The 269,125-nt window shown below is 52.1% G+C and overlaps 6 protein-coding genes and 1 long non-coding RNA gene across 9 annotated transcripts; 5 read left to right on the plus strand and 2 right to left on the minus strand.

The window, feature by feature from the left end:
• The first annotated feature begins 1,304 nt into the window (after positions 1–1,304).
• HOXB2 (homeobox B2) lies at positions 1,305–3,621 on the plus strand. The gene is made up of 2 exons (XM_086478050.1): positions 1,305–1,689; positions 2,978–3,621. The coding sequence occupies exons 1-2, from the start codon at positions 1,305–1,307 to the stop codon at positions 3,619–3,621; spliced, it is 1,029 nt and encodes a 342-aa protein (XP_086334176.1).
• A 9,483-nt stretch (positions 3,622–13,104) lies between these two features.
• On the plus strand, positions 13,105–14,830 carry HOXB1 (homeobox B1). Its single transcript, XM_009947073.2, has 2 exons — positions 13,105–13,717; positions 14,505–14,830. The coding sequence occupies exons 1-2, from the start codon at positions 13,105–13,107 to the stop codon at positions 14,828–14,830; spliced, it is 939 nt and encodes a 312-aa protein (XP_009945375.2).
• A 53,703-nt stretch (positions 14,831–68,533) lies between these two features.
• SKAP1 (src kinase associated phosphoprotein 1) lies at positions 68,534–224,190 on the plus strand. The gene is made up of 12 exons (XM_086478049.1): positions 68,534–68,567; positions 74,753–74,858; positions 85,693–85,718; positions 100,023–100,136; positions 195,362–195,442; positions 196,360–196,443; positions 197,902–198,026; positions 198,760–198,823; positions 199,597–199,764; positions 205,221–205,283; positions 211,054–211,166; positions 224,089–224,190. Exons 1-12 carry the CDS (start codon positions 68,534–68,536, stop codon positions 224,188–224,190), a joined length of 1,080 nt encoding a protein of 359 aa, XP_086334175.1.
• A 3,916-nt stretch (positions 224,191–228,106) lies between these two features.
• On the minus strand, positions 228,107–232,030 carry SNX11 (sorting nexin 11). Of its 3 annotated transcripts, none has more exons than XM_086477906.1 (6): positions 231,986–232,030; positions 231,578–231,664; positions 231,145–231,245; positions 230,773–230,871; positions 230,350–230,562; positions 228,107–228,903 (listed from the first exon to the last, which is right to left on the minus strand). In XM_086477906.1, the coding sequence occupies exons 1-6, from the start codon at positions 232,004–232,006 to the stop codon at positions 228,759–228,761; spliced, it is 666 nt and encodes a 221-aa protein (XP_086334032.1). In that variant the 5' UTR covers positions 232,007–232,030; the 3' UTR covers positions 228,107–228,758. The 3 variants fall into 3 exon arrangements, with proteins under 3 accessions (XP_086334032.1, XP_086334031.1, XP_086334033.1); XM_086477905.1 differs by having other exon boundaries at positions 231,145–231,319; positions 231,574–231,664; XM_086477907.1 differs by lacking the exon at positions 228,107–228,903 and adding an exon at positions 229,215–229,305.
• Positions 232,031–244,670: 12,640 nt separating this feature from the next.
• Positions 244,671–247,385, plus strand: CBX1 (chromobox 1). Its single transcript, XM_009961863.2, has 4 exons — positions 244,671–244,835; positions 245,350–245,527; positions 246,212–246,306; positions 247,039–247,385. Exons 1-4 carry the CDS (start codon positions 244,696–244,698, stop codon positions 247,181–247,183), a joined length of 558 nt encoding a protein of 185 aa, XP_009960165.1. The 5' UTR covers positions 244,671–244,695; the 3' UTR covers positions 247,184–247,385.
• An 89-nt stretch (positions 247,386–247,474) lies between these two features.
• On the plus strand, positions 247,475–249,302 carry LOC147413690 (uncharacterized). Its single transcript, XR_015184029.1, has 3 exons — positions 247,475–247,661; positions 248,544–248,620; positions 248,816–249,302. It is a non-coding gene; the product is annotated as an uncharacterized LOC147413690 (long non-coding RNA).
• Positions 249,303–254,216: 4,914 nt separating this feature from the next.
• NFE2L1 (NFE2 like bZIP transcription factor 1) lies at positions 254,217–263,313 on the minus strand. Its single transcript, XM_086477944.1, has 6 exons — positions 263,004–263,313; positions 262,084–262,595; positions 257,640–257,855; positions 256,941–257,030; positions 256,363–256,524; positions 254,217–256,023 (listed from the first exon to the last, which is right to left on the minus strand). The coding sequence occupies exons 2-6, from the start codon at positions 262,591–262,593 to the stop codon at positions 254,698–254,700; spliced, it is 2,304 nt and encodes a 767-aa protein (XP_086334070.1). The 5' UTR covers positions 262,594–262,595; positions 263,004–263,313; the 3' UTR covers positions 254,217–254,697.
• Positions 263,314–269,125: the final 5,812 nt, after the last annotated feature.

The raw sequence follows: 269,125 nt of genomic DNA on the forward strand, positions 1-269,125 counted from the left end.
CCGTGACCTTAAAACATGTTTGGCCTTTAAGGAAAGTGCGAAGGGTCCATTAAGTCTGGCTTTAGAAACAGACGGATTACGCTGTTGCTTTAAAAGTCATTTAACCAGGAAAATCAGGCCGGTCTAGCTACACTTGACTTGAAAGCTCACTTCATTTCCTAAGTGCTCAGATCCAGACTCAGACACAAACCCCCGGCCCAAACCCTCCCGCTGGCTGGAACTTCTCAAGTTCTGCCGCGCACAGATGATCCGCGAACACCCCCAGGCAGCTGCCGCCCCCCAGCCCGCAGCTCCCCGGCGGTTCGGGCTCCATTTCCCCGCCTGGGGGGGGGGTGTGGTGTGTGGGGAGCCCCTTTTCCCACGCCAGAGCCTTCCTAGGGGGTAAAAACTCTTCGGGGCTCAGCGACGGCGTCTGGAGCCGCCTGGCACAGGCAGGGCAGGCAGGGCAGGCAGCGCAGGCAGCCCAGGCAGGGCAGGCAGCCCAGGCAGGGCAGGCAGCACAGGCAGGGCAGGCAGCACAGGCAGGGCAGGCAGCACAGGCAGCACAGGCAGGGCAGCCAGCGCAGGCAGCGCAGGCAGGGCAGGCAGCACAGGCAGCACAGGTAGCACAGGCAGGGCAGGCAGGGCAGGCAGCCCAGGCAGGGCAGGCAGCACAGGCAGCCCAGGTAGCACAGGCAGGGCAGGCAGCACAGGCAGCACAGGCAGGGCAGGCAGCACAGGCAGGGCAGGCAGGTCAGGCAGCACAGGCAGGGCAGGCAGCCCAGGCAGGGCAGGCAGCACAGGCAGCCCAGGTAGCACAGGCAGGGCAGCCAGCGCAGGCAGGGCAGGCAGGGCAGGCAGCACAGGCAGCACAGGCAGGGCAGCCAGCACAGGCAGCACAGGCAGCAGCTCCCTCACCCGCAGCCCCCCAGCCCCGGCAGCTCCTGGCCGGCCAAGGAGGGATGGTGGCCGGGGTGGAGGGTGGGTGAGGTTTTTTCTGGGGATCTTCTCTCGTCTTTTTTTTTTTTTTTTTTTTTTTTAATCAATTAAAGAAAATAATGCTTTCTGTTTGCCACCAGGCCCCGCCTGCTATTGGCCAGGGCTGGCCACGTGACCAGGAATTGGCTGCAATTTCGCCCCAGTCTCGAGTTTAATAGAGCAAGGTCCCCATACGCCTGTATTATCAGCAATATAACAATTATAAAAAGCCCGAGAACCATCATCATCACTGCCATAAAAACTGAGGCCCTCAGATTTCTTCCCCTCTCCCCCTCCTCCTCCCTCTCCCCCCTCCCGCTTTTTAAACCCTGGGCCCTGGAAAAGCCATGAATTTTGAATTTGAGAGGGAGATCGGGTTTATAAATAGCCAGCCTTCGCTCGCAGAGTGCCTGACGTCTCTTCCCGCTGTCCTGGAGACATTTCAAACTTCATCAATCAAGGACTCGACATTAATTCCTCCTCCTTTTGAGCAAACCGTCCTCAGCCTGAATCCTTGTTCCAGCAATCAGGCAAGACCGAGGAGCCAAAAAAGAGCATCTCATGGCCTGCTCCAGCTCCAGCCTCAGCCTCCGGCACAGCCCGGCCCCTTGGCAGCGGAATTCCCCTGGATGAAGGAGAAGAAATCGTCCAAGAAAGCTACCCAGGCTCCATCCTCTTCTTCCCCCCCATCATCTTCCTCGGTGCCGGTCCCTGCCGCAGGATCTCCTGCAGGTTCGTATAATGAGGGGGTGAGGGGGTCTTTGCTGAAATCGGAGAGGCTCCGAATAATAAACAACCAACACCCCCCCCCCCGCCCCAGAGCATCCCTACCCCAGCCCCCCCCCCCCCCAGACTTTGCCCCGCACCTCCCCCGAAACTGTGTCATGCAATAAAATACACCGCAGAGGGGGGGGGGGGGGGGATTTCTTCTGCCTCCTCCCCCCACAAATAAAAGAGCAAATTGCTGTAACTTCTGTGAAAGCGAGGAGGGAGAGGGGGCCGGGGGAGCCGTGCTCTTTATTAGCTCCAGTGGGGGACCTGGCAGCTGAACCACAGCTCCATTTGCTTGTCTTTTCCTCCCAGTCCTGAATTTTTTACAACCTACGGAGAGAAAAAAAAAAAGAAAAAAGAGAAAAAAAAAAGAAAAAAGAGAAAAAAAAAGGGAAAAAAAAAAGGGAAAAAAAAATCAAAACCCTAAAGAAGAGCGGAAGGGGGAAAGAAAGACGGGTGGGGAACGCGGGGGCTGCTACCAGCAGGATGGGGAGGCGGGAAGAGGGAGAGCTGAACTCAGCGAGCAGCTCGGTGGGAAGAGCCAGCTCCCCATTGCTAAATAAAATAAATACACCCCCAAATCCTCTCTCAGCCCCTCCAAGAAAGCAATACCCTCTCTCCGAGGCGCCACTTGGCCGGGATGCTCAGCAGCCCTCGCCAGGGACCCTCGATCCCCCGGGATAAAATGTTTAAGACACAATTCACTGTTTCGGTATTTTAATGGCACCGTTCAGGTAAATGCTCGGGCAGGAGAAGGGCGGACACCGGAGCTCATTGGCCAGATAATACGGGAATAATGAAATCAAAGCCCCGCAGCGTTCGTCCCCAAACTACTGGCAAAAGGAGAAGGGAAAAAAATATTAAAAAAAAAAAAAAAAAAAAGAAAGAAAGGAATGGGTCGAAATTCCCCCTGTCCGCGAAGGTGGCAGAGAAGGAAGGTCCCTAACAGGAGAGGCCAGGGAACAAAACCCTTTCTCCTCCTTGGGGCAAGGGTATCGGAGCGTGATTTCCAACCCTCTCCCACAGTGGGAAGAGTTTAATTAAACATTTATTTTCTCCCGTAGCGGCTCCACCACACACACACCCTCCTGCTCGTTAGTGCGGGGCACGTCTCATGCCCTGCCCGCAACAGGGAGGGGACGGATCCAGCCCCTCCGCTTGCCCCCGCGCTCCCCTTTTTTTTTTTTTTTTTTTTTTTTTTTTTTTTTTTTTTTTTTTTTTGCAACGTGCCGTTTTCTGTGTGTTTAAGACATCCAGGGGCTGGCGGACACCAGCGGCTCCAGGAGGCTCCGGACCGCGTACACCAACACGCAGCTGCTGGAGCTGGAGAAGGAATTTCACTTCAACAAATACCTCTGCAGGCCCCGGCGAGTGGAGATCGCGGCTCTGCTCGACCTCACCGAGCGGCAAGTCAAGGTCTGGTTCCAGAACCGCCGGATGAAGCACAAGCGGCAAACCCAGTACAAAGAACCCCCCGACGGGGAGCTCGCTTATCCCAACCTGGACGAGGGCAGCGACCCCGCGGAGGAGCCTGAGGAGAGCCCCGCTTTCGGGCCGGCTCCGCAGCCCGGCGGGCCCTACCGAAGCGAAAAGCCGGGGAACGAGGAGCCCGGGAGCCCGCGGTTCGCGGCGGCCGGGGCGGAGCGGGGGGCCGCGGGGGAGCCCGGCGCCACCGCCGGCCCCTCGGAGCGTGGCTACCCCGAGAGCCGGGACTCGCCTTTGTTGCCAGAGCTGAGCATCTTCTCGGCAGAGTCCTGCCTGCAGCTCTCGGAGGGGCTTTCCCCCGGGCTCCAGGGCTCCCTGGAGAGCCCCGTCCACTTCTCCGAGGAAGACCTGGACTTTTTTACGAGCGCACTTTGTACTATAGATCTGCAACATTTAAATTTCCAATAGCGACCCCCCCTGCTCCTCGTCCGCCTCGCCCCTTCCAGCCGCACCAGCCCCGGCCCGAACCGCCGCCAGCTCCCTCCAGCCTCCTGTAAGAGGGAGTGGGGCACTCAAAAAAATAAACCAAATCCATCGCTCATTTAATCATCCCTTCCCGCCCCCCAAACACTTTCTTTTAAAGTTCCTCACACTGGGGGACCCGAACCCAATATTTATTCTAGAAGGCTCACATGAAAGAACAGCCCGAGTTTTACTAAAAGCAGGTATTTAATTATAGTTTTATTTTTTCCTTATTTATTTTAAAGAAAGCACCCGGTCGTTCTCACGCACATGATGTCAGCCCCCAAGAGAAAACATTTGTAAATCCTTCAAGCGACTTTCTCAGGAATCAGAACGAGACTTTTAGATTTCTTAATAAAATTAAATTAAAAAAAAAAAAAAAAGCCAGAGGAATTTTCTTTCCTCTTTTTACGTTTTAGACGTAGACTATTTATTCAAATCCTTTAATAGTAAATGGCAAATTATTTATTGTACATTATTTTCATAGAGTAAATAAATGTCTTTATAAAACCAAGAAACGTGTGTTGCTACCTATTTCATTCGAAGAAGTTATATTTTTCCCCTAACATTCCCCTTTCCTGCTTTCCAGTGATGATGTCCTAATAAACCCCTCGTGTGCAGCGAGAGAGGAGACAAAAGGGATTCCTCCCAACTAACATTTCAAGAGGCTTCGGGAGTCAGAAATATTTGCTGTATTCAGTTCTGTTTGCATTTTCCTTGAGCTTGGCTTTTATTGATTCTATTTTATTTTTTTCCCCTAAATCAAAGCAGGGCATTTGTTTCCAATTTTAACATTTGCGGTTCTATTTTTGTAACTGAAAGCCCCTCCTGTAAGGCAACCGCCGGATAAAGGGGTGGAAAGCAACACAAAGGCAGCGCTCGGAGAGGCGCTGGGGCCGCGCCGGGGGCCGCGCCCGCTCCGCGGAGCCCCCGCACATTCCGCGGCCGGTGCTGGGGGCGGAGGGGCCGCGCAGTTCCCCGCGGCGATGCACACCCCCCCCCCCCCCCCGCGCTTCTCCCCCAGCCCGGCCTGCCAAGGGCTCGCCTCCAGCCCGCTCCTCCCGCTCTCCGCAGAAAGCCCAGACGCGCCGCAGTTCCTGGCGCTCGGAACATCCCGGACTATAATTTAAAAAAAAATAAAAAAAATAAAAAAAAGCAGAAAAAAAAAAAAAAAAAGCGGAAAGGGAGAATTTTGAGTAGGTGCAAACAATCCACCCTGGGAGCGTGGTGCGGGCCGGCATTTTAGTCAACAAATAAATGTTGTGGAAGAAAGAGGGGTGAGAGATGAGCCTGCAAGAGGCCTTTCTTGCCCCCTCTGCTCTGTTTTAGCAGCACAAACCAGAACCCCCTCGGCCTTGCGGATCTGTGATCTCCTTCCCCGGCAATTTGTGCTGCTCTGTCCCGGCTGGCGGATCCCTTTCCGAAAGCTTTCTCGGAACGTGTAATTTTAAATACAAAACTCATATATCAGGGAGGGTGAGGCGGGGGGGTGGGGGGGTGGGGTGGGGGGTGGGGGGGAGGCTTATGAATGAAAAGGGGTCAGCGCAGGAATCAATCGCGGTGACATCCAAAATAAATCATATTACGTCTTTGCTAAGTCACTGGTGTTTCCTCAGACACGGCAGAAATTTGGGAGGCGTTCAAGCGGGGTTTGTGCGAAAGTAACGCGGAAAGGAGAGCCCGGGGGGGGGGGGGGGGGGGCATGGGGGCGGGGTACGGCTTGGGGCAGCGGGCGAGCGGCCCCTGGGGGGTGTGGGGGGACACACCCGCGGAGGCGGCCTTAAAATGGCACAGGGAGCCGCGGAGAGGAGCGGAGCAGCCATGACAAGCGGCGTTGCCCCCAGCCCCTTTTTTTAGGGTTAAGGCAGGGGAAGGCGCAACCCAGGCCTCCTGCCCTGCTCCTCCAGCCCGGGGGCTGCCGTGTGCCCGGCGGGGACCCCGGTTTGGGGGATCTCTCCCCGAGGGCTGCCGTGTGCCCCTGCGGATAGAGCTGGGCCGTTGTCTGGTTTGCTCGGTGCCCGGAGTTTGCCTGGGTGGTGTCATCCTCCCCCCGGGGAAAGCGTGGAGTCCAGGACACTTCTGCGTGGTCGCCCGGAATTTTATTTCGGATTAAGAGCATCAGAGCCGGGCTTGCTTTCTACTTCGGGCTGTAAAAGGAAATAAAATGAAATAAAGCAAACCCTAGACAGATGTTTTCGAAATTGCTGTTCGCAGATCTGGATTATGTCTTCCCGCTGTAACAAAGGGGGGGTTGGTTTTACCTTTTTATTCTTAATAATATCGCCAGCCTCTTTCCCTACCAAACGAGCACACGTTTCAAACCTGCTAGCATCTCACTCCGGGAAGGAGGAGGTATATATTGAAAATCGAAGTAGATTGCAATTAAAATAAGCAAGTGAACATTACTTAACACCTTCCCATAAATAAAAGGAAGCGTCTAGCGCGTAGTTTGCGTTGCCTGCAGACGAGTTGCCTTCGCATCGTACCCTGGGAGTCATCCACCCCCCCCACCCCCCCCACCCCCCATCGCGCTGCCTCTCTCCCCGGTTCCTCTCCGCTCTGAAAGTCCCAGAGCCGGGGGGGGGGGGGGGAAGAAAGCGCAGGCACAGCCCAAGTCCCACAGAAGGCTATTCATTATCTTTAAGTTTATTTAATATCTCCAGCTTCTGGAACATACTCAGCGGCAGCGTTGGCACTGCCAGACGTTGTCTATCAAAGCGCCATTTGTTCCAGTGCTTTACATATTTTCCCTCTCGCCTCCTCCCCCCTCGCAATCCTGAATACGGGCTTGTTGGGGGACGGCGGGAGCAGGGAATCAGATGGTCGGGGCTGGCCCACTCCAAGAGCCCCGGGCCGGGGGCTCGCAGCGGAGGGGGCCGCTCCGCACCGTTCTAGTTCGGCTCTTGGAGCTGCACTTCCCCTCTCCGGAGAAAGGAGCTTCTTCGTCAACTTAAAAATACGTGCGGAGAGATGTATCTCTCCGCAAATCGAGCTTGCAGCGGATTTCCACAAGCACACACGCCCTTTCCGTGGGGAAGGGAGGAGGGGAAGGGAGAGGCGGAGGGGAGGGGACAAGAGGGGACACCGTCCTCTGCAGGGTCGCTCTTTGCACGGGGCTACGAGCGGGCGGCCTCCCCCCCCCCCCCGCCCCACGGAGGAGGCAGCGCCGGGGTGGGACGGGGGCGGGGAGGGGGGTTCCACGACCCCTCCCCCCCCCCCAACGTAAACCCTGACACCTTATCAATACAAACGTCTAACAAGGGTCCTTCTGCAGATCATAATGACTTCCCAAAGTTGCTGCAGGTCTAGAAAGCATGCCAGTCACAGCCACAGATCAATTCTACACCCACGGAAAGTGACTTAATAAATGGAACCTCGCCAGTTATTATCCTTGCTAACAGCAGGCCCCTTCTTATTTGTCCTAATTAGCAAGACTGAAATGTCGGAGGAAAGAAGGGGAATATTCAATAAAATCTAAATTATTGAATGACTGTAAGATTTCGCCATTAGTTCAGCCATTCTTTACCTTCTTCAAAATGTCAAACAAATGGGGAATGCATATTTGCAACCCTGCCCTTCTGTTCCGTGCAACTGGAGGGCATATATTAAGCATATTAAGCATATTCAGCTCTTGATCGTTGTCAAAACACTGCAATTGTCTCACGATTATTAACCTAGAAAGATGCAAATGAGATACGCTCGCACGTGTTGTAGGGATGCTAAAGTAATATTTGTCTTGTGCTGATCTAGTCTGGGGATGTGTTTGCTAAAGAGCTACTCGAAGCCCTGAAGATGTTGAACCAACCCCTTAGAGCCATGGGAAGGCTCCAGGCGGAAAAACTTCTGTGAGGAAAACGCGGGCGAGACAGCGAGGCAGGAGCGGAGCCTTTGAGGTGTGAGGTGGGAAGAGTTAACTTCTGGGGAATCACCACCACCTTCCTCCTGAACTGCCCGTGCCAGACTCGGACTTTCCGGGAATGTCCCTCCAGTGACCGTTTTCTCAGCTGAGCTGTAGCATCCTTTTCCAGCGCTTAACCGCATCCCAGTTCCCTGTGGCCGGAGCTTGAGGAATGCTACTAATGCTCCACCACCATCAAAGGAAGGAGATGGCAGAGGGCACCTTCTTCTGCTGGCTATCCTGGCACTTATCCCAGCTTTGCCCGTTATTTTTTTCCATTTTACGTGTACCTCGAAGTGGAAAATACAGAGTGCCGGGTCTGCAGAAACGAACTTAAGAATCGCTGCGGTTGGGCCAGGTGGATCTAGTTCTCAGCCCTAGCGGGACGCTGCTTAACCTAACATTGGTTGATATTAATAACTCTGAGCTACTAATATTAGCAACATTGATGAAACTGTTAATTAATTCATGCACTTACTAAAGGGCGGGTTCAGGAGGAGCTAGCCCGCTCCGGGCCTGCCAAGTGCCGGATCTGAATGAAACGCGGAGGGTTTGGGACCCCCTCCGGGTTCAGTCGCGGTCCTGCACCCCCCTGGAGCTGCTCGAGGGCGGCCCCGAGCCCAGACCCAAGCGGGGCTCGGGCAAGGGTCCCTCGGGGTCGCCGAGCTGTCCTGGGGGAAGGCGAGGAGCGCCTGGAGCGGGGCTCGGCCGGGGTGAGGAGCCCGTAGGGTCTGCCCGCTATGCGAAAGAGCATCGCTGTACACCGGAGCAGCAGATACAGACCTCTCCACTCTCACCGAGTAGGAAGGCTTAAATGAACCTCATTAGCGAGACGATCCGGCTTACGGACACACCTCTGCCCTGGGGATCACATAGAAACAGCCGACGCCATTCGCAAGGGAACGGGACAGGTTCCCCAGAGCCATCAGAGGAGGAATTTGATCCTTTGGCGCAGGAGGAGGAGGGATTTGAGGGGTTTGTGCCACCCTGAAAAGGAAAAAGTATCTAAAGAGGCATTTCTCACGCAAATCTTCCCATTCAAAGGGCTGGTCAGGAGACCGAGAACACAAAACATGTCCCTCTCCCTGGCTAAGGCGGCTCCCATCCCCTCTGGGCGATGCTGACCACCCGTGGGCCGGCCTCGTCCAACAAGCCTCACCACATCGCGCTGGAGCCGGTGCCGGTGCCGGTGCCGGTCCCTACCCCGACCCGACACCGCGGGGAGGCCACTGACGAGCCGGTCCCCGCCACTGCTCCCGAGAGCGGCAGAGAACAACTATTATATCTTATCTTAATTGCCTCGTACTTATTCTGCAGCTCGGAGATAGCCCCGTGCTTGTGACTCGTTAAGAGGATTCCTTCTGTATTTCTTTGGACTCCCAAACTGAAGCATTTTTCCATATACTTCTTCTCCCTCTTCAGTGTTTCGCCCCAAATATAGCTTAGCAAGCTATGACCTAACCATGGCACGTGCCGGGGCCATACATTTCTCTGACAGTTTCCAGGGATAAAGTCCTTTTTGGTGGTAACGAAGTCCGCAGCCGAACTACGCACCCCCAGCGTCAGCGCTGCCGCTTATAAATCACCCCGCCAGGAGCCAGAAGTGACATTTCTTACGCACGACACAAACTTTCTCCGCGGAGAGTTATATTTAACTCCAAAACGAAGTGTCTGAAGACTCCGAGCACTCTGGAGCCTTTGGAAGTGCTTCATTCCTTCTGTGTCGCCTGCACAGAAAACTCCTAGGGTACGGATTTCTTACAAGAAACTTTTTTTCCCCACAAACCGCCTTCAGAAGGGCCCGATTCTCCACATCAGGATAGTTGCTTCAAAGCCAACAAACCACCTCTTAGGGAGATGAGCTGCCCCGGGTTTTGTCACACCGCGTTCCTCTGCCTCGGGGATGGGTGGAGGGGCCAAGGGCACGGGATGTCTTTGGGGGGCATGAGAGCTCCCCCGCCACCAAGAGCTCCGCGGAAAAAAACCCGATGTCATCCTGCTGCTGAGCTCCTCATTTCTTGTGGGCTCATCGAATAAAGCCGGGGGGAGCTCCCAAAGCGCTTCAGGCCCGCTCGGGGAGTGGGAAAGCAGCTCTGCGCGGAGTGCTGTGCGCCCAGCGCCCTGCAAGAAATGCGGACCCGCAGGCAAGGAGGGGGTGTCCCCTGCCTCTCGTGGACCAGCCAGGCCCGCTCCTGGACAGCACGGTTTCTTTCCCTTTATTTTTTATTTTTTTTATTTTTTTAAATTTTTTTCCCCCAGGAATCAAAGAGATAAAACTTTCTTGCTCAGCCTCTATCCTCATCCATCTCCAGATATTTTATTTTAATTCTGTGGAGTGAAAGACAGGCATCCCCAAACCAGTGCCGTCTGTGGTTTTGGGGGCAGGAATAATTACTGTCTCCCCCAATACATTAGTGAAAATCAAGTAATAAATATAATGGAAGGCTAAGTAACTACTGCGGGGTGTAGGACAGAGCTTGATAATTTGAGAATCTCCACTTACACCTTTTCTTTGGCCGCCTTCCCTCCCTCAACTCCCCGTAAAGGAGGCTTTAAAGAAATAAATGGCTCACCCGGCGACTGGTTGTTAACAGTAATCTGGTATTTTTTTCTCCTGCAAGTTATGAGGGTCTGTACCGAAACCAGGTCTCGCACCTTCTCCACAGGGGGGATTAAAACCAATAATAATAACAGCAGCAGTGATTTGACCTCGGATCCAGGGCAAGGGGCTAAGCAGGAAATTCGGGAAAGCGATTCCTAAGCGAGTCCCGGTGTGCCTGCGTGCGCGTTGACACTGACACTTCCGAAAATACCGCGCAGTGGCCACAAGCCCTGCATTTTGGGGAAGACCATGCCACTTTGGGGAAGTCAGGCGGAGGGCAGCGTGGGCTGAAGCGCAGCTACCCCGTTTGCCCTGCCCGGGGCCGTCAGCCCGGCGGCTCGGGGAAGGAAAGCCCAGGGGAGCCCCGGGGGTGCCGGCTCCGAGCAGGGGGTGGGAACCCAGCACCTTCCGTACCTCCACACGCCGAAATCTGCCCGGTGTTTCGCCGCCCGGGCTCCCAGAGCAGGTAAAAAGTGAGGAGCCTGAGCAGGCTGCGGAGGGGAGCAGATGGCGAGCGGCCCCGCAGTGCCCGGGGGCAGGGAGGAGCGGGAGGGCAGCGGCCCCTTCCCGGGAGGACACCGGCTCCAGCACCCCATCCTTCGCTATCTGACAGTTACCTCCACAGAGGGACCAAAAAAGGCTTTGCCAAAGTGACTTCAGCTCCGCACATCCCCTCCTCGGCTCTATCTTTGCTTTCCCCCACCCGTCTCACCAGTATCTTCACTTTCCCCCAAAAGCCGGGCTTGGAGGGGTTCCCAGGAGCCCGAGGACCGCATTTCATCCCCTGCTCGGGTCGGGATGTTTGCTGCATTTCATGGCTAAAATTTTGATCCCGTCCTGTCCGATTTGTCCATCTACCAAAGAAACTCTGTGCTTCTACCCCAGAGCTGCCTCCGGTCTGAAGTTTGGTTCAGTTCTTCGCTGAGAGGACGTGTACAGCAGAACTTTTCCCTTCATAACTCCGTAGCAGTGAGCTCTCTCGGAGCTAACCCTGGAACTCCAGAAGACAGCTGTATTTTAATGACATAAAACATCTCCTTAATGTACCAGTGGAGTGAGATCACAGTGGAAAATTATCAGACAATACAAAACAATTGATTCAAGGATGAAATAAACATCTATCCTTTTCTTTTTTCATTTTACACCCATAAATCATCTATTGTAAGCATCGTTTAAATATAATACACTCAATTTAAATGCGAGCGCAACATAATATGAAAAGCACTCCTGGAATCAAATTAGAAACCGATTTCTCTTGCAAGAGGAATGACATGAGAGTTGCTCTGAATCTTTATAATCACTTTCAGTTGTTTTATGCAAAAAAAAAAGAGGAGGTAGTGAGTTTCAGAGAACATTTGTAACCTAAAAGATTTTCTTCTTGAATATCTCAGCATCAGCAAAGTCACCAGAATAAATGAATAAATAGGCATGCAGCTCTGGAAATAGTTTCCTCCTTATTCTTTTTATTGAAGGACGGGAGGTGTGACTGGCTAAAACTCATGTTTTCTCTCTCGGGGTGATTTAAAGGAGGGAGGAATGTTGATGCCACGGCTGCGTGTGTTGCGGTTTCTTAACAAATGTTACCCTAACGTGTTGCATCAGCCAAACCTACCAACCAAAGGACGTGTTTATGCCTTTCAAAGTGAACTTTTGGCCCGGGGAAAAAAAAAAAAAAAAAAAAAGAGCTCTCCTGGTTCTTCTTGGAGGCTGAATAACCAGTAAATATCCTGACAAGTAACAAATGACTGTGGGCGTCATATTGTTGGGTGCTCTTGTCTCCCCTCTGCTAACAAGTAAATAAATGCTGCCTACCTATGTTTCCATTCTCTGAGCAGTGGAGTGGCCGGTCTGAAGTCAGTGTCTTTCCACCTACTCATCAGCTGGACTCTGCTAGGGGAAAGCTCCAGTCTGACAAGAGATTCGGGGAAAGATCAAACCACCTTTGCCATGGAAAAGCAGAGATTAATGTTCCCGAGTTGGTTAAAGCCCTTAAACAGTTTCCTGTTTTCAGTAGTAAATGTGTAGGTGCATGGGTGAAGGGATGGATAGGTGGGTAGACACATGATCATTTTTAGTTCCATTCCTCTAATTGCTAAACTGGACATGGTATTTCTCCAACAAAAGACATTCTGTCTTCCTAACTTTATTTCATTGCCTCATTAGAATATTGATTTGATTACATTGCTTTTACCCACACTGGCCCTAGACACAAAGCCGGCGTGGCAAAATTAAAACACATGGAGCGTTATTTTTCTTAGGAGCTTTTATTAGACTCCTCAGCCCAGAAAACACCAAACACTTTCAAGCCACTTTCTAGGGAAAAGTTTTGAAACGAAGAGAACAGCATCCTTTTGTGCTTGGGGGACAGAGTAGCCGGCCCTCCCTACCTCTTTTCCTTCTGTCTTTCTTTTTCTCATATGCAGCTAGAGCAGGGAAAAACCTTCTTTTTAAGTTGGTGCAAGGGGAAGTTCTGCTGAAATTGGCTAATCGCATAACTTGGGGGCCCTTTTAGCACTTAAAACAGTCGCAGATAATTCTAATTCTTCCCCCAGCCCCTCTTCCCCTCCACCTCCCCGCACCCCACCTCCCTCCTCTCTTTTAAAGTCTTTGAGGAAAGATTTTGACGTATTCGTGTTGTTATCAGATTGATGGGCAGGGTTTGATTGAAACCCCTTTGTCATGCAAATGTCAGGGCCTTGATGGATGAGCTCAGAGATGTGACAAACTTCGGGAGCCCCTCGCTCATTGGGCTGGGGGCTGACCACGTGGCCGCCTCCCCCTGCCCCCACCCCAGCCCCGCCGAGGGCTGCGGGGTTCGAGGGCCAGCGATGCATGGAAGGAAGTTTTACAGCTTTGACATACTATCTAAAGGTTGTAGGGCAGGCGGGATCCCCCCCAAAACAGGCTGACCCTCCTCCATCAGTGGCAGATGGACAATACTAGGATGAACTCCTTCTTAGAGTATGCAATTTGTAACCGTGGGACGGGCGCCTACCACCCTTTAGAGCAAAGCTCCCCTTCCTTCCCCTCCTGCTCAGGTAGCCCCGCCAGTGACACTGGGAACGGAGACGGCCGCTTTGGCGTGGGAGGGAGCGCGGTGGCGGCCGCCCATCACCCCCAGCAGAGCCCCGGCTACCACTCGCCCTCCTCCGGCCGCCCCAGCCCCTTCTCGGGCGCTGCCCCGGCCGCCGGGTACCCAGCCCAAACCTGCGCCCCCAGCTACGGGCACCACCAGCTCTACCTCGGCCAGCAGGACGCGGATGGGGTGTACTTCCAAGCGGCCGGGTACTCCCCCAACGCGGGATCCAACCTCGGCTCCTTGGCAGAGAGCTACTGCGGGGCGGTGGCGGCCGCCGGGCAGTACCAGCCCCACCACCTTTACGGGCAGGAGCAGCCCAGCTACTTGCCCGGCGTTTACAGCAACCTTTCGCCTTCTTTAAACGAGGACAAAGACCCTGCGTGCCCCGTCGAGCCGTGCCCCAACGCCGGCACCACGCAGACCTTCGACTGGATGAAAGTGAAGAGGAACCCGCCCAAGACAGGTGAGTTTGGGGAGCGCAGAGCTGGGCGAGGATGGGCCCCAGCCGGGGCGGAGGAGGGAGGTGGGAGGCAGCTCCCCAGCCCTGCAAGGAAGGATGACCTTCCCCGGGGTTTGTACCCGGGGTAACTGGGCTCATCTTCCAGGGGAACAGGGATTTGTTTTGCCTTGAGGTTTTTCTTTTGTGATTTTTTTTTTTTTTTTTTTTTTTAAAACAAAACAAAACAAAACCAAAACCACCAGCTCAGCGCTGAAGGAAAAGCCAGCTAGAGTTTTTTCCAGACACATCTGATGGAGGGTCCTTGAGCTCAGTTTCCCACAGGCCCATTACGATTTAAGCCCAGCTCGGAATAGGAAGCGCTCCGGGCTTCCTGCTTCTTCCACAGTCGTGGCTTCCATCTCCCCTATTGTTCAACTTCCTTCTCCACAATCTTCCTTAAACCACAATCTTCCCTCCTCCTCCCCCCCTCATCACCTTCGCCCTCCCCTTCCACTCCTTCCCACGCACGTTCAAGTCTCATGGCAGTTTGCAGGGAACTGGGGGGAATGGGTGCAAGGGAAAGGGGGCAGCTTTGCAGAGCCCGGGGGGATCTGTCCCTCCAGGTTGTGTCCCTGGGCTGGGAAGCCAGGGGTAGCTGAGGATCCGGGAGGGAGCACGAAGCTCCGGGCGGTGGAGGGACCAAATGCTCAGGAGAGGACGGGGGCGGGGAGGGGGAACCCCCGCTTCTCCCCGTCCCAGCGAGGGAATTGCTCTGGCTGCTCCTGCCCTGCTGGTGTTTGCTCGTTTACAGCTAAAGTGTCGGAGTACGGACTGCTGGGCCAGCCCAACACCATCCGCACCAACTTCACCACCAAGCAGCTGACGGAGCTGGAGAAAGAGTTTCACTTTAACAAGTACCTCACCAGGGCCCGGAGAGTGGAAATCGCTGCTACCCTGGAGCTCAACGAAACCCAGGTCAAGATCTGGTTCCAAAATAGGCGGATGAAGCAGAAGAAGAGGGAAAAGGAAGGTCTCGCCCCGGCTGCTGCCTCCAGGGCTGCGAAGGAAGCGAATGAAGCCTCGGATCAGTCCAACTGCACCTCACCTGAGGCCTCTCCCAGCTCGGTGTCTTCCTGAAACGTGTCCCCGCAGGGGCACGGGGATCAGCCCGGGGCTGCCTTCGAGGGGCGGCTGCACCCTGCAGACCCCAACAGACACCCAAGCACGGACACGCACCTCCCACGCACAGCCCCGTCCGCACACACGCGTGGAAGCAAGGCCACGCTTCTCTCCGAGCAGCCCCTTGGGCTCCGGCTGCCTCCACACGTGTGACATCAGTTCTCCCGCTTGCATTTCTTTCTCTTAATTTATAGACCCTCTGTAAACCGCTGGACTCCTAAGGAGCAGCCGTGTCCTCGCATATCCTTAGCAATAGGCGTTTGTCTCAGGGACGTTTCTCCCTTTCCCTCCTCCCTCCCCTATAGGAACTGCACTTTCAACGACAGAAACTTTAAAACGAATTTAGTTTTCTCCCCTTTTAAAAATGTGCACAACGACTTTTGCCTGCAAGAATCCTACGTTTGATGTATTTTTCCTCCCCGCGAGAATGTAAAAAAGTTTGGGGTATTTTTTTATTTCCCTTTTATTTACTGTGTGTATATCTTGGAGTGAGATCTGAGGTGCTCAAGATGCTGGACGCCTCTGCAGAGACCCAAACACCGAGCAAAAAAATGCAACTCCTCTGCTACCATTTTGCACTATTACTGCTTTACAGGGTTTTCTACACGCTCTGCGACTGTGACTGTTAACTGGTCCTGGGGGACGGGGGGCGGGGGGGGGGGGGGGGGGGCTGTGCTATCAGAGAAAACGAGATGAGGCGAAGGCTGACCTCGGGGTACTTTGGGCAACGGTCACTGTCGCAGGAGGTGTGAAGGTGGACGGGAACAAGGCTGGGGGGGGGGCCGCGGGGCTTGGCTCCCCCTGGCACAGATGCACTGGCTGCTATTTATTGTACGTCGCGATAGCCTGAAGTCTTGAAGCGAAGTAGCACGGCTCCTTGTAACCCCACCCTCTTAGGCTTATCGGAGTCCGATAAAAACATTATTTAACCATGGCTAAAGTGTTTCCCTTCCCCAAGAGAAACTTTAGGGTAGGACGAACTGAAAACCACAGCAACTTTTGTTCAAGATTGTTTTAAAGGGAAAAACGTCATCGAGAAAAACTAGCGGTTTCTTAATCGGAATCTCCCATTTCCTCTCCACTCCCTTCCCCGTGCTCTGTATCTCGAAATTAAACTACCTCAGTCTAATAAAGTTTACTTTTTCCACATGCAAGTCCTCTCGACTTTAAGGGGAATGGAAATTTCTCCCGTCCGGGGAAATGCGCGACAAGGGGCGGGGGGAGCCCGGGCTCGGAGGGAGGAGGAGGAGGAGGAGGAAGGAAAAGGTCTCCGTCTGCAGCCAAAGCTCCCCAACAAAACGCCCAATTCTGCTTCCTGCGGGTACCCCCCGACACCCCGTCTGGCATCGGCAGGAGCGAGCCCGGCGCTCGCCTCCGCTTCGGGGCCGTTCAGAGCAAGTCGCCCGGCCGGGACCGGAGAGAAACGCGGCGCTCCCCATGTGGAATTATTTCAAAGCGCGACGAGGCCTGATGAGAACAGAAAATCATTATCATCCTCCTCAGGGTCAGCATCCCGGCACGGAAGCAGATCCGCACTACTGAAGCAGCAGCATTAACGGGAACGGACTCGGGGTCCGGGGCGGGGGCAAAGCGAGTTTCTCATTTATACGGAACAGTTCTGTGAGGCTGATCCAACTCAAAACGAAGCGTCAGTTTGGTTTCCTCCCTTCAGCTTCCCAAAGGCGACCCCTGAAAGTGTGTTTTCCACAGTATAAGGGAGTTTTCCACATATGAGACCGGTTCTTGGAGGGATGGAGCCCGCAGCCCGGCGGCGGGGGCAGAGCCGTCCTGGGGCCGGGCGGGAAGGGAGGAGGCAGCGAGCCCGGGTATAGCTCTGACCTTTTTACCTCGAAACGCCTCTGGGATTTCTAAACAAGTAAACAGAGGGGCTGCCAGGAGAAACTATTGTTCTGGCTTCGTCAAACTTGCAAACCTTTTCGGTGGGGGCGTGAGTGGGGCGAGGAATGAGCAAAGTACCTGCAGCAACCGCAGTCGAGCCCGGGCACCCTGCCCCGCAGCGCCGCTCGGCCCCGGCCCTGCTCATCCGGAGGTCCCTGGGTGACAGAGCATCGCTCTTCCCCGGCGATACAATCTTCCCTCATCTAATACACCTCTCTTGCTCGAAAGAAAAGATTTTTGAGTGTCCAATTAGCTCAGAGATAAGGGGGAGGGGAAAAAAAAAAGGGGGGGGGGAGGGTGAAAAGAGGATTTTGTTCCACTAGGAGTTCGTAAAACATCAGGAAAGAAAAGGAAAAAAAAAAAAAAAAAAAAAAAAAAAAAAAAAAGCACAGGCAGCCGGATTGACTTTATAACCTGTTGGGTGTGAGTCAGCTTGGTTTAACCCGTTCGGTGAACCAATGCGGTTGAGGGTTTTGCTGAACCTGTGAGATTTAAGCTGTCTCCTCGAAACAGGGCGTTGTGCTTCAGAAAGCTCGTGGGTCTCCACCGAGATGGTTTTCGTCCCCGCTTCTGTCCCCGGGCCCTGCTCGGCTCCTGCGCCGCCTGGGAAGGGGCCGGAGCCCCGCTCGCTCCCAGGTGAGGCGGGCAGCGCCGGGCCGGCCCCGTAGGGAGAGCGGAAAGGCCGGGACAAAAAGCAGGGTACTGCTGTGTCAGTGGGTCGGGCACAACAAAGGCTCCCGGCTCCCATTTGAAACTCAAAAGGAGTCTCCGGAAGAGTCCGCAGAGACGGTGCCGATGCGCCCTTACATCTGGGACCCCCTCCGGGCTCCCCCCTCGCCGCCAAGCCGTGTTTCTCTAACAACGACCGCCGCACGCAGCTAATCTTTTCTCCCCCCGCCCCGCTCTCCCTTCAAGTTTCTCACGCTCCCTTTTGTCTCAAGAGCCCGAAACCCACCGCTGTGAAGCAGGAGCCGGCTGGAAAGGCCACGCCGGGACACCCGCGGCTGGGGGTCCCTCGGCCGGTACCAGATGCTCCTGCGAGGCGGAGAGGGACACCCGTGTCCACCCCACACCCACAGAAGCAAACCAAGGGCGGGCACCGGTGCTTCAGCACCCGCACAGGTACCTGTGTGTCCACGGGGGACAGGAACGCGTGCTCCTTCCCACGGTACATCGGCACAGACTGCACGGCAAGAGGCAGACCCGGGTCTCTGCAGACCTGCATGCCCCTGTCAAGACTTAGCCCTATCACCACGGTTGGGTTTTATGGCAAATATGAGGTCTACACCCCCGCCCCGTGCTTTATATAAATGGTACACAAGGACGCGGCTATTTGTAATCCAGTATATTCACGTGTCTCCACGTGTGTCTGTCCGTGGGTCCCTGGTATTGCATTTTTCATGAGCAGGAAAATTAGCCAGGTCTCCCTGTACACTCTTACACAAAGCCACGTCTTAATGGAGATTTATTCTTTTAATATCCCAAAGGAAGGGGAAATTCCCAGTTAAAGAAACGTAACCATGTAAATTATTAATGGCAGTCGCGGTGCTGGAGCTGTTGTCCCTCTGCGGGAGGAGGGGACGGGGAAGGGATGCCCAGAGTCCCTCTCCTCTGGCTCTGCTCCCAGAGCAGAGACCGGAGGAGCTACTCCAGGGCCATCTGTTCCTTACCCCTTGGTGTGAAATGTTTCTCCTCTTCCTAAAGCATTTGTTCTCACAATGTGAGGTCCTTTTGATCTCGGAAGAGGACATTATATTAAAAAATAATAATAATAATACCCTGAAGACTTCCTTACTTTCAACTCCACTTTGCTGGCTACTATTAACTCTGCTTTTGGAGCCCCTTTGCACTGAAGGTGTGAAGCATTCCTGGGGGTCTCTGTCTGGGTACAAAACCTCCCCCCCCGTGACCGTACTGTGGTCGGGTTGGACTACTGTCAGCCCCTAAAAGCCTTTGATGCCTTGAAGTGTAGGAGAAGCCTTCTGGGTTTCTCCAAACTTGTTTCACACGGAAAAATTTGTCAGGGGCCACCCCTTCCCCAGCTCTTGGCAAAACCAGAGCAGGATGAGGGCGAGACACTTTCATCACACAGTGAGAGAGTCAGAATTGAAACAAGAGTTTGATCCATCTTCTGCGAGTGGCCTCGAGGCAACAAGGTGCCCAGGCACCTGCTTGGGGGCTAACAGTGCCCAGGGAGTTGATCCACCCTAAATCAGGTAAACCAGGAGGGATTTTCATGCCTGCTAAGTTTTCTCAACTTTTTGACATGAACACATTTTTAGGTGTCACTAAAATCCCTGGAGAACTGGGCAAAAGACCTGCACCTATGGGAAGCACTGGGTGAGTCCATCTGGCCTCAGATGCCCGCTGAGCAGGAGAACTTGCACACCCACAGGCTCTTCGCCATCCCTGGGGACTTACCTTGCCCCACAGCCCCGGCAGCATGGTCAGGCTAGGTTCTGGGGGCTGGGCATATATGGGTTTGTTTGGATTATATATATTTATAGACAACGCGTCTCACTTGTGTTTGTATCTAATATAGAGTATATTTCTTTTTCAGGATTGATGCTGTGTCGGTCACCTGGATTTAAGCCAGGGATCTCCGATCTGCTGTCTCGTGTCTGACCCCAGCTGTAACGCTGCCGCCCCACGGTGCCGTCCCGTTGCTCACCCCTCTGCCTCTCAGCCATTCGCTTCCACCCACACAGATATTTCAACGCCGATCGGCTTCAGGGCTGCTTTGGCCTCTCAGGCAGGTGAAATGAGGTCCAGGGCAAAGGGCTCGGGTAGAAGGAACAATTGCAGAAGTGAGTGTACAAAATATTTCCTTGCTCTTCAGAGGCCTCACCTATCCTTTCAGTTTACACTGGTCTGACAGCTCCATTTCAACCCCAGCCTTCACGTGGACTTGTTCAATATTTACTCAGGCTGATGGGTTTGCTCAGAACTTGCCTCCATCAGCCTTGCTCTGTCGGGTTCCCTTCCCCTCAGGCCCAGGTTCACACAAAGTTCAGCCTGAAATGAATTCACCCAAAGATGGGCCCAGCTTGGCCTGAGGACCAGAGATGGGGTCAAACCTGGGTCTCTGCATCCCAGCCAGCCCTCACGAAGGCCAGCACTCAGCACTCCCGGCCAGGAGGCTGCTTTGAAAAATTATTTGGGGTTAAAAAAGAAAAAGCAGTGGGCCAGGGAGGACACACCAAGAAAGACAGGAGCTGCTTTTCAGTGCAGAGAGCACAGGTCAGCCCTTCCGGGAGGGTGGATAGTTCATGGACGTTTACTCTGCCCGGGAGGCCTGTGTGACAAGGTACAATCTTGCAAACCCAGTACAACCACAGAAACTGCAGCAGGAGGGGAAAAGGGGTATATAGACATATACATATATATGAAATGTACTTATATAAAGCATAAAATACACATATATGTATTACTTATGATATATTACAGAAATCTATTTTTTTAATGTAAAAATATATCTGACAGGAAAGGATTAAAACTTAGAACGAGCGAAATTAAGGCTGATTTGTTTCTGCCTCAAGCCATGACGGAGGAGATGGCTTTAGGTAACAGCAAGCTGAAATCTACGACAGCAACAATAACAAAAGACTTTTCTGAAAGCCTTTCATGAGAAGAGCAAATCAAAATTTGATGCAAAAGAGAAATACTGCAAAGGGGCTGATTACAAACCCCACATGTGCTCCTATTAAAACGAAAGAAGACAGAACCACAAGGCAAATCCAAAACGGTTCCAGAGGAAATAACAACTGGGTCCATACCTAGGGCAGCTCTGTGGCCCACCCTGTGAGGTGATTGAGGGAAGAGTCGGCTGCGGATGGTTCCAGAGACCTGAGATGTCTCAGCGGTACAGTGGAGCCGAATTGCCCCTGTCCGGGGCGCTGGGTCTCTGGTAAAGGCAGGGGAGACTTTTCTTTTCGGCACCTGCTGTCTGTCTGCAGGCTTGGCAAAAAGCCTGTGTGAGTTTCCAGAGGGTTTGGGGTCAGACCGTGGGGTAGGCGCTCCTACCTGAGAGCTGGAGGGTCCCAGGGAGGGCAGGGTTTGTCCCCAGAGCCCCCAGCAAAGCTTGAGGATCTACAGCCTTGAGGAATATTTGCACCCTTGTGGTACCTTGGCAGAGCATCTCTGAGAGTAAGGGGAATGTGCGGTCTGTATTGTGAGCCTACAGCTCACACGGGATCGCCAAACAACCGTGCGTGAGGTAGCTCTTCAAACCAAACACGAGGAAGGCGAGCTCCCTTTTAGTGGCCATAAAGATAATCCGATGAGATTTAACGGATTTGTTAATGGTTAAAAAATTCTGGAGATTATCACAGTCTCTGTTGATTAAACAACCTGGTGAGGTGGCAAAGCACAAGCAGTTTGGTTGCAGGGGAGAAAAAAAAAAGGTGTGTAGGTGTGTCTCCTGGTCTTTCCCCGGGGAGTTATTTCAGTGAAAATATTACCTCGTGGAAATCTTACCTCTATCTGTCTTTAATTTGTTCCTTCATTCATCAGCTCTGCTCGAATCATTTTCTTTGCATTTCCCTCTCCCAGCTCAGCAGTGGGTGCTTGGAGTCCCTCGTGGTTTTTGCCCATGACTTCACAATCTTTTCGCTCCAGACAGCAAGGCACAGAGCTACAAATGGGAAGACAGCAAGAAAACAGCGTTACCAGAAAGAAAACAACATGCCGCCTATTTCAAATAGAGAAGCTGGCACTGAAAAAGATGGTAGAACAGTTTCTCGTCTAAAAAATAAAGTCTCCAACTTTTGCAAAGAGTTCAGAGAGTCCCTTGTTCTTGCCAAGCTAAAAGATCAAAACCACCAACAAAAAGCCTTTGCCAAAGAATTTCCATAATTTAGGTGAGAACATTTTCTCTCAAACAAAAAAAAAGGCTTTTAACCTCAGTTACATTATTCTTATACCTCGGAGAAAGGAAGGATTTTTTAAAATATATTTTTAGCTACTACTACAAAATATTTCTATGTGTGAGTTGGTCTGAACGTGACACACCTGAAAATACTGGCATTGCTGGCATGAAAAGGAGCAGTACCCGATTTGAATCCCTTTTGCTCCAAAAAGTGTGTCAAGTGGCCACGGATTTACCGTGTGTTTCAGCACACCACACAGCGCGGAGACACCGAGCCTAACTCGTTTATTACAGAAAAGGATAGGAGAAAAATGCTTTCTTAATGACACTTAAATTGTGTTTCCTAAGGAAGGATTCGAGATAGTTCACATTCAAATGCCGATTGACAGAGTGAAGAAAACACAGCTCTTTCGGACAGCCGGAGATTTGTTAAGGCTCTCCTATCTCAAGGCAATGCCGAGTGTCCTTGATAAAACACTCCAGCGCCTACAAACAAAATGTTTTCTGGAGCAATGCTTCTAAACACAGAGCTCACCCCAAGGACAGGTTAGAGCTACCGGCAGCTTTGCTGCGGTTTGCAGGAGACCCAGTAGAGAAGCCCGGGGAAGCCGGGCTTTCCCCCGGAGCTGGGATAACCTCGCTCCGGCGGGCCCGGGGCTCTCCAGCCCCGCAGGACCCCCCCTCTCCTCCCCGCCGGACCCCTCTCTCCTCCCCGCAGGACCTCCGGCTGCTCCTCACAGGACCCCGCTCCTGCCCCGACCGACCCCCTCTCCTCCCCGCCGGACCCCCGGCTCCTGCCCCTCCGGACCCCCAGCTCCTGCCCCTCGGGACCCCCAGCTCCTGCCCCTCCGGACCCCCAGCTCCTGCCCCTCGGGACCCCCCTCTCCTCCCCGCCGGACCCCCGCCTCCTCCCGGCCCGCCCCGCCGCCGCGCAGGGACCGGGCGCTTCCCCGCTCAGCCGCAAGTACCTCCTGCGGCTCAACAGAAACGATGAGGAAAGTGGGGAAAAAGTGGAAGCCCTTTCCTTCGCATCACCGATATCTATCTCTTTAGCAGTTCCCAAAAGATAAATCATTTCCTCACTAAACTTCCCGCAGGGAAACGGCTGGGTTTACTGCCTTCCAAAATTTTGTTTTTCCAGCCGCTCTCCCCTTTAATGTATTATCCTCTCAGAGCTGAATGCAAAAAATTATGTTATTTTCGTGCATTAAAAATGGTCCTAAACTATTTTTCAACAAAAGATCAAAAGTCGTGGCAGCATTTGTCTCCCATAATTGTTTTTGGAGGGGATCTTGTAAAGAAAAATAAGTTCATGGGAATCATTCTCCTTTTGTCCGTTTGCTCTGTGACGGCTCGCTTCTCTTTATTATTAATGGATTTGGCGAAGCTTTTCCTGCAGTTTGGAGGAACATGCTAGCAAATGAAAGCATCTCATTGATGGATGAGGAGCTGGGCTTTAAATCAGTCCCTACTGATACAAATTATTTTAATATGCCCCTTTTATGATTTATTTCAAATTTATGAAGTAGCAAGCTATGTTGTAAGACTTGATTATGGAGGCTGGTTGCCTACAAAGTTATAAAGTCTTGTAGGGGAGCTTTTTTTGAATGGCTTATTACAAATTCAGTACATTCACAACGGTGTTGCCAAGGTTGTGCGTATCAAGGAAAAGTAAATCTTTTCTCCCTTGACCCATACCCTGCCTCTCCTCCGTGCTGGAGAGGAAATTGATAGTGCCATGAAAATCAGCCGGCATTCTTTGTGCATTTAATATTGTTTCTGCAAAAAGCTGACAAATAATACTATCCAAGCACAAAATCTTTGTTTTCTCTCAAGATAATAAGGGGAAGAAGGCAGAGAAAGGTGGAGATAAGGTTTTGTACTGTGTGCTCTATTCCCCAGGAAGGTGAGGCTCTCATCTGCTGGGTGCTGTGAACGGGAGACGCTTTCTGCTCCGTGCACCTTACAGTCAAAGACAGCAGAAGTAACAGGGCTGGCTGGGCTGCCTCCAGTGGCTTCTGCCCTTTGCTGTAACTCCCGGAGCTGGGAGGGAAGTGACATTCCTCAGGTATGTTGGATTAAGCCCTTTGAACTGTTCCTGAGGACACGACAGTCAAGCTGTCGGATTCCCAGCTGCCTGTGAGCAGGCCGGCGCTGGAAGTGAGCATGCAGCAAGGTTTGCTGGCAGGAAGGGTGGTCTGAGCGCTGCCCGAGGCCAGTTTGGGCCAAGTCCATCTGAGCAGCTGACCAAGGTGGGCCGAGGTCAGCTGGCTGATGCTGAGCAGCGGGGGCTGAGCCCAAGGGTGGGAATTTGCAGCTTGTGGGCAGCGCCAGGCTTGTGAGGGTGATACCCTCTGTAGCCTTCCAGTGAGGTGTAGAAGAGGGTATTTATTAAGGACCTGAATTTTTGCAATGCCTTTGACCTGCTGTGTTGAGCTTTGCCCAGTCATACATGAAATACGCCAAGAGCCCTGCTTTAACTAGCCTGCACTTTTCTGTCATCATCAGCACTGGACATAAATCAATTGCACAGTCTTGGCTATGAGAGGTATGACTGGAACCTCATCTGGCTTGCTTAACTGTCTCTGTGCCAAGGCCTCCGTACCCTGCTGTGCTGGACTGTATTCCAGATGAAGCACAATGTATTAAGTGTCTCTGGTGGTCATCATCTCTCAGTGAGGAGAAACATTCATGGAAGCGCAAGAGGAGGATACATGTCACTAACCGAACGCATTTGATGCGTGCGAGGTATCTGCTCAGCATCTGAGCGCCTTTTGGGTTCCGTCTCTGCGAGATCAGAGTAGTTCACGTCAGTATCAGCGTTTCCTGATTTCGACAGCATAACAGTTAAATTTTGTTCCTTCTGAAGACCTTTGTACAAGTTTCAAACTCAATTCATAAAACTGGGCTTGTACCAGCTACTCGAACACAAAAACTTAACACAGTGATCGGCGTCAACAGCACCAAGCCAAAGGGGCTGGTGTTTCTGCCAGTAAATCCAGGGCTGCGTATCCCCCTGTCGTTCCCTTGCTCTTGTTCACTAAATGGAGAGCTTGTGAAAGGTGCCAGTGAGAGAGTCCGGGAGAAGGAGCCCTTGAGTTTACTCATAATGTGGGGAATGACAGGGGAAGTTTCACCCTGCCAAGGTTCCTTCCCTTCCTGGTCTTGAGGAATTTGACGGGAATCCTGTCAGTAATTCACTGGATCTCCAGTCTGTGCTAGACAGTATCACTTGCAATGGGTTTTCCTTATCTGTTTGTTTAATTTTTTTTTACAGCAAACCTGCACTTTTTCTTGGCCTTAGATGTGCTGAACTCGTTTTATATAACATCAGAGAAAGTTTATTCTCAATATCTACCAGCTCAGTGAAAGTCAAGCAGTAGCATGAGTTGCCCCTGCTTTCCTGCTCTTAGATACGTCTAAATTTCTACTTCTTGACTAAATCTTCTCTGGTGTGGCCACATTACTGCATAAAAGGGGGGAAGCATTCCAAGGACATTTACTCACTAGCTTATTTAAAACATCAAAAACATGGAGGGTTTTTTGTCTGTTCAGTTCCTACAAGACAAAACAGACAGAGATGGTTGCAAAACTTCTCCTGATATTACTGCAAAAGGATTTTAATAAAAAATAACAGCACACACGCAAAGGCTCCCAGTGAGATAAAAATTCTCCTTGATCTGCTGATAGGAAGGAATCTACGAGAGTGGCAGATCAAAGGGAGAACAAAGGCCAAACCTTTGAATAACAAAAGCAGTTATGTCTCCTCTTCTCCATCAGTCCTCAAACTTACATCTCCTTCCTATGTTCTTTGGGGCAAAAGATTTCCTACGATAAACAATTTCCAGAAATTCAGTGTTTCAAGTAGCACAATAACCCAAGGAACTTGCGGAAAATGAGGAGGATTGTTTTTCATAACGTTTCTTGGAGCCTCCACATCTTTCAATTTCTTATCAGTTTTGAAATACAAGGCACGAAGTCTCTAGCACCATTGGGACCAAAAGGTTATCAGCATGTAAATACCTGAGCTGGAAAGACATGTTTGAGAAAGAACAGATAACATTTTAAACATACTTATAGCCCGCATCCTTTCCAGCTTTTATCCCAATTTCACCTGAACTTTCACAAGTAAAGGTGTGCTTCTAATAACCCAGCAGATAAAAAAGGGTTTATCTCGGATCAAGAGCAATAGAACCAGCACCACGACCACCTCTGTTATTTACTTTTTGTTAGAAAGCGACAGACAGATTTTTTTTTTTAATAAAGAGTTTTTAAACACGAATCTGAGAATGTGAAACTACTGGCCCAGTGGCAACAGGGCAACCTGCGTACCCGGGGTTTTACTCCATCTCTGGCAAACAAGGCAATTGAGGCAAAAGACGTGAACGTGGCTTTCTCTTTCCTGCACGGGGGCAGAATCAGAAAGAAAACCCAGGATTTCTGGTTCTCAGAAGTAACGACTAGGCAACGTCAATTCTTAGAAGACCATAGTTCTTTCTGTCTGGAAAGGAAACACATGAGCCCAGAGGCCAAGACTTCCTGTCAGAAGAGGTAAATGACAGCTGAAAAGGCCAAAGGATATTTTCAAATGAGGGAGAGAAATGAGATATTTTCAAATGAGAGAGCTCACACAGTGTTTTCTCCTTAGGTGTGATAAATGCCTTGATATTAAAAACTGGAGGAGAGGGGTTTGGTTTGCGAAGGAACACCAAAGAGAAAGCTGTACTTCTCATTTAAATGCTGGTAGGCCTTGCAGGATTTTGGAGTACTTTAGGAGACCAGAGGTCTTGCTGCTCAAACTGGTTTTAGAGCTGTCAGGGTGAAAGAGCCTCCAGGAACTGGTCCATAAGGGCCTCTTGAATGAAGAGCTAATCGACTTACAAACCCAGTGGCAAACCTGCCCTCTGCACTGTTGGCTTTGGCAGCCTCAGACAGCAAGGGCAGGACTCACTTTAGTAAATGTGGGTGTTGTAACATCACCTCTGTCTGGGCTGGCTTCCCTTCCTAATCACTGGAGCTGTAGTGGGCAGGGAGAGCAGAGCCCAGGGCACCATCCATCTCTTTCTAGAGAAGGTCACGTCTGGTCAGGTGAATCACCCTCTAGATTTCACCGGCTGTATTGACTAGATCTCTGCTGGCTGTAAAGAGTTTCTGGGCAACCAGCTTAGGCAAAGATGGCTACAATCTAGGCAGGGGTTCCCTCTTGGAAACTGGGGTGCCCTGATTCTCGGTGTAAGTTGGCGTCACCCGACCAACTACGAACTCACCCAAGGAGAGTGCAAAGTCTTCAGTGGATGACCCAAAACCCCATCACTGTATCGCAACTGTTTTAATGTACAGCGGAGTGGTGAGAGGGTATAGAGCTATTTCAGATACAGGGAAACGAGACTGACTTAAATTCACCTTTTTGCCCACCCCTTCTGTCCATGCAGAAGTGGAGAAACTGATACCCAGACGAGGCCAATCAAAATCCTGGTACTAAACCATGAGTCAACTGTGTGTGTCATGACTTGCACAAGTTTCTTACAAAGGGAAGATCTGGGAGATCACATGCTGCTGATGGCACTTAGACCAACGCAGAACTGGTCCCTATGGTAAATTCCCTACTTTTTTTTTGCCCAGTCAGCTTCATCGTGTGTCTCATAAATCTCTGTTTAAAAAAGATCACACGTTAGTGTTTTATCTCTGGTATGTGCTACCCCATGTTTTTCCCACTCACAGCATATTAGCCTCACACAGGTGGGAAGAAAGCAAAATAAACATTATCAAACAAGGGCATCAAATATTTAGTGTAGAGGTTTCTGAGTGCTTCAGGATGAGTGGGACTGTTTAGATATCAGATGTTCTCCTGCCAGGTCAAATGAACCACTGCTGAGTAATGGCTAAGTTCCCCCAACCACCTTTGGCCATCAGTGCATTATCACCCCTGCCCTTTAACTTTCTGTCCAGGGCAAGAATCACTTTCCTAATCCGGCATCTCAGCCTAAAGCTGTTTCAGCTGAGACAGGGGATTGTTTACAGAAGGTGCTGGCTCCCTCCCCTCCACCTGGTTTCTGTCTGGGCCACGCTGTTAGGGATGAGGGCAATACATCATTTATCTCGGCCTCATTTCACAGGCAGGTCCTGCTGTCATTGTGCTGTTGGTGTCTGGAGGTGCAGCATCCTGATAAGCACACTCTGCTCTCGGGTGGGTGAGTAGCCGCCCAGCAGTCAGCAGATGATCTGTGCTTTGCTTGATACCCCCTCGGTGTACGGAGTGCTGCAGGACACGGGATCCAGCTGGCAGGGGCTAACGGGAGTTTATGCAAAAGGGTCAAGTGGTTCTTGTGTTCAAGGGACCAATAGATACTAAATAGGGGGGATTTTTTTTTTTCTTTTTCTTTTCTTCCCACCCATCCTAGGAAAAAAGGCTAGGCAGAACGAGGGGAAATTGCTCATGTCTTGAGGCTGATTTAAACCCTGGCGTAACCCCAATGGAAGGTGTTTGTTGCCTTTTCAGGGCCTTAGGGTTTCAAAAGCAAATGGGCGAGCATATGGGTCAAGTTTTTAACACGGACATTTAAAGCGATTGCTGTTAGAAGAAGTCTGAGTAAAAAACACCATCCATATCTGATAATCCAGAAAAGGAGGGGGAGAGAAAGGAAATGTTCAGATGCAGAGTTTTGAGAAGTTTATAAACCTCCTCGCTGGAGGGTAATGCACTAGCCTTTAACTCATGGGTATCAGGGAGAAAGTTTCCTTGTGGGTAGGTGATTTGACAACTGCGTTTGCAGAGGTTTCTTGTACCTTCCAGTAGAGCAGCTGGTGCTGTGTCTCCTGGAGAGAGTCTCAAACCAGAAGAAACAGTGGTCCGATCCTAACACTGTAACTCCTGTACGTCACTTCAGACAAGATGTTTGCTCTTTTCTATGCTCTGTCGTAAGAAACCCAGTGAACGGATGGTGGTGGAAAAGCTCAATTTAAACTGGAGGTTTGTTCTGTGGGATACTGTCCAGGGTATTGCATGGATTTGCAGCCACACAGTAGGGTGCTGGCCTCAGATACATCTATTTTAAATTATTGGGAGTTCACTGTTTGTTGTGGGGCAGGGGCACTACGTATAAGGGACAATTATCCGAAGCCAGTACGTGGGTTGGAATGGGGTGGAGAGGGTGTGATATCTTTTTAGCAATAAAACCAATTCATATTCACCTTAGGACTCAGCCCTCTGCTGTCTTTTCCTCTCTGACAGTGTTTTTTTACTTGTGCAACCCTCATTCACCATTGTACAACGTAGAACATGCAGGTCACATAGAAAGGACAAGGCAACAGAGAACTGGGCTCAATGACTTAAAAAAGGTCTATTTTAAATCACACATGCCTGTTTCTCTCATCATATTGATTTCCCTTTTCTCAACAAGTGCTCTTGGCTGCTGAGAAGCTAGCTGAGGCTTTGAAATCTCCAAGTAACTAATATATTGTGTCAGTTTGTGGCATTTCATAGAGAGAAAAATGGCAAATCAGGAAAGCAAGCCCAGACTGCTTAAATTGAAAAAAAGAAGCTGTGTCAGTAGGATGACAAACACGGTCATCTTTCTGTCCCAAAAATGCAGGCTCATCTTGTTCATAAAGATGAATGTTATGGTTTCGACCAGCTGTTAGGACACTTCACAAAGCATTGAACGGTTGGGCACAGTCTATCGGGCTTCAGCTGTATGAAGGGCCAGAGCAGGATTGACCAGGGTTAAGGGAGCTGAAAAGAATAAGGCTGGGATCAGAGAACAGCTACGGGTGTGAGGAAGGACTGCTGATAGCTGTCAGACTTAGCTGCAGACACAGGTGGGGACAGCAGAGTTCTGCAGAAAAAGGTCATTGCCGTTGGCAGATCCAGGGTTTTGAGATGACTGGAGTGGCCGGGGTGGCTGCAGGTTCATCTGCAGCCGCCCTGGCAGCTGCAGAGAAAACCGGAGAGCCACCGGAGCAGCGGTCACAACTGAAGGGCTGCACGGTGTTCTTGCCTGGTTACAGGCAAAGGACAAAGCATTCTCACAGCTAAAGAGGTGGAGTTTTGTGGAGGTTAAATCTTCTCATTCCTATTTTTAGCTTGAGCCATTTCTCTGAGTCAAAAATATAATCTGAAAGATTAAAAAAGTCATTCAGCCATGGGGCTGTTTGGTCCACTTGCTATTCTGTCTTTAGTGCCTGCTTATTCCTTCCGAGGCATGCCTAAAGAGGGAAAAGCAACAGGGTGAGAGTGTATTGGTTTAGGATTTTAAATTGCTGCCTATCATAGTAATAGCTGAATGCCTTTTACATAAGAACGAGCAGCAATAGCAAATTGACCAGCAGATTTCACCACAGGGACTCATCTCTGCTAACTTTAGATACTTACAATGTGCATGTTTTCATCCAATTCAGCCATTCAGACTCCTTTTATAGCTGGTGGAGAGCAACTGGCATTTTGCCTGCACAGTTCAGCTGAACTCTGGCTCGGGAGGAGACGAGCCGCACCTTAAAAGTGCCCGTGTCCCTTGAGTTCTTGTAAAGAAAGCACAAACCACCAGCTGGGAGGCAGACATCCACCCCATCCATGATGACTCACCTGTAGTGGTATTCATATTGCTCCCTGTATGGAGGTACCAGTCTGCCTAAGGCAGTATCTTAAAAGTTACTACAGGGCTTTAAATATTGTCTGATTTTTCCTGAATGGAGTTTTGGGTGAAAAAAGAGATTTTCTTTTAGAGTTGTGATGGTTTCCTTTATACCACAAAAGCTTTTGTAACAGGAGCAGCATCTCCCAGAAATGGCCAGCTTCAGAGTTTGGGTGAGCGCCTCTCAGAATCTACCCCTTTCCTCAGTAACACTACAGCATGCTGACAACATCGAGAACTTGTTTTCTGAACCCCTGATCTTGCAGTCAAGATGCAGATAAACAGCAACAGCCCCTCTTAATGGACACAGCAGCATCTCCAGATAAACTGTCACCACTTATGTCATGCCCAGCTTCAGTATCACCAGAGGAGGAAACGCCTCAAACCTTATAAAAACACATTCCCCTTACCCTCCTCTTCCCAAAGTTAGACCTGACAGAAGTAATTTTCTATGATGTTTTTTGAACAAAGTGGAGATGAACTTGCTTCCACCTCATCTACCCATGTACGTTTAGGACGCGCAAGGTTCTAAATTATTCCAGTTTCTGGAAGTGTAGGTTGGTTCTAAGCTCAACCAAGAAGTTTCCAGTTTCTGGTTTACCACCCTGTGAGACTCTGGACATCAGCCCATGTATGTAAGGGTGTTAGGTTGGAAGTTTACTATCATAAGCATCTGCAAAGAGAACTGTTATGCCTCAGGTGAGTTAGACACAGAAGTCTGAGAGCAGTATATGTAAAAATGTGCTTGAATCACTGCCTCCACATCAGAAAAGACAAGATGGGGTTGAAAGTGCCTTGCATCCTACACCACCTCTTGCTTCATGAGTCTCGGAGCTTGAAGCTGCTACTGTCGCAGTTGCTGTTTCACCATAGATCAAAGGGGAAGAAGAAAATCCCAAACTTGGTCTTTGGGTGACAAGGTTGTACTGCCCTGCAAAACAGGAAATGTTCTGGACTAAACAGCATTTTGTTCTCCTGTGCTTGACTCAGGGAAAGAGCTTCTAGATGCGATCACAGCACACATTAACAATAAGGATAATCAGGAATCTGCAGACAGAGTCTGTGGTTGTCACAAGGGCTATTGGTGAAAGAATTTGACATTTATAACAGTCTTAAACAGATAAGTTAATGTCAGTGGCTTTGGACTACCATCAAGAAAGCTAAGCTAACTGTATTTATAATCCTCATCTGCCTGGGGAGACTGGCAGTCTGATTTTCATTCCTGCTAAGGTCCCTTCACATAAATTGCTTTCGCACACACTTTGGAGGCACTTTTTTCCAAGCCAGAGAATTGTAAAGGCAGTTTCATGTAAATGAGAATCAGGCCATCAGTATGAACATTATCCATGTCTGCAAATGTTTGCCAAGCTTCAGTCCCTCTATAACATCTGCTGAGGAGAAAAAATCCGTGAACCTCAGCAGTTAAGGGTTTGGGGTTTTTTAAAAGCCACATCAAGGTCCTGTTAAGCTTTGTGGTGACTTTAAGCTTATTGCCAATGAGTGTGTTTCTTTGGACAACATCACAAGGAAATGTGAAATGGAGCAGAGATTAAAGCACGGGTGGATTTTGAAAAATGTAGAGACTGGTTTAATGCAACCAGGTGGAGAGTGTCCAGTGCTTGGAGCTTTTCTAGGCCCCTTTGTTAAACATCTCCGTCTTCTCACTTCTCATTTGAAAAGAAACTTTTCCCCATTATTCTCTGTGGTTTACAAGAGGTCGGTGGAGCTGGGCCAATTTACACAAGCTCAGAATCCAGTTAATTTAAGTACAGTTTTGTCCGCAAATTTGTGACTCGCACCTGAGATTCATGCAGTTTTACAGCCTCTGAAGATCTGTCTAAAAGCCAGATGTACCTTGGTTAGTCCTTTGTCTCTTCTTTCCATGATTTCCTACTCATTCTGTTTCTTCCTTTTGTTTCTGCTGCATTTATGTTGGTCTGTAGCCAGAGCTCGTGGCTGCTCCATTCATGGCAAAGTTTAGATGCCCAGAAAAACACACTTGAAAGGGAAGGAACATGCCCCACAGCCATAGTAGGCTTACCACCCATCTAGAAAGAAATCTAGGCTCTATTTTAGCAGGATCTTTCACAGGAAGATTGCTCATTCCCTTTCCTTGCCTCCATCCAACTGCCCGTTGGACTAATCCAGGCCCCTCTCCACAGTCCTTCGACATTCTGCCCCAGTGAGTGTTGGGAGACCAGTGGGGCAGGATTATACCGGTAATGCCGCTGCCAACAGAGTGCCATTCCTTGATCGTGAAGCATATACCTGTGTATGCTCTCCCACCCAGACCACCCTGGAGACCCTGTTTTAACTGGACCGCTGGCAAGTCTTGACAGTTGCATCTTTTTTGGTATTTACTTCCGCCTGCCCATGTGCCATCACTGTGGGGAGCCGTGATGATCACGGGAAGGGACTCTTGGAAGGAGGTATCTAAGGCAGGGTTTCGTTCAGGCTGGGTTTTTGTGACTATTGTAGGCAAAATTGCCCCCTGCCCTGGTCCAGTATCTAGGGCCAGTGCCCTTCCTGTTGTGTCCCTCTGGTTGTCTGGGTGTCTGTACCACCCACTGGGCTAGAATCCATGTTTCAGTCGATTGTCCTCAGATGCCCATGTAAAGCAGGATTAGACTGACAATGTTGTGTTCCTCTGCTGTACGAACAGTGTTTAGTCAGTAACTCCGTTCCAAAATGAAAGAACAACTCTATTTCTTCAGCTTGCACAGACCCACAATCTGGGATCCTAAAATTCAACCACCACAGATTTTGTCAGTACTTTTCTGGGAACCCAAAGGCCTCAGTCACGTTTTGCACCATGCCCCACCCTCGTACACAGACAAAATGTGATTCCAGGCTGGGCAAGGCGTTGGAGAACAGTCCAGAGCCTTTCTAAGTGTGCATGGTGTTCGAGTTCAAACGCTGTTCACTTCTGCCCGCAGAGACTGCATGGCTGTCAACAACCTCTCGGCAGGAATCTTGCCTCACTCCGGAGAAAGGGGATGCCGGGTCCTTGGCACAAACAATCCCACGAGCTGTGCAGGAATCAAAGCAACTCAGCTAACGAAAAAGAACACCACTAAATCTCTGGATGTGTTGAGTGAGACAGCAAAAAGAGGCATTAAATGAAATCAGAAGTCTGTCATGGCAGCTGAGGATGTGTCAGTCAGTCTGCTGGGTGTCTCTGCCCTTTGCAGAGTCCCAGTGAAGATGCCTTCTAATTGCTTTAAATTCAAAAATTGCAATGAAGCAACGGGCTAGGATTTTGAACACCTCAAGTCTTTCAAGGATGAAGCAATCTCCCTTCCCCCCTCCCCAAACGCACATATTCCTCACCACAGTTATTTCTCTGGGAGATTTTTTCCTTCTGGATATACCATCTTTCCAAAGTAGGGAGGAAAAAAAAAAAGCAAAGAAAAAAAGCAGGAGACATTTCAGAGGTGAAACTGGCCAGCTGGCAGTTGATTTATGAAGTGCTGAAAAGCATCTTCGGAGCTGTCATTTATCTTAAAGCTCTCAGCCTAAATAAACAGAGCTCCCCCCTTTCTAATTATAGTTACAGTAGAAACAACCCCAAAGCCTAATAGTTGGCATCTGAAAACAGCACCCTTCAGACATCCAACCCACAGATGCTCCCTAGTGGATCAACGCTTCCAGCCCTTCCTGGATCCAGGTAACCTGGCCCTTCTCTCCCTCGCCTTCTGAAAGGGAAAGCAGATCGAAACCAAAAGGGAAACCAAATCAAAAGCAACAGAGCCATCTCAGTCCTGCGGAGGAATTGCAGATCCACAGTATGCTGGCAAAGAAAACTTGCCCAGTCACCAGCATTAGATCCTACCCAAAGAGCAAAAGTGCTTGCCATGACTTTGGTTTTAATGTTGACCTGCATTTTTCCTGGGTTTTGCTGCATTTACCAGCCTAAGGGATCTTATCCTCCTGTTTCGGCTAAGGAAGCTAGTAAGTCTGCTGTAATTGCTGGTTGTCCTACAGCGTTTGGGTTTTGTTTTAGTTTTCCATCCATCTGAAGTGGATGGAGTAAAAATCCACACTAGAAGGAGCTCTACCTACTGTCTAGGAATAAATAGGATATAGAAGCATCATGGCAGCTGATGACTCAGTGGCAGAAAATCTCCAGCTGGATGGGCCTCAGCATCAATCTAAGGAGACACGGAGAGCAGAAACCACTCTTTCAGAATTCCTTTTGGAACCTGATTTTCCTCTTGCTCTTGTTGAAGCCAGAGTTCACTGTAGGAACTGGACTCTCTTCTTGGCTATTGCAAATAATCGGAATTCCACTGAAGGAAAGAAAATTGCCCCAGCTGTACCAGCTGAGGATGTGCCAGGATAGAAATATGCCATTATAAAAATAGTGTGATAAAAAACCTCTATTGTGTCCACAGTCTTCATCCCTCTACCTTCTCCTCTGTCATTTCGTTTATATTCCCTGCCACACCGCTAGCGCTGGAAAGCCCTTTCTCACATGACACCGATCATAAATAATGTTTACTTAACTACCTTCATCAGCAAATATCACATTATACAAAGATAAAATGCGATCAGAAGATAAGCTAAAGAGCAGTCCTGGTTTTCTCTGGTGGATTTCAGAAATGGTATCAGCATTTTTATGATTTTATAATTGGGAGCGTAGGGCCAGGCAACGTGAATTGCTCATAAGTATCCAGCAAGCTGACCTGGGAACAAAATTCAGATCTGGTGAGTCCCAGCCCAGTGCTCCATCCACTAGGCAGCACTGTCAACACAGCTTGCTGCTAAAGCATTAATAGAGCAAATATTAAAACCAATTTAAAATATAAAATTAGATAATTTTGTAAGAAACCATCTCTCCCTGAATAGCTTGAGCAAATGCTTTCAGTTTGGACAGCTAAGCTGACAGAGAATTCAAACACCAGTTGAATGCAGCTGACTGCACTCAGAGGACGAAAGAAATGAGGCCAGACACTATGGGTGATGAGAAAAATCTTGTGTGATCAGAAAAATTTTGCATCATCAGAACAAGTGCCCAGAAGAGCAATAATGGAGAGGCATATGAAGCTGCTTATGAACTCTTCTCAAGAGCAGTCTAATTCAAATTAAAGCCAGGCTGGTTCTAATTCCTAACTGTCTGAATCACCTCTGTGCCAAGATCCCTAATCCTTCCCTGTCAGGAATGGTCCCCAAAGCACATTGGCCAAAGCCAGCACTGGAGATATTCACAGCAGAGAGGCCAAGAACAGAAGTGGTCATAGATATTTTCTTCCTGGATAAAAACAAACTGTTTCAGGAGCTGGACCACAACCACAAGGATGCTCAGAGAGAGGTCCAACTTGCAGGAGCAAGTGCTGGAAGAAAGGTTTCCTCTCGTCTCTTGTATTAGGGTCGCTGTCAAGCAGTAGTTCTTGTGGCACTTACCAGGAAGGAGTCTAGATGGTTAGACTGTCTTTCAAGGGAACTAAATGCACTATTAAATTAGATCTTTTTGAAGGCAGAAGGGTTTTTCTCACTGGTGGAGGGAACCAGCCACAGTGCCAATTTCATGGCATTGGGTGATGGATAAAAAAATCCAAAATCACTGGACTGTCATGGTTATAGTACCACTACTGCCTGTATAACACAAATAGATGAGGGATTCCCTCTGACACCCTGGATGACTAGAGTTACCTTCCGTCTTCCTGAAGGGCAGAAAACAATGCATTAGCAAACCTACATTCTGAGTAAAAATATTTGACAGCATCACTTTAACCTCTCAAAGCAGCTGCGTGTTTCTCTGTTCCTGCTCAGTTTGAGCACATTCTTATCCATGTCTCTCAGATCTGCTTTCAGTGAGAGCAAGAGCAGTCTTTTATCCCCCGTATCTTTTTCTACACCCAACATCCCACCCTGTAATCTCAGGTTTTCCAAACTGCATGAGATTAAACACTTTGGACTATCAGCATTGCTAAGACCCTCCATACCTTTGATCAATTTATAGCTCTTCTTTGTACCTTCTCCAGAATTTGTAAATCAGATAACTCCTTATATCTAACAGATAAGTGAGTGAGTCCAGATGCACCAGACTCACCAAGAAAGCATAGGAGATAAAGTTAGGGATTCCACATGCATGAGATCTGGATCCTTGTCTAGTGGAAGATACCAGTGTTTTGGGACTTGTTAATTGTTGTTTTTTAAACACAGCATCCTATATCAGATTATTTTTGACCAGAAGCCACAACTGCATATCTGATGGAAAAATAAAGGGAAAGGGAGAAGAGAGACAGACATGAGAATGAGGAATGGGAGGTATTTCATGGAGATAGGATAAATCGAAGTTGTCACTCTTTTGAGAGGGATTTATTGCATAACTTGCTTCAGAATACATGCAGCTCTGTAAGTGCTGAATTGCACCTGCTCATTGTGGGTGCAAAAATATGAGAGAGAGAGAAAGGAGAGAAAGCAAAAACGAGAGGAGAGGAGAGGAGAGGAGAGGAGAGGAGAGGAGAGGAGAGGAGAGGAGAGGAGAGGAGAGGAGAGGAGAGGAGAGGAGAGGAGAGGAGAGGAGAGGAGAGGAGAGGAGAGGAGAGGAGAGGAGAGGAGAGGAGAGGAGAGGAGAGGAGAGGGAAAAAGAAAGAAAAGACTAAAAGAAAGGCAAGAGTTACTCTATTCTGCAAAGTCACCCTGGACTTTTTTGATTGCTTCAGTCTGTTGCTGGTTTTGCACCAATTCAGCCTACCTACCTATTACTGCTTATAGGAAAAGAACGAACTGCATCTCTTCACCCAGAAGAAACAGAAGGAGGGAATTATCCTGGGCTCAATTGAAACTGCAGCCAGCAGAAATTTGTGTCTGTTTTTTCCTCCAGCTGCGAGCCATCTGTAGTTAGCCCTCTTTTTTTTTTTTTCTGTAATAAATTGATAGCTCCAAGGGGTGAGCACACTGCAAGGCAGAGAAACAGATTTCCAGGTTGCCATCAAGAAGTGGTTCAAATGGATCAAATGAGAAAGGAGGAAGCTGGCTACTCCTCACAGCCATCGTAACAAGTCATACGGCAATGAGGCAGTGACATGTCACCTCCTGGTAGCACTATGAGCTGTGGGGAGGGGGACAGGAAAACAGATACATTTGAAAGTAGTTTCTGCAAGTCTGGAGTACATGCAGGGTGTGAAGACGAGGGTGTAGGAGAAACAGCTGCCTACTGGAAGGTTTTGCACACTCATCTAGGCATCTACTTCTGGCTTCCGAAACAAATGGGATCGAATTCAGCCCAGCCACCTTGGTGTGCCAGTGTTCTCATGCGGCCCTGGTGCCTCTTTCTCGGCTGTTGATACTAACAAGCAGAGCCAGTGGAAACGAAGAATTTGCACCAGTGCGAACATAAGAATTAATAACAGAGCAATGGATTTGAAAGTAATTGAGTGAAATGATATCTCAGCATTTAGCTACAGAGTAGACTCTGTGTTCCACTGGGCCTGTTGTACTGCCAGTCCAGCACAGCTCTGGGCCCTTCCCAAGGCTGGCCGTGCCTGCTAGCTGGAATGTGAGTTCTCAGGGCCATGCCGGGAAGGTGCCTGAACCTGGGCTCTAAAGCTCTTGGGAAGGGGAGAGCCCCAACTAAGCATCATCCAGGTTCTCGTTCATGCAGCACAAAGGGATGGGATACATCAGGTGAAGCCAACTGTCCTGTAGCCTCATGCATCAGCAGATAGGCTAAGGTCAGCTCTTTCTAAATACACTGTGGATCTCTGAGCCTGAGTGAAAGCTGGCCTAACAGATGGCTGTGTGGACCGAAAGCATGCGAGTCACATCTGCTCTCAAGCCCATCCTTCATTTCCCAGAAGAGACGAAGCCACTTCTGCCTCACCTTATCACCAGATACCTTGTAAATTAAGAATGCTGAGGCTGCAAGTCCTCCTTAGCATTACACCTCACATTGCCCCAGCCTTTTGTGCAGCACACTGACCCAGCAGCATTTTACATCTGCATCTCGCAGGTGTAAACTGGACTACTAGAAATCAGTTCCTGCAGCTTTGCTTTGGTACCTGGAAGCAATGACACACAGATGAATGCAATGCTGCTCCAATGTACGGCCATCCTAAAAAATGAGCACTTTTTTCCAAGGGAATGTCAAGCATTTCTGAACCTGAAACCCCAGCAGCTTCCCTTTAGATCAAATGATTGCTGAGCATTTCCAGGAGGCTGACTCAGTAACTTTGTGAAATCACTAATGCCAAGCGCTCCTGTGTTGACAGGCAGAGGAATAGCAGTTTATGGTCTTCCTTGTTCACCAAAAGAAACCTTATCTCTGATCCTATAGTCACCCTGAACAAATGCAAGGCCTTTCTGGGGGAGATATGTGTGTTGTGTTAATTGCATATTTTACTGAGATGAAAGGTCTCAGCATCTCTCAGTAACTTCCTCTGCTTCCTTTTGTTCTCTAGAAGCCTCATTTTTTCCCTCCTAATATTTATTCATGAGGATTTTTGCTTTCAGAAGCTTTAGAGCAGCTGCTCCTGGTCTGATGGAATTCACTCAGCAGCAGAGATGTCTTTTCATCTGTTCAGCGCAGCCAGCTTCACCATCGACAAGCATCTGCTTCTCTGGACAGGACTCCAGCTTCAGCACCATTAATATGCATTTTATGGAGTGTAATGGAACACATGTGCAATCTGCAGGCTAAAGCGTCGGCATAGTTCTGCACATATGCACACCTGCATGCAAAGGGCATCTTGTCGAGCCAAGATCTTGGTCTTCACAAGATGGACGTGGATTCATGAACTGAAGTGACACACGAATAGATCCTTATATTTGGACTCTTGACTTTTTTGGTGTATGTTACAACCGGCCAAGTTCATCTTTGGGATAACTCCAAAGTTCAGATTTTTAAAGTTATTAGTCTGGTTGTGAGTTAAATTTTGAAGGCTCAGTCCCAGAAAGTAGAAACGAGGTTCAGTTTTCTCATGGTAAAGCAAAAAGTGTTTTACCTATAGTTTCCTGGCAGAAACTTTTTTTGCAAGAAGGGACAAACTAGACATTCTATTGTCACTGCAGTATTAGTAACACAACGATAGAAGGAGATTTCACCTTCTATACTGTTGTGCTAGTTTCAGCACACACCACTGAACTCATCTATACATTGTGGATGTGCAACTGATTTTGAACACACGAAACATCTGGTCTCACGGGCACATCTGGCAGCTGGAGAACCAACCACCTGCTGTGCAAAGTGGCAGCTGCATGTAGGGAATGGGGATGTACAACTCAAAGAAGAGTGAGTGCACATGTAAACCGGAGGATGGATTCAGGGTTGGTGTGTGCCATCTAATATCTTGCCATTTTCTGGAGATTTTAAGCACATCTCCTTCACTCAGGTGCACATCACTCTTGTAATTTCCCCACACACTCGACCTCCTAATTGTAAGCAGGCAGAGTTGGTAAATTCAGACTTAGCAAACAAAAACCTCTTCTGAATCCCCCCTACCCTCGGTTTGTTATCATTGCTCACACAGGGAAGGTAATAGTATTTCCTCTAGAAAAGTGAATTTTGCAGTTTCCAGGCACAAAAGAAGGTGGGGGATGAGGCTGGGGTTGCATTAGTACCAGTAGCCAAGAATGGTTGATCTGGCATAATATATGACCTATGTGAAACACTTCTTTCTTTTGGTATGTTTCCAAATGTCCTGAGACTTCTTTGACTTTATTTTAAGAATCTCAGCTCTTAAAATATAAAGAAGAAAAAGAAAAAGAAAAAGAAAAAAAAAGAAAAAGAAAAAGGGTAAGACTGAAACATATGGATCAAGTTCTGCTCTGGGGCAAAGTTAATCTCACAGAGATGAGTGAAGCTGGTGTAATTGCTTCATTCTCCTCCCACTTCCCCCATTAGCCTCAAGGGAGGAACCTCTAGGTAATAACTGGAGTGGGATGACTTTATCAGTTGCACCTTTCAGAAATGCAGCCCCCTAATGCCTCTGTGATTCACTTCCTCACTGGTACTAAAAGGAAGTAAAAGGTACTAAAAGGACGACTTGTGTGGTGTCCCCCCCACTCCCCCAAATTTTGGAGATATTCAGCTGAGTCACACTGTGGAACTCTGAATTTCTGCTATTTAATTACTTCATTAGAAAATTTCAGTGGAGTCCGGAGAACCAGGATGGGGGGGTCCCCAGATCCCTGCCAGCATGGAGGTGTCCCCTAGGGAATCTCGAGCTCTGCATCAACTACTTCCAGAAGGAAATCTGCGGAGCTGCAGGGCTTGCACTGGGGCAATGGCCAGAGCCTCTGCCTCGCCTGCCAGGCCTTCCATCTGGATGTGTCAGAGAGCACTGGGGAGCCACCGAGCCAGAGACAGATGCAGTGAAGAGGGAGCAATGTTTCACTAGTCTGTCAACATGTCATTAGGCTCTCATGAGGGAACGTAGAGCAGAGGGGTGTGGGGAGGAGGGGGGAGATGGTGAGCGGAGAGAGAAAGAAAGAGAAAGAGGGGCAGAGAAAATGACAGAGTATTGGAGAGATGGAGAGGTTGGTGCCAATGCCATGTAAATCACTGCCAAGGGGAGAGCTCCATCAAACACAAGGCCAGTACTATAAATCAGCCCATAATTAGGTGCAAAGAGAAAGCTTTAACATCCTCATCAAATTGATTAATACATCTCGTGGCTCAGGACAGATGTAGATGGTGTTTATGAACAACTGCAAAGCAGCCAAGGCTGTGTCTGGGGCAGGAGGAAAAGGGGCTGGAGGGAGGAGTGATAGATCTGAAAACAGAAGCTCCTCTTCTCTCCATCACCACACTCTCCTGGGCATGGGCTGAGGGTCTCCACTGCCTTTCAGCTCATCTGGCTGCAAGCTTTGTGGAAGCGAAGTAGTTAATGTTTGCACAGCATGAGGGCAATGGAAAGCCTTTATTTTAGGGGCTGATCCAAAACTATCAGTGCTAATGAGCCTCTTCCCATTGATTTTGGTGCAATTTCGTTTAGATCCTTAATAAGCACGATTACAGGTAGTCTTAGGTGAAGACAATAAAGAGCAAGCTGCTGGCTATGAGAAAGCAGAGAGATGAAGGAACAGAAGATGAGAGGTCTGAGCTCTGCTCGCATTCAACTCAGCAAATCTACCACCGATTTGAATGGGTCAAGGGTTCAGTCCAGATCGCATGTCCCAGAGGGGAGGTCAACCACAGCAAGCACAGAAAAGGATGGGAAGGGTGTTCCCAGCGCTGAGATCCTGCTGTCAGCAGTGGCTGTGAGGCAAAGCAAAGCTAGAAATGAAGACCTCCAAGCCACCCTTGTGGCTGCTTATCCAAGGCTTTCTATAAATCACCTGCAATTTTTCAGTTTCTAGGAGGAAGGACCCCCCCCCCCGAAGGAAGGCGGTTTTGGTACTTGCCATGTGGTCAGCTTGAAAGTATTCAGAAGTTTGGGGCGATGAATGTTATGTGAATTCTGTGCCATTATTCTCACTGTTGCTGTATTTCAAATCCCAGTTTGTGGATTGCTATGTGTTGCTAATGCTCGTATTCCCTCACAATTACAAACACAGACAGTCCCTACCCCAAAGTGCTTACAAAGGATAAGAAGGACGTGAGATGGATACAGATAGGTGGGAGAACCAAAGAAAACGATGAGACGCTGTTGGTCAGCAGGGTAAGGCCACAATGTCACACACTTGCTGCCCAGACGTTGTCAAAGGAGCGTGCGGAGTGTGCAGGTGAGGTGGTCAAAAGTGCGCGATGCAAGCGATTAATCACGCAGCGCTGCCACTTGGCTGCTCTTCGTCACGTCTAGGTGTGTGTGCAGCACACGTGCACGGCCAGGGCAAGCGAACACAACGCAGGAAGAGCAGCTCTGTGGAGGGGAAGTTGCAACAGAATCGCAAAACTGCAGCTTTTCTACCCATTTCGCTGCAGTAAATATCGCAATGCCCAGCTCTTACAGACTGGTTTTGGTCACTTTGGCCATAAAACTCTTCATGAAGGAGGTCAGCATCACTCCTACCTTTTTAACAAATGGAGAAGCTGAGGCATAGAGAAAGGAAGTGACTTACTTGCCCACTATCATCCAGCAGGTCAGGGACAGAAGCTGGAGTGGACCCCAACTCTTTGGACCCTCTGCCTAGTGCTCTCCCACTCCGCTTTCCCCCTAGACTACACTGCCTGGCATTCAGACACTATTCTGGGGTGCTGAGAGAGAGCCCTCAGCCTTCACGCTGGCTTGACAGCAGGGATCCCCTACTCCTGCTGGGGAAGGTTGGTAAAAAGTCTGGGATTTGCAAGTGAGGTGTCTATACTGGAGTGACAAGATACTTAACCCCTCAGCCCTTAGGAGTTACAGACGTGATGTGGTGTCCATGTGTCAGCAAATAATTCAGAGGTGAAGGGGTTACAAGAAACACAGCTCCTCCGGCTCTCTCCCTTTGAGAAGACACAGGTTGGCTTGATTCCTGTTCCAAAACACTGCTTGCCTTAAGCCCCACATCAAGCTGCAGTGACTTTCATAGATATATTAAAAAATGATAAAAAACCCCCATAAATCCTTCCATAGAAACAGCAACAGCCTTATTTAGTGGCAAGAAACACCCAAGAAAGGAACTCTTTATAGACAGGTTTTAAACACCACTGGTTCTGAGGACCTTTAACCTCTCTGTATTAATCCTGGCAGACAAAGACCTTGTCCATGTGTCATTATGGCAGAAGGATAAGACCCCGATAGACATGACTTACAGGCTCCGAAAGCCACTCCCTGTGCTCACCAACAGACCGCAGACTCCAGAGATCCCAGCAACAGCCTTCCAACTCCAAGGGGTGAGCCACCCAAGGGATTTTATCGTCCTCTGACTGCCTTGGAGAAGAGTTGGAAGGGAAACATGGTCTTCACAATTATTCCACCTCATATCACCATCCACGGGGATGGTGCTCCATTTGAAGCTTGCTTGCTTGTTTTCTGCTTTTCTGCTGGAATTATATAGTCTCAAAACAGAGGAAACACTAAAAAAGCAGAAAATCCTTTTCAGCTGCAAAATCTCTCCCATCCACTTAAGCTCCCTGCCCACACTGAAGGATAAACATCTAATCCTTAGCTAGAGCAGTCATCCTTGCTGCAGAAAATAAATGCTTCCAAGGAAAAATAAATCAATGGAAATTAGCAAAGCTCAGGATAAAAAAATCCATGCCCTGCCAGTGTGATATTTGAGACAACATTTTTTTGCATGATTTAATGTCATATAATTACAGATATCAGTTCTCATTTTTAACTGATTCTTTCCCTGCATTTATTAAAGTTTATTAAGGCTGAACCTGCTCGTTTTGCAGCCAGCGGCAAAAGGCTTTCAATTTAACAAGAACACAATCTGTCCATCCTGTAAACTCCATGGACAGAGATGGTTTTCCCTCCTGTATTTCCCAGTGCTCGTTGTAACAGAGACCACTTTCTAATGGGAGTTCTTAGGTACTACTGCGATACGTTCAAACGGCTATACTTCATCTTTCTTTTAACACGTACACATGCACTTAATGAAAAACAGCCTGTAAACATTATAGCCTGCTTTCTCTCTTGCTTGGGGAAATATTGAACAACTCTTCACAGTCTGTAGAATTGCATTAGTGAAATAAGAGAATCAAACCTTGGGGTGTCAGGTACACTGCTGGCTGACTGCAGGATCCGCTACTGATTGCCACGGGAGTTTTGCTCGGAATAAAGTCTGAATGTGAATTTTAGGATTTAACTCTATGTGCGTTCATACAGGACGACATAAAATTTACTTTTCAGGAATCAGACCTGGTTTTCTCACCTTTATCTTGATTTTACTCCACTTACTTTTGATTTGCAATTTTTGAATTTTATAAATATCTGGAATTTTGAAACACAACTGTTTCCTTGAAGCATAGCTTTGAAGTTGCTGCCGAATAAACTCTCCCACAGAGCACACACTGAAGCTTCCATTCTGTCCCAGTCATTGTATCGAATTGGACATTGAAGCTTATGATTCCACGGGTTAACTGACTTTTCCAACAGTTTTCAAACTTCGTAGTAAATAAAAAAATCATGTCTCTCTCCCAGCTCTTGACTCCACTACAGAGTTTTCGGTCAAACTACTCCTCATTTACACCACATGAAGTCAGGTAGGAGAAAAGAAGACTTGCTTAAATGAAGAAAGGGAGCGTTTGGATGTGAACTGCAGGAGGCAATTTGCCATCTCCTACCTACCCATCCTACAGAGCTCTGGATGGTGGTCAGGATCTCTGGTGGCCAGCTCTTCAGCTGGTGTAAATCAGCATTGCCTCACTGACTTAAACAGAGCTTCAGTCCATCATCTGAAGGCTGTACCTGCTCCATGTCCGTAGCATAACTGAGCCTGCCAATGCCCCAGTGTTCCAGTGGTGCAAATCATCCTAATAAAATCCAAAAGGTGACCAGCAACGTCCTGTTCCCCCACAACATAATCCATGAGAAATATAGGAGTTTAAACCTTCAAAAGGCGAGTGAAAAGATTTCTCTGGTGCTTTGGACAGCAAAGTCCAGTGAGCAAGTGCCCCGCTGTGGATTGTGCCCCAGCTGGAGTGACAGCATAACAGACAAGCCACTTTGTGTATCCTTCAGCGCTGTCAGGGACCAGTTATTGATGAGTAAGGGCCATTCTTAAGGTCTCTGCTCAAGCCCCTTCCTCTGGCTCAGGCCCCATTGTGGGTCCAGCCCAGGGAACAGTTCACGAACTCTGATAAGAGGGAAAAAAAAAAAAAAAAAGCCTGTTTGTAGTGCAGGGAGAAGCCATTCCCAGTGGCTCTATGGGAGGAAGGCAAATATACATCATGCACAACAAGCCAGAGACATAAACTCCAAGAGCAAAGTACATATTCAGCCACGCAACTGTTCTGGTGTCTGTAAATACTTATGCAATCAAAGCAGAAGGCTTGACCCTGCAAAGTGCTACTAGTCCTCAGTTTTCATCTGACCCCCTGCTCCTGAATTCAACGCTATTCAATATTTTTATTAATAACTCAGGCAATGGAACAGAGCATATGTGCAGATGATTTCAAGATGGGGAAGAGTTAGAATGCTGCAAGCCTTTCAGAGAGCAGGATTTGAATTCAGAAAGAGCAATAATCTGAAAGCAGTAAGATAATAAAAAGGAGTGCTAAATTCCAAACTTGTGAAGGAATAGTCAGCCACATAAATGTAGGCTGGGAAATAAGTGCCAAGAAATCAGTTTTGCAGGAAAAGATTTGGGACAATAATTGAGCCAAAGCTGAAGAGGCATGAACAGAATTGTACTGGCCTGCATAAAAGGGATGCCAGATTTAAGATACACAAAGAAACCTCCTCACTCTCCTCACCTCTAACAAGGGCCTCAGCTGGCTCAGTTTTGGACACCAGAAGAGAAGAGTCTAGAGGGAGAGTAACAAAATAATTTCAGATCTAGAAAACACGACCTACATGAAGAGACCAAAAGTAGTGGCTGAGTGTAGGGAGGAACTGAGGGGGGATTTGTCAGTCTTCAAGCATGTTAAAAGTTGCCACAAAAAAGAAGGTAATAAACCATGCTCCATGTTCACTGGGTATTTGACAAGGGGTAATGAGTTTAAACTGCACCAAGGGAGGTTTAGATTAGGCATTAGGGAAAGCTTTCTGACAGTAAGGATGGTGAAGCACCAGCACGTACTGCCTGAGGGGGCTGTGGGATCCCCATCACCGGACATTTTTAAATCTAAGAGAAGTTAAATGTCTGACTGAAGTAACTGTTCCCACTTTTGAAGGAGAGATTGCCTGATACAGGTCTATCTTCTGTGTTTCTACAACTGTGGCTTCCAAGTGCCCTTGAAATACATAGATGAAAATGCACAGAAGCACAAAGCAAACAACATAAACTCCAGCTGTTGTAAAAACAGACAATATCGAGGCACCGAATTTGCCAGTGAAACTTTAACAGTCATTTGCTTAATGTTGCTCTCACACTCAGGTAATAAAAGCAGAGTAATTCCTTCAGCAGCTCAGAACCAGGCACCCTCATCCATGTGTTGCTCTCTTCAGTTTTTTCCCTACTACCAAATCTAGTTGACTTAAACAATAATAAATCAAAGGGAACGGCTGCAGCTCATACAACACAGGCAAAAACACAAGCCTCTAACCTTCACCTTCAAGACTTCCCTACAAGGATTTCAACATCTGGAGCCCATTCAGCTTGAAGTGATGACAATTTCCAATAAGCGTTAATGGGGGATCCTGCCCAGTCTATACTCTACAACTATAATTCAGTCTGTCTGTCCATCTGTCAGGGTTTATGACAGCCAGAGCTCACACACACAGGAACAAACTACAGCTACAGATTTCTTAATGAGCTCATAATGAAGTCAACCTGCTCCATTTTTTTCAGCTCGGCTGATCTTTTCCACTGGGCAGACTTCTCTTTGCTCTACCAGCTCTCGGTGCCAGGAGCGTGTCAGGCTGCAGATGAGTTGATGGGGGCAAAAAGCCATAAACAGGAATCCTGGGGAAACAAGGCTCTCACATTTTTCCACAGCAGCTCCCAAGCCCTTATAAACCACCAGGATGACTTGTGCTGCTTTTGGACCAGCCCCATAAGAAGGAGAACCACAATGTGGCCACATGCGTTACCCTCTGGTGATGAAATACCCCAAAAAGTGCAGGTGGAGCTGGTGATAACACTTACCAAGCAGCGCTGCTCCCTGTTCCTGCATCTTGTGCTGCCTGAACTGCAAAGTCCCTCATCGCCTCCTCCATGTGTGCGCCCAGAGCAAAATCTCAGCACGGGAAGGTTCCCTGCGAGCTGACCGTGGCTCCTCTCCCCTCAGGTTGCGGTCATGTCGTCCCCGCACCACAGGGAACCTTGCAGGGCCTAAGAGGCCTGGCCAGGCCGGGTGCCACAAGATGGTGGCCTAGGCCTTGCTCTCCAGAGCCAGCATTGTCCTGCAGTCTGAGTCGCCTCACCGACTGAGGCAGCCGGAGTCACCTCACAGTCGGCATCACCACGCCACTGGCGTCACCTCGCTGCTGGTGTCGCCTCGGAGCCTTCGTCACCTCAGAGCCTGCATCACCTCAAAGCCCAAATCGCCTCAGAGCCCGTCACCTCACAGCCCGAATCGCCTCACAGCCCAAGTTTGCCTCAAAGTCTGCGTCGCCTCGCAGCCCTATCGCCTCACGGCCCGTGTCACCTCGCAGCCTCGTCACCTCAAAGCCCGTGTCACCTCCCTGGCAGCGCCTTCCAGCTTGCCCTCAGCCCCAGCCCTGCGGCTGTCCTCCCCGTGCTCCGTCTCCGACCGCAGAGCCAGGCACCACAGCCTTGGGGACAGGACAGCTTGCTTTCTGCCTGGCAGTGACACTCAGAAATAGACCCGCAGATCATTTTAATAAACCAGCTTCCCACGGGTGATGGTGTTTTCAGTCAGCTTGTAGGAATAACCTCGCTCAGTCCTCCAGCGGCCTCCATTTGGGGACCTGAGAGGCCTTACCATGGCCTTGCTGCTGTCCTGAGGCTCAGGAAAGCTTGGCAGCAGAGGGGAGAGTTTCCACCATGCTGGGAGCCTTCACGCTTCTACTTTTGGGAAGTTTTCACCCAGGTTTTGCTTGGAGTTTGAATTTGCTCCCATTCGTTCGACACATCACCTGCTCAGGCATCCTGATCTGTGCCTGAGCCAGTGGAAAAGTTCACTCTGGTCTTAGTGGTTTGAGGTTAAAATAGCGGGCACTAAATTTCTTCTGGTTGGGCTTAAAACTATTTAAAGTGCCTTGGCAGATTGAGAAGCTGTCAAATTACTTGCTTCAAGCAAAAAAAAAAAACCCTGCAACTTTATATTTCATTTTGGTACAGATAATTTTTACACTTTTATTAAGTAAAATGAAAAGAAATAACTCCCTCTGAATCGGAGTCCTGGGAAGCTGGGCTTCATCTTCTGCTGCTGCCCTGAAGGCTGGAGAGGTAAATGCTGCGGGCAGACCCAGTCTGCAATAGCTGCTTTCCCCCCTCTGCCCCCGGCAGCCGCAGCAGCAGAAGTGGTTCTAACCTGGTAGGCAACAACCTGAGAGATCCCCTATTCTTGCAGCGCAGGCAGACAGTACTTGTCTTCTCCATCGTAGGCAAAGCAGTCGGCAAGGGCGTGGGCACCCCTTACTGGGTCCGTTTTAGTGCTTTTCCAAGTACCCGCCTGTGCTGTGTGGGTCTTGCTGCCAGGCTTTGCTCCTACAACTTCTGACAGCAGCAAGAGGCAGAACAGGTATCTATCCAAGTCTGACTGTTCCTGTGCTCCACCAAAGTGCTGCTTTCCAATTTAGGGCCCTCTGCAGTGATGAAGACTTGAGGTGCCCATTTTAGGTATCTCTTGATGTCACATCTGTAGCACAGGCAGGGCTGAGATGCCAAGGTACCTTCAAACTAACCTAAGCTCACAAACTCACAGGGCACCTTGCTCTGCTCTTTGGTCCCACTGCTGTGTGCCTGGCTGCTGTAGATATTTGCAAATCCATTCTACAAAGGTCCAGATTTGGTTTGTTAAAGGGCTGTTTACAAAGACTAGTTCTACTGTGGGAAAGATGGAATCCCAATTCTACTCACGTAACGATGAACACTGACTGAAGATCTCCACTTACATGAATACTAAAGTAGCAAGATCTGAATTAGACCCTGTCTCCTTATGTTTTTCTCTGCCTCCCTTTGAAAACACCGTTTCTAAGTTGCCACTTGCTCTGGGATCTAAATGGATCTATATAAGCCTTCTCAGATTCCTGTTAAATAATCTCTTTTTATTCCAATTGCAGAGAGAAGAGGTCTAGAGCATCCTACTGGAATCCCTCTACCCACCTAAACAGGTATCAAAGGCTGTTTATCAGCCCTAAGCCTGTCTGGCAGATGTAACAGAGCAAAGCTTTCTGCTTCTGAATTTAACTTACAGCACCTGAGCTAAGGAGTTCAACGGGAGTTTCTTTCCTGCCCAGTTAAAATGACAAATTGGTACATGAGTGTTTAATGAAAGATGCTGGAAACGTCCGTGAAGATCAGAAAAATCACCTCTTGGAATTGACAGGCAGGCCATCTGCATTCCTGCGTTCCTATTAATTCCTTAACAATAAACGACAGGAGAGCCTAGAGGGTTAAAAGCTTAATTCAATCTCCTAGATTCCTTCCAGGGGTCTGTCTGCATATAGAATGAGAAAGGCATTTATAAAACTGTTATTTGCACACTAGATTTTTCATATGGCTCCATGCACCAAATATCAATCACGCCCCTCTCAGCCGTGGTGTCACCATGCATCACACAGCCCTGCAGAGACTAATGATGCGCCTGCCTGTGACATCTGCCACACAGATTGATGACATCACACCCACTGCACACCATGTGACTGCTGCCACAGCTTACACGGCTAAGTTTGACTTGACTCAAGGTTTAATAATATTCCTCTCAAACTCTGATACTGGGGCCATTTTATTCACTGAACTATAAACGAACTCACACTCACATTTTGGGGAAATTCAGAGCCAGGTTAGGATTTTATTTCACTACTATCTTCACACTGATCATTGTTTCAGGGTAATTTCCATCAGTAAAATGGCAGTCCTCTTGGTCACATGTTCTATAATCTCTGTATGGATCAGACCTTGATGGCAGCTTAATTAAAACAACAGTCAAATTCATTCTGTTACAGATTAAGCTTAGAGGAAGCCTCAGACACAGATTTTCTTCGTGCTTCAGTGAAGGAGGACACTCTCTCTGTTCTATTTGCTACATGTTTATTTGTTCTACTGAAATTGTAAATTCACAGGAAGCTGAAATGCCCCAAATGCCTTGTTTCACTCCCCGTTCAGCTCTCCCTTCCCTTGCTATGTTACACAGAGACACATGCACACATCCCTGCCTGTGGGAACACTCAGACCTGGTACTATTTACAGTCTAAAGTTCACCACAGGGATCGAGCTCTAATTTAAATACGAGAAATGACTTTTCTCTTTTCTTCTATCCTTGCTTATCAATTTTACTTTCCTACAGCTCGGACCAATGACCATTAAAGTCAGTGTCATCCTTCTGTAGACTCCTGTGGGCCCTAGAACACGGTTAGAAAATACCCATGAGCTTTTAAAGTTTAGGCAATTGTTCCCCTAATGACATGATGATCTTACAAAAGGAGCTTTTGTCTATATGTGAAACTTACTCTGCATTAAAGTCAGGTGCATATTTAAAGCAGAATGCCTTGCTGGGATAACTCATGTGTAGACAAGCCCTTGCACAGAGGCATTAATTTCTGTGAAGGAGTGTTACAAGCATTGATCCTGCAGGCTCTTCTTGGATAGAGGAGAGAAGATTCATATTAAAGCATCTTGCCTCCCAGGGCTGGCCTTTAAAAAAGCACTCTCTGGTAGCATTAGGGATAAATACTTAAACCGTGGAAAAACCTTTTATCCATGGCTGTATTAGTCAAACTGTCCCTCATGAGCAGGGAGCTTCAGCAGAAACCCGAGGACTTGGTTACTTGAGGAAAGATGGATGGAAAGAGTCTGCGTATTTTAAATATTCAGCCAGCTGCAACGTGGTAGAACTGCTGCTCAGGAGCTTGGTTTGTGCTCTGACTCAGTTTACTGACTGCAGTTTTAGTACTACTGCAACACAAAAACCAGGGGTGCGGCTATTCCTCTGAATGGAGGGTCCCCATGTGCTTCTGCCCTTCTGAAACTATCAATTGTATTTTGCTCTGTGTGTGTGTGCACGTGTGTGTGTGTGTATTCAGAGCGCTTTCACTGCAGGAATCAGAAAAAGTACCGAAAACCCGGAGGAGCAAGTCGTTATCTCTAACGAAGGTGGCATGAGGGCAAGGATGGCCAGTCTGCAGCTGTAAAGCTGCACACAGTCATTTGAATGTTGCTCCTAAGATGACTTGCAGTGTGACCCAGGAATTACTGGGCGACGTTCCCACAGTTCACAGGGAGCTGTTAAGGCTGACACTGCTGAGTTGCCTGGTTTCCTGTGAGCGCTGGAACATATTTTATACCAACCCTTCCACTTTAGCCCTATATAATGGACAGGTTTACATGTGTTGTCAGACCCTGCAACAAGGGAAAACCTTTTGCTGAAATCAGAGTGCTGTGTAATAGGTTTTTCCAAAGTCTCAGGTTCTGAGTATTGGTGGAAAGGTTCTCTCTCTGTGCTGGTATAAACAAATCTCTGACTCCTGTTGGAAGGAAGAATTTCTGACAGAATTTTTCCCTTTCTACTAACATGCGACTTGCATGACTAAATAGCACTGTCAGACGTTCACCATCATCAGTTCTCCCCAAGCCTACTCACACAGACTAAAGTGGACCAGCTTCTGCAGCCAACATTCCCCTGAAGAAGAAGCATCACGGCTACCTTCCTCATCAGCAAACTTCAGCTCCCCGGCCCAAATGACAGGCTACCCGCGCTGAGCTGCCATAGCTTTGTCTCCCGCAAAGCTCAGGCTCACCACAGCAAGTTTTCTCAGCTGCTCTCGTTGAGCCCCTGCAGCTCATTCACTGAAGGTTGAGGGAATAGTGTGCTGCTATTTCTCGAGCCAGTTGAGGTAACGCACAGCTGTGCCTTTTAAAGAAAGCCTGGGAGGTAGCCGTCAGCCTGAGGGCTGCGCCCCCCTCCCTCGATTCACAGTCCCTTTTCCTAAAGTGCAAACTCAGACAGTTTCTAAGCTGTGATTGGCATATGGGAATATAGAAATCAGCTTCATAAAGGCCCGTGCTAGCTAACACTTCCCACTGGTGAGGAAGATGGATGATATCCTGTAGTGTTAACATGTGGAAAATGCTAATATTTCATCTGATTGTTCAGTCTGTAGGAAGGTGAGACACAGGCCCAGAGCTTCCCACTCATGGACATCTTGAGTAAAGCTTTTCTTAAATTATTTCCATTGGAACTAATTCTCCTGCCCCTTTTGTCGGTGGCCCATCCATCTCTCCTTGCAGCTCTGCACACTTACCAAAACGTCTGGGACACAGAATACAAAGTATTCAGAGGAAATTAGTGAGTGATTCTAGGGCTGCAATCAGGCTGAGAATAACTTGGGAAGTCTCTGATGAAATGCTGTGTTAGAGTTGTTTGCGCAGGTAGGACCATGGCAGCGGATGATGCCTGACAAAACAGATTTTTCTCCAGACACCAATAGAATTACAGCAGATGTTAGTTTAATCAAAGTGTATTGTACCTGACCACCAGCTGGGTTACTTAGTGTTGAGTGATCCTGATTTACATGAGCAAAAGACCTACACTACCGAACGCTATGTGTATCCACCTTTCCTGAAAACACAAAGGAGGAGCGTAACTCTTGTCTTCCATAATCTTGCCATGAAAGGGCTGATTCCTCAGGGGTTCCTCCATCCTAAACCGTGTTTCAGCTGGTTAGTTAAATTGTTAGAACTATTATAGACCTCAGAACTTTGCCCCAAGTTAATATAAGACGTGAGAGAACTGGATGTCAGCAAAAATACATAGACACACAATTGATGAGGATCGAATTTGAGGAAACAGGAGAAACATACTTCAAGAGGGAGGCTGAAAGCGGAGGTAATATTGGCTCTGTAGGGCAAAAATTTTGGCTTGGAAGCAGATGCGTAATTACAGAGGGAGAAAGGAGAAAGATCTGACAGGAGAGAAGTGATATCAGAAAATAAGGATGATGTGAAAGCAAAGGAAGGGCAGGTTTATGTAAATTCTGAGTGAGAAGGAAGGCCAAGCAACTAAGACTGATGCTAGAGGGAATGAAGAGACAGAAAACACAACGCTGGGGACAGCTAACTGGTATCGACAGGACTGGAATGAACATCACTGGCTGGCAAAAGGCTGAGAGGCAAAAGGCTGGCAAACGGCTGAGAGTACCGTTTGGCTCGAACAGGTGGGACGCACCTTCCTCCACACAGCTCTGGGAAGGCAGTCGTGGCTCGCAGTGTCTTTGGCATTTTAGCACTGTTGGCCTCACGCAGCTCTGCGAGGGATCTGTTTCTGACCCTGAACATCCGCTGCCTTTCCGTTACCAGCCTTCTCCCACAGCCATTCCAATTCATCTCAATCCTGATTTCCAGCACAGCTGTCATGGCAGGACTTGGGTTCCTCGTGACTCTTCGGAGGCTGCCAAGCACACCGAGTTATGCTGAACTATGCAGCAAGTTCTGCTTTGTTTTTTACGATGTGGACAAATGTCTGCTAGAGATTGGCAACCGGAACAGCTGTCTTTTGGAGCCAGCACCGTTTAAGAACAGCACCTCTGTTAAACCTTCTCTAGGCTCCATGAATCTTATTTGATGCTTTGTGAGATTTATACACTGACCTTTCCAGGTATAAAACAAGGAAAGCGGCAGTAGGAGGGGAAGAAAAGTGGAAATCAGCTCTGAAGCGGTTAATTTTACTGGCTCCAAAATTGATAAGCAGTGGTACGTCAGCCTGAAATGAACTTGCCTTGTTCAGTGGGGTTCTAAGACAGCGGAACTCAATCAGCAACGGGCCACATGGTTCAAAGCCGCAATTCATCCCACCGCGCCTCTGAAAAATGGGAGGTGACAGTTCATTTTGCCAGTGACAGTCTGTCGGTCTCGCTCACTGCTTCTCCCGTCGATTGCACTGCTGAGGTGAAGTGTGAGCTCCGAGACACCCTTGCTTTGTATTCCACTCAGCCGAACAGGACAATCCGAGGATCAAAGGTGGAAAAAACCTCCCCTAGCCCAACCCTATCCACTTCTATTTCTTCCTCCCTACTTTCAAAAGGCTTTTGCAAGCCGGATACCAATAGCCCAGGAAATCCCTGTCCTTCCCGTCGGCTTCACCTAACTCTTTTGGGTTAACATTTGTCCGAAGCATGTGTGCCTCCTACAACCAACATCTCAGTGCACACGGAGCAATCCACATGACAGACTGGCAACTCAAGCCCGCTGCCCTGAAGTGCTAAATCTGCTGCACACAACTAGACAGGATAATATTTCAGGTGACAGGGTTCTCTGCGATGCACAGGATCCTGGCAGAGTTTCCATTCTCTGTCCATGCACAGTGTGGAGGCAGACGAAGCAAAAAAGATAATAGAGATGACAGGCAGAGAGATTTCTGCTCCTGAGCTTTGTCTTTAGCAATCGATTAGTTCCTCTCAAAGAGCACTTGCATGAATGTACTCAGCAAATTCCCTCCCGAGCACGGTGATGGCACTTTGAAAAGACTGGCCCGGCACGGTGTAGTGAGAATAAGGGACTGAAGAATTGGCTGGTACCTGCTGCCAGCGTAAGGGAAGCATGAACCTGTGGTTAGGACACTTGCTCATGTGCTGAAACTCTTGAATGCTTTCAAAGCATTCTCTCAGCCAAAGATTAAAACACATAGTTTCAAGGAATCTGTGCATGCTGCATTAGCTGCCCGGTCAAATACAGGTTGGACTACACGTGAAAGTTAATCTGAAACTAAAAGCTATAAAGCTTCAGCAGAACAGCAATTTTGGATGGACTCTGAATGAAGAAGTCCTTTAACTCTTCTTCTCCAGTATCTGTCAAACCTGCTACTGTTGTGCTGGTCTATGGGTCTGATAGCATTCGGGGCCTGACCCTGGATGCATGTGGCTCCTGCTAGAGAGAAGCTTTTAACTTCTCTTCATTGCAAATGCACAAATACACAGGAGAGAAAACAGTAATTGCTGTTTGACTTCCAAAGTCATCTGTGCAAACTGTTGACTCAGAAAATGGAGATCTCCAATACTATTACAGGCTGGGCTTAAAATATCCTTGGCTTAACTTAGTAAGAGAGGAGAAGCTAGTAATTAAAGCTTTTTAAGCACTGTGCATCATGAAAACAGTTTGGCACACGCAGCAGCTTTTGTCTTTGAAGATGGGAACTATCAAATTCTTGTGCATCTTAGAAGCAGACAAACTGAGGCTTGCAGTGCGAGACAGAGACATAGTCAGAAAAGGATAAGGAAAAGCGTAAAGCTGGGAACTGTTGGAAGTACTTGACATATGTCAGAGTCAGTAATATCCAGCTTCTGTATATGTCATAAACAGCCAGAAAGCCTGCGTCTCGTAGTGTATAACCTCAGCCCAGACCCTATAAACACTCAGCACATGCCCTTCTTGTAAATCTTCAGTACACTCAGTAAAAGCCCCTGGGTATGTTCCCACAAAGCTCCTCTGCAACTCGTTTCGTAAGATACACTCCTGCCCTACCGAAGAGTTGTCTGGCTCTCAGTCAGCATGCCGGTACACTGTTCTGCTGCATTGCACTTGGCGTGTAGGCACTGTGGAGACAGGCACATTACAATGCAGTACCTGTGTATCCAGACGGAGAAGGAATGAGAGACCTGATAGATGTGGAGTGGAGGGGACTAAGTTGTGCCTCCAACCTTCCACCTGCACAGGCAGCCAGTGTGGGATGAGGAGCAGGAGCAAGACAAAGTGGTGGGCAGCCGAAACGATATGAACAGGCTTTTGCAAAGCTCGGAGCAGGGAATGTTGGGCCTGATCCCAGGTGGGATTGTGCTGTCGGTGCTTAAAAATGAAGGTGAGATGGCAGGTGCGCGAGAGGACTGGCAATAGGCAGCGCCATCCTGAAGATAACAGGTTGTCTGTCAATGTGAGGAGCTTATGTACATGTTGGACCACAGAGCTCCCACTAACGGAGAAATTAAACCTGTCTCCACACACCAGTCCCAGTGCTCTGATTACATTTACAGAGGTTGTGACCTGCATCCTGTCGCCATGGAAACCTCTCCTGCTGCCGATGTACAGTCAGGTTGTTTCTGTGGGTGGCTGATATTTAAAGGTAGAGGCTATGGTGCTGTAATATTGAAAGCCAGGGCACCAAGTTTACGAGCAGCCGAGTGGCAAAATTCATTTCGCTCCCTTTGACACCTTGTAATGTTGACTGGCAATTCCAGGAGATACCGAGAAGGTGGTAGAGAAAGAATAGGAGGAAAGAAGAAGAGAAGAAGAAGACAAGGAGAGAAGAGAAAGGGGAGGAGGGGAAGAAAGAGAATTCACTCATTTTTATCAAGCAATTCTCCTGCATAGGGAAGGGAATTTGCGTGTTTGACTCGTTATGAAGCACAGAACTTTCATGGACTATTCAAAATATCCTTCCCCTTCCATTTTCCCCTTACAAAACAGGCTTTGCGTCCAGTCCAGGTCTCTCCCGTGCCAAAACTACTCTTGGTCCCAGTCTGCCCTGATGCAAAATGATCTTTTAATTTTCTTCTACGTCTCTTTCCTGGGGACTGAATGTACTCTTGGTCTAACTCTGTGACATTCCCTGAAATCAGGGACATTGCTCCTGAGATGGGTGGGGTCCTCAGTCCCTGACTAAGAAACCAGATCTCCTCTAGCACCAGACTCTGTATCTCAGCCGTTTCATGTTCTTGTTAGCTAACCTGCCGCGTGTGCAGCGCACACGGATGTAAGTGGAAACTGCAGCATGCTGCTGTACAAGGGGAGTCCCCAGTGGCACTGTTACAAATACCAGCATAGAGAAAGAGCACGAGCAGGAGGACTCGGGGGCCAGGACTGATGCTCAGCACGGAGATGGCTGACAGTGTAGCTGACTACGATGTCAGCTTCTCACGCAGGCGACAGACACTACCTGACAGGCAACTACTTAGCTTCCAATTTTCTCTGGTATAAAACTATTCTGTTAAGCAATGGAAGGGCGTGCAATGAAGGTAAATAAAACTGACACAGGACCCAGGCGCTGCTCTCTCTCTGCTCTTCTCACAGACGTGATTCTCTGATTGTTTGGTGGAAGACAGAGGAGAGCTGGGAGCTGGGGACTAGCTGGTGGAGGCAGGAGGAAAGGAGATAAACTGCAGGAGAAAGGCACTTGTGGTGATAAGGGAAGGTGGCTGGGAACCAGAGCAGTGCCCCACAGAATAGGAAGTTTGTAACTAAAGAATTTTTTGGGATCTGAGATGAGCTTGGTTCAGTTCCAGATTCTTCCATGATTCTCTAAGTGATCTCCAGTGGATCAGGTAAAGCAAGCTTCCTCTCCCTGAACATCAGTTTTTGCAAGTTCAGTTTGCAGGTAATTATCCAGGCTCCCTCCACAGAGAGCGGGGAGCGAGAACTGGATGAGGGTAGTGTCACGAATTTACCTAACCATCAGAGTGTGACAAAATGCGAGCTGTGGCAAGGAGGCTTGAAACAAGGGGGATGGACTCAAGAGTTAGAAGCAAGAAGCAGAGTGATACATAAAGGGTATTTTGTGGTGTGAGGAGTTAGGGATGCTTCCAGGGAGCTGGACAGGCTGGAAACCAGTGCACCTAGCTGAATTTTCCACTAGACTCTCATCCCTGCACCCCTTAAAGTCCTGCCTCTTTGTTTCCCTCTCTTGTCTCCTGCCTTATGCATCAACTGTAAGCCCTCTGGGGCATCTCTTAGCCTCGCTTGCCTATCCCAGCAGAAATCTGCACTATGAAAGGATTCAACAAAGCTATCATGGTACAAAGAATAAGAGTTTGCATACCAGCTCAGGAGCCCCTGGAGCCCAGCTCAGTGTAAGAGATCCATTGTTTAGGCACCACAAGAGTGATTACTGTGAGTGCTGTAGACAGAGGATGCAGAGCCATGACTAAGAGATCAGTTGGTTCAGGAGGAGGTGAGGAAGAAAAGGCATCAGCTGGAATCCCAGATCAGCTTGCTCTGGGTTGGATATCTGACCTTTGTAGTGCTTTGATTTGAAATTGTAAACCCTTGTAATCCTGGTGGATTACATCTCCATACCTTTAATATGTGCATCCCCCAAAGCCATGCAAATGCAGAGTGTGAGAGAATGGGGCAGCACAGCAGCCCCACAGACATCCCTACGGATGAAGGGTACTCCACTGCCCTCTCTTTCACCTTGAATAATCTCCATTTGCTCTGGGGTAGAAGTGGAGAAACAGAGAGTGGAGGTTAAAAGTAGGGGGTTGCAGAAGTTTAGAGAAGCGCAATACAAAGTGGCAGATAATTATATCAAAGAAGGTAAGAGAAAATTAGAGAAGGAAAAGAGGTTTTCAGACTTAGTGGGATAACCGAGGACTTAGCTGGCTAAAGATCTGTAGTGTGAAGAACTACTCCAGAAGGCACACACTGTTGTTTATACTAATCAATGACTCAAAAGAAAGGCCAAACTTTTCACACAAGTTACCACCATCCCTTTTCAAGCTGAAACAGAGGCAGTAGAGAGGCACTGTTACTGCCTGCCTGGATCTGCTTGGAAGTGATAAGGGGGTGAAAGAGAGGAAACCCTGCTGTAGGAGTGATGCATCGAAGCTGTATTTAGGAGACCCATCTTTGATTCCAAGTTCTTCTATGGACTTTGACCAAATCACTGGAGTAGGCTGGATTCAGACGATGAGTTGTAAAGTTTATCTAGGTTGTTCTGCTGCAGTAGAGGCCGATGCTTCTCTGGTCTCGTTGCTATACTCTGCCATGGGGAACTTGGTTGACTTTACTGAGATCTGCTGTACAATTTCCCCATGAGCGTTCCGCGGGAAGCAGGTCAGATCTGCAGGACTGCCAGGTGCTTCTTCTCGGCTGGAATTGTAGCTCTGCGTGGGTGTTTATCAAAGGAGGGAACGGTAAGAGCTGTGGGTAAGAAATGTGCTCCTTACCTAGCCACACAGGAGACCTTCCTGATGGCAGCAAGACCTGAGCACAGTTTGACGGTGATGCAGTTCTAGATCTGGGCCACTGTCTGAGAAGCCCAGTTCAACACTCACCGCCAGAGTGCTTGTGCTGTGTCTGCAGAGCATCCAGAGAGGCTGTGCGTGCTGCCTGCTATGCAGTCGAGCATGGACAGCCTCTACAGCCAGTGGGAGAACTGAGCAGCTCTGGAGGTCAGTTCAGATTAGGGGTGGAGCGAGGCTAGGGAAGTGCCACCCTCTGTTGCTCCATTGCCGATGGACAGAGCCTGGTGTGACAGGGCTCCTAGAGCGGATGCTTTCCTTGTCTGCCTTTTCCTGAGGTGGGAAGCGCTAATTAGGAAAAAAGTGGTATTTTCTTTTTAAAGTACCATTTCCGCAGTTTTCAATTAGACAATTCATAAGCTTGGAGTAAATCACATCCTTAAGTGCGTCCCTGGAAGAAGGCCAGAGTGCCCAGCACTTTGCTAAACTGCACCCTTGGAGGATACCTGTGGCAGCAGGAGTCGCTAGAAGAGGACTTTGGTTCTGAACTTTAAAATGAATCAAGCTAGTGGGGAGGGCACTGGGTGGAAACTCAGAGGACGTGGGCTCTGCTCCTCATTCTTTCACTGCCTCCAGGTGCTGTTTAGGCAAGACACTTCCTTTCCTTCAGCCTCAGTTTCCTCTTTCATGAAACGGCGACTGCATTTTTGCACTCGCAGTGCTCTGAAATCTGCACATGAAGAGAGTAAGAGCCAGGCACTAGTGCCGTTAGTTCAGGCGTGTCTCTAGGGTTTCACCTTGAGAGCAGCTCTGCGAGGTCTGAATTCGTCCCTTACATAAGAGTGTTTAAAGCATCTGGCAGAAGGGGGCAACATAATAACAGCTGCGCAAACATTTGGGGTATTTTTCAAGCCAAATTCTTTTGCATCTGCAAGTTTTATCCTTTAATTTCATAATGAATGAACTGTAGTAACACTTTGCGTTTATAAACTGTAGCATCATTCATTGGAAGATCTCAAAGCAGTTTACAAACATTCATTGATTTCTTGACAAGCATGAAACGGAAGGGTAACTGTTTTACAAAATGACAGGAATGAAACAATACGCTCCTGAATTCAGGGAATACTTCTGCCTTCCAGTTCTTCTAGCAGATAAGATCGCCAACTAACGGTAGTCATTTTGGTATTTAATTAATAATGTAATGCATCCAATATCCAAGCTCGCAGATAATGGGCTTGTAATACAGCCTAACATGCCTCCCATATCATTAAGTTTAACTGTCACACTAAATACCGGGTTGTCATGCAGCCTTGTCAGTTTTTCTTTCTTTCTTTCTTACGAGCATGGAACAAGAGCAGCTGTTGGGAAGGAGAAGCTGAAGAGCTGAGATGATGCAGTGTGGCAGTAAAGAACCCTTGAGGGACAAAAATCATGGTTTATTCACCATCACAGCTTTGAAGGAACAGTGAGGCAGCGAACACTCGCAGCCAGCCCCTGGTGTTGCGTCCATCACACTGCAGGGCTGCTTCCCAGACTGGCTGGATTTCTTTTTGCTATTTTCTAAATGCAAAAAAGAATGAGGGTTTATTTTTCTTTCAAGAAAAATGTTTGTTTTCTAAAGATTCTTCTCTTTCTTCTTCAACTGTGAAATACCCTCTATTACCTGGAATGGAACATACTTCAGCTTGCAAATATTACATCGGACATCACCCCAGCACTCCATGTAATCGTTTAGCTGGGCCCTGCACTCCCCTTTCCACCCCCTGGCTGTTTCTCCAGGATGTGCCGTGGCCCTGAGGACGTACCCTCTTTGCCAAGGCAGGTCGAGCAGCGCAGGGAAGGCAGCCTGACTAAGGATCCTGTTCACAGAGCCCAAACCACCCAAATTCCTACTTCCATGCAGCAGAACAACCATAGTCCCCAGGCAAAACACTTGAGATGAATATTTTGGTCTTAAGTCAAACTAGCTTGATTTTTAAATTTCTACCAAAATAATCAGTTTATTCAGGAAATGATTTTTGACCAATTCTATCGCCGTGCTGCTTGCAGTGCTGAGCTTCCATTCCCCAGGCCTCTGGCTCTCATTTTTCTTCATGAAGATTTATAGTAATTTCTCCCATATCACTGATTTCTTCATAAGAGAAAGGATCACTTCAGGGACCTACCTCTGTCTCCAGCTACCCTGTTTAACACCTCCAAATATTCCTATTTATGAACTAACATCTGGGTCAGTCTGCATAGCATAGTTTGAAAGCCATTAAGACAGATGCCTGCATTTCATTAAGCAAGATTTGATAAGGTGGGTAGGGTTACAGGGCAAGATTACTATGGGAATTCAGTGAGTTTAAACCTTCACTCCAGTTAATAAAATCAAACAATACATCATAAAAGTGTCTGGAAACTGGCTCAATAATTGAAATAGAACTGTGTGATGGATGGAGATTTATGGATGTTAATGCAGAAGCAGGGCTACAATAGAACATCATATCTGAGTCTCTTCTGAATCCAGACCCTCAAGTCCAAATCTGTCTTTTGTGCTGTTTTTAGGTAGAAGATTCTTTTCCAGACTGAAGAAAACCTCACAGAACGGCTGGTCCAGTTTTAACCTGACATGTCACTGGACCGTCCATGAAATCTCAGGACCATCAAGCGTAATGATGGGATTGGTGTTTACACAGATGTCTCTGAACTGGCTTTAAGCTGAGCTGTGGCAGCTGGGATCTCAGTGCAGGTGAGCCAGCTATGTAACGCCAGTTTGGCAGGCTGTAGCAAAGCCAGCACTGCGTGGCTGTCTGTATTCCTGCTCACGGGTGTCTGACACATGCTGCCGTCACCACCTTCCACAGCACTGTAGACATACTGTGTTGTTATTATTATACTGCCTAATAAAATCAAGGCTAAATTTAACCATTAGCCACCCAACCTTTTTTCATCTCTTGTCTTCATCCTAAACTGAAATATTCAAGGATCTCTTGTGTCATATCCTTTGTGTCCACCAAGACTCTTCTCCAGGACTGATCTCTCCTCCCTCGATCCACTGCTTCCCAGACCATGTGGACTTTTGTCCTAGAACTTTGTTCTCTCTCTCAGGAGCATACAGGGAGCTCTCCCTCCTCTAGAGAACTATGGATCCTCCCTCAGCTCCATCCTTCTCCCTCAGCCTTGATGGCAGCCCTTGGTCCTAGCTGTTTATAGGAAGTGTCCCCTCTGCAGCCTTAATGAAGTGTGTGGCAGTCCTCCTCATTAAGACTCAGTGTTGTCAATAAAAGAGTCATTAAAGTAGTTTGATGAGGATTGGGAGAAAGAGAAGAGGTGCTACAACACATCTACAGGGCAGAGGGCAGCTCCATCACACATTGTAACCAAACAGCGAGGGATCAATATCACCTTTGCATTAAACTGAAGCCCATCCGTCAGCCTGAGGAACAGCCGCCTCCACAGGAGCTCGGCTCACTGCTCCTTTCTGGCTTCCTATCTTTCTAATCCTTCCCTTTACGGAGTGTCCTTTCCTTCGTGATGCTGGTCAGCTTTTGCCAGAGGCTGTAGAAATGCTGTCTCAGAGCTGTATCCTGCTTAGGATTCCCGTGGTGTTATCCTTTCCCCACACCTAGCTCCAGGATCACAAGTGTTCTGAGAACATGCTGTTGGGAGATGCCTCCTCCGCGTTGTCACCTCACAGACCACCTCCACCCCACTGACCGCAGAGGCAGACCTCCTTGCCACATGCCACCTCCACACGGGAGGTGTAGGAGTGGCTGGACCAGTGGAGTCCATTCACCCCGAAGGTGAGAGGAGGTTTGTGCCGTACGAAAAAGAAACGTGCTCCCAGTCTTCACTGGCTCCTGTCCATCGGATCACAGCGAGGGGCCACGTGGTGAGCACAGATGAATCTGGACTCCGGGCTGAGGCCTGGACTTGAACTTGAGGTGGACGTACAGTCAAGTGCTGCACAGGAAGAACAAAGCAGGGGAGGAAACCTGGGCCTCTTCACCCCTGGGTGGAGAGCTTTGGTGGAAGCTCTGAGCTTCCTTCCTCCCTCTGAGCTCACAACCGCTCTGACTCTGCCGTTCCATTTGTGGGGTGCCGTGCCCAAAGTGCAGTGGCGGTGTGGACCTGGATAACCTGAACGCTAGCCCAGGCACCAACACTCCTGTTTATTTTCCCAGGGTCTTCTCTTGAGATATTGTGTTTCTCTTCTAGACTTCATCCTGTCCAGTCAGACTACAAACTCTTTCAAGGGTTTATGTGTGCTGGTGGAACATTTCAGTGGGGTCCTACTGTAACTAACATGTTGGTGTGATGAAAAACAGTGACTATACATTCACAGATCCTCTCATAAACACGTGTCAACACACCTGCTTGCTTCCGAGAAGCCTTTGCAGCAGAGAAAACGCAGCATGTCTGGAAGGTAAATGAATCCAGAGTCTGTCAGTCTAAGCCAGGAGCAAGGTCCAGTCATTTAGTTTTGCTTTGGGTCCAGCTCTGTTTACCATAACTCAGAGCTGCTGACATATTTTTGTTTCTCTTTGGCTTCAGAAACTGATGAACAGTAACCTGCAGGCCCTTGTGAAGCAGAGGTGCAGAACTGAGTTAAGAAGACAACCAAAGACCGCTTGGCTTTAAAAAATGAAAGGGGCTTTATGAGGATTGTAACCAACCTTTAACTGAATGACTTAGTCACACAAAAAGACACATGAGCTGTTGGACAACGAAAATGACATGAGCGTGTAAACTCTGGGATTACAGCAGCGCATTGGCATGGCATAGCTGATTAGTAAACCAGGAGACATTATTCAAGCAGTCAGGTGCATTACCAGATTGGAATGTTGCCTTTTTTCTGAGTTGTTGGTCACTGTGAGAGGCAGCAAATGACACCCAGTGGCCCAACAATTTGCCCTGGAATGGCAGGAGCTGTGATACAGAAATGGATGGACTAGCATCTGCTCTGAAAAAGCAAGAATTAGAGTCTGCTCTGAATTGGCAGGAGCTACAGTACCGGGAAGAGAGGACAAAAGGGCAAGTCAGTCCACTATCCAGGGATATTGAGCAAGATGAATAAAGCGGCTGGAAATGTACTTTCAGTGCTGCAGCACCAGACTAGGTGAACAAATAACCTGCTCCAGCTTAATGAAGCCTGTGATCCTCCACCTCCTTTGTGGAACGGGTGTCCCAGGGTCAGCGTGTGCCCGCACGAGCATGCACACGTCCTTATCTTATCTAATTACTAGAAGTTTCAGATTAATTTCAGTGCAGCTGCTTGAAAGGGCTGTTATCAGCCAGGGCTTTGTGGTTTAACCTTGTTACCCTTTTGTTGTTAACCTTTCCGAACGGCAGTGAGGGGAAGGCTGAGATCCTGATGTGCTGGAGGAGCAGGGAGGGGGCAGACGGGAACGGGCGAGTCTGCAGCCCCCTGGTTTTGTACACTCAGCTCCACTTCAGGCCTTGTGACAGGACGGCTGGCTGCTTGCCTCCCCTGACAGGCACTGGTACCCAGCCACACAGAACAGCCCCTAACAGGGACACGTCTCCTGCCAACCTCTCCAGATCCTTTGATATTTCCGACAGCGCAGTAAAGGGCTCTGACTCTCACATTTTACCTTGCATCGCTCAGCTCCTCTAAGGCTGCCCTGCTTTGTTTCCATAGCTACACCCAATCGCATCTGGCTTCCTGTGAAATTGGATTTCAAAGCAAGACAAGCCTTCAAAGGAATTTGTCCATTTAACAGAATATCATTAGGAGAGTGCCTGCCTGCTGAACTTGGGACCTAAAATGATTAAGGTGGGGCTTTTATCATGTAGGGAGGTGGCTTTACATCTAGAGCCCGTAAAGCTTGATGCTACATCACAATGATGCAGTAGAAGTTGCCAGTCACTGCCAGACTCCCCCGTCTCCTTCCCAGCTGACCACTAAACTACATTTGTAACCTATTCACACATTCAAAAATGAAAGAGGCAAGGAAAAAGGCAAGGGAAAAAGGGGCATTTGCCTGGGAATCAGTCTGCCTGGCTCTATCTGCAGCTGCATAAGGTTGAGTGGAAGGCTTGGCTTGGTGCTAAGGCTTCAGGTAATAGCACCTGTGTCTCCATGTCAGCTGAGGCTCGATGACTCAGTATTTCTCCAGAAAATGGATTTAATAGTAACAACAGCTACTGCACAATCAACCTGATCTTAACAAAATCCTCCTGTAGGGCCTCAGGGGAACAGTCTAGATGCTGGGTCCTGTCTCCGGCTGCCAGGACCACGGGATGGATGTGTGGTCCAAGAGCGGCCAGGGTGCTGGCCTCCACACGTGATGCTATTTTCAATGCTCTGTGATAACCTTAAGATCTGCAGCAGAAGACCAAAAATCACAACTGCAATGTATCTCAAAATTTGAGCAGGAAAGATCTACCAATGCTGTAAACACTGCTACAACAGGAAATTTGTTGGGTGAAATCCCCATATGCTCTTAAGCAGTCATCACACCCAAGGCAGAAAAGGCAGGTGAAACCACACAAAACAAGTCACTGCTGCTTTGACATAATGAAAAATCTCTTCCAGACCTTAAATATGATAAATTGGTTTAACTCTTGGGTAAGATCCACTGACCAGGTATCTTCCAGTTCACTTTTACAATACTGTGCTTTCAGATTATTATGTGAGCCACAGAAATGCAGAGAAAGTGTGAGATGACCCTTTTCTTTGCAGTTGCATGAACATTCCTTCCTCTGAGATTTGCATTGATCAGGTTGTATTGATCTTTCTGGCATATCTGAAGGCAGTTTCTTCCATTTAAGGGGCCTAGTTCATTCCTTTATAAACTCATTTTTAAAGTTAGTCAGTCTCAGCAAGCAGATGCTTTTTATTTGTAGTCTGTAATGAACTGACTAGGATTTCTACACAGATGCGTTTAAATATTTATCCCTAAACACCTCTAGGTGAGAAGACGTATGCAGATCCATCTACTGTACACATCCACCTACACACGCTACGATTTCTTGCATACAATCAGAACCACTCAAATGTGGCAGGAGCCTCAGGCAGCTGACAGAGATTCACATTTTGCTCCCACAGGAGACTCTCAGTTTTCTGAATCCTGACTCACGAAACCCTACCTGACTAGGAAATATAATGGGGAAGGCTTCTGCAACGTACGGGCTTTCTAGCACAGCAATCTGCCGCGTGAGGCCCTCTGAACTGCAGCGACGTTTCCTGTGCTCTAAGCCCTCTGCATCCGCTGAAGGGCACTTTCTTGTACACGTTGTCCTCAAATCAAGAGTATGCTGCAGCGGTGCTGTCAATGTGGGCGAGCTCACGCAGCAGAGCACAAGGTGAAAGGGGAAGGACAGAAACTCAGTGAACTTACTCAGAGTAGGAAACCTGTAAGATCTGGATTGGTAATGCCAGACGTGAAGTCTGTCTCCAGGTTGTTCTGAAGTCACACGTGTGTGCAGAGCACGGCCAAGTGACAAATCAGAAGCGGTGTGTTTCTTTTCCCAGATCTGGAGAGCAACTGAGACTGCCTCAGTAAGAGAGAAAAAACACAGCCTTCTCTTCTTTGTGACCAAACCCCAAATGCCGGCTGCCACTTCAGCATCACCACGCGGAGAGACTCTACAGGGAAAACAGTGCAACGTTACCTCTCTGGTAAATCACCTGCATACGCTAAACATGTTCATGGTCGCGGTGTCTTCGTGTCTCCTTTAAGGCCATCCCTTCTTGACAAGTGTTATTTATACCTGAGTTATTGAGGTGTTGTCCCCACGCATAAAAGTGCATATTTCAACCAAAAAGTCCCGAAAGAACTTTGCAACTGCTTTGGGGGAGTTTCCCCTTTCGCTCCATTATCTACAGTGAAGACAATGCCCTAGAATTGCAGGCACACACCCAAACCCAAAAACCACAAAGCACTGTGCTTCATCTTCTACCTGTTCCTGGCCTGATTTGTACCGATCAGCTAAAAGCCTTTTCCCTTGTTCCACCCACACGTCTCAAAAAGTGGGTCACGAAGCATGTTGGCGGCTGATAGCATGTGGAGGAGCATTTCTCTCATGTATTTCCATCTCTTCCGTGTCTGAGCCTTTGCCAGGACAGCTCTTACATCACATGTGTGAGATAAGCCTGAAACACACTGATTGCCTTGACTGAACGACACAAGAAGCTCAGGGAAATCTAGAACCTACTCCAGGTTTCCTGCATCCAACTAAACCATCCAGGTGATGCATCCAAAGAGCTCTAAGAATCTGATTCTGCAATTATTTGGAAATATGCTCAGCCTCACCACATGGCATTGTCCCACTGAAGCCAGTGGGACCGTAGTGAAGTGTTCGTGTACTTCGGCCTTTGCAGGCTGGGAACCCACTGCACACCTTTTCTTTTCCCTTCCCCTCCAGGTTTTGCTTTGCCAGCTTGTGATAATTACTGTGGCAGACTGGCTTGGCCAGAGCAAAGGGCAGCAAAGCAGCAAGAGAAGCAGTTTTGGGGGGCCTCCTTGGAGATTTCAGAGCGGCCCTGCCTCACCCCATTGGGATACACCTTAGTACACAACCCTGGCTCTCCACTTCGGGAGCCGTGTCCCAGCTGAAAGCAGCAAGCACTAACTCTCGTGAAGCCACGTGGTTTTGTATTTGTGGCCAAGGCAGCCAGATTGCATCTTTTTTTTGCCATCTCCAACGTTTGCTATGTTGGGAAAATGTAATTAAAGATCACATGCCAGGCATAAAATACTGGAAAAGTGAAAGCGTCAAGCATGTTCAGAATAACCTTTTCTATGTGCTATACTAATAAATATTTATTTTATACCGGGATATTGCAAAGTAAGGACTGGGTCCTGTACACTTAACCTATGGGAAATCTCAGACTGGTCTTTGGAATCATTGATGAGTTTCAGATAAAGAAGACTGTCTTTGGGTTTGTCAATATTGAGACTAAATTTTGGAATGCGAGAATGAAAAATAATAGTGGTATCCTCGTAGTCAGCTTGTGCTAATTCATTTATCTAGGAGAGGAGCAGATGCAGGGCTGTGGGTTAATCTAATGCAATGCCATTTTTGTTTTGTAGAGTGCAGTTTGCGTTTATTGCCTGTCATAAAGCAAGTTAAAGTGTGCAACCCTGTTATTTCTCTGGGCAAGACATAGAAATATGAATGGCCATTACAATCGAGCCCCTTCCTATGCAGGAAGAAGGGAAGTTTTATTGCAGAACAGCCAAGTACCATTCTCTTCCCCTGTGCATTAGAGGAGGGAGCCTGCCTTTGCCTGGAACAAATCCAATCCCCAACTCCTGTTGTGCGAGGAACAGGCACAGGAGGTGGGATCAAGGGCCTCGCAGAGCTCCTGGGTCTGCTCTGCCATCAGGTGCCCCGAGTTGTGTGATGATGAAGGAGATGCACGTCTAAGTGCCACCTGATGCTTATGAGGGAGCCCAGGTTCAGCTGGGCTGTTGCTGGGGTGGGGTCAGGCAGTTTTGCTGCTCGTTGGCTGGAGCTCCGACTCTCTGGAGTATGGAGCTTCTTGGCATCCAGGGGAGCAGGGCATCCTGGCTGCCTGCAAGGAGGTAGGTTGAGCTGGCCGGGGCTGTATGAGGAGGAGGAGGCATCTAAGTGGAGCCCAGCAGTTCCTCCTACCTTTTTTGGGGTGTCCCCGCCCTCCCTGCTTCCTTCCTCCCTGCCCCTGAGGGACAGGAGCAGTAGCAGCAGGTTTGACTCCTGTGGAAAGGAGATGGCAGGTATCATGATCCCAGAGGAGATTCAGAGGCTCCTGGAAGGTAACCCCAAATTCCTCTTTTGCTCCTCTTCTGCTTTTTGGGGGAAATCTGCTGTGGTTGCAGGGGATGAAACTGAAAAAATCTCTTTGTGCCTCACTGTGCTGAGCCAGGGCTGCGGGAGCTACTTCTACACAAAGGCTGATGGTTTTGGGGTCCTCAAGTTATGTGTACCTTTCCTGTTTCTAATCCCAATAAGAGTGTAGGGGATGTGGCTGCCTGTCCTGGTGTTTTGGGGGCTGTTCTCTTGTGGCTCAGGAGTTGGCAGGGGGGTCCGTGTCTGTGTTAAGGGTGATGAAGCTCTCTGGTGGTCCCAGAGTCTGTGTAAAGGGAAAAGAGCGTATGCAAGATTGAGGGGTGTCTTCTGGCACGGTCAAAAGATGTTTCCACTGAGTGCTTTCATGAAAGGTATTGAGGCTCCGCTGGTGAGCATTGCTAGGGTGAGACAAGGGAGTGGGTACAGAGGGTAAAAGAAGCCTGCTAGAGGGCTTACCGTAGCACACAAACTTCTGTTGTGACTGTGACCATGGTGCCTCCTGGCTTTAGATGTTGTGTAAGTGGTGTGTGTCGCACTGGGGATGCACTGAGCAAGCTTGCTTGGTTGGGGCTGCACCCTCAGGAAAGCTTCGACCCCATTGGAAGTAGGGGTACAGCTGAGAGAGCAGGGCTGGTGTCAAGCCCCACTTCTGTCTGATAAATTGAATGTGACCTCCTGAGGTCTCAGCTTCTGAATAAAGGAGCTGTGCTGAGAGCTGACAGCATTTACTTCTGTGTGTGTGCAAGATGGGCAGCTTCTGAATTGGATTTTTTCATGAATTTCTTCACAAACTTGAACTGTAACACCTCTATTCGTTGGAGTGGTGCACCAGGCAAGCAGAAACCTCTTCTATCAAAATATGCTTCGCCAACATAACCAAGTTCTGCACAGAGCTTCACAACTGTTGCTGGCCCCACGGTGTGACAAGCAAAGCCTTGCTGAAAGAAGCTCCGTGCGGAGGTGACCACCTTATAACCTTCTCATAAATAAAACCTCAGCAGCATTGCAGGCCGGAGCAGCGGCGCTGGCCCGTTGCTGAACAACACGTGCACGTGTTACCGACACATCCTGCTGCTGCAGATGTGGGTGGGTGGTGGGAAGGAGTCGTTAGCATCTTGCTGTCACCGCTCTGAGTGGTTGTGTTCGGGGCTGGCCCCGGCTGCTGCGAGGCTTTGGGACCTTTTGTTTCCTGTTGCAGTGCTCCTGACAGCACGGAGCACTTGTCCCTTCCCCTCCGAGTGGTGGGATAACTTCCAGTCCTGGGATCTGTCAGGCTGAGAGAACAAGCCTGCAGCCTCCAAGCCCATCAAAGCTCTCTTCCAAATGCTTTGTGTCTTCCCCCAGATGTAGGTGTAAATTTTCTCCTCTGTTTTTTAATCATGGGGGCTTCAGTGAAGTTCACCCTTTCACATTTTTGATGTGCAGCACTTTATTGTTCAGTGCTGACACTTTTGTAAACAACTCATTTCTGCACCTGCCACTTTCCTTTAACTTAGATTATTTTCTTGTTAGCTGACTGTTTTTAATTGAAGGCTTCAGATCTCCTTCTAAAGCACAGCCTTTATTTGCTGACAGGTATAGCAGGCTATGAATGGAGATTAATTGCATGTCACATACCTCTGTATCAAACTTGCTGTGTCTTAACAATCTGTACGGTCTTGAGACCTTCCAGTGGCTGAGGAGGTTTGTAGCTCTGCAGGCTGGAAATGAAGGAGCTTAAGCTACTACTGTGTTTGCAAACGGCATCATCGTAAGAATTCTTGTATTTAAAATAAAAGTTACAAATAGAGGGAACACGTACTGATGTACAGGCAACAGCATCTGCTGCCTTATATTGAAGTTTGATCTGTGTGCAGGACTGTTTACATGATGCACAAAAGCAGGTAGCAATGCCTTGCTGGTAACAGTTGTGTTATCACCCAAGACATCTCTGAGGTTGCCGTGGTTGGAAGCCATCGCAATACGGCCATTCTCTCTACGCTGCAATCCTGCAACCCTGATGAATGCTCGTTATTTTCTTTTTGTGAGTAGACGTGGTTGCAACAATTATATTACTTTAAGTTCCACCTTGCAAATAAGCGATCCAAGTTTCGTTAACATTCTGTTGTCGGAGTTTCACTTTTGGCTCAGTCAGGTCCCTTTTAAAACTACTTTTGCTTAAGTGTATCTCACGTTTGTTTAGCACAAATTTCTTCTGAAGGCTGAAACAGTGGTTCTAAAAAATGTGATACCTCTCTGACAAACCCAGGGCTTCTGTTTTGGTTTGTAGAAGAAAAGGCAGACTGGCAGTCTGATTATCTTCCCCTCGTCTGCCTTGCTTGTTCCTCCTCATTTCAGAGGGTAGGTCTGGAAGGCAGTTTTCTTGCTGGAGTTTGAGCCACAAGAAGGACCGAGCAGGTGCTGCGCTGGGAGGCTGTGACTGCACCTGCACAGCCTGGCAAAGCTGGTAGCTGCTAATTGCAAGGCAAGCAGCCTTGATGCTGTTTTAAAAATAAACAAGAAAATCTCTGTGTTGTGAGGGCTAATAAACCCCAGTCAACATTGTCGTAGCATCATGAGTAGCTTGGAATTTAAGTATCAGGGAATTCGGGGTTGAGACTTGGAAGGTGGAAATTTGGGAAGCCGCTCTCAGTTCCCTTGTTGTCCATTGTGCAGGGGAGAATGTCCCATTTGGTCCGTTGCAGGAGGTCTGATGGAGGTTGCTCCAGTTCTCGAGGTTTTCTCTGACTTGGCCCCCCAAAAGCAGGAAGGTTCATCTGAAAAATGTTGTTTCACCATTAAACTGTCCTTCCTTGAGCTTGCAGAAAAGTCGAGAAACGCTGTGATAGTTAATGGCTTTTGTTTTGACAAGTGGGACAGGGGGTGATATAACTAACCTTCCAAATCCCTGGCTGCCTTGGGACACATCCTGGAAGTATCCATGCAGTCTCAGGGAAGCTGAAGGTAGCTGCACTCTCTGTGTTGATAAGTGTCCTAACTGTTTTTTATACTAATTTTTCCCAGCCAGCTGGGGTGATAAACTGCAGGAGGAACTGTGTGAAGCATCAAATAAGTGTTGAAGCAGACTGGTTGGCTCAGCATTCCCTTACATAGCTAAAATGTTGTGATTCTGTGGGTCTAGTTCCTCTGCACATGGAGCGTGGGATTTCCGCTGGCAGCCTTCTGATGGTGGAGGAGCAGAAAAGAGTAAAAATAAAGTGAATGTGCGTGTGTGTGCATGGAGAGAATACACATGGCATCTTAATACCTTCCAGCTCTGCTCATTGAGTGCTGATTAACTCCTAGAATTTAGTGCTGCCATTAAAAGGTTATTTACTACCTGGACTTCAGTGGTTGTGACATAATTCTTATGATGCTGTGCATCTCCTGCAGGATTAAAGTGGATAACTGCAATTGCCTGTAGAAACTCCCCAGAAACACTTGATGAAATCTCAACTACTTTTTTTTCCCCTCTTACCTTTTTAGCTGCAGGAAATGAAAAGGAGAGTCCTGTAAACTTTCAGAGTGGATCACGGAGAGCAATCTATAAACATCAAGAATATAATGTTACCGACAAGCAGTAAAACTAACATTAGGGTGATTTACTCTAGAGCTGCTTACATATTGCTCTTCCTGATCCACTTTGAGAGTTTATGGTTAGGCTTTCTTTTTCATTTCCTGGTGCTATAAACATAGTGGCTGGCTCTGAAAGGTGCTCTGCCTGGCTTGCAGAAGTGACCCTAGTTCTACTATAACTTATCCAGCAGCTGATCTGTGCTGACATCTCACTAAGTAAATACTGTATTAGAGCTAATTGTGTACTCATGGAGCTAATCTGTGCTTAAAAGTGGCAGAGGGATGCAACTGATATTTGCACAAGTCCTGGAGGCGGTTTGTATTTCTTGTTCTTTCGCTGGGGATATGCAGCGGGTACGTAGTTTCTGTTGCTGTCCCATTTCTACAGTGCTGGTTTGTATATAATAAATTGTCCCCTTAGCCTCAGTGGTTCTTAAGCAGTAAGCTCCTTGGAGCAAGAGACATCCTTTGTGCTTAGATAATGTACTTGGGTCCTTTGTAATTTATAAGTGACATAAGGCTCAGCATCGTCAGGCCTGTCATAAGCTGGTGCTGTATCTTGGATGTACAGGTAAAACTGCATAGAGAGGGACTGAAAATGAAACTTAGCCTAAGGATTACAAGATTGGCCTGGGATTTAAAAAGCTTCACTCAGCTGCTCTGGCAAAGCCTTTGTGTTATCCCAGGCAGGCCACCCAGGGCCAAATTACCAGCGGTGAATTGATATTAATGGGCATTTTGGCCTTGCACCTCTGCGCTCCTGGAGCTCCCAGACCCGCTGCTGGATGCTGGTGTGGGTTTGAGCGCAATGACGTGAGTGAGCGTTACTGCCCGTCTGAGGAGATGTGGCAAGTGTCCGTCCCCACATCAGAGGGGTTGTGCTGGGTGCCTGGATGTCTCGGTGCTGCAGTCAGGATTTGAGCTCTGTGTCTCAGTGGCGAAGTGGTGGCTGCAGCTACGGGGCACAGCTGGCTCAGGCCTGGTTCCTGGTGGGTCAGGAGCCCTCCTGGTAGGGGGAAAGGCAGGGAGACAGAGGAAGGGAGCTAGTGAGGACCTGGAGGAGTCTGCATTTGGCTGAAATGTGCTTATTGGCCAGTGGTCCCAAGGAAACTGGTGCTTTCAGCTGAATAAATCCAGAAAGGAGAACTGGACCGTTATGAAGACAAGTGTTATGATCTGGATGGGTTCATTCCTCCTTCCCAGGCTGCTGTGAGGAGAGTTGAGTCTCCCTGGTCATGCCCATGTGTCACTCTGAAGAGGAGCTGGGAAGAGGGCCCTGTTCCTAGGGGATGGCCAAGCGTCAGCCTTGTCCTCTCCATGTCCTTCCTTATGCTCTTCACTTTAAAGAGCTCCTTTTTTTTTTTTTCTGCCCACCTGCCCCCTCCATGCTCTAAGACTTTCTTGAGCATGTTATGAGCAGACAACAAAAAGAAATGAGGGCTCATGATTTTAGCAGAAAAAAATGTATTAATTTCTCTTGTGGCGTTTTGATCTTGAGATGCGCTTGCAGGTGGAGGAGCTGTTTTTAAGCTGTGCAGATTCCTGGGGTGTGCTAAACAGTGCTGGCTGTTGTACTGGCAGCTGAAGCATAAGGAGCTGAAAGTCTTGCAAGCAGCATATTAAACCGACATTAGTGTCACAGTATGGGGCATGAGTTAAAGGTTGGAGAGGGCTGTGGATGTACAACACCACAGCTTTGAAGCCAATCTTTTCTCTGCTAGGGGAAAGTAGCAGTAATGCTGCTGAAGTACAAGGATGACATTCTTCTGTACAGAGCAGGTGTGACTGGAACTGCTTTGTTTCCTATGAGTTTTTTGGAGGTTTCTGTAAAGAACATAAATATTTATGCAAACAGATGACACTTAATCCTTTTGTCTTCCAGTTCAGGTTAAATTTCTGCACATAGAGGTGGCTTCCAGGTGAGAAAACAGCGTATTTACTTTTGTCTAGCTCGCTCTGTTGAGGAAGCACAAGGTGTACTATTTCAGTGATAACCTTGCAGGAGAAACCATGTTGTGCTACCAGTGCGTGTAGGCCAGTGCACAACCCACTTGTTTTTCAGTGCTTGTCCTTTATGAAGATCACCCTTGTGAAAACCACAGGTTAGGGTTTCCTTGAAGTGTCAGTGGGTATCTTGCATTGGCCTGTTAGAAATGCTTTGGATCCCCCCCCTGAATGGGATAACTGCTGCTTCTGTATCCTTGCTTAATGCCAAAAGCCTTTCACAGCAGCAGGTTTTTAGGGTTTGGGGCAGCAAAGAGGCAGGTGGAATTGCACTTGGTCCAATAGACCTGTCCAAGTGTCACTTAACCTTCCTCTTCCTTTCTTCTGCTTGGTGGTTTCTTTGCAGTTGCTTATTTGCCTTATACCATTGCAACTAGAGAGAAGCTCTGTAATCGCATGCAATATTTATATCCTCCTTTATCCGCAATCACTTCAATGTCTTAACTTCTCCAAATGAAGTCTTCAGACTGACTTGTCTCTAGATCAGACTTCCTGGTACGGTGCCTCAAGGGCTTCCCAGCCACAGCCAAGTCCAGGTTCCTTAGCCAAGAACACGTATCTGAGTTTTAACCTGTAATTCTGTCTTTCCCAGATGCTGAAGGCTACCTGGCAGATGGACTGCAGAATGAAAACTTGAGTGCGAAAGCAAGGGCGCAGAGGGATGTGATTCTCTTCAGCTTCCAGCAAGTCAAAGCCAGGTTTGTGTTCTCTCCGTTATTTTCTAATACTGAAAGTGCTTCAGAATAGTGGCACACTTTGGGGTACCACCTGCTGTGTTTAACTAGGTGGACAGGTGGCCCGTACTTTGTTAATGGACATTCAGGGCTTGGTATAATGTGAAAGTGCACTGGTTTGTCTCCTATTTAACCGGTTTTATAGCTGTCTGCAAAGTTATTGTTATTTGTGTTTAGAATTTTTGTGTTTCAAAGGAAAAAAAAAATAATTATGCCTTGCATTGTGTCTGTACAGCTCTTCACATATGGGTCTCTGATCCTGTCTTGTTCCTTCTCCCTTGTGCTAGAGAGCGTTTTGTGGGAAAAAAGAAAATCCATCACTTGATACTTAGGCTTGTGGGTAGATCAATACAGTGAGCAAGGATTCATGCTGCTGACTTGCTGCTGAAAGTATCTATTTCACAACTGGCTCCTGAACTCAAATACGTATTGCCTGGACTTTGATACAACAAAAAGGAATGAAGAGAACTTCTTGAATTAAAACTCAGGTCTGACCTAGGTTCCGAAATCTCACGTCCTCAGGATTGTTCAAGCCCTGTGTGAGAACATGAGCGGCATCATTTGGATTGAGTGAAGCAAACCAAGGTGGTTCTGTTGTGCTAGGGGAAAATCAAGGTACATAAACAGAAAATGGGTTGCTGGAGGCTTAAATAAAACTTTCAGCCTCAGCTGCATTATATTTTTGGTTAGAAATGTGATCCAGAGCTTGCTGTTAGTGCTCTAGTTATAAGATATGAGTTGTGTCACTTGATGTTAAGACCTGACAATAAAACTCGGGGTGGCTGACTGATGTAAGCATCCAGTTTAAATAAAACTGCTGTTGAGTCCCTGAGAAGTGGAGAATTTTATCCTTCAGAAGGGCACAGCCAGACTCTATTCCCTGCAGTCCCACTGAAGAACTTTGCAAGATGCCCTGCTGTATCTTAATCGATCTTTCCTGCTGGCTAATTAAGCATCAGTTTTACTCAGCAACTCGGGACTGTGTAATTATCAGCCTGGGTTGCCCTGAATAATTGAAACAAGCTGAATGCAGAAGATGGAAGCCTTTGGAAAATGGGGCAGTAGCATATCTAATGGAAGAATGATGTGTGCGTGTGCATGTACAGCGTCCTGTAACACTGCAGAAGAAAGGGTTTGACTGCACGTTTGTAACAGATTGGTGTGGTTTCTCTGGAAAAATCCTGCTCATTGGCAGGTATTGATCTTGGATGGAAAGAGTTAAGTAAGCAGAATTCTGAACCTGAAGTATTCAGACACGAAACAAAGATTTTTTTTTTTTTTCCAACTGTCCTGAGAGCATGCAACTTTAAAACTGACAACTCTATCCTCACATGCTGCAAGTCTAGGTCTGTTTTTAATGAATTAAAACGAAATAGCATGGAACTTGATAAATGTGTGAGGCAGCTGGCAGACTTGGAAATCCTGGATTGTTCTTGCTTCCCGAAGTAGGTGGTCTGTCTTCATGTGCCATTAGAGTTGTGAACGGTGCTTGAGCAGCGGGGAAAGCTGCTGCGATGGCCTTTGTCCCGTGGACCTCTGGCTTCCCAGAGATTGTGTGTGGTTCTGGTGACGTGCTCAAGAAGGAGCAGCCCTTAGGGTCCTGGGGTGAACACTGATGCTGTGATGCAGAACTCAACCTTGGCTCTTAGCTCTTTCTCAGCCTAAGAATACAATTTGGGATAAAGCTTTTAGAACAAAGTCATCTCAAAAAAGCAGGAGATTTGACGAAGCAGCCTTTGCGTCAGGAGGAGAGGTGATGCGCAAAATCCTCCTGGATGCTCAGGTTAAGATGTGGGCCTCAGTCCTATTGCTTATTGAAATAAATTGCAGACACTTCTGGAGGGGAAAGGGAGATCCTTGAACAAAGGCTACAGCGCGCTGCTGCTTTCCTCCTTGTGTTTTACTGTTCAGTGGTATTTGGAAAGGGTGAGAAGAACAGAGTATACGAATGTCCTTGTTCTGACCTGAGCCATTAATGCAGTGATTTGTGGTGGGAGATTACTGTAACGATGACTCTATCATTTTATTTGAAAGGATCTAAGCAGGTCTTGCTCTTGGGGATGAGGCGCGGGTTTGTCTCTTCGGGGAGCTTCCTGCGGCTTCTGCGGCGGGCGTTCAGGAAATCATCAGCCGTCGTCTTCAGGAAGCGCCTGCCTCCCCCCGAGCAGCCCTGCGCTCTGCGCCTCACCTCCCCGGGCTGAAACACAACACGGCGTGTAGGGTTTCATTATTTGGGTTCGTAATGGACATAAGTAAACTGCTCAACTACTGGGGAGAGACACACGCGTCTCTGAGAGGAAAGAGCTTCATCTAGCATGATTACCCCGAGCCAGTCTCAATAACTGTTCACGTAACTTGGCCGTCAAGTCTTTATATCGCTGCTCTCCCCGTGGCCTCATAACAGTCCCCCACCAGGAGGCTTGCTGATGACTATAATGTGAACAAGTGGTTGGGCTTTATGTCTCCACGTGCTACCTGTGAGGATATATTGTTCCCATCTTACCCCAAGAAGTGCGGTAGGTAGGGAGTGGATTGTGTTTGCAGGTTATATTTTTTTCTGAGGCAGCCTGGGGTATTTTTGCTCGAGGAGCCGTGTTGGAGGCGTTGCAGGCGGTGGCTGTGGGGAGGCTGTCACCATACGGCTGAGTTATGAGTCCCCGTACCGTTTTACTTTCAGAATTCATTTGGTTATTCAAAGTGCACTGTTGTGTTGAAACAGTTGTGTCTCTTATTTCGCTCTTGTTTCCTCCCTGCTAACTCAGATCCTAGTCCACTTTCTAATCTCTTATAATTAAATCCTGGCCTGGCAATTTTTTCCTAATCATCTCTGGTTTTGTTGATAATATCATTTTTTTAAAAAATTTTTTCCCTGGTTGCAAACAAGCCCCAGAACACAACTGGAGGCTTGGTCCCCAGGAATGACCTGTGTGAGGGATGAGGATCTCCCAGCGCGGGAGCACGTACAGTTACGTCTGTCCTGACCATAGGCTGAGGACTCTGCTCTAGTCCTGAACGGAGAAAAACAAAGTGTTTGTAATGGATAAAACTTGCTTATAAAGCAGCTTTGGTTTGGGGGAGGATGTGGTGCTGGGACGGAGTTCTGCTTGTCTCCCAGAAACCCCCAAAGTTGTCAGTTGCTTCTGTTTTGGGTCCCATTGGTGCCGAGGGTTTGTTTCAAGTTGTTCCCTGGGAGCATCGCTGCTGTTTCTTGTGTCCTAACAAAGCCGGCTGCAGAGCTCGCAGCAGATGTCCGACACCTGGGATGAATCGGATACATGACTCCACTCAGGAACACAAGCCCATTCTTGTCCTTTGGCAAGAGCAGTAACCAAAAAAAAAGAAGTCGTCTTGCTGTTAAATGACCTCACCTCAGCATTTCGACATTTCTAGAGCAGTTACAATGGCAGGGGGTGAGATGGGGAGAATGGGATTTATTTAAAAACATGGAGATAAATAGTTCCTCCATCTCCTTGGAGTCAGCTAGTCATTTAAACTCCCTGTTGGAAGGCAAGTTTGCATTGATGGAAACAAATTCTTGGTATTTTTTTGTTCCCCTGAGGTGAAATGTAATAGCGCTAAAAGGAGAGCGAGGCAGACCTGTTGTATATCAAAGCAGAAATGAAGAGAAAGGGCCTTAATTAAGGTTGAGTTTCTCGCATGTGCCCACTAGGAAACCCAAAATAAACACTCAAACTCTACCTTTAGTTTGCTCTGCTGTGACGAAAACAACGGCGTGAACCTGAGGCCCAATCCTGCTCCTCATAACTAATACACGGGACCATTTTCCGGCATTCCTACCAGCAGCAGGAGCTCTGGCATAGACCAGGCTCTTCACCTCTGGGTAACAAGCTCCAGACATCATTCTACTGCCTTGTTGTCTAACCCTCCTTAAAGTTCATGGCAATATTCCCCGTGCAAATACTGTGCTATCAAGGAGGAGAAGCCTGCAAGTGGTCTTTTAACTCTGCAGTGAAACTTCTCGTGTATCTGACATCTCCAGGTGACGTCCTGGCCTGCTAAGGAGAGCCTGCAGAAGCCAAGGTCTTTTCTGGACCTCCACAATTGCTGTAGTTTCACCCTGGTGTCTGTGCAGTGTCACAAATTCAAGTGTGCTGTGGCTGGCAGCGTGTTTGGATTCCCAGCTTGGACAGCAGACGTGTGCTCCTTGCCTGGTTGACTGATTTAGGTCTCTAATGTCAAAGTCTGGGGTGAGGTTTAAATGTCTAATCGTGCGGTGAACACCACGGCTGTCCTGGTCTTCAACCAGCGGTTGGGCTCTGCCGCAGAGAGCCTTGCTCCTATCACTGAGGTCCAGAAAAATAAATACAGTCTTTAAGCTTCAAAATTACTCACCCTTGGTGTGGAGATGCAGAATACAGGGTGGGGTGGGGTGTCCAGGGTGCTTCTAGGGCCTGGGTGTGTGTTGCTATACTCTGTTTCAACATGAGCTGCAGAAATACTTGGTTTTGGGGGGCAAAATTAAATAACACCGTCACCTCAGTTCCTGCTGAGTGCTTGGCTACCTCTGGCCCCAACGGTGTTACTGTCAATAAGCAATCCTGCACTTCAGCTGGAGCTGAAGTGGGACGGTTTGACCCCAAATGGAAGTGTAAGGGTGAAGACCACACAGCAACTGCCTCTGGTTTGGGCATCCTCAGGGTTGTGCTACAAATTTTGGCAAGCTATTGTAGCGTGTGGCTCATGCACACTGACACAAACTGATAAGCTACTGGTTTTATTGGTTTGCAGGGGTAGCGGAACTGTAGATACTTCAACACCAGGGGAACTTTGCATAATTATTGGGCTGAACGTGATCCTTTCTGTGGGAAGGTGTCACAGTAGGATTGCAAAAGATTTGCTAATGGGAATACATCCAAAAACACTGTCTAAAGCAGTGTGTTAGGCCTGTTTTAATAAACTTCTAACCATATTAACGACCCTTATTACTTGAATCTTCAACCTTATTTTAAAGTTTTAAGATTGAAATTAAAGAAAATGCAATTTCAGGGTAATTTTGCTTCATTAGCGTAAATGCACTGCCTGTAATTCCTACCAATATTAAACTCATTATGCTGAATAACGTGTGATACCAAGATAAAAAGGAATTTAAGAATGTGACCTGATGGGCAGATAATTGAGCTCAGCACATTAATGCCAGGGCCGGACTATAGCTACACCACATTGTCCTTAATTAGGCAAAGTGCTGTTCTCCTCCTTCACATTCTTCAGAGAGCTGAAATTTATTTGCTCAGCAAGGAAACGATCTTGCTGAGCAGAATTTCATTCACACTTTCTTCAGCCATTAAATACAGATTTGTTCTGAAAAAAGGAAAAAGTCCCTGTCACTTTGGAAATACTTAGCAGGTTTTGGATTTGCATTTTCTGTGTTAAAAATGAGCTCCTCAAGTTGGGTTGTGTTTTTTTTTTTTCCCTTCGTGCAGGGGAAACATGGTCCTGCTCAGGGTGGGGGGAGCACTGGCCTGGGGACACGTAAGTGTGCGCTGCACCAGCTGGTGTTAATGGAGATCTAAAGCCTCTCACCACCCTGCACCAGTACATCTGTGCCTGGGTGTGTGTGAGCACAGGCATTCCTGTTGTTCTCAACAGTCAAGTTTAATATTGACCGTGGTGATTATTTCTTTTTAAAGTCTGGTAAAGTTTCTGTTAGGATGGTCCCAATTTATTCTATAATCTCTGTAGGGGATTTTTTTTTTTTTCCCCCCACCTCCATTTGGGGAGTGCTGAGGAAGGAATTCTCCTGTGCTAATATATGCCATGGCAGGGGCACAAATTCAATTCAGCTGTTATCATATTCTACCTGCTTTTATACCTGGGGTGAATGTGGCCATTCACTCTGCCAGTAATGCAGTTTGGTGCCTTCTGGGTTAGACTCCTTTCAGTAATTTGCATCATTTTCCATCCCAGTTGATAAAATTACCCCTGTTTCCCCATCCATTTCCTTGTGAATGCATTGTTAATCTGAAACCTGAGGACTGCAAATGATTGAAATGGTGTAACCAGAGTCTTTGCATAGCTGCTGCTGCTGCTCCTGTAACATTTAACCGAGAAATGCATTTGAAGTGGTTTGTAACCGACTTTGCTAATGGTGAGCTCCCCAGCCCCATTTTCATCTTGTTTTTTTTCTGCTTGAAATCTTGTATAGCATTGATTTAAAAAAAAATTTTCTTTGCAGACATTAAAACCCAATGAATACTGTGCACCAAACAAATTAGACTGTCTTGAAACATCTAATTTAATAACATCTGTGGTGATATTAGTGTTCTTAATTGGACAGGAAAATACAGGAAATTTGATTGAAACCTGACTTTATTTTATGGTTCCTGCTGAAATTGAGTCTGAGAGGAAAGTGGGGTTTAGACTTTTATAGACTTTAGAGCTGCAAAGAGACCATTATAACCATCAAGTTTGACCCCCTGCCTAATACAGACCATAAGATTTCTGACAACAGTTTTTTGCTTCTAGCCCCAAATTGGAGCTGGTTTGACTCCTTCAGCTCTGGGATTTGCTGCAAACAGTGGATGTTGCTCAGCGAACTCAAGTTGAGGAGGGGAGGAGGGGGGGTGCAAGTCATGTGTTTTACTGGATTTCTGTGTGTTGATGGGATCTGTGAACCTTCCCCTGTGCAGCAGAGAACTAGAGGCCTGGGACAGATCTGCTGCTTGAGTTTTGTGTGAAGGTTGGAACTACAGGAACAAAACCAAATTATCCTGGTGCTCCAAGAAAACATGAGTCCTGCTCTCATACCAAAGGGCAAATCTAGACCTAGTGTGGCAGGAATAATACTGACCCGAGGGGAATTTAATCCTCACGTATCCCAAGCGCTTAATCTGCCCTTCCTTTTGGAACGAGAAGGGATATTTCTGGGTTTCCCTGGCTTAAGGTGCTAGGAGTGTTGAAGTAACTTCTTTGGTGGAAGTCCTGCTTGGTCAAATCTGGAAGCACCGCTGACATCAGGTGACCGCTTTTGAGTAAAAGCGCGATGAAAAGCAAACCCTACTCTTTTGAAGGAGAATCCATCATACAGTACAGCCAGGAAGGGTAGGATTTGGAGAACTTTATATTTCAAACCTCACAAGTGCCTAACTGATGCTCTTGGGGTCGCTTCCAATCTTGCTTCTGTTGTAAACCAGTGCAAGGATAAGATCTGTGGTCAAGATCCCGGTGCATCCTGGAAGCAGCTTTCACATCTGAAGACCAAGTCCAGGCTCTGTGGGAGGCAGCAGAAGGCTCTGGTCCTTACAGACCGTTAGTTCTGGCTCAGGGCTGTAAGGGCAGTGGGTTCCTGTTGGGAACAAGGCTTTCTGGCAAACCTGCCTGCTCTGTGACTCAATTTCCCTTTCCAACGTGACAACAGCATTTTCTTCTGCTCTTTCTCATGGTAATTCCCCCTTTGAGGTCTGCTTACACAGTTGAATTGCAGTTTTGATTGGGTCCGGCTGGACACAGTGCTACCAGGAGGCTGATGAATTAGAACACGGATCTGTAAGTTTTTCAGGAGCAAAGAACGTAAACATTTCCAGAAAAGCAAGCCCCTCTGATGTTTGCCTGTTGAGTGCGTAACCTCAAAGGCTGCACGATCATGAGAAACTGTGTTTTGAACAGAACAAATCTGTGGCTTCTTCCTGTCTGGCCCGAAGCATGCACGATGAGGTGACAGAGGTGGGTGGTTCGTTGCGAACCATGCAGGCGGAATGCTTATAGGATGTTTTTTGTTACAGTATTGGCAGCGCAACCCTCGTTCTTTGGCTTTGTCATGGAAATCAGATATTTTTGGGGGTTAGTTCCTCACTTTATATATTGCACCAAAAATCTCAAGAGGTTCCTTTGTGAGCTTGTTTTGCTGGAACTAGTTAATATTTGTCAAGAGCTTTCCCCTCTCCCTCCACTTTCCTAAGGTCTGATGTAAATTGGACCTTCCTATTTGGCTGAAAACTCTTTGCTGTGCTTTGCCTTAACTGGTTCTCTTCTTGGGGGGATTCCAGCAGCAGCTGGTGGATCGAAGCTTTTTTTTTTAACTCAAGTTCTTAAAAGGAACAGTTAAGACATGACCAAATATATCGCCTATTCCCAAACTTTTCTGCTTAAGAAAACGGATGAGAAGCTTTTACTTTTGGTGTTTGTGAGATCTAGAAATTGTTTAAAGATGAAAATGTCAAACGTGATCCCAAGGCAAATAACCTCCAAAATAAAGGTGCAGTTGAATAAGGATTAAGGCTTTGGTTTCTACCTTACACTGTCTGGCTCAAGGGGGGGATGTGTATGGAGGAATTAAATTTTTGTTTTTAAATTATTTGCCGTGACAAATTGTTGGACTATAACTTTGAGGGTAGACCTCCTGCAAAGCCAAAGAACAAAAAGTTGTTTAACTGCGTGTTACCCACAGACCAAGTGTGTCAAAGGCGTGACAGGCTTGTCGGTTAGTGCTGTCTTAATTGGGAACAAAAATCAGAATTGGCCTCAAGCTCTGCACTTTGGAGAACGGCCTGAGGTGACTAACCTCCTGCTGCTGGCTGGGTTCCTCCTCCTCTGCTGCACAGCATCAAGCTCTAGTCTGAATCTATAAGCACGTGACTGAGGGCTACAGCTATGTTCGAACTAGCCCTATTTGCTACCTAGGTGGTTGCAGGAAAAATGGGAATTTTTCCCAAATAATTACATTTCTTGGGTAGTGCAGGAACAAAAAAGAATATTCTGGACACCTGAAAGCCATGAAAATGTAGCTCTTTGGTTAACCAAGGCTGATGTTACCTGAGGGAAGGGGTGGGGGAAATGCGGGTGCTGAAAGTCATCCGTCCCCCCACCCTTTCTTAGACGTGTACAAAACATCAGGAGGAAAGAAAGAAATCCTATAAGTGACCGTACTGAAAATACTGTGGCATCGATGTGGGTGCCTTTTAAGCTCTCAAGATAAGTAATTTATTCAAGATTTTCATGCAGTCGGTGGCAGATGAAGGAATTGGATCATTGCTCTTTCATCTTCCATAAGAACAAGACCATCTTCCCCCCACTCCTGGTTAAATTTTAAACTAACTTCCATTCTCTGCTTAAGCCTTTCCAGAGTGAAAATGATCAAAGCACGAGATTAAAGACACATCATGGTCTGATGAGATTAGAATTTTTGACTGTTTCCTTATGCTAAAAAAAAAAAGAAAGGAAAAGCAAAGCATCTTTTTGCTATCCCCCCCCTTAAATTTGATCAGAGTGGAGGTAACATGGGCTTGCTGGTCCAGCAGGAAATGGAACTCAATTTTACATTTTTTTAAACCATTTTACTGTATTAAAAATGACAGAGGTTAGAAACAAAGCTCTTATACTTTTATTGAACTGGAATTAGAAGTGACAGAAAATCATTTTGGTCCTAGTGCAGTAAATGTTATCACTAAAACATGTTCAGGGGAGATTAGGACAGTCTCTCAAGCACAAGAGACAAAAGTTCACCAAACAAGAAGTGATTTTGCCGTCCTTGTCTCACAGTCATTGTCTGTTTGGGAGACAAAAGTATTTCAGTTCTCAGGGCTGCTGGACTCGGGGGGTTGGGGGAACATGGGTACCTCTTGCAGAGCAGAGGCTGAGCCCAGGGAGGAGAGGATTCTCAAACCAAACACTAAATAATGTTTGAATCCTCAAAGCAAATGTTGAGCAACAGTTAATGTTGATCGGAAACAAAAGGATGGAGCTGCCCTTGTGGTTCCCCTGACCTTGGGCAGGTGATGTCCCTTCTCTGGGCTTGAGAGGTAGGATGTAGCTGCCATAGGATGGATGGGAAAGAGGTGGTTGTAGAAATGGGGGGCCACTGCCAAGAGCATCCAAAGGCCCAGAGAAATTTGCCACCCTTTCTCGCTACGAAGCACAGTGGTGTGGCTCTTTCCAATATGATACAGCTGTTATTTATCATGGAGCTCATTCTCCCAGCAAAGTTTCTTCTGTCTGTACATATTTTCTTTTTGTCCAAAGCAAACAAGTCAAATAAATATTATGTCCTTAATCAGAATTCTGTTGTTGTTTTCTAATTAATCTGTGTCAGTAGCTTGAATGTTTGTGTTAAATCATTTTCTTCATGAAAGCTTTTAATGAGGAACCAAATTGATTGGATTTTTACATACTGGATTCTTGCCACTAATGCCTATAGACCGACCCTTTGTTACACATCTTGCCTCTGAATGGGTCACTTTGTGGTTTATCCCCAACCCTTGATCTGTTTCCAAAACTCGCCAGTGCTGTTCCCTTATTAAAATGACTGATGTCAACCCAAGATGCTCTCAAAGTGTGAGAGAAGAAGAAATTGTGGAGGATATTTTTGGCATGGGCAGGAGCGGGCAGCGTGGTTCTGCCCTTTGTGCTGCTGCTGCTGTAAGGCAAGGTGTGAGATCAGGTTAAGAAAAGAGTCATAGAATAGAATCACAGAGTAGTTTGGGTTGGAAGGGACCTTTAAAGGCCTTTAAGGCTGCGAAACGAAAAGTGATGTAACCCCCTGTGTGTGGTGAAAGGGTGACCTTCTAATGGAAGAAAGATGGGAGCCTTTGAAACTTTTCAAGAGGAGGAGATGTGAAGGAGGTTCCTTGGGTGGTGGAGGATGTCGCAGGGGCCGGCTGGCATCTGCAGGACTCGCAATGCCTCTTCAAGCTTCTTGCACAAAATTGACCATTCTCTGGGCTCCTGGCAGCACTTCTGGTATAATTCTCCCATCTGTCACTTATTCATCAGGCTGGAACAAATCATTAAGAAAATGATGTATGCTTATGTCTTTTTTTTTTTTTTTTCTTTTTTAATCTTTTAGGTACCACTTGGAATTTCTGCCCCGAGGTGAGTACAAGCCAAGGGAAGGAGGGGTGAGTGCTCATTGTTATGAGCTTGGGCAGTAGGGAAGGGCTGGATGTGTGTGGTGTTTTTTGTGCAAAGTCAACAAGTAGAAGAGCTTAAACTGAATATATAGCTGTTTGTGGCAGTTTTTAGGGGTGGAAAGGGGCAAAGCTGTGGTGAGGGCTATAGCAGGAGTTGGGGTTAGTATCCTTTCTGAGCAGAAGTCCATTTCTCCTTACCTTTGAAAGCAAATACTATGAAACCCTGTGGTGCTGACAGAAACGTATTGTCTTGGACAAGCCCAGGAAATTTTTCTGCAAAACTTCTGTCTCCAGAAAAGGCTTAAAGTTCAGCAAGGGCAGGGTATTCCCATGGGCCACTGATTTGGGAGCAAAGCCTGTTGGGTATAAATGTCAGTTAACCTCCAGCAGGCTTCCTCCAGTCTCATTGCTTCATGTTAACCCGAACTTGAAACTGAATCAACCTCCAGGTGTAGACAAATGGTCAGGCTGTAAATTTTTTCAGGACTGTGACCATCTCTTGTTATGTCTGTTAACAAGCTGGGAGATTCTGATTGTGTCTTTGATCTTCATTTCCGCAATAATGGGGGTGATGATTTAAACTTTCCAGGGTGCCTGAAGGTCACAAGCCATGTCAGTGGGTACTTCTGCATATTTGAGGCAAGTGATGGATATGTATTTGCTCAGAGCTGACCTGGAGCTCCTCTGACTCTGTATCGGATCGGTGGAGCTCAGCTCTGATTCCTGATTTGGAGCATGGGGGTACAGCCAGACTGCAGGCGAGGCACAAGCTTTGGTGGGTTCGTCCTTTTTCCTTAAACAATGGTTGTGATACGTGAGCGCAGACAGAAGGATCTGCCAGTGTTCAAACAAGATGGGAGCTGGGGCTGTAATAAAAATCCTTGCGAGTGTTCCAACTCAGCTAATCCTTCATTTACTCCAGGAATAAATTCCAGTATGTTACCTCCTCGATCAGGGCCCACTTCCAGCACATCCTGTCTGTCTGGCAGCACAGAAATGTCAGAAATGCAGCAGCGTTGCAATTCCCACTAGAACAGTGTTATCACATTTTAATATGAGCCTCGGTGCAGCCTCGGTGCTTCTAATTGCTTTCAAACCATTGTTTTCATGCGTTTGGTTGATGAACCCAGCATCTGGCATCATTTGAGAAAGTACAACAGACAGCTGTGTTCAAAATGAAAAAAAAAAAGTGAGAGAGGATTAGAACACATAAAAGGGCTCAAAATTAGATTTTTTTTTTTTTGATTTGAAAGTTCATACAATTTAAAGGGTGGAGGAGGGATGCTTTTGTTCCTTTGAAATATTCTTTATTCTCTATAAGAGTTGAAAGCCCAAGTAATATTAGGAAGACTGGTTTGTAGAACTGCGTGTAGATTTGTAAATAAAGCGCCCAGCTCGCTCAAATGCCTGCTAGGAATTACTGTACAAGTGTTCGGGTCTTCAGGTATGTAGATATCTCCAAATGTGTCCCTATGTCATCTTAAACTAAGACTATTCTGAAAAAAATGTACTAAGGAGACAGGATGGCTTGGGAGTCAAAACATGGGCTCAGACATCGCCTTGATAGCATGAATGCCAGTTTGTGACACCTTGCTGGGGGAAGGAGAGGTGGCGATGAGAGCTTGGGGCATGCTGAATGGAAAAGAGCCAGGGAACTACAATGTGGGGCTTGGTTTTAAAGAAAAAAAATAAATCCCATGTGCCTGGACATTCTTGGTAAGAGGACTGCAAAAACCAGGCATAAATTAGCTGCCTACCTACACCGCCAGCGCATTTAAACAACAGGCTGGTGTGGTGAAGGAAACGGCTTCTTCTAAGAATGTTTGGGATTTTTCTTTGTAATATCTAGTAAACAGCTTTCCTAAAGGGTATAAGCACAACTTGAGACCACAGCTGGTAAAGGCAGTTGAGCTCCTTGAGCTCAGAGCCGTGCTGAAATCCCTGTGAAGACCAAAACCTCAGTGATTCCGGTTATCCCAACATGTGGGTTTCCAGTATTGGCCGAAATTAATACAATCGGCCTCGATATCTCCCAGCAAGCAGAAATGTATATAAAACAGGAATGTAGGTCCTGAGGATGAGTTGGGTAGACCAGTGCAGCTTCAGAAGGATGTAACCGAACAGTGTAAGACACAGGATGAGTTACTGTGCCCAACTCGTACGCGCCAAGCGGCGTTGTTGACTGTAGCGTGTAGTTGCAAATTATTTTTGCCTTGTTCCTTAGGTGCTCTTTGATCAGAGCCCTCGGGTGACTCGTATTTCCTTTTGGAGGCGAGCTATGTGAAGCATTTTATACACTTAATATATTTTGTGCGTGCACGCCCTTGCTGTCTTGCAGCAACCTCCCCTTTGTGGAAAGAGAGCCAAGGGAAGTTGGCAGAGAAAATCTGGAGAAGACCCGGGTCGGTTGTAGCCCTCCCCCAAGTGCCTTTCTGCTGCTTCCATCTCTTCTCACAGTTCAGTGCAGGGGAAATGTTCTGCAACAGCCTTGGCTTAGGAGAAAGGAATGGTCTGAGGGAGCGGCGACAGGCCGTTCTGGGGTACTGCAAGGGAATCCGGCAGGAATAGGAGGGGAGGGGAGTATTTGGGAAGAGACTGGAGGGACAGGGAGCAATGCCACAGGAAGGATTAAAGATGGAAAAGGTGGATGTGTGGCTAAACAAGAGCTGGAGATCCGGGCTAGAATTTGGCTTTGCTGGAATGGGACTTTGCACTAAGTTATTATCACTGGTGTGTTCCAGCTTCTCCATTCCCAAACCCAAAAGGCCTGTAAAGATGGGCAAGTGTGAAAAGACAACATGGCTGCTGGTAGAAGTGAGTTAATTAAATCACTGACGTTTATACAGCATTTTGAGATAGGAGCACAAGTCACTCTAACGCTCTGCTGGAAGACACAGACCTTCAGAGATGGGGAAAATGGGGCTCTGCCCTCCCAGCCGAGGTCTCCAGCCTGGGGCTGACAAAGAATTGTCCCTCCAAATCCTTCTGTTGGGGTATCTGGGCCTTCCTGGGCATCCCCTTAGCACGGTGTTGTACAGAGAACTCCTAACCTCCAAGTACTCGTTCACACTAAAAAACCCCTCACAGTGGGTGCAGTTGTAGGCAATGACTGCTTGCTTTATTTTGAAGAGAACAACCCCAAACAGATGAATAAAACCAGACTTATTTTCATTGAGTTTGATAGCATTTTTTTCCCATCAAAAGTTCATCCCACGTGGTTTTGTCTGATGTGCTACCTGAGTATTTTCTGAATAGTAGTGTTCCTCAAAATATTCGTCAGTAGCCAAAGCATGTGAGAGAAAGTGAGGATTGTTGTTCCCATTTATGAAATTTAGGAAAACTGAGGCTCAAGAAATGTGCTTAAGGTACCAGCGCATCTGCAGGTGCATCCAGGAGCTGGGTCCAGATCAACTGCTGCTCCCAGCTCTGTCCGGAAAATGTCACCTCCCTGAAGCCGGGAGCAACAAATATAAATGTGTGGCACGGAGGTGGGGTAAGGGACAAGCCAGGATAAAACGTGACTTAAAAACTGGGAACCTTCATGTTCTGTAAAAGGATTAAGCAAGTAACAGCATGGAAAGTCATGGCAGGCCACTTATCTCATAGTATATGCTGTTTAGATGAAGCACGTAGCATTTTACCTCTCTCAGTCCCGCTTCTTTTGGCTCGATGCAGAGCACTTCATGGGTCGCCGGTTATTCTTGGGGTTGGCTGTCGTAGCATGTACGTACCCAAGGCACGCGTGTAGTTTTCTTTCATTAACTGGCGTTATACAAAGGCCTCAAGTGTTAGATTTATGAAGTAGCTTTTCTATATAAAGCCTCAAATCTATTGAATCGAACTGAAGCAGAGCTGGCTGGGAGACGGAACTGTGCATTTCCCTAAACCACTGCTCCCTGGTATTGCATATTTGGTTCATGTAGTTATGACAAGTACAAGTAGCAAATCATTAAAGCAGCAAAAACACCATCTTTACTGTAAAGATCCCCTTTGAAGCCGAGGCAGAGTGTTCCTGAATTAATGGAGTGCATCGTGATTTTACTAAGTTTTATTTATAAAAAACCCTCTTTGCGTCCATGCCAAGAGTCTCCAGCTCAGTGGTAAGCAGGGTTCATACACAGAAACCTAGTCTAGATTTATGATGTGTTTGAAAACGCAAGGGAAAAAATATCGAATTGACAATATTTGTAACATATTGTTAAAATATCTATTCTATCGCCATGCGTGGAATTCCCCTGCTTTATAAACATGAGTGCCAGCTACAGCCCTTGAAATGTCATAACACACAGAGACAAAAAGAAAACAAAACAACTTTTGTTAGAATGCCTGCTAAAGTCCAAGATGTGTTTGGGTGGCGTGTGGAACAGAGTTAATTAATGAAAAATAAAATACACACAAAGGCATATGTTCTTTAACTTAAAAAAAAAAAGAAAAGCTTTAATATCAACACTTCTGACAGGTCCCTTTATCAGCACTGAAGCTTTGCTTCCTGCAGCTCCGAGCGGGCTGTTCCTTGCCTCTGTGTATGTATCATATTCTGGGCAAACTACTCTGTGTACAAACAGTATTTTTTTTGCATCGAAATCCCCCCTGTTTCATAGTTTTGCAAACTCTGAGCAGCTGCACAGCTTTGCTTTTACATGGACTTACAAATTCTTCTGCTACCTAAGGTCCTGTGCACAAATGTTGGAGGCAAGTAAAGGTTACAGGAGAAAACAGAACACTCTGCTTGGCAAAACGCCGTAGGTAGGATGCAAGAGTCTGTACTCTGGAAAGGCCCGTATGGAGGAGTGTGTGCATTTTTATTTGCAGATATACATAGAAAAATCAAGAGGTACGTGCAACTTTGAAACTGTTGCTGTTGCCTTGTGAGTGTTCAGCCCAGAAATCAAGCCCCCTCCTTTATCGTGAAGCTTTAAAATCTTTTAAAACCCTGGGAGTCCAGGCCAAGGTCAGCACCTTCAGCTGGGGAGGACAAGAGCACTTGAGTGGGCTGACATCCAGCCTCGGCCCAAGGCGGGGCTGGGATGAAGTGTCTTGACCCAGACTGCTCCGAAGAGCACCCTCGACTGTGGTTCTGTAGTGGTCAGAAGGAGGTTTAGCTGGTTGAGAGCACACAGTAATTAAGGGGGAGAGGTTTATCCTTGACTGAAATTCTTATTGCTGTAGCACAAGGGAAATACAAAAGGCCTTTTCTGCATTCCTTGAAAATGTTAGGCACTTTTTTCTTCTTGGGTGTGTTGATTGCATGAAATAAGGGGAGGAGCAGGGAAAAGCCTCCATGAATAAACACATCATTTGATTTAAAAAATAAAAAAATCAGGTTTGCTGTTATCAGTCTCTACTTGGAGCCAGTAAATGAAGAACGTGCAGAATTTACAGTAGGATTTAAAGACCAGGTAATAGCAACTAGCAGTTTGGCTGGGTTATTCTGCAGTTAATGTCAAAACTTTCATGACCTTTATTGGAAAGAATTAGGTTGAGGAGGAGGGCTTTTTGAACTCATTTTAAACCAGCCCATTGATTTAAAAGTTCTTACAAACTTGAGGAAAGTTTCCTGGTTTGGATTACTAGGTGCTTCTTGGAGATCTCCACTTCATTAATCAAAGTGCTCAAGTTACTGAGTCACCCATAGTCCTTTGAAACCCATCCGCATTGTAACACCTTGGGGCAGAGCTTGCCCTCTTCGGTCACATTTAGCTGTGTCCCATGCCTCCCTCCCCAGGGAAGCTCAGAGCACGCCAGACTCCAAAGAATAAAGCAAGGCACCATCAAGAGAAAGGTATAAAAATGTCAGTAAAGATGCCGAATATACAGCAGTTTGGGGAGCCCCAGTAAGTTAAATATTAACAAGTTCTATTGCTCTCACTTTGGTCAGTTAATAAAATACTCTAATTATTAGATTGTCTAAATTGCCTGATGTGCAGCTTTGGAGATAGAGAGCCTTCTCAAATGAACCCTCTATGTTTTCTGGACTTGTTTGCGTAATAGGAATGTGCTGCAGCTTTCTTTTTATAAAGAAATCTCAGGAGTTACTGTAATGTGCTTAGGTGAACACGCAGCCCAAGCGTTGCACTGTGCTCCTGCAGAGCAGAAGAACGTTCAAGAAATTGCCCAGCTGGGGATAGAGCATGAGAGTGTTCACATACGTCATCACCTGAGCTTTCTACAGGGTAATAGACCCTCCTGCTCCACAAAAATAGGGAAAAAAAGGGTGTAAATCCTCTGTTTTGGCCATTAAGATGTTTTGGAGCCCTTAGGGAAAAAGAGCGCCCTGCTGTACACCTTTGAGCCTCACTGGGGAGCGGGGTAATCTGTGCCCTCTGCATCCGTAGACCCTCGCTCAGCAGGAGCAGATTTGGGAGCGCAGCGCTTGGTCCTGACTCCTGGGTCTCCCAAACCTCCAGCTGCTTCAAATCTGGAGTTTTGAGTCCCTCTCTCCCCAACAGCTTTTGCATTGCTTTGGTTTAGAGAGCAGTAACCCCACACAAATCACCTGCAAAGTAGTGATTCTGCTTTTTGGTCAGGCTCCATCCTGAAACACAACTGTAAAATCATCCTTTGCATGATCATAAATGCCTCATGGGCACCTTCTGCGGTCCCTGGAGTGCCTATTGCTCTGCTGTACGCTCCTGTCTCTGCATTCGCTGTCTCCGCTTGTTTTTTCTTAACAGTGAAAATTGCTGCAGATACGGGCAAGACAGCCTCCTTGTGTCTTGTCATTGGAATACGCTCGCTAAACTCCAGCTCCCTCGTGGGTTAGTTCTGCTGATTCCTTGTGCGCTTGGAAGGGTTTCGGCTAAGAAAAGGCGCTGAACCTACTGACGCCGCCACGGACGTGACTCAAATGGCCTGTGGTCTCCTCTTTGGTGCTGACAATGTTGACATTTGGTGGTTTGAGGTCCCAGACTCTGTTTGCAGAACTGTTTGTTAGTTATTGCGCTGCACCAACGTGGAGTCTGGCTCCACAGACGCTGTTTTGCTGTGTTCCTAGCAGAGCTGGTACCTCAGAAGCTGAACCCAAGTGCGGATTTGTGATCTTCCTCTGCCTCAGTATCCCCCATCCTTTAAATGAAGCCCTCCTCTCTTCAAAGAGGCTCATGATGATTGATTTATTAGTGGACAGGAATACAAACTGTTGGTAGCTTTAGGCTGGTTTTGCTCACATTGGATGGGCTTTGTGTTTCACTGATGTGTTACCGGGACATAAAAGAAAGAATAAATCTTGTTTACTTGTTTACATCCCGTGGGAATCTTCTGCTGTGCTGGGTTTCAAGGCTTGTTCCTAGCAAGGCTGAACTGTGCTGTGTTTCCCCTGTCAGGCAGCTGTTCTGTGTAGCTGCTGCCCACTTGAGAGGCAGACTGTGCAGTGCCTGTACTGAAAGAGTGCCAGGGAGTGCAAGAGAGGAGCTGGAGGGAGGAAATTAGAGGGGGAGGAGGGAGAGAGCAAACACACAGCGAGAAAAGGAAGAGAAAACTGGAGGGGAGAGCTCAGCTGGGGAATGACGTAAGGGGCTGACAGGGGATTAGAAAATACGGAGTGATGGGAGTGATGCAGTGTGAGCTCAGCAGACCCTTCTTCTCCCTGTGGGTTTCGGGAGGGTATCTAGGCCCCCCCAACTTGATCAGCTATTTGGATTCCTGAGAAGGAGCTCTGCTGTCCTTCGGAGCTGCTCTGCCAAAGCCGCCTTTCTGGCAAGGCTCACGAGTTGCAGACTTCTTGGATGTGGTTTGCGGGACGGCCTTTTTGGTGTGTGAGCAGGACTTGTGTGAGCTGCTGCTGCTTTTTGCCTTTTTAGACATAAACTCATAATGAGCTGTGGGAAGACTTTGATTTGAATATCTGCATATCAGACAAAAGGTCTATGAATTAATAACTTCCAGGTTATTTACTGTTGTGTATAATCATGAGGTTTCTTTGCTGTGTGACAAGGAGAGAAAATAACTTAACCCCAGCCTGCTCTGAGCTTCTCAGCCTCCTTGGGGTTTATTCTCTCAAAGCTGAGAGCCGCAAAACTTTAATTCCTTTTGGTGCAATAAAATACTTTTTTAAAAAAAAAAATTTCTTCCCTCCCCCCTCTTCCTGAAAATAGGAGTAGGGTTTGCACCCCAGAAAGCTTTAGGAAATCTCTTGCACTGCCTGGCTCCTGCCTGATGGACTCGATTGATCCCAGGAAGGTTGTTGCCTTTCTCTCCCCATCAGCGATGCGGGGGTTTTGCCTGGCTGGAGGTGGCTGCGCATCCCCCCCCCCCCGGCTGATGCTGCGCGTCCCCCCCCCCGGCTGATGCTGCGCGTCCCCCCCCCCGGCTGATGCTGCGCGTCCCCGTCCGGGCTGATGCTGCGCGTCCCCGTCCGGGCTGATGCTGCGCGTCCCCGTCCGGGCTGATGCTGCGCGTCCCCCGGGCTGATGCTGCGCGTCCCCCGGCTGATGCTGCGCGTCCCCTGGCTGATGCTGCGCGTCCCCCGGCTGATGCTGCGCGTCCCCCGGGCTGATGCTGCGCGTCCCCCGGGCTGATGCTGCGCGTCCCCTGGCTGATGCTGCGCGTCCCCCGGCTGATGCTGCGCGTCCCCCCCGGCTGATGCTGCGCGTCCCCCGGCTGATGCTGCGCGCTGCAGCCCGACCTGCTGGGCACACGGGATCATTGCAGCCCCGAAACCCGCCGCCAGCAGCCCCGGCACTGCAGCAAACGAGCCTTCTGCGAAAGACCTTTCCACTTTCTAGCTGGGTTTTACCAGCAGTGGCGTTTTTAGTGGACCGTTAATTTGCTTTACCACGTGTAATTAGCAAAAACCCGGGTACTGAGTGAACAAAATGAGGCTTGGACTGGATTCACTTGTCAGCCAGCCAAGACCTGTTTGGGTCGACGTTTCTAAAACAATGATAAATCGGCTCCTCCTGTGTGCAAGGAGGTCCCTCGCTTTGCTTCTGACCCTGTTGCCATGAGGTAGACCTGTCCCGCTGATAAAACACAGCGCCAGCAGAGACGGGTCCTGCTCTCACCGTGGCCTTGTTCGCCTCCCGAGCCAGGGACAAAGTTATTTTCCTTCTGTGCGTGATCTCTACATCCAAGAAAATATTTATGAAGTGGGACAAACAGTTTGAGATCTGTGGATAAAGAAAAGTCTCTTGTAGCTTGTTAATAATACCCCTGTTGTTGGTACAGCCTGGGGAGGATGGACATATATGTGCACCACAGTGCTGTGCAGTAGAAAACGTGGGATTTCAAGGCAAATGTAGTATTCCCCGGGCGCTGGCACTGTAAGAAGTCAATAGTCTGCGCGTTGAAGGTGCAGAATATCTGCATCCACCAAAACCTCAGCTATTCACATACTAATCACGGGGGGGCTAACCACACAGATCCAAATGGGCGCTTAGGAGCTGATGAAGCCTTTAAGGCATTCAAAACAGCAACATCATACATTTTCTAGCACATAAATGTGTTTAAAAAGGTATATAATTTATAATAGCAGTGTTGACACAGCCTTAACTACATTACAAAAGCTAAACTGTAATATATTTACATGTGAGCAGTACTTACTGTGTGGGTGCGTCTCTGTTGATGTGTTTCCACGTGATTCTCCGTAATTTCAGCGAGCGATTGTAGTAAGGGATATTAAACCATAGTATTGATAATACTTTTACAGCTCTGCTTTGGGAAAGGCATTACTGCTAAATTAGTCCCTGAAATTCTAGAGATATTAACACTGTCGAGCATGAAGGCAGATGGGATTTGGATCGGAGACCTTTATTTGTAGCATGGTACTAAGGAGTCATTACTTTAAAGCAGGAACTTTGTTTCCTTGAATATTAACTCGAGTTGGGGATTTTACTTCCGCTTTGGCACGAACAAGCTTATCATAAAAGCGTAAATGGAACTTGCTTGGTATTGATTTTTCTTATGTTCTAAAAAGATGCTTAATGAAACTCTGGGTACCTGGATAAAGACCTTCACTGAATGCAAAGTAAGCTTAATTGCAGTTCCCTTAACAAGCTACTGGAGATGAATTTTTTTTCTGCTACAAAGCCCTTTCACCTCTTTAGATTGTTTCTCTTCCTGTGTGTGCCAGGATGCATTAATTCAGGTGTTTTTTTTTTTTTTCCCTCCCCCACTGACAGGCAAACTGCGGCTTAAAGAAAGAAAAACTTCTCTGCCAGTTCATGTGTGGAAAAAATTTCTGTCTTGGGGATTTTTGAGTTCTTGATAAGAGGTTTTAGACTTAAAAGAGCGTAATTTTCCCTCTCCCACTTCTGCAGAAGGGGAAACAGGCATGGAGACGCTTTCTGACCCTGCACAACAGCAGTGTAGCAAAACCAGAACCTGAAGTGAGGTTTTCCTAGCGTTTGTCCTAAGACCTGTCATCTGCCAGATCCTGCAACTATGCCAGAGCAGAGGTAGGACTGTTATTTTTACCCAAGCCCCAAAGCGTATAGGAAGGGTAGGTTGAGGTTATTCCCTTCCTCGAGCAACGCTTGTGCTCTTGAGGTCGTGGAGGAGGAAGCAACGGTGTGTTCCCTGATGGTGGTGACTCTTTCTCCTGTAGGTCCTGCTTGTGCTCTTGCTCGGAGCCCTGCTAATGCTTCATCAGGTGCTTTTCAGTCTCCTCTCGGCAATTATTTCTTTCTCCTCCGACACAGGGGGTCTGCAAGAGGCTGCGTCCGTGCCTGATGCCAGGTCTGCGCAATGTCCTGCGGGGACCCGGTGTGAGTGGCGCGCCCTGCCTGCCGCTGCTGTCCAAAGTCACCGCGCTCTGAATTGCCACCCCCTCTTCTGCTGGGGACACCCCCGTCACCGGAGACACAATCTGTCCCCTCTGCCATTTGCTCGGTCGATAGGTACAAAGTGTGATGGCTGTGTTAGTCACACAGAATGCCTTCCAGCCCCTCTTTCCGCTGCCGTGCGAGACACTGTTTCTGCAGAAAACATCATGATTTCAGGGTTTTTTCCCCTGTGCCACAACTACCACGAAGCAAGAAAGCCGGGTGTTTAGCACGCTTGGGGGTAGCCAAACAGTGCCCAGGGAGCCCCTGGATGAGGTGTAAGCCCAAGAAACCTCTTGCTGTTTCCCTTAGAGTCACTCGTGCTTTTGTTCGTGCTCCGAAGAGCGATAAGTTGGGGCATTTTGCTGAGGATTTGAGTAGGAAGACAGAGCAGCTTTGCGTCAGGTGCAGAGTAATTATTTGCTGGGGTTCTGTGCTATTTGGTTTTTATTCCCTGTGTTTTCATTAAAAGCTAATGAGTTTTTTCTTCATTCAGAACAATAGCTTGGCCCCTGACAAGTTGTTGGTTATTTTTTCTGCTTGGACTCAACTAGCTGTTGCTGCTCCATAAACTTTATGGAGAAGTGGATTAAGCACAAGAAGTTCTCGTAATGCAAATCCAAATGGAAAGGCAATAGGATTTGTTTTAAGCGGTTATGTCTGCAGAGTTTTTGTTGATTGTTTTTGCTGTTGCTGTTGCTGCTGAAACTATAGGTGGTCTTTGAAAACATTCCTAAGACTGAAAGGAACAAAATGCCTTTGTTTGCGTTGATTTGTGTTGCAACAGCTCACGCAATCGGAGTCCCGCTGTGCTTGGCATGATACACGTGTGTACGTCCCGCAGCCTGGGTGTACCTGAGTGGGTTTTCACAGCCTGTGTGAACACGTGAAACCCCCGTTTCCACTCCCGCGTGGGGACAGCGAGAAAGAGCGCGTCTGTGGTGACAACCCCCCCGCTTCTGATATTTCATGCCTGGGAATTACCCTGCCAAAACAGAGACCCGTGGCTTGATTCTTCCCCGTGGTTGATGCGCGTGACAGCTTCTCCTGCTGTTGCAGCCGGTGACTTATTCTTGCAAGTAACTTTTCCTCGGTCGGGCCCTTGTCCTCGTTCCAAATGGTTTGCTGCAGCCACGCACCGAGGCGCGAGCCGGGCCTCCCCGGCGCGGCGGCTGCGCCGTGCCCCGCTGCCTCCCGCTCGGCGGCAACCGGCAGCAGTTTGCTCGCTACCGCAATCATCCTGCACCTGTACCTCGTAACCGGGCACCACCTGTTACCTCGGTGGGTGTTTGGAAAACGGGTTGAATACGGTGCAGTTTGGTGGAAAGAAAATGTTCTTTTTAAGGGGCTGAACGGGCTTATGGAAACGGTCTTAGAACGCTGGCGTCTTCACATCGCTGCAGGCAGCCGAGCCCGGAGGAAGGCTCCTCGTGACAATGAACACTGCGTTTTCCCGCGACGTTGTGTTGCTATTTGCTCGCAGATTTTTATATGGGCTGTTGAGAGCCTTTTTATTTGAGGATCTCCAAGCGTTACAATAAAACAAGGAAGAAACCATCCCCTTGTCACACGCAACCGAGCAAAGGGCTGCAATGACTTCTCCAAGGTCAGGCGGGCAGTGGTGCGCTCATGGGTGAGCTCTGCTTCCCAGAGCCTGGCCAGCGGCGCGGGGGATTTCAGTCTCTGCTTTTTAACCCCTCCTTGTTGTTTTGGTTTTGGTTTGGTGTTTTCTCACGGAGGTGCACGCATGAATTTCAGTTTGTCATCGCATAGAGGAACGTGCTTTGCTTACTCTTCTGACTATGGATGGAAGACCGCTGCAGTACCACCTCTGCTCATGTCTGGTCCTGCAGGAGGGATCAGAGCTGGCTCTTTCGGGCCAGGGCCCTGCAGCTTTCTTCTTGGCATCAGAGATGAGCAAAGCAGATGCTGAACGATGCCACCTCCCAAAAGGAGAAAAGTTATTTTCTGAATTTCCTTGTTCTCCAGAATCTGATGTTCCGCGCGGTGTGTGCTGGGATGGCTGCTGGAAGCAAGTCAGCACAGAGCTGGGAAAAGATTTGATTACTTCTCGGGCTCTTCCCCTGTCAGGAAAGCTGTAGTGGCTTAAAGGGTGGACTGCCAGGGACCCCTCTGTTTCGTCATTGACCCCTATAGGCCTTTGGTAAATCTCAGTCAAATCTTCAGTCAGTTTTTCAAGACCTTTGAGCTTATAATATCAGCAAGACTATCATGGTGTCTGGCACCCAGCGTGATTTGTTTTTTAAGGAACTGATCTGTGGGAGGACAATCTTGTGTGCGTTACGTTCTTCACAGCCAGATTGTTCCTTTTGGTGAAGAATTGAAGTTTTCTTGAAAATGTGCCCTTGAATGCAGAAGCCCGGGGTCTCTGAGAGCTTCATGCTCAGAGCAAGTAGGGCAAGGTTGCAACCTGGGATACTGAAAATAAAACACATCCAAAATACTGTGTCCTGTCTTTCTGCAGCTGGAGACTTAGTGGCGTCTCTACTGTGTTTCTTGGTGGGAGGAAGAGCGTTGTAACCCTCCGTTCCAGGCCTTGGTACCCTTTCATCAGTGCTTGATTTAAACTGTGGGGCACAGTTCCTCTGTTTGCTGAGATAAAACTTGTTTTTAGTGTTTGAACACAATTAACATCAGCTGAAAACTCACCTTTCTCACTGTTTGTTGTGTGCTGAATGAGTAAGCAGCTGTCTTTACCTCTGTTATCAGCAGTCTGGGCTGTGTGTATTCAGGAAATATAAGGCAAAAGCTTGAAAGACCACTTTTTTGCTTTGTTTGGGCTGAGTAGTATTTTCTTCTACAGGTAGGCTAGCTGCACTCCATTTATATTAACTTTTGATATTAATGTCTGTTCCTGTAGTATCTAAGTGCCTTCTGCATAAAATCCAGTACCAGCAGCAAATTCCCTAGCAAAATGTCTGCTTACAGGAAAATTCAAGGCAACTTCGAGTACGAGGAGGTAGTAGCTCCTGCCTCCACACACAGACACGCTGCTTTGCTAATTCCTATGTGACTGCCTGCCGTAGGGAGTCAATCTTTTTTTCCCTACCACTCTTCAATTAAGGATCTCAAAGTGTTTTCCTACAACATAGGAAGATTCCTCATTCTAGTGAAGCAGGTGGTGTAGTCCTCCATTTTACAGATGGGTGGTTTATGCAGAGGTCATATGCACGAGGGCAAGAAGAAGGAGTTGGACATAGCTGTGCTAGTTTGGCACCAAGACTGGTATTTCCAGCCTCCTCCCTGCATGCCCTCCGGGTGAAGTCTGTACATACCCAGCAGGAGTGTTCTTGCAGCAGGAATATGCTGCCTTGGCCCTAAATGATGAGTCTGGCCTTAAACCCACAAAAGCGGGTTTGGGTTTTGTAGAGAACTTCAGTGGAAGGCGGGAGCCAGGAGGAAACGTGCCTCACAGCGCAGGCGATAAGGTTTGGGTTTAGAAGGGTGTCCTTTTCACTAAAAGCAGGCTCTCCCTCTCTTTCTAGGAGAGTATCAGCATGATGCTGGCTTTGGACAGGACAGTTCGGATGAAAATCAGAGCTGGAGTTTGGCCCCTTCCATATCTGAGGCTTGGCTTCCACCAGACTTCCAGGATGACGGTAAGTTGCTGATGCTTTTTGAAGTCCTTGAGTGAAGGAGATAGGTAAGTGTAATCTAGCACGACTTCCTTGTTGCCTTTCATCCATCTCATAACACAGGAGGTGTGTTTTGGGATTTTCGTTGGCTGGTTCCTGTTTTGTCAATGACCATACAATGTTACGGCGATCCTGAATTTAATTTAGAATTGTTGAAGTTAAATGTATTTCTTGATCATCTTGGTGCAAACTGGAGTTGGTTTTTCTATTTTGGATTGACAAGAGTGATGGAAAAAAGCAGAATTTGCCCTGGTGGCGAGCGCTTCCCAAATGTAACGGGTGACTTTTGGGTGTGTTTCTTCTTGGGTGCTCAGCCTCGCGCGTTGAAGGGGCTATGTCTTCTCCACCCTTGTCTCCCCCAAGCCTTTGAAAAATTAGACCTCTTTAAAAGTGCTTTGCTTTGGAGAGCCTTATTTGGGACCTTTTGGTGCTTGGGAATTTGGGGCTCCTTCCTGCGAGCGTGGAAGGGCTCCTGGCTGAGCGGTGGATGGGAGCTGGCGCTCGAGGCCGAGGGCACTTTCCAAAGCATTAAACGTCGGAAGGGGGTTTTCTGGGCGCAGGGTTGCTGCGCTGCTCACCTCTGCTTGTGAGTGGCGGTCTAGGAGCGATGGATTTGCGATATGCTATTGCAATTGGAGCCTCCAGAGCTGAGATTGTTCTGATCTTCTCAGGGGTTATCTCTGGGCCCTTGTGAAGTCTTGACTGCTTTGGTCTCAGATTCTCAATCTCCCGCTTCCCACAGATCTTGTTTCCTCCTCCTCTTTTGCCTCCTTTGCACTTTTCCCCCTGCTTTCTTACCTCCCCACCTGGTCCTTCCTCTTTCATTTTCTCTGCTTCCTTCCCTTTCTTCTCCACCTCTCTCCGCTCAATGTGCTCTTTCATGTCTACTCCCACTCCTGTTAGGAATCGGTAGTCATCCATCAAGAATACAAAGAAACGAGGATTTATTTGGGACGAGGCCATAAGAGCTGATGGGGACCAAAGTGAGCTCCTTGGTGCAGCGCAAACCACCAGGCATATCTGCTATACCTGAGGATTTATGTAATAAAAATAATGGCTTCGTTTAGACTGATTAGAGACAAGGTTGGTCTGATAGTCAGCTGGTAATTGCAGCATGAGAAGAGATGCGGAGTTTGGGATTGGTTGTTTTAAATAATCTGTGTGCTCAGATATGACGCACTTACGCAGAGCGCAGATGGAGAACGTGTGACAAGGGTAATGGATGTTGGCCTAAATGGGACATGAAAGGGTGCTGAAGACCTCAAGCTTGGCCTCGTCAGGCGAGCAATGTCTTTATGAAGTCTAGGGTTTCTCCTGGCGTGTTTATTAAGCTTGTCGAAGGAGGTATTTGCTTTGCTAACGTTGAGCGGTGGTTTTTGGCAGCTCCAAGGGGCAGAGTTTGACATAACACTTGCAAGGTATGCAAACACTTGGCACCACTGGAAGTTTTCAGACACAGATGAAATGCCAGGCTCGATGGAAGGATGCCCAAGTGGGTGAATGGCGAGAAGATTGATAACATAGAAAAATTACAGTACTACAAAAAAGGTGGGGAAAAAAGCTGGCATCAGGAGCGGTTACATTAAAATGAGGTGTTAGTTCTTGGAAACTGGTGAGAGGGCTGAATAACAGCAAATCACGGGCTTGACTCTGTGTGTTCGTTCTTGGATGAAAGTTGAGCAACTTTGGCTGATTAGAGGCAGGCTGTTGGGATAATGAAACAGCAATATTAAAGGGAAAAAAGGCTGAATGTGGGATTTTGAGACCTTTTCTTTGCCCTGCCATGGTTTGTAGGGGCATCATCAGAATTTTTCTAGATGTCTGCCAGCAGGATGGGTGTGGATTGGGGTTGTGATTTCCTCTGGGTTTTTTGAATTCCTGTGGTGAGTTACTATTGGGTTTTTTGTTTACTTCAGGGATATTTTTTTTCCCTACTTGTTTTCTTTGCTTACTTTTTTCACTATAGAGGGCGAAGCCACAATGATGTTTTTTTAAAAAAATGAATATAAAGCCATTCACTTGAGAGTTTAAATCGTGGTTGTGGATTAAGCTAAAGGGTGTGTCAAACAGTCTTGATTTCTGCATTGGAACGTCCTCCTGGGAAAAGTAGAAGATTTTAAGCTTACATGAAGTGATTTTCATCATGATCATTCAGACGAGTGACCGAGCGCTGCTCCTTCCAGGCAGCACAGGTGGCTGAGGCGTGGGGGTAATCCATCTAGCCACGGCCAGAGGAATAGAGCGGCCACTTGTAGGAACATACTTATCATTCCTGTGGCTTTTTGCCATCCCTTCTCAGCCCTGTTTTGCAACAAGAGGTTACGTCCTTAGGTGCAAGCCCACGGCACGGTTAAAGGCTGCTATCTGCCACCTCCCCGAATCTCCCAACTTTATTAATCCAAGGTTTTAACGGAAGCAGGTCGCTGGCTGGGATGACGCTCACCTCTGCCCCTCCTTGCTACAAAAAGCGGGGCAGTCTGGAGGCAGGGGAGTGCCACCGCTGTTCATTTTGAACAGATTTTCCTTGCTTGCTCCGAGCTTCTTGTGGGAACCGGAGAGAACCTTCCAAGTTGTCTCTGGAGGGAGCAAGAGGGACTGAGCGAGTTGGGGATGACTTTACTCAATGAGGCATGGCCCAGCTCTGTAGGATCGTCCCTAATGAGTGATTAAGAAGCTAATGTTTGTACAGTGCTGGGAGGCTGTGGAAGCGCTAAGTGCTGTTATAATGATCCGTATTTCTTAGGAGACACTTCCCGTGTGATGTACTCTGCTCAGGCCACTCCAAGGCTTTTCAAAAATGTTTTGTTTTTTAAACGGGCGGATCGCTCAATTTGTCAGTGTTTGTTCATTTAGTTTTACCCAAGCGCAAGGCAGGTACCGCAGCGTCCTGAGGGGCGGGAGTTTAATGTCTAGGACACCTAGATGTTGCTTTGTCAGTCTGGATGTCCCCCGGCTCCGTAGCGGTGCTTCTGCGATCGGGGCAGAGCGTCTCGGCTCCTGCTGGAGGGATGCTGAGCCAGGATCCGTTTCGCTCGGTGTCACGGCGAGATCACAGGGAGCCGAGGGGGTGAGGGCCACTGCGGCTTCTGCCCCCACGCCTGGCCATCCCCTGTACTGCTGTGTCACCACGACATAAGCGACAACGTATTTTCTTTTATATTACACAGGTATCGGTTACCACGTGGAAGGGACGTAACTCCCAGGGACAGGAATGTACTTCACGGGTTCTGTTGGGCACGGTCTCCAGGGCAGGAAAACTTGCCTCAAGGCTTCTAAGATTTTTCCATCATGTCAGCAGAGAACTTTGGCCAGACGTACTTACAGCTCGTTCTGTTCTGTGTGGTGGGGTGTTTTTTGAAAGATGCAAGTTCTGAGTGTCTCAAAAATCAATTCCTTCAGCAAAAATTCCCTTTGGCTTTATAAAAACGTGCTAAAAATGGCTTTTATTTTAAAAGGTGGGGAGGGTGGTAGATGTGAAGGTACTTCACTGTGCCCTAGTGGCTTGGGGATGAGAGGGAGCAGATACAAATGCAATGTGATACTAAAACTTGGGGGGAGGGGATTAGAGACTGTAAAGAGGTGGCACATCTTTAATCCGTCTCCAGGTACTTCTTGAACCTCTTTGCATCCTAGGGAAGGCCCCATTTGCTCATGTTTGGCCTTTTAGTACATAGAAATGGGAAGGGAAACAATAAAATACCAAAGTGAATTTTGTACGTAACTCTTCAGAAACAAGATGGGGGTGAGCCAGCTGGCACGTCCAGGGGCAGAGCCTGCAAACTCCTTGTGGAAGTTTCTCCCCTGCTCCGTGACAGCCTCCAGCCCGTCTCTGCACGAGACTGAACGTGTTCCTCTCTTTCAAGGTGTACTGTGTTCTCTCTTGGTGGTGTTTTGGAGAACTGAATCCTTTCTCCCTGAAGTGTGTAGTGTTCTGACTGACATGGGCTTCCCTGCTTTTAGGTAGTCCTTGCATCTGCAACTGCAGCATCTGCTTTTCTTTTCCCTGAACTTCTCACACGCTTCTCAACTAAGGAATCAATTCCTAAATATGGAATTAATCGCTTTAAAAATCCAGCCTGCAGGAATGTTTTCAGTGGCACCTGGAGGAGCTGGATGTGTGGGTGGGTGTGGAGCCTTGCTCGGGCGCAGGTGGGTGCGGAGGGTGCGTGGTAGAGGGTGCGGGTGGGCGTGCGAGTGGGCACGCTGCACGGTGCAGGGGGGCAGGAATTGGGTGGGCAGGGTGGGTGGGCAGGGTGGGTGCCCCTTGGAGGCGCTAGTGGTGTGCAGGGTGTGGGGGGGTGCTGGGGGGGTATCCGTTGGTGCGTGGGGGGGCGCACAGTGCCGTGCAGGGGGTGGGTGCTGGAGAGGCAGGGGGGTGCACAGTGTCGTGTGTGGGAGCGGGTGGGTGCTGGGGGGTTTCCCGTGGGGGGGCAGGTGGGGTGCACAGTGCTGTGCGTAGGGGTGGGGGGTGCTGGGGGGTGTCCGTGGGTGGCAGAGGGGTGCACCGTGCCGTGGAGGGGTGGGTGGGTGCGTGGGTGCTGGGAGGTGCCCATGGTGGGGGTAAGGGAGGGCGCACGGTGCCGTGCAGGGTGTGTGGGGGGGTGGGTGCGTGGGTGCTGAGGGGCGTCCGTGGAGGGGCAGGGGGTGCACAGTGCCGTGCTGGGGGGGGTTCCCGTGGGGGGACAGAGGGGTGCACAGCGCCGTGCGGATGGGGTGGGTGCGGAGGGGGTTTCCCGTGGGGGGGGCAAGGGATGCACAATGCCGTATGTGGGGGGTGGATGGGTGCTGGCGGGTGCCCGTGGGGGGGGGGGGGTCGGGTGGGGGTGTGCTTGGGGACGTGCCCGTGGAGGGGACAGGGGGTGCACAGCGCTGTGCGGGGGGGGTGTGGGGGTGGGTGGGCGGAGTGCTGGGGGATGTCTATGGGGGGTGGGGGGTGCACAGCGCCGTGCGGGGGGGGGGGGGCAGGGACAGGGGGACGCCCCCGAGGGGGGGGGGGGCGGGCGCTGCCGGGGCGCTCGGCGCAGCGGAGTTCTGCAGCGCCCCCGTGTGGCGCAGGGCGGCGCCGCTCCCGCGGGGCTGCGCGGCTGGAAACCCGCGTGGGCGCCTTCGGCCTTTCCTAGTGCTTTTATTTTAAAAAAAACACCCTCAACCCCCACCCCCCTCACCCCTCCAACCTCCAAACCAGGCGTTTCTGCGAATTTCTTCTTCCCGCTGCGCTGACAGTTTGGCATGGGCTCGATGTAAGCCCATGTGTCGATGGAGAAACAGCAGATCTCCGCTTTTCCAACCCAAAAAGTGGAAATTGTGGGTTTTCTCGCCACCCCCTCCCCCGTCCCCATGACAGCCTGGTGTCCTCTGCCCTGGGATAAAGGGAGGTGGTGAGGCAGGAGGTGACCCAGGCAGGGGCGGGTGGCGTCGCCTGGGGCGCTCAGCCTGTGCTGTGGCCCGAAGGAGCCACTTGCCCAAATGCTGCCGAATTTCAGGTGGAATCACAAAGCGCGTGAAATAAAATGCAGACTAAGAACCTGTTTCAGAAACGCTGAGGATCTGCAAGCTTGGTAGTCTCTATAGATTAAACCCTGAACACCCCCAGATGAGTGGAAATGCCTCTTATGCTGAAGTTGAAAGCTTTACATTTTTCTTTTCAAACACCATTAGAAGCCATTATCTCTGCCTCCCCGATGTCCAGAAATGTCTTTTTTTGCTTTTGACGGGGTGATTTTGCTGTTGATGTACTTTCAAGCCTTACGAAACAGCGGAGGAAACATTCAGGGATAGGGGCTGTGACAAGTGCGATTGCCGGTGGAGGTTGCTCCTGGCTTCTTTGCTTTCTGATCTCGGGCTTCGTCCAAACGTGCCCGGGGAGCGAGAGGTTAAAACATGGATGAGTTATTTATCCTGATAACTTACCATGGCTTCGGGCAGGTTTGACCAGTTCAGTGTGAGTTTGGCCAAAGGGAGGAGAACAGGCATGAATCCGGGTGTAAGAAAACAACATGTTTTCTGAAGAATCTCTGCTTGTACTGTGCGACATTTTGTAAAGAAATCAGGCTCCCTTAAAGCTCCAGAGCTTGTGTTCCTCGATTTATCGTTTTTTGAATGGAAACGCACCATAACATTAGTGCTTTCAAGCCCAGTGTGATAATGTCTCTGGCATTGTGCAAATAAGTTCCTGGAACGATATTCTGCGTGGTCAAAAAGGTTTGGCTATATTTTATACAGAGCAACTTGGTTCACCTCTGTATTAAGGATTATTTGTTTGGGGTGGAGAGGAGGAGGGTGGGTTGCTTGCAGGCTGCCAGAAATAGATGCATAAATTATATAGGAAAGCTCAGACCTTTGTAGCGAACGAGCAGCGGTGAGAGTAACGCTACGGAGATTTTCAGCTTTCATTTAAAACAAACAAACAAAAAACCCAACCCAAAGTGGCTTCATGCTCTCGGTTGGGATTTTACAGCCGCAGCAAACTGTAGCGCAAGTAATTGCTGCAGAAATCCTGCCTGAGTTGCGGCCGCCGCCTCCATCAGCCGGGCACGTCGAGCTGCAGCTGCTGGTCCTGAGGGCAACCGACGGAGCCCGCGGTTTTGTGGGTGCCCATTTTGAGCTCAAAGTCATTTTTCCTCAAGCGGAGACGTTTGGAAGTTGGTCTGAGAGGCTGTTCTTGTGCTAAGGGTGTCTGGGGAGGAGCGGGCGATCGCAAGTGCCATCTGCCGTCTTGTCTGATGTCCCCCCTTCTTGTCCCCTGCACCCCGTAAAAGCAGTTCTTCTTTGTGAGGTGTCGGGACGTGACACGTCGGCGCTGACTGACGGGAGGAACGGAGGCTGATGCTCAGCCCTGCATGGGGCTGGCAGCCTGGACCTCTTGGGAGTGTCGTGTTTGGGGGCTCCTTAGCGCTTTTTTGGGGTGTAATCCTGCCACAAACCGCGTTGGACCCCGAAATGTTTTGGCCCAGCCTATGCATTAAGCTCCCACATCTAAACGGGGTGCGTTATTTGCAACTGAGGACTGTTGACCTCAGGATTCAAGCGCTGGTTTTAAAAAGCCTGGGGTGCTTTTTACACAAAATAATGTGTTTGTGATTCGGCCTCTGGGCGCTGGCACGCCTCGGTTTGTGGTTTGGAAGGGGGTTTCTGCCCAACCACTGGGGTGTTTGTTTGGTTTTTTAAGCTGAGATTCTCAAGTAATTCCTTGTTTGCAAGAGCTCTTAAGAAAACCAGAAATGTTATGAAACATGTGGTGTCAAATCTCAGCAGTTCAGTGGGTCTGTGGGGCCTCAGACAGGAGTTATAATTGAAATTGCTTAGAAGTCAGTGAAATGCCGATAACTTATTAATGCGGCTTTTCTAAAGCAAAAATCCTGCCGCCGTTGCCGTTCGCCGGCAGGGAAAGAGCATAATTAAAGTTTCTTTGTATTGCTTTATAAGTGCGGGATCAGATGAAGAGATTTATTTTCCGTACCTAGAGGACAGTCTCTAACGACAAGGTGTTATTTGGATTTTTTAGTAAGCGGCTTAACAACAGCGAGCTTGCGTGAAAACAGGGAGCGCTGGCTTAGGATCGCAGCTTAAAATTAATTGCGGCGGAGGATGCCCTCAGCCCGGAGATTATTTCAGCGGGAGCGGGGGGCTCGGAGCGCGGGCGCCTTTGAGCCGACGCTGTCGGGTGCGTGGTCCCGGGTGGGGTGGCAGCTGTCAGGAGCCGGGATGGAGCTTCCTCTCGTGGCGAATTGCGTGTTCCTCATGTCAAACACACGTGAATTATCCGTGTGCTAGTTACTGTGGCATAGAGGGGGGGTTGGGATAACTTACGCACCCGCCTCCTAAAGGCCTTTTTATTCATGAGTATGTAAATCCAAGGCATAAACGCTTTGTGTCTCTATATTCTCCCCAGCAGAGGGATCAATATGCAGGGACTGTACGTTAACAGAGTGTCGGGGTGGAACTTCGTTACAGCTTTCCTTCAAAGGAAAGTGATGCTGGTTTCCCAAACTGGCAGGCACCAGAGTGTCTCGTCACTGAGCTGCGTGGGGGGCTGTCTGCAGTGGCGATGCTCGGGGGGCAGGATGCTGGGGTGCGGTGGGCGGGCAGCGTGGCAGGGGAGGTGCCGGTTTTGGGTGAGCCGCTGGGTGCTCTGTGGCCGTGCAGGAGCAGCCTCGGGATGCTCAGAGCCCCTGGTTGGCATCAAGGACCTTGCCTGGACTTGGGCAATGGGGTTTCAGCCTCGCAGGAGTGCCAAGGGTGCTTGGAGTGTGCTTGGCACCGGTAGTGATGGGGTTACAGCAAATCTAGAACTGACATTGTTTCACCAAGTATATGAAGAGTAAGATGAAATATTTGGTGAGTTCTGGGCGCATACTTCCACAGGAATAGGGGTAAGAGATGCTCTAGATATGCACTTGAAATGTGTTGAGGTTATAGCAAAGATTTGGGTTTCGGGTTCTTTGCATATTAGAATTTCAAGCTTAACAAGATAATTAGCAGGGGAAGTGAAGGGGGCTCTTCCTCTGCTGGAATGACAAGAAGACTTCTCTGAAACCAGGGTAAACGTCCTTTGTTCATCTGTGGGACACGTTTGCATGACAATTCGAGGACAAAAAGGCAACCAACCCTGTGCTATCCCCATGCTCCTGGCCCCTGTGCGCACAGAGCCTTGGGCCCTTCTCCCTTGGGGGGAAATCCAAGGTACCTTCTGAGCAAAGATGGCCTCATCCCACAAACACGTTCAGAGTCTTGTCACCTCACCTGGGTGGAACTGCTCGAGGGAGTAATGGTGATGGTACCTGTACCTTGCAGGATCAATCTCGAAACACTAACAAGTCCTGAAATACAAAATTCCCAGCTGAGAGAAATGGTCTGGACAGCAATAAAAGCCCCTGCTATATATACATTAACACATGTTAAACCACTACTGACTTCATTCCGACTTAAGCGTGTGCTTAAATGTGTGATTCAATGTGAGCCACAGGGAATACATTAGATTATTGCTCAGATTATGTAGTGCTGAAAATCACTACGTGCAAAAATAAAGCCACTGTCCTGAAGAATTTAATTTAAAGACTGGTTATAATAAATTTTAAAGTGAAATGTATTATAGGACAACTGGAGGGAAGAAAAAGGGAAGAAAAAGCCTTCTTTTTTTTTTTTTTTTCCCTTTTCTTTCATTTCTCCTTTAAATGCAAGGAGTCAAGTGTAACTTTATTCAGCGAGCTTCTCCCCAGAGCTGTTGTACCTGCCAGTGGCTTTACTCAAGCAAAGAGGCTTCGTTGGATGTTCTGTCATTGTCATTTTGCACGAAGGCATTGTGTGCGTGCGCGCACGTGTGTATTTTAACGACTAGCTTTGTTTAAGGCTTACAGTGATGAACTACTTCTTAAAACAAGTTAAACTTTTATTGTTTAACCCTCGGAGAGATGTGGCAGTTGAAAGAGGTTGGGCGTCCAGATTGATTTTGGGTCGGCGTTGAAGGGTGGCTGGGAGCGTGCGGCCGCGTACCTGTGCGCGGCGGGGGCAGAGCCGGCGGGGCACTGAGCAAACACCGGGACTACTTCTTCTAATCCAGTGTCACGGGAAGAGCAGCCGAAACAATCGGCATCATCCTTCACCCTGATAATGCTTTCTCACCAACTAATAGCTCCTTGTTCATCAAGGAAACGAATGTGTGTGGAGGTGACATGCTCTTCACCCACTGCTCTTTGTTCTAGGGTCCTCCAGACTGATTGTATCAGCTCCAGCACTGACAAATATCCCCCCAAACTTTAACACTATGTAAAATTGAGTTATAGGGTTTTAAGGTTAGACTCCTCTGGCTGAAGGTTGATTGTCTCTGAGAGATAAAGGAATCAGTACTCAACAATAACAAAATCTTTGCCATAGGATAATGCCTGTTATTGAGCTCACAGTTCTCTTTATTTGGTTACAAAGCTTCACCCCTATTTTTTTTCCTGCACTCATAGGTTAAAGTGGGAGCTGGTGTTTGAAATGGGTGAATTGCTGCTGTTCCTCTCTCCAGCCTCACCCTGTGCTTGAACAAACGCTCTGGCAGATAGATCGATTCCTTGAAACATCCCATCACCCAGGGCTGTGTCTCTGCAGCCGCAGTTTTTAACCCAGTTGCCCTCGCAATGACACCTTCCCAGCAGCGAAGCTGTGCGAAGATGCTGCTGGCACTTGGGTAGCCTTTGGAAAAAGAAGCCTTGACTGCCTTGCGTGGACAACCCCAAAAAGCTTACCAGGCCAATCAAAGAGTAGCAGGAGGAAAGCACTAGTCTGGTTTTACAGTAAAAATTACCCATTGGAGTGGAGGAAACAGTTCTCATTAAGCTGGGGCTGATGTGGAGGGCAAGTGGCTTGACCCAGGCCCTGTCAAGAGCCTGTGGTGTAGGTGGCAATCGCATCCTAAAGGCTTGGAGCCCCAACCACCTTGCTCAGATTCTCCGGCCAAAGAACAATTTTGCCTTTAGTACCAAGACTTGGCCATCTGCTGTAAATGAAAATGGTCGGGCGTCGCTCTGCAGAGGATCAAAGCATTAACAAAAATGATGGAATTCGGGGGAAGAAATCGGAAGTTTATTTTAGCTTTAAAGTGATGGTATCTGGGGCAAAGGCACTCAGTGCAGAGGCGGTCTTATGGTGAGGGCAACGAGAGCTTGCCAAAAGAGATGCCTAGGAGGGGCTGGGCTAGCAGTGGGCGAAGAAGTCACAAAAAACCAAGGGAGGACAAAATTTAGTGGAGTGAAGCTCCCCGTGTTCTCTGAAGTCCCTCCAAATCCTGGAAGCTCTCTGCCTTTCCTGATAAACACCTGATGCATGAGGTGTGTGGAGAGGACACACATGATAGGGATGAACTTTCCTTGCAGATTTGGAGCAGGCAGGCAGTTGGTGTCAATCTTTGAACATATATATATAGGGTGGTGCTCTCCACTCCCCCATAACTTCTATCTCTGTTTTACCCACTTTTAGTTACCTAAAAAGACAGAACTCTGCTGTCCCCCAAAGGCCATGGGCATCTGCAGAAGAGGTCCTTGGCTCAGCGCAGCTTTCAAATCTACCCTGATTTCTGCTTCCTCAAACTCCATTTCCATCCTTACGTTTCAAAGCAGACCTGATTATTCCAGGGAGCCTTGGGCTGCAGGGTGACTTCAGAGATCCCCTGCCTCTGACCTTGGAGGGAAATGGTTTCCATCCTGTTCCTGTGCACACCCTTCACGTGGTCAGAGTATTAGGTGTGAGTTGCCAAGGTTTCGGGCTAGATCCAGTGTTGAGGTTTAGTCTGTGTCGATGTTGCATCATTGCTAGAAGAAGCCTGCTGTTATCCTGACTCCCCTCGGCGCCAGAGGTCCCTCACCCCTGTGCACCATGTACCACTTTATTTTTGAGATCCTCAATTACATGGCAAATTCTTATTTTCTCCCCTTTTACTCCATAATCCCGGAGCTGGATGTGCTCTGAATTACTTTGCTTTGTTACCCTAGTTTATTCTTTAGTAGAATGAATCTCATTTTATTATTCTATCCATATTCCTAACCTCTCTGTGTCCCCTACTATTATTTCCTCTGCTTTCACTTGGTATTTGCATTACCACCTAATTTAGTATCTTCCTGCTCATTGAATTAATGGACTGTTTACTTGCCTTAGATAAAACGGGGGCTAATACCCTGCAGTACCCCAACACAGACGCTTCTCCCCACGTGACAGAAAGCCATTTATCACCAGCTTTTGTCTGTGGCCCTTGGGCCAATTTTCAGTCTGTGACGACTGCTGCTATCCAAGCTGAGGTAAATTAATTTTTTTTTTCAGTGAGATTTGCTGTGGCACCACATCAAACGCTCAGTAAAGTCGCTAGATATATTGCATCTTCCACATTACCCTTCGTCTGCTAATTTTGTAGCTTTATCAGAAAGGCTGACCGTATGTGCCTAAGGTCATTCACTCTTTACGAACCCAAAGGTTGTTGTGAAGAAGGCAATTATAGCCTAGGTGCTCATAAAGTAATTTAGCCCTTTTTTTTTCTTTTCTTTTTTTTTTTTTTTTAGACGTGTTCTGTTATTTTATGAGTGTGACATTAGATTTGCCGCAGTGTTTTTCAGCTTCACCTTGATATTGTATTTTTAAACTTTGGTGCTCCCTTTGATTAGTGCCCTCTCTGTGTTTCTTAGTGCTCTGCTATGATCAGATGGAAAGGCCGGTGGTTTGGCAAGTTTGGGAGCTTTGTTACCGTAATTCATGCAGACGGAGACTGGTGGGGAGGAAAGCACAACCTTAGAAGTACAAAACAAGAAGTGGGTACGTTTGTCTGCCCCTTTCCGTGCTCACATGCCTGCTCTACTCTCGTCTAGGAAGCCCATGGCTACCTGAGTAATCTCTATAGCCATCAAGGAGCAGAACATGACTTGGGCTCCCTCGAGCTGTAATGGCATCTCCCAAGTAGGCGAGAAATCTTTGCTGCCAGCCTTTGCTGTGCTTGTCATCTAGCGGAGGTCAGGGTGGTGACACTCCTCTTAAGATGGGGTTTCCAGTTTGATTTCTGCCAAGGTTGATTTGAAGTTGCTCTGGTTTCGTCTGTAGGTGGAAAGTTCACGTCCCCTTTGAGTGCCCCCCTGTATCTGCTAGCTCTGCCAAACAGACCCATCAGCTTCAATTATTTTGTGGGGGAAAAAGAAATGCATCTTATTTTGCATCAATTTTGTATCCCTCCTTTCCCCTCCAAGTCTAGAGGAAATCTAGTTGGGAAAAAACCCAACACAAAGCCATAAAGTTTTCTTTTTAAATGTGGTTGGAATAAGTTGATCAGAAATGCTTCAATTTTATGTTTAAGGTCTTGCAAAGCCACTCTTTATTTGTTTAAGAAAAAAAGCCCAACAAACAGACACCGAAAGCAAGAAGACAGAAAAACACACAAACTTTTATGGTGGAAAACTAACCAGCCCTGCCAAGGGAAAGTAAGGCCAGACAATATTGGTATTTGAATATTCTCTTTTCCTTCTTTTCTTTGATATGCAAACCCGCTGCTGATCAAAGAACTCTGGGAGGAGGAGGACAATAGTGTGGATCATGGTGACTTTGGGTTTTGGTTCCTCGGTTTGATCCCGTGATGGCTGGGGTAGGTCTGGGGACGAGCACCGCTTTCCTCCCCTCCCCCTTGGTCTTCCCGTTCAACCCCTGAATTCGCGGAGCAGCAGGGGAGCTGAGCTGTCTGAGCCAGGGGCACAGGCACAAGCCCTGAGGTTGCAGAAAGTGCCATAAAACGGCTATAGCTCTGCTGTCTACAAAGCCTCTATCCCTCTTGGGTACCCCAGTATGCTAAATCTGTGGGTTCAGGCTTGGGGCAGGTGGTAGGATTTGCTCCTTTAATCTTCAGTGTCTATTTATTACAGTGGAGCTCCAGGGCATCTGAGCATGGCCTTTCTCGCCAAGAGACCATAACAAATGGCTGCGCTACCTCTTTGACACAGAACCGGGCCTTGCGCACCACCTATCTGCGCGATTCGGCGCTGGCTCTTTCTGTCTCCGCTTGCTCTTTTGTTGTGGTGCCTATGAAACGACGAGGGAGCAGGGAGGGGTTTGAATGCACGGAGCAGCTCCGGTTGACCGTCCACACCTGCCCTCCCCTCCGCTTCCTGGCCGGTCCTTGGCTAATTTGTCATGGCGGGGGGATGCTCACCTTGTGGGTGAGAAAACGCTCTGCCCCAGGCCATGGGACCATGACTTAGAGTAACCTTTTTCCCTTTGTTTACTCTTAGGTATTGAACCCTTTCGCAATTGCTAATTATTTTTCAATTGCCCAAGACAAATGAGAAGGTTAGGGAAGTGCCATTTCTCAGTGACCCTGCCTGTCAATTGCTGTGACTCTTTATTAATGTCGGGGCTGGTTTTGTTAGCTTTTTCTTGTGGGTTTTAAAGAATCAGAGGGAGATATCTTGAATTGCAGAGGTAATTTAAGCCTTCCTCTGTCTCTGAATGCCATCAGAAATTAGCAGGCTAATGACACAAGTGGCGAGTTCCATCCTCTCATTGCAACTTAATGTTATTTTTGAGGGAAAAATTGCCCTCAAAGAAGGTGGAGATCCACAGTAAACCCCAACCTTATACAAGAAGGTACAAAAGTCTTGTCCTAGTCTTCCGGAAGATAATTTAATTCTTGTTACAGTGATATTTTGTGGTACTGCCCCAGTACCAAAGCTGGTTTGCACCAAGGTACGGCTCTGAAGAACTTGCCGTTTGAACAGGCAAAGAGACAAGGTAGATGATGACAAGGTGGGTGATGTTAGAGGAGTGTGAAGTGATTTGACTCCAGCTGTTAGAGGTAAGGTTGGACTAGGATCAACCCAGCACCCTCAGACTTTTCACTGTAGTTCGGGAGGGTGAATTAGGGGATGAAAACCCAGCAGTGTGATGTGCACTGAGTCCTGGTTTCGCCACGCTGACTCTGTTGGAGCTGAAAACATCATTTAGCTGAAAATGTTGATTCTTGGCAGCTGAGTGACCTTGGCTCACCAGCGAGGTGCTCCTTGCTTGGATTTGGAGGAAGAGGGGACTGCGGGGCCACCCAGACCCCAATTCTTTGTGCGTACGTTCTCAATGCAGTCCCCTTGCTCTGGAGTTACAGGAAACATTGGCTTCGAGCTCCATGTCAGAATTCCTGTTCCCTGGTAGCATCGAGCTTTCGGTCCCTGTATGTGAACAGCCCAGGCTTCCCTGGAGGGTGACTGTGCTGTGGGGTGTCGCTGTGGGGGGGTCTGAGGCACCCAAGCCCACGTGCTCGTGGTGGGTCCTGGGTGCAGGCTGTGGGTGCTCCCATGGGAGATGGTTCTTGGCAGCTTTTTGCCGAGCTGAGTCTCCTGGTTCCCTATTGAATGGGGGAGCTTGAAAAAAAAAACCCCCTGCGCTTTTCAACGGGAGCTGTGTTTTCCAGCCTGTCTCCAGGCAGCTCGCAACCCAAAGGGCATCCCTGAACGCGCCAGCAACCAAATAGCAACTGGGGGGAGGGAATAGGAGGACAGAGGAAGATGGAAAACCTCCCATACAATAATTAGAATAAAATTGGGGTATCAAGAATACAGGGGTCAGCTTCTGTTCACACCAATATGGCTTTCACCTTGTAGAGAAAGGCCTGCACCAGGTAATTAGGTCAAGTCAATGATTATATATCTTTAAGCGAAGTGGAAGGGACTGTAATTGTGATGAAATTTGTTTGAAGAGGGAAAGCATGGGGAATTTTGTTTAAAGGTAACGAGTTCAAAGGGTAAATGAAGTTCAAGGTTCAGTTCCTGTTCAACCCTTACAAAAAAAAACCCCACAAACCAACACCCACACACACCAAGCAGCCAATATTTCTATCAGACGAGTTGCTTTATCTTTTGGGGAAGGGAATGGGATCATATCCCTGTAGGAAAACTGGAATTAAAACAGTGACAGCTCTTTAATGGGGCTTTCTTTCTTTGGGAGCCAACAGAAGGGTAAACCTTGTATAAGGGTTTTTTTTTTTCCTAGTTGGTTTATTCTTCCCTTCGGAGCGGGCTGCCACACGCAGCCACCTTGCATGCAAATCGGTGACATCCCGAGAAGGGCCTTGCCTGTGATATGCAAATACCCACTTTGTTTATGGGAACTTTTCAAGAGAGGGGAAGGCAGCTGGGCCGTGAACGGTGGGGAAAACTGCCCATCTTGGGGGACTGAGCAGGATTTCAGCTTCTCTTAAATTTGGTGGAACAAAAACGTGTTCCTATTCATACCTCTGAAACGATCTGTTTTCCTCCCGGTAAATATGCGACTTCTGTCGATGCTAGTGGGTATTCTGGTTTGATGGAGGGGAGGAGCGGGTTTCCCTGTAGCCCCCCTGGGAAGCACTGGGGTGTTCTTGGATCTGGGAGAAATAAGAAAAGACAGTCCTGGCTGTCCTTGCAAGTGGCTGTTTCTAAATTGCACGTGTAGGTGTAGAAAGGTGGGCTAGCGGTGAGGACACAAGTCAGGATCTCTGGCTTCTTCCTCGCAGCGTCGTGATGTGATTGTGGAATCAGTTCTGACCACGGCACCAAACACGATCTGTAAACCAGCAGTGCCTCCGTTCCGGGGGGCTGGAGCCCCGCTTCTGGCTCTGGCTGTGCCGAGCTCCCGTGGTGCCTTGGCCACAGCTGGGCTGTGAATGTGCGGCGCCGACGTTTGGGCCCAAAGAGCTGGCAAAGGAGGTGGCTCTGCGGGAGGATTTGGCTGGTTTTCCCCTTTTCTCTGTGGAGACGAGGAGGGGTTCATGGTGGTAGCGACGGTGCTGATTTTCTCACGTGGGGCTTTTTTTCCTAACGGCGTAATCATGGGACAGGAGGCTCACTCTGAGCACAAAATAATGTTGTTTGACCTCATCTGGAAAGTAAACTGCCAAAGTTTAGTGCTCCCCTCGCTTGAGAGGGAAAAGTAGCAAAGCAGCTCCCCAGGAAACCTCTAAATCGGATAGAGACAAGGGGCAGCCCCCCCAAAACACCTTGGTGGGGTCAGGAAAGCTCGCTGTGAACTTGGTCTGTGATCCTGCTGGCCTCGGGGCTCGCACAGCGCTGGTGCCTGGCTTTGGGGACGCGGTGACACGGGTCCTGCCCCATCCCTGCTCGGCGTGAGCAACACCGATGGGCTGGTGACCAGAGCTGGGACTGGGGAGGGGTGGCCGGTGGGGCGAGGAGGGCAGAGCCTCACCTCTGCTGAACCCGAGCTGCAAATATTTCCACCCAGGCAAAATTTCGTAGAAGTTCAAGGAACAACATTGCAACAATATTAATGACCCCAAAGGGCATGCAAAGTTCAGAGTTCATCTTCTGTTTACACCACCGATCCTTTTCTCCCTTTTCCTATTGCACCCGTCCTACCTTCCGTATAAATTTGATGTCATCGGTTGCTGTTAAGATCTGTTTTGTGACATTTCAATCTGGTTTAGGGTTTGGTTTTTGTTTGTCTATTTTTTTTTTTTTTTTTTTTCCCCTCCAGAAAAATATACAGCGGTTTTGTGTGGATAATAGAGGGTGAAGGGTGGGTGTCGGGGTGGAGGGTCCGTGGGGGGGAGCAGGGTGCTCTCGCGATCAGTTCAAGGTTCACTCTTTGTTCGCATGTAATAAAAAGTCTTCAGTTATCAGGTATTTAAACCCAAATCAGCAGTTCCATATCCGTAACCTGAGCTAAGTGTTCCTCCATCTAATGGCCGTGCGGCTGTCGTTTGCAGCGAGTTGGGTGACACTCGATTTGTACTCGGTGACGGGAACAGATGGGTCTTCATTGTGAAAGCCCGCCTGTATGCAAATGTGAACGGAGTTTCACCCGCGCCCGCGCCTGACCTGACCACGCACAGGCATTTACCCAGCGCGCTCAGCCGGGGGGGCGGCCAAGGGCGATAAAAAATGGCACTCGGATAGTACCAGCGGCAGGTCAAGTTTACCATCCGTCTTTCAGCGGGACCGAGGTGGCAACACAGTTATTTAGTTTCAGTGTTGATGTTGGTTGCAATAAACTCCATCATTTCACCTGTTTATGAACCCAACCTCGTACCGGTTTCTCTGCAAAAAAAAAAAAAAGGCAAACGAACGCGAGCGATCGGCTCCTTGTTTCTGCTGGCGTGAGGAAGGGTCCTGCTCTCAGATGGGGTTTCTTTTTTATTTGATCCCGCAGTCCGTCTAGTTACGTTTTCCTTCCCTCTCCTCCCCCCGCCCCCGCCGCTTTGTATTTCAAGGTTTTGTTTATTTCTTCGGAAGAAACAGCCACCCGTCTGTGCCGAAATGGGCTTTTTTATTATTTAAAAATTGAGAAAAATGATAATTGATGCCAGAATAAACAAGCAGCATTTTAGGCGTCGGTTAGCAGTTTTGCATGTACATAGGCGGTATACAATATATAATAAATCTTACCATTTAAATGTGCAACCCTTCATTAGAGTGAAAATATGAACAGCTGTAATCGCACATTTACGCTGGTGACAGAGAAAAATCTGGTTACAGTTGTAATTTTTCATGCTGATGAAGAACTGGGAGCAGGTTCGAACACTGATTCTATAACTGGGTGGAATTTTATTCCTCCATCCCCTCTTCCCCCCCTCCAACTCCCTCTCCCCCCTGCCGCCTCTCCCCAGCCACATCCAGTAGTGTAGCAAATTAGCGTCTTTTGCTCACAGCAATGCTCCGTTTTTTATATTATTCTCCGGCTCATCAGAAAAGTAGATTTCTCATGCCAATTGTAGAGCCCTCTTGGCTGTCGGCTCCTACGGGACTGACCCCCCAAACTGTGGTTAGGATGAATGGTTACACGTCCCCAGGACATCTGTTCTTCAAGGGATGCTGTGAGCTGGAGTCTGGAACTGATATAAAAGAAACACTCACGACAAATATAGTAAAAGCTTCTTGCTGCAGTAAATCTTATTTCTTGCAACTTGGCTTCCAGCAAGCGACCGGCACGTCTTGGGAGAGGAGGGGGGGGGGGCTGAGAGAGCAAATGCTTTTTATTTATTAATTTTTTTGGGTTTTTTTAATGGTAGAAATGTCCGTTTTGCAGAAACAGGAGCCTGAAAGGCAGTAGCTGTAAGCATTGCAAAGCATCTCGAAATCTTCCTGTCTTGTTTTTATAGTTTATTGTTCCTTTCATGGAGGGAAAAAACCCAAACCCAAACCGGAACTCATATATATTTTTAGGCAGTTGAGCCTCTGCTCAAATCATCATGAATAGAAACGAATGGCCAGAATTCGAGCTGGTATTTGTCCAGTCGGCACTTGTCATAACTGACAGGGATGATGAAAATAAGGCACTTTGTACATATCGAGAAATTGAGGGCTTCTGAAATGGTTTTATTCCCTCGTTTTTAGTCATTGAAAAGTGGGTAGATCATTAATTTCCTGTCCTGGAATAAAGAACTGCCGTGAACACGCGGAAGGTTTCGCACGTACATTTGTAACACAAACATACACTCCTGCTCTCGGACGGATGATTGCCATTTGACCTAATATTCTTACCTTAATATGCCAAAGTCTTTATTAAACTATTACTTGTATAGGCTGTGGGTCGCGGGCAAAACTCTCAGCGAAGTCAGGATAATTACTAAATAAAACTGAATAAAGACTTCAGGATTTGGCCCATTCTTTGTGACCTTGAAATTGCTCTCCGAGGAAATTCTGGCAGGTAAAGAGAATTGGATTTATATTCTGATGTATGAAATTCTGGTGGTCTTACTTCCACAGAAAACTGACTGTAGGTTTTCAAATTTATGGGACTAACTAAAGAATTTGTAAATGATTTTTTTTTCATTATTTTCTGGAGGAAGAAATGCTAACGGTGACTATTAGAAAATTATTGGTCACCGGAAAGCATGATTTTTACCACTGAAAGCAGCTTAAAAGAGACCGGTTTAAAAGAAAAAGAAAAGAAAACCCCCTTTATTTCAAGCAACTTTATTTTATTCATTGCCGCCTTACCAAAATGAGCTTAACAGCTTGCTGGTTATTTGCCAGGCTAAAGGGGCTTTTTATAACTCAGGCTATTTTATTGAAAAAAATACAAAATCCTGGGAAGCTGGAAGATGCTGCTAGATGCAGGAGTGCATATGTACTTATTACAGACGAGTGCCCTTTGGAAAATAGCTGCAGCGTTCGTCCGAAGTGCAGCAGCTTCTCATTACTGTCGACGACTCGAGCACCCCTTAAAGTGCGACTGTTTCGCATTAAACGAGTTATAGAAACAATCTGGCTAATTTTCCCTAAAAGGCTGCAGTGTGTTTCCAGAACACTCAAATTTTATTATTTCAGCCTCATCCTGCCAGTCCCAGCTCGGGCGAAGCTCCAGCACCTCGCTGGAGAGGCTTGGTGGGACCCAGCCCCAACTTTTAATATCTGCCCATCCTGGGGGTCCAATCCAGCTCCCCACCTCCCAGGGAAAAGGGGCATCCTGAGCATCTTCTGGTTCTCTTCCATTTTTTTCCACCCTGTCTCCCCTCTTCTTCCTGCCTGCCAGCCTCCCCTCCAAAAACCCACCCAGGTGAGCTAACAACCAGGGAAAACCAAATTATTTCTCATTTTTCTGCTGTGCAGCCACGGGAAACATTTTCTTTCCAGCGTTTCAGGTGCCCTGATAATTTTTGATTTTTAAACACTATTCCATCCTTTTCTTTTTTTTCCTCCTATCATTTCCTAAAAGCAGCCAAAGGCAGTTAGGGGGGAGTTTTGTGCGCAGATTTAGGTAGCTCTTGTGCTCGGACGAAGCGGGGGGGGGCTCTCCCTCCTGGCTGGTGCCGTACCCTGGCTCATCGCAGCGCTGGCCCCTTGGGGTCCTGGTGCATTTCTGGACCCTGTGCAGACCCTGGCAGTGGCCGGAGAAGGGGTCCAGGAGCCATCTCGTGGCCACGGTGCCGAGCCGCAGCCACCCCGCTTCGCTCCGAAGGTGGGACCTCAAGGAGAGGCGAGAAAGGGGGGAACCGCGTTCAAATATAAATCAAACCCATCAGTCACCGGGAACCCGGAGAAAGTGGCACAGGATATAAATAGAGGCTATAACTGCAGGGACAAGCCGGGCTGCAGTTGTAAATACTCATTATCTTTCTTAATATGACACCGTGTGGATTGGGAGAGCTCGGGAAATTACAAAGAGGGGGAAAAAAATTAAAAGAGGGAGGAAGGAATCCAGCATTTTTAAACCGAAAATCTCTGTCCTGCTTTTCTGCAAAACAATAAAAGGGCCCCCCCCCACCCCGAAACATTTTTATATATTATTAATATATATTAACTTAGCACCCTGTCTCCTCCCCAAAGCTGAGTGAAAGCCCCAAAGACATCTGTTTGCATACATTGTGTGTCAGGCAACATCAGATCTGAATAGAATTTATCTAAATTTTATATGCATGGCTTGATGTAAATTGAAATAAATTGTACAGCATACTCTGCGTGGACATATTGGTTTTTCCTTCGCTGCTTGAACTTTTAACCTCGGGGTTTGAGCCGGTCACACGCTGACCCGTCTGAACTCTGCTGGTAGAGCCAAGTCTGGAAGGATGACCTTGCAGCCATGGCAACCCCCAAAGATAGTCCAGGCCTCCTCCATCCTCCCCTTCCCCCCAGCCCTTAAAAACCACCACAAATTGGATGTATTTCGGGCACCTTGGCGCAAAGATGCCAAAAGTTGGGGGTGTTCCCCCTCCTCTCAGCCCGCTGCCGAAAAGCTTTTCCACATCAGCGCCTTCTGTGAGGACCATGAGAAAGAGGATGGGTGCTGGGTGCCGTGGTGCGGGCGGGCAGGATGGGTCCCTGATCCTGCCTCTGCTGCTGGCTTCGGTGGGGACCGCTGCAGCGTCACTTCCCTCCTCTCTCTCGTGCCTCAGTTTCCCCATGAGCGCCATAGCAATAGCCTTTTGGGGCATATTTATTATTTTTTAAAAGCTTTGAGCGTCCCAGGCGATGAATGCTAGGGACTTCTTCGTTGTATGTCAGCACGTACAGTGGTGGTTGTTATTGCTGCTGTACCTGGCGTGGGTGGAAATGCAAATTCCTTAGAAGTTTGACGGGGACACAGCTGAGACCTGACTCCTGGGCTCCAGGCTGGCCCTGGCTGCTGCCATTAGACGGACTGAAGAGCTGCTAAACAGCAGGTTTGACGGCTGGTAGCTCAGGATCGTGGTGGATTTTGGAGACCAGCGTTCAACCGCAGGTTTTTTGTGCCGAGGAAGGGATGCATCTCCCTTCCCGTGCTTTCGTCCGAAAGGCTGAAGGAACGGCACGCCGCGCTGGGGACGGCGGGTGGTGGTTTTAATCCGCCAGAGCAAAAACATAAAGTCCCTTCGAAAGGGACAACTGTGGCAGCTCGCGTAGCTGCTCAGTAGAGTCTGTGTGTGTGTGCGCAGGAGTAATTTCCACCCCGAGCATATACTCAGGTTGGAGTGGTGCACTCGCACCCTTTGCAATCTGTTACTGTAGGCATATTCATCTTATTCTGGGCGCAGAGAACGGTCGCTGTTTCGTGGTGTGGATGACCATTGGGTCAATTCTCTTCCGTGCCGTGCCTTTCCCTCGCGCTCTGTAGGAAAGGAGCAAACCTTTCTGTAATTCTGAATGGTGCTCAGCGCTGCAAGGCCAAATCTGGGTGAAGGGTGTCTGCCCCTGTAGCATCAGTAAGCCTCCCAACTGAAAAGAGGTCTTGTGCAGGTAGGGACGGTTTGGGAAGGTCAGTTCACTGCATGCAGGAATGGGCTTTCTGTCATCCCTGCTCCATAGTTGTCTCAGCTGGAGCTGGTACTGGTTCTGGTATGAAAATCCAAGGAATGTTGCTGGTTTTGTGTTGCTGACAAAATGGATGTCGTCTGGAAGGAGAGTCTCTCCACGTTTGAGTGTTTCCCTTTACCTTTCTGGCGAACCCCGAGTCTCCGTGTGTCCCAGAAAAAGTCTTGATCCAGCTTTTTTGAGCTTGAGAAACGCCAGCATTTGCTGTTGAAGTTATTTTGAATATAATCACGATGGTCTCTCCCTCTCTAAGCTCCAGAACAGAAAATGATTTGTCATCAGTACCATGCGTAAGCATATGCTTAATTGCTTTCCCGAGTTTAGGTGTCTAAAGGGCCCGACTGCAACTTCCAAAGACCTCGGAACAGCTGTGAAAATACTCACTCGTTCTGAACAATGCAAATACAAACGCTAACGGTGTTATCGACTCGGCCGAAGGCCTCAGGGGTAACGTTGATCCACATCCCAGCAGCACAGTTGCTTCGGGAGAACCGGGCTCGCGAGAGCCGTGCTTTTGTGGTTGCTGGGATGCCTTTGAAGCCACGGACCAGTCCTCCACCCTGCTGCAACCTCAGGGAGACCCCGGGGAATGGGACCTGTGTCCCTGTACGTCTCTTGGGGTGGGGGAAACAGGACCAAGAGATTCTGGAGGTACCAGGGTGGGAATTAAGGAGCAGAGTGTCTATTTTCACCTTTACATAATTCTGCTTGCCCTGTAAGAGAATCTCTTTGCACCTTCCCTCTGCATCACGTTTGTTCATCTGCAGACACGGTGCCATAAAGTTTTAAAGCTTCACAGTGTCTGAAACACACTGAGAACCTTGGGTGGGAAGTGCCGTAGTGGTGCGGGGCTTTATTTACTTCTGTTCCCCACCTGGGCCGTATTGTGAAGTTCCAGAGATGTGTGGTGTCTTCCAGACAACAGAACTTATCGATAATTTATTTAATAGATGCGGTATTAAAAAAAAAATTATTCCTGCTTCTAGCTAACAGACAGTAAGTCGTATTTCATCATTACAAAGCAATAAGCAGGCTATAGATCCCTGTTTATGGCCTATTTTATCAGTGTGAGTCCATTGTCTTATTTTTAAAAATTGTTGTTATAACCCTATTATTATAAGTTAATAGATATAGGGCTGTAACCACAATGTAAAACAACTTTTGCAAATCCACTGCAATCTGTGTGACGGAGACCTTTTTTACGCAAGGAGCACAGCAAGGGACTGCGGGTCCTTCGCCGCTGTCTGCCTCCTCATGGGGCTGGTAGAGTCAGTGCTTGTGCATCTGCACGAGCAGAACCTAGAAGAAACTTTGAATGAAATGAAAACCCTCAAAACTCTGTGATATTCTTTCCTCTTATGTCTGTTATAAACCAAACCTTTCCCACTGGCACGCAGGAAAGCACGAACGTGCTCAGTAAGGCACTGGCTGTTTGTATTTGAAGGACTTCAAGGTTTCTGTAAGAAAAGCAGGATGCAAGGAAACCAGTAGCATCATTTGCTGGGTGAATGGTGCTCTCAGCTGCGTCAGCTTGCCACCAGGAGGAAGCCAGAACCCCTGGATGTTTGTTTTGTCCTCTACCTTTACAGCTGGAGATGCGCCAGTGATAGCTGGGAGGAAAGCAGCAGGCGTACAACCAGCCCAGCAATTAATGTTACAGCTCCGCATTGGTAAAATTTGGTTTTTAAAGTTATTTGCTTTGCCCAATGTATTTTTAATGCAGTGAAATGTCATAATAAGGGCATAACTGTGCCAGAAGCTATTGTAAAGAAGACTGGGATGTGGATTGTAAAGTGCCAGGACTGTGTTTTTTACAAAAACGCCCTTTGTATGTACTTCGTACAAAGAAAAGCATTTTCTGCTTTCATCTCAGCTGGATCCGTGTCTGAAATGTGCTCCTAGCAAGGAGTGGAGCTGCTGGGAATGGGCAAGATCTTACATGATGCTCTTCTGACAAGTATCAGACCACTTTATGCTCTTTCTCCCGTGCAGAAGCGTGGTAACTCTGACCCTGGTTTATTAAAAGAGAAACTGAGAGGGGAAAATAAGTTGCTGAAGATGAAAGAGATTTAACAGCAAAATTTAGAGGAACACCTGGAGTCCTGACTCCATCTCTCTGTTCAGCTCCTGGAGTTCATTCTCTGGAGTTCCCTTCATTCCCCAAGCTATCACTCATTTCATTAGAGCCCTATGAAAACCTCATGTGATCCTTCCATCCTTTTGGTCTTCTTTTAGTTCTTTAGTGGCCCTTTTTCTACGTCTTATTCTGAGTGGGAGGGTTCATCGCTTGGACAATGATGGAGCATGAGGCTTTTCTGAAGCTGCTCCAGCTGCAGGCAAACACGTGGCACAAAATCTCTGACTTCCAGACTTTTGGCAAGGTTTATGGTGCTGTAACGACGTGGGGGCAGGCTCCATACCCACACAGAGCGAGCATTGCCTCGTGAGCCAGGCGGGCATTCGTGTTGCTGACCTCTCCATTGACAGCTGGTGCAAGTGAGGAACTGCACGTTTTTGTTCACGTACGCTCATTTTTAGACTTACGTCATCTATGCCCAAGACGGATGGGGTTTTTTTTTTGGCTATGACCATGAGGGAGCCAACGCCATGTGGGCAAAAGCAACAGTTGTGTTGCTGGTGGGCCAGTTGGGAATCGCCTCTGTTCTGCAGAGTCTGTGGAGGTGGGGGACCAGGAATTGAATCAGAGAAGCTTAAGTGGTTGTTAAATTAAATCCTTTAACACCTTGTAGTCCCTAACAAGTTGCACGCCCAGTGGGCTGTGTCACCTGCCCTTGATTTCATGTGTGTATTTTTCCTGTGTGTACCAGGTAGACCTAACCCGAGGAGAGCCCTGTGCATAATTTCTTGCATACTTGGGTTTCTGACATTTGGTGTTTGGCATTTGCTGAAAACACGCGCTGTTGTGCTGTGAATTTTTGCCTCCATCCCTTTGCTCTGTAGCAGCCAATTGAGCAGGTCAGAGGCAAGTAGCTTATGGCTGGTGGTTTCTACGTTTGTAAAATAGAGCTTGAAGTTGCTGATGGTGACCAGGAATGTCAAAAGCCAGGTGAGAGAGAAGCCTCACCCTTGCTCCTACTGTCAAATTTTGAGCTGATTAGTTTCCATAATTTTCCTCGGTTGTGGCCCAGATGAAATGCTGATACAGACCCCTTCTTCAGTTGGCCTCTTCAGTAGGTTTTTTGCACATTAATACCAACATGCAACCGAGTGAGTCCTGTGGGTTACAGCTGAGCATCCTCCCAGGTCCTGCTTTCTCAGGGGACTTCTCTCTAGCAAGGAAGAGGATTTGCTTGGAACACCCACCTCAGCATTGTTTCCTCTATCAAATTCCTGATGTTACTACTTCTCTTTGGGCCAATTCCTTCCCCTCGCCCTTTCCTTTAATACCATTAAGACTGAATTGTTCATAAAACTTGCCAATTCCCAATCCATGGGATTCAAAGCTATGGACTCTTGTCTATTTTTAGGTGGGATGTGGGGTAGGAAGGAAGAAAGAAACCAGGAGAAAAAGAGGGGGCTCTGATCTTTTCGACCTATTGAGACCCAGGTTCAAACGCACGCTGGGATTTTTCAGCGAACGTGGTGGTTCTGCCTCTGAAGGGGAGCTATTCCTGTTAAAAACCCAGCTAAGTGGAGCTGGGTTGAGAGGGTCTGGTTTAGAAAGAACCTCAAGGTGAAGAAGAAAACCCAGCGGTTCTTCTTGACTCCTTTAGAAGAGCGTGGTCCTTGTGAGCTGAAGACCGTGGCCCTTGTGAGATGAGCTTGAGGCTCGTTTGGGGGCAGCCTGGGTGAGGCTGCGGTGGGAGGAGAAGGCTGAAGGTGGGTTCCATCTTGAGAGTATTTTCTTAAGCCTGATGGGATGCAGATCTCCTGGGGCTCCCTGGGCATTTCTTTCAATACCTTGCCTATTTTCAGCCAGATACTCGATTGTCAAAGGGCTGGAGGTTTGGGGTGTACTCAACAAGCTGAAATACAGCAGTTTCACTCCAGAGTACACCCCCAACAGTCAGTCAGCTCTTTCTTCCCAGCAGGATCCAAGAAAAACCATAGAGGGACAAATTCAGGTAGTGGGGCTTTTGGGTCTGGAAAATAAACGTTTGCACGGCAGCGGGGGTTGTGTGACGAGTCTTGGTCAAAACATGCTCCTTCTGGCACGGTGCGGGTAGGATGTGAATTAGGTTTCTGTCCTTATTGTTAGTGTGGGAATGGGGGGACCTGGGTGGGGGTAGGGAATCGGAGCTCTGCATCATTTTCTGTGCTGTTTGCAAACCCCTCTGAATAGTGAAAAACAATGCGATTAATTTTCTCTAGCGCAATCATGCATAGATTTAATAAGCATCCAAAGGTAGGATCCATCTGTAAAGTACGCACTGCATGCTAAATTACTTCTCTTCTGCAATTTTTTTTCTTTCCAAACCTTAATTAATTGAAGAAAAAAAAATTGTTTATTAAAGTGGGAACAGGCTAGGCTCTGTCTCTGCATCTCTGGTTCAAAAGTTCATACAATTCCCTGAAGGCTCATCTGTGTGTGTGTGTGTGTGTGTTTGCAATTGGGTGTGTGTGCGCACATCTCTCTCTCACTCCCAGACTTGCTTGTTCTCTGCTAAGAGACAGATGCCCAGAAAGGTGCTGTACTTTAAACAAAGGTTACTCTTTTTTTTTTTTTTTCCCCTGGAAGAATCCTAACTTGGTAGCGCCCTTCCTCCTCTCCCACCCCTGCTTGTCCTTTATCCCATTTGGCTCGGGAAGGTACAGACCCTTCCAGCGTGTAGCTTAAAACAGCGTAAGCGAATAAACAGGGGTGAGGGATGGAGGACGGGAAGCTGATTCCACAGGTGGGTCCATGGTAGGAAGCGCCTGTGTGTGTGTGTGAGGGCAAGAAGGAAAAAAACAAGGTCCAGTGAAAGGCGAGGGGTTTGGGCGTGCAAGGCACACGTGGGGAAAACATCCATCCTTGAGCAGAGCTGTGCCAGGTAAGGACAGCGGGCAGAGCAATGCGTGTATTGCCAAGCACGTAATCCCCTCTTGTCTTCTTTCAATGTTGCCCTCTCCTTGAATCCCTGCCTGCCTCCCCGTCTCCATCAGGCTCCTTATGTTCAGCTTTCAGCCCTGGCACACCCCGTCCGCCGCAGGCACCCTCTCCGGTTGCCGTCTGGGGTTCTGCTGGCTGAACCTTGCCTTCCCCCCCTGACCTGGCCGCATCCCTTCATCCTGCAGCCACCGTTCTGCAAGGCCACTCTGCGCCGGCCGGCACGGCTGCCCTCTTGCTTCTCCCCCCCTCAGTTTGCCGTTTTTTCCCCACTGTCTTTTCCATCTTGTCCCCTCGCAGCGGTGAAGCATCGTGGGCTGGGACACCGGGTCCGAGCTGGTTCGCCCTTACCTGCTGAGAGCAGGAGGGCATTGGGCTGCTCGAGGGGAAGCGTGAAGTCCCGTCGTGTGATGCACCCATCCAAACGCCCGTGGGGGGGCTCTGTGCGGTGGGTGGTGGGAGGTGGGTACTGCCATGGTACCACCAGTCCCCTTTTTCTCAGGAATGAGGAGTGTTTGTCCCTCTCCACAGACCACGTGCAGAGCTTGCGTAGGTTACCAGGCTTGAGATGGGTAGAGGCGGAGAGGTCTCGGCTCAGGAGGAGGTGATTGCTGCAAAGACCTTGAGAATGTGAAGGCCAAAAAAGCTAAAAGGTTGCCCAGGGGGTCAACAGCCGGTGTTGAAGGGGGAGCCAGGCCCTCAGCACCTCTGGGTCACGATGGTGGGACTGGTGTAGGGGTGAGGTGTGAGCTTTCCCTGTCAGAGCCCCGTGCCCGCACCCTTCAGCTCTCAAGGGCAGAGGAGGAGATCAGGTGGTCGTAGACCTCCTCCCGGCATGGCAATGCCTGCCTCAGCTTCTCCGTCTACGGCAAGGGACTAAGTGCCCTTCCCAGAAGAGTGGAGGCTTGATCAGCTTACCGTAAGGACCCCTGACAGTTTCAGATGAAGGCACTAAAGTGCACCACGTGTTTAGATTGTAAACAGAAAGCAAATACACTTTTCTTTTCTTTTCTTTTCTTTTTTTTTAATAGCTGTAGCCAGTGACGTGGGCGAAGTGGCACAAACACTTTATGCAATGCCGTTAAATTTATGCTCAGTCAGATGAGATTTTTCAGGTTTTGATTTCCCCGTCCGATCTGTTTAAAGTTCTATTTATTGTGGGGGTCGTTTAATTTGAAATAATAGCATGATTTTTGTTTTATTGTTTTCACGTTGACAGTTGGCCAAGGACTCAGAACCGCACGCCACAGATGGCGAGTGTAGTGTTGTCTTGGATTATACAAGTCCTCCGAAATAAAAATTGCAGCTGGATTTTATAAGCCACCTGGATGAACGATTTGAGAGCGGAGGGAGGAACTATTTCACTTTTCCAGTAAATTTAAAAGAATTTGTAAAATAATTGCCACTTGGGTAGCAGAATTTAGCTGTACATGTGTCTGTGCTCAGTAGCATCTTTATAACCGTTCACTCGAAATCCCATTGAAACTGGTGCTGAGTTCCTCTGAAAATCATGCCCTGACTGCAATCCCAAGCATTTGGAAAGCCGTGAGATTTTTTTTTTTTTAATGGTCTTTCCTCCCTTGGATTCAAGTTTCCTGCTCTTTCCCACAAACAAGGGGACGAGGAATTTGGGAGGAGCGTGAACTGAAAGTTGAGAATCTCCTGCGATTGTATTACTCCAGTTGTTGGGATTCCTGGAATATTCCAAATACAACATCTTCAAAAAATGAGCTGTTTGTCCCATCTGTAAAGGTCACGTATCCAGCAGCGGAAGAAACGCAGCGGTTTTCCCTTGGAAACCTCTAGCAAAATCTTTCAGGGTCTGAAGAATGAGAAGTTGAGGGGTGGCATGGGGAAGAGAAGTAAGTTTGGGTTTGGTTTTTTTTTGAAATGAGAGGTAGGAATGATGACACCGCATGGTTTGAATATGGTGGGCACCAGTCAAGAGGACACCCAGCACACCTCCAGAATACGCTCGGGACCTGTCCTGTACTGAATCACAGAGCAGTAGGGGTTGGAAGGGACCTCTGAAGACCATCTAGTCCAACCCCCCTCACCAGCCGCACTCCTGGTCTTGGCCCACCCTGCTGCTCTCACCCCAAAGGACTTTTCTCGTGGGTTCCCCATCTCATGTCTGCTGGACACCCGGGAGGGCTGTGTCCAGAGCCCCCCACCCCACTTACTGCCCCCCTCCCCTCCCACGCCAGCTTGCGGGGACCAACCTCCCTCCACCGCCGCATGGTTTGAGAGCCGAGCGTGGTGCCGGCAATTGGCGGTGAGGAAAAGGGGGTGGTGGGAGAAGGGGGGGGAAAAAAAATGTTGAGGCCGGTGGCTGTAATCATCCTAGTTGCTGTCTATTTCCTCAGACTAATAGCAGAGCGATCAGAGTCGGGGAGTTCAACCAGAGGTTATCTTTCCCAGGTACCATCTCGCCCAACGAGAATTTGATTTTTTTCTATAGGACTTTACTCCATTAGATTAATGAAATTTCAATGAGAGCCTGGCGCCCCCTGAAGCTTTGTTAACAAAACAAATGGGGATTCTGTAGGTGTGACAGCTTGCGAGGAGAGTTACGAGAAGGTGAATACATCCTCGCAATCCACTCAGCCTGCAACACATTGATCTCTATTTAAAGCACCAATCGGATTTTTGTTAATTATAAATGATTGATCTGCAGTTTTCCCCACTCCCCTCGCCACCCGCCCTCCTCGTCTTACATGTGCTTTCCCCCCCGCCCCAAACCCCCAACACACTTGTAACTTCTTTGCATGCTGCATGTGGAGCTTTTTTGTTTCAAAGACAGCCCTGGAAGGCAAATTGCAGCAACACCCAATGGCAGTGCTCTGTCTTTACTGTTGCTGTCAGCACTTTCATTGCAAACCCCATGTTTTTCATGGTTTATCAGCTGAACGTTAAAATTAACTCCGCGCCGGGCGTATTTTACAGGTTTAACAAAAAAAAAAAAAAAAAAAAAAAAAAAGCCCTTTGAAACAAACTAAGGTGTAGTAATTAAAGCAGGGAAAATACATTTGGCTTCTACTAGGTTCTGAGTTTAAATCTGCAGGAGCTGGGAAATTGAACTGCCATTCTTAAATCACCATTTTAAGCCTGGGGTTTTATAGGGGTCACAGTGGTGCATGATCCTACATACAATGCGAGTGTGATCCAAAGCCCAGTTAGAGATATGAGGGTCCAGCCACCTCTGATTTCATCCCTGGAGCTGGTGGGTGAAGTCTGCCTTTGCCTCTGGTTTTATTCCCGTAAAGTCGCTCTGGATTTGAGCAAAGCCCAGAAGAGCAGCCCAAACCCTGACCACTTCTAAAATGTGTTTCTCTGCCTGCTAACCCTTTTGAAAAGCTGTGGGGTTCTTGGTTTGCAGCAGGGCGGATGCTCACGAGCGCTGGAAGTGGGCACCAGTGGCCCAAGAGGACCAGGTCCTTCGTGGTCCTACAGAGCTGCTCCCAGAAGACCATAAGAAACTTGTGTAGCTTCGTAAATCCAGATTATCTCTTGGGGAGATGGTTTTATTTCCAGGGCACTACGAGCATAAGATATTTTTCATCTTCAAATCATCTCTGTTTATTATCTTTATTTTTGCTGTGTCTTGGTTTGATTGCTGGGATTGAGGAGGAGGAGGATGGTTATGGTTCATGTTCTCTTTTCTCTGATGGTTTCATCTAAGGGTGAGGCTCAACGTGCACAAGACCCCCTGGAGGGCACCACCATGTAAGTCAGTCACCTACTCTGTGCCCAGGCCCTTGTGCTCCCAACCCCCGCTAGGGTCAATTCAGTGAGTTGTGGGGTTTGTTTGACTCTCCTCAACTGCTTTTAAAAAAAAAACAACCCACCAAAACCACCACAACGAAGGCAAAAATGGGGAGGTGATGCTTCTGTGGCATTTATTCTGGAGAATCCATCCAAAATTCTCTTGTCTTTCCTCATACCCTCACAAAACATCGTGGTTCTCGGTGTGTGCAGAGCTCGACCAAACTGGAGTTGCACAACCCTTCTTTACGAAAGGCGGACGAAAAATGAATAACTTGAATTAATGCAGCAACACTTACCATAATAGTGATATGGATGGTGGAAGGTGTTATTAAAGATGTCCCCCATGAGATACTTAGTGGGGGAGAGTCTAAATGAAATGTGCTGGGTTTATTACTTAATGCTCAGAGAACAACTTGAAGCAAGTGTACTTAATTTTGCCTCCACCCCCATTTTTCTCTCTGCCCCGGGCAGACCCTGGTTGGGTTTCTAGCACAGGGGTCTTCTCCAGGAGGAGCAGGTATGGTCCAGCCTTGGGGGCTGAGCTCCACCATCTCGGATTTCCGTGGCTGGATGACACGTTCCAGCTTTAAGGAAAGACACACGAAGTGTTTCACATTTATTTCTGTAATTAGGAACTAAATTCTGCCTCTACTGATGATGATAAAAAGGTGTTTAATAGCCTGCTCTCCTTCGGAAGGCAGCAGAGGAGCTTTTCAAAGGATCTCAGAAATCAGAGTTGAAAAAAAAAGTATGTTCTGCAAAAATTGTGAGAGAGCTGTCTCAGATGTTTCGGTATCGAGCTCTAATCAGCACTGATGTGGGAAAACAGATGATTGCGCTGAATTATCAAATATCTTGGATTTCAAATATAGAAAAGGGTTGATTTTAAAAGATATTTAATTCTTTTCCTGTTGTCTTTTTGAATAGCCTAACTGATGATTTTCATTAGTGGGGCTGTAATTTATGCGGTCCCAGTGGGCTCTACCAAGGTTAAATAATTTAAAGAAATAAAACCCTTATCTGATGTAATATAGCTAATGAAGTATATTAGATACTTTGCGCCGGAGCCGTGCGAAATAGATCTCCGAAGCAAAACAGCAGCCTCGTGTGAGGACACAAATCTCAACATAAATATCCAAATGCAGCAAGATGCTGCAAATTTTTAAAGATACGCCATAAAAAGAGATTAACGCAGGGATGCAGCCCCCGTTCTCCTGAATTACAAAGGGATATCATGGGATTGCAAGCGACATTCACATAAATAAAAAATCAATTCTTAATGATGAGGCAGGCTTGTTTTAGCGCATTACCCAGGTTAAATGGGAGCAAGCAGAAACAGCAAGTCCTATAAGACTAGTGGAATCGTTGTATATTAATATGATTTAGAGAGCTGCATACCTCGATGGAATAATTGTTATTATATCTATACAGCCAGATGGCACTTGGTGTAAACAGCCATCGAGCACCTCCGACACAAGTGCTGTCAGTGGATCTTTCAGGTGTTTTTTCTGCATCCCCTTCACTCATCTCATCACTGCAATCTGCGTTTCTGTTCGGAAAAAACGCTTGAAGTCTGCTAAGTAGACATATTTTTCAGACTTATCCTCAACTTAGTCCCTCTCTTCCTTTTTTTTTTTTTTTTTTAGTTTCGTTTGTAATTGAAACAATTTTTTTAATTAAAAAAAACCCCCTCTCTGCTACAAATGCTTCCTAGAAAAACTTGCGGAGCATGAATTTTGCCTCTGCCGGGTAGCACAGTGAATAAAGACAGAGAATTCACTGCTGCCTGGTTTTGTTTTACACATTTACGATGACAGATGTTTTAACAGTCCTTTCAGCTGAAGAGCTTTGGACTTTTTTCCTTCCTTCCTTCCTTTACAAAAATACAGGAGGTGAACATTCAGAAACTTAGATTAGCTTAAAAAAAATGGACGCTAAGAAATCAAGACTTAAACCCGTCAGGCTCTTGTTTATATTCGTGCCGTTGAGTTTAAGACACCCAGGTTAGATTTTGTGTCGCATGGCTTTTGTTTTTATATATTTTAACATTGCTGAGGTTTTTTTCTGGGCTTTTAAAACACGCAGAGCTTTACAGAGAGGGATTGTGAAGGAGTTATTTTATTTCTCTTTATCCTCTGCCTCCTATTACCCTCTTTCTGGCTTTTTACTCTGCCCCAAAAGATTTTGTTCTGGTGCCTGAAAACACCAGCTCAAATCTCCTGCTCTTTCCCATCTCGGGTGGCTGAAATATTGCCCCTCCATTACTCTCCAAGTATTTCGTACCTTGCGTGTAGTTTACTACAGGTGTAATTCATTTAAATTCAATTGCTGAGCTCTCCTGGCCTGAGTTGATCAGAATACGTAACTCTCTGCTGTTCCTCGTAGAGCTGAAATACTTGTATTTATTACAACTGTCCTTGGGACACCTGTGGCAGGGAATGGGGTCTCCCATGTGGAAAGGACATATGTGCTCCGTACGCGGAGACGGAGTATTTTATTTTTATGGAGGGTGGGTTGTAAGGAAGGAGCCACTTCCCTGATGGTTTATCTATAGATCAATATAGGATCTTGACTGTAATGCAGCGAGCTCGCGCTGCCCAGACCGTCTCCGGATGGAAGGGTTTACATCTGCGCTCTTTGTTCGGACCCCTTTTTGCCTGGATTTTGTAGATATTCCGTGAAATAGCCAGGGCTGGGGGAGAGGGCTCTGTCGAGAGAATCGCAGGAAGAGAATCGGAGATAGAGACTGATGTTTTCTGTCGATACGGCGGCGTTGGGAAAGCGCCGGCGTGGTTGTGACCCTGGTCAGCCGCGCAGGGCTATTGTTCCAGTGATGGAAGGGACTGTCAGCAGTGAAATATGGGCAGCGTGGCTGGCTTTCCTGTTTGAGGGAAACAGGAAAAAAAACAACCCACAGCCCAGAAGAAAAGTGAAGCCCCTTTTTAAATACTATTTACATCTTTGCTTACTTGTAGATCATTTTTTCCCCCGTATGTCTGAGCAGCTTTTGATTGAATCCCTTCCTTCAGCTGAAGGGGAGAAGAAAAATCCCATTTCTCAGGAAGGGTCATCGTTGTTCTTTCTCCTTTCTTTAGATAAGGAAACGGTTCTTAGGGATCTCTTAAAGATGCTTGTCTGTGCTCTGCAATGAGCTCTTAAAACTAATTCATTCCCTCCTCCCAGTATTTCTCTTCATTACATGAACAGATCCTCAGCTGTTGGAAATTGTCATAACTTCATTACGGGGTTTGGGCAATTTACACCAGCTGAAAATCTGCCTGGGAGAGTTTTGCCCGGAGGGAGAAGGCACAATTCTGTGCGTGGCACTTTGACCCTGGCGTTACAAATGTCCTGGATGCCTGTGATATGTTACCCGATTTGCCTCATGTGTTACTGAACTTCAGCAGGGAGGCCACGACGGAAGGCTTTCGGTCTTCGTTTTGAATTTCCAAGTATTTCCCCTTTTGTTTCATTATCACTAGAGGACGTTCTGTCTCTTATCCTTGTGTTTAAAGGAGAGGAGTTTGTAGTAAAGTGATTTTTAGGATGATGGTTAGAGGACGACAGCAGGGCTGTGATTGCCACCGCCTTGAGGTGGGGGTAAACTGAGGCACGGAGCAGCCAGCCCCCAGCCAGGCCAAGGACATAAAGCCAAAGCAAACTGCTCCCTGATTTAGTCGCTCTGAAAGTTCCAGGTTCATCCTCAGCAACTTTCCCCTTCTTAAAAGGATCGTCTGGGTTGGCTTTTTTTTTTTTTTAATTGCACGTTGTGTTTAACAAGGCATTGCTCCTCCAGCACGGAGCCCCGTCCGCGCAGCTCTTCTGCCTGCGGCCCTCGCTAACGCCGCTGGTCCTTCTCGGCAGTTCTGCGGCCTCAATTGCAGCAAAATATTTAAGCATATGCTTAAAACAGCCTTTACTTAACAGATTAAGTCAGCGGGGCTTAACCATGTGTGTAAGTACTTTTTGAATGGGGATTGTCTTTTTAAAGAGTCAGAGCCTCCATCTATTAAAGGCCTGTCTGCACGCTCCCGTACTGTTTTAACGATGCGTTAAGACATACGACCCGCTCACGTGGAGGCGCTGGTACCAGAATACTTACCAGAGGAAGTAAACAAGTTGTACCAACATAAACCAGACCCGTTCTGGTCTAACTACACTCACTTTAGAAGTATGTACTAATATAATTACTGTAATGCAGGGCAGATAAATCACAGCAGGGGTTACAGCATGCAAAAATCCATTTCTGGAGCAAAGTTTTTTCCGGGATGGGGTTCACGGATAGATTAGATGCGTGTGAAATCCCGTGTCTGTTAGAAATGCTGCAAAGACGCTGCTGCCTCCTTACTGAAGGGAAAACCAAGCGGCTCCATCGGCAGCAAGCAGCCCTACTGTCACATTTGGGCTCGACGGAGGAAAATGTAGTTAAAGAAGAAGCAGGGTTTATTTTTTAAAGCTTCCGAAGGCGAGATGGAGCAGTCATTTAAACAGCGCTCTTTTTCGTTTTGTTTTGGTTTGTTTCTTTTAAACCCATTAGCCCAAAATCCTGAAATAGTTTTGTTTGGTTTTAAGTCTCTCCAAAGCATTTGTGCGACTCAGCCACTCCAACCGCTTCCCTCTTTCCACACGCCTCCCCCCTTTTCGCTCTGATTATACCTCTCCGTGCGCTCAAGGGGAGGAAACTACTGTTAATTTCAATGAAATTAACTTACATTGTTGTTTTGCTGCTCAGTAATAATTTTTACGGGGTGCCCCAGGGGCACCTCTGTTCCCTGTTATAAGATGTCACAATCTCTGGGATACAGTATTGCTGTTCAGCTTGACTTCTCATTTCTGTTGCCTGGAGCTGTGCTGCTCTCAGGAAACCGTATCGTATAAATCGAGGCATCTCTGGGCATTGTATACACATATATAATTTATCTATTTTTTTTTAAATATTTTATGTATACTTTTAAAAGCTGCATGTTGCTATTGTGTTTTTCTCACCTCCAATTATTTTTGGAGGTGCCCAAGGGCCAGATTTAGCCTGGCTTGCCACTGCAGCCAGACTGAAGTGAGCAGGGTTGCACCAGTACCGCCGAGCACGGAATTTGCCCCAGAATGGCAGTTTAGCGACGTAACAGCACGGGTTATTTTCCGGAGGAACTTGGCAACGCCACCCGACAGTATTGAGCGAGGGAGAAAAAGGAGGCTTTGGTGGCTGTGGCAGTGGACAGGACCTGTAAGAGGATCTGAGCGCAGCGTCTGGCTTAGCAACGGATTCTGCGTGTGCAAATTATCTTTATGTCTCTGTCCCCACCTGCAAAATGAGGTTCATTATCTTCTGTTTAAAATATAATCTCCTCTGAATATAGACAGCCTTTTTCAACATGTACATAAAACACCCTGCGTGATAGGGCCCTGATCTCTGCAGGGACCTCTACTTCCATACCGATATTATTTATATATGGGAGTTTTTATAAGACATTTGAAGGACTCTGGAGATCAACCATCCTTTTGTGCGATACCCGATATTGCATTTTCTGTCAGGCAGCGCGCTGACAGTCCCTTAGTTCTCGACAAGTAAGGGCCGTGTCAGCAGCCAGGCAAACCCACCAAGGTCTGCTCTCTGGCTCCGAAGGGGACAGTCCTGTAAGGGCAAATGAAATAAATTCTCCCAGACAATTTTAACCAAGAGGAGGGGAGTGAAAGACTGCGTTGTGCAACTGATCCCCTCCACTAGCCCTTGAGCGAGCACCCAGCCAAGGGGCCGGAGTGTTTGAATCCAGTTTCTAAACGCCGTCGTCTCAGCGGGTGCGGGGCCCCTGGTGTGGGTGCTCTGTGGGAGCTCTTGAACGATGTGCTTTTGCATGCAAAAGGTACAGAGAGCCAAAACTGGGAGGGGGGGGAGAGTTGGTTGGTTGTAAACCGGTTTGGTATCAGATCGCAGTTTCCACGTGAGCCTAACGTGTCCCTATTAACCGCATCTGATACTGTGCCCCTGCCTGGTTGGAGTCCGCGGTGCCTCACGTAATGCTTACAGCGAATAACTTGGGCTGGAAAGCTTTTGGGTATTTTTATTGCACTTTATTGTGCTTTTCAGAAAATCTTTTAGTCAGGGAAAAAAATGAAAACTTAGATGGATCTTCAGCAATGTTTTTGAAAGAGCAGTCATTGCCTTTCCTTCATCAATAAAAATGGGGGGGGGGGAATAATTGCTGTGTTTTTAACTTGGTTCCTAGGACTCTGTAGGTGACTGGCTTAGAGCGAGGGCTGTGGAGCTAATGCGTGTTCAGCTCGCTCTATAAAAGGTCATGCAGCTCACTCTGTATAAACATATTGCAAATATTTAGTTAAAGTGGGAATGCTTGTAAAGAAGCAACTGGATGTTTTTCGTTTTTCTTGTCCCGCAGTGTGTGTGTGCGTATCTGTTCTCTGCATAAGAAGCTGTAAAAATTTGACAGGCTTGTCATCTTGTAGGGAGATAGTTGATGTAATGGCTAAGAGTCAGTCACCTATCCCAACCAGGCTCAGAAATTGTTAATTCACGAGCCAGACAGATGTGTCTGGTCCAGGGAGATGTGTTTATCGAGCGTGTGTTTAGCCTCACGCACTTATTCTGCAAAGGATGCTGAGATACTCTTTCCCCCCCCTCCTCTTCTAGTTGGAAATAAGTCACAGACCGCAGCTTTGCGCTGAAGTATTCTGTGTTTTGGCCTCGGTGCCACATTGCTGGTTCTCGGTCCCAGAAGCCAACCTGGTGCTCGTCCCATCTTTGAGGAGGGGTACTATGGTATGCTCGCGAGAGCTAAATTTGCAAAATCAACGGAAAATCCCATTTCCCCAAGCTAGTGCAATCCCAGCAGAGGAAACATGTGCCTGGAGGTCTTAAAAGCTGCAGTAGTGAAGCGGTGGCTGGACCTTGCCTTGCATGAGCGCTGGTACAGGCGCCCTGTTAAGAGCACGAGTGGCTCTTCCCTAAAACCAGGGCCCAGTCCTTCCCTGGTTTTCCCAAAGATGTTTTGTGAGGCTGTGCCAGCTCTGCACAACTAAAGGGGTTTAACCGATGGGTAATCGGAGCTGTAGGTGAATCAGCCAGAGCTGGAGACCTCTTCCCCATCAACCTCCCCGGGGTGGCCGCTCTTCCAGCTCTCCTTTTTTTCCCAGTACCCTACACAGTTATAAGGACCCTACGAGCCCCTCGTTTTTATTTGACTATCATCCTTTTCCTACTAGCCGTACCCCGTCGGGGAGCAGAGGCACGTTGGAGGCTCAGCGATGTGCCCAGGGCTGTTGGGGACTCGGTGGCAGAGCAGATGTTTGAGCCCAGTCATCCCAGTTCCAGTCTGGTGCTGGCCCCAGCAGACCGTGCTTCCTATCCATCAGGTTCGAGCTGCTCATGCGAGGCCACGCTGAATTCCAGCTCCTGATGGATCGCTTTCTTCCCAGCAACACAAAACGCGCACTTAGGCAGAGCACGGGTGACTGGGTTTGTGGAAACTTTCTAGAGGTGGAGTGACTAAAGCAAGCTGTAAATATATTCTGTGTAATGTTTGAAGATGCCCGGGTGGCACTGTTAAATATTAATCCAGCTGTAGTTCTTTGTTTCGGCAGTTTATACCAACTGCAAGGGCTGCGAGCCACAGGTGTGCTGCGGCGAGGCAGGTGAAAAATGAGGCACTGAGCTGTGGTGACATTCCTGTCCCCGTCCGGGGGTGACTCCAGTGCCTCCATCCTGTGCTTCCTTCTGCTCGTTGCCCTGCAGGTATTTATACCTGGGCAGATCAAACCAGCAGCGATGTTTACCGCACCCTTTGCTTCCTGCCAGAAGCTCGCAGCTTTAATTTTTGCTTTTATTTGAGTTTCCTGAAGGGGGTGAAGTTTATCCCTCGCCCCACCTGCCTGGGTGTTCCCGCTGTCGCTCGGATTTTTTTAACCCGTTGGCCAGTTTCAGCCAAATTTAACTGAAGTTATTTTAAGGGATTTAATTGCTCACAATTCCTATGAAACGCTGTGCCTGACAGAGAAGGGGGAATGAATAAGTGACTTGGCTTGGCGCAGGGATTGTGGCCATTGGGCTCGGGTCTCGTAGGACCCCAGGGGACCCCAGGGGACCTTGGGCTGCGGTCCCATCCATGGGTATCCATCCATCGTCCCAGGGCTGCTCAACCAACCTGCTTTTCCCTGCAAGCACCTGGGGCTTGCGCGTTGTGTGCGCTCGAGCTGCTGGGAAGGTCTCTGCAGTAAACACCTCTCGCCATAAAAACAGTCTCTCTAGCAAAAACGTTCGGGTTTTGTTTTCAAATGGAAAACTAAAAAGTTTCATTTGGGGAATTGGTAGGACAGAGAGAAATGATCTCAGGTTGCAGTCCTTGCCCCAGACTTGCTTGTTGTATGAGTTTTGGCGGTTTGTTGTTTTTTTTTTTTTTTTTAAACTCCAGAACTTTTTAATTAAAATAAAACTTTACAAACATGAAAAGCCGCCGCTTCCCTTTGCCATGCAACTTGCTGCTACTTTTTTTTTTTTTTTTAAAAAAAAGCAAATGGATCGTTCTGGCAAATAGCTCATAGCGTGGATTAATCTTGGTATTAAAAGCAGGAGAGGTAAATGGCCAGATGTTTCATTTCCAAACAGGTCACAGTGCAAGAGCAGTAAACTTCTTCATGTGAAATGTCCTGCGGTTTGCGAGCGCGCGGCCTCGCTGCCAGCCTGCGACAGCTGCATCGATCCAATCCGGAGCTGTTACTGTCTGCTGGATCAATGATCAGCAAAGTAAAAAGTCACTTAGTGCCCATGACACAGGCTGTATCGTTAGGACCTATCGTGTCAAGGAGCCTGGTTTTATTAACTCTGTAATTACCTGTTAAGCCAAATCGGCCAATTTTATTGCACATTTTCTCCTACCTGGGCGGGGACCTTTGCCTCCTTATTACAGCCCTGGGCATCCCCTCATTTTTCTCCTCTTCCTCCGGGGTCCTGTGCGTTATTCTCCATTGCTCAGGCTGGGACTGTGATGAGTCGAGCATTTACTTCCCCGCCTGAGAGCTGAGCTCCCCACCGTGCTCGGCCGAGCTCCACGGCCCTTTCTGGAAGCAGGTTTCCCCATGAGCCTGGGGTGCAGCCCAGCACGTTGGAGGCCTTTTCCCTCAGACCAAAGCCGGAGGACGGCCTTCGAGCAAAGTTGAGTGATGGGAGAAGAGAGACTTTGGTAGGAGGCTGCTTACAGGGTCTTCTTGATCTTAGGAGCCCAGAGAACGGGGTAGAAACCTCTTCCATGGCTCAATATTGGTACATTTTGGTGCCTTCTTGGCTTCCAAGTCTGGTTATAATTACTTATTTACATGTTCCTTTTAACATCGTTTTTTCTCCCACTCCTGAGGAAGAGGAGGTTGGGAAGGGAGTCCGAGAGCGATGGGCTGCCCTGCCCCATGGGCAGGTCTCTCCCTTGGATTTCTTTGCAGGTTCTGGGGAAACTGAGCCACAACACGGCTGTGTGTAGGATGGGGATAACGGCCCCTCGCGCTCTGGGGGACGTTAATGACTGCAAAGTGCTCAGGCGGCTCCGGCAGCGCTCTGGGCAGTAATGGAGACCAGGGAAATGCACGGGAGAGAGTCACGATATCAGTTAGCTCACTAATCCTTGCTCTTAACTGTCCCAGTGGAGCTGGACCTTGGGGTCTAGGGGGGACAGATGGGGGGTTGTCCACTGGCTTAGCCTTGGAAACTACGGTTCTTGGGGAGGGTGGGTTGTTGAGTAACAGGGACTGTTTAAGAAATCCATCCAGGGGAATTCACTAGCTTATTATCAAGTATAGCATCTAGAAAATCAGATATTTTTATCCCTAATCTGTGCTTTGGGCATTTGAGAGGACAGAGGAGCTGCAGGCCTGCTGTCATTTATGGATGAGCTAATTCTTGCTGTGCTGAAATTAGATGTTAAAGTAGTCCCGGCTTATACCCAGCGTGCATGCAGAATTCCTGTTACGGAGCCAGCTGTGCAGATAGAAAATCTGGGAGCCCAGAATTAAATTTCTCGTTCAGACCCAAGAGATCGGAGCAAGCTCCTGTAAACAGCCCTCTCCATGAAGGGCAGCCTGCACGCCGGTGGTCAGCGTTTGATCTTTCCCTGGGTGCTCTGACTTGGCGAAACAAAAAAAAAACCAGGCAGATCTGGCGATGCTGAGAAAACCTCGTTAGGGAGCTGGGGGTTCAGCCCAGTTGCTGAGCCAGGAGCTTCACGGTCTGGGACTGTGCTGGTGCAAGGGGGAGGAGGATAGAGACACCGGGAAGGTGCATCACGAGATGGTGAACTGAAGATCCTGGAGCCAGGTGGACGCCTACGTGCACGCAGCCCTGGTTGTGGTGGGATGGGAGAAGGCTGGATGTGCCCCTCTGCTCCTTGATCTCCTCTTTCAACAGCATTGATGGGCACCTTTTTTCTTGTGCTGCCCATATCCTCTCATGATAGCTCTTCCTTTGATGATTGAAGATTGGATGATACTTGTGGAAGTACTGGAGGCTGCTTGATCCAAGAGTTCCCGTGACGTTAGGTAGAAGTATTTATAGAATCATAGAGTAGTTTGGGTGGGAAGGGACCTTTAGAGACCATGTAGTTCAACCCTCCTGCAGTGAGCAGGGACATCTTCAACAAGACGAGGTTGCTCAGAGCCCTGTCCAGCCTGACCTGGAATGTTTCCAGGGATGGGGCATCTCCCACCTCTCTGGGCAGCCTGTGCCAGCGTCTCACCACCTTCACTGTAAAAAAATTTCTTCCCTATATCTAGTCTTGATTGCAGTTTTGCTGCTGGTGTCACTGGCTGATCGTACAGGACCCAGGGGCTTCAGCAGAGATTGGTCTTGAATTGCAGTATATGATCCCTTCGCCTTGGTGTGTGGCTGAGACGTAAAAACAGGCGAGAAATCACGGGGACAAAGTTGTCCCTTGGAGAGCTGGGGAAGAAAGGCGCGTGTACACCTCCACCGCCGGGGAGGTGGCTTCTCACCAGCGAGGCCAAGTCCACCAAATAGAGCTCATTGCTCTTAAAACTCCAAAAAGTTACTCGGGGACTCCCCTCGCTGACCGAGGCCCGACCGATGGGCCAGAGGGACTCGGTCTCTGGGGCTGAGCGGGGAGCAGGGCTGGCTCCGTACGCCCCCAGCCCCTGGCTGAGCGAGGGGGGCTGCAGCCGGCGCTGAGCAAACTCGCTGTAGAATAACCCCCTCGCTGCCCACCCTTGAGTGTTTACTCTGTGCATGTTTTAGTGCTGCTGGGGTCATTGCCACTGACCCAGGGACCAGTCTATCTAGCACTAATGTCAAGAGACTGACATCCATAAAAAATTAACAAACTCCCGTTTACCTACAGACTATTCCTTGTCTCGGAGGCAGGATGGGAAGAAGACAAGAGTAACAGAGGCAAAACGCCAGAATGATGTCCAGGGCCAAAACCAGGGTGTGCACCGCCTAGGAAAGATGAAAACTTTCAAAGATCTCGTGCCTTAACGATGGGATGGGATTTTTAGAAATGTATTTGTTTTAATCAAACACGTATGTCATTGCTTTGCAAGAGAACAATCTGGGAATTAGGGAGAAATGCGGTAAAGACCTGAGCGAGGGCACCTTGCGGTGCTGCGGTCTGCACGAGGAGGTGGGCTCCATCCTGCCGGGTGCCACGCAGGCATGTGCAGGATCCGGCCCTGATGTTTCTTTCCCTGGGGCTTAGTTCCTGCCTCCAAGAGTTGGTGGGAATGCCCCACCTCGGGGACAGCTCAGGCTCACCCCTGTCCCCGGCCTGGTTTTGCCCTTTGGAGTGTTGCCTCCCCTCTGCCCAGCGCCGCTGTAGGTCGCTGCCGTTGTGCACGCAGGCTCTTCTTTAGGATTTATAAGCCCATCACCTCACCCAAGCGCTAAGGGACCCCACTTTCCAGCCCCCCCCCAACGTGACTCCCCCCTAACAGCCAACCTCCACCCGCAGCCCCTCGGACTGCGACCCCGGCCTCTGCCAGGCGCAGCAGCATCTTCCGTGGGAGCAAGAACAAGCCCTTAATTTCTCGCCTCCTGCTACGGTCTGCGGTGACCATTACCCTGTGCCGAGCTCCCACGCTGTGTGTTCCCAGCCCTCCCTCCCCTTCCCTGCTTCTCCTGGTTTTAATGGGTCTCCTCCTGCACGCTGAATTCTGGGGGTGGGGGGGGTGGGGGGGGTGGGGGGAAGGTTGCAGCAGGGCTGGGTTTGTAGAGTGCTCTCAATGGTCTGTAACGTGCAAGCAAATCTCAGCTATAATGTAAAGCGTAATAAGCAGTTTGCAGGCTATGAATCTGCAATTAAAACAGTTATAGTTAATTTAAATAGTAGAAAATGAGGTTGATTTAATGCTTATTGATTTGGTAATGGGCACCGGCTGCATGTGACCAACTGACTCTGGGTCACAGCGGCTCTCATAAAACCCCGGTGCTCTTCTTTACAGTCTATTTACCCCCCCAGCCACCGCTCCGGCCCCTCCTCACCCACGTATCTCCCCTCCCCAAAATGAAATACATCCAGTCGTTAGGTGCTGTGACCCTAACGCCATTTAGAGACGGCTGATAGCCACAGGAGGGTTCCCCCGACCCCCAGGGCTTTACATCCAGCCCCCCCCCCCCATTAATAACAGGGTTATTCTTGGTGGAAAGTTCTTCCTTGCATATCAATGGTGGCCAGGCTGCGCAGGTTGTCTAGCCAACAGCAATGCTAAAAATGACCATGTTCAACACTAAAGCAGTGTGTTTTTAATTAAAATTGATTTTGGACTAAGTCCCTAACTAGTGTTTCTAATGGCTGCCATTTTTTTTCCTGATTGCCAAAACTTGAAGTTTAAAAATAAAGAACGAGGAGGGAGCGATGGGCTGTTGGGAACGGGGGGAAGGAGCGAGGTCGAGCTAAGCAGAGCGGCTGCCTTGGATTTCAAGTGTCAGAGCCTACTCGGGGTAGAAAAGCTCTGCTTTGGTGACTCAGCCACGCTGACCGCCCTTCCGAAAGTTTTTATATCACTTAAGTGCCAGGTTTACGGCGAGCGGATGAGATTGGTTTAACCGCGCGAGTATCAAACCCACAGATCTAATGTTACAGCGTTATTTCTCTTTTTATTAATTAATTTTTGGCAGAGTCTTTATCGGGATTCTTTTAATTATCAGCCCTTGGTACAACGTTAATCCTGTGAATACACTGAAGTTAATTCTCAGGTTATTATGTGTTTTAGCCTGCGGGAACCAAAGCTCAGTTGTAATTTGTTAATGAAAGTTGGGATTTCTCTAAGGTGCCTGCGGGTGTTGGATCCTCACTCCCGGGTAATTTGGAGTTGGATTCTGCACCTTCGCTGTAAAGGGTAATTCTAGTCCTGTTCAAATAAATAAATGGGGGGTTTTCTGACCCTCTCAGGTGTGCTCAGCCAGCGGAGGAGCGAACGCCACCACCCTGCCTTGCAAGGACAGCTTTGTGGGTACCGGCAATCGGTGCCGGCGTTTGTTTTTAAATGTTACTCATCTAAATGAAGCAGAAAACCAGGAATTTCACGAGTGTGGCCAAACGTATCTGAATGTCAATCCTTGTTCCTTGGGCTATCCAGGGTTTCCTGGGGAGGTGGGAGGGAAATCCCCGAACTATAGGACAGGGTGGCAGAGAGCAGTTGAAGCAAACGTGGCTGCGTTTTGCCACTTTCCTCCTTTATTTTAAGCCCGTTTGAAGCGGCAGGCCGGTCGTTGAACGCCACCGTTTTGTGCCCATTGACTCTCAACTTGAGGTTGAGGATTTCTCTGCAGTTCACTGCCGCTGCAAATATGTGGCTAATGGCTAGAACGTGTGTAAACCTGAGGCTGATGCTGAAATCTGCACGCTCCCGGGCTTGAGCATCCCTCCGGTCGTGCTCCGGAGATCTTCAGCCACTAATTCACTGTTAAGAAGATTCCCCAAAGAATCAAGGCACGCTGTTGTTTTCACCAAAGTGGAAATGCACTCCTCCACGGTACAGCCCCCACCCTGATCGTTTCCCTAAAACCCCTCACGGCTGCAGTTTACCAGTAATCGCTGCAATCGGGCAGCTCTCCCTTCTTAGCTTGTCCCTTAGGCAATACCAGCGGCATCTTATTGTCCCCACAGCAGTGTGGGCTCTGCCAACTGCTGAACAGGGACTGGGGATGAGATGAGAGGGATAAACCCTCCTGGGGGAAGGGAGGGAATAAAGGGCCTGTTTATTTTCTGAACCACTACAAAGTAAATTCGGAGTGTAGTTTTGTTTAAGTCGCTGTGGATTTGAGCGGGTTCAAGTCGTTCTAAACTTGCTCCTGACGCCTAGTTCGTGTTGCTTAAACTAAACCCTCTGCCTGGGCAGAAAGAGTTAATTTTTGAGCTTGTACAGAGGGAGAAGGGGGAAATATGCCATACTGCAAACTGGGATAAAGCAGAAAAGATGCAGATGGGTTGGTCTTGCAGGAGGCATTCTGGAGACAGGCCAGCTGCATTTTCCACATGCCGTAGGAGTTAGTCTTCGGACAGATGGGACTCTGGGGTCACCCAAGAAAACTCCAGTGAAAAGGTTACCTTGTAGGAGCATTAGACACACTTCTCGCCGGAGTGCAGGGGTCAGGCACACTCTACTGTACAGCCACCGTGCTAGAGAAAACAAACAGCCAGCAGCCTGCAAAATGTCAGGGACTGTGGGAAGGAACTTTAAAAAAATAATTAAAGGCCCCTGTAAGGTTTTCCTGGACATAGAGCAGGCTGGAGACATCTGAAGTTTCTCTCTGCCTCCTGTTAGGAGGAGTTATAACGTTCGCTGTGTCCCTGGTCTTCACGAAACAAGCTGCGGTGGGGAAGGCTGCGTGGGGAAGCGGGGCTCGGCTCGCCCCTTGCGATCCGATTTCTCCCCCAGCGTGGGGAAAAATGGGCTGAAGGCTCCGAAGCAGCCTCCTTTCTGAGCTTAGAGTTCGAGGAACGAGAAAGCCTGGAGGCTTCGACCCCGGCACGGCTGCCTCTGCCCCAGCTGGGCTGTTTCCAGCAGGAGAGGCTGGGTTTTGTGAAAGTGGCATTCAGGCTTCGGCACCCAGTGCCAGCTTTCGGAAAGTCAAACAGATGTTTCCTCATTTAGCTCAGCGTAGCTTGTCAGCCATCCCAAGAGGGAAATTAAAATGGGCTCGGGACAGGCAAGGCTCTGTTTGCTGCAGTCACTGAAAAGGGAGATGAAAAGCTTTATTTTGTTGGGGTTTTTTTTTAATTTTCTTTTTTTGCCCCCATGTTGTGGGCTTGGCATCTGTATTTATTTACTCATTTTATTTTTAGATGGGATGAATCATCTCTTTGGGGCAGGGGGCAGAAAATCCCTCTCCCTCTCCGCACTGCCCCTTCCACCTCAAAGCATACTTTGTTGTTTTGGATTCATTTTGCCAGCAGAACTCAGCGTCTTTTTAAGCTACTGGTTCAGGCAGAGTAAACGTGAATGGTAACAGCGCACTTGTAGCAATTTGTGGGTTTTATTCTCTTCCATCTGGTAGCCTTGGAGCACTTAATAGATGTTCTTTGTGATAAACCTGATGGAGGAAGATTAATTATTATCCTCATTTTGCAGCTGGGGAAACTGAGGCAGCTGTGGGCACTAGCGGTTTGCTCTCAGTCCTGCAGCAAGGTGACAGGAAAATGAAGATATTGATGAAATTCTGGTTCTGTTGAGGCAAAACACCTCTGGATATCTACAGACCCTCGATTGCACCTAAAGCTCCTGGGCCAAACCTCATTAGAGGCAGCAGAAAAAGCTCGTGTCATCCGTGGACTTTAGGCTCAGGCCTCGGTTACGAGGTTAAAAACCAGCAAGACTCTCGTTTCCTTAACCTTTGTGCTGCTTAATTTTGCTCTGGATTAATAGGTTGTTCTGGTCTATTAGCAGCAGGGCTCGTTCGCTGTTGCTTCATTTTGCTTGGAATAATAAGACCAAAAAATTATGCCTGGGCAGAAGAGAGGGGGGCAAATAAAAGGAATCGGGATTTCACGTCCTGTGATAAAAGAGCACGGAGCAGCACGGCTGCTCCCAAACGCTCCTGGGAGGGATGTTTAGCGTTTATTTGGGTTAGGGGAAAAAAAAAACCACCCCAACCCCAGCATCGGGAAACACAAAGAGAGAAGAGATTTGCCTCTTCCCTTTTGTTGCAGGGCACAGGGATGGGAATGCGGAGCTCCGTACCCTCCTTTCCCGGGGCTGCCGTGGCGTGTCATGGTTTTCTCAGGCTTGGGGAGAATGCTTGGGGTTTCGGGGGCTCTTTGTGAAAGGCGAGCTGTCGCCTTCCTTCCCCGAATGAATTCCCCCTCGCCTTAGGGCCCATAACCCAGCGGGCAGGGTCATGGCTGGTTTAGATGGTGCTCTCTCTCTCTCTCTCTGCGAACCAGCGGAGTGATGTCTGCGTTTCGGGAAAAGAATGTGTGTTAAAAGGACTAATGGTCCGACTGTCCATCAGGCCGGGCAGCCCTCGAGGTCATCTGGCGGTCAAAACCAAATCATTCCAGCCTGTTCCCGATGCTGATGGCTGGCCGCGTGGAGTTCACTGCCTCGCTTCGCTTTGGTACCCCGCGAGAGCGAGCGGGCTTGGTTTTAATTAGTATTTTTAGGAGGATGTGGGGAGAGCAATGTTTTCTCCTTAGCAACTGTATTTGCATAGAGTCTTGCCATTGAGGCTGCAAGGGTCTGAAGCCCATGCCGTGTTCATCTTTGCTGCAGAAAGAAAGAAAGAAAATTAAATCTCCCCGGACTCCGCACTGATGAATAGGCAGCGGGACGGATTCTGACCTCGGGGCCAGCACGAGCGCAGGGGGCGTTGGGGAAGGCTTGCACTTGTGCGCCCGAAGGGAGCGTTCGCTGCGAAGAGAGTGTTTATGTGGGAGCTTTTGCTCCGCTCTGCCCTGGGTAAACACAAGCAAAACCGCTCTGTTGTCACCAGGGGAAGAAATCCGACCCGAGATTTGGGAAAGGAGATGGATTTGGGGGCTGCTTGGCTTGTAATCGGGGTGGAAACAAATTTCTGGCTTCTGGGTGGTGCTGGCGTGGGGTTTTCTACGTGGCCTTCGTTGCCCTCTGCCGACAGCGGCCGAGGGCCGGCGGGGTTACGGAGCCTCCGACGGATGCAGGTGGTGGAGCTGGAGTTGAGTCGGCAGCCAGGATGCGGGGCTCATCCTGGGGGGTGGAGATGCTTGAACTCATCCCAGTGTCCGCGTCCAAATTTTGCAAATGGCAGCAATTTCTGCAGCGGTCCAAACTCCTGCAGCCAGGCTGTTTAGTACATTTAAAATCCTGGCTCTGGTTAAAAATGTTTATATTTTAAAATCGTCCCTAATAAAGGCTAGTTTAAATTAACGAAACTGCAGAGAGGGACATCTCATCTTCTCCCGACTTCAATTTTAAGTTCTTAGGCTAAATTATTTTCCCCTGGACAGGGAAGAGAGTTGGACCTGAGGGGCTCGTTATGCTTCTTTTCCTACTTCATCAAAATCAGACAAAGCACATTGCTGCCCAGACCCTGCCGATACCTCCCACCACAGCCTGCCTGGTCAGTCCCAGTGCTTTAAACTGGATGATGGAGAGGACCATTCCCACCAGTATGTGCAGGATCAGGTCCATCCTGGCTCTGGCCAGTGGAAAAGGCGTTAACTGGAGGAACTGGAAGATGCCCAAGCTAAAGATAATGCTCCAGTTCTGACAGAGCCTCTTCCAAGCACCTCACCAGGTTTTGCTCTTAGGGGTCAAAACCTCCCTTTCCTGCTCAGTTCTTAATCAGATCATTCTTTTTCTCTATTCTTAAATATTTCCTCAAGAAAACCCTCCTGCCTCTCCACCTTATCTTTATGGCACTGCTGCTTTATTCCTGACATTGTTTCCCAGATAAGACTGCGTGCCAGAGCGTTTTCCATCCTTTAGCCAGGGCTTTTTAAGACTCTTAATTGCACAGGGACACCCTTTGGCAGCGAAGGCATTGGGTAAACTGTGAGTTCATCACTGGATTCAATCGCTTCTTTAAAATTTATGCTTAATTACAAAATGGATTAGAATGTAGCATGACCTCTTCTTGTAAAAGGCATTGCATTAGTTATGATTAAAATTGAATGACTGACTACACTGGAATTACATAGAAGAAAGTCCCAGAGTGGTAATAGGAATGCTTGGTCTCCTCTAGCGCCTTACGTGTATTCCCGTGGTACCCTATGGACTCTTCAAATGTCCTTCCAAAGCACTATGTAAGTAGAAGTTGTCCATAAAATTTTGTGAATTTGGTAATTTCCGTGTCCCCATTTTCCGTGTCACATGTGGAGTCCAAAGCCAGGGGGAGGTCCCCAGATCTGCCCCAGGTTATGAAGAGCTTGAGCCTCAGACTCACATCTGTTGGGGTGGCCACGGTTCCCCACTCTTCTCCTAGTTGTGAAATTTCATTCCTAAGACATTCCCTGCTGCCTGTCCTTCCACTTTGCAAGTGAGCTGTAACGGTTGTGCCCTCCGACGCATTTTTAACATCAGCCCTCTGTCATCTCACGGTACCACAGGGCCAGCCACTGGAAGAGGACATGGACTAAAAAGGGCAGGTTGTCTTAATACTCAGGCTTTTTGTCCTCTGTGGAACTGAGAAGTCTTAATTTCCCACTTTCTTTCCAACCATGGCTGCCAGACCATTGCTTAAAGGGTGGAGGAGATCCATTTTGTAACTTCAGGACTTGGAACACCAAAGGTAGCGAGAGCCAAACGTGCTGAGCTGGCGACGCTGCTCATCCTCGCCAGGTACCTGGGGAACGTTCTCAGGGATGGTGTGAGACATTGATCCAAAGAGCTTCTCTGAAGCTGTCCCTGTTGTGAAGGACAGGGAGGATGAGGCCAGTCCCGGGTCGTGCTCTCAGCCAGGTGGAAGAATTGCCTTGTTTTATGGACAAGACACTCCACCAGCACCAGAGGTTGAGATCCAGTGGTGAGGATGGAGCTTTCTTGAGCAGCGCAGCCTTTTGGGCACCACCTTCCTCTGGGGATGCCCTGACAGGTCACAGACTGATGCAGTGGCAGGAAGAAGGAGTGCCACCATTTTGACTTGATCCATAGCTAGCCAGGGAGACCTTTCCTGTGCTATTTGGATTTAAGGATACTTCGCAGCTTGGTTTCAGGCTGCGTTCTGCCATCTGTGTCACCTGCAAATGCCAGAACATCCTGTTATCCCATCAGCAGTTTTCTTATCTTCTAGTCTTGATATTTAATATTGCATTGACTATCAAATAGGCTAACTGTTGCTGTCCATTCAAGGTGGCACTTTGTCTTCAAGAGTCTCCACGTCTTATTGGGACCATGCTGTTTTGGGAAGGGCCCAGGAATGTTGGGCAAGTAAAAGCTGCTTAATCAGCTGTTCACCAAAACGTTGCTGAAAACATTCGTTTGGACCCTACTGTTGATGACACAGCGAAGGTTATGAAGCTTATGGGCTCCATCATGGTGAGCTGTGTAGTACTGCAAGCAGATATATTTTTCTCGTGGCTTAAAATGAGATGAGTAGTTAAGATTGCTGGTTTCTGTTTGAACTCTTCTGGTGAGTTTGAGTCAAGAGTGGAACATGTTTTGCCTTGGTTTGCTCATTGATTAAACTGGGTGACAACATTCAACGTTCCTCTTCCTACTCTCCCCGTTCCCAGGAGTAACTTGTTAAGATTTCTACTGTGTTTTGATGTGCTCTGGCAGGAGCTGGTAAATGTAAGGAAAAATTCCCGACTAAAGAGCCTCTGCTGCGGAAAACCAGCTTGTTTCTGAAGACTCACCCCACTTTTCCTGGCCCCTTTTCTAAAAAGTGTATTTGTTGTACTTCTGCACTGCTGCATTAATATAATAGGATACTTAGTTCTGTGGTTCCTCGTTTCCCTTCATTTCCTTGATCCCTACACCACCGCTGCGCTATTACTTTTTCCAAGGTCTAGTACAGCAATTTTGGGACGGTTGGATCAGACTTGTGAAGAGACCCAACTTGGAGTTCTCCCACAAATACCTCGTCTCCCCTCCTTGCTCATCAGTGCGCTTCTCGCTGTGCTGCTTCTTCTCGCTGCTCCTTTCTGCTCATCCCTTTGGTTGGGGCTCAGGAGCAGTCGTCAGAGCAATTGGTTCTTGGTCTCAACTGAGTAATTTTGAGCAAATGACTTTGCCTCGCTTTCTCTATCTGTGAAACGGGATTAATGCCATTAAGCCTTCTCATATAAAGACCCTCAGAACCTATGCATAAAAGCCCCATACAAGAGCAAACACTGTGTAATCCCATGGTTGCTGCTTTGGCTGCTCTAACAGATTTGCAGTGGGAATCCATTTTTCTCAAAACCATCAACCTGTCATTCTTTGCCCATTTGGCAAATCCTGGAAGTTGTCCCGCTCCAGAGAAACACAACTGGGTTTGCTTAAAAACGTTGCCTCTTGCCACCCATTTCAGGATGAGAATATGTAATAAGCTTCCAGTGAGCCTTCAATCTTGCCCTCCCTTGTCAGCCGCAGGTCCCACTAATTAAAAAAATGAGCAAAGTTGCTTTCCAGATAGTGGAGGTGGCTCTGTTATTCCTCCTTTAACACTTGTTCTTCCCATCACATGGTGGTTATTATACGTGTGGTATATCGTTCTCCTCTGTCAGTCCATTTACCTGTCTCTTCTTGTCTTGGGTGACAGATATATGTCGTCAAGTGTGTCCTCATGCTCCCTCCAGTTTCGAGTCTGACGTCCAGTAGTCTATTCAATTAGGCTGAATTGGGAGTATAATTTACTGACCCCTCTCTCTCCTTAGCAGGTAAACTAGAAAATCATATACATGCATCTCCCGCACTCGCTGACCTTGGAAGGCAAATTTAAGAGGATTTATTGTTGTCAGCTGCAGGCAAATATTGAAAACGTTACATTTTGTCTGAAGGGGGATGCCATGATGTTTGCGCGTGTGCATTGTTTAATAACATTTCACTTAACTCACTCTGATTAATTCAATTGATATTAATTACGTTGCAATATCGGAGCAGAGACCGTAATACTTTTTCATATGGGTTTCCACCGATGAATCATTTTACATGTGGCATTTGCTAATGGGCCCTTTTTAAAAACATTAAGCAATAGTTATAACAGGAGGAAATCTGATCTGCGGCAGAGCCGCGTCCCGGCTCACCGTGCCTCAGCAGCCTCCTGGCAGGCGCAGGCTCCACTCTTAATTTTTTAGGCAACGATTGTCCAAATCTTCATATCCATCACTTTATTCACATGGTATAAAAACCCAGCAGATCTAATTTCCTTTCTTTGACTCTCTTTATTAGGGTATTGGTTATATCTCGTGTCCCTGCAGACTGATATTTTATTAGCTGTTAACAATGATCTGATAGAGGGAGAGAAGTTAACGTTTCGAGATGTTATTTATTTTTGTGTGTTTGTTCCTGGGCGAGGGTTATTCTCCCCCCCCTCCTCTCCCCGCTTTGGACATTTCCAGCTGAGAAGCCTCGTCGGGAAATGTCGCCACTGCCACCTGCTTGTGGAGCCCGGACTGACACACACCGGCCGGGGCGAGGATGCGGGTGCGGGATGCGGGGTGTGGGATGCGGGATGCAGGAGCACCCGCAGGGCTGGGGTGGGTTCTCCGCCGAAACCTGTCTCAGCTGGGGGAGTCGATATTTTTTATTTTGAGCGGACGTTTCAAAGCTCCTCCAGGCTGCAGGTTTATAAATACCTGCCCAATTAGAATGTTAATTTTATTCCTCGCTTCCCCAAGCCCACCTCCCGTTCCCCTACCATCACAGCAGACGGCAATTCTTTATTATTCGTTAGATGCTCAACGTCGGGCCGTGGTTTGAGATATACATCCACGTCCATACATCATCTCGCTCCCAGAGAGCTCGTTTCTGGTTCCTATTGACGTCAATGGGAATTTTGCCATTGACTTAAATGGGAGCAGGATCAAGCCCGAAATGATTCAGTGACGGGATGACAAAACAGTGAGGTGTGGGGAAGGAGAGACCGTAAACACAGCCGTGAGATGACACGGTTACTTGGCAATGGCCCATGCACAGCGCGCTTGAACTTTTTTAGAATTTATGATACCATTGTATAAAATAAATGACTCATCATATAAAAGAAAATAGTCTCGAGGGATTCGCTTCTTGTGGGCATCGCAGCAAAAGGAGGTTTTAAGAATAATGATGAATGAATGAGCTTTACTCTCCCAAAAAAAATAAAAAAAAAGAAGAAGAAAGGAAGGAAGAAACGTGCAAATACACATTTTTGCAGGGCTGGAGATGGAAGCCCTCCCCAGAAATGCCTCTCACTTCTGTTATTTATAATGTGACAGTTTTCCCAGTTAACAGTTTAAATGAAGGGGCCGTTTCTTAAATGCTTTATTCATATTATACAGCGATTACCAGCTATAGCCATATTCCTTAATAACCTGTTATAAAGCATGTTATAAAATCCATTAGTGATGATGCTAGGAAAAGCTGTTAGAAAGCATAATGCACGGTAATCAGGGCTGTGCAAAAGTGACAAAAATGTTTGTCGTTTCATGCCGCGGTTTATATAAGAGCTAAATAATTTATTTTGTGATCAAGGCATTTTGGGTTGATTTTTTTTGTTTCATGGAGTGTTTTCAAAATGTCCCTTTTTAACATGAAAAATAAACCCATTTCAGCTGCTTAAATATTCTGGGTTTGATTAAAACAAACATTCCCTCCCCCTCCCCCCGCCCCACATACAATTGTTTGGGAATGAATACACAAATAAAAGGAACTTTTTTCCCCACTTTGAAATTTTTGCGTAAGGGAATTTTTGAGTAAGATCTTCCTGTGCAAAATTGAGTCGTTTTTCACAAAGCCGAAACGTACCTGTGCTTCAGGTTCTCGGTGTATTTGGAGGTAGCAGTAGATGGGTTTAAATGGTCTGCTTATATATTTAATACCTGCCTTTGCAGCGTGGACACCCCGTTGGCTTTTTCATTTAAATGCCTCCGTAATGTGTCCCCAGCAGCATTTACCGGTTTATGGGGAATCGGTGAAAGCGGTGGAGGTGACAGAACGAAGCAGCACCCACTCCTCTGTGCTAACCAAGCCCTTCTTCGATATTTGTTAGGAATTCGGGGCTGAAAGTGATACCAGGAATCCACCTGGAGCAAGGGGTATCTGGGGGGCTGGGCCCGGGTGGGATGGAGGGGTGACCCCGCCACGGCAAAAGGGAGTCGGATGCTCAGGGCTGAGGATGTCAGCGGGAATTTGAGAAAAGCCTAAACCCCACGTTTGCAGGATTTCTTGGTGGTTAGGTGGGAGCCCTACCCTGCCAAAACAGGGCATAATTCTGAAATACGATGAGACAGAATTAGCAATCTAGGGGCTGGTGTACAGAAAACACAGGAACAAGATGCAGGATTAAAAACAACACTTGCAGCAGAGAAGTCCATCTAAAGCAGCACACGTCAGGGTTGTTTTAAGATCCCTTCTCTTATGTTTTATTCTCTCCTGTTCAGCCTGATTGCCACTGTTGAAGCAGCTCTTTCAGCCTGGTTTGGCCTCTGGTTTTTGGGATGCTTGGGGGAAGAAGGGGACGGGGATTATCTGTCAAACACGGGCTCCAGATTTGTTCTCTGAAAAACAGTGCGCATATGTACGGGGACTTGTATGAAGCGAACGCCCCGGCGTCCCCACACCATTTCACAGCCTGCAGATGCAGATTAGGTTTTATTGTGTGTGCAAATGTGAGGGTCACTCGGAAGCATCGTTTAAAATAATGTCCATGGCAAATTAGTGTATTAGTAGAGTTCGTAAGGGCAAGCGAGGGTTCGGAGCTAGGACCAGGGAGCGCAGGAGCTCTGGGCATACTGTGTGTATGTGTGTGTGTGTGTGTTTGTGTGTGTCTTGTCACATTCTCATCTCGCCTGTTTGGTTTTTTAATCTCTTTGGCACATTTTGGGCTCAGCTCTGCTGTTGCTGTTACACAAGTGCAAATCCGAAGCCACGCCGGTGAAGTAAAGAGCAGTGCTCTGGATCCGGTCCCGGTTTTAAATGAAAAAAAAAACAACCCAGGGCTTCAACCCTCTAAACAACAGTTTTAAAAACTTTTAAAATTTTTGAGTATTTGTATGAAATAGTGACTGGAAGAAAGCAGCCCTTTGGACGGGGCTACGATGCTGCACTTGAGGTTCGGGAGCATTAGGCATCAGGCGCTCTGGGGCTGATGCTGTGCTTAAGATTGAGGGCAGCCATAAGGCCCTTTTACATGAAAGCATAAAGGTGCTTTATTGTACTTGGAAATCAAGTCCAGTGTTTTAAGGAGCTTTTTGTGGAGATCTGAACAGCGAGGCTAATTACTTCCAAGCAATGTCATGCAAAGAAAGTAGCAGTGGCTTTAATTTTTTTCCCCCTGTCCCAACGAACCTAAATCCTGCGTAGTTCTTCCTCCTGTTATCTAATGCTTGAAACGAAAAGCTGTCCAGCCTTCCCTCGTTGTGCCCTTCAGTGGGGTATATAACATCCCACTGTAAAATAATCCCTGTCCTGACCCCTGGCCTTTCAGGAGCAAAAGCGTGGGGAGTTTATGTGGTTTAAATTTTTGTCTTGCGTATGGCAAGTGCGAACTTTGCTTCCCACAGCACCAATAAACCACAGTAACTCTCTGCCAGCCCTAGGGAACGCGGTCCCTTTCGGTGCCCAGTGTGACAGTAAAATGCTCTGCCTTGAGGTTTTCCTGGTGCAGCATATGGTTGGGGGGTGTTGGAAATTAAGCTGCGCATTCTGCTTCGTCGGCTTTCAGCCGCGGTTGGGCACGCCGCGTCTTCGCTGGCAACAGGACCCGTCACAGAGGGCGGCTCTGCTGGGCCATGGGAACAAGGACGGAATTAAATCTCAGCCTGAATTTTTCCAGGTTGAGATGGTGTTGCCTTGGGTGTCGGGGGGAGGGTTATCCCACCCTCCCCTCCCAGCCCTTCTTCCACGGCTGCCGGGTCACTCGTCCCCGCGCACCCGTCCCCATCCCAACGCGTCCCCCTCGGTTTGGGAGTGTTGGCACATCCCGGAGATGGTCCCAGTGCCTCGGCTCGTCTGCTGCCGGAGAAACAAAGAAACTGCAGCTAGCACAGTTATTTAAAAGCAGCTGTAATATGTTACTGTTATGGGTCATTGCGGGGTTTTTTTTATACTGATATTACCATTATTATCCTCTCCAGCCGTAAAAATTGATTGGTGAGATGAGCGGTCTGCGATACGCTCTGATTCTGCCTGTGGGACTAAATCTCTCCATCCAGGTGGAGCAGAGAAGGGATGGAGACACCGCCAGTCCCTGCTCCCCCCCCCCAGCCCCCCGTGAGGATCCCCTCCGCATATGCACACGTTGATCCCACCCGTACGGTCCGTGGCAGCCGCCAGGTTGGCAGCCTCGTGCAGGACCCGACGCCAAGGTTTCACGCTCTTGTGAAGGGCAGCAGGAGCTCGATCTGGGTCCTGGGAAGATGGTTTTTGGGGACTGCAGTCAGGAGTTGGGGTTATCTGGTGCGTACCCCTGGTTTTGGTGGGTCAGGACAGCATGAGCGCGGGCGCAAGAGACTTGAGGCTGAAAGCGGATTGGGGGAGGCAATAGGGAGGGTGCCTGTGAGCAGAACTGGCTGCACATCAATGTCTTAAAATAAGGAATAAATACTGGTACAGGGTGATGCTCAGAGAGTCGGGCTTCTTTTTTTTTTAACCACACAATTCCAGCTGCTTTTACAAGACGAGAGTATCGTTGTTTTGTGAGGGGAAAAAAAAAAAAAAAAAAAGGAGGCTAAAGTTAAAGTGAACTGAATTAAACGAGCTCAAAAGACACACACAGAGCTGGCAAAGCGTGCAGGCGTCCTGGCTCATCGTCCGTTGGACCGGAGCTGATCCCAAAGCGGTGATAAAACTCCGGACTCCTGCCTGCAGCCCTCGTGCGCTGCCTGCTCAACCCCAGTGGCATCGTACCATGTCTGGAAACGGTATTCTGGCCTGTTCTCCAATTACTTCGGTGGAGTTAAGCCAGTTTACGCCAGCTGATGAGCTGCCCTCCTGTGTGTATAATTATTCATAGAATGAGATCCAGGAAAGTTTAGATTAAGGCCATGGGTACATGAATGGGTCAACATGAGGCATTTCAGCCTGTCCTGGTTTTTAAAAGCTGTATCCACATAATGCAACCCCTTGAAAGCAATTTAACCCCAATAGTGACAAATTTAAACCCTTGAGGAATGAGGGCTAAATTTGTCACGTTTTTCCAGCGCTTGCTTTTCAAGGCACAGCCTGCTCATTTCTCACGCTGCCGGGCACGCAGCTGCCACACGGCGATTTTCCTCCAGGTTTATGCCTTGAGCTTCACGTGGCTGGAGCCGGAGTAATAGGGATGGTGGGCACGGGTTGGTCCTCGAGCGTGGAGGAGAGGCCTCATAGCGAGCGATAATGCGGTCTGGATGTTCCCTTTTCTGGATGTTCCCCTTCTAGACGTGGAGGAGAAAAGCAGATCGCTCTGCTGCCCTCCAGCCAGGGGGATGCTCCTGCCCAGACCTTCTCCCTTGGGGAGACAGAGCGGTGGTAGAGCAGCTCAGGGTCTTGTGCCACCAAAGCTCGGTGTAGACCTGGTCTACGTGACCTCAACCTCGCTGGGTTTTTGTTTGCTTGTCTGCAAAGTAAAGGAGAACAACACATTCCTCCTGCTGCCGTGTGCGTTAACCAACACCTTGGTGCTGTAGCGGCCCGGGGCTGCAGGTGGGTCCCAGTTCAGCAAAGACACGCTGAAGTCTTCTTGACTTCAACGTGCTGATGAGCACGTGCTAAATGAAGGTCTCGGTTCCTGCCATGGGAGGCTAAATCTGGGGTTTAGTGATTCTCCGGCTCGGGTGCGCTGCTAGTGTCTGGTCCCAGGGCTTGGCTGGTTTAAATCCCCGTTGGTGCTGTTGAGCCGTACAGACTTTTTTCTGCGTCTTTGCCACGCTTAGTTTTCTTTTTTTTCTGAAGCTAATGTTCTGCAATGCATGTCACCCACGCAAGAATCTTCCCTGGTCTTCATTGCAGTGACCAGAACCCAATACCAGGCTTAAAAATAAAAGGCGATTTTACCCATCCAAACCTGGACTTGGATCTTACAAGGGAACTTCAAATTCCACAGACCTCTAAAGGCGTTGAGGGCAACAAATTAATTATTTTCCGGATTGGCTTTTAATTTTTTTAGCCTGTCATATTAGTTGAAATGGTATCAGAATATATAGCGATCACGCCTCAAACAGGAGGCACGTGTCATGGTGAAACATGTAAAACCTGCTCATTATATAATGAGGTTTGCATTGATTTGAAAAATATACTGTGCCAAAACCTTCACACGTTCCCCTGCTTTACAAAAATAAATAAAATAAACGGGGAAAACCTCAGGGAAAAATTTCTGACAGTCCCTGAGTGCTGGAGGGAGACGCCAGCTAGTTAGGAAATATTGCGGTGTCAGTCTGATTTCATTTATACAATTTATTTTATTGAGAAATATTGGCTAAAATAAATTTCCAAAACAAATGTTATGACTTTCCATCCTCGGCGAGCGAGGTGCCTGGATTTCTCATCAGCTGAGCGTGTAGATCCCGCCGAAAGTGCAATGTATTTGCCGGCAGCGCGGCGGCCGCGCAGCTAACGGGGAGACAGGAGAAGGGGATTTGAGAGCGTTAAAATAACATTGGGTCAGTTCTGTAAGGATCGTGCGCTGGCTGATCACAGCACTATTATTAATATTACCACCAAGGGCCATAACGTCGAGTGCTGAGATGGAAAGTGCCGCCGCGCTGACGCGGGGGGATGCCTGAGATAAATTTCCATTTAGAGGAATCGCTTTGTTTTTACATCCTTCTCTGGTGCTGCCCCGGGATGAGGGGCCATGGTGGCTCCTGCCGCCCCCGGGAGCTGCCCCAACACGCAGCCACCACCTCTTGGGCTTCCCACCTTCCCCTGGGCTTTTGCAGGAGCCTTTGGGGCTTCCCAGGCTCCGGCACGGGGCAGCCAAGCCTTTTGGGCTGTATTTGGCTGGAAACTGCTCATCACCTGGCTTTGCTGGGTCTGCTCTAATCCTGGAAAGTACTCGGTTTCTTCAGTGGTTCAGGCTTTCAGAGGGTCCCACTGTGAGCAGGTTGAGCATACATTCATTTTTTTACAAAAATTGGGTATTGCTCATTTTGAATCACACTGAAAAAAAGAAATTTGGCGTGGGAAGCTGCTTGGGATGCTTTCCCGTTTGTGTTGTTCTCCTGAAATTCTCTGTGCTTTTGCTTGGTTAGTCGTCATATTGGGTGTCAGGTTTACTTAAATCAGAAGCACAAAGAATTTTCACCCCGTTGCAGATATTGAGGTCTTTGGAAAAAGGCAATGGCCACGTCCCCGCGCGGACACCTGCGATCCGGGATGGGGGTACGAGAATCTTCATTAATATTTGGCCTTTAAAGCTCATTTCATATTTCAGCCTTAAAAAAAACCCACAACATATCACTGTCAGGGCATTCCTTTCCACAGGCAGAATTGTTCAGGCTGTGAAGGAAATACTTAATTACGTGCTTAACTCTGCGCATGAAATTAGATGGGAATTTGTCAGTACTTTAAATTTCTTGGTGCATCAGGGCTTAAAAGTAGGTGCAGGCAGTGCTGCCTCGTGGACAGAGTGTTCCTTTACGGCTCCGAACACCCAGAAACTGGTGGACATCGGTGCGGGGGTTGGCAGTCCCGGGGGAGAGCAGGTGCTGGGGATCAAGGGGTGCTGGTGTAGATCAGAATACGGCCCAAAAATTTCAGAGCAGCGTTCCGGGCAGGTGTTATGTGTGATGGTTCCCACGGGGGCTGATCCACGGCGGTGAATTTATCCCGTGCAAAATGAGCGATGGCAGAATAAAACCCTCTTCTTCCCCAGAGGAAATCATGATGTGGTGGAGAACGGAGCCCCTGTTGCATAAGTCAAACCTAGAGAAATGTGAAGACATAAAATAATTAATAAAAAAAAAAAAAAAAAAGAAGATTTAAAGTATGCAAACCATACTGAAGACTTGATTAATTAATTACAACCAGTGGACTAAATTCTGCTCTCAATTAACACGTGCAGCCCCATTGAAATTAATGGGGTTGCACATGTGCATGGGCAGAAATTGGTGCGATAGGTTTATTACTAGTAAATGGCAATTAATAATGGTTCTCCTTTTATATTTTCTATTATAGCCTATTAATATTTCCAGTCCTTGGAATTGCACCGCTACCATGACAGCAGTTATGAATTAGGAGCTGGGGGAACCCCCTTATTTTTTTTTTTTCCCTGAAAGAAGTTTCTGTTACCAAAAGTTTGCCGAGTGTTATTTTTACAGCCGAGTGAGAGAGAATTTACAGGGAGCTGAAATCATTGAAGCTAATTAGCTGAATGGCCCTATTATTTATCCAGGGACACGTAGTACAATAATTGCTATTGCAGGTTTGAAGCATCTCAGGGATATTAATTCCAGAGCTTTCATGTCATCTCAGTACAGTAAAACTTCCTAATGGCACCCTGAAGGTGCATAATCTCATTTTAAAACTACTTTTTCTTCTTTTTTTCTGAGGGAACTGGCAGAATCTCCTTCCATAAAAGCTGAAAAAGGGGAAGAACTCATAATATTTTCCTCATAAGAAAGCAGTTATATTTTCTTATTATTTTTTCCACTCTCTGACCTTTCTTGCTTCCCGATGATGGGCCTGCCAGAGCACTTCATCAAAAGTTTCCCTGAACTTTGATCTTCAGCTGCTCGTGGTGGAGCGGTGATGGCTGTTTCAGCAGCACCCTGGGGACCGAGATCGTGGGGGGCTTGTGTCCCTCCTGGGGCTTCTTCTCCAAGTGGCGAAGGGTTGAACAGAGAACTGACGTCCTCGTGGAAAGGACCTTCCAGGGGCCGAGTTACTCCTGTGGTGTGGAAGATGTTGGGCTTTACCTTCTCCCATGGGGCAGCCCAGGAGCTCTTGGGGGTCGCCCAGGAGCTCTTGGGGTTCACCCAGGAGCTCTTGGGGGTCACCCAGCCCAAGGAAGGTGTGAGGAGCTCGAGGCAGAACCTCTGCCCACTTCTCCTGTCCCTGCACACCATCAACGACCGATGATGCTGAAGGACAACGTTTCCAGGAGCTGGGAGCAGGATGAGGTCTGCTCCGTTTTGTGTGGTTGAAGACGTTTTACGCTGCCCAGGGGAGCACAGCTCACGGTGTGTCCCCTTTGCTGCTAGTCCTGCCTGCGTTAGCTGGGTTAGAGCCGGTGCCTCAGCGCAGCCACCAAGTTCAAGAGAGTCCCAGCCCAGAAACGCTCCCAGTCTGGGCACACAAGGCCAGTGCAGATGGGAGAGAGCAGTGGAGTCCCCACAGGGTCACCGTCAGTTGTGTGGCATGCACAAAGCCACGTCTCCCAAGCCCCCATCCCAGACTGGGTCCTCCCAGCTAAGCTCCAGCCCACCTGAGTTTGCACTGTTGTATCTGGCAAGCGCTTTTCGCCCGGTGGGGCTAAAATAAAGCATCCACCAGAGAAGAGAGTCAAGATAAAGCCCAAGCTTCTCCATTTCTGCAGTTGATAGGTGGCTCAGATTCATCCCCCCTCACTTCAGGCCACCAGACAGGAGCCTGGGTGAAGACCCCAAGACCTTGGGGCAGCGTGAAGCATCCCCAGGGAGAGGTTTGCATCTGGCAAGAGGAGGAGGCGTTTTTGCTCACTGAGACGTCTCACGTGGGCATGATAAGTTCAATGGGGCGAGTCCAGGCTTTAGGCAGCACAGGCCTGGCCCTCCACAGGAGCTGCGTGTTGAGCAGCGAGGACAGGTCCTGCACCAAAGTCCTTCCTGAAGCCTGATCAGACTCTTCCAAAGACGATTATCCACGAAGAGAATTGGTTTTGGAGTGAGGAACCTTAGAGCACCTTCACAGCCCTTGCAAGGACGGGGTGCAGAGACCCGGGAGATGCTCGAGTCGCTCTGCCTGCGGCTCAGGGCTGGACACCGGAGTGGAAATAAGTGTTTTTAACCAGCCAGGGTTTGCGATAGAAACGTTGATGGGCCTTTAATTAGAACCATGTGAATGGCACTGCTTTCACTTTAATTTAGCTTGATTTAAATGACACTCGTGGGCCAGATGAACCAAAGTCACTGGAGCTACACCAATTTACACCAGCTGAGGATTCGGCAGTAAAAGCGGGGGGGCGAAGGTGATTCCCTGTACTTTGTTTTAACCCAACAATCTTTACAGCCGTCCATTAAGGCGCTCCACCAGGCATTTCTCCTTCTGCAGAAGAGGTTTCAGCGGAAGAAATAAAGCTGTGAAGATTCAGTTTTCACTTTGTTTCTCGTAAAGACAGTCAGACTCCAACATAAACAACAATTTACACCCAGCATTTATTCTGGAAATTACAGTATCGTGCAGCTAACGCACACAGATAAATAATGTTTTATGGGATTCTGTGGAGTCCTTTCAGGGTAGCGGATGTTTAGTAGAATTAGAAGACTCAGAAAACGGAGAGCTCCGGCTCTAGCTGTTAATCCTGGAAAACACAAACGCAGAGCAGGCTCCTACAATTAAAAAGATAAAAATAAATTCCTCCGTGTTTACACTCTTTTCTTTAAAAAACACGTTTATTAGACATTCAAGGAGACAAGTCCTCAAACCTTCCGAGGCAGAGAGGGTTTTGCGTTTGTCATGTTTCTAGCCTGCGGTGGGAAAAACGGGTCAGAGCTCCTCAATCCTCTGAAAAAGGTATTTATTTAATGATCCCCACCTTGTCTGAGCTGTCCCAGCACAGGCTGACCCCACACGTGATGGGTCACCTTTCCAGGCACCGCTGCGGCAGAAGCGTACCCGGGCTTCGTGGCTTTGCGTAAAATATAGGGAAAAATGGCTGGATGTAAAAAAATCCGTCATTTTTGCAGTGGACTTGATACCAAAGGGAATCAGTGTGGGAAACTTTAGCATAAATCCCCTTGATGTGTCGATGGACCGAGGGAGAAGCGTGGGCTCTCTGGCAGGAGGAGCTGGAGATGCTCCTGGAGCAGCTCCAGCAACTCCACAAGCCCAAGGGGAGCTGAGGCGCATCTGATGCCAAATACAAGGGCCTTTAAAGTGCCAGTATCCTCTTGTGACACACAGCCAGTCCTTAGGTCCTTCAAAGTCATTTTATCCTTTCAAAAGCGGCTGATGTGCCTGGGGTGGCAGCTTGGCTCTCGCCAGGGCTCGCGGAGGCTTGGCATCCCCGTGGCCGTGCAGCCGTTCAGGCAGGAGCCAAGGTGCGGGGCTGAGCTGGAGCATCTTGTGTTTGGGCTTCAGCGGAGGAGTGTTGTCAGCTCGTTTCCTCCTACAAAACTTTCACCCTTTTAGCCAGGATACCTCCAAAACACACTGTTCATAAAACCAAAGGTCAGGGTCCGGTGTAATAAAACAGTCCAGAGCATCTATTCCCTGGGCAGGACGAAGCAACATTTAGTAAACTGTTTGAACAAGAGTCCACTTGTCCTAATTAATGTCAGCCTGTCACTATTATTATTAGTTAGGGGGTTTTAACTGCTTTGCTGAGAATTTGTTCTTTGAAGCACGGTGTCTCCCATCCGATTGCAGCTTTGCTGCAGAGGATCGCCTCCTCGCTACAAATATCGCAGGGGTCAAAAGCGCCGTCGTCCTGTCAGGCTTCTCCTGTTCTTGGGATGGTGGAGGCTGAACGTATCCATATGCTGCTCAGGCTTCCTTTCCTGTTTAGTTTGTTGCCAGCTGCGGAAATGCGGGATTTGGGGTAGGGGTTGCCGGCCCCCAGTCCTGACTCAGCTGCAGTTTGATGTATGACCCCGGACAAGTCTCTGCCCGCTCTGACCTGGTTGCTCCACGAGTGCGTGGAGGGATGGCTGTATGGTTTTATGGCATGTCTGTCATAAGAAGGTGGATCTGGAGGCAGGCTGGGGTGGAAAATGAATGCTTGGCACTTAAAAAGTCGGGAATTAGGCTGTGGAATGCAGACTCAAGGTTTTGTGGGCTAAGCTCTTAATAAGAGTGGGAAAGCATCAGCCCCGGGAATGACTGTGTGTGCAGCCAAGGATGGGCGAGCTCCGGCGGTTTCTGAATAAGCTGCTCCTCCTGCAGAAATACCCATGTCCTTTCTGGTCCAGAGTTGGACGTCACGAGCCAGAAAGTACCCGTTGTGATATGAGTTGCACGCCCAAATCTTCAAATAAACAGAAAAACTAGGTCAAAAATGTGGCCGTTTTCCCCATTCTGCTCAAGAGGACATTAATTACGGAGCCTAAACCTGGCTTTTCCAGCATAAAGCTGCGGAGTATCAGATCTTGAACAGAGGCAACTCTCTCTGTTCCCGTGCCAAATAATACAGCAAACCCAGATCTTACGTGAGGTCCTCGCGTGCCATTGTGATATAAAACGGAATGTGGGATGCGATATCAAACTGAGAACGTGGAAATGTGGGATGTGCCAGCTCACACCAGACTCGTGGCCCACCTCATCCCGTAGCCGATACCTACAAGTGACCAGCACCAGCTGCTTTGGAGAGTCACAAGAAAACCCCGTGGTGGACAGCGGTGGAATAACTTGCCTATATTTAGAAATTCCCTTCTGACCCTTGCTGCTTTACGACTTGAAGCATAAAGGTTTATAGTCCTTAGCTTTTATCTTGCCTAATGAAGCTGCAGATGTTCGTGCTATTCCTGTAAATATCTAACCCGTATCGGTGCAGGTAAACAGGAAGGTGCATTAATCCTTGCCACATCGCCTGTGATTTAGATCTGCTAATGTAGGGGGGCCCCAGATCTGTGGGTGGATTTGATTTTGGCCCCATCACAACTGCTGGCAGGTCCTCCTGGTCCCGCTTCCATCCCGTGGACATCTCGCGGGGGACTTCATAAACCCGTGTACGAGACAGGCGTGGATTTTGTTCCTTTTTGCTCGCAGATCCCATTTTCATTCCACTCTTCCCCTCTCCTTCCCCCTCCGTTGTGGTGTAAAGGGAACCTCAAGAGGAAGCGAACCGGCCTGGCGCATCCCAGCTGCGAGAGACGGAGCGAGAGGCATTTACAACCTGACAGCAAGATAAAGATAAAGATGAATCTGAAGCCTCGGTGGCTGTTAGCGAGGGGAGGAGGAAACGTTTATGGCCCCATCTGCCGGCGTTTCAATAGGATGGGACCAGCTTTATGGCAGGAGCCTCCAGTGCCACTTCCTTCCATTTGGGGACAAGGATCTGATTTCAAGCTGTTCCCAGCGGTCCTGGTGTTTGCCCCGCTGCTTGCCCCGGGGCAGGAAGGAAGGAAGGGAGGGGATGGTGATGCCGCAGGGAGCCGGTGGGGTCCGTGGGCGCAGGTCGCACCCACGGCCTCGAATTCAGGATGTGGGGTGGTGGAGATGACGGAGCCAGCCTGGAAAAACGGGCTCTGGGGCTATTTGTGTGGGAGCTGGGGAGCAGCGCGGCCGCCTGCCCAGCAAGCCTCGGCACCGCTCTTTCTTTCCCAATCACCTGGTTTTATCAGTGGTCAGTGATACCCTCGAGGATCATTGACATCCCCTAGGCAAGCAGCGTTGCACCTTGCACGGAGATGCTGGTTTTTTAGACCTGGAGGAGCCGAAGCTGTTCCTGCTCCTGGGGCAGCTCATGCAGGAGGGTCTAAATCAGGGAGGATCAGCCCCGTCTTAGTTTCCCTAATAAGAAGGAAAAATTACAGTCACTTCCCTGTTAGGACAGAGCACCTTACATCAGAGATTATCAAGCACTTTACAGTCGGGATTAACTGCTGTTATCCCTGTTTTGCAGCTGGAGAAAATGGATAGTTAGAGAGGTAAAACGGTGTTTTCAGGGTCAGTGGAGAGCCGGGAGTTGTGTCCTGGTGGGTTTGCTGCGCTTCGCTGGGAGCCAGCACTGAGCCCTCATGCAGGGGCATTTACCACTTGGGTGCTGAGTTGGGACTGGTTTTAAATGGCCCCCCAAAACCTGTGGGGTTTGCCTGTATTTTCTGCAAAATCTCACCATGAAGAAGTCGTACAAGTTTCCCCGAGCAGATGGTCTCTCCCCTCTCCTCCGCGCTGGCTTTGTGCTCGGCTCTGGGACTCCACAACAGCTTCCACAAATATTTGCTCCATAATATGACAAGGTGCCAAAAGAGACCCAGAGCAGCAAGAAAATCTCCGGGAAAAACAATTATAACACACCTGCGATTTTTTTTTTTCCCTCCAGTAACCATAGCAATAATCTTTTGGTATCTTGGGGTTACTAGGTGGCTTTCAAAAGCCTTGGAAATTGCAAGCGGCCGAATGCTGCCGGGTGCTGAGCAGGGCCTGGGAGGGGAGGGCAGTTGAGCATCTTGCAGGAACAGAGCCCTGAATGGTTTTAAACCACGTAACCTCCCACCTCGCGGCCTCGGCAAACTCTTTATGCGTGTGAGCGTGCGTGCAAGCGCGGCCCTCCCTTGAAGTGGTTAACTCAGCTGTGAAGCCTTCTATCAGCCGTAATAGCTTCAAGGTGGGGAATAAAAAATGGAGAGTGTTTAAATTGTTAATGGGTTTCATGTTCTTGTCACTGTTGAGGGTTTGTTCCCTTTTATAAACTCATAGTTTTTGGTTGACATTGCTTTTATGTGAGCCATCAGCCAGTTGGTGATGGTGTTCCTGTGTTAGACCATTACTGCCGGATTGTATTTGCAGTAAAGAAAGAGAATGGAGGCCGTAAATCTACAGCCAGAGATTTAAGGCTCTGTTTCTCTGCAGTTTAGGTCCATGTGCTCGGGAAGTCCATTCTCCTCCGGCAGAATTACACCCCTCCGAACGCTCCTGCTCCGGCGCTGATGGACGGCGCTCATTGCCTCGCTGCAGCCGATTCGGTGGAGCCTGGAGGGCGGCAGGGGATGGGGAAGGCGAGCGCCGGGCAGGGGAGTGGTTTTATTCTGCTCCACCTCAGCCTCTAACTTTCAGATGAGATGGGGAAAGCGGAGAAAGAGAGAAATTGCTCCGGGCAGGGCAAAACCTGCTCTTGCTCAGGTTGGGGTCTGGTGCGTGTTCACCCCTTCGGCTCTGCGTGGGGGCCATGCGAGTGCTTTGGGCTCGTGGGCACGCTGGGAGAGGGGCAGAGGCGTTTGCTGCGTGTAAGGATGGCCAGGGCACAAGCGTGGTCCCCTGGGGTGTCCCCGCTGGGCCACGGAGGGTCGCTGACAGCAGCGGAGCAGGTAAACCTGCCACCGCGGTGAGTGATATCCCCGCGGCCCTCGTATATTTTTCTCCGGTGATGGACGTTGTGCGCCAGGAATTGTCTGGATGGTAAATCGTGCCTTTGCTGAGACTTCCCAGAAAACCTGGAACAGGCATCCAAGCGCTTCCGAGTTCTGGTCTTGGCTTTGCCCACTGATTTATTGCGAGTTGCATAAAGTACAAAGTGAAGGTGATGAAGAGGCGGGGGGTGGTTAGGAGAGCTAAATGCCTGCGTGGGGCCAAATTCTCGTGGCCGCTGGCCCGTCCGCCCGGGGTTTACCCCAGCAGAAGTGAAGTCTGGGCCGGCTGGGAGCCGGGCACTGCGGGCTGGAAGGCGTGGAGGGGTGCAGGAGGCGGCGGAGGGAGTGCGCGCGATGCCTTCGCCCCATTTGGAGCAGGGCTGGCGGTCGGATGCGGAGTGGTCCCTAAACCCCCCTCCAGCACATCTGGGCTTGCCCCCCTCCATCCCTCCCCGCGTCAGCCGCCACACCAGCGCGCGTGATTGAATTGCCCGCAGCCGCTGAACCCGTGTTCGCCCATTAAGGGCGTCAGATGATCTCTTCATGAGCTGTCAGTCCAAATTGAGCCTAAAGTCTGCTGCTTAAAAGATCTAATTTTCATAATTAGCCAGGACCACTCCTGCCTGCCTCCGTCCCTCTCCCCCCCCCCCCCCCCCGCCCCTTGCCACCCAGCCGCACGCGAAAGCCGCGCCGAAGGGCACGTTCCCGGGGGACCCATCGCTGCCTCTGCTCCGAGAGGAGTTCATCCCAGGGTCAGGCATGGATCCTGCTCTTCGGCCTCTGGGGATGGTGCAGGTGTGCTTTGGGGGGGGCCAGGGCCAGCAGCATCTCTCGCTCCTCCTTTTGGAGAGGCATGGGGATGCACAAATACAGGCTGTTCCTTCCCTCTGCCGGGAGCCTGATGTAAAACCGTCAGGTCTAAACATCGCAAAAGCCCAAGCCAGCCTTCCCCGCTCTTCCCCTTCCTCTTCCTCCTCCTTCTCCTCCCCCAAAATGAAAAATCATGACTTTGGGGCTTTCAGAGCACGTGCTGACTGGGAATTATGTTTGGGCAGGTGGAGTCCTGCGTGCACCCCGGTACTCCACACCGGCTCACCCCTCACTGCCCTCCGGGTGAAGACAGCGCTGCCCATAATTCTGATGCATCGTAAAGGCAGGGTCTGGCTTTGTTGTCTGTCTTTTCCCTTGTGTTTTAAAGCTTTTCGTTCCTCTGCAAGGAAAATGAAGCTGTGTTGTGTAATTCACGGGACTCCAGGAGCACAGGGCTTTAAAGGAAACATTTGCAGGACTCGTGATGCCATCGCCAGACTGGCAAGCGATCGTCCCTGCAGCAGGGATCTGTGAAATCCCCCTCCAGCCCACTGCCTGCTAGCTGCCACCAAGGCTGGTCAAAGCGAGAGCTTTTGGAGTCTTGCCCCCTCCCCAGGGAGAGGTTTTACCCGCTGAGGTTGGGGTCTGGGGGTGCTGCACCCCTCGCAGGCCCACCAGACTCACGTGAGCTGAGCATTTGGCCCCAGCACAAATCCTGACCATCTCCGTGGGTCCAGCCCTGCCCCAAAGAGCCCCCAGGATCACGTCACACCTGCTCAGGGCTGCAACTCCTCTGGGACTGGTTCCTCCCCACCCAGGTTACTGGTTTCGGTACCTTGTACCAGCCCAGGACAAGGTGTTTCTCGCTCCGGCTGCCAGTCGTTTCGCCCTCGAGGGGCGCAGGCAGCGGGGGGTCCTGCAGGCAGAGCGGGGTGGTAATTTCCCGTTGCCCGGTGTGTGTATATGTGTGTGTATGCGCATATATATACACATATGCATATATGCATATATATATTATCATAAGTGAAGGTTGAGCACATTACTCAAACCTCAGCTTTTCCCTGAACTCCGTTGTTTACAGAGACAATGCCTCTCCCTAGGGCTCACTCCCATAAAACCTTATTATCATATATTCCAGGGCATAAACTTCAGACGTCAGCCCCGGCACGCTGCTCCCGAGCGCAGGCAGCCTTGTTTTGTCTTCCATTTTCCTCTGGTTTTATTCCTGCTGCTGCAGGTTTTATTTTCGTTAGGATATTTGATCCGCACGCTGATACACTTCTTATTCTTCTAATAAGACGGGCAGTCCTGGGAGACCGTTAATGGACCCTCAGTACCTTTATCTGGAGCCCGTCGGAGGTTTCAAAGCCGCCCAGGCAACCCAACCACCGAACCTGCCCCGTACACTTTGCTCCCGGCTGCGGCAACGCGAATCGGGGACTGGGACGACGCCGGGACCTCGGCGGAGCCGCGCCGGGTGCTGCCTGCCATCGGGCCGGGCTCTGCTGCCGGAACCCACCGCCGAGGGCCAGAAATCGGGAAGGCTGCCCCGTCCCCCAGCCTCCATGTTAATGTTATTGATGTCGGGTATTTAGCGATGCCGTTTCCGTCCTCCCTCTCGCATCCCTGTCACCAGCGCGGGGCTGGCTCGCTGCTGCTTTATTGTTTCTGATGACCAGATTTCTCTGACGCCCCTGTGTTTTCTGAGGGCTGGCTTTTTTTTCCCACTCCTTGACTCTCTCTCCCCCTCTGCAGTGATACCTCAAGCCATGCAGAAATCTCTCTGCGTGGCCTGCCAGCCTCTTGCCTTTCTCTAGAACGCAAATCCAGCGTTATAATATAATAACAGCAAAAAGGCACCTCCTTTTACTCCCCCCACCCCGTTTTATTCTTTTTTTTTCCCTTTTTCTTTTCTTAATTCACTGTCTAGTGAGTTTCTGATTGACTCAAAGACCAATTAAAGTAAAATTTAATGGGAGAATAGATTAACTCCCTGAGGTTCCCCTGCCATCCATCACATTTTTATAGCAGGAGCTGTGAAGAAGCTCATAACTTCATGCTGTGAATGTGATAATAAAGAGGGCACGGAGAGGATTCCGATTTACTGCCGGGCTGATGTGCACCGGGATGGGATTTACTGCCCCAATCCCATCCTCCTTTTATTCGGAGGGAGGTCACCGGATCTGCAGCCAGCACCGGCTCACGGAGATTGGAAGATGGGATGGCGGGTTGGATGCTGCACCTCCACGGCTGAGGAGCCTTCTCTGCTGTTTCGCGCTCGGCCTCAGCCCCGGTGGCTAATAATGACAGTGATTTTGGAAACGAGGCGGGTGTTGGGGAGCACGGCAGCTCCCTGTGTGTACCCCTGCCCCGGGGGTCCCAGGGAGCCCCGGGAGACAGGCGAGGCTGTCCCCTGCCATCGAGAGAGGCGTGAGCGGTGGCAGGGAGATGGTGGCAGGGAGATGGTGGCAGGCAGAAGTGACATGCCCAAGGCCAGGCAGGCCATCGGTAGCGCTCCCGACACGGGAACCTGATGGGACTCTGCTCCTCGTCTGCGGCGTTGGAGACTTGCGAGGGGATGTGTTTTTCTTAGCTGAGGGTCAGAAGAAATGTGAGGGTTGTGAAGAAGTGTGTTTCCTCTGGGATGGATTATAAAGGGGTTGTGGGGGGAGAAGGAGGAGGGAGAGACAGGGAAAGATGCATCTCCCCTGGTGGGTTTCGGTGAAAAGGTTTGTGTGTGCAACAGCAATGAACTGAAGAAGAGAGAGAATTTATCTGGAAATAATAGAAACTATTTGTTGGATTTTCTAGGCTGAAGATCTGGAGTTAATCATTATTCCGCAAAACCCTGAATGATGTTTCTTGCAGCTTTCCTACATAGATAGTGTTCCGGTGGGAGTGCTCCTAACGGTATTTTGTCAGGCACTATCAGCAGTATTGAGCCAACCTGAGCACCCGATTATTAATCCTTTTCTCCCAGTGACATGACGGCAATCGATGTCTGAACAAGCTATTGAAACTGCAGCAATCAACTGGACTCCAGTTAATCCAATGGGAACCTGACTTGGGGCCTGGCAGAAAGGGGGGATTTTAGGAAAGCCTGAGCTTGGTCTGAGCTGCTCCTGCCTGGCCATGATGCTGAGCCTTCCTATAGGTACCGAGGTATATAGGGGCAGGAACTGCGTCCTGCCTCGTGGCAGAAGGATTTAAGATGTTGTAGCACTGTATATTTCGCCTGCGTTAATGTTATTAACTAATTACAGGTATTAGCGAATCTTATTGCCCCAGATGAGGAAAAATAAGGGGTTTCTGCGTGATTTTTACATGCAAAGGATCCCACTGCGCGCACACACGTGAAAACACGCACGTGCACAGGCCAGGGGCTGTTTCTGGCGTGAGATTTATACACGAGAAGATGCTTTGCTCCCTCCTGTGTGCCGAGGTGCTGCGGGGCAGCGGGGACACAGGGGGGCCGGGGGGGGGGGGGGGGGGGGCAGTGCCATCTGCTGGTAAATCTGCTGTTTTCACACGGGGATGCCCAACTCGGCGAGCGGAGATGGTGTTTTTCCGTGGGCCGGTGTGTGAGTCTGCTCCAGCCCCCTGTGCACCCCCCAGCATCCCAGCTGGAGCCCTGGAGGGTTTGCTGACCCTGTGGGTAGCCCTCGAGGGGCAGAAGCTTCTCAGGAAAATAGAAATAGAGGAAGAAATGAAACAAAAGCCTTTACTGACCCTTGCGCTCTTGCTGGCTGCCAGGGAGGGGAACACAGCTCAGCTGGGCGATGCCCGTCGGTCCCTGGGGCTGTTGGGACCCCACGTTCAGGTCACTTCCACAGCCCTGCCAAGGGCACAGCAAAGGGTTTGTAGCAGGAGTCTGGGGACTTGAGCAGGTGAATGTCACTGTTTAGCCTCGTGCATGGGCTCAGTCCTTGAGTGGACCCACAGGAGGGCGCAGACGGGGGGAAAACCCCTTTCTTGACACAGTGGCCGGGCTGTAGCCATTGCCTCTCACCTCGGGCATGAAAAAACGAGCTGAGACGCGTGAACCTTGCTCAGGTAGACGATGCAGCGGAGTCAGAAGCGAGGAGGCAAAGGCAGAGGGAGAGCCCTTGGTTTTTGGGATTGTCTGTGAGCCTCCACACCAGCTCAGCCCCGCAGAATCCCTGCGACGTTAAAATCTGGCTCCCCATGGGCCCGTGCCCTGTGCTGCGGCACAGCCAAGTTGGGAGAGCAGCCGCCTCTCACCTCACTGAGAGACATTCGATGTGCAGAGAGACGTGGGATGCCTCGGAGCTCCATGGCCCTTGCTCCCATCCTGGCGCTGCTGAGGAGGCTTTACGGATGCTCCCGGGGCTGTCAGCCGTGCTGGAGCCAGTCCTGATGGCCGGCGACCGCCCGTGGTTCCCCACCGGTGCCCACCCTCGAGCGGGGCTGAGCCCACCGAGCCTGGCTGGTGCACACCCCATCCCCAGCGCCCTCCTGCCAGGTGGGACAGCTCGTTTTGGGGAGGGCGAGGGCGGCCGCCGTGGGCTGTCAGCCCCGGCGAATGCTTACTAATAAGGTTGGCCATTAAGGTGGGTCAGTGATGGATGGGTTGTGTTCCCGTGCCCCAGCCCGGCGTGTGCTGAGACACTCCCTGACCAGCAGCTGTTGTACTGGCTGCCTTGTTAAGGGTCTCTCTCGGTGACATCAGCTATACATCAACCTGGCTGATGCCTTTGATTATTTGGACAGCTCTTGGCATGATGGATCGTTGGGATTGATCTGTCTTTTCTTCACGTTCGCTCCTTGCCCTGTCTCTCCCAACTCCCTCCGCTCCCCAACCACAAATCCTTTAAAAGGTTAGCACCTTCCAGGGTGTCCCGCTTAAACCACTCCAGCGTCTAAAACGTGGCGCTGAGGAACCTATACGCCCCTCAGGTAATTTCTTAGAGAGAAAGAGGGGCTGAGGCGGGATGGCAGGGATGGGCAGGGAGCTCTGAGCTGGCCCTGGGGACGGCTCCTTCACGGCACCACCGCCGTCTTGGTGATCCACATCGCATGACTGCTTCAAAACGGGGCAAGAAGGGAGCGTATCTCAACTAACCCTGGTGTTTATTGCAGCCCGGGGAGGCTAGAGCACAAAATGCTTTCTGGGAACCTTTCCCCTCCTCCCTGCTCTAGCAGTAATTATCCCTCGCAGCTTTCGGTAGTCGCTAGAGGTCTGTTCATGGCTTGTCAGGACGCTGTGACGGTGGGCCTGATGACGCTCTGTGTGTGGTGACTGTCCTGCATCTCCCTGTGACATCCTCTCAGGTGTTGTGGTCCAGGTCCCGGTGAGGAGCTGTGCCACCAGCATCCCCCGGCAGCGTGCGAACCCTCCCTCCCAGGGACTCGCCAGGATTTGCTGCCTGGTGCAGTTTGCTGTGTTGTCACGAAGACACTACCCCTGTGACCCTGTCAGTGGTGTAAATAGAGCTGGGCAGAGCCTCTTAAACGTCCGTCTGACGGATGAGTCCCACAGCACATTTTGGACCATCCTCTAAACTGCCCGTACCGGAGGAGTCAGAGATGCTGATGGGCATTTTCGACTGCATTCTATGAGCTTTTGGCCTTGCTTTTTGTTGAACTCTGTTACACATCCACGGGCTTTGTCCCAGCTATATTCTCCAGGGCCATCCTAAAGCAGTTTCCGAGGCCTATTTTCCTCGTTCACTGCGTTTTTCCCTGGTGCAAGCGCTCTGGCGAGCCTTCCTGCCCTGCCTCTGTTGCTAAAGCCTGACCAAAATCCTGCGGGTGCTGCCTGAACGCATCACGCAGTCCCCCCACCAACCCAGGCTGGAGGAATCGATGTCCCTCCATCACAGACCCCCAGCAGACAGCGTTGCTCTGGGGGTCACGTCCCTGCTGTCCCAGCAGTCCTGTGGCCAACCTTGCACGTTTCAGAAGCTGCAGTATCCCTTAGCTACGAGCCCCTTTGGCTCTGTCCGGGAGGTGCTGGGTACCAACATCCCCTGCAGGACGCATGGTGGGGCTCAGAGGTGTTGCAGAGCAGAGCCCAGGGGCTTTCTTACCGCTCCACCTCCCCTGCCCGTCGCTCCAGGGCTGCTGGAGCCGGAGGCTGCACGCAGGATGGCTGTTTACCTGTTCTCCTTGCTCCGTGCTGGGAACCGGCTCCCTGGGCGCCGCGGCCGGAGCAGCAGCCAGCACGGGGCTGTCTCTTCGCTTTGCTTTGAACTCTTTATCTGTGGCGTCTCCTGATTTTCGCTGGAGCAGACGGTTGAGCCCCATGCGGGTCCTGATAACCTTTCTCTTGTTCATTAAGGGCCCACTTAGAGCGCTGCGGGACTGAAGCGAGACAGTCTGGAAGAGAGAAGCAGCACAGGGCTTTTAGCCTGGGTAATGCAAAACTTCATCAATAATCTTCCAAACGCAAAGCCAGAACTTAAATACAACCCTAGTGCTCCCCAAACAAGCCCCAAAGAAAGGAAAAACGACCAGATTAAGACAGAGCGTCTCCTTGTGAGCTGTTGTGCTGGGGGAGGCTGAGTTTGAGCAGCACTGCGTGTGTACGGGCACATTAACTCTTAGGGGCAAGGACCCTGTGCTGGGGGTGATGGCTGAGCTGGTCTTTCCTGAGTGCTGCTGCTGTTTCGGCTGTGCTGGTGGCTACCAAAAGCCAGCTGAGCGTTGCCTGGGACGGCAGCTGGGGCAGGCTGCAGGGCTTGCACAAGGCTGAAGCAAGCGCCAGATTATTTGATTCAGCATTTCAGCAGGAGGACACAAATCTACCTCGCCTGGCTTGGACCTGGGCTCCCTCTGCCCTCTCGGTGTCTCCAGAGTTGGACCTGGGCTCCCTTTTGGTGCCTCCAGAGCCTGTTGAGATCTCTGCGGCTCCCGACATACCCACCCCGGGGCTGGGGACCTATCCCCCTCTCAAGCGACTTGTTCTGATTTTCAGCCCAAAGGGAGTTGAGCCGGAGGCGGAGGGGAGGGAAACACCCCTTAAAAATTGTCGAGGTAATGGAAACAACCTTAAACTATCATATTTCACGCATAACGCCATAATAAAAGTAACAGGATAATGATTTTTTTCAGTCCAGATATTAGAGGCCCAGATATTGATTGGTTGTTTCCCTTGTCGTTCTCGCCTCTGATGGAACTGCATTTTTTGACAGAGAGTGCAATAAAACGTACAGTTTCCAATTTGAGAGCCCTATAAATGTCATCTCTACATGCACGGTTACAAATTCTTCATGATGTTCCTCTCCCTCCCCTCAACGCCGAGAGGGTCCTCGGGGACGGAGGAACACACACCGTCTCCCTTCCTGGAGGAGAAAGTTTGCAGTGAACCTGTCCCAGCTCAGTCACGAGCCGTAAAGATGAAACGATGCTTCATTCCCGTGGGAGAGCTCTCTTGGGGCTAGAAGGACCGAGGTTACAGAGTTAATATATCTTGTAGTTTTCAGATTTATAGATTCTGGGGCAAATTAGCAGGCTTGCCGCAGCCCATGGCTGTTCGGAGTTGAGCTGTCAGGAGCTTCCAGTTCGACTCCGCTAGGCAGAATTTCATTTTTAACGTTTTTCCTATGAGAACTTGGCACTTTTTGGGCAAAGGTCTGAAGAAAAGCTGAAAATTTACAGGGGTGTCAAGGGAGAAATGCAGGGTGGCGGCATCTGGGGTTACATGAATAACGTGGTGGCGTATGAAGTTATGTGAGCCCTTTTTTGCTCCGTGCTCATATATTGTGGGGCGTTCGGTTTGTTTAATGCCTCGATCGCCTGCCCTGTCGGGGTTTCCTCTTTGGTTTAGAAAGCCGGGATTTTCAAAGGAGGCTAAAAAAGTGAGTGCTCACATCATAAGAGATAAGGTATCTCCTGTGGAGATAAGCCCTTTGCATCTTACCTCGGATAGGTTTTGGGAGGATACAGCCTAAGTCCTCTCGCATTTTCGGGTCAGCAGAAATGCTTGTGCTAAAGGAGATGCCCTGGAGAGGGAGAGAAGAGGGAGCGATGCTGCACAGCCAGGTCAGACGGGGTAAGGGGCAGTGGAGGCAGGCCCTGGTGGGGAAGGACTGACCAGCGCCGCTGTGTTCCCCCCTCAAAGGCTGTTACTCGCCTTTTTTAATTTTATTTTTAAATCCCTGGACAAATTCAGGGCTGAAAAAGGGGGTCGGTTGCAGGTGCCTCAAGTGAAGCAACTGAAAGCGGGGGAAGGCAGAGCGGCCTGATGAATGCGCTGTTCCTCGGCTGCAAAAATAACAATAATCAGTTTTATATAAATCTCCTTTCCACAAAGAGACTTGAAACCACCAGCACCGTCCCCAAGGTGCAGGGGGGTACCCCGGTATGGGTAATGAGGGCAGTCACCTTCCATGAGATACGCTCGCGCCGTGACCTTCCGTTAGGTTTAATGCAACCTTTTTATTTATTTCCAATAACTCTCCAATCAGTCAGCACTCTGCCAGGTTTCCTCTAACCTCAGATCACAGTCTCATAACCGGTTTTGGGGCTTTTATGGGTCTCCGAGGTAGCCAGAGCCATTAAGCTCAGTGTTTTGATTTGATGAGAGACGTTTCAAGGGTCTCGGTGTCTCTCTCACCTTTGCCTAAACATTTCAGCCCTGTCTCTGTGCCGGGAATTGGGATTGCAGAGCCCAGCCCTGCTGTTCCTCAGCTCCCCCTCTGCCAGGCGGGAGTTTTAAGGCTTAGTATTAAAGGGGTGCAGAACTGGCACTGAAAATTTGCCTTTTTCTCCCCATTTTCACGGAGCAGGTTACATCTGGTTGATGCCAAACCCCTGATCGGAGCCTTTACCCAGTGGGGTGCTGGAGGTTGGGTTAAGGTCCGAATGTCGCCCTTGGGTCCTGAGCCCCCGAGCCAGCCTGGATTTGTAGCCAAGGACACATCTGATTAACCACATTTGGTGCTTTTTATAATAAACTCCTGATCTATAGCGTCCTGGATTTATCACTTAGTGGGTATCCGAGATGTAATAAGCAGCAACTTCTTTTTTGGACCTGGCATCCTTTATACAGCCCTGTCATTTTCTTATATTTCCAGAGGTGGGATACAGCTAACCCGATCAATACTGTATTTTATCTCCTTTTACCAATAATTTTTTTAATGATAGTGTGTTTCTCTCATCCCCCACCTTTGGATAAATAATTACAGCGAAGCAGTGCCGCATTCAGCACTTTTTAGAAAAGTCTGCAGAGGAAAAGCGATGAAGTCAGGAGAGGGGAAGGGCAGGAGTGTGCTGGGTTGCCCTCTCCCCTTGGCATCCCCATCACCGGCAGAAACGGGGGCGTGAAGCTGCTCCAAAAGCTGCGGCAAAGTGTGCCGTTACCGACCTGCCAGGGGTCACCGGAGCCCCCTGAACCCCGGTGGGACGGGGACCAGGACAGGCTGCCACCCCTGCCAGCGCCTTGCCAGCCATCCCGCATCCCCCGGGCTGGGCTGAAGATGGGTTGAAGGGACACGAAGGCAGGGGAAGCTGGGAGAGGTCAGACTTGGCCAGTCTAACCTGTAGGACACCAGACTGGGAGCTGGGAGAGCCCAGTTTTACCCCTGGGTCTTGTTTTAGTACTTCTGACTCTGCCCAAATACGTTTCCTCACCGGTCTCCTCCTCTCCAGGTTTTTTAGGATAAAAAACTCCAGGGTTGGGACCAAGGTCTCTGAAAATTATTTTTCCGGGTGACAGAACAGCCCCCCATCTTCCAGCCCGCTTTGTGCTCCCGAGCATTGCCCGCAGCCAAGGGGGCACCCCCAGGACTGGGGCTCTCCAAGGGCAGGGTGTTGGGGTGCCTGCTTGGTGGGGGGAGGGAGAATCAGCACAGCCCCTCTTTGGGGAGGGCAAACTGGGCTGGGGACTGGATGGGAGGGGAGGGGGGGGGGGCTGTCCCCACCTTGCCCCCAGCAAGGCCCGACCCTGCTGCTCTCTCCGGGGCTGGACCACGATGCTCTCGACTCCTGGCTTCAATCCTGGGCTTCTGCTGCTTCCTTGTGGCCAAGTCCCGGAACGACACGGTCCTTCCCCGCCTCCCTTCGCCCGCAGCCCCTTCCTCTCCCAACCCTGCCTGGGCACGGCAGCCCCCCAGCCCCCAGGAGACATCCCCCCTCCCCTCCCAGCATCCCCCCCCCAGCATCCCCTGGGTACCAGGTCCAGGGCTGCACCCTCTGCCTCCAGCTTGGGTTCCCCCAGCCCTGCAGTCGCAGGAGAGAAGTGTTTCACCCCTGTCCATCCCTGCACTGACCTTTGCCGGGTCCTTTATAAGTCAAAGTGGGATTTCTGTCTGGGAGCCCTTCCCGGAGACCATAAATATGCCAGAGAAGCTGATGGAAGCACTTGATTTTAGTCATATGTGTTTTTAAAGACTCAAAATGTAACCCCGATGTCAAGACGGGATCTCACAGGATATTTATGGTGTAAAGCTTTTTTTTCTTCCTTCCTTTTCTCCCTAATTTTAGTGTCATTGCTGCTCAGGATTAAACGTGGGCTTCCCCCTCTGTCTGACGCCCACAGCGATAACTTCCTTCTCTGCTCCCCAAAACTGGGTGTATTGTCCCGGACTGCCCTACCCCTGCAGCAGCCCTCGGGGCTGGCAGGTGTCTCCTTTCCCTGCAGAGACCCCGTGGTGGTGCCCAGCATGGACAAGGAGAAAGGGTGTCTGGGCAGGAGGAGCCCCGCTGGGGTCTGGGGTCCTGCCTGGAGCTGAGCAGAGGGGAAGGATTTCTTCACATGTCTCGCAATACTAATCCTGTTTATACATCGCCGGGTAATGCTTCATCCCCCCGGTGTGACACTGTTGATCCATGTTCACCTCGTGAACCTCCCTAACCCTCGGATCCGTTCCTCGGCTCGTGTCTGGAGGGAGAAGAGGATGGGACCAGCGAGGGCTGCAGCCAGCTGGGTCTGCCGGCGGGGCTCAGCATCCCCTGGGCGAACGGCTCTGCGGGGGGAGAGCGGTGCTGGGTCCCCCAGGCGCCCCGTATCAGCGGTGGGCTCTTCTCCACGGGGAGATGAGGGAGCACAGCACAGCCGGGGAGGGATGGGGAGCGGGTGACCCCCCGTCGCCCTCCTCCGCTTGCTCGCTCCGGGGCTGTAGGGTGAAAGCTGAAAGTTGAAGAGTACAAAACCATCAACCCCTGGCTCTCAGCTTGTGATGGGAAATGAAAATATTTGGATAAGCCGTGATACGGAGCTGCTGCTATTTACAAACCTTGATCCTGTGGCCTGCACATCAAAAGGCCTTCTTTTATAAAGCGCTCTCGGCTCTCCCGGCTCCGTTTTCAGGCTGTCAAGGGCATTATTTGATGTTCCTCTTTTGTTTGTTTACATTAATTAAGATGGGCAAATCCATCACTGTGACTTTCTCCCTCCGCAGCGGCGGGGGCGAGAGCGGCCGGGGCACACGCCTGCTGCAGGTGTTCGGCGGGTTTTGTGGGGCGGATGATAAAACACACATTTGTTCTCCAGGTCGTGTGGACAGACTGACATTTTCCCGATAAAAGCCCACCCCCAACCCCCCCCTCCCCCTCCCACCGCCCGAACATCCACCCCGCCCCACGGTGACAAATGATTTTCTTATCTGGAACAAGGAAAAGCAGTGGCCAAGTTTCATCTCCGCTTCCCGCCCGGATGCTGGGGGCAGCGGGGTGATGCCGCCGCGCTCGGCTCTGCCCGCCGTGCCGGGATGGCTGGAGATTTAAGGAGAGCGTGTAACCGGCTCGGTGCAGAGCCTCCGGTGTGTCCCCCGGCTCTGTGCGCCGTCGCTGTGCAAGAAACACTAAATTTCCTCCTTGTTTTGCCCCATTGCAGAGGAGTCCCCCACATTTGTTGCCTCCGGCATCCCCATCGCCTGGCGGCATGGCCGGCAGCCCCGCTTTGCCGAGCAGGGTTCGCCACGTCCCTGCTGCGGGGTCGTGCCTTGGCGGACCGCTTTGCCATCGCAAGGGCCCAAAATGGGGAAATAAATGGAACCCAAGGGCGGCCCCAGCTCCTGCTCTTGGCACGGTCGTGGCTGGGGAAGGCTGCGTGGCGCTGCGGCTCCCAGCCCTGTTTTGGGGGGGGTTTCCTCAGGTCCCCTGGCTGTGCGGCTCTGGGGCTGCCCCCGGTGTGGGCTGGAGGGGGACAGGGCTCAGTGGAGGGGCTGGAGGATGGAGCTGGGCTCACCGTGGCGGCAGAACGACTCACAGCATTGCTGAGCTGGACCGGGACGAGCCAAGGGGCGTACAAATTTCAGACAAATTAGCTGACGGATGAGAGACGCCGCGGTCTGATGAATGTTGCGCGGGGCGACTATCTCTTTCCAGTGATTCCTCTCGTGTCCTGCAGAAAGTTGTCCAAACCGGGGGGGAGGCTGCACAGGCTGCTGCATCCCCCAGCCCTCGGCGTGGCGATGCCCCGTTCCCCGTAGCGGCAAACACCCCTGCCCTTCCTGCGTGCGAGGCTTTACCGTTGCGATTCAGTGCGCCCTAAAAGTTTATCTCGCCCCCATCGTTTCCCAGCCCTTCCCGTTTCCCTTTCACGCACATCCTTAGCATTTTATTAAATACATCGGTTTTCTAGCAATGGGTTCGCAGGGATGGACCATGCCGACAGTTGGATTTTAGGCAGGGGACTCTGGAGCCCAAAGCCTTTCCCAGAGGAAGCAGCTTGCTCTTTTTTTTTTTGCTGGTTTGGTTTTCTTTTTTTGAAGGAGGTAACCGGCACTTCATTTATCTGCGGGTTTGTTATGACTCTGGGCTAACAGATACCACACTTAGCAAACTCTCACTCTTCGCTAATGGAAGATACTCGAATCTAATTACCCCGTATCACCCAACACCGCAGCCTGGAGCATCGTCCTCCCACGGCAGCGCAGGCAGAGCGCTCTTCCTCCCTTGGAGCGAGCCACGGCTCGTGGGGACGCTTCCTCATTTCCCAATTCCCGCATGGCTCCATGCCCAGCCGAGCCGGGCTCGCCGGAGGTGGGAGCCTGCGAGGACTCACAGACACCAGATTTGCTCGTGTCAGCCTCGCCTCGGGGTGCCAGACCCCGGAAAGAGCTGGGGAGCGGGGAAATGCAGAGAGGGGGGTTAAACCACAGCGGTCGGGAGGTGGAAGTTGCTGGAATATCGGTGCCGGGTTGGGAAAAATGAGGTGTGAAATCCCGGGTGACGCTGGCTGCGGCGAGCCCCGGCTCTTCGTTGGGCCGACACTTGCAGCTCGAGGAGGGTGAAGGCAGGTGATGCTTCATTTTGCACCCCAGCGTGGGGTTTGGGGGGGGTCTGGCTCATCCAGTGGCTCTGCCAGGGACCGGCTCCGGTGTGAGCGGTGCCGAGGGGCCTTGGCTGCGGGATGCTCCCCCCCGGGAAGCCAACCCTGCCCCGCTCTGGGTGCTGAGCCACCCCGAGCCTCGCCAGGTGCTGCGGGGTTTGCCGCAAGGCCCTCGAGGAGTGAGTTCAGGTGGGTGTACTTTAAAAACCCGAAGATATTTTCTTTAAAAATGAAGCCTTCAAGGGATTGTTAAGGCTCAAAAATAAAACGTACAACCCCCTGAAACTTGTCGCTTGCCAAAGTCTTTAGCAAGGCACCGGAGAGTCCCGTTAGTCCCAGGATTTCTGAAAGGTCCTAAACCAGACTGAACAACACAGAGGCTCAGAGATAATATTTTCTTTACTTTGACATACTGCAGCCGCTTGGTTCACATCCCCATGCAGAGATGAAATCTGGAAGGCCGAGAAAGGCAACCTCTGGTTTTGTTCAAAATTTAGGAGACAAGGCTTGGGAGGATGAGCTCTGCCAACTGGAAGGCTGTGATAACCAGAAACCTTAAACCCCATCCCATCGCTACTGACGATACTTCCTTTGTTCAATAAATCAGCTTTACATTAAATAGGATTTAAATTTTTTCCCTTCATATATCCATCAAGTTAAAAGTAAATTTATTTTGCCAATAAAACTCAAAACATTGCTTTTGTATATTTTTATTTGAATTTCAGTCTCAGGCCATGTAGTGTTTAACATGAGCTGTGAATAAAAGTTAATAATCACTTCCTAAAACCTGATCTTTCACCATTTCGTAACACAATACAAAATTTAAGTACCCAAATAAATGTTTGTTAAGCTACATAACGACCGAAATATTTTTGCATAGAAATAGTGTGCTCTGCTGGTTAGCCAAGAGAAACGTTAAATTTACCATAAAAGCAAACTTTATCAAGATGTTTTAATGGTTACCAGCTTCCCTTAAGAAAGCGAATAAAAAGTACAAATGCAAACCAACATTAAAATGGACGATTTCAATCAAGACGTCTCGCTCGATGATTTAAATCATGGCGAAAATTGACGATTTAAATCACTTTGAGTTAAATCAACCCACCCAGGGCTCTGGTTCCTGCATCTCTGCTGGGACCGCTGCCACCCAGAAAGCTTCTTTCATCACTTGGGCTCCTGCCCGCGGGAGCCCAAGGCTTTAAAAGGAAACATCTTTGTCCCAGACCAGCCCAAAGCAGGATCCTCTAATGAGCTCCAGACGCTCCCCATGCGCCCTTGCTCCGTGTCCTCCGGAGATGCACCGGGAGTGAAGAAGTTGAGTTAAGTCTTGGGAACGGCAAGGGGGACTTGGGGGCAGGAGTTGTTCCCATCACCTGCCTCCGGCTACGCGTCCCCGCCACAATTTGTGCTCAACGGGGAGAAAATGCCTATTTCTCCCCCTCGATTGGAGAAGAAAACCGAGGGAATTAGCCGAGAGGACTGCACATGGAGCCCAGGCTGGGCTGCTAACGTCGGTGGCTGACTTAGGGGTGGGAATCCAGTCCAGCTCCCAAAGCCCCACTCTCTGACTGAGACCAGGAGGCGCTCGGAAATTTCTGAAGCTCTTTCAATTCTGCAGAGTTTGCATCTTATTAAAAAATAAAAAATTAAAAAAAAACAACAAACCAAACACAAAAAAACTCGGACAAAACGCCAGAGCATCTGGGCAAAAGCTCTTTCTCAGGGAGGGGTTCCTCAGTCCTGACAGACCCAGCCCCAGGTCCTGGGATGGTGCAGAGGGAATGTGGTCGCGTCAGGCTCCCGCTCCATCTGTCTTGTGTCCCGCGTCAGGCCCCTGTGTGTGTTTAATCGTGGCTGTGGACAGACAAGACGCTAAAAACCAGCGTAAGGCACTTAGAACCGAACAAAAGGGTGTGGTGCAGAGCCTCTGTCAGCGCGGATCGCCTTGGCTGGGTCAAATCCGTGCAGAAATAATCCTGAGGTTAAGTGTGGTCTGAAATCCATTTGGCGCCTCTGGAGATCATCTCTCCCACCTGGTGGTGGCTCCCGAAGGTGTCCCCGTCCCCATCTCCCCTCGGGTGCACTCCCGTTGTGCGAAGCAAAGGGGGTCCTGGCCTGCTCAGACTGGCGGCGATGCATCCGAAAAGGCAAAAAAGGGAAAAAGCCCCAAACCCGCCACTTTCTGCAGATCCCCACGGGATCTGTGTGGAAGGGAGCCAGAGCAGGACAGCACCGTGTCCCAAGGGGCCGGGGAGACCCCAAGGTGCTGGGCCCAGGAGAAGGAGCCGTCAAATGCCGGCTTGTGTTTCAGCGAGGGTTTGCCGGCGGTTTTGTTTTTTACTAAACAATATATCTGTATCCAGATTGGCAGTTGCTCTAGCACATTCATTTTGTAGAAAGGCATCCCTAAATGGGAAGAGAATAATTTATACTGACATAAAGCACCTTTATTTGGATATAACTATCTACATTAAGGAGGTTGGATTGCTCTCACCGTATCTGTATGGCGTAGTTGAAGCTCTATTACTCGTATATAAGCTATTCCTGGCTCTGCTCCTGATTTATTTGACTGGCAGAGCTAGGCTGGGTGTGTCTAGATTCATGTTGTGTTGATACCAGAAAATCAACGTTTCTTTCGTAATCTAAGGTATGTGATGTAAATCAAGAGGGCTCCAGGGAAGGCAGGGGCATTTTATCAGCGTAAAATGAGAGGAGAAGTGAGCCCAAGGGGAGGATTTACCAGAGAACGTGCTTTTATCATTTTACGACCTGTTGATTTTACTTTTCTAACAATTACTCAGAAGTAGGAAGCAAGGAAAAAATAGACCTGAGCCTAGATGAAAGGGAAGTGGGAGAACCAGGCTACTCATCTGAAATGTAAGAGTTTAATGAATACGGGAAGGGCGGCTTCCTCCCACTCGCTGCTCCGAGCCCTGGCGAGGACCTTCCTTATCGTTGCAGGAGTCGCACAGACGAGGCAGGGATTTCCAGCCCCAGATTTGGACCTTTAAACCACGCCAGGGAGCTCGGGGATTTGGTTGGCCTCTTGGTTTCATTGGCTGCAGTCCCACCCCACAGCCATCGCACCCATCAGCAAATGGTGGTTGGGCGGGGGGGGGGGTGTCTGTGCCCGTGGGGCCACCACGGTGCTTCCCATCCCCGAGGGACGTCACCAGTGTGGTAGCGGCGGGGGGGGAGCTTCTGCCGAGGAACCCACCACCGAGGTGCCTCCACTCGCTTTTGCGATGAGACAAACCAGGGGCTAAATTGCAAACAGCCGTTAGGACTAATTACCTGCAAAATTTGGTTTTAAAGAGTGATGCTGGGTTTGAATGACGGAATAATGATCCCACTTAGCGCTTCGGTGGGGTTTTAGGGGTGGGAAGCACTGTGCAAATAGCAGCTAATGATGCATCAGCGGCCAGGTAAAGTTGGACTGCCTGCTTTCCAGAGAAATGCTGCCAAGAGCTTGGTTAGACGTGCCTAAAATAAGTCAATTCGATTTCCCAAGACTTCTTAGCTTAGAGTCATAGAATCACAGAAGAGTTTGGGTGGGAAGGGACCTTTAGAGACCATCTAGTCCAACTCCCAGCGGTGAGCAGGGACGTCTTCCGTGAGATCAAGCTGCTCAGAGCCTCGTCCAGCCTGACCTGGAGTGTTTCCAGGGATGGGGCATCTACTGTGTCTCTGGACAACCACCTCTCTGGGCAAGCTTCTTAGCTTGCTGTGGACACGAAAGCAAGACTAAAACCAACCACCGTGGCTCAGCTCCCCAAGGCACCCCTCGTTGGGTGCCCCCCCGGCCCCCAGCGCATCCCTGCTGGGCAGGATCGGGCAGGGACAGGCAGGAATGCCCCTGGCAGGCAGGCTCAGGAGGGGGTTCAAGCTGTTCTGCTGCCCAATCTGGGTGCACAGACGCAAACCCATGACTCAGAACTTGATGGCCATCAGTCACCTGCCTGTCCCCGCCGGCTGCCTGCTCCTGCCTCCGCAGCCCGTTGCCTGCCCCGCTTTTACCCCAGGTCTCTCTTAAAATCTCTCTCTGCCATCTCCAGTGCTCGGGACTGAGTATTTGGCTGTGGAAGAGGCTTCTTGCAGGGATGGTACCAGACTGGCTAGTGCCTGGGAGAAATAAATCCGTTTGTAATTAGGGAATAACTCCCATCAGTTTTCTTGGGGTGACCACGTCGGGTGCTGAATACTCTGAATTCAGGAGGAGGCAGCAGAACGGCTCTGCCTGACCTGGTATTCAGTGACTAGGGAGAACGTGGCAGCGTGTTAGCATCAGGGTTAGAGGGACAGAAAAATACCCGCAGGGGAAGGCCCAGGGTGAGGCAGCTCGCTTGTGCTCTCACCGTGCCCGCGCGGCGGCTGTGCTTCTCTGAGGTCTGCAGACGCATCCCCAGCATCTGGGGTGGCTGCAGCTTCCAGTGCTTGCCGTGGGGTCTGTGATCCCTCTTTATCCCACAAGCTGGGCGTCTTCCCGAGGCGGCAACAGGCCGAGGTACGCCGAGACCTCTTGGCTGGTTTTGTTCTTTCTCTGCGATTCGCTCGCTCCTGTCTTACCCCTTCCATGAGCAGCCTTGTGGACCTCTTCTTTATATCTCTTTACTGGACTTGCACCAGTTTTGGTTTGCGTGAGGCCAGGAACGACGAACACAGCAAGTCTGGGCTGCAGATTTCCTCGTGTCCCTCCCGCTCCCCTCCCAGGTGGATGCTGGCTGCCAGCATCCCTCTTCTCCACCCCCTCCCGTTCATTTTATACACAAATTGGGGTCTCAGGGGAAAGTTGTTCTTCATGTGAAACACAGCTCTACAGTTACAGGAGAGAAACCAAGTAACAATGAAAACCCTCGGGGAAATCATTTAATATTTCCAGCCTTCTCACACGGGTTCTTGGCACTTGGGTCTGCAGAGGGGAAAAACTGATTTATGCCGTCAGTCGTTAGACAATGTGGAGGTGAGGTCAGGCACGGGCATTCCTCATCTCTTCCCCGGCGCTCAGAGATCCCCTGGGCAAGGTGGAATCAAAGCATTTCAAATGGTAGAGGTCATGAGAGTGACACTGTAAGAGGTAAAAGAGCACAGCCTCCTGCCTCCTACAGAATGGCTGACACCTATATATCTTCATATTGCCATTGTTTCCGCTTGAAAAATTGCATGTCGTTTGTTTTACTTTTTCCTAACCCTCCTCTCTCCTTAAATCCTCTCGATTTTCCGCAGTGATCTATAGGAATCATTTGTGTCAAGGCTGACGATTATGTGGTACAGAATTTTTATAGGAATCAAAGGCCTAAGCTGCAAGATGGGCTTTAGCCAACAGGTGTCTGGTCTTTTTGCAGCTTTGCCGAGACCTTGTAAATTAAAATCACGTCTGCCCTTTGGGAATTTTCCTGCATTGATTTGTGGCTGCAGTGAGGGGCTCGGGTCAAGCAGCTCTTGGGCATGGTGTCACGGTGCTGGTGGGGAGGTACAGCAGGATGCCGAAACATGAGGCGGCCCCTCCAAGCCAATATCCCCCCTCGGAGCCCAAGCAGATGTCCCAAATGCTGCTGTGGGCACCGAGAGTTTGTGTTCGCTGCTTGGGGCCTTTCTTCCTGGCGTTCCCCATCTCGGGTTGTCTCTCTGGTTCCCTTCGTCCTCATCATTTGTTCCTGGCAGGAAAGTTCATGGATGAAAGATGTGGAGGGACAGCGGTCTTGGAGGACACAGGAGGGTCCAGGCACATTGTACTTGGTGTCTGCTGGAGGTGCCACCGCTTTGTGACACCTCTGCAGAGCGGCTTACCCTTCCAGGTGCCCATTTGGGGAGAAAGGTCAAGGGGGATTTCTGGGGCTGGACCCAAACCACCGTGCTCCCCTCTGGACTGACCTCCTACCACAGCACAGGGTGGACATGGCGATGGTCCAAAACCCCAGAGATAATTCAAGACGGTGAAGTATTTCCAGTGGGAAGCTCCTCGGTAGGGAATTCTGTTGGGAATTAGGAGAAATGGATGTTGCAGATCCCGTTAGCTCCGCAAGTGGGTGTCTAATGGAGCCAGGGGACGGCCGAGCAGCCTTCCTTCTGGCAGCAGGAGCAAAGGTTTCTGAGCTGCACCTGCATCGACAACCACCGATGCCTTCGCTCGGGGAGCAGCGGGGAGGAGGAAGGGTCCAGCTTGAGCACGCAGCAGCTCCGAGGTCCCCCCAAATCCACATCCCATCCCCACTCTCCCCCTGATTTTCTTTTCGCTCACCCTGAGGGAGAGGAAAATCATCTCTAAACCCCCCCGGAATGTGCAACGAGGGGACACGTGTGGCACGGGTCATCATAGGGCTCGTCCCTTTGCTCGTGCAGCTGCGGTGGGGTCCCGGCTCGAGGCTCGAGCTCCCGGGCGCTGCCTCCCTGCGGGTGCTGGGACATGGGGGAAGCGGGTCTCATTTGCGCACTGCGGGAAAACCACGTTTTCCTTCAAGTCCTCGTTGGCAGCGCTGCCATAACGAACCCCTCAGCGCAGTTAACGGATCAGATCTGCAGCTCCCGTTGAAGCCGGCGGTATTTTGATGCAAAGATCTCGGGACTGAGGCGGTAGTTAACAGCTGGATGGTGGTGCCTGTTACTGCATCCCGACGGCTCCCATCCCTGAAAGCCCCCCCCCGGGACCCCTCCTGAAACCCGCTACGGGGGCAAAGGGGGGCGGGGAGAGACGGTCCCACGCAGGGACCAGCCAGCCTCGCCAGCCTCCCTCGCGCCGGGGAGGGGGTTCGCTAAGGCTTCAGATGTCAGGCTTAGGTTTCCAAGGCGGTGGCGTAACATCAGTGAGAAGCAAATATTTGGCCAAGTGCGCCCTGAGGTAAGCTGGTGTCCGGTGTAACCGCACAGCGTGCCCATATGTTATTACTTATCCATCAGCCTCCTTGAGTAACGACGTACAGGGCCAGGGCGAGGGTTGGCTTTTGTTAAAGCATATATTTCAGCAGCGTTTAAATAAACTCATCGAGCTGCACGTCTCGTGAACTTTCCTATTCCATCTGTCTGCACCGAGCCACCCGTGGAAGGAAATGGATGAGGCCTTCAAACCTTCGCCAGTCCCCGGAAAATGAGCCAGTCCAGTTAACAATAAATGGTGGCCGCTTGGAGCACACATGAGCGGTCTAGTGAAGAAGAAAAGAAAGTTGAGCTTAATGAAGTCCCTGCGCCTGTGTCCCTGCGCGTGGACAGGAAAGGACGGGTGGTTTATAACTGTTTATTGGAGTTAATGGTAATAAATTCCTCACTTGTGATGCATTAACTTTAATGTTTTCATTACGTGATGATTTAGGTTTTCCCTTTTCACGTTGTAAATCATGTTGTCCCGGTAGCACAGCAGGTCGAATGTCTGACATAATGTTATGTTTGGGGGAGAGAAATAACAGGGGAATGAGTTACACAGATTATATATTTATATATTTCATACATTACGCCCTTTTTTTTTTTTAGAGGACTTTAAAAAATTGCGTCCTGGGGAGGCTGGTGGACGGACAGACCCATCTGAGCAGGGATTTGCGAGATGTGGCTGCGAAGGGCCGGTTTCCATAGCAACTCCCCAAATCCACTTGGTGCTGAAGGGTTTTTTTTTTTTCCCCTCCCTCTTTGCTGAGTGTGAGCCCTTGGCTAATGAGCTGTGCAAATAGATATTGAGATTTAGTGGTTTTTATTTTGCAATTATAGACTTAGTGATTTGGAAGGAAACTTTTGGGCCAAAGGCTCTGCCTCCTCTTCGAATTCGCTTTTCTTTTCTTCCTTTGGCAAAGTTGGTTTAACTTCAAACTTGCTGTTACATTTTCCAGACAGAGTAAAAAAAAACCCACCAATAAAAGTTGGAGGGTTTTTTCCACCCTCTTGGGCTAAATCCCAGCCCAATCTACAGTCAACCCCGTTGACTGTCTCTTCTCTTGTTTGCTTATCAATCATAAAAACCACAGTCATGGACTCCTCTGAAAAAACAACAGTGAATCCAACACTAACTCAGCACCTAACAAAGGTCCGTCTGTACGTCCCCCGTTTGTTTGTGTTCGGTCATTAATTGCGGTCCAACGAGGACATTAGGGGTAATGCCGTTAATTAGGCACCCTTCAAACCCAGGTGAGAATTGTGGTTTTCTTGAGCGACTTCCATGGATTTTGTGTTCGCTCCTGACTGTCAGCACTTGTCAAAAGCCTCCGCCGTTGCCTGGGACCAGTTAATCTTGGTTTCTGCCTTCAATACTGGTCTGTACTGGCTGCTACAAGAGAGCATTTAGCAATTCCTCCGCCTGTCCCAAAGGAAGCTCTGGGTTTGGCTGCAGTTCTTGGATGGGCTCTTTGGGTTTGGATGCTTTGTAGCATCCAAGGGCTCCTAAGCCTGAGGACAACCGAACACAGAGATATTTCACTTGATAATTTCCCCTCGATGATTTGTGGCCATTGATTTTCAACTGCCTCCTGCTTGCTGACTAGCTTTCAATCTAGGTAGTTATCCTGGGGTGGATGCCTACGCCCTGAATTTTGCTTACTAGCCTCTTCTGAAAAGTCAAGCTGAAGCCCGAATAAATCTTCTCTGCCATGCTTTGCCTTTTCTTCATCTCCTTTCTTATTTTCCTGCTCAAAAAAATGCAATAAAATTAGTCTGGCACAAGATCTATTTCATGTGATCCACGTTGGCAATTGTTTAGTTCTCCATTTTCTTTGAAACAGTTGCTCATTTCGTTCCCATCGTTACAAACGATCCCCAGCCATGTCCAAGGCGCCGAAAGTTTAGGTGACATTCCTGAGGTGCGGAGGCAAACGTCTCCAAGGGACACAGAGGGCCTGGGGGCCACCGAGGAGATGGGCCGTGACCTGGAGCAGGGGGACAAGGAAGGAGGGACTGGGGGGTCCACACCGGTGGACGGTGGCTCTCCTCCTGCGATGGCCTTTCTCCTCCTGCTCCGTTTGGCCGGGACATCAGTCTGTGCCCATTGCTGGCTTCTCCGCCGGGCTGCAGCATCCCCGCGGCGCTGAAAAGCTCCTGCCCAGCTGTGCCCAGCGTATCCAGCCTCCATCAGCCAGAGCCTGGAGCCAAGGGGACAAGCTCACTCCTGTCCTCCCGCAGGGGCTGGACCGTGGGGCAGATCCTGCTGATACCTTGGATGAAGGGTACCCGGGAAGAGGGTTTGGGGGGGATCTGGACCTGCGTGGATCGTGATGTGAGGAAGGAGAGACACTTTGAAGATCCTCTTGATCCTGCAAAAAGCTGACAGTTTAAATACAGGCATCGTTATTCTCCCATCAGGGACCGAAAGGAGCTTGGCTTACGAACGGCTCCTTATTTTTGCGTGTATGAAACTTGTGTTTGAACAGACCCACCAACGCCGCTCGGCGGGGGCCGTTAGTGCCATTAGCCCCAGCACCCACATCCTGGACCCGTTTGCTGCGGCAGACCTTGGTGGTGGGTGGGATTTCCAAAAGCTTTCAGCCTTTCCCGAGCCCGTCTCGCTTTGAAGGCGGCGGGAGGGGTTGTTTGTCTCTTTCGGATTGTTTTTTTTCTCATTAGCTTCAATGGAAAAAGAGCGCAGCCACCACGGAGGGCTTTGGGAAATCACAGCCGATTGTGCTCTGGTTTGAAATGCAGTTGGGTGTTCCCTGCGAAGTCCCCAGGAGCAGAATCTGCTCTTGGCACGTTGGAGCCTGGTGAACAAGCTGGAGGATGGGGAATTAGCTGTAACCGTCGTGCCTCCGTGCTCCATCCCTTTGAACAGCCGGTTGATGTGACAGCGTGGGCACAGACACAGCCCCCGGGCATGTTTGGCTGCAGCTACTGTGACATTTTGTGCAGCTGGTGTGCATGACTCAGAGACCAAAGGGGCGAGAGCTGAAATCCAGAGGTCCTTGAGGACGTGGCAGGGACGGGGTGGAACGGTCACAGCGCTCGGCAGCCAGACTCCTTAGAAACTTTGCCCAAAAGATGCTGTTTGGTCAGCAATGCCAGAGGCTCGGCTGGTGTCCTGGGTTCAGCCCGGTGTAGGAGTGAAGCCTTCGGCATCCTTCAGCAGCGTCTGAGAGGTGCAAATCACAGTAAAGGTTGAGGTGCAATAAAGAGGGGAAGGGAAAGAGCTGGTGTCTGCTCCTGCATCCACAGGTGTGGGTTTTTGGAGCCGGTTTTCTCCCACTCCCGGAATGCCACAGCTTTGTATCCTCTGCAGAAAAGTGGCCTCCAGGATTACGGCACAGAGCTATTCCCAGCGCCGCCAATACGCAGCCCTTCCATGGGAGGCTCTGGATGGAGCGATGTGGGTCGTCGACTGGGAAAGTCATCTGCGGGAAAAACCCTGGGGATGAGCAGCTCCCTTGGGAGCCAGGCTTGAGAGGCTGCGGAGGGTGGAAGAGAGGGGGTTTGAGGCGCTGGTGGCACTGGGAGGTGTCTGGGGAAGGTGGGGGGGCGCATCAGGCTCAGCCGTGGAGCACACCCTGCTGGTACCAGCCGTCTGCTGGGCAAAGGGTGGGCTGGGGGCAATGCCAGGGTGGAAGGGACCACTAAGACCATCCAAACACAGCCACAGCGCTGCCACGCCGTGCCGGGAGCCACTGGAGAGGGGCCGTGTGTCTGGGAGAGCACAGATGTGTCTCTCACGGATGAATTTAAGGCTTTTTTTTTCTCTGATTTTTATAAATGGTGAATGGCCGTTAGTGGTTGGAAACAGATGACCAGGCGGCGCGTTGGCTTTTCCATTGCTTGGACTCCTGGAAGATGTGGTGAGCTGTGGTTTACCTGCCAGCTGTGTGGTCCCGGGGCAGAGGCATCTGGCAGAGGTTGCCTGGGCAAATAAACCCTCTGCCCGTAGAAACCAGAGAGCTTGCTGGGGCTGGGCTCCCTCTAGCCACTCTGGATCTTCTAGGTGTTCATTAGGATGGTTTAAAGGACTAAAAAGCCCCAGGGACCGTCTTTGCAGGTTAATTTAGCTATTTGCTGCTAGCAAAAGCCATCTGGATTGTTGTTAGGGGCTGGGGACATGGGGAGGGATGGGGACACCCCACATAGCCCCAGCCCCGCCTGCAGCCAGGCAGAGCCGCGAGCACAGCGTCCCCTCCGCTCACCCACCTCGCACAGATTTAATCTTCTCAGCTCTGCGTTAGCAGGGCTGCATTAGAGAGGCTGCGTGCAGCACACAGGTTACAGCTGCCAGCTTCGTGTCATATTCTGTAAAACTTAAAATTTCCAGAGCCCCGTGCAATCGAATCAGCCCTTGCAACCCCTCCTTAATTGTATCAGTTTATCTGAGCAGCCGCCGAGTATTTAAGAAGAAGGGAGTCTCCTTTCATTCTGATTTTCCTGGTGGGAAACTGAGGCACGGTGTCTCTTGCAGAGTGGGAGAGATTTGGGCTCCTGATGGTGTTTCAGAGGCGATGCCCTAGAGGTGCCCCAGCCCCAGGGAGCTGCCAGCCCAGAGGATCCTGGGACCCAGGGCCACAAATTACCTGAAACTTGGGATCTGCTTACATGGCAAGTTGATCTCACATAGGGCAAAGCACAACTGAGAAAGCGGTAGCTACCCCAGGGGTCCTGCAAGCACCGAGAAATGATGGGAGAAGAGAGAAGATGCAGGACTGGAAGAGGCGGTCGCTGGCTCCCATCACATCTGTGCTGCTTCCCCACTTCGGTTGCTCTTCGGGGTGTCTAAAAGGCCCTTGCACAGCCCCCAAATCTCTGTGGGCAACTGAGGAAAGAGCAGAAAGCACAGCTTGAGGAGGATCAGGATGGCCGGACTCATCCCTGCCTCGGCTCAAGCAACAGCCTCATCCTGCACACCGGCGATTTCTGCAGCCAGTTTTCTTGGGGGAACGGGGGCAGAGGGAAGCCCCATGCTGATAATGTACTGGAAGTAAATGAAATTAAATAAGCGAAGCAGCACTCGCAGCTCCTGCCTTCCCCCCTGGGTAATTCAATTCGAGCGCTCGCACTGATGGGATCTCGCCGGGGCTGCCTCTGTCACCCCGCTGGGGCCTGGATTCTTAACGTCTAAATAAAAGTTTCACTCAAGCATTTTTTATGCTCCTGCCAGCGGGATCAGCGAGCTGGCGTTGGGCACATTAATGTAATATTCATACTCGCAGGGTCCCCCCGTGCACCCGGCAGCACCGTCCCATTTTCATATTTATAAATGTCCCATAAAATGACATTCAGATTTGCATTAACGAAAAGGGTCAGGGTGTGGATTCGAGAAGACAATGCGCCTTTTTACGAGGCAGATGCTCAGCATCGCTAGAGAAAAACCTGAGCACGTTTGTGCCGGGCAGGCGCCTTCACCTGTGCACGGAGGAGGGATGCCACGTTGGTGTCCCGGGAGGTGGCAGCGCAGGGGACATTGTGGTCCCTGCTCACAGCTACTCTGCCCACCCGTCTGGGGCTGACGGGCTGCCCGCTGCAAAGCCCCATCCCCAAATTTAAGAGGGTGGCGAGTGCTGTTAGGGACTGAGGGAGTGCAGGGTCCCATCTCCAAGGGTGTCCAGCGCACGGGGAGGGTGCAGGAACTCCTGGGGGTGTTATTCCGCACATCTCCCACGTTGGGAAAAAGCTGGTGCTGGCCAGTCTGAACCCTGCAAGAGAATTTCGGTCCTTTTCAGCATCCTTGTTTATTTTCATTATAAGAAAAACAGTAAACCCGATGTTCAGCTCTATTTGCAGGAAGGTCTCGATTTCCCCTCAGCTCCCCGACCGCTTGTGCGGTGAGTTGCTTGTGCTGAAGGTGAAACCCTGCTCCTTTCCATCCTCGTTGAAGCTGCCGTGGTGCATTTCTCCGGAGCAGAGTCAGAATTGAGCTCGTACTGGAGAGAAATGAGTCCTCTCCGTGCGGGAAGGGGCTGTCCGTATCCTCCAGGCACCGCAGAGGTGCAAGCCCACAGCACCCCGGGCTTCCTTTAATCCAAATCACCTCGGACAGCTTTGCCCAAACCAAGGATTTGGGCTGTGAAGGATCCAGTTTCCAGCCAGCAGGGCAGACAGACGTAGGGGATCCTTCCCACCAACCCAAACTTTGTGTGTCTTTGTCGTCCCGAGACCCACTTGCAGAGGATTTATAGCGAGCTCAGAGTCTGCAGCCTATAAAACACAAAAATGAAAATAGCCCGTGAATGAGGGAGGTGATGGGGGGGGATGGATTTGGCCGAGAGTTGGATGTTAGTGAGACACGCCAAGAAAACAGGAGAATCTCCTGTGACCTGGGATTCTGGGAAATTATTCATACTGAAAAGGCTGCCAAGGCTGAGCACTGGGGAGGCGATTAGTGACATTTAGTAATTTTTTATTATGTTTTAGTACAAGGTATGATGGCAGGAGATGGGCAAGAGAGGAGGGGAAGATCTTCTCAGCAGCAATCCATGGCTTGGGGACGTCCTGGCCCTGATGGTTTTGGGGATGAGACGTGGCCATCACCTTGTGTATTGAGTGGCAGAGCCCCTCCACGGCCGCAGGGTCCGGTCGCCAGCCTGGAGTGAGGTGCCATGGTCTGAGTTAGACCAGACATCGGACAAGGGGATCCTGTTTTCCAAGTCCATAAACCTGGCCAGGTCCTGCCTGCTGCCAAAGCCTCCCAGAGAGCCTTGGCTGGGGGCGAAGGGCTGAGCATCAGCCCCTCAGAGGAGCACCAGCCTCAGCCTGCTGAAGGTGGGTCTCTGTAGCTATGTGAATTTGGTCCTGGTTTCCTTGAGGACCTCTGGGAGCCTGCAGCCAGGATTGGGAATAGCTGGTGAGATCGTGATAGACCATGATTTTCACCTCCAGCCACTGGTCTGCCTTCCCAGGCTGCTTCTGCAGAGAAAGGGGCTGAAAACATTGCGCTGAGGGGCTGTGGGGATGGGAAATCCCAACGCTTTCCTCTGCTTTGCTCTCTGTAGGACTGGAGGAGATCACACCGAGGTCTGTGCAAGATACAGGGAACGTTTTGAAGCAAGGATATCTGGAGAAGAGGTCCCGAGGTAAGGCTTGACTAGTACATCGTAAGATAAGCTTTGGGGATGTCACCTCAGAATTACCAAGAATGCAAATTTTCAGCTGAAGAACAAACAGGAAAATGCATCTTTTCTGCAGATTTATCTGTAGGCACATGCAGAACCTTTCAGGCTTTTCTTAGGCACCACACAGACAGGGAGGGCACAGCCTGTATTTATTCTCTTTTGCAGATCATCAAACTGCCCAAAGATTAAAACCCAGAAATTGAATTAAGCAGCAGCCCAGTCCTCTAAGGCAAGATGTGCCCTTCTAACGAGCAATACCTAATGAGGATAAAATCCCGGTGAAGACAAGGTAGTTCGTAGCATCACACACATTAGCAAGTTGAGATAAGGACTGTGAGTCAGCCTCAGGTTTATCTTGATTTTACTGACTCTTGTGAAAGCTACAAATTATTTCCTCATCACTCAGATTTTATCTTGATTTATTTACTGTATGACAGGTGGTATGAGGCAAGAACAGCCCTTTTTTCCTCATGGCCGTCAGCTGAGCTGTATAACCGGCCCTGTGCATGTTTTAGCTTGCTCCAATTACAGAGTAAAAGACATTTGCTTAAACTTCCATTAGGGAGGTTTAACCCAAAGCTGTGTTTCCTCCCATTTAGCAGGACTAGGGGTCATAGAAGCTCGGCTCGGCTGAGCCAAGCCTGCCTGGATTGCTGGGGAAGGCTTGCAGGGCTCCAGCCTGGTAGGACAGGTTGGCTTTCCCTTACTTGGTTGTGGTTTTGTAGCTAAATTTGCTTGCCTCAATTTTGTGCCAGAAATCCCCAGGGTTTTGTTAGGACAAAAAAATCTTCTTTCCCCTAGATATTCATCTGAAGCATACAGTGAAAGAACAGAAATGAGTAATTTTTTTTACCCTTTTGCTGTCCTTTTCTCCCTAGAGCACAGCTTTTTTGGGTCAGAGTGGCAGAAGCGGTGGTGTGTCCTCAACAGGAAGACCTTCTACTACTATGCTAATGAGAAAAGTAAGTGGTGAGACATCGGCCTCTGGTCCCCAACCTGTGGGTGGTGGCTGAGGGCTGGAAAAGAGAAGGGGAGAGCCCTCGCTGAAGGATAGGCTGATACCTGACAAGAGAAAAGCGTGTACCATGGGAAGGCTGTTATTCCCTACGAAGGCATAACACGCAGGTTCGAGAAAGGCAGATCTCGGCTTGCTTCCCCCTACCCCCAAACACCTTTATAGGGGTGGAACAAGAGAAAAGAGACACAGGAACAGAGCTGTGTGTAAATAAAATGGTGTACTGAGTTTTCCATTAGCCATCAGCTGGGCTTCAACCCCCTAAGAGACAGTATATAATCCATGTGTCAGTGTATATAAATATTTTGCAGTCACGCTCCATCAGGTACATATAAACAGACAGCTAATATCTCCAACAGAGTTTGGCATGATTAGATATATGGCCTTCCTCTGTTCCACCCATCCAGCAATACGGCAGGAAAACATCTGAACAAATACACCCGTACATCCTTGGTTTCCAGCCACCAGTCTGCAGCTAGGACAGGAGCAAACCCCAGTGGGTCGTGGGGATGAAGTTGGGTCTTTGTCCTTCTTCTACATCCTTTGTCTGAGCATCTCCGAGGACGTTTTGTCTCCAAACAAGCTTCCCAACTCCTCTCACCCTGGCGGGGGTACGAGCTGCTAGCAGAAGGAGGTGTTGAAGCCAAGGGTTGATATTCGGTTGTTTTTTTGCGAGGGACGAGCGGTTGTGAGCTTCCCAACGGTCTCCAGAAGACAACAGAGTAAAGCAAACCTGTTATCGATGGGCTGAAATCCTTATGTAGGGCTTGACCTCACCCCTGGAAGTTTCTTAAGGATCTGCAAATCAAAAGAAAAAAAAAAAAAAAGGTTCAGAGCAACCGCCTCAATCGTACCCCCACCCTTCCTCGAGAAGATTCACAAGGAAATAATGAGCTGGCGCAAATAAAGCCGCCTCAGATGGCTGCAGTGAGTTCCCTCTCTCCATCCTGGCTGACACCGGCCACGCATGTGCGTCGGCAAGATCCGTAGGCCAATTCTCAAAGGCCCCACTAAGCGTTTCTTCCTGTACACCAGCCCGTTAATGCCTTACCAGCAGAATAATCATCGGTCTCATATTTCCCCAAGTACACAGTGGTCTCTGCTTCATTACAACCAGCTCATCTCCTGCAGCCCTCTGACCCCGACAACCTTGCGCTGGCGGTTCGCAATCCCTTGAGGCTCGAAAGGGCATCCTCTTTGCTGTGTCTTTATGAAGATTTTATAATATTCCCTTTGGATTTCGTGGGGGTGGACAGGCTTAGACTGAAGGGGTGGGTTTTTTCTGGCTGTTTCCCAGTGACATGGGGTGTACCTCAGTTTCCACAGACATCTGCACCACCCAGAGGAACCGTGAGCTTGCGAAAAAGATGCAAACTCCAGATTTAGCATCTTTCTCTTCTTTCAGGCAAGCAACCTAAAGGCAACTTCTCCATCGAGCACTATAGTGCCCGGCTGGCTTTTCACCTGCGCAAAGACGCTCGAAAAAGATGCTGTTTCGAGTTAACCTGCCCTGGCAAACGCACCTACGAGGTAGGAACTGCGGGAAGAAACGGACCTTCTGCGCTGGTTTGTAGCCAAAAAAGCACCCGGTCCCAGGTCTGGGGTGCAGGCTGGAGCTGCAGGGTTGGGGAGGCTGTGAATCTCCAGCCCCCGCGGTAAAACAAGCCAAGCAGCACCGCAGAAGGTGCCGATGCTTCTCCTTCTTGGCAGGTCATCTCAGCGTGGGCTTTCCCTTGGCACAAGAGTGATCCTGGGCTCTCTTTGCGCTTGTGGGGCGCAAGGGTTAAGGGAGAAGCAGCAGAGGATTGGGGTTTGGAAAGGCCATTTTTAAACACGCAACTCAGAGCGAGGTTAAATTTAAACTTTTGGCTTGTTGAGCGTCCAGAGGGGAGGGTAAAAACCGGGGTAAGGGAAAACCTGGCCCAGTCTGCAAAGTGCGTGTGAGAGTCTTCCTGAGCTTCAGGGAGATTTTGGATGTAGAGCCTTGGTTCAGAGTCAGTGTAGTCTGTTCAGTGGGGATTGTGGTTTTCATCTGAATTATTTTAATGAATTAGGCTTGACAGCCTTCCTCTGGGATAGTCTAGCTTTGTTCCGCTTCTGTTTCCCTGTTTGGAATAGGGAGATAAAGAAGTGACATGGCTTCCCCAAAGTCACGGGGTAGAGAATGGCAGATCCAGGATCTCCATCCCCTGTTCTACCTGCAGACCTTTTTCCTCTTCCTACACATGAGAACCAGCACAGTAACAGGTGAACCTCTCTCCAGTTCACAGCCCCAAGCCCAGCAGAGGCTGAAGACTGGGTGGATCAGATCCAGTTCCTCCTAAAGGGTGAGTCTGGCAGCTTGGCCCAAGCCAACGTGCCCTGTTTTTTTTGGGCAGATCCTGGCAGCACCTTCCCACCCAGCCTGGGCTGCTCCCTCCAGCAGTGGGTGGGCTTGTGCTCATTGCCAGGACCTTGCTGGGGTCCCAGCATCTCCTCTTAGCTGAAGAGAGGATCCAGGGCTTTGCTTTTTCGAGCAGGTGGTTAAAAAGAAGTGGTTGTTTGGAGCCCACAGGCATTTGGGTTCAACTCGAGAGCTTTTGGCTGCTTTTAGAGGATCACACAAAGGCCACAAGTGTCACCAAGTAGGACAAGGAAAGGGTGGGAATCGCTCCTTACTGCCAAGGTTGCAGATCTGCTGTTCTGTCCTTGGCTGATGAAGGATGGGGTTTGGCTCCACTGGAGTTGCTCCAGTTTGAGACCAGCAATACTGAGACAAGACTCCAGCGCTGCGTGTGGAAACCCTCTGGGAACCAGAGGCAGCTGCCCAGGAATGGGGTCAGTTCCTTGAGACACTTGTTGAATTTGGCTTTGTCCTCTGGCATTTGCCACCCTTTCGTGGGCTTTTCCTTTGGTTTAGCCTATTCTCAGCTTCCGTTTTCTTTACACCAGGTGCTCATGGGCCAAGCAAGGGGACAGTTCACTCCCTACAAGGTCCATAGTGAGCCCAAAGTACAGTGGCACAGGCTTTGCTACTTGATTTCAACTCACCGAACGTACCAGCATCCAGCTGGTACAATGATTTGCTCTTTTTCACCATGCTTTTGCTCTCTCCTGCCAGACCTGAGCTCCCTCACTATCCCATATGATGATGAAGAGGACGAAGAAGAGCCCTACAATGACGTGGACAGCTCCGACTCTGTCAACACAGCATCCCACAATACCACCCTGAATCAGGATGAGCCACATGTTGAGATGGAAGAGGATGACATCTACGAGGTTTTGCCAGGTGAGCAACCAAAACCTGAGCCATCCCCTAGCCTTAGCCCTGCAAACATGGGAGGAGACCTTGGCCACACAACACGTTGACGGGAATGAACGTCTCTGGCTCTGCTGAGGTTAATGGACCCATAAGTCAAAGATTTGACCACATTTCCTTGTTCAGGCTGGTTGATGGACCACAAGAGCAAACGCTTTCTGTTCTGGAGGAGGGTTTGTGAGTGCAGGTGAGGCAGCTTTTAGAGGTCATGCGCCGTTCAGCTCAGATAATATTAAGTTTGCCGAGAGTGGAATCTCTGGGCTGTGTTACCTGGAAAATGAGAGTTTAGATGATGAAAATGCTCCCTTCTGGGCATGCAGTCAGGGCTGTAACACAATTACTGGCCTTCCAAGAGATGATAAAATAACTGCATTAAAGACTAGGGCTTCTTCACTAACGGTGCACGTGGCCTGGAGGTAGCAGGGCAGCGGCTGCTGGCTAAAGGAGCCAGGAGCCATCTTCCTGGCACAGAACCAAAGAGCCTGCGAGGGTGACACGGTCTGCAACGTTTCTTACCTTTATAGCAGCAACCGTGGTGTGACATGCCCCGGGGCTTGGCCATCAGGTCACCCGCGCCTTCTGCAAACCCGTGTGCTGTCCTGCCTCTGCGCTGAGGTTGGGGTCACCCAGCTCTGCTCCCCAACCCCGAGAGCGGGGTCCCTTGGTGGCTGTGTTCGGAGATGCAAAATAGGTCCTCGTTTCTTCTTATTTATTTCAGAACTTTATATTTGGAGTGATTAAAAAAAATATATTAAATGCACCAGAAAGTTTTATGGCACCCCAGATCTTTGTCTTGTTATTGCTGCCAAAGGAAATGTCTGCTCAGCGGTTTGCAAGTGGCATCCAGACAGCTGCCGGGAGCAGAGCTGGGGCTCCGGGGCTGCCTGAGCAAAGCCTCAGCCTCTCTCCGTCTCTCATCTTTCCTTCACGACCTTCCCTTCCTCCGTTGACATCCTCAGCTCGTTGGGGAGCAGCTTTCTCTTCCTCCGGGTGTACCTACGGCGATCGCTGAGCTCAGCAGGAGCCTCAGCGTGGTGGCCCCCGGGGCTGGTGTGTGCGAGGCGCTGATGGTCTGTCAGGCCGAGGGCTTCCAGCATCCCCGGCTGCTTTGGCAGCTGTGCCCGACGCCTCGCTGCCAGCGCCGACTACAGAGCAGAGAGGAGACGTGAGGGTCGTTCCACACGCGGCTAAGGGCAGCGCTGGTAGGAGCTGGTTTAAGGACAGACCCCACCGTTGCTCCTTCTCCAGGGTGGAGAACATCTCCAAAGAGCTGGAGCCGACCTGCCAGCCAGGTTCACCCTTGGTCCCCGTGGGTGTTGCTCTCCTGCTCTCACGCACAGATGGGACTGGGGCTGCAGAGCATCACGGCAGAGGAGGGAACATCCCAGCCAAACCTTTCCTTTAATCACGAGCTTTTACCAGGCTCTCTGTCCTGCCCATCTCAGCTTCTTAAAAGCTCGCTAAGAGGTTCCTAAGGCAGCCCCGAGGGTTGTGCCTCAGGCTCCTCGCCAGCCCAAAGCCCGCAAGCGGCAGGATGGAAACCTCTTGCTTTTAGCAGGGATTTTGCTGTATCCTTCGGCCCCAGCGCGTGGGCATCCTGGGTGCTTCGCTGCCACGCAGGGGCTGCTGCCCCCGGGGTTTGGCCAAGCCTCCCGTACCCAGCATGAGCCGGGGCGCAGGCAGGAGCTGGGGGGCAGCTGCCTCTGCCCACGTCGCCTCTGCTGCCCGGCCGTCGAGCATCCCGCCTGCAGCCCGTGGCTGGGGGGACGCCGACACGCAGGGACACCGTGCAAGGCGCCGGCAGCGGGAAGCAAAGCCACAGCTCTCCCCTCTCACCCCCTTCAGACCCCAGTTCCTGCCAGTTTGAACGTAGGTGGTGGTGGTGGTGGCACGTTTCCGTAGAGACAGACGTCCAACGTGGGAGTGGTGAGAAACCAGTTGCAGGGCTTGGGGGCAGGTAGGAGAGGTCTGCTGTGTCCTGAGCTCGTCCTCGCCGGCCCTTTACACCCCTGGGACACCCTCCCAGCAAGTGCAGGGAAAGTCTCCATCCAGGCTGGGGTCTCCTCTGGGCCTGGCTGCCTCCCTGGTGTCCTGAGAGAAAATAGAGAAAGAAGGAGAGGGGAAAAACGAAAGGGGGGGGGAGAGATGAAGAGATAATTTCCTCAGCAAGTCATCGTCGTTAATGAAGTTTTACAAAAACAGATACAACCAAGGAAAAATAAAATTTCACAGGTGATAAATTTTTCCAATTTCCCTGGCAGAATTCGATAGGATTGTTAAATTAAGAGTGAAGGTGTCTGTTAGGAAGCAACGAGCAGTGATGGGTAATTTTATAGAGTGGAAAATTGAATCAAATTGCTACATTAAAACACAGCTCCTCTGAGAATCTGCCCAACGCCCAGGCTGCTCCGGCACAGCAGTGGGGTGCATGGCCTGCCGGCTCCCCAGCCATGCCTGGGGCTGGGGGCTGCTGTGGGGCTCTGGACCCCGGGCGTGGGTGCCCAGGGCTGCCCGTGGGGTGGTAAAGGCATTTTCCCGAGGGTGGTGTGGCTGAGGCTGTGATGCTCGTGCACAGGGAGGCAGCATAGGGGGAAGCAGCACGGCCCCCAGGAGATACATTTTTCAGCGTTTCCCTTTGATTCCTCACTATAAAACCCAGATATCGGCTGAGATCAAACAGCCGGGCCCTGGGAAGGCAGAGCATCGCTTCCAGACTTGCCTCGGAAGAGCACCTGGTTGCAACAGGCTGCAGGGCTGCGGTGCGGGGCAGGGGCGGGGGGACGACCTGTCGCAGCCCCGCGGGGCCCGTTGGTGAATTGCACGGCTCAAAACCTGCGAGGACCGTGCCCGGGGCCGTGGTGCAGGCAGGGCTCTGCAGCCCCCCGGGCTTAGCGCCTTCACCGTGGCCGCCCCAAGGCGTCCGCAGCCGTGCGGCGAGCGGGGAGAGGCTGCGGCTGGCCCCGCTGCAGGAGAAGACGGGGTGCAGGAGAGGATGGGGCGCAGGAGGGCGAGAGGAGCTTGGCTGCTGTCAGCCAAGGGGAAGCCACGCCAACCAGCTGCCTCCCCGCCACGGTTTCCTGAGAAAAATCCCATGCGAGTTTCCTCCCTTCCTTCCCCAAAGGCTCCGTCCATCACAGCCCAGCACCCTCCAAGAGCTGTGGCCAGCCCTGAGCGGGGACTGGGAACTGCCTGGGGTTTTCCTCCCAGCACCTTTTGCGAAAGGCACAGGGTGGGTGGTCAGCAGGGCAGAGGCTTTGAAAAGAAAGGGAAACTGAGGCACAGAGGACCGAGACACAGGAGAGCCAAGCTTAACTGATGTCTCAGGCGGGCGATGCAAACAGGGAGGGGGTCCCTGGCTTTGATTTCTGGTTAGAACACACCCCATTCCATCAAATATATATCCAAAAAATACGGTCCAAGGTGGGAGACAGGAGAGGGGGCTGCTCCGGAAAGCCTCCCCAGCCCCTGCCTGGCAGCTCATGTGGCTCCTGGAGAGCGAGGACGTGGCGGAGCGGCAGCTCTCCGTGGGGTGAGGACTCCAGAGCTGCCTGAGCTCGTTAGGGGCTGTAAATGAGACTCCTCGTTAGCTGTGCCAGCAAGGGGACCAGCTCTGCAGTCCGGGGGGGTGCTCCCAGGAAAGGGGGGAGGAAGCAGGACGGCTCCATCTCCCCAGTGCTCCTCTTGGGAACCCAACGGCAGCGGTTCCTCCGCAGCACGTGTTTCCCTGTGCTGGCTGCCGCTTCCCCAGGAGCCCGTGTGCGTGCTGGAGGTGCGAGAAGGGCTCCGGGAAGAGGTTTCCTGAGGACAACCTGGCTCCGGGATGGATGCAGGATGCAGGCAGGGATGCGGGGCGGAGGGGTGCGCACAGCACAGAGGGGGGGTGTGCACAGCATGGATAAGAGGAAGGGGGTGGCCGTGGGGAGCCCCTGGGTGCAGGTGTCGCCCACAGCGGCGGGGGAACGATGCCGCCCTGCTTTGGAGGAGGGCCGTGGGGTTTTCCCGGCGCACAGGCCTGGTGTGCCGGCCCTCCACCTCACGCCGAGGTGGGATTAGGGGATTCGGTGCCGTTGGTTCAAGTATGAAGGAATCCAGAGGCGAGGGTTTGGGGCGCGTGCGTGGGAACGATGCGGGGAGAGGGCTCTTACAGCTGCCTTTACGTTCTCTTTAACAAATGTAAAGAGCAGGCAAAAGCCACTTTCAATAATTTATTTTAAAATCAATGCTAATGAGATTCTGTCTCGTCAGCGGCCGAGTTTTACAATAAAGTCTGATTTATTTAGAAAAGATTTTTGGTGCCGCTTCCCGTCTAATGGGGGAGCAGTTGCAGTGACCCTCCGACTTGGGATGCAATTTGTAATCGGCAGCGGAGGAATGACCTGGTTTGCATTGATCAGCGCCGGGCGGGAGAGACGGCACGGGCTGGGGCTGTGTCCTCGGCAAGTGCCCTGGGATCAGCAGAAGGCCCCGGCTTGGCTTCTGTTGGCTCTGCCTAAAGGTGACAGCAAAGTCGTGTCCCCCGAGACGCGATGGTGACATCTCTTCTGCACCAGGCAGAAGGCGGCTGCCCCGCGCTCCCCAACAGCCCTTGGCCAGCAGCCGCGCACGAGGTGCAGCTGAGCAATTCGCTTTCTGAAACCTTTCGGAATTGGGGTTTATTTATTTATTCTGTTATTAGGCTGCTTCTGGTCTTTATGGGTGCAGAAGGGAGCCTGAGCTGTGATGGCAGCTAACGTGGGTGCTGTGCACCAGACTCATCCCAGCGCCCAGAGCAGCTCAGCACACCAGACTCATCCCAGCACAGCTCAGGCTGGAGGGGTTATACCTGGCTTGGTGCTAAATAATCTTATTTAAACTTATTTCTGTGTAGATCCTTGCTCCCATCAGTCTCTAGCCATTTTCACAGGGCTTTCCCGTGGCTTCCAGCCCCTCTGTCCTTAACTTTTTCCATGGTATCATTTCTTACTGTTTTCTTGTATCCTCTTTCCCCATCCTCCGGAGCCGTGCCAGCCTGCCTGCCCTCCGCTGCCCGGGGTCCTCTTTCTCCTCCTTAATTTCTGCTTCTGTCCCCCGCCCTTCCTCGCATTTCTGTCCTGGTGTTTCTCCTCGGCGTCACGTTTTCTCTGGGCTGCGGGTCCCGCACAGGAAGCGTCTCTTCCTATAGGGCACTCGGCAAAGTGCTGCCTAAATTTATGAGGCTATAATAAGTGATTTGTTTTTACCCGTGTTAACAACATTTCATATTTTTATGCAACACGTTTTAAAATATTATCTGTGACTTCCTCCCTTACACTCTTCACAATTAAGCCGGGAATTTATTATTCTGACAATCGGATGCTCTCGCCGCCCTCTGCCTGCCTGGGGGTTTGGTGTAGCAGTAACGCTCACAGCCCTTCCCCTGACTTCTCGGCTCTGCTTCTCCCCCCTAGATGAGGAGCTGGAGCCCCCCTTCCCAGAGGACAGCGAGGATGCCGGGAGCAGACAGAGGAGCGGTAAGAGCCCACCCTCCTTTGGCCAACCCAAAGGACCCCCAAGTCATGGTTGGGGGGGGTTGAGTTCGGCTGCCGTTGAGCGTCCTGGGGTGTGGGTGGTGGTGGAGGGCGTGTGGAGGAAGGAGAGGCCCCAAGAGCAGCCCGGTGGGTGACGGAGGAGACTCTGCAGCTGGTGAAGTTCAGATAACTCGGGTTGGGGAGCTCTCCCCATCTTCTCCGTGCTACGGGCACGGGGGACGCCTCTCCTTTTTGGACAGGCACCCCATGGCGGGGATGGCCTTAGTGATCTCTCCACGGAAGAGCCCCAACATCCATCCCCCCTCCTGCCTGATGAGACCCGTGTGCCGAAGGATCTCCCATGGAGGCACTCCCATCCCTGTCCCTCATCCCATCCCGGACCACGGAGGGGGAGCCAGCCCTCCCGGCGCATCCCGAGGGGCCGAGGAGAGGAGCTGGGGCAGAAACAGCCTTGGAGCGAGGGCAGGAAGCGCATCATGGCCCAGAGGAAGCCGCCGCAGGGAGGGAACTCGGCGCGGGAAGCTGGAAGGATGTGCACCACCACCCCCCCAGGAACCAGCGCCGCCTGCCCGGAACCGGCAGCCCCAGAGCCTGCCGTGGTCACCAGGGCCCCCACCCCTGCTTTTTCCTTAAGGACCTGCACCGTGGGACAGGGGCGGAAGATCTGTTTCCTCCTCGTTCCCACCTGCTTTACTTTCCATCGCCGTTTCCGTGCCGGCGCAGGAAAGCGGCGCTGATGTCCTCGCAGTCGGGGCTCGACTGCCCAGGGGCTTCCTCCTGCCCTGCTCGCTCCTCACCACACGGGAAAACGTGTCCTCCTGGCAAAGCCCAGCTCGGGAGAGCTTCCCGTGCCATCCTCCCACTCCAGAGCTTGGAGGGGACGGTCTCGCCCCGGTGACGCCCGGCTCGCAGGGTGCTTGCCCAGACGGGAACCCACAGTGGGCATCCCGCTTGTTGGGTGATGAAGACCGGAGGGGTTCGGGGTTGGATGCTGTGGGTGGTGGGTGGCTGAAGTGGCTTCGCACATGCTTGTGCTTTCTTGAGTGCACGAGCACCACCAGCATCGCTCAGTTTACCCCCCTCCCGAGAGCCCCCGTGCCCAACTTCCCAGTGTTTCTGGAAAGCCTGATCCAACGGTTCCCTTTGGCCAACATCAAACCCCCTTGCATGTTCCCAGCCCAGTTGCCCCAGCCCAGGAGGCTGCTCAGACCTGTTCCTGCTGAAATTTTGGCAGCACAGACAGGATTGAGTCCCAGCTGCTTGCAGGAACCGGAGCAAGGCAGCGTTTCTCCGCTCCTCGTGGTTTTGCGGAGCTTGTTTCCCACCCCCCGGCACGATGACTTATTTGGCCACTGGAGCATGTGGCAGCTGCAGCCGGTACCAGCACCCGGAGCTCGGAAAAAAATGACGTCCCGCTCTTTATAAACTGTACTGTGGTCACAAAGCGGGGCGGCACGCTTTTCCCGGAGACTCCTCGGCACAGGGTAAGGAAAGCAGAAGGTGATGGGACGCGCATGCGCTCACACACGTTTTTCTTTGCCTTTCCCAGCGTTTTTAAACATCCAAAGGACCAGGTGGCAGAAAAGCAGCTTCCCCGGGGGTTTCCCAGCTCGAGGTGGGGCTCAGCGGGGAGCAGAGCACGGCTTCGTGGCAGGCTGGGGCCAGAGGTGATGACGAACCTGCCCCCCAAAGCCACCCCGAGGATTTTGGCTCTCGCCTGTCACAGCCCTGCCAGCCGTTTGAACACCCTGCTCAGACTCATTAGCATCTGCCTGGCGGTGGTAATTGTTGTTAATCGCTATAACTGGTTCGGTTATTAGTATTGCCATGATGGCTTTCAGTCCTGCGTCCTGTTTTTACAGTAAATAATAGATTAGACTCTCGCCTCCGAAAAGCTGGGCTGCGTTTCAGGAGGGAAAGGTCGTCACAGAACCCCAGCCCTCGCGCCTTTTGCCTTGGAAATTTGTGCTTCTGTCCAACTGGACCAAGGGCAAGAAAGATGATGGGGGTCCTTGAGCAGAGGGCCTGGCTGCAGGGAGGGAGGGAAAGGGCTCGCTCTTAATTGTATCACCGGGCCGAAGGCGCCAGATGAGCATTTGGCTAATGGAAAACTGTTGTTTCTCATTTCTGAGAACCACAAGGATGCCACGATGCTGGAGCAGCCCAGCAAATCCAGCTGAGAGCTGCAGGCTGCTCCTGCCAAGACGTCCATTTGCTCCTCTCAAGGCTGCTTCATCCCTGCCTTCCGCGCCGGACTGGCTTTGGGGCTGCTGCTGCAGCATGGACGGGCCGGTCGCGAACAAACCGAGCAAAATTCCTCTGCTTAGAAAATACAAAAGCCTGGCAGCCTGCCTCCTGTCACTGCTTCGCCTGGCAGGAGGTTTCACCTAGCGGGAGCACCGCAGTGAAAACGCCTGAGCTGCAGACGGTTGTCATTAGGCTTCAGCATCAACAGCCTTCTGAAGGAACGCGCCCGAAGCGAAGGGGTTGGGGCGGATCGTGCCTCTCCCGCAGCCTCTTCTTGGGGCTGCTCAGGCCGCAGAAGAAAATGATGCGGTTGTCACATTTGGCTGGTTTTCTTCATGACCCCAAGGCCCATAAACATGGGAACAGGCTCTCGTCCCACTTACATCAGTGCAAATCAGTCGCGCCGAAATCACGGCTCTGCTCTTTAAACGTCTGGATGGGGCGTCGGGGCTTTTTAAACACAGTTTCTTTTCTGTAAAAGTGAGCAGAATTCACGCAGGGTAGCGCAGGAGTCCTGGGATGGCTCGTCCGGGTCCGACCCACATCCCACCCAGCCTGGAGCCGGCAGGTCGGGAGGATCACGGACATTCACCATCCCCTGCGGAGGCTGCGGCGTGAAGTTCTCCCTGGCCTGGCCTTATCTTTGAGCTCTAAAACATGATCCAGGATCCCTTTTCTGCAGACGGTGTTAATTTTAACAAGATATTCTCGGTAGCTGGCACAAACGGCTGTCTTTGTTGCTTTTGAAGCTGCGGCTGGGAATTAGGCAGCGAGCCTGACCGCGCTTTCATCGTGAGGCATCTTCCTCGTCTGATGCAATTAATTCTGACCTTTTGAAGGCAGGGCCGGAGGGAGGAGTGAGACCTTCCAGCCGAGCAGCTGACATAGCTGGCAAAAAGAAAAAAAAAATACACAAACTTTTGGGAGCCCAAACCTTCCTGTGGGCTGGGAAATTTTCTCCCTTTGTACCCGCAGAGCATCATCACGCGCGCGGCTTCTGCAAAGTCTCCCTTCAACCGACGGCTTCTCCTGCTTCCGCTCCTTGACAGGGTGGCAAGATGCCTCCAAGGGCCTCTTCTTCCTGGAATAAGCAGGAAAGAGCGGATGCAGGATAGGGAGGCTTCTCCCAAGAGTCGCTGGTGAATGAGGGACAGCTGAGATGCGGCTGATTCCAGCTTCCCGGCAGCACCCTCCCTGCGGGCGAGCAGGTGCCCGGGTCCCTGTCCCGAGGGAGCTCCGAGGGAGAAACGGGCGTTTTTCGCTCTGGAAGTGTCTTGTAGGAAGAATTGTTTATCTCAACCCAAACCCCTTCCCCTCCCCGAACATCAGTGACGGAGCAGAACCCAGGAGCGGCGCAGAGGCTGGTGTGGGGGATCGCTGGGTTCCAGTCTCTTTGCCAGCAAGTTAGTGACGATGCTCCATCGAATTACCGGTATTTTCGGTACCGCCGGGGCAGCTCTTCCCCAGCCTTGTCTCGCAGGGGGCACCAGCAGCTCGGTGCCAGGCGCCATCCCCCCGTACCAGCTTATTCTCCTCACCCCAGTATGGTCCTCACCCGTAACGAGCTTTTGTGTTAATTACGACGTTTGCTGGCTCCTACCAAAGCTGCTGCTTGCCTCGTCCTCCTGCTCAGCGCCCCCTCGCCCTGATATTTCCTCTGCCTTCAGTTCATAACCTCTGCTTTCTGCACTTAGCACAAGCTTAAATAACTCAGTAGCTCCTACTCCTTCTATTCCCTTCACAATCTTTTCCTCGCCACTGTGTGCTCCCCCTTTAATACTTTCCAAAGGATGCAGACCTACTTTTTTTTTTTTTTTTTCCCAGACTTTCTATTTAAGTTCCCCAAGTCCCTGAGTCATTCCAGTTGCCCCCTGCTGTGCCATTATCCATCTCTGTAATGTCCTTTTTCATATTTAGGTGATCAAATCTGGGCACAGCACTCCAGATGCACCCTTATCACTCGGTCCCTTATACCATATTAGAAACATTTCCTCCAACATGTGCTCGATATTTTCTATTTATGCTTTCTGGGCTTGGTTCAGCCGCGTGGCAGAGCAGCCCAGACCACTGGCACAGCCCCTGTGCTCACATCTCCCCCCTGCAAAACGTGGTTTTACCAGCTTTAATTATCCACGGGGGTCATATCACGGAGATGTCCGTGTCGTGACATCTGGATTCACCCCCGTTTTGGTGCTGTGCCATCAGAGCAGCCTCCTGCCTGAAGCCTTCGGTTCGGGAGCATGTTTTAACAGTCATCTTGTACGCTTAAAAACCAGGAATCTGGGGGATTTTGGGTGTTTCTTTGGTGCTCCAAAAGATCAGCTGGTTGTACTGGGACAAGTCGCTTCCCCAGTCTGCACAGTGGGCAGAGCAGCATCTCCTCCGGTCGCGGGGCTCTGCAAGAGCTTGGCATCAGGCTTGCCTGGTCTCAAGGCGGGATGCTTTCTGCCACTGCGGCAGGGACCCATCTCCAAATTTTTTGGGGTGGAAAATGTCATTCTGAGATGGCAAAGACGGAAATATTTCATTCTGGAAACGCTGCTGTGATGTTTTCCAGAAAACCCACGCACACATCGAGGCCAGGGCGGTCCCCAGCCTTGGCACCGTTTGCCAACAGCCTCATCAGCCTGAACCCACGGCTTTCAGCACATTTGCCTCCCCCCCCCAAATAAAGGGAAAAAAAGAGTTTGCTGGCTCACATTCCCTCCTCTTTCCGCAGCAGACTGTGATCACAGGCACCGAGCAAAGGCTCTGCCTTCCCGAACTCACAGCTTGATGGGAAGATTGAGACCTGAGCTGTCAGGTTGTGTCATCCCGCAGGAGTCTGACCTCCTGGCGACAGGGCGTGATGGCAGATCTTTGCTTCCCTGCTCTCCTCCCATCCCTGTTCCTGCTCCAGTGCTCCCAGTAGAGCAGTCGGTGCTGTTTGCTCGCTGAGCGGGTCCCTGCTCCAATGATTGCGATCCCCCGCTTGGATCCTTTAATTAATAAACCAACGTGGCCGTCACCTTCCCCAGCAGCATCCTCCCAGAGGCCCCGTGCAAACCCTCGTGTTCACGAACAGCATCCCTCTTCCACGGCCTCTGGCGTGGCTGTCACCACGGCAGGGCCGGTGCCACGTGTCCCCTCCCTGACCAAGTTACGGATGTCCACCTTGGGGACAGCTTGGTTTGAGCCTGAGAAGGAGATGAGGGACCTGGGAGAGAGGGAAGGCATCTTTGGTTCCCTTTGTGGTAGTAACCAGCTTTAATTCAGGGGTTTCTGAAACAGAAACATTTACCAGTGGGTTTTCATGTCTTTATTGACGGGTATTGCATTTATCGATTGACCAGCCCCTTTTTCTTGCACTACCCCTTCAGCCTCTGCCTTTTAACTGAAATGCGAAACAAAATACCATCAACATTTCCTTCCTTTCCCCAACAACTCCCAGCCCCTCTCCACCACCCCAACAGTTCCTTATTTAATGCCCTGTCACCCTGACCTCCCTTTTTTTTTTCTTCCCCAGGAGGTCCCCGGCGGGATTACGCCAATTACTACCAAGGCATATGGGACTGCAGCGGCGAGCACCCCGACGAGCTCTCCTTCCACCGCGGAGACCTCATCTACATCCTGAGCAAGGTAAGAGCATCGCTGGCAGCCCCACATTCACCGTCATGGGGCCGGGGCTCAGTGGCAAGGTCAAAAGCTGATGAAATCGGTAAAAAATCAAGGTCCAAAGCAGAGTTAAATGAGCAATTTCAGGGAGGGTAGGAGCAGGATGCCGGGGGGACCCCCTCCTCCGTGACTGCCCCATCGATGCCACTCCTGCCCTTCACACGCGGCGTTTCGAACGCCCCAAAGCAAGATTGTTTTATTATTTTTGTTGGTTGTTTTTTTTTTTATTTTTTCCGTGGTAATGGAGTCTGTACGTGCTGTTGCTCAGGTATTACAGGGGTAATTGAGTTGCTCAGCCGGGTGTGACCAGGGCTCCCTTCGGCAAGCGCACGTAGGTGAATAAATTAAGTGTTTGCATTAGCGAGGCTCTGCGGGGGCAAGAGCAGAGCCAGCCGGGCCTGTGACCCTCTCCCACCCTGCTTGTCCCCGCAGGGCTCTGTCCTGCCTCCCAGCTGGTCCCCGCCGGACCGCGGTGGCCCCGGCTGGCAGCGACGAGCCGGGGCGGTTGCATTTTTGGGGTGGTGTTTTGCCACGGGCTTTGCACCCCGATCTGGCGCGTGAACAGCGATGGATGTGGGGGGTTGTGCTTTGTATTGCGACGCCCTTGGGCACCCCGAGGACAGCGATGGAGCTGGGGGAGGGGGTTGCATGGTGTGGATGGGGGTTTGCAATGCGCTTTGCGCCCCGATCTGGCCCGGGAAGAGCGATGGATGTGGTGGTTGTGCCCCGTCTGCCCTCTCCCACCCAGGGAAGGTCAAGCCGAAGTAGGGAAGGGCGTCGGGTGCGGCAGTGGTGGGTACAGAGATGAAGAGCCACCTCCAAGTCTCAGGCTTCTTAAGACCACGTTCGATAGCTGAGGAAAATAATCAGATTTCATTATTATTATCCTGGCGGTAGCCACGGGATAGCCCTGGGGATCGGACGCTGCGGTGACGGGCAGGAGAGCAGCAGCATCAGGCCTCTCCTTGGAGGTTTTATCCATCCATCAGAGCCCTCGAAGCCGGACCCACATGTCCGAGCCGGGCATCTCTGGTGCTGCAGCAGCCCCGAGCCCGGCCCGGGCCGACCACCGGCTGCCCATCCACCGCCCCCAAGGTTGGCAGCCGGTTGGGGAACGGGCAATTTTGGGCTGGCGTGTTTGAAACCGGCTCCTGCGCGTCTTTGCGGAGGCAGATGCGGCCCTGGCAGCAGCAGAGAGGAGCGCTGAGCCTGGGCTTCACCGTCCCTTTCTGGAGGGCTAAGAATTCCCCATCTGCGGATCTCAAAGCGCTTCACAGCGGCATTTAGCCACTTGCTGTCCCCACCCCGGGATGGGGCTGGCATGCTCCGGGCACCAAACCCACAGCCCCAAGCTCATCACCTCATTTATCCACGGGGGGGGGTGACACCAGGAGCAACCCACAGCCGTCCCTGGGGGTGACACCCACAGTCCCCCGTGCCCACGCCGCTGCTGGCACCTCGGTCCATCCCGCTGATGGCCAAGCGAGTCGGGTGTCGTTCCTCCCCCCCCGCGCCAGCTCGGGGACACAGCTTGGAGTCACGGCAGGGTTTTCGCTCTCTTCAGTGGCTCCAGATTGCGACTCTTGTGCTGGCTTCCTCACACGTAACCGATCGGTCCTGAGAGCTTTTCCCCCGTAAATTACTTTGTGCGACGGATGCTCGCGGCCGCCGCAGAACGGAGGCGGCGCAGGGCCGGGGAGAGGGGGGGAAGAAGGAGGGAGATGGCGAAGGGAGAGAGGGGGAAAGGTGTTTGAAAAGCCTGTTCACTCAGCTGCATTTTAATTTCCTTTTCAATCTTGTCCCAATTAATTTCGCAGAATTAATCTCACAGAAGCAAACTCGGCAGCGTCGAGGCTGCCGTTTTAGCGGTGCGGTCGCTCTGTCTGAACATGAAATAGTAGCTCATATAAAAATCCATCTGGTGTGTTCGAAACACACGCCGGCTGCTGCTCGGGTCCTGTCTGACATTTCGAGCATCAACAGCGGGGAAAAGTGATTTGGGGGTCAGTGGACATCAGGAGCTGGGGGGGGGACACGACTCGTCGGCCCCGGGGCTGCAAGCGCAGCGAGAGCGGGGAATGCTGCAGCAGAGGGGATGCACGGTCCTGCCCAGGGCAAGGGCAGCATCGTCACCCACCGCGTTGTCCCTCCTTGGAGCGGTCCCTTCGCTGCCGCCGTGTCCCCTGGGTGCCAGCGCCGGGAGGCTTTGGTTGGGAGTCCAGGGAACGCCACTGTCAAGGGCTTTTCTCATCATTGCCCCCCAGACCCGGGCAGGAGGCTCCTTGTCGCATCCCAGTGCCGCCAGTGCTTCTTCGGGGCCCAGTCCTGCAGGGATAACGCGGCCAGGGGGGTCACAGCCAGACCTGGCCGAGCTGCAGAGCTCGTACCCCACCTCATCCCCCGGCTTTGCAGGGATCCCGAAACACCCCTACTCAGCTCGGTGCAGCCCAGCCGGGCTTAACACACGGAGGGGAATGAATTTGGGGAGGGAGAAGCCGTAATCCCAACAAAACCCCGGCGTCGCGTCCCTTTCCCCGGCACCGCTCCCTTGTCCTTTGGCTGAGTGATTTGTACGTTATGATAATTATTTGAATGCAGCGAGACTTCCTATTTTAAGTGGGCTTAGTTGGATGTGACAAGCAGCCCATAAAACCGGATAAGTTAATTCTCTCAATTGCTTTCAATGAAAGCAGGGGGGGGAAGGGGGGGGGCGGGGGGGGCGGGTGCCTATTCCCATACCCCGGACCCCGAGCGAAAGGCGTGTGGTGACATCTAGTGGCATTTTGCCTGGATTTGGGGCCATCTCGCTCGTGGGGAGAGGCCACCCCCCCACTACCACCCCCCGCCTCCCATGGGCTGAACCTCACGGGTGATGGAGCCAAGGTGTAACGAGCCCTGTCGGGGCTCAGCGCGCCGCTGCATGGCGGGGCGGTGGGCTCGGGGGGTGTCCGTGTCCCCCCCCCCGGGGTCTCCGGTGGGGTGGGCTACGGAGATGGGCCCCTGGGGCTTGGCGGCGTTTCGGCTCCCATTAATAACCCCTCTGGGAGGCTCCCGAGTTGGGAGGGATGGGGATGGGACGGCGGGGTCAGCTGGAAGGCAACGGTCACCCACCGGTCAAATTCAAGCGAGGGCCATCCTTCCCCCGCCGGCCCCCTCGTCGTCCCCCCCGGCAGGAACCAATCGTCCAGAACAAGCCCCTTGGCAGCCTCATTCCTCCCAGGTAATTTTTATAAATGAGGGGACACCCATCGCGGGCGAGGACAAAAGGGTGGCCGAGCGCCGGGGAGGCAGCGCCGGCGATGCCCAGCGCCCCCGCGTCCCCCCACCCCCCGTGCCGCCTCCCAAATTGTGCCCTCGACCCCGCTGCTGTCACCCCACGCCGACCACCGCGCCAGCTCCGGGCGTGCCATCCTGGTAGCCCCCCTCCCTCCTTTCCCGTGGTCGTGGTAGCCCAATGCCAGCGCCGGTGGTCTCGAGGGGCGGCTGAGACGTTGCCCCCCAGCCCGTGAACTTCTCCTGGGTTGGCACGTGGTTCTGCCGGGGGGGTTTAAGGCTTAAGGCGTGCTCTGACCATTTATTTTGCACTGAAATTCATAATAAATGCTGTTAAAGACTTTGGCTTTGACAGAGGTAATAATAAATTCACTGTTAAAGACAGTAGTTTAATTCCTTATACCCTCCAATACTGCACAGAATAAACTATATTCATCACCGAGTAATTTTTTACCACATAAATCTTTAAAACTAACCGTCGTAGGCTGTTGAGGCTGAAATATTGTGAATTTATTAGATATGCCCATGTAGTATTGGATTCAGAGGTTTCCATTCGAATATATTACGGGGGAAATTTGTGTCTTTAAGTGTGACAATCCTTCCATTTTCCAAAGCCAGCGTTATAACCAGCAGCTCCTCCAGAGTCAACTCTGCCTTTATTAGACAGAGATTTAGTAACGAGCCCCTCGCTAATCTGCCGGGGAGGTGGGGGTGACATTTGCTGCGACGCCCTGTTTCCAACGGGCGGCGGAAAAAGAAAAAAAGGGGGGGGGGGGGGAAAAGCTTTTTGTTTCCAGCGTAACAAATGTCCGACGATTTCCCAGCTTATTTTGTCAAGAGAAGTGGAAATTTCACTGGGGGTTACGACGAGGGGAAATATTAGAGCGGAGCCTCGTCATTAAACCCATCCCTCCCCGGCCATAACTTTCACAGGCTGCCGGCGTTTTATGGATCTACATATTATAAACCTACGTATGGGTGCGGGGGGGGGGGGGGGTAGATGGATGCGAGTCGTTTTGGTTTGGGGGGTGGTTAATCGGCAACTGAGGGAACGAGAGGAGCCCTGCGGCTGAAACCCCACTTGCACGTAGGCAAAGCGGATCGGGAAGGGTTTAAATCTGGCATCGACTTGCCGAGAGGTGAGAGGCGACACCTCTGCCACCTTCCCAACTCGTGATCCTTCTTTGTCCGAGCCTGTTGAGCGCCCGTGTGCCGAGCGGGCACCCTTGTTTCCTTTGCTAATGCGAAATACCAGCAGACAGTAGAAATCTTTGTTCATTAGAGAGAGACGGAGATAATTATAAAACCATCTCCCGGTTCATGAGGCGCGGGTAACATTTAAACCAATTGATGTGGTAACATTTAAAGCAGTTCTATTGCAAAATGTCACGTACGGTCTAGTTTCATTAGAGACGAGTTAATAGATGGATGGAATTGAAACTCCCAGGCCTGGGCATAAACCAAAAAGTTTCCCTTTGCCATAACTCAGTCTCTCCAGCCGCTGCCGTGCCCTTCCCACGGACCGAATCTCCAAAGGTCTAAAACTTCCAGCGCTTCGTTCCCTCTGCAGCAATCGAGAATTAAAAATGACAATCCCGGGTGACCCAGGGGCCGGGGGAAGGGGTGGTCGGAGGAGCCCGGTTGGGAGGATCGCGGTAACGCACACAGTTAATATCCAGCACCCCCCGTTTGTGCTCTCCCCCAGCCGAGGATGCTCACAAGCCACCCCTGTGTCACGCTCACTTCTGCACCCTCTCGCCTTTTCTCCTTTTTTCTTTTCTTTTCTTTTTTTTTTTTTTTTTCCCTTTTCCAAGCTGCTCCATCTGTAAATGAACAAACATCTTGATTTTATAGCCTTTTGCTTTGTAACACGGAGGGGTGGAGGGGAAGGGGGGGAGGAAGTAGTGGAATGCCTAAGTAAGACTTTAATTCCGAATTCATTTACTCTATAGCGATGAAGTTGTCACAAACCATAATGCAGTATTTAATTAAAATAACAGAAGTGTATCTAGATATGTCCTGGGGTAGCTATCACCAAATTATAGCCTGCGCTACCCGGATTGTATTTATGAAACGGCGGCGTCTGAGGTACAGCTGAGCGGATGCAAAAGAGGAGACGTTTAAAGCATCGTTCTCGCGAAGGCTGCGTCTCTCTCCCTCCTCTCCTTCCCTTCCCTGCTGCGGTTCCCCACTCATTTGGGACCCTCGGCGTGATTTCGGCTGCACGGGAGCCCTGGGGGTCCCGTCGCTGGCTCCTGGTCCTGACCTGGGGTGTCTGGGGGCTGCCCGTTGTGACAGAAAGGGGTTGGAGCCGGCTGGGACCGGGGTGCGGGGCAGAGGAGGGCACCCACTCCCAGGGACCCCCTGTCCCAGGGCAAAGCGGGGCGCCTGCTCCCGGTGACCCCCCGTCCTGGCTCAGGTCCCTCTCCCAGCCCGGCGGCAGTGGGTGCACCCACCCCCGGGGGTCCCTCGCCCCCTCCCCACCGCCCTCGCAGCAATCCCTGGGGGCAGACGGGTGGGTCAGGGCCACCGATTAATTAATTGTGTAAATCCCGACGGAGGAACGAAGCCGCGACTTTGTGCCGGGGTTGGGCTTTGCGGGTGTGAAGAAAACGGGCGGTTTTGGAAGTTCCCGGTAAAGTCACGGAGCCGTCGCCTTCACCGCGTCCCCTCCACCCGTCCCCATCCCTCCTCCCGGTGCAGCGGCCACAGCCACCCCCTCAGCTGTCCCCCTGGTCCCCCTCTGCCTCCCCCCCCCCCCCCGTCTCCCCTAAGAGTTATGAACGAAGGGGAAATAATTGCGGTGACCTTTGCAGGGAAGCGGCCCCGGGGGTTACGGTATAAAGATATTTTGATAATCCCCATCACGAAATCGGCGCTGGCCTCTCCCACCCGCTCCTCTCGCCGCTCGGGGAGCCGGGGATGGATGGTTCCTCGCACACGCGCGTGCACACACACATGTACGCAATTATTTCGAGCCCTCTTCACAGGTCACAGGCAGAGTTTAACTCAGATGGCTGCTCATTTTCATCAGGCGTGAGCGTTCAGGACTTTAAAGGCGAAAATAATTGGCTGCAGAACAAATTTAGGAAATGGAGTGTGCGATAAAGCAAATAAAAATCTCCGCTGCTTTTTCCCCCCCCCCCCCCTTCCCTTCCCAGCGGCGGGGAGGAGGGGGAGAGGGCAGGGATAGGTGGGAAGGGAACAGGCCCGGTCTTATTTTACCTCCCTTGCAACTTTGCCATTAAAGTTGCACCTACAGCTAGGAAGTTTGTCCGTGAAAAATGGTCATTTTGTTTCCCCTGCTCAAAGCACGTTATTAAAATGCTAATTTAAAAGAAAAAGGAGTTAAATATCTAGCAATGGTGCAGTCTAATTGCAGCCATAATGAGCTCTCTAAATGTGAGTGCCCCTGACACACAGAGAGCATAAACAGCCAGCGAACACATCATTAGTGCTCACGTTCATTTATTCTCCCGACCTGCCTATGACCCCGCCGAGGGTCGGGGAAGGAGCAGGTGGATCCGGCTGCGCCGGCCCCCGGGGATGCGGGAGCGAAGCCGGGAGCGCTGCCATGGCAACGCCGGGGGATGCGCCACCGGCCCGCCCGCCGCGCAACCCCCGCGCGTCCCCCGCACCCCTGCATCCCCCCGCGTCCCCCCGCGTCCCCCGCGTCCCCCGCACCCCTGCATCCCCCCGCGTCCCCCCGCGTCCCCCCGCGTCCCCCGCACCCCTGCATCACCCCGCATCCCCCCGCGTCCCCCGCACCCCTGCATCACCCCGCATCCCCCCGCATCCCCCCGCATCCCCGGACCCCTGCATCACCCCGCATCCCCCTCATTCCCGCATCCCCCACACCCCCGTATCCCCTGCACCCCCGCATCCCCCCACATCCCCCGCACCCCTGCATCCCCCCGTATCCCCCGCACCCCTGCAACACCCTACATCCCCCTCATCCCCGCATCCCCCAGCATCCCCTCCACCCCCGCATCCCCACACCCCCGCATCCCCTGCACCCCTGCATCCCCCGCACCCCTGCATCACCCTACATCCCCCGCATCCCCCACACCCCCGTATCCCCCACACCCCTGCATCCCCCCACATCCCCCACACCCCCGCATCCCCCACACCCCCGTATCCCCCACACCTCTGCATCCCCCCACATCCCCCACACCCCCGCATCCCCCACACCCCCGCATCCCCGCACCCCCAGACCCCGTTCATCCCCCACAACCCGTTCACCCCCCGCACCCCCGCACCGCGCACCCACCCGCACCCCCAAACCACATGCATCCCCTGCACCCCGCGTATCCCCGGACCCCGCGCACCCCTGCACCCCCCATACACCCCTCCCCCCCCGCACCCCCGTAGACCCCGCACACGGCTGGGGGGTGATGTGGGGGCGGCAGCACCCAGCAGCCCAGGGAGGGAGCAGGGGCCTCCCAGTGGGGACAGAATCGCACAGTCATAATTTGGGTGGGAAGGGACCCTCAAAGGCCACCTGGTCCCACCACCCCCCAGTGAGCAGGGACGTCTTCTATGAGATCAAGTTGCTCAGAGCCCCGTCCAGCCTGACCTGGAATGTTTCCAGGGATGGGGCATCTCCCACCTCTCTGGGCAGCCTGTGCCAGCGTCTCACCACCCTCGTCGTAAAAATTTCTTCCTTACATCTTGTCTGAATCTCCCCCTTTTAGGTTAAAACCATCACTCCTTGTCCTATCGCTACAGGCCCTGCTAAAAAGTCTGCCCCCATCTTTCTTACAAGCCCCTTTCCGTATTGAAAAGCCTTGTGGGAGGATCGGCCTTGGTGCAACGGGGAAACTGAGGCAGGGATGCACCTGAGCTGTAGCATCTCGGCTTTAGGTCACAGTTGGGCCAGGGCGGGCGGACCCAGGAGGGCTGGACCCGACCACCCCCACCCCGGCCTGCTGCTGCTTTGGGGTGTCCCCCCGCCTTGACCTGAGCATTCACACCCATTTGGCGTGTGAAGCTCAGAGCAGGATGGGGCCCTCCGGAGAGAGGAACAGCGGCGGCCGCACGTGAAAGCGAGCGGCCGAGGAAGGAGATTAATAAAAGCGATTCTTTGGAAATGATTTTTGCTCCACTCCAGCCTGTTTGCTTCTAAACAGCCTCGCTAATCGCCTCCCAGCAACAGCACAATAACTTCCCTCTGATTTTTCTCCCCCCACCCCCCCTTTTTTTTTCTCCCTTCTCCTGTCCGAGGGGCACAGGAACACCATCCCTGGGAAATATTTTAAAATAAAAAATATCCCAGCCAACACACCCGTCCCTCACCCTTCCCCCCCCCCCCCCCCCTCCCTGCACCCCCCCCTTCTCCCGTGCACTCTCGGTGAACCTGTGATATTGTAGCAATGGCCCTTGAAGTGCAGTGGGGAGGTGATTTAGGAGAATATTAAAGGCAATGTGGAGATTCGAAGGCGCCTCTCTCAGGGAGATCTGGAGAAATACGCAGCACAGATGGGCTGAGCAGATTAAACATTTCCGTCACATTGTTTTCAAATTGTGTTTGCGGTGCCTGAGGGTTGGTGCTGCGGTCAGAGCGCGGCGGAGCCGCGCAAAGCTGGGAGCCGCGCGCTTGATGGAATAAATATTAATACGGCAGTTTCACATGGGCTCCCAACCCCATCAGCGCCACGGAGCGGAGGCTGCCACCGCTATTGTCTCCCAGCTCGGCCCCGGCGGCTGGTGGGGCTCCAGCTGCACCTTCTGCCCGCTCCCACCCCGCACCGGGGGGGACCCGGCCGCCGCCAGCCGTCTGTCCCGGCCGTGTGTCCCCCCGTGGTTGTGGCATCCCCGTGGGGAGACGGCCAGGGTGCCCGAAGGGACGTGGGTCCCTCCTGCCCCGGCGTGCGGGCACCCACCCGGCAGGTCGCGGCACCGCCGCGGTGGGCTCGGGGTTGGTTTGTCGTCGGGCGCGTCGGCCCGTGGCGCTGCCTCGCTCGGGCGGGTGGTGGGTGGAGCGGGAAACGACTAAGGGGCTAAATCCTGAACGTCAGGCTGGTCTCCCCACCGAGAGCCTGAGAACCCATCCCGAGGGGGAGCTGCGCTGTGGTCCTTGCCAAAACCGCCCACGTGCCTCCCGGGTGGTCATTTCTGCCCGGCCTTCCCCAGCTGGGGACCATCATCTTCCTCTCCCTTCGTCTACCCTAGTACTGCTTGCTCTGAGCCCCTCGTGTCCGTGAGCTTCTTCCCCCCTGGGCCGGGACGTGGAGATCCCAGTGGGAAGGGACACACAGACCTTGCTGGGGTGGGACATACGGACCCTGGTGGGATGGGACACCGCGGCCACCCTGGGCGGTGCTGGAGCGGGCGCTGCGGGTGGGACGAGGGGAAGGAGCATCGCCCCAGCGCCCCAGCGGGGCGTCCTCAGCTCCTCTCAGCAGCCGAGAATTGAACCATTGGAACCAAGCGGGAACCATTTGTTTCTCCAGGGATTTACCCTACAAACGGGCAAGCGATGGCAGGCCGAGACCTGAAGCGAAGGGTGAGCATCACCCACGTCACTCCTCGGTGCACCAGGCTGGGTGATGCCAAGGAAACAGCGTTCCCAGCCCCAACCCTCAGCTGCCGCCGGCTCCAAATTCCCCCGAGAACAGGTAGCCCCTCGATTTCACAGCTCGCCATAGCTCTGAGCTGGTTTTCGAGGTAAATAGATGTATAGCTGACCCGGTATAAAACTCCCCGGTGTCAGCCGACCCCTCGCACGCCCGCCATACCTCATCTATGAATTAGATCCCTCCATTTTCCTAACAATAATGTATGACACACAAGCACTAATAATGGGGCCGAGCAATCATAAACCGATAAGTCCCTGACTGATTGGCTTTTCCTTCGGCATCCATCAAAGCGTCATTGATCTTCTGTGCGAAGGGGGGGTGATGAATGGCCTTCCCGAAGCCCGACGGGGTTGTTTACGAGGGCTGGCGAAGGAGCGCGGTGGCAAGGAGGGCTTGGGAGCACCGGTGGGGAGTAAATATCGTCTGCTGGGCGGAGGAAGAGAGCCCGTGCTCCTCGGTGAGGGGCAGGAGGGGTGCTGGGTGGGCGAATTTGAGGTTGGTGGAGCAGGGGAGGGATGCGGCTGCGCATGGAGGGTCCCACCAGGCGGTCGTCCGTCTGAAGCCGCGCAGGGGATCGTTGCCCACATTCCCATCACCACCTTCGTGACCGTGAGCTTGAGCTGGGCGATGTCCCCCCTGATGGGGACAGGGGGAATCTGTAGCTGGGTCATTCGGGGATTCCACTTTCCCCCTCCTCGGGAGAGAGTCGTCTTTCCTGGGTGATGCTGGAGGAGCCGTGGCGCGAGGCAGGGAGAGAAACCAGGCTGTGGTTGTCGCCCCGTTGTTTCTTTTTCCCCCCTTTTCCTTCTCCCTTGTCGATGGAGATTAGCAGCATAAAGCTTTTTACGGCCCCGTGCACCAACCCGCCATAAAAGCCCTGATGGCGGGCGATTATCTGAACGAGCGTCTGCCTCGGGTTCGCTTGGCACCGGGGATCTCGGGAATGAAACGCGGAGAAGCGCTTTGAGAGGTTTTTCTTCCTTCTGGGAGAAAATCAGAGCATTTCGGGAGCGGAGCGAGGCCCTACGGCCATATAGAGCGTGGCTGGGCTGGGAAGCTGGCCGCTGGGGGGTTGGGGTGACCCCCCAAATCCAGTTCCCTCTTACATGCCAGCCTGGAAAGGGCGCTGGCTTCCCAGTTTGCTCGGTCCTGCTGCGTTTCTGGGGACGGGGCAGAGCGATGGCTCTGCTCTGCCTCCTGCCCGCTGCTGCCTGCTGGGGCACCCAGGGATGGCATCAGCACCCATGGGTGCTGCCTCCTGCACCCTGCCGGGCTCCTGCCACGCAGCACCTGGTGGAGGTTAAGCAGAGGGGGCATCCCCTCTCCCGATGCCGCCGTACCGGCACGCTCAGGGCCCACCAACCTCGCTGGAGTAATTATCTTCCCAATTAGTGGGTTTTCAGCCCCTTCTGTAAAGTCTCAGCTAAATTACTTTCCCCCCACCCCGCCCCAGTCCAGGCAGGTACTGAGCACAGAGGCCCCATTAGCATGTAATTAGGCAGATTCCAGCAAAACCATCCTCAGCCTCCCTCCTTCTCCTCACCCCCCACCCCCCCACCCCCCCCCCCAAAACGCGGTATCAGGCATCAGCACGTTAGCGAGATGTAAATTAGCACCTCCAGACGAGAGCAGAGTTCACCCTGCACTGGGCTCTGCCTTGCTGTGCCAGTGCACTCCTCGTTTTAATAGTTTAATAAAAATTAGCATAATTAACGAACATCTGTATGATCCAGCGTGGTGCAATTTGGCACTTGGAAACGAGGACTTAAACATTATTGCTGGGAGTTTAATGTTGTTTTAATTCTTTTTGGCACTGCGCAGTGAAATAAACGCTCGGTGCCGCAAGTTCTCGGCTGGCTCTCATTTGCATTTTCCTCCCTTTGATTATGAGCAATCGCGGACTACCCGGCAATTCATCAAAGAGGAAATTATTTTAAAATACCTCACCGTGTTCAGGCTATGGCAGAGCTGGGGGGGGGGTAAGGGGGAGCGGAGGCTGGGGGTCCCCATCGCGCCTGGGGTTCATCTCGGCCCCTCTGCCCACGGATCTCCAGGCTACAGCGAAGAGACCCCAATTTTTTTCCTTCTGGTTTTGCAGGATTTTTTCCTCCCTGGCTGGTGAGCACAGCAGGGCAGGGGGGTGTAGCCCCCCCCCCCCAAATTCTCTGCTCCTTCCTTTCCAGCAGCGTCGCGGGGGGCTTGGCTCGGTGCCGTTTGCCGGGGTGTGGGTCCCTGGGGAGCGGTGGGCTCTCAACCCTGGGAGCAGTGGGGTTCCTGGGAGCCTTTTGGGGCTCCGGCAAGGGCAGCACCATCTGCAGAGCTGGAATTGTCGGGAGTAACATCTGTCTCTGGTGACTCAGCCCCTCTCCCCAGCAAAGCCCTTTCCCTGTCGGGAAGCAGGGATGAGCTCGGGGACCCGTTAAATGCCCCAGCCAGGCAGGGAGGGGGGTCAGGGCTCGCGTGGGACGTGGGGTGGGGTGTGCTGCTGGGCACATCGCTCCTAACATTTCCTTTTAAAAAAAAAAAAAATCTCCTATTTTGATGGCAAACTCCTCAAGCCCGCGTGTGCTAACTCCTCCTCTCGCACGCGTGGTGGGGCGGGGGTTTTCCCTATTATTATTTGCCTCCAATATCTGTTATCAGGGGAAAATCACACGTAAATCTGGGGAGGGGGCACGTTACCCAGGCACGACCCACCTGGAGAGGCTTCACAGAGCTCCAGGCTGGGCCCTTGGTTGACATCTGAACCTGAAATACCCCAAAATATCAGGGTGTGAATTAAACACTGAGCTTCCCAGCGAGCCCCAAGCCGTTCCCCGTAGGACGCAGAGCGACGGGGGAGAGGGGGAGCAGGAGGAAGCAGAGGGGTTAGGAAGGACGGCGAAGGGTTTACTGGGGAAAGAGGTGGGACGGGGGTATTTTTCTGGTGGGAGTCTGGGGGCTGCTCTCTGTGGGTCCAGGTGCCGAAGGAAGGGACCCAGCCCCGTCCCCTGCCCCGGCGCTAAACCCGCGTCCCCCCGGTTGTGTCTCCCCAGGAGTACAACGTGTTCGGCTGGTGGGTCGGGGAGCTCAACAACGTGGTCGGGATCGTCCCGAGGGATTACCTGGCGGCTGCCTACGACCTGCAGGAGCGATGAGGCCCGCAGCACCCCAGGTGAGAGGCGGCACCCTGGGGTGCACCTACTGGAGAGGGGGCGTGGAGGTGGGTGCTGGGGAGGTGGCTCTGTTCCTGGGGTGCCCCAGCGTCTCCGGGGTGCCAAGCCTTGAGGACTGTCTTTGGCTCCATCTCCTGGTCTCCATTTTACCTGGGAGCAGGTGAGACTGGGAACCACGGCTGCAGTTCAGGGACGATGCCACCCTGCCCAGGGTCCCTCCCTGGATGTCAGGTCCTTCACGCTCCGTGGGAGAAACACGGTGACACCACGGCAGCCACCTCCATCGCACCCAGGGAGCGTGTGTCACCGGCTGTAACACCAACGCTGACACCGAGCGCTGCGTATGCAGCAGTCTTTTGTCCCCCCCCAAAAAAGCCCGTTATGGAGTCATTTGGGGAAACTGAGGCACAGGTCAGGGCTGGGGAAGTGGAAGGGGGTCTGCAGCTGAGCCAGAGGTAGAGTCCTGACACCTACCTGGGGCAACGAGACCTCCACGTTCGCCCACAGATCTCCCACCCTCCTCATCCCCTCTGCGCCCACGAGTCACCGGCCTGCGAGGCCACGTCAGTCCCAGCCTGCATCTTGGTGTCCCCTTCCCCACCGTCACCGGTGTCTCTCCCCCTCCCCGAATCCAGGTGCTTCTCTCCCCCCCTGGCCATGCCGAGATAGCAGCGACACTGTCCCCACCACCAGCCCCAGCCTCCCGCGGGAACCTGTCGCACGAAGAGACCCACGTCCCATCCCCCAGCCACGCACGGTGCCCCGGAGCCCTGCTCTGCCCCGTGGCACCCAGGGCGATGCCGTGGGGCACGGTGGGGGGGGAGCAGGGGGCTGGCAGCCCGCAATAAAGCCGTTTTCCTCTCCATGTTTGGCTGCTCCAGACTTCGTTGTGGGTCTGGAGCCAGAGCTGGGTGCGGGCAGTGGCCCCTTGCCTCCAGCCCCAGCTCTGAGCATCCCCAGAGCCCTCTGGTCCAAGCCCAGACCACGACTGAGGATTAACCCAGTGCATCCTCCTCCTCCTCCTCCTCCTCCTCCTCCCGCACTTGGCTGAAGAGCCACTAGATGGTGGTAAGTACCTGCGGACTGCAGCCTTCCCGGGGAGGGTGCCCAAACCCCCTGGGCTGCACCGGAGCAGCCCCCCGGCACCCCCCAGCCCTCGGCTGGCAGCGGCTGGAGCCCATCAGTGCCAAAACAGGAGCATCGCCTGCAGGGTGAGCCCAGGCATCGGCCCAACAGCTGCTCCCGAGCACAGCTGGGCAGATGTTTGGAAGCCAGGGGACCCCAAAGGCATGTAGGGACACGGACAAACCTGTCCCGGTGCTCCCACACGTGGCCTCGCTCGCACCAGCGAAGGTACCTCCCTGCCAGGCGCGTCTTTGGTGCGGAGGATGGGTTTGGGATGCCCAGAGCTCAGCTTGGCAGGGCACAAGCTTGGTTCAAATCCCTCCGGGGATCCCGAGCTGCTCTTCCAGCCCTGGCTCTCGGCAGCGTGGGTGACCCGGAGCCGCCATGGGAGCCCGTGCCAGGGCAGCAGGGATCCGTGCAGGTGGAGAGGGAAAAAAACGCTCCCTCCGCTCTGCCCCCCTGCACGATGCTCAGCCCTCCCCCGTCTCCATTTCCTCATCCGTGAGCATCTTGCAAGGAACAGTTTGGTTTTGGGGGCAGCTGCAGGGCCAGTATCTGTCTCCCCAGCACCATTCCTGGGAGCATTTTGGGATCCCAGCAGGGAGGAACCCAGGAGGACGCTCTGGTGCAGAAAAGGACCAGGGCTTGGGACTGACAGGATGCTTCTGCCCCAGCCCAAGGTGTAGGAAACGGCCTGGCCCGTTACCACTCCCAACGTTCAAGCATCAAGAGGTCCCAATCCTGCCCCAGACCCACCAACTCACCCAGGAGATGCCTGGGCTGAGACCTCCACGCTCTGCTTAAGGAGCAGGGAGATGAGAAAGGGGATGGGAGCGGGATGCTTTGGCCAAGCAGGGGCTGTTCCAGCCCCAGGTCAGAGCAGGAGCCTCCTGGCACGGGTTGGGGGGGGGTGGGGGGGGGGTGTGAAGCACCACGGTTTGTTTGCCCAGACTTGAGAGACAGCCTTCCTGGAGGGCGGAGGGAGGTTGAGGATGTGCTGTCTGGAGAGCCTGGCCTGCTTCCAAGCAGAGAGGCTGTTTTTCTGGCAGGCGGTGGGGAGGAGAGAGACGTGCCAGGCTGGGAGGGCACGGCGAGGAGGGGGGGGGGATGCCGAGCTGTCCTCGCCTGCTCCGGGTGGGGAAGGTTCCCATGAGCGGCTCTGCGTGCCCACCGCACCCCTGACCACCCCCCACCCCCCCCACAGGTGATGGGGTTACGGCTCCAGAGCTGCCAAAAACCCCGGCACAACACAAGCCACCGAGGGGCTCAACCAGCCCCAGGCATGGCAGAGGGGACTGTCACCCCCCCTCCACCCCAAAGCAGCCCTGCGTGGTGCCACCCAGCTACGACCCCCCCCCACCCCCAGGAGCTCTCCGCAGCCCTGGGAGACTCGGATGTTTCCCCCTCCCTGCCACGTCCAGGGCTGCCTCTGAGTCACTGTTTTCCCAACAGCTTTGCAAAGCTGATCAACACCCCTAAAAATAATCCCTGCCTGGCTCTGAACCGCAGCCCGCAGCGGGGGCTGCAGCCCCGACGGGGGGCGGGGGGGAAGGATGGGCACCACAGGGCCCTGTGAGGAGGCAGCGGAGGGGATGGAGCCCTTGCACCAGCAGCCCCCCCCCCCCAAGGGTTGCCCTTTCCAAATCCACCTTCGGAGGGAAGCCCAAGGGCTGGTTTGGCTCCTGGCAAGGGGTCAAGAGGAAGAGGTGGCAGCGCCAGGCCCGGCTCACGGTGCAAACCGCACCGGGGAGGGGGGACACACACACACACCGGAGGGAAGCGGGTGCAGGATAGGGCCAGGCGTGGGTCCGTGGGCGCAGGAGCGGGTCCGTGGGCGCAGGAGCGGGTCCGTGGGCGCAGGAGCGGGTCCGTGGGCGCAGGAGCGGGTCCGTGGGCGCAGGAGCGGGTCCGTGGGCGCAGGAGCGGGTCCGTGGGCGCAGCTGGCCTCCCAGCTGCGCCATTTGGAGCCGCACGCTCATGCATATGCATGAATATGCATGGGGGGGGGGGGGGCGCCAGCCAATGGCAGCGGCGCTCCGGCGAGCCAGCAGCTGCCAGCCTTCGCCATGAACTTCTCCTGACATTTTCGGATGCGCCTCGAAGGGTTTCCAACCCTCCCTCCCCCCTCCCCGCGGTGCGTCCTGGCCCCTGCGTGGGGCTGAGACACCCCCTCAACACTCCACAAAATTCCCTTTGGGGCCCAGGTGGGGGGACCCCTCAGCCCTGCCTGGCCCCTGTCACCACCCTGGGGCTGGCCCCAGGGACCTCTCTGCTGCCCAGGGCAGGGTCAGCCCCCATGGTTTTCAGGAGCTCCGGCCCCGTGGTGAGAGGTGCCATCACCCCCTCTTTTCCCTAAAGCCATTTATCCGCAATTAGCTGGGCCTGGGCTCCGCTCCTGCCGCCCACGCAGCGAGGACAGACATTGCCAGCAACCAGTAAGTCTCTTCTACTTCATTTTTATTTCAAGTCAGAGCACGTCGGCCCTGCCTTCACCAGTGCTGAGGGTGGGAGGAAAAAAAAGGTGCAGGAGAGCACAGGGAGAGGCATCGAGAGTAACCAGAGCCCCCAGCGCTGCTGGGCACCGACTCCGAGGCAGCTACGTGCTCCTTCTTTCTGAAAAAAGTAGCTCTTGGCTGTGAGGACCCCCCCCCATTCCCTCCTCTGTGCGTGAGGAAGGAGCCCAGCTGGCGGGGACACCCCCCTCAAAAGGGCAGGGGAGACAAACTGCTCCTCCTCTACCTCCCCCCCCCAACTCTGACTCGTTCCCCTGCTCCCAGCGGAGGGGGAAGCTCCTCTCCTCTCAGGGGCAGCCTGCGGGGCGAGCTGTGCCAGGAGGCCCCAGGCGTGGCGTCGGTATCTGCACCCCACGGGTGGGCTCGCAGCTGAGCCCACCCTCCCCAGGAGCTGCACGGCGCGGCGACCGCCGGGGAAACGCGGAGGGGAACAGGGAGGGGGGGCTAAACCAGAGAGACCCCCCCCCTGGGCAGCAGCCAGCCCCTGGCTCCACCAAGGAAAAGCTTTCTCCGTCATGCTGGATGGGAACGAGCGTATCCCACCCTGCCCCGGGCTGGGGACAGGCCAAGAACACGGAGCCTCGCTGGCACTGCCACCTCGCCGAGCCCTGCTGCTGCCCCAGTCAGAGAGCAAAGGCCACGGGAACGACAAACACAGGTTTCACTAACCCCTAGATCTCTCCTCCGACGAGAAGAGCGACACAAACACACCGCCTGGGACATCAAGGACAGTCGAGAGCCAGCGGGGAGAGAGCACGTGAGCCCCCGCCACCGCAGAGCCCAGGACGTGGCCGTGTTCCCAGTGCAGCCCCAGTCCCACCAGCCTGGCCATCCCTCCGGCTCAGCAGCGGTCCCCCTCTTCCAGCGAGGGCTGCAGGGGCCGGGGAAGGCAGGCGAGGTCGCTGAAGGCGTTTACTGCACCTCACGCCGTCCCCCCGCCAAGGGCTCCGCCGGCTCCTCCGGACTGTCCGAGGGCGCGTCGTCCATCCCGAAGTCGCTCCAGGACGAGAAGGTCTCCAGGCAGCTCGGACCCCGCGGGCTTCCCCGGCCGGCGGAGCTGGAAGGAAAGAAGGGGTCAGAGCGGAGAAGGGAGGCGGGGAAGACGCAGGGCCGGTGTCTCCGAATCCACCGCTGCCTCCTTGGCGCGACCCGCAGCCCCGCCGCAGCCCTCAGCCTCCAGCTCAGCCGCAGGAGCCACCGCTCACCCTCGCACACAAGCCCAGAGGAGGAATCGGGGCGGGGGGGGGGGGGGGGGGGGGGCAGGTTGGGGGTCCAGGCTGCCACCAGCGAGAGGCAGACGGCGCCATCAGCTGAGAGGGATGCACGAAGCCACGCTGCTGCCCGGGTACCTACCCGTTAGCCTGGGCTGCTGCGCTCCCCTCAACCCCCTTCCTTAAACCAGAAGGGCTCTACTTAAAAACAGGTCTCTCGCTGGACTCCAGACACCTCTTTCTTCCTGCTATTTGGAAACCAAGATGAAGAAACACGAGCACCGGGGTGGTGCAGAAGGCCACACACCGCCTTCCTGCTCTAGCAGGTCAATGCTTCGTCTTTGAGGGGCAGGGGGAACCCCAGGATCTCAGCCAGGGACACCCCCCCACTCCCCCCCGCGCCTGCCACAGGGCTTGAACAGGCAGGGTGACGTCTGTGCTCGTTCGGCTCCTCGCAGGGAGCTGCAGCAGTGGCAGATGGAGGAGGTTCTCCTCTCCCCCACCAGGTCAGCTGCCTCCCCAGGTGCAGAAAACCCTCCCCTGGCTGCAGCGGGGTCAGCCTCCCCCCGCAGCGAGACGCTCGATTAATTCCCCAGCAGGCAGCAAGCGCTCTGCTGGGCAGGAGGAATTGCAGAACCTACTCGTGCTGCAGGGATGAAGGCAAGCCTGAGCTTTGAAAGCCTCCCAAGGCTCCTCACTCCCCCGAGATTAAGGGAGGAAAGCAGCTGAAAGACCTTTGTAAATCTCAGTTTAAGTTCTTCTGGGAGACTTGAGCTCTTTTCTGCTAAGCCTTGGCCACGGAGGCCGGGACAGGTCACCCTCCCAGGCAGCCTTGGAGGGCGGTACAGGAGGCTGCTGGCGATCCCGAGATGTCCAGCTCCCATTGCCTGACCCCCAGGAAATCCTGCCCTGTCCCCTGCAGGGCTGGGGAACGCGTTTCTCCACCTCACTCCCTCGAACGACTGCAGCAAGGAGGGGAGAAGGAAGATTCAAACCCCTTCTCTGGAAAGGCCTCGGCAGCTCCTTTTTTATTTCCCAGCCGAGGCTGTGGTGCTGAAAGCCCCTTGCAAAGGCACCGACCCTTTCAAACCAGGAGCCAGACCCCGCCAGCTGCAAGCCCTGGCAAGGGGAGGGGCAGACAGCAAGTCCCCAGCTGCAGCTCACAGCACGGCTGGTGGCAGCCAGGCCCGCTCCAGCCAGCGCAGAGCAGCTCCAGGCACTGCAAGGGAGCTGGGGGCTGCCCCGCTGGCAGCCCCCCACCACCTTGGGACCGGTTCCCCCCCCCCCCTTACCTGCCGTGTGGGTCCCCTCCCGGGAGCAGAGCGGGGCGGCTCTCCTCCTCCTGCACCCAGCCGCAGTTGGACATGGCGTAGTGCAGGATGGCGCCGGTCACCGTCTGCGAGCCCTGGCCTTGCACACACGCCTCTATCTGGGGGACGGAGAGCTGGCTCTGCAGGAAGAGGTGCAGCCGGCTGTCGGAGAGGAGGACCACGTTCTGCACGACCCTGGGTGGAAGGGAAGAGGAAGGTGAGGCAGGAGCACAGAAGCCCCGTCCCACCACGTGCCCCACGCCACCGGGGTGACCGCCGCCAGCTCTCCTGCCCCCTCACAGCTTCGAAGCAAGACTGGAGCCACCTCGCAGCCAGCCAGCTTTGAACCAAGACTGGAGCAGCGCGTCCCTCTCCCTCCAGCCCTCGCCAAGGCTCTGTACTCACTTCTCCAGGAACTGCTGCAGCCCTTGTCTCCGCTTCTCGATGAATTCATCGGTGCTGCCCACAAAGAAGGTGGATTTCCCGGGCAGCTCTGGGACAGGCCTGCAAGCACGGAGCAGAGGCAGCGGTTCAGGCTCAGATCACCCCAACGCCAGAGCAAAGAGGCACGAGGGCACCGTGGTGGCAGCAGCAGCAGCAGCCGCCGCCAGGACCCTGTTTTGTGCAGAGCTGGATCCCAGGAGCTCAGGTCCCCCCCGTGTTCGTGTCTGGGGTTTCCATCCACGTTTGTTCTGAGTTCACAGGGGTCTCCCAGAGCAATGGGAAACGGTGTCTGGCTGCAGGAGGGGGAAAGGAGGGAGAAGGAGGCGTGCTTACACCAAGCCAGCATTCTTCTGGAGCTGCCTCCTCAGCCACACGAATTCCCGGTACCGGCGCCGCACGCATGAGGTCTTGGCAGTAAAGGCCTTGCTGTTGGTCTGCAAAAAAAACCCCACCACGTGACTGAGGGGCAGCAAAGCAGAGGAGGGCAGGATCTGGGCGACGCAGACCCCTGAGCTCAGTGACTAAGGGATCCCCTTGAAGCCCTGGGGGAGCTGAAAGTGCCTGGAAAACCCAAGAAGGCTCCAGGGGAGAAGTTGGGTCTCAGACCCGCACGGAGACAGCACAGAAAGAGGGATGGGCTGCTGAGGGTTCCCCCTTCGTGGCTCCTTCCATCCCCGCTCAGCACGACCAGACGCGGCCAGACAACTCCTCACGTACGGCACGACCGAGCTCCGGAGCTCCCCCCTCTCCCCCAGCCAAAACTCACGTGGAGGAAGATTTTGTAATCCACATAGGAGTTCCAGGAGCCTTCGTTCTGCACCCGGGGGTCCTGAACACGCACCGTGGTCAGCTCCTACGGCACAAAGGCTGCCTGAGCACGGGGAGGCAGGGCCCACCGCCCCGCGCCAGCGTCACCCCCTCTGCAGGGCTCAGAGGGGCTCCTGGGGACAGGTAGCCACGACCACGCTGGCTTGTGGGGCCATCCTGCCCCGGGGGGCAGCGCAGACACCTCCAGCCTTCGCCATTCCTGTCCCCAGCTGCCCCTTGGCTCTGCCCCACGGACCCTACCCAGCGTTTGGCGCCTCTCGCCCCTCGAGGCAGCCGAGACCGCCCGCGCCAGCTCTGCCGAACCCCAGCCAGGGACAGCCAAAACCCGTGTCACGAAGGGTCCTACCTCCTCCCGGTTCTCCAACATCCTAGAGCCAGAGCCCAGTGGGAAACATCTGTAGAGAAAGAAAGAAGGATTTAGTAAGGCAAGAGCAACACCTCAGGGTCTCCCATGTACTCTGCAACCCCCCTCCCCAGGCACCTCACGCCTCTCTCCCATCCATCAAGCACCTCTCCAGCCCCCCACATCCACACTCTCCCCGATCCTCTGCCCCACGAAGTAAAGAGGACGCATTCAAATCCAGCAGCTCACAGGGGAGAGGGCAGCCAGCGTTAATCTCCCACGTGCTCCTGAGGAAACGGGCCCTGCTGGGCTCTCGCTGGGGCGAGCTGCAGAGTGCTGTGACCAGAGCCGGAGCCTGCAGCACCTCTTTCCTCCACGACTCGTCTTCAGGTCACCCCCCTCGCTCACGGAGAGGCACCCTGGGATCCTGCAGCCTTCTCGATCAGCACTCAAACACCCCCCCCCCCACCCCCCCAGGTCACAGACAGGGGTGAGCAGGGCTCCCAGCTCAGACGGGGCTGTAACCACCCCAGCTCCCGCCGAGCTGCCTGCCCTCTTCTCCCTGCTTCCAGGCAGATAACGGGGTCTCTGGGAAAGCTGGACACAGCTCTGGGAGAGCTTCCCCCCCCCCCCTCCCCAGTAGAACTCCTGTTAGCCACGAACAGCCTCCTCCTTGCCCAGCACCGAGATCCCAAGCCCCCAGTTTGCTCCTGCAGAGCCAGAACCTGCAATGCAGGAGGGAGACGGGGGCGGAAGAACCCGGCCCGCTCCCCGCACGGGCAGGTTTGCACTGAACTGCCAGGAGAGCCGGTTGGGCTGGGGAGGAGAGAAGCTTGCTCTGCTCACAGCTTCCCTCTCCTCCAGTCCCCCCCTCTCCCCTCGCTGCCCGCCCAGCACGAGCTCCTCTCGCCCAGCCAAGCAGGGGGAGCAGCCAGCCCGCACCAGGACCCCCCCCCCCTCCATTGCCCCTCGCCAGAGGAAACCCGCTTTCCTCCTGCGTCCACCAGACCCGGTCCCCAGCTGCCACCTCTGTAAGTCCCCCGTCAGCAGCAGGCACAGACACCCCGTTTCTCTCCAGCTCTTTCACCAATCACCTGAAGAAGCAGCAAACTCGGTACCGGATTTCCCCACCCGGTGGGGATCTGCACTGTGACCGCTCCCCCTTGCACCCCTCCCTAAAACCCCCCTCCCTTCCCCTTCTCCCAGGCAGGGGGCTGAGGAGCATTGGTGAAACCCTCGGGGAGCTGCAGAAGTGCCTGGTGCCCCCCCCCCCCCAGTGCTGCCCAGCTTTCCCAGCTCAGCTGCCCCAGAAGCTGCTCTCGCAGGCTCCCGTCACACCAGCTGCTTCCTCGGCCCCATCCCTCGGGCACTGCCAGGTCCTGCTGGACCGTGGCTCCACCACGACGACGTGCTCCTGCGGTAACTCCTGCTCTGTCACACCACCACGAGCACAGTGCCAGGGCTTGGGGGGGGGGGGGGGGAAGGGGACAGCACGATAACCACCCCCACCCCCACTAAACGCACAGTCCAGCCAGCGAAACCCCTCTGAGACCGTGTGTCCCCTCCCCTGCCAGATGCACAGGCAGACCGGGAGCGCTCGTCGGGGGGAGCTGGAAGACCAAAGAGCGTCCCACGTCCTGGTTTCACCTCCCCTGCAGGATCCTTTGCAAGAGGTTGGTTGTTTGGGGTTTTTTTTTTTTTGGAGCCCCTGGGATGAACTGGGCAGCACAGGACTTTGCCTGTCACCGCCCAGGCTCCCGAGGGACACGGTTGCCCGATGGCAGAGGCGAAGCAACCCTTCACCTGTTCCCCCCCCCCCCCACCCTTCCTGGAGTCTTGCCTTTTAGGCCACGAGAGCTGCCAAGCGTCAGGCAGCGCTGGAAGCCCGGCCTTAATTTATACACTCAGATGTGAAGCAAAGCTCCTCTGAAGACGGAGCTAATTTTAGCCAGGACGAGGGGAGGGGTTGAGCCACAAACCACGCTTTCCCCAAAAAATCTGGCTCCACCGGTTTGGAGGTACTTTTCTGCGAGACTTCAGCCCCTGATTCCAGCCGGAGAGCAGAGAAAGCGTTAACAACAGCGGAGGAGAGTTTTGGAATAGACAGCAAGAGACTCAGGCCTGCTCTGAGGTGTCCCTCAGTAATTGAACTCTCGCTGGAGTTGGGTCAGGCTGCTGCTGTTTCCAATTTGAGCTGTAAGGGGGAGGGGGAGGGGAACTGACCAAAAAAAAACCCAACCCAACCAGCCCACCCCCACGCTTCAGCACACATGATTCTTCCCCTGGGGGAAGGAAGGGAGCCGAAGAAGGAGCCGAATGTGACATGAGTCACTTTGCTCAGCGCGGTAATAGGGGAGCTCCCATCCTGCCCCCCCATGCTGGGGGGCTCCCAGCCAGAACCAGTTCAGCAGCAGAACTTGACCATTATGTTCCCCGGCCTCCCCAGGGGACGCCGCCGCCGTCCCGTTGCTTTTAGAGCTCCTTGCTCTGCCTAACAGCCCTGCCTCGATTAAAAATGCAGGAGGGAGAAGAGAGAGATTCAGAAATGGCCTAATGGAACAGCGGTGGGTTGCCAGGAAGAGGAATTTAATTTCCCAGCTATGGAAAGGGTGCTCCGAAGAGCAGAGAGACCCATGGGGGGGGGGGGGGGGGGGGGGTGGGGAGGTGGCTCTCTGCAGGCAGGGAGGAGGCAGACAGGCTGCGGGGAAAACGGAGATCAGAGAGCCTGAGCGCTCACGTCTTTTACCTCCACTTTCATCCAGAGCCGTACCAAGAAAAAAACCATAATCTTATTTACGCTTTATTGGGAGCTAATTGATCTTAGCTTGATCAATCAACTTAAACCCAACGGAGAAGGCAGCTCCGAGTTCGCTTTAAACAGTTACACCAAATCCTCTTTCAGGGCTTTTGCTTAAAGCTTCAGTTTAAGGGGCCCTGGGATACGCGGTTTGGGTTTGGTTTAATCTTCCTCCCATTTGCATTTCAGTGTTTCCAGGGCTCACACTTTCCATGTCTTCTAGGGAGAAGGATGCGAGGTGGAAGCCACACAGAAACACATCACATCCCTGCTCCTGGAGCCTCACCTGCCCAGGGTACGGCAGTCTGGGTGTTAACGAGCCACAGGCACCATCCCACTCCAGGTGGATCGCCTCCCCCAGCCCTGTACTCACACCACTGACAGAGAAAGGGTTAGTTTTCCTCTCTTGCTGGCTTTTGTCTTCCTTGCTGACTCAGACACATCCTTAACAGCGGTCTCTATCCCTCCAGAGCAGCAGGACCTGCATCAAATACTCTTTCCTAACCAGCACACACCAGTGATAGTTTAGTCCAGCTCGGAGCTCCCTCTCCCAGCTCTGTTCCCTGACCAGCTCCAGGCTGGCCGAGGCCTCACGTCCACCCGCGCAGGCACAGCCCTGCTCCAGGTGACTTCCAGCCACGCAAGAGTCTCCTGAGTTTTGAGGAAAACCTCTCAGAGGAGCCCCACGGCACAAAGAAAAGGCAACGAGTCCCATTTGTTTCTGCTTTTGCTTGTCATGCTTGGACAGAGCTGTCCATCAGAGAGGATTTTCTGAGGTTGTTGTCCCGTCTGGGAAGGAAAGGGCTCCCCATCCCCAGGCGTGCCCCAAATCGGGACCCCCTCGGTCCACCGCTGCCCAGCGGAAGGGGACGTCCCCACCACCGCTGCCCACTGGAAGGGGACGTCCCCAGGCAGCCCAACGCCACAGCACATCGACACCGGGGCCAGACTCTTGGCCACACTAACGCCAACTCACTCCGGTGGCAGCGGCCCAGCCGAGCCACCCCCGACCTCCCGGGCTGGGCCTGGGCCCCGACACCGCCCTACCCGCTCCGCGGCTCCGGCCCGGCCCCGCAGCAGCCGGCCCCGCTCTCGGGGCTCGATGCCGCTGTAAGGCGGCCGCTCTGGTCACCCTGGCCTCGGCCCAGCCCCACTACGAGAGACCGCGGCAGGGGGTGAGGCCCAGCCCCGCCGCCCCCAGCCAGCCCCAGGCCCGGCCCTGCCCCGTCCCGTCCCGCCGCCGCTGCCCAAGAATCAGGCCCAGGGGATCCCCAGAGACACACACACCACCACACCCCTCCCCCCCCAAACCTGATCGCACCGGGCGGCCACAGGGCCCCTCACCTCCTCAAGCAGGCCGTAGCCCCTTTAAGCGGGGCGGCGGCGCGGCGGCCTTATAGCGAGGGCGGTGCTTTCCCCTTCCGGCGCGGGGCATGCTGGGAGTTGTAGTCCGCCCCTCCACACAGTCGGCGGGGCGCGGCACGCGTCTTTCAGCTGCGGGAGGGCCTTCCCCGAGGGGCCCGGCCGCTCCAGGCCGCGGTGCGATCCCCAGCGGGGGCGGCGCGCCTAGGCCTAACCAAAAGAACCGCGCCGGGAGCGAGAAGGCGGCGGCAGATGTGCGGCGGGACTACAACTCCCAGCGTGCCCCGCGGGGAGGAGACTACGACTCCCGGCGTGCTCTGCGGCGGGAGGACTACGACTCCCAGCATGCCCCGCGGCGGGCGGGCGGGCGCAGGTCGCGGCGCAGGCGCAGTGCGCGCGGCGGGTACTGGGGCTGGCCGGGCTCTTTTGTTCGAGGGAGGCGGACGGAGAGCGGCCAGGCCCGCGGCGCCACCGGACCCGCCCCCGCGCCCCGCAGGCCCCTTCCCCTCGGGAACTGTTGGCGGGGCTGTGCAAGGTGAGCGGGGGCCGCGGGGGGGCGGCGGGGTGTGGAGGGCTGAGGGGCGCTTGGGCCCGGGGGGGGGGGGGGGGGGGGGCGTGGGGGGCGTTGGAGATGAAGGGGGGAGCGATGCTCGCGGGGAACTGGGCGTTACTGGGTGGGGCGGGGGGGTTGCTGCGGGAGATGGTGTTTAGGGCGGTGAGACGGCGGTTGCGGGGAGGAGGGGGGGGTGGGATGCTGGGGGGGGGGGTCGGTGGAGGTTAGCGGAGGGGTATTTGGGGTGCTGGGGTAGGGCGTGTTAGTGGAGGGGGAAGTTTGGGGGTGCTGAGAGATGGGGGGGTTAGTGGAGGGGGAGGTTTGGGGTGCTGAGAGGTGGGGGGGTAGTGGAAGGGGGTGTTTGGGGGTGCTGGGAGAGGGGGATGCGCTGACAGGGCCGTGCCCGTCAAAGGGGCTGGGGGGGGGGGGGGCGGGGGAGCGGAGTCTCGGAGTGAGGAGGGGCTGGGCTGGGGACAAAGCTGGGCCCGGACGGTCCTTGGGGGGGAGGAAGAGCTGAGGGAGGTCCTGAAGGCTTGGGGGGAGCGGGGGGGGGAGGGGGGCCATTGGACAGAGGAGAAGGATGTGCGTTGGGGTGCTGGGAGGGGGCTGGTGCATAGGAGAGAACAAGGGGCTGCTGCAGAGGGGCTGGGGAAATCGGGGGGGGGTGGGGGGTGGTCTGCGGGATGGAATTGCCCTTTGGGAGGGGAGAGGCTGGAGCAGGGACCCTGCTGGGGAGGGGACAAGGTGACATCTAGACGGGACAGTGCTTTAAAAAGCCACTAGTGGAGCCCCTGGGGTGAGGAGAAGGGGAGGGAGGTGTTCCTCGGGGAGGGGGGGAGAGCTTTAGGGAAAGGGGGCGGCTGGGGAAGGGGGGGGGGGGGGATTCGGGCTCGGGCTGCTCTGAGAGCAGGGAGGGGATGAGTGTCAGCTTTTGGCGGGGAGAATGAGCGGGAAGCTGCTCAACAGGCTGCGGGCAGGCGGGGAGCGGGAGGGCAGCTGGTCCCGGGGGGCCAGGGGAAGGAGAGCTGTTGGGGAGCAAACTGGGGGCGGGGGGGACATGGGGCCTTGGAGCTGGGGGCGAGCTCCCCTGCAGAGACCTCGCCCGTGGGGCTGGCGGGAGGTGGAAAAGGGACGTTGTGGCTGGAAGCAGAGATACGCTGGGGAAGGGGGCGCAGGGGGCGCGGGGAGATGCAGCAGGAGCTGGTTTTGGGTGAGTCCCTGCTCCCCTGCAGCGTGGGGGGGGGGTGTCGGGGCAGTTCTCTGGTTCCTTTGCTGGGGGGGAGGAGGTTTGGGAGCTTGGGGAGTCGAGCTGCGCTTGGAATGGGAGTTGTAGAGCATTTGGGGGAAGAACTTCTGGAAAGGGAAGACGATGGAGCCAAAATGGGATTTATTTCTCTGGGCAAAAAAAGGTGGAGAAGCTTTGCCGAGGAAGTGGCAGATGCGGAGCTGCCCCGGGAGCGCAGGGCCTGGCCGAGAGGGCGGCGGCAGCAGGATTTGGCTCAGGGCGGTGCTGTGAAGCTGACCCGCTCCCGTGTGGCGTGGAGGAGGTGGCAGGGACTGGAGGGTGGCCTGAGTTTGGGTGGGGAGCCTCGGGGACGAGGGGCTGAGCGTGGGGATCCCGGAGATGGGGCAGTGCTCTTGGGGTCGATCAGTTTGGAAGGAGCGAGCAGGTGTGTTGCCCCTATAACGTTTTATATTATTATATTATATTATATTATTATATTATAATAATTTATAGGGAGATCGAAGTATAAAAGGGCTTTCTGGCTGAAGAATTGCAGGCTCAGTCTGTGAAAGATTTTATTAACTTAAAAAAAAAAAAGAAAAAAGAAAAATCCCTCGTGCATTGGAGGGAGGAAGGTGTTTGCCACGGGTGTTTTTGGAGTCAACAGTCCCCATTTGCAACCCAGGCCGCGGCTCCTATTCGTGCTTGAGATCCTGGTAGTGAAAATGATGAGAAGCAGATGTGGCTGCTCCAACCCCGCTGCCCCACCGCCAGCGAAATGCAAAAATAACCGGGGGAAGGGCCTGGGAGGGCCGAGAGGCGGCTCCTGGGCAGGGGGCTGGTGGGGGAAGCACCCCCAGCTGCTGTCCCTAGGGATGGAGGCCGGCAGGGGAAGGGGCTGGGGGGTTGCTCGTGGAGGGCACAGGAAAGCTGGGAGTCCTGCAGCACTCGGGGTGATGTTTTCCTCATCCTTATACAAAAGGGAAAAGAATGTAAATCCCTGCTCTGAGTCCATGAGTGTTTATCTGATCTAGAGGAGCTCGGACGTTGTGTCTAACCTAACGAAATTCCTCTCTGCACGGTGGGATTTCTTACCTCAGGTTCTCTCCTTTTTTTTTTTGTTTTTTTTTTCTTTTCCCCCAGCAGGGAGGTAACGTTCCTACTGTTGCCTGTGTGTTTCTCTTAAATCCAGAGGTGCCTTGTCTCATGGATTGTGAATTTAACTGGAAATGATGTGGCTGAGCTCGAAGGTTGTGGCTTTTCTTTAGTTTGGTCTCCGCTCAAAGGCTTGAGCTTTCACTCAAACTTTCCAGAGATGTTTTCTGCTGTTTTCAGGTTCTGGAGAGTGGAAGACTTAACATGCTTGTTCCCACTTCAAAAGAAAGATGCCTGCTGCCTTTCCCTGGCGCGTGTGGAATAAACTTGGCGCGCTCATAAGTCTTTAAAGGGATGAGTGATCCCAGCCAAGTTTGAGAGAGGCAGGAGGAGGAAATGTTTTAAGTTTAAAACTCGTTAAAGCCGAGCTGAACCGTTCATCCTCTAAGATGCAGCTAATGGAACTAGTCTGTACTCCAATTAAACCTCTGGGTCTCCACATTTTTCTTCTTAGGCTGGTCTTCCTTTCCTTTGTTAGACTTTCTGCTGACAAGATCAGCGCCAGGCAGCACGGAATGGTATTAGGTAGAGCTTCGTGATCTGCCAGAGCGTCCCAGCCAGCGGGGCCGCGTGTGTTTGTGTTTCTCTGGTGGTGGTTTCGCTCCCTGGATGATGTTCTCCAGGAGATCTCACGACACCAGCGTGTGCTTTGCTCTGATCTAGCTCTTGCTTCTCCACCTCCTGCCCCAGTAACGCAGGCTTTTGTACACCCCTTCGTGCTGGACCTCTTCCGTAACGGCCTTTTACTGGAGTTTGAATTCTTCTCGAGTGCCTTAGGTGTGTCCTGGATCCTTTTCCTCTTAGCTGCAAACCGAGAAGTTATTCTTTCGGTCTCTCTCTGTTCTGCTTTCATCTTCACAAAAGATTTCAGCTTTGTCTTGAGTGTTAGGTAAGAAGCAGCAAATGAAAATGGAAAGGTTTGGCACAGGCCCGTCCTGAATTAGTCTTGAAGTCATCTTTTCCAGTATAAGCCAACTTTTTTCACGCGTTAAGCGTAGAAAATTGAAGCTGAATTTTAGGAAACATAACTACCGATGAGATCTCTCTCGGGCCGAAGTCATCTAGCCCTAAATTCTATAGACATGAGGCTGCTCATGTAAACGTAATAGGAGTCGTCTGCCCTCCCCCGGAATGCCCAGGCAAAACGAAACGGCTTCGCTCTGCCCCTCTGAACAGGAACGTGGTGCGAGTGAAACGTGTTTATTTGAAACCTCTGGAGACGAGGGAGCAGGGCGTGGGGTACGGCTGCCCCGCGCCGCCTCTCCGAACCGATGGGGATTGTTCAACCTCTCCCCCTTTCCTCCAGAGACCAGAAACCAGCCAGTCCTTTGGCTTTTTAAGAACTAAAACTGGAGGCTTTGGATGTTCCCGCTGACAGAAGGCTGAAATCTTTGTCGAGCGCCCGGGTCCGCCGAGGCGTTCCTGACGCGGTGGGAGAGGGTGCGGGGAGCGACCGGGATGCTTCGCAGATGAAGCCCCGCGCTGGGTTCGTAACCCCCGCCTCCCCCCCCTGCTCCAGGAGGGACTGAAGTCCCTTTCTCACATTCGAGCTGCATTTTTTTTTTTTGACTGCAGTGCAGCGAGAGGCCTGTGCAGCAGCTTCCCTCTGCGCCGCTGGCTCCGGCGCTCCCGCTCTGTGCCGTGTCGAGCGGGAGACGCCGTTCAGCTACGGCTCGGCCTTACCCTCCCGCGGCCCCTTGGCCGGCTCGGCGGGCAAAACCAGACCTTGTCCCCGCCGAGGGGACGCCTTGTCAGCCGGGTGCCAGCCCCGTGTCGGCGTGGGAAGCCCCAGAGGCGGCTCCGTGCGAGGGGGGTGACGCGGGTGCTGTGGTAGAGGCAGGGAAACGGCTGCTGAAGGGAACAGGCCCCGAGTGTCTGGGGACTTTGGCGGGGTTGTTGCCCGCCGTGCCTTTCAGGGATGGTTGCTGCAGCCCTTCACACTGGTATATTTATCCCTCCCTTTGGCCAGCTCTTTCTCAAGGTGCTCCTGGCCTTGGATTTGCACCTTCCCTGCCCAGCGCTGACCACAATAAAACGATGGATCCGGAGCGTGGCACTGCTCGCGTTGCTTTATCGCCTCTCTCCGGTTCCCTTTCCACACCTACACCCCACCGCTGGTTTTAGCAGCTCCCCTCTGAGCTCACCTGGGCCAGGCTCTACCCTCAGGCTCTTCGCTCCAGTTGCCTTCTCACAAAGCCATCCCACCGAGCATCCTGAGGTGCCGTAAAACCACGTCCCTCTCCAAGCCCGAACCGCAGCGCTTTCCGCCAAACTCCTTTTGGCCTCAGCTGAACAGAAAGGGCCCTGCTGAGAGGAAGGGGGGGGAGGAAGCCCAAAATCTCACCCTTTTGGGTGGTCTTGGAGTTTGTTTGCTGGTAGTAATGTGCTAGTAAGAGCTGCAGCACCTTGTTGGGAATCTCCTCTTGCCTGGCCCCCGTCTCCGCCTCGGCCATTCGGTGCCGGAGGAGGAGGATGAAGGGGAGGAAGGAACTGCCTGAAGAATTCCAGAGTGAAACACGATCTCTCGGCTTCCTGCTGCAGCGCTGGCTCCTGCTCGGGGGATTAGATGCTGGCGGTGGGTCGGAGGCTTTGCATTGTTGTATTGTGCACCAGCGGAGGTGGTGCCAGGCAGCCTGGCCTCCTCCTCGGCGAGTCCGCAGGCGAGCAGGAGCCTCGCTGCTTTGGGTTTGCCTCCGTCTGGCGTCTGATTAAAGAGGCTGTCAGGGTATTTCAGCCCAGGAGTTGAAGAGGGAAAAGCCTCGCTGAGGCACGTCCGTGTCCGGCTCCTTTTTAGTGGGTTGTTTCCAGGTGGTTGGGTTGGGTTGGTTTTTTTTTTTCCCCCCCTATTGAATAGGGCAATAAAACTTCATCCTTGGGGGGCTGCGTGTCCTCTGGCGTTGAATAAAGCATCCACGGGAGAAGCGCTGCCTGTCTGGGAATATCCCTACCGCCACCTCAGCTGCTGGTCTGTACAGGGCAGGGAGCTTCTCATTTCATTTAATACTTAGAGGGGGGGTTTAGTTTTCACCTTTGGCTATGCAGTAGCAGAACAAGCTCTTCCCTCGTCCCTGGCTGCTCTGCAGCCTGTTCAGGTGCTCACCCCTCTCCTGAGACCACCAGGTCAAAGAAAGGCAGGGGAGATACCTGGTGCTAAACACGAGGAGAAGGAGGAAAAACCTTCTGATGCAGAGCCTGGGCTCCGAGACCCCCTCAAACTTCCTCAGTGACCACCAAGCCCCCCCCCCCCCGAGATGCTAGCAGCCGCTTGGCCTGGCTGTTATTGTCATTCCTCCTCCTGCCCTGACGTTGCCACCAAGCAAGGAGGCCGTGGTCGCCTCACGGCTGGTGCGGGCAGGGCTGGGGTGTGAAGGGAAGATGTCTGTCCGGCAGTAAGTGCGGACAGAGGCCGGGCGCTGGCGCAGCTTCCGCGCCAAGGCCGGGTTGAAAGCAGCAGTGCCACAGCGGGGACCAAAGTATAAACACGTTGGTGCCGAGCAGAGAGGTGCTGCTTTCTCCCTCTGCGCTCTTCCACGCTCCTCGGCTGCCCTCAAGCCCCGTCTGTGAGATAGCGGCGGAGACAGGGTGGTCCGGAGCGTGCCGACTTGGCCGTGCTCCCTCCCGTCCTCTCTGCTGTGGTTTCCGCTGGTCTGAACGGGTGGGTACGTCTTTTGAGCTTTGTGGGGCCTGTTTTGAAGGCTTCTCCTTTGAAGGGTACCCTAAGGGCCGCTGCTCAGCGGCATCTTGGGCGCAGGAGAGCTCATCCAGCTGTACCCCGAGAGCTGAGGCTGTTGCTGAGCTTTGACATCTCCTTCAGCCGCGTTAAAAATCCGCAGGATTTTTGTTTTGCCATATAAACCAGCCCCAGTTTGCATAGCTTTTGCTAGCTGAAGTTTATTCTAGAAGATTCATGATAACCTGAGCTGCAAAACCTAAGTTTCCGGGCAGGTAATGTTTGACCTGCTCGCCAGTCATTTTGCTTGGCAGAAAACAGGTATTTTACTGGAATAAAAAAAGAAGTCGTGTTCCTGAGCGCTTTGGCTGTGAAAGCTCCCCGGGCAGCTGTTCAGCAGGGTGGGGTTTTGGGAGGCTGAGGTACAGCGTTGGTTTCAGGCGGTCTGGGTCCCGTTGCCAGCTTTGCCAGCGGCTCTCCGTGACGGCGTAGCTGCTTATCGGGGATAACAGATGGGGAGACTTGGAGCCTCCTGACCCTCTGGTCGAGGGAAATCAGTGAGGCTGGCTGCGTGGATTTCTTTGGAGCAGAGGCTGGTGATGAGGTCAGGGTACTAGAGGGCTCTGTGTTTTTCTTGAAACTAAAGAGAAAAAAAAAAAAACCAAACCCCTTCCCGCCTGCGCGGATGCCGTCCCTCCCGGGGCTGTGGGGTGGCTCAGGGTCTTGGCTGCGGGGCCGGGACCTGTCGGTGTAACCGGTACCAGCCAAGAAGTGGCTTTGCGAGGACCGGGGGTGCCTTGAGCAGAACCACCTGCCCCACAGCGGGGACACAGGGCAGGGTCGAGGTGCACGGCCGTCCCTGGCAGCAGAGGGGAGAGACTCTGCCCTTGGATCTGCCCGGCTGCGGTGCTCTTACTGGTCCGAGCTGGGCTTCAGCGGGGAAGCGGGGCCTCTCTGTGGTTTTTGGCTCTCTGAGGTGTTTCGTTTCAGCCTCGGGGAAGCGCCCGGCGTGTTGGCAGGGCTGCTCCTCCTCTGCAGTCCCCTTGCTCTGCATGAGCGGAAAGCAGAGCTGCGCCGAGGGCTTACCTGGGCGCTGCGGCGTTTACGGCAGGTCGCCTCGGGCTGCGACGGGCCTGAGAGTTCTCCCAGCTCTGCGTGGCTCCTGCCGCTGCCCAGCGAGCGCTGGATACGTACGGAGGAATTTTTGACTGTCTGAACAGCTCTGGAAGATCAGGAGAAAAAAAGAAAACCAAACCAAACAAAACGTTTTCTGGGTTTTTTCTGGGTGCGCATCCACGAACCAGCCAAGAAGTGACCATGGGGAGCTCGGTAGCGGAGACTGCGGCTTGTATTGAACTCGGGTTACCTATTTATTAACTTTTAGTTCGTATCAGGGGGGGCGCTGGCTCCCTCCCACTGCTCTGCAAACGCTTTCTGGAGCTCAAGGCGGGGTTGAGCTAAGCAGGTCAGCGAGGGGAGAGAACAGGTCGAGGGGGGACACGCGGCGCTCGGCAGAGGGAGGACGAGGCGCGGAGCGGCTGCCGCGGGGCTGCTTCGTTTCTGGAGGTCGGCGGGCAACACGTGGGAGCAGGAAGGTCGGGAGTTGGTGTGCTGGAAGCGGGGACGAAGTAGGGGTGGGATCAGGCAGAGAATTGGTGGGGAGACAACCAGGCCGAAGCTGTGTGTCGAAAAGGCGTCGTGTGAATGCAGCAGCTCCTGCTGGAGATCCCTGTTTGCCTTTTTTTTTTTTAGCAAAAGGCCCATCTCTTTGTGTGTTACCTCCTGTGTCTGGGCCTGTTTTCTCCAAAGCAGCGTTCCTGTGCTGTGCTTCGCCTCTGCCTCACCAGCGCGCTCGCTGCCCGGCAAAGGCGAACCTGACCTTGACACAAACGTGTTGGTCTCTCTCCTCGTTTAGCAGCATCGCCCGTAAGCTGAAAAACTGGCCAGCACAATGGGAAAAAAACAGAACAAGAAGAAAGTGGAAGAGGTCTTAGAGGAAGAGGAGGAGGAGTATGTGGTGGAGAAGGTCCTGGATCGGCGGGTGGTAAAGGGCAAAGTGGAATACCTGCTGAAGTGGAAAGGCTTCTCGGAGTAAGTGCCCCCCTGCCTGCTGCTGCGGGGTGGGTGCTGGGCGGCTCCAGCGCGAGCATCTCCTCTGCCTTCGGCTCCCCAAGCCGCCAGGCGGGTGGCTCAGTCTCCCTGCGCCTCTCCTTGTCTGTAAAATGGAGGTAACGGGCCAAGGGCAGCCGTAAGGATAAAACCGGCGGTGCTGAGCGCCTCGGGCTTTAATCAGGGCGACGAGAGCGCAGCCTGGGTGAGGAAGTCCAGTTTCTGTCTTGCAAACGGGCTGTGCGGTGCCCTGGTGGGGCTTCCCCCCCCCCGCCCTTAAACTTCGCGTGGAACAAGCAGACGGATAAACCAAATCGCGTTTCTCTCCGGAGAAGGGAACCGACTGCCCTGCCCTGGCTTTCACGGGGCGAGGACACCCGCGTCCAGGCTGCCGCTGCTCTCGGCGTCGCCGCGTGAGCGGGCGGCCGGGACTTCTCTTGGCAGGGAAAGCTGCAGCAAGCTGCCCGTGTGTAACCCTCGGCTGTTGTCTTTGCAGCGAAGATAACACATGGGAGCCAGAGGAGAACCTCGACTGCCCAGACCTCATTGCAGAGTTCCTGCAGTCCCAGAAAACCGCCCATGAGAGCGAGAAGTCGGAGGGAAGCAAGCGCAAAGCGGAGTCTGACACGGAGGATAAAGGGGAAGAGAGCAAACCAAAGAAGAAGAAGGAGGAGGTGAGGCAGGGCGGGGTTTCTGGGCTCACCTCCCTACCCTTGCCCTTGGCACGGTGTCTAGTAGCCAGAGCAGCCACGCTCCGAAACCTCAGTCCAGCTGCTCTCCTGCGCGGAGGAGAAACTATTGCACTTCAGTGAGACACAGCTGAAGTGCTTTTGGAAGGAGCTTTCCGCAGGAGGAATGAGCTGTTGGCTAAGCTAGGCCTCTTAGTGAATCCACTAAATTCAAAGGCCAGTTCTTGAACCAAAAGAGCGCCAGCTTCTCCTGAAGAACCACACAAGGGGTGAAACGGGAGGCAGGAGTTGCCCGTTGCCCCTTGAAGGGAGGGAAGGAGGTGGAGCAGAGCCTCCTGCTCAGGGTGCTCGTAGCTGCTTGGGAAAAGGGAGAGTTAAAGGCTCTGCAGTCTGGTTTTCATCCCAGGAGCTGCTGAATCTTGGCCAGCGTAAGAGTTTGACCAGCAGGGCCTTGGAAATCACATCCTCTGCTTGCAGCATCGGCAGGGCACTCTGCCATGCAGTGGGTTTACCCCTGAGTGGTCTTCTTGGGTCCCTTAGTCGTTATAGTCTGAGCATCTGATAGGCAAAACCTTTCTGAACAGCCACCAAGTGTGTTGTGGTGACCAGAACCGGGGCTGTGCCCGTCACCCTGGTGACGCTACAAGTGAAAACTCGTCTCTTTTTCAGTCCGAGAAACCGCGAGGGTTTGCCCGAGGATTTGAGCCAGAGCGAATCATCGGTGCCACGGATTCCAGCGGGGAGCTCATGTTCCTGATGAAGTGGTGAGTGTGTCTTTGTGTCTGTCACTTCTTCACTTATTCTGTGCCAGAGAGGGAAGGACCTGCGCCCGGGGGAGTCCCTGCTACCTGGCATGAAATCTCTTGCGATGGCGCTGCCGCCTGAGGTGACCCTCTGCGCTGAGGCTAACGTGGATGTGAAACGAGCAGGTAGGGCCCTTGGGGTGCCGTGGCTCTTAGGGTGTCCCCCCCGCAGCAGGCGCGAGCTTGGGGGGAGAGAGAGAGAGAGAGAGAGAGAGAGAGAGAAAGAGAAAGAGAAAGAGAGGGGCATGGCGACGTGGCGCGGGCTGCAGTTTCGGAAGGCTGCACCCAGAGGAGAGCCACGACGGTGACCGCGTCCCCTTCGGCTGTAGCGACCCAGGCCTTGTCGCTGGCGCAGGTGGGAGCCAAACCAGTCAGGAACCAGTCAGGCGTCCGTGTGGGAGCTGTTGGTTTTTGCGCCGGCTCAGCAGTACGGAGCGGCTGGGGGCGCGGAGCCGCAGCCTCGATCCAGCTTCTCTCCCCGTCGCTGACGCCACCAGAGCTGAACTCACGCCTGGATTTTTCACGGAGCTGCTTCTCCCGGCTCCAGAGCCGCTCGGGAAAGGGTCTCTCGGATCCCCCAAGCACCTCAGGGATGCTGTTTACCTGCCGCTGCTTGATTTTTCTCCGGTCTCCGCTTCTTCCACCTCCCCTCCGCAGCCCCCTCTAACTTACACCTCTGCTCTGCTCCTGTAGGAAGAACTCGGACGAGGCCGACCTGGTCCCCGCCAAGGAAGCCAACATCAAGTGCCCCCAGGTGGTCATCTCGTTCTATGAGGAGAGGTTGACATGGCACTCCTACCCCTCAGAGGACGATGACAAGAAGGAGGACAAGAACTAACCCCTGGCACCCACTCTGGCCAGCCTTTGTATAAAGATCTGAACTGTGGGTTTGAGCAAGAGGGAGAGAACGCAGCTCTGCTCGGGTGGGAGCGTAGAGATGGCTGGAGAAGATGCCCTTTGAAGAGACCAGTATGGTTTCTGTGCCCTGCAGCTGCTCAACTGCTTTATGCAGCTTCACGCTGTGTACAGATTCAAACCAGCCCGGCTCAATTTGAGGGGGGGGAGGGAAGGGCAGGGGGATACTGGGAGGGAATTGGGGAGGAAATGGGGGGGGGGGGGGTGTGTTGTTTCGAGGCTGTCTATTTTGCAGCTTGTGGGAGAGGAAGCAAAGCCCCTTCCATGAAGGACTATCACTGGTGAGGGGTGGGCTGGGGAAAGGGAGTGCAGATGGATACTGCTTATTCTTCAAAGACCATCTCAGCAACCCACAGCCTTCTTCCCAATAGTGTTAACTCTGCATTTTTACGGCGTAGCATGTGTGTAGTTTTTTTTTTTTTGGTTGGTTTTTTGTTTGTTTTGTTTTGGTTTTTGTTTTTTCTTTTGCTATTTACTGGTGTATTGGTTGGGGGGGGGGGGGCGGGGAGGGAGGGACGTGGGGAAATTGGTCTCTTGTTTAACTGGGGAGGAAGGGAGATGAGGTCTGGTGTCAACGTTCCAGATCTTTTTTTAAGAACCTGAATTCAGAAAAGGAAGAAAAAAATATGGGGGGGGGGGGGGGGCAGGGAGGGGGGCGGGGGAAGAGCCCATTATTGATGACGGAACTAGGGAGACAGGGACACTGACGTGAGACTGAAACTGTGAATGTCCAAATCTCTGGAGCCAAGATCCTCAAAACCCTGCGAGCAATTTTTAGGGGGGGGGGGGGGGGGGGGGGGCCGGTGGGGTGGGGTGGGAGGCGGGGGGGGGGGGGGTTGAGGGGAGACTTGTGAAAATGCAAACTTGTGATTCGTATTGTCCTGAAGCAGAACTGCCAGTTACTGACACATGCATTGTATGTGGGAGGGTGGGGTGCGGGGCAGGAATGGATTTTAACCCCTGAAAAGCCTTTCTACCCTTCTTTCGTTATAAGGTGCTATTTCTCAAAATTGGGGGCGGGGGGGGGGGGAGACTTCTGACTACTTGTTCCTTTTCTCACCTTAATTTGACTGTCCAGCCAGCAGCATTGGGAACCCTTTAGTTGTGGGAGAGGAAATCAACAGCAGCACAAGACAAAAAATCAATTCCAGATTCTCCCATAACAAGTGATTGTTTGTAGGAGGCCAGACGTTGGTGCTGGAGGCGGATGTGTTACCCTGATTCTTCTGACGTTGGTTGTTTTTTTTTTTGTTTGTTTGTTTTGTTTTTTTTTTTTAAATCAGATTTATTACAAATACTGAACTATTTAATGTCTGGAGTCATGAGCCCCACCAGACTCCTGGCACCTCCTTGTAGGGTGGTATGTATCTAGACTTGCATTGTACAAACCTGTTTTTTAAAAGCATGTGTTTAGGTTTCTGTGAAAACGTTGTTTAAATGTAAAGTACGTGTTTGGATTTTAACTTCATACCAAGCTCTGTCAGTTTTTTGTCTCAATAAAATTTTAGATTTATAATCCTGATTTTTTTCTTCTCTACCTTGCTCCTTCCTCCAGCTCTTTGTGCATGAGATGAGAGACGAGGTGTAGAGCAGGTCACGGAGGGAAGTTAGCCTGCGGTTGCGGTTCTCTCTGAGCGAGGTTAGCGCTGGTGCAGCCCAGGTTAGCCGGTGGCTCCGACCTGGGTGTCGACAGCAGCGGGAGCTTTGGAGCAGCTGACAGCAGGTTCTGATTTAAGTTGGCTTCCATCTGGAGAAGAGAAGTCTCGTAGAGGTTAGTGTCTAGAGGCCTGAGTCGAGTCTCGCCCCTGGAGACGAGAGGACTAGCTGTGATTCAGGACCTCGTTCCACGGAGCAAGATGCCGCTTGAGCCGGGAGCGTGCGCTGCGTGTGTTCCTGGCCAGGATCCAGCGCCAGAGGTGGGGTAAGTGACTTTTGCTTCAATTCTCCTCTGAACATTGAGCAGGCTTGGTCACTCGGCGTTGACAGAGGGGTGTTTAAAGCTCTGGCAATGGTTCCTGGTGACTCTTTGGCTGAAGATGGTGATGGCCTCGCTTTGTTCGTGGTGTGGTCTTGCTGAAGGCCACAAGCTGCTGTGCCTGGAGAAGAGTAGACCCGTCCTCTGCTCAGCCCAGCTGACACTCCCCGCGGTAGTACGGGCGGCAGAGTGGGCTGTAGCATTCCTGGGAGGAGGATTGGGGTTCCTGGCTCGGGTTTATGATGTTCGTGGGGTGCGGGGAGGTTTTGGGTGGTGGTCAGGGCTGAACAGGGGCTCTGCCAGCCCCTCACTGGCACTCAGGGCTGCAAAACCAGGCAGCCAGCTGAGATCCAGGTTATTCCTCAGCAGGACGGTGAAATGTCTGCCCTGCCCCAGCAGCCAGCAGGAGCAGCAATTAAACCTGTATTAATCACTAGAGATGGAAGGGGTAACGTCCACTTAATTGAACGTTAAGAAGGCTGCGGTTCCCTGGGGAGGCTCCGGGGTGATCGATCGCGGCAGGTAGCTGGAAGACGCACGTTGCTGCATCCCCGGGGGTGCGACCGTGGCCGGGCCGAGTCCGTGGGGCTCCCGTGGGAGCTGCAGGCAGGCACCTGGGTACCGGTTGTCCCTGGCTGTGACACTGGAAAGCGGGATGCGACGCCTCTCGAGAAACTTGAGGCGCAGAAAAATCGCCTCACGCCCCTCGTAACGTGCTCAGAGATCTGAGGGCGATGCTGGGGTGGTCTTGCCCAGGCTCAGGGCTCCAGGCTGGACCTGGGCTGCCAAAAACAAGGCAGGGAAGGGCAGAAGCTCCGTCCCCACCCTGTGCCGCAGCGGAGGCTGGCAGAAACCAGGGTCTGTCCCCGGCCAGCGAGCGTGCCGGCCCGAGGCTGCCGCGCTGAGGGCTCGGGCGGCAGCCGGACACCGGCTCAAAGGGCCGCTGAGCCACGGCTCTGGCCGAGATCAGAGGCAGGAGGCCCCGCTGGTGGCTTAAGTGCTTCCTGCTTCGGCAAATGAAAGGTCTGCACTTCACCTGATTAGGGGCTGGCAGGCGGCCTGCGCCTCCGACGGCGCGTGGCACGGCGGGCGAGCGGCAGCAGCCGAGGCGAGGAGCTGGGGAAGCTCCCCCATCTTGCCTGCCCCTCCTCCGGCCGCCCAGTTCGGGATGCGATGGGCACGGGCAGGGAGCCAGAGGGGAATGGATTTTGTCAGACTCGTTTTCAGCTGGGGCTGGGCTGCTCTGAAGCCGTCCTGGAGGCTGAGGAACGGCGCTTTGCTCGCCTGTAGCCTCCCGAGAGGAGGATGGGGGTTTGCTGGTAGGTTGGTGCGAGGACACGTGCGAACGGAGGAGAGGGGACGTGAAGTAAAAGGTCCCGTTTCTGCGGGGAAGAGGCAGCAAAGGGAGATGAGAACCTGGGTAGAGCAGCGTGTCCTCCCCTCTGGTGTCCATGCGCTCGCTGGGCCCTGCTTCCCTTCTCCGGTCGGGGAAGGGGCAGCGACACCCCCCCCCCCCTTGGGAGGGCTGTCACCTGCTCAGAGCATCACCAGGGCTTGCATGGTTTTTTTGCAAGCTGGTATTACTTTCTAAAACAGCCCCTGAAGGAATATCTGAAATAAATACCCTAGAGCCCAGGAAGAGAGGCGGGAAGCACCTCAGAGTGTGTGTTTTAATGCTCCGCGTTCCCCTTGGCTGAGCTGTTGCTGGCCTGGGCTCAAACTGGGCAGCAGGAGTAGATGGATGAACTCTGCCAGTCCCATAAAGAGAGGTTTAATCCCCAGGAAAATGACATTTGCCCCACGGGAACCCCAGTGGAAGACCAGCGGGGAGCAGAGTGGAGCCGGCAGTGAGCTTTCTGCTTGCTCCTCGGGTTGTGTCTGGCTAAGAGAAGGCTTCGGTGCCCCCAAAGCGGCGTCTCACCCAGGCGCCGTGGCTTTTATCGATGAGCTTTAGCGAAATACTCAGTGTAGGGATGCAGGAGCTGCTGTTTACTGATGACACCAGCTGAGCAAACACAGTGCCCACAAGCAGCAGTTGCCACTAAGGTGGTGGGTAGTAAAGCTGAAGAGCGAGGTGCCTGTAACTAAAAGGAGATACGAGGGTGAGCGGTGCTGAGCCACAGCGAAGGCTTCCCAAAACGCTGCTTCTAAGTGCAGCGATTCAGCCCCAGCCCAGCCTCTTGGCTGGCGCATCAGCACTTCCCAGGAGCACTTTTCCATCCCCAGTTTGTTCATCCCAGCTGCTGGTGGTGTCTTTCTGCAGGACCTGGGGCGGGGGGGGGGGGAGTCCAGCCTGGCCCAAGGCGGGGAGGCTTTTGGCAGCAGCCTGTTCCCCCCCCATCCCCTTCCCTGCTCCGGCTGCTGCAACCCCTCGCACAAAGCAGCAGCAGAGTCGGGCAGGGCCTTGCCCTTGAGCCCGGCTGGAGGCAAACCGAGCTCTGCTGAGCCCTGCCTGGGGAAAAAAAAAAAACGGAGCTGCAAACCACGGGCTGGAGCCAGCGCCGGCCTGGCAGCTGCCCGCCGGCTCGCAGCCAGCCCTTCCCACCGGCCCGAACGGCGACGGCCGCGGCGCAGGGTTCAGCAACCGCCCCTCCGTCGCCTTCGCCGCTCAAAAACGCTTCTCCCTCCAGGCCCAGAGACGAAGGATTCGGTCTCCTCGCTCCTGCCTGGGCCTGGTCCCGCAGGGAGGGTGACGGGGCAGGAGCCAGCCTGCAGAGCCTGATAGAAATACACTCGTGATTGAATAAACTTTGGCTCCGTCACCATCGCTACAGCTGAAACCTGTGGGGAAGGTGGGGCTTGTGTAACAGCAGCGGCGCTGGCTGGAGCTGCGAGAGGGAGGGCAGGTTTGGAGCTGCGCTGGTGCCGGCTGCTCGCCCGACAGGAAAGCAGGACACCGGGCTCTGGCTCCAGGAGCGCCGAGGAAGGGAATGGGGCTGTGCCAAGGTAGCCCTGACCCTCGGCCCCACGCTGCGCCCAGCCAGGCCCCCGGGCCTTTGAACTACAGCAGCTTTGGTGGCTTCGGCCAAGGGCCCCCCCCCGACTTGCTCCACGCAGCTGCGTGGTTAACCAGAAACACGCTTTTCCCTTGGCTTTCAGAAGATAGTGTTGTGAAGTAAGGGGGGGGGGGAGGAAAAATCCACAACAAAAAAGCAGCTGAGCCAGAGCTGTTTCCCACAAACAAGGAGCCTTTCATTTTTTCCTCCCCTCCGAGGCTGTTACCTGCAGGCTGGGACAACAGCGACTCCCTCCCTGGCTCCAGACCATCGCTGGAGGCAAACCAGACCTGCTCTGAGCTCAGCCCAGCAGAACAGAGCCAGGAGCTACCGTGGGTGAGAAGGACCCAGGAGAAGAGGCTGCTTTGGTTCCTCTGGCATATTTATCTTTTACAAAAATTTAAAAAATAATCCATGAAACAACCGCTCGTACAGTGAATAAGCCGTTTTATTTTTGTCCTGTGCTCACACAATCTCTCTTCTTTCCCTGACAGGTCACAGATCATTAAAATAAAAGTTTCTAAGAGGAAAATAATTTAAAACATACGCGCAGGGCTCCCTTCCAACCTCCCCACACCCACATCTCCACCACTTGTGCTTCGTCTCATGCGTAAGTAAAGCCGTCGCATCTCAGGAGTCCGGGATGGGAGAGCCCACCGGGGTCTCGGCGAGTCCGTCTCGCTCCGCTCGGGGCCGAAGGCACCCAACACCCCGCCGTGCGCTCCGAGATCCAACTCCTTTCCCTGGAGCCTGGAATACCATGCCCATGGCCAGACGTCTTCCCTGTCGGCAGCGCCGCGGGCTGCTCCAGGCCTCCCTCCTGCATCACCGGGTTTCCTTGCCTCGAGTTGCCACCCCGAGTCTTCCCTCTGCCGTGCCGCCCTCACCCCGTATCACACGCACAGGACTGGCTAGGAAAAGCCATTTTTAAGCTTTTTTTTTTTTTTTTTTTCAGTTGCTGGTAAAGTCAGTACACTCCCAGCTGTGCTATATTGTAAATACAGCTTCTAGGATCGTCTCCATGGCGGAGACGGACAGTGATCAAGGCACTACCCCCACCCCCCTCCTGAAAACAAAGGAAGTCAGACCAACACCTAGGGACAGAAGAGAATCCTATAATGTGATCACACGATTACACTGAATCTTTATGGCAAAGAGAACATTTAGCAGCTTTGAACGGTTGGGCTTCTCCCTTTTTTTTTTGTTTTTTTTTTGTTTTTTTTACTCAACACAAGCACTCTAGACCCTATAGGGAAAAAAAAAAAACCAGGGCGGAAGCCCTCGGGGAAAAAAAAAAAAAAAAAAATCAAAGCGCGGTTAAGAAACAGGAATCCTAACAGCTGTCTAGTTTCTGTAAGTGACAAGCCCACGGCCTGGGGTGGGAACCCTCCGCTCCCCCTTGTGCTGTACGCTGACCCGGGGTGGGACACGACACCCCCCCCTCCCCGCCTTCCTGCCCCAGCGGTTGCCCCCCGCAGACAGCGGGTGCATGCAGGCTGCTGCGTGTGCCCTCGGCGTCCCAGCACGGCGCTGGCTTGGCGGCAGTGACATGCTCCGAGTGTGGTGGTGGTGGTGGTGGGGACACACACACACGCCTCACACTGGTTCTGTTAACCCTCTCCAGTTCCACACCGGCCGCCCCCCCGCCCCGCCCCAGCCAAAAAAAAAAATAAATCCTAAAGCTTTACGTGCCCCCCCACCCCCGGCCTGAGGCATCGGCAGCTCCTCCACAGGGACAGGACCGGTTCTCCCGCGAGCCCCCTCTGAGCTTCCTCAGGCTGGGAAGGGTTAATGGAAGTCACACCACTTGTGTTGCCATGTGTGCACTGGTCTGATCTAGGAAGGGATGTTGGTTAATCTGGAATTAAGTCAGGTTGAATCACACACACCGATGTCAAAAGTGGTTCAGGAAAAAAAAAAAAAAGAAAAGGAAAAAAAAAAGGAAAAAAAAAAACAAAAAACAACCAACTACCTGAAATCACAGAACTTTGGAAGTTCAGAAAAATGTCTCTCCTATAACTTGTTTTTAAGTTCATTTGCTTAAATCTCTTTTCTTATTTAAAGCCAGTTCCTAACAGTAGTTTGTGGGTTTTTTTTTCCACCTCTGCCCATCTCACCACCAGTGATGCCAGCTCGTTTCCTGCGCTCAAAGGATTCCAGGTTGCGGAAGGCGCCGGGCTCACCAGCGCAGGGTCCGCTCCTCCCCGTCCCTCCCCGCAGGGAGCCCTCACCCCTCAGCCTGCAGGTCCCGCAGTCTCGCCCCGTACCCTGACCGGCGGCAGCAGTCACGTTTGTTTTGTTTTTTGTGGGTTTTTGTGGTTTGTTTTTGTTGGGGTTTTTTTTTTTTTTTTTTGAGAAGATATATCGGATAAGAAGGCATGAAAGTTCCCCTAAGTACTTCCAGGCTCAGCCCTTCTCCAGTTCTCACTTGAACGAGTGTCCCACTCCTCCCGCATCGCCGTCCCTTCACTTCCTCCGGTCCTTCTGTTTCCGCTCCTGCCGCCGGGCCTGCTGGTCAGCCACGGCCCGAGGTATCAAGATGACGCTGCCGTCGCTGGCGTACTGCAGGGCGTACTGGCTGGGGGAGTAGGGCTGCCCGTTCTCGTCCCGCAGGCGGCCGAACACTTCTTGGTAGAGGTTCTGCACCTTTTGTTTCATCTGGCGGATGGATTTGAGGAATTCCACCTTCTCCCTGAGCAGTTTGGACTTGTCCCGTTGCAAGTCCTCGACGTCCCGTTCCAAGTTGAGGATGGTGTCCAGTTTCCTCTTGCGGCAGTTCTGCGCAGCCATCTTGTTCTTGCCTCGCCTCCGGATGTCGCGGATCAGGCTCAGCTGGGCCTCGCTGAGCTGGTACTTGGAGAGGAGCTCGTTGAACTCCTCCACGGGCAGGTTGATGATCTTGTCGTTGGTGAAGGGGATCTTCATGGCTCTGGCTCGATGTTCGTCCCTGCTCATCTGCTTATCCAGGAACTCGGACGGTTTCTCCTTGCTGCTCTTCTTCCCCGCGCTGGGCAGTTTGGGCTCCTCGGGGTCCAGGGCCCCCGGCGCCATGTTGTAGGTGTGGTTGTGGCCAACGTGCTCCAGGTAAGGCAAGTAATGGAGCTGCGACGGGTCCTGGTAGCTCATGCGGCAGAACTTGCTGTACTCTGGCTGGTATCCAACCGCCCCTTCCGCTTCTTCAAAGTCCACGTTTTCAGAGTCTGAGCTGTAGCCGACAGCTCCTTCCTCAGAAAACGAGGAGGAGGAAGAGGACGAGGAGGAAGAGGAGGATGAGGAGGAGGCTTCTGAGCTGCTCAGAGAAGCAGGACTGTGGCCGGAATCCAGAGAAAGACCCGAGTCGGAATCAAACTCCTCTTCCAGCTGCGAGGCCTGCACCGGGTTGAAACCTTCTTCAATCGCCAAGTCCATCAAGCTGATCTCATCCAGCATGGCTTCGTCTAGAAGACCGCCCAGCGGGTCCGGCAGCTCGGGGCCGGCCGTCTCATTGACTGTGCTGTTCAGCTGCGGAGGGAAGAAGATGCCGCTCAAGTTGGTGGAGCCGAAGGTGGTGTTGAGGCCGGTGGAGTTGTCCGGCGCCAGCTGGAGCAGGGCCGAGCCGCCAGCCATGGAGGGGCTTTCGATTTCTGAGCTGAAGAGGGAGAAGTCCTGTGAGCAGCTACCCAGAGAGGCCTGATGCAGGCTGACATTCTGATTGATGGGAGTGTTCGGAGCGAGGCTGTAGTTAGAAGTCAGCAGGTCCCCGCTCGTGCCGTTGTACAGGGTTTCAGCGGTCGCGTTGTTCACTTCCATCGCCTGGAAGAGATGCGGAACAGCTCGGTAAACGAGGCGCCCTCCAGCCCTGCCTTCGCTTTCGGTGCGTGCCAAAAAGAAAAAGATGGGACAGCGCTTCTCGATCCCACGGGAGAAGCTCTCTCCAGCGGCCCAACATCATCCACCGGCTGCAGGAGGGTTAAGGCGGCGGCAGCCGCCGCCGCAGGGGCGGCACAGGCTGGGACAAAAACCAAAGCAGCTGCCACCGACCCCAAACCACCATCGTCCAGCAATCGGGTGCTGGGGACAGCCACCAAACCTCAATCCGATGCCCCTGGAGGGACGAGCGCCTTCCCCCAACGCCCCCCCCTTGGAGCTCACCTGCATTTCCATGATCGACATGAGGTCCTGCCACTGCTGCTCCAGATCGAAGGGCGACTCGGTCTCGGCGAGGAGAGGAGACAGCAGGTTGGTCTGGATGCCGGCGGGCCTGCTCTCGCCGGGCACGGCTTCGCTCAGGGTGGAGACATCCGCAGCTGGAAACTAACCACGTGAGGCAGAGTCAGTCCCCGGCGGACGAGCCGCGGCCGGGGAGCCAGCCCTCCCGAATGCCCTTCCACCTCCCGCACGGGCAGCCGCTTCTCCTTTGTTCAAAGCAAACTGGTTGCAGTTATTCCTCCACAGTTCGCCACGAACTAAACGAGAAGCAAAGCCAGAAGTCTTTAATTAATTGTGACCACCCCCCCGCTCCCCCCCCCCCCCCGCCCTGCACACACACTGCTAGTTTCGCCGGCACGACGCCTGGAGCCTCCTTAAGCGGGTTAACCCAATTTACTGCCGGTTCTGCCGTCTGGGTGAGGGGTACGAGAGGCACCGAAACGCCGGCGAGCGAGCGAAGGAGAGCCTCTGCTGCCTCCGGATCCGCCGAGGGGCGGAAGCCGTCGCCCCAATCCACTCACCTCCGAATTCTCCCCGAAAGGGAAGGTGGCCTCCAGCAGCCTAAGGCACTCCTCCAGGGACAGGGCTGTCTGATCCTCCGCACCGGGCACCTGATGTAAAACACAAGCAATCGTAGCCCCGGGATTAGGGAGGTGGTGATGAGAAACGAGCTCCTTACAGCAAGGGCTTTATTCCAGCGCATCCAAAAAAGAGCCAGAGGCCCCACCCAGTGCTTCGCAGGCTCCATCCTCCCGCTCCAGAGAGCTTCAGAGCGGCCCCCCCCCCCCCCTCCCCGAGCGCAGCGGGGAAAGGAAACGTGCTGCCTCTGCTCCCGGCGAGCCTCACCGACTGCCAAGGCAAGGCTGGAGGGGACCCTGCGCCTACCCGTGCCACCACCTCTGCCAGGCGACCGAAAGGCACGGCAAGAACCGTCCTGCCGACGGCGACACGGCCCTTCCCCTGCCCGCCTCGCTGCAGCTCCCCGGCCCGGCGGGCAGCCTGCGGGTTTTTTCCCCCCACCATCAGATCCTCTTGTCCACCCTTCTCCTGCGGCTCAGCAGATGCTCGGTGAAAAGTCACAGGGGATGCCGCTCGCCCCGAGAGCCGGCCTGAAGGGCTCCTCCGCCTCGGCGGGAGCGTGGAACCCCCCCCCCCCCCCCCCCCGGTAAGCTGCATCCCCGTGGGCGCAGACCCCAGCCCGAGCGGCCCAGGGGTGTTACCTGCGCAGGGAAACTCTCCCCGGTCTCTCCATCAACTAGTAGGTTTCTATCCAAGACCTCATTCCCTCCGCTCCTCCAGCTGTCCCCGCGCTCCCTCCCATCGCTCAGCTCTTTGTCCACTTCGCTCTCTTTCTGACGGTGGCTGTAGTCAAAAATCTCTCGCCCAGCGCCGAGATCAATATCCTGTCTCCACAGGATGTCAATCAAATCGATGTCCTGAAAGACAGACCAGATTTCCTTCAGCCCGAGGCAGGGTCCCCACCCAAGGGACACCCCCCATTCCAGCTCCGCAGCCCACCCGCTGGGCAACCTGCTCCTCCGCCGGGCTAGCCCGGGGTTGTTCTGCCTCCCGGCTTCCCCGAGAGCGGTTCTGCGGGCTCTGCATGACGGGTGAGGCCGGCCTTTCCCTCCTCACCGCCCATGGCCGCCCGTTCACCGCCGGGAAAAGGCAGCTCGGGGCCGCCCGGGGCCGGTGTCGCGGCGGTGGCTGCGCCGTGACCGCCTTGCATCAGCCCCGTGGTGCCATCCCGGCCATTTGCATAAGGGGTGGGGTGCGCCGGCAGGAAAATCCCCGCATTTTCCACCCACCTGATGCAACTTGAGCCTCCGTCGCCGGTTGCCCGGGTTGCCCGCAGCCCCCCAACCCCACCCCCACCCCGGCTACAACCCCCCCCCCCACCCACGGAACCTGCCCTGCGCCCAAAACCGACGGCCCCCGCCCCGCAGCCCCCGCCTCCGCCAAGCCTGCACCGCCGCGCCACCCCACCCCCCCCCCCCTACCCCACCCCGCACCCTGCCCCGCCGGGCCGGCAGCATCCCCCGCGGCACCGGGGAAGGGCCGTCCTCCCTCTCTCCCACCCCGGAACGTTCCCCGGTACCTTTCTCATGTCCCCAGCTGCCACCCGGACCGCGGCGCACACCGATCATGGTCCCCGGGGGAGGGGGAGGCGATAGGGCGGGTTGGCCGGGGCGCGGCGCCGCGCACGCATCGCCGGCCGGGGCGGCTTGGGGAGCCGCGCTCCGCTCCGCCCCACCGGCCACAGGTGCCCCGCGGCCCCGCTGCGGCGGCGGCGGCGGCAAAGAGCCGCCCCCGCCCCCTCCCCCGGTGCGGTTAAGCTGCTGCGGCGGCGGCGGCGGCGGCGCCCCCCGCTCGGCTTGGGCCGGGCTTAGCTGGGCCGGGCTCGGTTTGGGCTCGGCTCCCGCCGCCCTGCCCGGGCCGGGCTGCGGCGCGCCCCGCCCGCCCCTCCCCCGCCGTTACCTTGGCTGCGGCGGCCGCCAAGCCCCGCCCCCACCCCGCCCAGCCGGGTTGCGGCGGGCAGCGGCGGCACCGGCCGGGACACGCCCCCTTCTCCGCCAATGGCTCCCCAAACCCCGCCCCGCACCCGGGCGGTAGCGACCACCAATCCGCTTCTTCGAAGGCCACCGCCCCGACCAATCCCCGACGACGACGACGACGACGACGGGGGGGGCCCCGCCGTCTCTTCCAATGAGAGGCCGCGCGGCGCCCACCGGGCCGCTCCCCCGCCCTGGCGCAGAGGGGACACCGCCCCCCCCCCCCCCCCCCTCCGCCCCCCCGGGCCCGGCCTCGCCCTGCACCGCGCCGGCCCGCACCGCCGGGGGGGGGGGGGAGCTCGTCCAGGCCCCCCCTGCGCTCCCCGGGGTAGAGGGGGGGGGGGGGCAGGGAAGGCCGGGGTGACCTTGGCTCCCTCCTGCGGGAGACCCCGGCCCGGAGCGGCGGGAAACCCCGGCCCGGAGGAGGGGGGGGGGGGGGTGTGCTGTTCCCCCCCCCTCCCCGGTGCACCCAGGGGCAAAGGCCCCGTTTGCTCCTCATGCCCCACACACCCCACCCCCCCCCCAATAACGCCCCAGGACCGAGCGGTGACCAGGGAGAGGCAAGGCCAAGTGTAAGGAGATCCCCCCCCTGTCCCCTCCCCGGCTGCGGGGGGCGGGGGGGGGGGGAGGTTGTCACCCGGGGCCAAGGCTGAGCACCAGCAGCTCATCACATGTCAGACGGCGGCGTATTTTTATCCTCCTGTTGTGGAAACGGCACAGGGCAGCGGTGCCTCCCGCCTTCCCCACCCCCAATGCTGCAGAGGGAAGCGCTCGGGCTTAAACCTAGCTTTGTCTTTAGGCTAAGGAGGAGAAAAATAACCCAAAAAAATTAAAAATATTGAATTTCCCCATTTTGGACGATTCCCAGCCGCCTGCTGCAAAGCCCCCAGAGCCCTACGCCGCACCCAAGGGCGAGCTCCAGCTCCTCAAATGATGAATAACGGCCCTGTTCCCCCAGCAAGGTCGCGCCCGACCCGCAGGGAGTCACAATATTTTAAGCGCCGGGAATAAAAGTCACGGAAAAATTTCCACGCCATCCCTAAAGCCATCTGCCTATCATCATCATCATCATCATCATCGTCCGCCTCATGAAGGCTTGAGCTCTGCAGGTGCTTTCCGGAGGCAGCAGCCGCCGGGAGCTGCACGGCTCACGCAATATTCCCTGTCGGAAAGGCTGGGCAGCGCTTACTGGGGAGTCAAGGTGCCAGACAAAGGCACTGAAAAGAAAGAAAATAATAAAAAATGGAAGAAAATAATCAAAAAACAACCCCAACACCAGCGGGGCAACGCTTTGAAAGGAGACTGGGCGCTCTGAAGCGTCACACCGGCAGCGAGCACGGTCTGGCTGGCCCCGGGGGGAAGCGAGGGCGATGGGACGGCGTGAGGACGTGACGTGGGTGTGCGAGGCAGGGCTCGGCAGACGGGATTTCCTGGCGCTGGGTGCCCGGGTGCCGTAACACCCTCCCCTCCTGGCCAAACCAGGGGGTTAAAATCAATTTAAAAAAACAACAACAAAAAAAAAAAAAGGCAGAAGATAGGTCTCTATTTTCTGGGATCAGGGAAGGGGCAGACGCAGATCTCCCCGCCCTTCCCCGAAGGAGCGAGCGGGGTGAAACTGCGGCGCGAAGAAAGGCGCTTCCCACCCGGCATCGCCCAGGAGTTTCACTCCCAGTAAACCCAGTCCAAGCCGGGCAGGCTCGCAGCTGCGGCCGGCAGCAACAGCATCCGCTGCAGGACTGTGTCTTAATGCAGGAATAAACCAGGCCTCTGGAAAACAGCACCGCTCTGGGCCTCTGGCCACCCACACCTGCAGCCTCTCTCTTCCAAAACCTGACCCCCGTTGCTCCACGCTGCGCTCGAAAGGCTCCCCCGGCCCCAACCCCCTCAGTCAGGCTCGGGGAAGGCCAGCGAAGCCTCCCACGGGCTGCGTGTGACCTTGGAACGAGGCGTTTCGTCCAATTCTTCCCCGTTCCCACGACGGGGAATTACCTCTCCGTTATCACCAGGGAAGAAGCTGAACGTGTGAACGTTTGCCTCGTGTTCTGCAACCCTCCGACCGAAGCTCCTCTCGTTGACGCCTCCGAGGCTGCCGGTTGCACACCCAGAGCGGGGTTTTCCCCCTCAATCCCGCAGCCCCCCAACAGCTCCGGAGCCAGGAGACCCCCGCGGGCAGGGGAAAGGTCCAACCGAGGCGCCATCGGCGCTTCCCACGGCGGCAATCCGTCCACGGCGGAGCCGAAACCACCGCCACCTTTGTCCCTCCGGCGTGCACGCGTTCACGCCGCTTCCCTCGCCCGCTTCCCCGCCCGCTGCCGCGCCGGAGCCCCGTGACAAAAGCCCCAGGCATCCGCGACAGCTGCCTGCGGAGCTGCCCACCCCTCGCGGCAGGGCACGGCTGGATTCGGCTCCCCCCCCCCATGCCCAGACGCCTCCGAGAGACGCAAGAGCGACGCTGGAAGGGACCCGACGCTGCGCATCAGCACCGAACGTCCCCCAGCAGCGCGGGCAGGGACACGCCGAACATGCCGTGACAAAGAGAGCGGTGCCAAAGAGGGGGAAAAAGCCAAAAAAAGAGCAGAGCAGCTGGCGGCCACCAGCGTTGCATCACAGCCTCCGAGAGGTTGTGCTCGGGCAGGAAAAATAAACCGCTTTCCAGTTCACCTCTCCCCACCCGCCCGGGCTGCAAACCCAAGCCACAAACATCGCCACTGGATGAACTCCAGAACCAAGTCACCCGACCGCCCGCTCGACACCTGGGATGAGGCTGTTGCCCAACACCCCTGTTTATTCCCCAGCCTCCGTTTTATCGGTTTCACAACACGTAGCTACGAGCACGGGGCAAAATACTGACCCTGAGCCTTTCCCTCTCCTTCCACTATTATATTCAGACCAAGGAAAAAAAACGACCAAAAAGGAAAAACCACGGTGCACGTACCCCTGGAGCCCTCGAACCGAACCATCACGCCATTCCCAAGCGGGGACCCGCTTTTCCCAAGCGCCAAACACGCACCCCATCCCGAGTACCGCTCCCTCGGATGGAGGCCGGAGCACAAGAGCCCCCCAAAAGCTCCCTTTTTCCCCCCCACCACAGGCAAAAGAAAGTCCTGCCTACCTCTTTGGTCAGGTCTCCATTCACCGGGGCGGCCACCGCTCCCAAATCTTCCAGTTCTTCCCCAAAACCCTGCTCGGCTCCGCTTTCCCTCACTCCGTTGTCGGGACTGTTGCCATCCTGCAGGCCGCTGCCGTTCTCTAGGGCGATGCCAGCGCTGGGCTGGCTCCCGGAGACGGAGCCTTCGGGGTCTCGGTGCACCAACCAGGCGTTGACTTCGGTGGTGGGCACCTGAAACCTGTCCAGGGCCCTCACCTGGTTGAGCAGCCTGCGAGCGGTGAAGTAATAGTCCAGGTCTACGCTTTTTGGGTGGATGCCATATCCATCCAAGGTGTTACGGAGGTTGTGAAACTGGGTCTGGGTGTAAGCGGAGCTCTGGCCAAGGATGATCTCCCGGAGAGGGGGGAGCTGCGAGTTCAGGTAGGTGTCCACGTCCACGCGAACGCCGATCAAGCTGAGCAGGATGGTGAACTGGATGAGGCCTTCGGTGAAGTATTTCTTCAGAGAAAGCATTTCTGGCGGAGGAGCAAAGAGAACAGGTGGAGGGGTTGGGAATTTTAAAAAAAAAAAAAAAAAAAAAAAAAAAAAAAAGAAGAAGAAACAGCGTCAGGTGAATTCTCCACACAACAGGTTGGTTGGGTTTGTCTTTCCTCTGCCCCACTTTTAAACAAACAAAATAAAACGATGGCTCCGGCGTTATCGCGAAACAACAGGATAAAAGTTTAAAGAACGCTCAGGAGTTTGGGTTCAGGACGACTTTAACGCGGTGGTCGCCCAGCAGCCTGTCACTAACGACTTAAACCTCGAGAAGCAACAAACTCCCTCCCCAGAAGACAGCCTCCACCCTCCCCTGCCCCTTCCTTCTCCTCAGGACTGGTTCAGGAGGCAGACCATGCAGCTACATAAAAATCCGTGTGACTTACTGTCCAAAAACTCCACATACAGCCACTTCCTCTCGCCCCCCCCAACTCCCCACGCTCCAGGACGGGGGTCTGCTCCCTCCGACGGCTCTTTCTTCCCTTCTTCTGGTCCGTGTGAAGCTTCTTGAAGGAACCTTTTATGAGTCAAAGGTCCCGGTGGTGGGTAGGTCCAAAGACTCCTCCGCTTCTGGCTGCGATTTCATCAGCAGCTGAAACACAACCGGAGAGCGAAGGCGATAACGCGCCGGGCGAGGCACCACCCGAAACGCCGCACATGGACCTACTACAGCGGGAAACGGTGGGTCCCCCCGGGCGCGGGGCCCTCGGGAGCCGAGCGAATGTCACTCGAAACGGCCGATTTTCCCTGTCACGACACGGGCACAGCGACACACGCCGCGGAGGTTACCTTTGGTGACAATATTGTCCATACTTCCCCTCCCTGAGCTATTCTTAGGCTGGTGCGTCAACTTCCCCTCTCTCTGAAGGAATCCAGCTCCGACTCCCCTTTCACTCCTCAGCCCAGTTTCCAGCGGTTCTACAAAAACCCGTCACGGGCTTTCCACCGGCGGCAAAACATCCCTGACCACCGCCCCACCGGGGACTCCCGGCATCGCCCCTCCCGCCCCGGTCCCGGCCCGCCCCCAGCCCGCCGGGGCGGCACCCGGGAGGAGCCGCCAGGCCCCGGCGCTGCCCGCTCTCCCCTCCCGTGCTGGGGTGGTGGTAGTGGGGGGGGGGGGGTGGTCCCAGCGCTGCCGAGCGCCGGGGCCATGTGCCGCCGCCCCCCCCCTACCCCCGCCCCGGGGCCCTTTAAGACCCCCCCGCACCTCGTGACCCGCCCCCCCCCACACCGCGCGGCCTCGTCGTCCCCTCAGCCCCTCCCGCCCCGCAGCCCCTCGGCCCAGCCCGCAACCCCGCCGCGGTCCCGGCCCCTCTGCCCGCCGCTACCCGCTCGCCGCCGCCACCGCCGTTCGCTCCCGGCCCCGCCGCCGCCGCCGGCCCCGCTCCCGCTCCCCGCCCTGGCCAACCACCTCCCCCTCCCGCCTCGCGCGGCGCCGCTGCCCAATCGGCACCCGGGGAAGGGAGGCGGGACGAAGCGTCGGCCCAATGGGAAGGCGGCGGTGAGGTGTTGCACCCGCCGCCGCTTGGATAGGCAGGCTGAGCGGCCAGTCGACGCGCGGGCAGCGCCGCTGGCCCCCGGGCTTGGACCGGCGACGGCGCGCTGGGCCAATCGGAGAGAAGAAGCAAAGCAACACAACCCGCCCCTCCCCGCAGCGATTGAGTGACGGGGCTTCCGCCCAGTGGAACGCGAGGCCTCCGCCGACCGACAGCGGCAGCTACCAATGAGACGACGCTCAGGGGCCAGCCGCCCGGCTGGGCACTTGACTGGCAGCGGCGCACACCAATCCCTGCCGAGCAGGGACACCGCCCCTTCGCCCCGCAGCTGTTGCCATGGCAGCGGGCGCCCCAGGCCCCCCAGCTCAGGGCGAGGCCTGGGGCCGCCATGGCGGAGCCTCCATCGCCCCGACACGACCTCGGGGGGGAGCGGGGGGGTCCCCCGTGTCCCCAAGGCCCCCAATCCCGGCACCTCCCTGGGGGCAGAGGGGGGCTTTGGGCCTCCTCCGGGCCCACACCACAGCGGGGCCTGCGGCGGGGAGATGGCGCCTCGGCCCCGCTCGCTCCCCCAGGGCGGCCCGGAGGCCTCCCCTGCGCTGCCCCAGGCCCTCGGGCCGATAGCGCTGGCGAAACACGGCCCTGTGCTCGCCCTCGCAGGTGCCCGGCCCAGCTGCCAGGGCAGCTTGGAAGGACTGAGTCGAAGCCGAACGCGGAGCTTCGCCTCCGGCCCCGCAGTGAGTCAATGGCGGGGCTGGGAGCGCAGCCAGGGCATCGCCTGCTAACCCAGTGCTTTGCTTTCTTCGTGGCTCCAGCCCTTCGCTAATTAAAAGTCTTTAATTTCACGCTCCGGCAGCTGCCCAGTCGGCGTCCCCCTGCTCCTTACGCCCGGGCCTGTTTTCGGGTTGAGAAAAGCCAGCTCTCCTGGTCGGCGGCTCCTCGCCCATGGCGGTGTGAGGTGCTGGACGTGCAAAATGGCCATGTCAGAGAGAAGGAACTCCCAGCCCCGAGCCGTGAGGAGGGGCAGAGCCCAGGCCCCGGGGGGGGCGGGGGGAGCTTCGTGCCTTTGGGGTGATGGTGGTCAGAGCAGGACGGGGCTCCCCACACCGCACAGACGGCGCTGGCGCCTTGGAGCTGCTCCCCGCCGCCTGCAGCTCGCGTCAGCCCAAAACAAGTCGCGTTGGCCGTGGGTTGGCCCACGAGCTACTCACGGGGGGAAACCCACCGCCCGGTTGGGGTTTGACCGAGCAACCGAGGTCTCGATGCCTTTTGAGACGGCAACTCCCCAGCAGAGGCGAGGGAAAGGCTGCGGCTCCCCCCGACCCCCTCCCCGGGTGCCCGAGGACCCCACGCCACGCAGCCCGGGGCTCTAAAGCCACTGGGCAAAACGCCCCGGGATCTCCCGGTAGAGCTGCGGGAGCAGGGGAGGTGCCGCAGGAGCGGGGCTGGCATCAGGCCCCCCATCCTGTCCTCGCCTCTGCGGGATGATCCACCCCCGGATCACCGGCGGGAACGCCGTGAAGGGTTGAAATAAATCAGCACGGAGCGGGGTGGGCGTTAAAACCGGCACCTCCGAGCGGGTTCTTGACACCTTCCCCCCCCCCGGCACCGATCAGCGCGGACCTTCCTGCCCAAATCAGTGCTGGCACCAAGGGGGGGAGAGGCAGCCCCTGCCAGACCTGGAAGGAGGCAGGCAGGGAGGAGGGAAGGGCAGCCGGGCAGCACCACCCTGCCTGCTGTTCCTGCAACGCTGCGGCTGCCAAAACCAGACACCCTCTTCCCTTGCCCCAGAAACTCGCCGGGACAAACAGGATGCCAGAGACAATAGTTCATCTGAAAAAAAAAAAAAAAAAAAAACAAACCAAAACAAAATAAAAACGTGGAAAATGAGCGTGGGCTCCCGACGCCTCGCAGCGGGGCGAGGTTTCCCGGCTGGGGGTGTCTTCCCAAGGCAGAGGTGTGAGCAAAGCCCCCTCCTGCTTCTTTAGGCAAGGAGGGGGCTTGCTGGCACGGCTAAGAGATGGGGGACAGGTCTGCCCGTCCCCCAAACCCAGACAGCCCCAGGGATGCTCCAGGTCATCCAGGGAGACAGACCCGTCAGGGAAAGGACCGGAGCGGCCAAGGGAATGTGGCGAGGAGCCTGGAAACACCGGGATCCAGAGCGATTTTTTGGGTCGTGGGCTTGTTCTGCTGCATCTTGCCAACCTCCTCCTGGAAAACAACGAAAACACCCACGAAAGTCGGGGTGCGGCCGCGCCCCACGTCGTGCCACAACAGGCAGTTTCGGGACGGGCCCCGCTGCCAAAGCGATTCCCCCCGAATCGATACCCAGAGCACGTCCCCGGTGGGAAATTTGGGGGGGGGGGGCGGGGGGGGCGGGTAGTGCTGCCAACCCCGGCCGGATCGGGCTGCCTCGCTTCAGCGCTTTCTTCGGGCACCATCTCCCCCCGTCATCCCCCCACCCCGCACCCACTGCACCCCACGGGGAAAACGGGTGTGGGGGAGCGTCCTCACGCCTCCCACCCGCCTCTCCCCAGGGCTGTGGGCAGCCTCCCCCCCCGCCACCCCCCCCCCCCCAAAGCAACCCGAGCCGAGCTGCCCCTTGCGGGGTTATTTTTAGTGTGTGTCCCCCCCCCTCGGGACTATTTGGAGGGCTGGCAGGTGTCCCTGTCCCTGCACCCTGCCCGGCTCCCGGGAGGAAAGATTTCGGTGCTGGCGAAGGGGGGTGGGGGGCACGGAGCCCCCTCCCCAGTGCTCCCACGGGAGGGGAACAGGGGCACGGGGATGGGGTGTCACCCCAAGAACCGACACGCTCCCCCCCCCCCAGCCGGCAGAGGCCACATTCTGCTTGCCCCCTGTGGCCGGACCCCCTCCCACCTCCCCCTGGTCACCCCGGGGGTGGGGGGGTGTCACCCAAATTAAACGCAACGATTAGGCGAGGGGTGACACCCCCCCCCCCAAACTGCTGAGCCTTCCTCCCCCCCCCCAGGGGCTTCCCCGAAACCCCCCCCCCCCCCAATTCTCGGTGCGTGGGGGGTCCCAGTCTCCATCCCACCCCACTGCCGCCCCCCCCCCCCGCGTCGGTCCTTTCCCAAAGGAGGTGCGGGGGGGGGGGGGGGGCACTGGGGGAACAGCCCCCCCATGGCACACTTGTCCCCCCCCGCCCCGTTGCCTTCCCCCCCATCCACGCACCGCAGCACACTGGGGTGCGGGACCCCCGCCCCAGGGGATCCCCCGCCTCCCCTTTTCTCCCCTATTGCGGGGGGGGGGGGCGGGAAATGGGGGGTCCCTGGTCCCGGCGGGGGCTGAGCCCGGGTGCGCGGGGAGGAGTCGGGGTGCGGGGCCGGGCGGGGGGGGCCGGGGCGGAGCTTTGGGGGGGGGGGGGGCCGGGGCGGCGGAGCCATGGAGTCCGCGGGGGCCGGTACTACCGGACGGGACCGGGACGGGACCGGGACGGGGCGAACTTCGTGCGGCTGCGGCGGGACGGGGGGAGCGGGGAAAAACGGGCGAAAACGGGCGAAAAACACGGGAGAGGGGGGAAAAACGGGAGGAAAAACACGGAGGAGGGGAGGGAATATCGGGGGGGGGGGGAATCGGGGGGACGATGGGGATAAATGGGGGGAACCGGGGGGGGGGTGGGGGAAGGGTGGGCAAGGGGAGGGGAAGGGGCTGGTGGTGGAAGGAGGGAGACAGAGGGGGGGGAGGACTGCGGTGAAACGGGGGGGCGGGGGGAAGAGGGGAGAAATGGGAAAAAGAGGGGAAATGGAATGGGGAGAAACGGGGGGGGGGGGTAGAGCGAGGGCGGGACGGGGGAGCAAAGGGGGTCCCCAATATCCAGAGGTGGGGGGACTCCAGGGGGAGAGGATCCGGGGGGGGGGGGGGGGGGGGGGGGCTGAGCCCCTCTGGCCCCGGCCCCTCTCCCCCCAGGAGCCCTCCTGTACACCGTGAAGGCTCTGCTCATCCTCGACAGCCTCGGGCAGCGCCTCCTGGCCAAGGTGAAGCCCACCCCCACCCCCCCCAAACACCCCGCTCCTGCCTCAGTTTCCCCAGGGGATGCTGCCCAGGTCCCCCACCCCTGCTCACCCTGGCTCAGGCATCTCCCCCCACCACCACCACCAGGCTGCGGGGTTTCGGGGGGGGGGGGTTCCTGACAGTCAACTTGGGGCGTCCTAGTGGTGACTTCAGGGGGGTCCGGGTAGGGCTTTGGGGGTCCTGGCACACGTGTGTGTCCCCCCCCCCCATGCCTGTCCCCGCAGTACTACGATGGCACCTTCCCCACGGCCAAGGAGCAGGCGGCCTTCGAGAGGAGCATCTTCAGCAAGACCCACCGGGCGGGCGGTGAGCTGGGGGGTCCCGCTCGGGAGCTCTGGTGATCGGGGACACACACACACACACGGTGGTAAAGGGTTTAACGGTGAGGGGTGGGGGGGCACCGGGCTTGGAGCAGTCCCGGGGGGGGGGGGCTCTCACGCTGTCCCGTGTCCCCCACGCCACCCGTGTAGGTGAGATCGCCTGTCTGGAAGGTCTCACCGTCGTCTACAGGAGCAGCGTCGACCTCTTCTTCTACGTGGTGGGGGGCTGCCAGGAGAACGAGGTAGGTTGGGGTGGGGGACACACACACACAGAGACAACCCCGGGGACCCCCGTGGCCTCGCTGACACCCCTGTCGTCCCGCAGCTGATGCTGTCAGCCGTGCTCGCCTGCCTCCTGGACGCCCTCGGCCACCTCCTGCGGTGAGTCCCCAAACCCAACGTGCCTCGGGTGGGGAAACTGAGGCAGGGCAGCAGTTTGCATGAGCTGGTGTGAAACCCCTGTCCCCTAACGCCCCGGGTGGGACGGGGACAGGGCTGCTTTGGGATGGCAGGGGTCCTGGTCCTGGTCCTGGCACCTTGCAGGGAACCCCAGGCCAGGAGCAGGAGCGGTGACATCTCCTACCCGCTCGCCCGCAGGAAGGAGGTGGAGAAGCGCTGGCTGCTGGACAACATGGAAGGGACGTTCCTGGTGGTGGACGAGAA

The sequence above is a fragment of the Leptosomus discolor genome, chromosome 25 (genome assembly GCF_034619465.1).
Source record: "Leptosomus discolor isolate bLepDis1 chromosome 25, bLepDis1.hap2, whole genome shotgun sequence".
NCBI lineage: Eukaryota > Metazoa > Chordata > Aves > Leptosomiformes > Leptosomidae > Leptosomus > Leptosomus discolor.

Bases quoted from the DNA above. Each gene is read 5' to 3' on its own strand.
- HOXB2 (XM_086478050.1), top strand. From the start codon at position 1,305: ATGAATTTTGAATTTGAGAGGGAGATCGGGTTTATAAATAGCCAGCCT. The intron at 1,690-2,977 runs GTTCGTATAATG...TGTGTGTTTAAG, and splicing joins TGCCGCAGGATCTCCTGCAG to ACATCCAGGGGCTGGCGGAC.
- HOXB1 (XM_009947073.2), top strand. From the start codon at position 13,105: ATGGACAATACTAGGATGAACTCCTTCTTAGAGTATGCAATTTGTAAC. The intron at 13,718-14,504 runs GTGAGTTTGGGG...GCTCGTTTACAG, and splicing joins GAGGAACCCGCCCAAGACAG to CTAAAGTGTCGGAGTACGGA.
- SNX11 (XM_086477905.1), bottom strand. From the start codon at position 232,006: ATGTTGGAGAACCGGGAGGAG. The intron at 230,872-231,144 runs GTAAGCACGCCT...CCGTGCTTGCAG, and splicing joins CAGAAGAATGCTGGCTTGGT to GCCTGTCCCAGAGCTGCCCG. The intron at 230,563-230,772 runs GTGAGTACAGAG...CCTTCCACCCAG, and splicing joins CTGCAGCAGTTCCTGGAGAA to GGTCGTGCAGAACGTGGTCC.
- SKAP1 (XM_086478049.1), top strand. From the start codon at position 68,534: ATGATCCCAGAGGAGATTCAGAGGCTCCTGGAAG. The intron at 74,859-85,692 runs GTTTGTGTTCTC...TTAATCTTTTAG, and splicing joins TTCCAGCAAGTCAAAGCCAG to GTACCACTTGGAATTTCTGC. The intron at 205,284-211,053 runs GTAAGAGCCCAC...TTTCTTCCCCAG, and splicing joins CGGGAGCAGACAGAGGAGCG to GAGGTCCCCGGCGGGATTAC.
- NFE2L1 (XM_086477944.1), bottom strand. From the start codon at position 262,593: ATGCTTTCTCTGAAGAAATACTTCACCGAAGGCCTCATCCAGTTCACC. The intron at 257,856-262,083 runs GTAGGCAGGACT...TCTGTCTTTCAG, and splicing joins ATGGAGACCTGACCAAAGAG to GACATCGATTTGATTGACAT. The intron at 256,024-256,362 runs GTGAGCTCCAAG...CATCTCTTCCAG, and splicing joins TGTCGATCATGGAAATGCAG to GCGATGGAAGTGAACAACGC.
- CBX1 (XM_009961863.2), top strand. From the start codon at position 244,696: ATGGGAAAAAAACAGAACAAGAAGAAAGTGGAAGAGGTCTTAGAGGAA. The intron at 244,836-245,349 runs GTAAGTGCCCCC...TTGTCTTTGCAG, and splicing joins AAGTGGAAAGGCTTCTCGGA to CGAAGATAACACATGGGAGC. The intron at 245,528-246,211 runs GTGAGGCAGGGC...TCTCTTTTTCAG, and splicing joins CAAAGAAGAAGAAGGAGGAG to TCCGAGAAACCGCGAGGGTT.